Source organism: Semicossyphus pulcher, unplaced genomic scaffold, assembly GCF_022749685.1.
Source record: "Semicossyphus pulcher isolate SPU_LCO1_2020_fin unplaced genomic scaffold, fSemPul1.0.p SCAF_22, whole genome shotgun sequence".
Classification (NCBI taxonomy): Eukaryota; Metazoa; Chordata; class Actinopteri; order Labriformes; family Labridae; genus Semicossyphus; species Semicossyphus pulcher.
Window position 1 is genome coordinate 1,167,207 of NW_027211696.1, and position 288,358 is coordinate 1,455,564.

Sequence of the window (288,358 nt, forward strand, 5' to 3'; positions counted from 1 at the left end):
ATATCAAGAACTGGGATGTATACTGTAAATAACTGCGAAACTCGGCCATTCGGTGAGTAAACTGTTCCCTCTTAGTGCCATCAAAATATTTGTAAACATAAACAACTTGATGAGTCTCTTTCCTACAGCAGACATTCCAGCAGCAGAACCTTGGGAACCGGAGCTTTCCAAAAATACTTTTCTTTTGGTCCCCTGGTGAGATTGAGACATTTATAGAGGAAATTCAGCTTCTTCCACTATCTTACTACTGCTTCTTTACTTAGAGCAACTAAGTGATACAATGAGAACACGCATGTTGGAGAAATGCCTTACAATATGGAAAGTAAGTGAAAAGAAGTGATCACATTTGTTATAGCAGCCAGAGCTGGGGAGGCAGAACTTCAAGCGCAAGGTTGTCCATTCACATCACCTAGCCTGAGGATAGTAATTGAATAATTAAAATGCATCTATTTTTTTTCCACTGACTTCTCCGTCTTCACTGAATCTGTGCGTGAGAGAGGAAGTTTCCGCTGTGATTATGCAGGGAAAATGTTGTACTCTGTACCGACCACCGCTGCTCATTCTGGAACATTGTTCTGCTGCTCGTCAGTGGTGGAAGGTTACAAAGTACATTTACTCAGGTACTGTACTTAAAAGCACACAGGCTGTGCAATGTGTTACGCCGCTGATCAGCTGTTTGATAATTTTTTTGAAAGAGGATTATGCAAAATCACCACCAAAGAGCATCACTGTACCGACCATCAGGAAAGATTAATAAATAACTCTGCAAAAGTAATTCCTCTGTGTACCCTGGTTCATAAAAGTTTGCTCTATCTCCATCGTGAAAGCATTTTTGATCATTTCCATCATTTTGTATTTTCTTTTAATAGCTGTCTCTTCTATAAATTACATACAGTGCGCTGCATGTGCGCTGCAGGGCTTAATATATTTAATAAAAGATTAAAAGGTATAGAGCAGTGGTTCTCAATTGATCTAGCCTCAGGACCCACTACCACCTCCTTAATGGCCAATCACAACCCAAATGTTTTAACCAGTCAGTTTTATTTCATTAAAACCTGGGCAGTTTGGAACTGAGATGGAACGAAACATCACAGTATGTCAACATCACAACGCAGCAGTATAATAGTTAGCCAAAATGACAAGCAGGCGGTAAGAAGAACATATTCCCTCTACAATTCATTCAATAAGCAGCCTTTTTTTGACAGAAATAAACTGAATAAGTGCAACATGATTGCAACTACTGTAGGGCTTCGAGGTTGAAATGTAACTGTAGCTGAGATTACCTAATCAGTGGATGGAGTGTGAAGAAACTACACTACTACTGCACGCACCATGTATATAGAGTACACTTAAACTGATGTTTTTGTACAGCCGTCCAAAGCTTTGCTTCGGTGTTGGTGCTCTAGTTGGCTGTGCTGACTGTCAACTACTGAACATAGCGCACTCACTATTGATTCATACCTCATACGACCCCAATCTCAAAATAATTTACAGCATTGTGAAAAAGCACTAACTGGGGCTGTTTTGTACATATTGTAAATTTTTCTTTGATACCTACAGTATGTTTTTCTCTTGATATTACTTTTACTTCAGTAAATGAAAATTCAAATAGACCTGTGCTGAAGTAATTCTATATGAAAAGAAAAAAAACCTTTTGGATTGGGTCTATATTCTCTACTCTGACCTGATCTGTCTGTCCTCACATACTTTCAAAAGTCTGCCTCAGATAGATTTTTTAAATTACACGTTAGGTGTATTGGAAGTCTTGTTTTTTCTTCTCTGACAACATCCTTCTTCACATTCATATAGTTCAGTCACAGTTCTTATAGTGCCTTAAAACAAACCACAGAACTGATCTATACATCCTCGATCTTGAGTTTTAAGCAAATAGACGGATGCCCTCAGCCATCAGAAGTCAAATGCCTTGCTCATGGTTAACCTGGCAGTTATTTATAAGTTTACTCCTCCTTCTTGTCTCCTTCCAGTTCCCATTAAAAAAAAAAGATATGAATCTATATTTTTCAGCTCTCTGGTCAAAAGCCTGATGGTCTTCCTCTAGGCTACCACTGCACCCGTTTAGATCCAGTACAGCACTAAATTAGTCCCAAATTTATACACCACACAATCTAACCAAATCAGCTCTATTGTTAATTATAACTTGCGCTGACTGCACATGTCTTGATTTTACAGTAATTAAATTTTTTCTGGACAGTTTGGTTAATGTGACTGAAGGCCACAGACGAGAGATGAGGGGAGGAGTGAGAGAGCTGTGCTGAAACAGTAGAGGGGGAGTGAGCGCAGAGTTTAATGTAGCGTGCGCCCTAAATCTAGATCACTGAACACACCAGTGTTTCTTCAGTAAATTCTTGTTGCAGAGATGGGCACCCTGGCTTCACTTTATCTCGTCTGTCCCAGTTTTGGCAGAAGTGTATTTACAGTGCTTATGTTATAACTAGCCGGGTCACAGAGGTGGGACTGTCGATTTAGACCTTCCTTTGAGACAAGAAATATTATGCAATAAGGAAGAGCAACAGCTGAATTAAGAAGAGGAAGAAAAGGATGGAAACAGACTGAGAATAGACCTTAAACCATAGAGCGAGAAGCCAGAGAGTGTGTGATTTGTTTTGTGGCTTGATTTGGTAGCTCAAGAACATTTATTTGATTATAATACAAACATCTATAAACTGGCACTGCATATGTATACAGAATCTGCAGGCACATGAATTAAGGTGTTGAAAATGTTCTGTTTTCTGTAGTCCGAGTGGTAGTTTGCACTAGTGTTTTTTGCAGGTCCTGGTTATGTGCAGGATAACAGTCTAAGCGGACATCGAAAGAGGCAGAACACATCGGCTGTAGTGCGTCTCAAGCTATGAGTGTAAACAGAGCCAAAAGGAAGTCTTTAACAGATTTAATTTATCTCTTAATAACCGCTGATAAGAGATTTTTTTTACATTTATTTTTGGAGAAACAGGCTGCAAATTCAGAAAAAAATGAAAATTCATGAACACACAGAGATATCCCAAAATCACTGTAATGACAGAAATAAGCTGCAAAGGGGAGCCAAGAGAAGAACAGGCCTGAATTCACCTTTGGTCTCCACCGAATACGTTTCACCTGAAATCCATTTGGGTCAAGCACTGGATATGAAGCTTTCTTTTGTTGCATTTGTATTCTCGGTTTGTGTTTTTGACATTATGTATTTGCAGCGCGTTTGATGCATTTGTTACACCTTTTTCCGTCCTAAAGGAGATTAATTTATTGCAGAGTATTTGCAGACATCAAGAAGATGGAAAAAATTGCAGGACAGTCAGGCTGCAGACCTGCACTCTCGGTCGGTTCCGTTGCAGCCTCCACTGTCAGGCCACCTCCACTGTCCGGAAATGAACACAAGAAATTACAAAATAAAATCGGGCAGATGCTTCTAGTTTAACGGGCGAGAAATGCACGCAATAAATTACAAAATAAAACTGTGTAGATACAAACGGTTTTAGCGTTTCAGTCATTTATATATTTCATTGTTGTATTATTACGCTGACTAACAGTAGCCATCTTGTTTACACTAGCTTTTGACGTATTCTGTAGAAACGGGAGAGAATGATATACATTTATACAAAAAATAAAGCTTGTTTAGTCCGCAGTTGGAGCTTATGGCAGTCTTCTCTTTCTGAAAAAAACCCCACACTTCTCATTCAGAATTCCCCATTGAAAAATAATATAGTAGGAAATGTACAAAATGCCATATTTATTTTATAATGCATTTTCTTTCACATAAAATTGTAATATACATACAACTTAGACAGGCTTGGATGATGCTCTCCATGAGACAATCCTGACAATAGCCACAACTTGTCATGAGTTTCTAGTTTAGTTCCGGTTTTCTTGTATTTTGGTGTTCAGTTATTATTTATGTTTAACCATGTCACTTTGTCTCACTGTCATGAGTTCTCATGTTTAATTTTGTATTTAATATATTGTGTTCTTGTCTTGATTTAGTCTTGTTTAGTTATGTAATTCATTTGTGTTTTCTTGTCTAGAGATTTTCTGCATGAGTTCTACTATCACAGTCCTGAGTTTGGTTTTTAGTGTTTCCTGTTTTATTTTGTAGTTCTTTCCCTATGTATGTTTTGTCTTGTTTTACTTCCTGCCTTTGTGTGTTTTCCCGCCTGTTGGATTATGTGCCCTGCCTCACCTCCTAAATTTATTTAGTCTTTGTGCTCCCCTGTCTCGTGGCTAGTTCGTTGTGATCCATCGTACGTGAGTCTATGTCGTCCATCCTGTGTCGTCCTTCTCTGGAGTTTTGTCTATGTCCATGATGGATATTCTTCGTGCTTCCCCTAACCCCTCATGTCTCTTGGATTACCTGTTCCTGGTTTTGTAAGTTTTTTGCTCCGCCTTTTTGATTTTCCTTTTTGTCTTTTGTTGGAGTTAGATTTTGTTTTTGCATTTTTTGCCTTCTGTTTATTAAACCTATTTATCTAAGTCTGCATCTGGGTCCTCACCTTTTTGTTTAACTCAAAACCCTGACACAACTAGGACAAATTTTGCTTATTGCACAGAATAAATACATAACATGAAATCAACCTTGCTGTTTACCAAACTTTGAAAAACTGCCATACTGTACTGCAGACATCTTGCACCCTTCTTCACGCTTGATGAAAGAGGCGTGCTGCAGGCAGTGCGCAAGCACACTTGCGGCGAGTTAATGCCGTAGCATTACGTCAAGCTTTTTAAGGCACTCATCGAGCATTTGGCAGAATTAAAGCATTGTTTGCCGAAAAAATTGGCAGAAAAATGACACATCTGCCGATGATACTATTGAAAATGTCAAAGCCAAAATCCAGGACAAAGAGGGTATCTCTGATCAGCAGAGGTTGATCTTCGCTGGAAAGCAGCTCGAGGATGGACGTACGCTGTCTGACTATAACACCATAATCTGCAGATACCGATAATGTGCTGATAATATCGTGCATATTACTATATGACATAGAAAGTGTTATTTGCTGTATAGTACCATAGTTTAGCTTATACTATAATCATAGTTGTTATGTTTGGTTCCTATTTATTCTCAGTATTTTTGGGTCATATTTGTCTTAGTTTACAACCAGCAGGCAGCAATGTTGTTTAAAAAAAAAAAAAGTCCCATTAACACATTGGCAGTGGTGCTTTTGTTTGTTGTGGAGCCAGCATCTAGTGGCTATTGGAGGAACTACATTTAAAGGCTCCTCCAGGTTAGTTTTTAACAATTAAAGTCTCACTGTCTTGTCAATATATTTTAATAACAAGTAATTATGAAACCAGCCTCTAAAATGACTAGGCTACCACAATATTGCTTTCTTGGTATGAGCCGTTTTATAATGTCACTGTACATGTTTTGTGACTAAATCCTTTATCTAAAGTCAAGATTTGGGGTTCAAAAAAAGCCTTAGAGTGCAATAAGTTCTTGGTACTTCTTATAATTGTATCATTGGAGCTGCTGTGTGTACCTCTTTATAATGTCGAGTAAACATTTATCTATTTATTTAGACATTTAGTGCTGCATAATTATCTAATTGAGATAAATTAAGATGGGAAACATGATGAAAAGCCTTTTATCAAATACAATAATTTCTAATGTGAATACATGAGTACAGAATCTCTGAAGTTCTTCTGTTAAAAAACATTACAAGTAGTCTATAAATCTTCTCTCATATCAAAATCAAGTACCACAGCAGCCACAACAAACCATTTACCCAGTCTAAGATGTGAACATGTGCAGCTCCATGAAAATTAAGCTGAACTAAAGACACCCCGCTGTAGTCTCTTTGAGGTAAGAAAAAAGACGTGGTCCTATGGGTCCTGGGGGTCCATAGGGCATGCTCGCTGGGAATATGCGGGCTAGACAGCCTCCTTGCTTGTAACACAAGGTCCCTACATAGAATTAAGTACGCTCCAGTGGACCCGAGTACGCGTCTTGTCCCCGCCCCCCGACAAGGCACAGCATCCATCCTCATGCGCTCGCACGCTGCGTGATCCTCATCACAAACCGAGCTGTGCTGAGCCGATGGAGTAGTAGTACGAGTAGTAGTGGGAGTGCTCACGGGTTCTTTTCGCCCCTTTCTCCTCCTTTTTTCTTTAATGGATTCGAATTTTGTCTGGAATATTGCTTCATCCCATCGCGGTAAGTGTGTGTGATGTCTGCAGATGCTGTGTGTGGGGGAGAAGTGCGAAGAAACGGGACTGTGCAGCTATTGTCTGTTGCTGAGGCAAGTTCGGACCTTAATCAAGTCAAAACACGGGAGTCTGATTCGATTAAACAAATTAGAGCTCGTAGGGGAGACGGCTTTGTAAATGTAACAGATTCCGCCGCCGATTCTGGGACAAAATAGTAAGAAATTGTGTTTTAATGATTGAAAAGAATCGGTATTTAGACGGACACCTGTCTCTATCAGCAACAGTGACCGCCCTCAAGCGCTAATTTACGCTCCTACAAATACCAGTTTTGCAGAAATGTGCGCTCCAGTGCCGGGCATCCTACATTTAGAACGTACACGAAAATCTGTGCAGAATGTGTTGCCTCTGTTACCGAGCAAATGTGTCTCCAGTCCAGCAGGAACATTTTGGCCCATCTCCCCGCCCCCCAACATTAGAGGGTGGATATCCCTCCTCAACAAGCCCCCTAGACATGCGCGGCGCAGTAATGCCTTTCTGATCACTGAGAGACTGAAATCTCATGCTTATTAAGATGCCTTGATGAGCGGTTTAGTGTAACCTTGACATTAATTCATTGCAGCATGTTTCTCATCTCATCTCATTCTCTCCTTTCATCTTATTGAGTACTGTGAATGTGCAGCACTGGCCTCAGCCTGAATTAGAGAACTAGAAATAGAAATACAGTAGAGCAACCTCATCTTCTTTTTGTGCATTGAAAGAAAATGTCAAACCAATAAGAGTCATCTGTTATGTGTAAGGGCTTCTTTTTTACTAATTTGTTTTGGTCCTCTATAACCTCATCATACAGCTGCTTTTTTTTAAACACATAAGGTCCAAATGCATGCAGGCTTCAAGGCTGTTACCAACAATACAATTAAAACAATCAGGGGAGAATTTACAGTTGAGAAGCAATGCAGATGAGCTAAATTGCTCAGCAGACCGGTTACCGAATGATCTGGACCCTCATTGTAGAAAAAGTCAATGTTGCCATATACTGTAGGCTATATTGCTCTAAAAAGTCTTGCTTATTTATAATTGGCTTCTCTTTAATGAGGATATTGTGTTTCCTGTCTGCTTACACTAACATTATTGCCTTTACTGCTTTTGATTTTGAACTGGTCTTTGTGTTCTTTGGCTGGGTACTGAAAATAAGATATCATCAACCACCCAGAGAGGAACATATTTCAACCAGCTATTTGTTGCTGGAACCTGTGAGTTTGTACTGTGTGTGTTTATATCTGACAGAGGTATTCATACTGGTCTCTGTAGTGTATAGCAGACATGGTATTATTCAGCAGACAGATGGCAGGTGGCTGGGCATCAGGTGAGACTTTCCCTGGCTGTCAGCAGGGCCTGCTGAATGTGAGATAGCTGTTGGCATACACCCACCATACATAACAGCACAAGTCTGCATTTATGCATTTGTGTGTGTGTGTGTGTGTGTGTGTGTTAGATTTGAGGATGCATGCAGCTGGCACACAACTGTTCTCTTGGTCAAATGAATGCATGCAGGAATGCCTGTGTGAAGGTTCCATTCTATACTACTTATACAGAAGCCTTGTTTTGCTAAATGACGTGTGTGCGCCCTTCCTTGCAATGTTATGTCACTCTTGACCAATCGCATAACAAAACCGACTGAGGTCATAATGACATCACCATGCCTGGCAATGACATACTGGTCTGATGTTCACCTGTGACATCAGCAGCAGCAAAAGTGCTTATTTAACCGTCTTTGATTGTAATTGTTGTCATTTTTCATTGCAGTTGTGATGAATATCAAATTTTCATCTGATGTAAATCCTTATCATTTTGACGCCTGATCTTAATTTAGTCCTTGCATAATAAACCATTTAATTATTACTAGATTGACTTTAACAATGACTAAATAAACGTGTAATTTATTATTGTTCTATTTTCAGCTTAAACATTGGATCGTAAAATTGTGGTAGATTTTGGTCTTCTGCTCTCACCACCACTGCTTCATTTTAATGTAGTTTTTGTTTTCAACACTAACTGTTTGCAATCTTTGTGTCTGTCCTCGATGTGGTTTATGCGCTTCCACATTTATCCCTGCAAGGTCAGCTTTAATAGGATAAAGCTGCACTTGGTGAGATTTTATGGCATAACTATGCCTGTTTTATCACTCTACTCTCCAGCTGAAGGACTACGTGAGGGTTGCCTGCAACGGAGTAGAGCATCCCGTGAGATTTGTTGCAATGGAATTCAGCTGTAGTGTATGATTACCTCTTCACATCGCAAGTGATAAATCAAAACATACAAGTGAAATGTCACATGTGTCTTAAGCAGAAGGAAGTGAGTGCTCTTGAAAACCAGATACAAACGTGTCAAATTTATTCTAATGAAAAAAAACTGTTATTTTGTTGCTGCCTTATTGAGCCACAGATACACAAAGCTGCTACAGTGCACTCAAGAGGTGGGAAATATATCAGTGACAAGGTGCTGTTCTAATAATTAAAGAAGATACCAGCCTTGTGTTGTTGAAGGAACACCAGACGGACGTATAGTGGTGAGGCTGCAGGAATGACTGACCTCTGAACTCTCGCCTGATATCCATCCCTCTCCTCCTCACACCAGAGATTTGCTATTGATCATGTGCACACACATACATACATATTTAGACTGCCACACACACACACACACACACACACACACACACACACACACACACACACCCTTTCTATTATCCAATGTTAGCAGGTATTTGATTACCACTAGATGTGGGGGTGGTGTTATTGGTTCAGTGGGGGTGTCCTGATTGGGCAATAGATCTGTCACTATGATGTCTCTGGAGGAATGATTAGCCCTAAGGTGAGATAGGCTGCAGCCTGCTTCTGGAGGTTGAGTGACCCACCCTTTATCTATTAGAAGGCAGACACGTGCGGGTGATATGATGCCAGTAAGGACCGGGAAGAATGGGAACTCTGGCTGCTCTTACATTAATATATTTGCTTTGCCAGAAGCCAAAACATAGAGTAGCTTTTAATGTGGCTAAACTTCTATATTTACAAGGCTGCTTGAGTAATATGAGGGAAAAGTGATAGGTTGTTGGCTGAGATACAGAAAAATATGCAATGTAGCTTGTAGCTTGCCAGAATGCAACGCAAGCTTCTCAGCCCAGACTCATGTATATAATTAGTCAGAATGTGTGTTAATGGAGATTTACTAGAAACTGCAGCCAAATATCCCCGCTGGCTGACAGCCTGGTAACTGATCAGTTAGGTTATAGGTTAGTTATATACATGCACACTAAAAAACAGATCAGGGCTTTCATATGAAAATGTAAACAACTCCATCACTGTAGTTTGTGGAGTTTAGAATATCGATTTGTTAATAGTTCATCATTAGCTGAACACTTAGTGTTCAGACGGGTTACATTTTAATGTTTGTTTGAATAGAATAGTTGGATGGCATAGATGGAGTAGTTGTTTCCCTCTCTCACAGCATGAACTGCAACAACTTGAATCTAAATCAATTTTGATTGATGAAACCACTGCAACAGACAAACTGAGACAGAAGTAATTTCCTTTATCTCACCGTCTCTTCAAACAGAATTTGAAACTAAGTTTAGAGGTGGCACAATTTCATAAATATGTTTTGTTCAGCCCCCTAAAAGCCCACTATACAAATCCAGACTTATCTCATATTTTGTCTGTCCAATCTCTACACCTTTGTTTTTCAGCTGCATCAGGGAACACGGGGCATTTCAGGAGCACAATCTTGGCCGGCTGTAAACTTAACAAAGCAGTTCCCTTCAGTGTTCATAATTCGCAAGGTTCAGTTCTGCTCTTTGGAGATGCTGCTCTTTATTGGTCATGCTGAAGTAGGGGAGAAAATCCCAGTCAGCATAAACTACATCCTCAATGTCGTCATCATCAATGGCATCAATATCATTAAGGTCAGAGGTGTTCATAGAGAGCTGGGTCTTTAGCTTTTTCTTAAAGGTGGAAAGGGACTCTGTGGACCGAATGGAGTTTGGTAACTCATCCCACCACCTGCGTACCATATAGTAGAAGAGTCCAGTTAGTGACTTAGGACCCTGTTGTGATGGGAGTACGAGGCCCCTTCCATTGGCAGAGCGTAGTGGGCGGAGGGAGTGTAGACCTGGATGAGGGCGTTCAGGTAGGCAGGAGTTATTTTTGTTGCTGTATGTAAGCAAGCAACAGGGTTTTGAATTTGATGCATGCAACCGGGTGACAGTGGAGGGATATGAGCAGTGGCCGTTTTGGGTTGATTGAAGACCAGTCGTGCTGCTGCGTTCTGGATCATCTGCAGAGGTTTGAATGTGCATGCAGGAAGGTAACACCCACGGCAATGTTTCCCACACATAAAGGCCACTCAAGTAATTTTAGAGACTAATTTTCTCATGTTTCTTGTTTTATCTGTCATAGATCTTCTATCCAATATTTAATAATTGCAGAAAATCCTCCCCGCATGTTGTGCCTCTGCTGTCTGTCATGTGCAGCGTCAGACGAGAAACACACACATACAGAGAGAGAGGACTTCTTGTATGTCCGTGTTTAGTATAGACCTTCTTATGCCACTATTATAAAAGCTTTGAAGTGCAGCCGTGTAGTGAACATCTTTAATGACGAGCCTCCTTCACGTGCAGCTCAACATTAGATTAAAACATCTAATAGCTAAAATAAGTCATTAGCTTAAAAGTCTAGTTAAAATTGATGTTGATCTACCTTCGAACACTAAGTTGAATGTACAGCTATCAGCAATTCTTGACTAGTCTAATAAACATTTGAAATTCATGTTGTCGGATTATTTAGGATTAGGTGTGGCGCAGGTGCAGCAATTTTGCCTATAATTTATTTCAAGTACAAAATTAAACAAAAGATTACACGTAGTGAGTCAAGAGGAAATGAAACACGGTCAAGGAAAATAAGTTCCTGGCAAATTCTGAGGCCAGTCAGAATCTGACTTTTTAATCACATACACAACACAGTTGGTAGCTTGTTAGCTAGAACAGCTAATGTTTGTACATTTGATACATTGTTTTTTTTGGCTAATAAACACAGACTACACAAATGCTCAAGCAGTCAAATTTGTACGGACCTCAACTGTTTTGATTTCAATTGTGATTTAACCTAGGGCTGGGCAATATGACAATATCTATCGTTAAAACAATATGAAAATGTCAATCGTATTGTTTTTCTATAATGTCTCTACCATGATGTCACAAAACCAGCAGCTAAACTGTTTTACGGCAATTTTTATGTCATTTTGACAATGCTTTATGTTCTAATCCTTGCACGACTCAGGCTCAGCCCAAGTGAAAACGGAAACTCTGAACTTTTTATTTGTAAAGTCACACAGGATTCAAAAAATAGGCTTTACCATGTGGTTATTTCATATAGACTAATTATTTGTTAATTTACCAGAAAACATGATATATCGTGATATACATATCCAGCCCGAGTCACTGCAGGTCACTTAAAATGCTGTGATTGGCCCAGATTTTCAGCATCTCAAAGGGCAGACCACAACCCAAAAGAAAAAAACAATCAATAATTATTTTCATCTTTTAGGTTCATCACTTTGTTGGCCTAGTTTTTGATCAAAACAGGAACAACGGTCATAGTCAATATCAGAGCTTTATGTTTGTCTTTTGGTGATGATTCAGTGGCTTGTCAAAGTAACAATCACAAACTTTTTCATTTAAATAAAATGTATTTTAAGTCACTATCGCCGAATGAGGTAACACAATGGTGACTGAGCCTATGGCCCACTGATGAAAGCCTTTGCATTTGCAGTATATCGTATTTTTATGGATTGGGTGTCTGTGTTGACATTCGTGGAAAACAAGCGGCGCCCAGTCAGTCACAGGTTTTCCATCACCCAGCAGTGGTTGGTCTGCCAGACAGTGTAGGCGGAGCTAAGCGGCTGCACCTCCGGTTTCTGTAAGCATTGTGAGGAAATGGTAATCAATCAATCAAATTTCAATCAAATTTTATTTGTGTAGCGCCAAATCATAACCAGGGTTATCTCTAAAGAGAGGCCCAACATGAATCCACCATGAGTAGCACTTAGCAATTCGGCACATTGGCAAGGAAAAACTTCCTTTTAACAGGCAGAAACCTCGAGCAGAACCAGACTCATGTTGAACAGCCATCTGCCTCGACTGGATGGGCCGAAAATGGAATATAAGGAGATGCAGGATAGAGACAGGCAAAGAGAGCAACAACAACATATGTTCTTGTTACCACAACAACATATGTCCTTGTTACATGAACAACAACAGACACATACTTATGGTTACAATGCCAATAATAGTGATAGACTAGGGTGAAGATTGGCTAAATAAATAAATAAATAAATAAATTAGCGAGAGAAGCAGAGTAATGATAAAGGCTGAGGTAATCGTAATTGTAACAGTTGAAGTCAACAGGTCTACTATTAGCATTAGCAGCAACAATAATGATACTATGGGGAAGGCTGATGTTAGTAGTTGTTGCAGTCGAGCAGGTCCACAGCAGCAGGTGGTCTGCAGCAACGATCCTCAGGAACCTTCAAGACAAGGGAGCACAAGAACTCCCGGGAAGATATGTGGTTAGTAATGTTAATGGGACCAGAAGATACAGAGTTAATGAGCTGCATTAATATGACAGAGAGAGAGAGAGAGTCAGAGAGAGAGGAAGAGAGAGAGAGAGAGAGAGAGAGAGAGAGAGAAAGTCAGAGAGTCAGAGAGAGAGAGAGAGAGAAGCTTGGTGTGTCAGATCCCCCCGGCAGTCTAAACCTATTGCAGCATAACTATGGGCTAGTCCAAGCCTGAGCCAGCCCTAACTATAAGCTTTATCAAAGAGGAAAGTTTTAAGTCTACTCTTAAAAGAAGAGAGGGTGTCTGCCTCCCGGACCTTGACTGGTAGATTGTTCCAGAGGAGGGGGGCCTGGTAATTGAAGGCTCTACCTCCAACACTACTCTTAGAGACTTTAGGTACCACAAGCAGGCCTGCATCCTGGGAGCGCAATGTTCTAGAGGGGTAATATGGCACTATGAGCTCTTTAAGATATGATGGTGCCTGACCATTAAGAGCTTTGTAAGTAAGAAGAAGGATTTTAAATTCTATTCTAGATTTTACAGGAAGCCAGTGCAGAGAGGCTAATACAGGAGAGATGTGATCTCTCTTCCTAGTTCTTGTCAGCACACGTGCTGCAGCATTTTGTACCAGCTGCAGAGTTTTTAGTGACTTATTAGGGCAGCCTGATAGTAACAAGTTACAATAATCCAACCTGGAAGTAACGAATGCATGGACTAGTTTTTCTGCATCGTTTTGAGACAAGATGTGTCTGATTTTTGCTATGTTGCGAAGATGAAAGAAGGCTGTCCTTGATATTTGTTTTATGTGGGAGATGAAGGACATATCCTGATCAAATAGAACTCCCAGATTCCTAACAGTAGTGCTGGATGCCAGGCTGATGCCATCTAGGGCAGCTATATCATTAGAGAAAGAGTCTCTAAGGTGTTTTGGGCCGAGCACAATAACTTCAGTTTTGTCTGAATTAAGTAGCAGAAAGTTTCTAGTCATCCAGATCTTTATGTCCTTAAGGCATGCTTCTAGTTTAGATAGCTGATTGGTTTCGTCTGGCTTCATAGATAAGTATAATTGAGTATAATCTGCATAACAATGAAAATTAATGGAGTGTTTCCTCATGATATTACCCAGAGGAAGCATATATAAGGTAAAAAGAATCGGTCCGAGCACAGAACCTTGTGGAACTCCATGGCTAACTTTGGTTTGCATAGAGGACACATCATGAACATTAACAAACTGAGATCGATCTGATAGATAAGATTTAAACCAACTTAGTGCAGATCCTGTAATGCCAATTAAATGTTCTAATCTCTGTAACAGGATGTGATGGTCTATCGTGTCGAAAGCGGCACTAAGATCTAACAGGACGAGTACAGAGAGAAGTCCTCTGTCTGAAGCAGTAAGTAGATCATTTGAAACTCGCACAAGGGCTGTCTCAGTGCTATGGTGGACTCTAAATCCTGACTGAAAGTCCTCAAATAAACTGTTGTTATGAAGAATGTCACATAATTGATTAGCGACTGCTTTCTCAAGGATCTTTGAGATAAAAGGAAGGTTAGATATAGGTCTATAGTTAGCTAAGGTGCCTGAATCTAGGGTAGGCTTTTTAAGAAGTGGCTTAATTACAGCTAGTTTAAAAGACTGGGGTACATAGCCCGTCGATAAAGACATATTGATCATATCTAGTAAAGAAGTGCTAATTGAGGGAAAGACTTCCTTAAGCAGCTTGGTTGGAATCGGGTCTAAAAGACAGGTTGATGGTTTAGACGAAGATATCAGAGAATTTAGCTCAGGAAGGTCAATTGGAGAAAAACAGTCAAGGTAAACATCAGGTTTTTGAGCAGTTTCCAAAGATACATCTGCACCAGTTAACGGCTGGAGGTTACAAATTTTGTCTCTTATCTTTAGGATTTTTTCATTAAAGAAGCTCATGAAATCATCACTGCTGAGGCCTATAGGAATACTTGGCTCAGTGGAGCTGTGACTCTCTGTCAGCCTGGCTACAGTGCTGAAAAGGTACCTGGGATTGTTTTTATGTTCTTCTATGAGGGAGGAGTAGTAGACACCTCATGCCGAGCATGCCGTAGGGCCTTCCTGTATTTATTAAGACTATTTTGCCAGAATAAACGAGACTCTTCTGTTTTGGCGGATCGCCACATTCTTTCAAATTTACGCGACATTTGCTTCAAGTTACGAGTTTCTGAGTCATGCCATGGAGCTAGCCTCTGTCGTTTAATAATCTTCTTTTTTAAGGGGGCAATTGAGTCTAGAGTACTTCTCAGCAAACCTGCAGTACTATCAACAAACTGATCAAGCTGAGAGGGACTAACATTAGCATAAGAGCTTTCTGCAGTAAACAGATGTGGTAAAGAATTAAATGCAGCTGGAATTGTTTCCTTAAATTTAGCTACAGTCCTATCAGACAAACATCTTGTGAGTACATTTTTGTTAACTGGAGAGTAGTCGGTTAATAGGACATCGAATGTTACTAAATAGTGATCTGATAAAAGAGGATTTTGTGGGAAGACAATTAAGTTTTCGGTTTCAAGGCCATAAGCTAGAACAAGGTCGAGGGTGTGGTTAAAGCGGTGAGTAGGCTGGTTTACATTTTGAGTGAAACCAATAGAGTCCAAAAGGGACATAAATGCCATGCTAAGACTATCATTATCAACATCTACATGAATATTGAAGTCCCCTACAATAATTATTTTATCTGAACTCAGGACTAAATCTGATAAAAACTCTGAGAATTCAGTTAGAAAATCAGAGTATGCGCCAGGAGGGCGGTATACTATCACAAATAAAACAGGCTGTAAAGTTTTCCAAGCTGGGTGTGAAAAACTCAGAACAAGGCTTTCAAAAGAGCTGAAACTAAGTTTTGGTCTAGGGTTGATTAGAAGACTAGAACTGAAAATAGCCACTCCACCACCTCGACCAGTGTCTCGAGGAGTATGAGTATTAAGATGACTGGGAGGAGTGGATTCATTTAAGCTGACATATTCTTCCTGACACAGCCAAGTCTCAGTTAAAGAGAGTAAATCAATATGATAATCTGATATCAGATCGTTCACTAATAGAGCTTTAGATGACAGGGATCTGATATTTAACAGACCACATTTAATTCTCATATTTTTTGGCATAACTTTGGTTGTTGTTTTAATTTTTATTAAATTTTTTTGATTTACTCCTTTTTTATTTGAGTTTGAATTAACTGTAATAAAAGGCCTGGGTTGGGGGGCAGACACAGTCTCTATAACATTAACATTGTGGCTGGGAAACTGCTCACAGGGAAGCTCAGAGGAGTGTGTAGGACTACAGCTCTGCCTCCTGGTCTCAACTCTGGTTTGTCAGGTTTTACGACTAACAAACTTAGCCATATTACGAGACAAAAGAGCTGCACCATCCAAAGTGGGATGAATGCCGTCTCTTCCGATAAGACCAGGCTTTCCCCAGAATGTCTGCCAGTTATCTATGAAGCCCACATCGTTTGCTGGGCACCACCTCGACAGCCAGTGGTTGAATGATGACATGCGGCTATACATGTCATCACTCGTCAGATTGGGCAGGGGTCCAGAGAAAACTACGGAGTCCGACATTGTCTTTGCAAATGCACACACCGACTCAACATTAATTTTAGTGACTTCCGATTGACGTAACCGGGAGTCATTAACGCCGACATGAATTACAATCTTATCAAATTTACGATTATCCTTTGTCAGCAGTTTTAAATTTGACTCGATGTCGCCCGCTCTGGCCCCAGGAATACATTTCACCATGGCCGCTGGCTTCGCTAACTTCACGTTTCTGACTATGGAGCTGCCAATAACCAGAGTTGGTTTCTCAGCGGGTGTGTCGCTGAGTGGGGAAAACTTGTTCGAAACGTGAAGTGGTTGGTGGTGAACCGTGTGCTTCGTCTTGTGGCTATGCTTCCCTCTGAGAGTAACCCAGCCACTGCATCCAGGCTGCTCGGGAGTTGCCGGGGGAGAAGCTACGCTAGGTCGGCCCGCACCGGCTACTGGCCCTGGGGGCTTGCTGCTGATTACAGCAGCTAGCGATGCTTGGTTTTCCAAGGTGCGGAGCCGTGTCTCTAATTCCGTGATCCTCGCCTCCATAGCTCCAAAAATACTACATTTCATACAAGTACCCTTATCCGTAAAGGAGGTCGAGGTAGAGCTAAACATCTGACACACCGAACAGGGCAGATCAGGAGAGCAGGAGGGAGAAGGAGAAGACATTTCAATTGATTAAGCTAGCTGCTAAGCTAACGGCTAAGCGAGTATAAAGTTAAGGGTTTAGCAGATATGACGCTAATGCAACAACGAGAGTGCTTGATGAAAACTAGTGTCTTTTTAAGTACACAGCAGCTGAATAACCACAGTGATGATAATTACAGCAGATTAATCGATTTAGCTCGAGCTCTAGCAGCAGCTACAAACAGCACAGAACAACACAGTAGCAGCGAGAAAACAGGAAATGACGCAATGACGCAATACGCTCACCTGACGCAATACGCTCACGCACTCTGTGTAACAGATACAGTCTCCTTTGATGTATCTCTACTATGGCTGAACAAACAAGGAAAAGATCGATGACTACAGATACAACTTCAAAAATAAGTGAAAATCCAAAGAAAAAGAAACAAATTTGATGCTCAGATGAAGGCAAACAGTCTAAAACTGAAAGCGAGGAAAATCAAGAGTTAGAACCATGACAAAGAGAGCCAGCTGTATACGTCTGATTAAATTGGGAAGAGTGCTCTTGCGACTAATGATTATCACCAGTGGGAGGCACTCAAGAGCCCTAAAATTGAAATCTTCGAGATTGTATCTTTAAGTTGTGTGCAGTAATTTTGCAGGGGTCTTTGTGTCTTCAAGATGTACAAAGTCACATGAGCAGGTTAAGTTAAAAAATACAAGAATCATCACCATAGTCGCACAGTTTTACCATTGTACCTACAATGGTTGCAGTCAGCTGATAATCTTTGTCTTTTCTTTTCCTTACACAGCACATAACAAAAACTACAAAGAGCCCCTATAAAACACAATTGAATCTACTTCTGGATTAAATGATTGCATGGACGAGGGATATCTGCACTGGCACGATACTGCAGGAATATTGAGAAATCTCTGAAGGGAACGACTTCTTTATCTCCAGCTGCATCAAGAGGATGGTTTTGTGATGCTTCTGATGGCTGAAAAATAGCTGAACACTGAGAGATCAAGGGCTTGTTTGATCTTAATATAGACTGAAATCTGGAGATGTTACAAGGCTGCATGAGAAAAACTTGCACAGCAGCATTCAACACACGGAATGAAAACACACACACACACACACACACATACAGAAGCCTTGGAGCACTTGTGTAAACCCATTTTCCCAACTTAAAAAATTTACATTCATACATATGCAAATGTACCTGAAGCAATTGCAGTTATTTTCCATTGGCAGTTGTTTGGATGCAAAGGAGCTGGATTAATTCACAGCATGAGCTTAACCCAAACTGTTGTTTTAAATATGAATATATGTTCATTTAATTTAGAAGAAATACAATATTAGGAAATCCTATTTAGCCTAAAGCACTGGTTTAAACAATCAAAAAAAGGTCAATAAAAGTAGATTGCATTGCAAAGTTGGCACAAACCTTTAGGTGTTACAGCACTGCAATAAAGTATGTGATTATTAGGTACATCACTATGATATTTATTTTTTTTGTATAGTTGAGAAAAGAGCATGCAGATATGACATATAGGCGAAACTGATCAGGCTGTGCCGATTAGCTTAAATGAGCTTAAGAGACATAAACCACTTCAGTATTTGGAAAAAAAAGACATGAGGGTGAAACTCAGGCCAGAAGCTGAGGCAAACGCTTGATATGTGGAAATGGAGAATTTAGTTTGAAAACTTTCTGACACTGTACGTGTGAGCGTGTTGCTGCTAACAAACTTAATAGAGTGTCCTCAGCTGTTCTCTGCTCCTCTCTGCTTGTCTGGTTTCTTCTTCCCACACACCTTAAAATCTCTCTCTGGGGGATTTTTTGTTCTTAGTTTGAGAAGTTTTGATCCTTTCCTAAAAGGATACTCCTGATCTTCTTTTACTCTCAACTTTGTTCTGTTTCCCATCTTATCTAACATGTCTCTGTGTTTGACATTTATATGTCCTCTACTGTATATCATCGCCAGGCGTTTGTCAGAATGACAAAAATGATTCCCATAACAGTAGCATTTGTGTAAGTAAGGTATTGTGTATCAGAGCCACTACAAAGGCAACAAAACTTGAATTTGTGGTTTGGCCTACATTAGATACAAATCTTCATGGTGGTTTTCTTCGTTTTCATTATTATGTAAAGAAACAACTACTCCACATAATCAAAGACACATGATGTTTCCATCTTGTATCTTTTCTTTCAAAACAAGGGGCTCTGAGAGCTTTAAAAAAAAACCTAATTTTGCATTGCACTCCTATAACAGTTTCCTGATTGGAAGTTTTGAAAAAAATTAACTCAATCACTGCAGCACCAAAGATTGTCTATTTCTATTTCACATATGGTGTGTGTGATAGATGGAGGTGCCAAGAACTGAGACTGCCTGTATGAAGGGAAATCATTTCTACAAACTCTGCATATAACTCCTGCAGAGAATGACAGCAGCATATCTCAGAAGAGGTAGAGAAAGTTCCCCTTTCCCGAATGAATGCCCTTTTACAAAATGATTTGCATATCACTTCATCTCTTTTCCTCCTCTGTTTGTCTTTCTCGTGTCTTTTCTGTCTCTTTCGGTTTCTCACTCTTCTGTTCATTTCGCTCAATCCGCTGTGAGTCACTGTCTTGTCTTATGTTTTTCTCTGAGGGAAGATACGAGAGGAAAGATATGGCCATGTGTATGCATGTGCATGATAGAGGAACGTCATCACAGCCTTACAATGATTATGACCCATCTGTCCAGAAGTTATCATTAGACACCTTCACATTAAACAAGCAAATATACTTAATGCACATCGACAGAAAAGTTTTTTGTCAACAAAAGCTTTGTGAGAAAATCCATTATCATTGTTTTCTACCGCCTACATAAATAATACATTGATTCCCCATGAATAACTGCAAGAAAACCACAAGGGAAGCATTAAAAGTGACTATTTATAGCAATAAAGATGCTTGGTTGGCAACAGTGGTAGCCATGGGACAGCTCTGTGTTTGTGAGAGAGTGTGTGAGCCCTGCTCTACTGTGCAGTCAGCAGATAAGCACTCTGAAATGAGATGTATACGTTGTTGGCAATGAACTTTTTCCCTGGTTATGATTTCAGGAACATGTCCTATGGTTAACATAGTTTATGGTCGCTCAGGGTTGTATAATATATGTGAAAAATTACCATTTGGTGACAGCAGGAAGATTCTCAGCCTCCAAACACTGTTGATTTTTCTGAAGTCAAATAAAAGGCACAAACACAGAGTGAAGTGCTGAGATGGCACATTTCCCAGCAAAACATGCGCCTTTGTTTTCATGAAAATAAGAACAACCTTAAAATAGCCTCATTTATTGTGCTGAAACTGTGCATGAAACTTCCATAAAAACAAGTCATCAGTCTATGTAAAGCAGTATGTTGTTCTATACATACCGTGGAAGCATATTGAAACAGGTGTGCAAGGCCCAGTCAAAGTGAGTGAGGTCTAAAGTTGTTGCCGTATTTTTTCAGTTCTTAATGTGTAAACACATCAGATGAAACAGTGAATGTTAAAATAATAGTTTGACATTTGGGAACACATTCTTATTCATTTTTTGTTAAGATTAAGATCAGAAGATTAACATTTCTCTTATGTCATATTGTCAAATATTAGGCTTCAGCCAGCAGCAGGTAAGATTAGTGTAGCATGGAGAGGGGAAACGGTGAGAGACAAGCTTAAATCAGGGATTTGTTTGCTCATTCAATGAATGAACTGATAAAAAATGGATTGTTTCAGCTTGAGTTGTTCTGATATTGATACCAGAATGGGAAAAGTCTTGTATACTTCTTCAAATGTGGTATTGGGTTTCGGAAAGTAGGCTATGCAAGTCAACACACCTATCCAATATCACTATTTATTAGTACGCTAAAAAGTCAACATGTTTCTTCTTCTCCAAAACAGTAGCATCAATAATATATGCCATGGCTGCCAGTAGCAAATACTGTTTCAGAGGGGCAAAGAAGAAGAGCACACTGCTAGCTAAGAGGGAAACTTGAGTCAGGGCTAGCAAAGTGTTAGCAATAAATGTATTCTCATCATACATTTTTAAGTCTAGGTCATTAAAAAGAGTAAAAACACAACACAAAGTAAAAGGGTTTCTCAGATGCTCTTTTGCAGATATACGACTTCAGGAGGGGCTGTTAGCCGAGCTGCTTTAACGTAAGCTTAGCTTGGTTCAAGGTGCTCAGCTTGTTTTTAGTTCTTTCAGTGTACTGAGCCAGGCCAACAATGACAGCAATCATTTCCCATCCTTACTGGGTTATTAATATAGTCCTTCAGCTTTTAAAGGTCCCATGTTATGCAAAATTCACTTTGGAATGGTTTTCTAACAATAATATGCGCCCCCTGCCTGTCTACAAACCCCCCCGAAATGAGAAAAGTCTATCCTCTCCCTCTCTTGCTTGCTCCACTTTACAGAAAATGTGTGCTGAAACAGCCCGATTGCAGCTTTTCCCTACATGACATCATTAAGGGCAATAACACCTCCTCCAGATTGGTGACCCCGCCCCAGATAAATGTTTGGTCCGCCCCCTGAAACTTCCTTGCGGGTGCTATTTTTTTCCGCTCGCAAACGCTGCTCCGGTAAAATAAACATGGCAAAGGTACGGGCAAAGCACGGCAGTTGCTCTGTTGTTGGCTGCACAAACAGCACAGGAGTCTATTTTTACCTCCTCCTTCTGAGGTTATGTTGCTTTACTGTATGGGCCTAACGAGCGTGATAGCCTGTTGAATGTGGTTTTGGCATAGCAGCTAAAGTAAGTATAGTTTCCTTATACTACGCTAAAACCCGTTACCACTCTACAGCCCGCCGGCGGGCCGTCATCGTGATTACTACATTTGCCCTGCAGCTACGATGATAACTTTATGTTGCCACTCGTGTCACTTAATTGGAAAGCTACGATCAAGCTCAAGATTCGATTGATATTCACCATTAAAAGATCCAATCACCACAGCAGCAACAGAACATAAACAAACATTTACAAAATTGATGTAACTCACCGATGAAGGCTCACTGATGCATATTATTTTCATAAATTCCCTCCTGGTACATTGCCAAAGGTCCAAAAGCATTATTCCAACAATAAGTACGCCGTTCGTCGTTACTAATCGGCCATCAGAAATGCTGCATTTCCCTGTGTATTTACTGTAATAACTTCATATTCCCTTTGAATTGCCGCTCCGTTCCAGTATCAAAGTTGGAGGAGAGCTTCTTAGCCGAGGTCTCATTTGAACCAATAGGAGCTTCCATTACTGATTCTCAGCCTACAATAGCCAACCAGAGTCGGTGTTGAAGGAAGGTGTCTGTCCCTCTTTGACTGAAGGCAGAGCTGGCCAATAGCAACCAAATTAGCGCATGGTACCGGAGCGCAAGCAACAGACCTCTTTCTCTCTCTTACAGTGAGAATAAGCCTGTTATACTGTGCGTAGTTAATGTAGATTCATGATGTTCTAGTTTTACAACTTCACCTCATTTTCGTTCAAAGGAGTTTCACACAGAACACAGAATCTCACAGCACTGCACCCATTTTACTTGCACCTGGCACTAATGATTTCTTCTTCTTTTGTTATTTAATGGCGGTTAGCAAACAGCTTTCAGATGTGCTACAATCACTGTCTGGCGGTTGTACTGAATTACAACCAGGCACCGGTCAAAACAATAGAACAAATATATATTCTTAGGTGAGACAAAAGGTGTGTCTATAGTATAGTATGACAATAGTATTTGAGGGGTGTGCTCGTTATAGGCCAATACTTAGGTGTAGTATCGGGAACAAAATAAATGATATTGAAACTTCTGTAGTTTAACTCTCTAGACCCCATAGCACCCGTTCTATATTTCACTATCGCACCCAAGAGCACCCATCATTTTAAAGTTTTTTAGTGTATCACAAACGGAAAATAAACCATTGCATTGTAGATACTTTAAGTTGTCACTGATTAGCTGGAACCGGAAATACACGTCGTTATGTTGTCATCAGAGTTGTAGTCTTTGGCTTCAGATCTAAAAATGGCTCCACTGCCTAATCGTCCTCGTGTTTACAATCTTATGGAAGCCATAAGATTGTGTTACGGGGCGGCTGTGGCTTAGTGGAAGAGTCGGTCGTCTTTCATTCGGAAGGTCGGAGGTTCGATCCCCAGCTCCCTCAGGCTACATGTCGAAGTGTCCTTGGGCAAGACACTGAACCCCAAATTGCTCCCGGTGGCATAGCCAACGGGTATGAATGTGATATCTGTTGGGCACTTTACGTAGCAGCCTCTGCCATCAGTGTGTGAATGGGTGAATGTGATATGTAGTGTAAAAGCAGCTTTGAGTGGTCGCAAAGACTAGAAAAGCGCTATATAAGTACAGTCCATTTACCATTTACATCCTGAACCACCGTGCACAATGGAAAGCGCCCAAGATGTGAGTTCTTTTTTGCTCAAAATCACGTAATCACCGTCACTAAACAGCGAGATCTACCTGGCTTTCCTTGCTGGAGACAATGCTGTTTTCCTATTTGCAGTGCTCCCATCGGTCGGGAGGACTGACCGGGCCGCAGCGACTTTTCCTCATATGTAAATTCGGTGATCTTTTTCTCATACAAGTTGCAAAAGACTACCCATTACTGTTGTCTGCTCTTGTAACATTGCTGTGTGGGTTGAAGTGTGGGACGTTTTCTCTTCTTCTCTTCGCTTTTCTCTGTTTTGTTGTCAGACTCAGCATACAGAGAGAAATGTTGATATTCGTTATAAAATGACCTGAAGTTACTTTCTCTTATTTTAGGTAGACTGAGATCCATTTCTCTTTGAATGTTTTCATTGTTTGGCATTGTTACGGTGGGGTTACAAGAGAGTGCAAGTTTTTAGTAATAATGCCTGTTTTTTAAAATCGTTCCCGGTCTAAAAAGCTATACACGCCAGATATTTGGTATCAAATTAAAAAAGAAGTTGAGTTTCTTAAAATGGAAACGGAAATGGATTAAGCAGGAACATGCTCATTTAAATGAGAGTTCTCAGGGAACTGCAGCAACATTGTAGAATTCTATTGGGGTCCAGAGTTCACATTTGCCTTTTGGTTTGCTTTAAAATCTCTTTGTACTGAAGTAGCAATTGCAGCTCTGCAGCATTTGTAAGAGTTCCATAACCGAGGCTCCTCATTTCAAGTAGGCAGAAAGGGCGCAATGCCTCAACACCAAAATGATGGCGGTAATAATGGAAAGTAACATTCAATTTTTCCATGCTCAGCATTTCACTCCCACCTCTATGACTGACTCTGTCACTGTGACAGTGAAGTCACATTTAGACAGTCAGGCAGAACAGCTCAGCTGGGGAATAGGCGACGGTCAATCAGATGATATTTCTGGGCTTGATATTTCATCGTTCCCTCTTGCCGTTCGTGATAGGAAAGTCCGTCTAGACAAAGTCATCACAGGCCGGCTGAGTGGACGGGGGATACTGATGAATTCTGACAAGGCCTGTAGGCTCCTTGTTTGATGAGATTGCCTGTGGTAAGACGATCAGATCACCTTTTATCTGACTATAATTAACTGGCTCTTGGAATTAGAAGAAAAATACTCCTGTGTGATGATCTTTGGAACGTCTTTTGAAACTTTGACATCCCGAGGCTGGAGAAATAGACAAATAACATTAAGACTTCAGTGTGACTAGGTTCAATTGTTGAGTGCTGTGACTCCTCACAGCTGTGAGGCGCTTTGAAGGGAGAAATAAATGAATGTAGTGTAAACTCTTTGACATTTGAGTGTTGCCCCCTTAAATTTTCTGATTTGAGTCATCTGTCACAGAGCCCGCAGTCAACTCATCAAGCACACAGTCCAGCTGTCAAATTGCCAGTATTTATTTTTTTAGGTCTATTCCCTCTGCAGCATTGCCCAAAGAACAGGACATAATAAAGGCTTAGACTGCAGTCTTTCTTAAAAATAGACCACATGTCTCAAAAGATTAAAGTCTCTTTTTAAGTGTCAAACACATAATACCTGCCAATCATTTAAAGCATAATAGAGTTCTTGTGCTTTCCAGGCAGCCACTAATCATGTTAATACAAACTCAAATACAACTTGAGATGTCATAAAAATGTAAAAAGACACTTATTAAGACACAGTATGTTTTCAGTTATGTTTACATCACCGACTTTAACTTTAAGGTTTGTTTGGTTGGTCTATTAAAGACATCTTTTATCGCCTTCTTTCTGGTCCTTTGTGTTTACTCCCACAAATCTAAAAAGCTGTGTTATCATGATGTTACACTCTATTGACTGACAGGTAATTAATTCATTGGACAGTATTGTGAGTCATGCTCTGCTCCATGGACATGCCTTATCAAACTTAGTTTGCTGTGTTTTTTTTGCACCACAAATGAATTGAACCAGACTGAGATCAGAAACAGATCAAGACCCACCTTCTAAGTTGTTTGCTTCAGTTGTTTTGTCTGTGCAAGAGTTGAATTAACAGCTTTCACTCATAGACTGTATAAATAATGGATGTAGTCTCAGTGACATCACCCATTGGTTTCTGAAGAAGCATTTTGAAGCCCGAATTGCAGCGGTGCTGGCAGTCGCCGTATTGGAAATGCCAGAGCTGGCTAATCCAGAGGCAGAAAAAGAGGCGGATCGCGACCGAGCTGAAGCCTATGGCTGAGGACTATGGGCCACATGAATCAGTCAGCTACGGCTATGAAGCTAGGCTATATGCTCCTCAGCGTGGTTATTAGCCTTAGACCTTAGCCTTGTATAAATAATGAATGAGCTTAACTTTGTGTTTCCCAGTGGAGATTCTGTTTGTGATGGTAACTGACTGCAGGTGTTTATTTATCAGAGTAAAGAAGTTGCGGACTCGCTGCTCGCTCGTCCGGTGAGAGAGCAGCAAATCAACACGTAACGGAAAACTCTAAATAACCGATCTTCTCATCACTACGGTCCGCTTTAATCTCTCCGGGGGAAAGCAGACTCGCATTTACTGGCCGACGATTAAATAAATGTTAAATAAACACTGAACAGGCTAACAAGCCAGCTAAAGCGAGCACAGTATACCTGTGCTAAATATATATTTAAATACATTAATACTCCCATTTAACTCACCGAAAAGCTGGAGCACAGACTTTTTGCACGGCCAGAAAGTTCCATAAATCCCACAGAGAGACAGATTATTTGTCCAAACTTTGAATGAAAAAATCCCCAAAAGGCTCAGACAACACAAACAGGCGAAGTTAAATGGTAAATGGACTGCACTTGTGTAGTGCTTTTCTAGTCTTTGCGACCACTCAAAGCTGATTTTACATTACATATCACATTCACCCATTCACACACTGATGGCAGAGGCTGCTACGTAAAGTGCCCAACTGTCAATCAGATATCACATTCATGCCCGTTGGCTATGCCACCGGGAGCAATTTGGGGTTCAGTGTCTTGCCCAAGGACACTTCGACATGTAGCCCTGGGGAGCTGGGGATCGAGCCTCCGACCTTCCGATTGAAGGACGACCGACTCTACCACTGAGCCACAGCCGCCCCTGTTAAGTTCAGTGACTGTGTGTCTGTGTTGCCGTCGAGCAGACAGCCAGCAGGATCCACCTGTCAATCAAGTGAGCCAGCCCCTATGATTTAAGGCTTAATATAATTATAACGAGTGTGTTACCCCCCGTACCATCATCTTGAAGAATAAGATTAGCTATATATAACAAAATGGCATTTTCCCACCTGCTGTTATGTTATTTCTTGTTTTCTGGAGCCTCAAGTGGCCATTTGAGGAACTGCAGTATTTTGCACTTCCGAATTGGCTTCATTTAACACCGGAGGTTGCCGCTTGCTTTCACTCCAATCTAAAAAAAACTGAACCAAAATTGTACCAGTCTTACTGTTTGAATCATTGGGTGTCATATTACCCTCAAGATATGCATTTAATAAGCACCAATAATAATCTTTTCTGTAGCTTTCATCTGTTGCTCATTGTAAAGAGAACAATGCTGTAGATTATGGAAATACTCAAACAAACACAATTTTCCACTAAGATAAAAACCACTACATCAACTGTTTCCATTTGACTGGCTCGATACAATCATGGTTCAGTGGTGCAAGCTGCAAAAATAATGAATAATTTAATTCTGTCGGTGTTTGTAGAGAAGATATTTATAAATGGCACATATCTCAGAGTATCAGAAGTGTAACAGTGTAAATGTGATTAGTGTGGTCATTTAATTTTGGGGGCTTTTTACCACATTACAAGCACGACTACTCAATTTCCTCTCTGTGGTTGATGCTTCCCCACCTAACCGCTCTAATCTGAAAAGTCACTGAGTCACTTGAGGCCGATTACACTGTTAATGTGCACTGAGACGGATCGTGTGGATGTCTAGCAGTCATGTTTTTTACATGGTTTTACTGAAAGCAATTCAATTTACATGGCATGTGAGATTTTTCAGGTTGTTGCCTGCACTTCTGTTTTAATTAAGTGGGAGACCATCCATCAACTGGAAAACCTTAGTTTAACTTTACCTGATAGCTATCCACCCCGCTTAAGTGGCCTTGAATAGGAGAGTGAGTCCCTACCAGCTCTTTAGTGGACATCAATTTGACTTTGGCACTGATCTTTCCACAAAAGGAAGGAAAGATGTATTACATGTTCTGTTGCTGGTAGTAAGTAAGTGTTATTTCTTCATCTCAATAAAGGTCAAGTCAAAGTGGTGCAACAGATCATGGTTGATCCGTGATCCGTACAGATCACTCTCCGCGGTTCAGCACACAAGTAAGCCGCGGGCTGATGCAAAGTTTAACATTATGATGTAAAACACAGTTTTACTGACGCTAAATCCAAGTGTTGCATTTAAAGGAGACAAGACAGAGTGTTGTGTTTCACTTGATATACTGCAATTTTTAGAAAAAATTTGAAATTATACCAGATAAATGCAGTGTTTTTTTATGTACATATAAACAATGAACAACCACACTGTTTATTATATGCAAATTTTAAGTATATTTTCTAAAAAAAACTAAATAAACCACTCCTCCTATTTTTACCAAACTTGGTTCAGTGACTCCCTCATGAAAAAATAGAGAGCGTTCAGGTGCAAAGACATGTTTCTTAAAATCAATACAAATATACTTGTTGGCTACATTACTTTTAGAATATACCATCTACCATTTCTAACGGTGTTTTAATGTATGTTTAATCAGCGTGACCAGCCCGTGTCGTTTGCGCTGCAGGTGTAGCTGCTAAAAGTAAACACTTGTCACGTCCGCTCCGTTATTGGTGTGTTTATGTGGCCACAGCGTTAACCAGCACCGGAACAAAGTGCCACTGGTTTTACCACCGGAGAACATGCAGTTGTGATGGCACGAGCGCCAGGCACATGTTTAAAGGTAGGTGAAACTGCGGTACAGCATTGAGAACTTAAACTATTTATGTACTCCTCTATTCAGGTACAAACACAAATGTGATGATGTTTTTGTTTTTATTCAGTAACAGCTTATTTTTGGTAAAACAGTAACTAACAGATTACTTGAAATGCAAAAGTAACGTGACGTTACTCGTTACAACAAAAAGGTAATCTGAGTATTTTAAGGGATTACTTTGTAACATGTTATCCCAACACTGTCCGTGACTAATACACTATAGTGCCATCGTCTAGGTAAAATACCCTAACTACAAAATAAATAAATAAGTAAATACCTCCCTCTGCATTTTATACTGGTATCTTGGTCGCACTGGTATATAGGATGCAGCCCGCTTTTTACATGAAAAAATAAGTATTAAAAGTGTGTCTGATACACCAAATTTTATTTAAAAAAATCATGAATTCATTAATCGCAATTAATAGACTTATCCTCTTTCTAGGTGGTTATTTCTTACTTCCACATTTTAATTGTACTCTCTTATTAAGTTTTAATTCACAAACTACTTTAATCTGATCACTTTGCTTTGCTTCAGTCCCCCCAACACACCTGCACCTCTCTGCACAGCTGCTGGCCTCGCCCCTCTCTTTCCGTCTGTCTCTCTGTCTGCTGTGTTGACTGTCTTCATCAGCAGTCTATTTAATTAAGTTACAAAAGTTAAATATTTTCTCTCGCAATTCAGTTCTCACAGCACGTGAGCCGCGTGTGCGCGAGGGACGTTATTAATGACATAATGATCAAAACGATCGATCGTTACCAAATGACATCTGCACCTTTTATAAGCTTTATGAACAGCGACAACATGCAATCAATGCATTTACAATAGGGACATCCAGAGATACACAATAGGATTGTTTACACTGGGTAACAGAACTTCATTTGACTTTGTGTGGACAGAGAGCATCCGATCCTCTTTTGCCGTTAGAACACTGTGTGAGGAGTAAACTGGTCCCGCTGTTGTTTATGTGGATGCCACAACTTCACGTGTGAAGTCCTGTGACTCCTGTCACTGTTTCAGTGCTCTTCTTCATCTAGGAGAGCGGGCGAATGACCGTTCATTTGGAGCAGAAATCTCTGCAGAGGAGTTTAATTGCAACTTCAGGACACGTTATAGAAATCTGAAGCAGAATGCGTATGTAGAAAAGCAAAATGTATGGAGCTGAACCACTGTCAGACTCTTCCACTATTGGATTTTTTAACATTTTCTTGTACCACAAAAACTCCACACAAAACCAATTAGGTTGTGAACTGCTATCTAGTGCCATGTAGGTTATAGTAACAAATGCAACATGTGACCCGAAATATGATAACTGATTTTTAACTGATGTCTAAGCCAGTGTTCAGGGAGAAATCTCTGTGTAATCTAAAAATAAATAAAAACAAAAAACATAAATTTTTTGGAATATTCCACTGCTGCTTTTCTCTTTAACTTGGCTCCGCCACAAACCTCCTCTTCTCCACACTCCTCTCGCTCTTTTCATTATTTAGAACTACACAGCAGGAAGAGAGAGAGAGCTCTAATCAGAAGCAACATTACTTTTTAATGAGGAATTAAGTACCATTACAACCCCATAGCACATTTATAAGCATTGAATATCAGCAGGGGGTCATAGCGTTGTTAAGTTATACCAATAAATCATAAATTACTACAGCAGATACTGGATGTCAGGCTGTCCAGAACCACTTCTAAAACCCACAAAATCGAGACCCACTGAAAATACAAAATGCGTCGGGCTCTCACCATCAGACCTCAGAAATTGAAGACAATCATATGATTGAGTGACAAACATTTGTGCCTCCATCCAGGAACAGCAAATACCACAGCAGTTTCATTTTTTGTCATCTCATCCTCTCTACGTATTACTCTTTGATTGCATGTCTCTCTAATGAGCTTACTCTTCTCTGTGGGGAAATTGCACGTCAGTTTGTGACAATTAGAAGCCATGATGAAATGCAGTAAAACAGAATGACAGGAGCAGAACGGAAGCAGTTTTAGAACTGCTGCTGTGTTTGTGTGAATCTCTTTGTGTGTGTTTGTGTGTGAGGGAGTTAAGTTCTATCAGTGGCTGCAGCCTCTGCTAGTTGATTAAGTCAAGAGTAGTTAAAGTTTTCAGTCTGTGATGTTTGATTCTGAATGAAGTATGGTCTCGTGTTAATACATTATATATACTTGTACAAAAGATATAATGTCTTGAGGGCAGATGTAGGCTTTAACCATCACAGAGAATTATAGTATGTTACAAAATAAAAGATGAGGAGCAGAGCAACTATCAACATCAGAATAAAGCTGATTGAACGCAGTGTATACAGCTATTCTATACCTGAAGTATGTGGTGTTACAGACCTTGATAGATACATCTGTAAATTAAATTTAGTAGAGGTTACCTCTACATCAAAGAACTTGACACAAGCCGGCATCTTCCCAGAACGGTCCCCTTTCCACCCGATCCCTTCTCTTTGCCTTGCAGGTTGTAACCAGATGAGCCCCAGAGCTGCTCTTTGAGGTGTATCCAGTCAAACTACAGGAAGCAGTGCAAGTGGTCAATAAATTGATTTGTTGAATGACAGAAATTCGATCACTAACGTTTTGGAACAATATGCCTTTTTATCACGCTACAATTGCAAACATCCTGTGGTGTAACTTATAAAATTTGGATATTGTTTTTTTTGCAATTTTTGGACTTGTCAAAAATATCACTTTGGCCTGTGGGATTTTTTGCTGGACAATTGTGTGATATATTGTAGACAAAACAATCATATAAAAGAATAAACAATCTATTAGATAATGATGGTGATTGTTAGTTGCAGTCCTGACAGGAACGCCTGCAGGCACCAGTACAAAGCCTGGCTGTGGCAGCTAGTGAGAAGCCTCCAGACCACCTCGGCTTGGAGGTTTTGTGGGCACAACTGACTGGAACGAAACTCAAGGTTAGACCAGGGACACAACAGAGAGATTAAATCTTCTAGCAGCTCTGGGAGCTCTTGTGATCCCCAAGAGGGAATTTGCAAAGGAGAAAGGTCAATTGAGTTTTACTGCTTCTCCTTTTATGCCAGTGGGACCAAGAATAAGCAGCTCAAATGTGGATGAATGGATGGCTGGCAGGGGTAGGGATGCTTTTCAAAGTCAGCTTCCAAAATGTTGTGATCTTGATGAATAATATGCTTTGATCATCATTCTTCTGCAAAAAAGATGAGAAATAGCCTCACGATACCAGGATTTTAAACTTTGATTTGATACAAGTACAAAAATAATGTTTTAATCTTTTAATCTACTTCACATTTAAATAAACAAAGCAACGCTTTTAATTCCAGTCTGTGCTGCATTCCGGCTCATATACAAATTTTGCATCAAACTAAGACCTAACTGGGTTCTTATCCTTAATTTGGTGCATCTTCTAGAGGCAAAATGCAATGCAAACTACGTTGGTATTGTCAGTCTGTCATTGGGAGTTGGGTGGATAGGGTGTTGCGCAGCAATGTCACTGGACAAGGATGGGGAGTAGCGATGTTATTCCTCTTGGCCTTCATACATGCTTTGTGTTGTTTTTTCGGTTGGTTCAACAAGTTTGTTGTGTGGCTATGTGGTGCAGACACAGATTTCATGCACTCTTTGTATATTGTTTTTTCTTGATTAACATCACTTGCCCTAAATCCGAAATACCTCCAACAACAAAAGATGTGACAGATAAGTATATAAGATTGGAAATGAAAAACAACAAATAGGCATTCACGAGGACAGATACATATTCTCTTCCCATTTAAACAGCTGCTGTAACTGCGACAATCACAGACACATTCGGCTGAAAGTCGCCAGTTACTCGTCACTCGTTGAACCAAAACACTGGTCTGGTTACTCTTCCACTCTAAACTTTCGCTGCAAGGCGCTTTTCTAGTCTTCCAACTGCTCAAAGCACTTTTACACGACATGTCACTTTCACCCAATCTTCAATCAGATCTATGCCCATTCATTGTGCCCGAGCAATTTGGGGTTCAGTGTCTTGCCCAAGGACACTGTGATATGTGAGTAGCAGTCAAGGATTGAACCCCCGACCTTTTGGATTTTTTCAAAATCCAAAAGCCATTGTTTCTTAGTATTTATTAGGCATGCATGATTATGTGTCGTGTTCATATTGTAATTCAATAATGATATGAATTGCTCAATTTAAACTTAACAAACACGTAAATATAAGCTCTAACTTATCCTGTCTTTCTGCTGTTCAGCACGTTTTAATTGTTCCTTGTTTTGTGACACCTCATGTCTCCCTGTCACAAATAGTGGTGCTCTTCTTTTTTACCACCACTAGGTCTTTGTCACACATACAGTGTATTACCTGATCTCTTGACCAATTACTGTAGCTGACGACTCTATGGTGTAAATACATGGCCCATGTATCCAGAGCTCCGTCTGATGGGTCTAATCTTTGCAAAAAGAGTGTTGATGCTGAGTGTAAACGGATGGAAGGAAATACAATTTTTATGTTTATTGTATTTGAAGCAGTCTTTAGCACATGTTCATATCGTGATTAATTGTGCTAATTCCTTCGGTGTCATGACATTTCATTAGAAAAACCCCTTGGAGCTATAGCTGATCAATCAATCGACATCAAGAGTGCTTCTCATCAATACTCTATTATACCGACTGCAACTAATACCATATTCAGTGTTAGTGTTGGGTAGAAAAAGCATCAATGCACTTTTGTCATATTCAGGTAATGAATGCTAACACTTCATGTTTTCATCTTTTCAGAGTGAGCTGCTGTGAATCCTCAGAGGAGAAGTCTCCTGAAAGGAGACAAGATGGCGTCCAACAACACCCTGCGCAGCTACTCCATCATCCCATGTTTCATCTTTGTAGAGGTAAGAGGCAGTGTGTGCATACAAGAGTGTGAGTGATTATCTGCACTGCTGTACGACATGTCAATTTTATGTAAATGTGAATTAATTTAACCCTTATTTAGAAAATGTACATGATGAGTGTGTGTGCGTGTGTGTGTGTGTGTGTATGTATGTATGTGTTAAGGCGACAATTTAGCCATTAGCACATGACCTCTTCTAGTCATGTATACAGTTAACCAGAGCGTGAAGTTTTGGAATGAGTGGAAAGCTCTGTGTGTGTGTGTGTGTGTGTTAGAACTCCTCCATATTTAATTACCATGTCAGCTGAAAGTCCTTAATCAGAGAGATGTCTCAGGACGCCGTGCATTCCTCTCTCCTCTCGCTCTTCTCTTTCACACTCTCACACACACTTCTGAGGATACATCCTGCATAACAGTCTCTTTTATCTCACGCCTTCTTCTTCCCTGACCTTTTTTGTCATATTATCTGACAACCTTCCATCATAATGCTCTTTCATACCATAAATGAATATATCACTCCGATGTGTTTCTGAGCAAGTCCTCTTAGATAAGTGAAATGTTACCATTTTGTTTTATCATGTACTCTTTGATTGAAGATGTTCCACCTTGCTGCTTTTTGAATTTGGGATGTTGTAAATTTGTTTGCTTCAGTACTTCTAATGTAACCGCCGGTTATTGATTTGTTGGATATTAATTACATAAATTTGTCTTGTTGATCAAAGAGAGAAGGCAAAAATGAGCCTCCGGTTGAGAGATAATTTCTGTTCCAATTTTACGCACAAAACTCTGTTTGTCATGGAGACTTCACAGTTTAACTTTGCCCTTGGGCGTTGCATCCCCCTCATCACGTCTGCTGTAACAGGCTGTGGAGCTTGTTTTACTGTCAGTTTACTGTCAGATATGAGCTATTCTCAGGATATCCAAGAGCGATTTACTCTCCTGTATACCAACTTGAGTCAGGAATGGTAATAGGAATGCGCTTCAATACTAGTCCATGTTGCACAGTAGATTCTTATTTGTGTTTGTCAGAATAAGTCAGATATATATGCTATGCTATGAAATGCCATAAAAGAAATCCCATAAGTGACAATTAAAATCTCACTTTTACTCCCTTGCATCTTTTATTAAAATAAAAAAGACTTTGGATACAGACACATATCAAGCATCCTCCTCTAAAATGTTGTTTTGAATTGTGACACATGATTAATCATCACAAAGTCCTTTAGCTTCAGTATAAAGTCCTTCTGTTGGACAGCCTGTCAGCTCTGTACAGCAATTTGCTCATTTACGGCTTTCAAGTGTCTTGGCTGGAACGCAGCACGACACGCTCAGTTGGACATTGCTAATCACAGCTGCGCAATTTGTTTAATTAGGATGTGTAACTAGAGGGGGGTTAATAGGTAACTAATTATTATGTTGGTGACAACATCCCAGATCCACATGTTGCTGGGAAACTCTTTATTTAGGATGTTTATACAACCAGATAAGATATATTTGCCACTTTTTCTGAAAAAAAAAAACAAGCTGTCAGGATTATTTGTGGTTGATTTGAAATATTAACAAAATCGTCCAAAGAGCTGAAATGTCAGCTTTCAATTTCCAAACCATTTTTTAACAAATCAGATTTTAATCATCTGATATATATTTATGTTACTCCAGACTTCCTGTAGGATACGACATTACCACCTTTAATATATTCTGACCAGTTTGAAGACGTCACTGTTGTCATAGCAACATTCACATCTCCTAAGTTCTTCATTGAGGTAGCAGAATGGAACAAATTAGCAAGCAGCTGTTATTGGATATTGATGGATATCCATCAGTGTCTCGCTGTCTGATGATCTCATTTTGTTTGAGATGAGAAAATTAAAATCATTATAAATCCCAGTAAATGGCCCATAATGGTAATGGTTATGTTCACATCAGTTAGTATCGCAGCAGAAGATGAAGAAAAGGGAAATGTTGATGGGTAGTTTATTGTAAGATTTTTTATTGATGCGATTATAAAATGTCTCTCTCATGAGAAAACATTTGGCGTACAGTTTTACACCCTTGCTTTTCCATTAATGTTCAGTTGAAATCTGTCGTTAAAGGGACATGCCACTGATTTTTCACATCATGTTCAATAGACCAATATCTGAGAATGTTGTTTAATAACCTGATTAATGTCCTCAGGGTTATCTCACCTTGGACTTGCAGACAAGGGATGGGCATTTCAAGCAAAAATACTATTCGATATTTAAACTAGGGTGAACTATGGAAGCCACGGTGGGGAAATTTTCCCACTGGTTAATAAACGTGTGACACCACCGGTGTTACCAATTACAACGGATATAAAAAAAAGTCATTGATGATGCTCAATACCTGTAGAGCGCTTGCTGTGATCTTCCCTTTATATTTGAACAAAACAAATGTGTTCATTATTACTTTTCAAAGAAAAACACAACAACAATAAAACAGTGCAATATTAAACATTTAAATAGACGAGAACTTTTATGAACAAAACAAACAAGATTGATGACGGCTTGGCGGCGGCGCATGGCGCGCATACCCTTGCTGTAATATAAAAAACACAAATAAACTAGATCTATAAGGTTTTCAATAATATAGGCCTACATAGTAAAAAAAAATTGGCAAACACTCTGGAACAAATAAATAATGGGAAACTAATTCAAATAGGAACCATATAAAAAGCAAAAAAAAAAAGCCTAAACCAAAAAAAAAGCAAAAACAAAAAGGGGTTTACTATGTTCCCTGCATGCTGAACAACCTCTCTGATGCGCAGCTTGTTGCACAAACACGAAGGTATTATTTTGGCTATTATTTTGGCTACCTTTGCCAGCAAGGGAAGCCTGGTTTGTTTCTCCTTCCACCAGTCAAGATGATTAGACTTAGACTTAGACTTAGACTCAACTTTATTGATCCCTTTGGGATGACTCCCTCTGGGAAATTCAGTCTCCAGCAGCTTATACAGTACAATACAATAGGAAAGAATCAGCACACAGAGGGTAAAAAAAATAAAGATCAAAATATATATATCTATCGATATATATATATATATATATATATATATAAAAAAAGTACAAAATTAGATAACATAACAACATAACAAGATTGTCCTCCGCGTTCCGAGTTGCACAGTCCTGGGTGAAAATAAACACCCAATTTTACCAACCTTAATTAAAAAAAAATGCCAGGGTGTAGTGTGTACAATTATAGCCTAAATAGTCATAGCTTAATCGAAGTGGAAAGGCACCAAACCCTCATTTCCTTCTAATTTGTCTTATTAACATTTGTTTTGTCTCCACATTGTTAACTAATAATAAACTTACTGCCACCAGCGAATGCTCTTGGAGGCCAAGATCGACCTGGGCTCCCATCTTCTTCTCCAGCTGTGAGAAAACATCCCATTTATTGTGCGACAGGCCAGTGCAGCTGCCAGGGCATGAACTGTTCGTGCTTTCTCTGTCTTGTCCATGGTGTTGGTCACAGCGAGTTTCAGGTTATTTCCAAAGCAGCTTAACCAGGGCCAGCCCAAGATACGAACAGCCGCTTTAATGTTGCTCCCACTGTCGGCTTTACTGCCTTCTAAATCCCATTCTTGCAGAGCCTCCTGCAAGGCATCTGCCAAGTTAGTGGCAGTGTGGTCCTGCAGTAAAAAGCTGGTTTGCAGGCATTTTGATACCATGGTCCATTCGGTGTCTATGAAATGAAAAGGGAGTGACGTGTATGGTGTCATGTTTGTGCTGGACCACATGTCTGTTGTTGGGGCAACAGACATGCTCGACTCAGTCTGCTCGACTCAGGAGATGGCCTGTTGCAGCTCACTTTGGACAGAAGTAGGCAGACGGGACGGCTGTTTGACTGCCGGTCGAGTATAGTTAGGAGGTCTCTGAAAGATTTCTTTTCAACGGTGTTGAGACACTATTTCTTTTCAAATGTTTTTGGTCACCGCATCATTGAATGTGTTCCACCTAACACTGTTTTGTGCATCATGCAAACACACTGCTAATCGATGGCTGTGTGTCTTGCCGCCTCTCCGGTCGAGTCTTCGCTGCGGGGCCCATTTTGGCAGCCTCGCTCTTATGGTGCACCTGAAGGTGTTGCCCCCAGATGCTGCCACCTTTATCAGGCACAGTTTACAGATAGCCTCGTATATGTTCTCTGGTTCCCTATTGGTGTTGGGTTTAATCCCAAATATTGCTGAATAGGTGCTTTTGCCTTTCACTTCGTCTTCACCGTTTTGTCGTCAGTCAACTCTCCTTATATAATTTCATCATGTCACAAGTGACCTCACTCTGACATCTGACACCTGCTGTTACTCTCTATGCTGCGAATCTGTGCTGCGATGGAGTGGATACTGTGGTTTCTAATTGTAGCAAGAATATACACTATAGTATTTAAAAATTCAGTTTTTTTAATTTGATGAACATGGGAGGTGCACTGATACATGAAAATTATATCAATGGGTTTTATTTCTGCACGCCCCAAAAAGGCAAAATGACGGTGAAGAAGAATAAGCTGAGAATAGCTAAGAATAAGCTGTTTCAGTGTCTGTAGCTTTAAATGATAATGAGCTGTGCCTTGTCCACGCCCCGTTCACGCCCCTCTCTGGAAGAGGTTGTGGCTTGCGCTCCGGCACCATGCGCTAATTCGGTTGCTATTGGCCGGCTCTGCCTTCAGTCAAAGAGGGACAGGCACCTTCCTTCAACACAGACTCTGGTTGGATATTGTAGGCTGAGAATCAGAAATTGAAGCTCCTATTGGTTCAAATGAGACCTCTATAGAAAGCTAAGAAGCTCGCCTCCACTTTGATACCGAAACGGAGCGGCAATTCAAAGGGAATATGAACTTATTACAGAAAATACACAGGGAAATGCAGCATTTCTGACGGCCGATTAGTAACGACGAACGGCGTACTTATTGTTGGAATAATGCTTTTGGACTAAATACTTTACTGGATTATATCATCTGGAATCTGGAATTTATGAAAATAATATGCATCAGTGGAATACAGTGAGCCTTCATCAGTGAGTTACGTCAATTTTGTAAATGTTTGTTTATGTTCTCTTGCCGTTGATTGCACCCGCTGTGGTGATTGTCACAGTCTGCTCCACTCTGCCAGTCTGCCACACCTCCTCATCAGACCAACTCCCTACACCTGTCTCTGCTCCACTCTACCTGTCAGCCACGCCTCCTCATCAGGCCAACTCTCCACACCTGTGAGAGCCCTGGCTGCATTTAAGCCTGCTCCTGTCTCTGCTTCAGTGCCAGATTGTTCTTGTATTATGCCTGACTTTCCAGCGTTTTTCCCCGGACTGATCACCTGTTGCCGACCTCGTCTGTCCCCGACCTGCCTGCCTCGTCTCTGCCCTGGATATTACCTCAGCCTTCTGTCTTCGACCACGAGTTTCGCCTATTCCCTCCTGGTTACACACCTACTCGGCTCTGTGGCTACACAGCTCACCACTGGACCTGTCTGCCAGCTAGGTAATCCACCTGTTGTTGGCTTTGCCTTCAGTCAGCGACACCAGGCTCCCTCCTTCTCAGATCTCGCAGAAGATCACTGTGAGCCAAGACTTTTCACCCTGCCATTGTATAAACTGTTAAAGACTGCAGTGAATAATAAAGGTCATTACCGACTGATATCCCGTCTGCCTGTGCTGCTTTTGGGTCCTCACCATACCCGTTACAGTACAATCTGGCCAGACATGGACCCAGCACACACGGCGATGGATCGCCTGGAGAAGGTAGAGGCGATGCTCCAGCACCACGAGGCACTGCTACTTTCTAACTCTGCAGATGTTCGACTGGCGGTGGCTAAGCAGGAGCAGGCGTTTACCTCGCTAGCCTCGCAGGTCCAACAGCTCGCTGCAGCTTTTGCCCAAGCTCACCCTCTGCCCCCGGAACCCGTCCAGCCTCCACCAGCCCCGGCTGCCTCCGCCTCTACCTCTGCCTTCGCTTCGGAGCCTCGTGTGGGGGTTCCTGAACGCTACGCCGGGGACGCGGAGGGTTGCCGCCCGTTCCTCACGAACTGTTCGATCCTGTTCGCTCTCCAGCCCCATACCTTCGCTTCGGAGGACGCCAGGGTGGCGTTCACTGTGAATCATCTGACGGGGCGCGCTCGGCTGTGGGGAACAGCCGAGTGGGAGCGTCGCACTCCAGCCTGCTCCTCTTTTCAAGCCTTCGCTGCTGAGCTTCGTAAAGTGTTTGGAGAAGCTTCCCGAGGGCCGGACGCATCTGGAGGGCTTCTTGGTCTGAACCAAGGGTCGCATTCAGTGGCCGATTACTCCATCAACTTCCGCACCCAGGCTAGCTCCAGTGAGTGGAACCAGGCTGCCCAGTGCGACGCATTCCTGATGGGGCTCGCTGACTACATCAAGGATGAACTAATATCGTATGATCTTCCCACCACTCTCGACGGCATCATCGAGCTGGCTTCCCGCATCGATCGTCGCATTCAAGCGAGACGGCGGGAGAAACATCAGGGGCTAGCGGGACGACGCCAGCCCGCCCCGCCACCAGCGGCTTCCGGGGTATCGATGCTTTCTGGCAGCCGGTCTTCAGGGGAGCCTGAACCCATGCAGGTTGGCCGGGCCAGTTTAACTCCTGAAGAGAGGAAAAGACGCCGCGAGGGGAACCTCTGCCTGTATTGTGGCCAAGCGGGACACTTTATTTCCGGGTGTCCGCTAAAAGGACGGACTCACCAGGAAGGAAGGAGTTCCTGGTGAGTCATACGTCTAGCTCCTCCTCCAGCACACGATCCCTGTGCCAGGTCCGCCTGCTGCTGCCTGAGGGATCCCAGACCCTCGCCACCCTCATTGACTCTGGCTCTGATGCCAACATTATGGATTTTAATCTAGCTCAGCAGCTGGGTGTCGGTCAGATTCCCCTGCCAGCTCCAGTCTCCACCAACGCTCTGGATGGTCGACTTCTGGGAACTGTGACCCACCTGACAGCACCCATACGGATGTTAATTTCCGGGAACCACCATGAAACACTCCAGTTTCACATCCTGCACTCTCCTCGTCATCCTCTCCTCCTGGGGTTCCCATGGCTCCGACGTCACAATCCGCACCTGGATTGGACCACAGGGGCGATCCTGGGGTGGAGTTCATCTTGTCACCAGGTCTGCCTCAAGCAAGCCGCCGCACCACAACCTTCTGCCGGGACCAGTTCTTCGACCGATGTGCTGGGGGTCCCGGCTGAGTATCTGGACTTCAGGGAGGTCTTCAGTAAGGCCAAGGCAACCTCCCTTCCCCCACATCGGCCCTACGACTGCGCCATCAACCTCCAGCCCGGTGCCACGCCGCCCAGAGGACGCCTGTATTCCCTGTCCGTTCCTGAGAGGGGGGCGATGGAGACATATATCAGCGACGGTCTAGCGGCGGGCATCATCCGCCCCTCCTCGTCTCCGGCTGGAGCCGGTTTCTTTTTCGTGGAGAAAAAAGACAAAACACTCCGCCCCTGCATTGACTATCGTGGATTAAATGACATTACCATCAAGAACCGGTACCCCCTGCCCCTCATCTCCTCGGCTTTCGAGCTCCTGGAGGGCGCCACCATCTTCACCAAGCTTGACCTGCGCAATGCCTATCACCTGGTCCGGATCCGTGAGGGGGACGAGTGGAAGACGGCGTTCAATACCCCCACCGGTCACTACGAGTACCTGGTGATGCCCTTCGGCCTCACCAACGCTCCTGCTGTCTTCCAGGCCCTGGTTAATGACGTGCTCAGGGACATGCTCAACAGGTTCGTCTTCGTTTACCTCGATGATATCCTGATCTTCTCCCGCTCCAGAGAGGAACATGTTCATCACGTCCAGAAAGTCCTCCAACGCCTCCTGGAAAACTCCCTTTTCGTCAAGGCCGAAAAGTGTGAGTTTCACGCCTCGTCTGTCTCCTTCCTGGGGTACATCGTAGGGAGAGGGACCGTGGAGATGGACTCAGCCAAGGTTTCTGCCGTCACCACTTGGCCCGCCCCTGATTCCCGCAAGCAGCTTCAACGTTTCCTGGGCTTCGCCAACTTCTACCGGAGGTTCATCAGGGGCTACAGTTCGGTGGCGGCCCCCCTCACAGCTCTCACATCCTCCAAGGTGCCCTTTCTCTGGTCCAGGGCCGCTAATGACTCTTTTCAGGCCCTGAAGACACGATTCACCTCGGCCCCCATCCTCCAAATGCCGGACCCTGAACGGCAATTCGTGGTCGAGGTGGACGCCTCCGACTTAGGAGTGGGGGCCGTCTTGTCCCAGAGAGCGGCCGCCGACCAGAAGTTGCACCCCTGCGCCTTCTATTCCCGACGTTTGACCCCGGCAGAGAGGAATTATGACATTGGGAACCGAGAGCTCCTCGCCGTCAAGTTGGCATTAGAAGAGTGGCGACACTGGCTCGAGGGGACTAAACTGCCGTTTCTGGTATGGACGGACCATAAAAACCTCGAGTACCTCCAGTCCGCTAAGAGACTGAACTCCCGCCAGGCCCGATGGGCACTCTTCCTGACCCGGTTCAACTTTTCCCTCTCCTATCGACCGGGGTCCCGCAACGTCAAGCCCGACGCCCTGTCCCGTCAGTTCTTGGAAAGGGAGGGGGACAGGGCCGACCCGGACACTATCCTGCCTTCTTCCCGTCTGGTCGCTACACTCACCTGGGAGATCGAGGAGAAAGTCAGGGCCGCCGCCCAAGACCAGCCCGGACCCAGCGCTTGCCCCCCCAACCGCCTGTTCGTTCCGCCTGATCTCCGGTCCGAGGTTCTACTATGGGCCCACAGCACTCAACTTACCTGTCACCCAGGGATTCAACGGACAAAGGACTTTGTGCAGCGCCGGTTCTGGTGGACGTCACTGGATGAGGACATTCGGGGGTTCGTCAATGCCTGTCCCACCTGCAACCAGCACAAGCCGACTCACCATGCCCCCGCCGGTCTTCTGCATCCTCTGCCTGTGCCTCATCGTCCCTGGTCGCACATTTCCTTGGACTTCGTCACCGGTCTACCACCATCCAGCGGCAACTCTACTATCCTGACGGTGGTAGACCGGTTCAGTAAGATGGCCCATTTTGTGCCCCTGCCCAAACTTCCATCTGCCAAAGAGACGGCCAAGCTACTCCTCCTCCACGTCGTCCGTCTCCACGGCATCCCAGTAGACGTGGTCTCTGATCGGGGCCCCCAGTTCGCCTCAGTATTCTGGAGGGAGTTCTGCTCGCTTCTGGGAGCCACCGTCAGCCTGTCCTCGGGGTACCACCCCCAGTCCAACGGCCAGACCGAACGCAAAAATCAGGAAATGGAAACGGCACTACGCTGTATGACGTCTCAACACCCTACTTCCTGGTCCGAACAACTTCTTTGGGTAGAATATGCCCACAACACCTTGACCAGCTCCGCCACAGGTCTCTCCCCCTTTGAGTGTACCTATGGGTTCCAGCCTCCGCTCTTTCCAGCACTCGAAAGAGAAGCATCCTGCCCCTCTGTCCAGTACTTCATCCGCCGTTGTCACAGGACGTGGACCCGAGCCAGGGCGGCTCTGCTCCGGGCCGCTGGCCGCTACACTGCGGCCTCCAATCGCCACCGCTCCAAGGCCCCGGACTACCAACCGGGTCAGAAGGTTTGGCTCTCCACCCGTGATCTCCCCCTCCGAGTGGAATCCAAGAAACTGGCTCCTCGGTTCATCGGCCCGTTCGAGATCCAGGAGATCATCAACCCGGTGGCGGTGAGACTCAAGCTCCCCAGATCCATGCGGGTTCATCCCACATTTCATGTCTCCAAGGTTAAACCGGTCCGAGAGAGCGCTCTGGTCCCTGCCGCGCCACCTCCACCGCCTCCTCGCCTCATCGATGGAGGTCCCTCCTACACTGTCCGTCGCCTCCTGCAGTCTCGCCGGCGTGGGAGGGGATTCCAGTACCTGGTGGACTGGGAGGGTTACGGCCCTGAAGAGAGGTCCTGGGTCCCTGGGAGGGACATTCTGGACCACACCCTCATCAGGGACTTCCATCGGCGCAACCTCAACCAGACGTCCAGAACCAGGCCACCTCCCAGACCACATCCTCCGTCGGAGTCCCCGAACGACAGCGACGACGCCGAGGACAGAGAGGGTTTCCCCTACTCTGAGGAGGACGACACTCTCCCCGGGACCATGGAAGTGGAGATGGACGCCGGACTCTCAGACGAGTATTAGCCCTCCTCCAGGCCCCCCGCCTCCCACCCGGCTTGGTCCATTCTTCTTGGGACGTCAAGAGCCGTCCCTTGAGGGGGGGGTTCTGTCACAGTCTGCTCCACTCTGCCAGTCTGCCACACCTCCTCATCAGACCAACTCCCTACACCTGTCTCTGCTCCACTCTACCTGTCAGCCACGCCTCCTCATCAGGCCAACTCTCCACACCTGTGAGAGCCCTGGCTGCATTTAAGCCTGCTCCTGTCTCTGCTTCAGTGCCAGATTGTTCTTGTATTATGCCTGACTTTCCAGCGTTTTTCCCCGGACTGATCACCTGTTGCCGACCTCGTCTGTCCCCGACCTGCCTGCCTCGTCTCTGCCCTGGATATTACCTCAGCCTTCTGTCTTCGACCACGAGTTTCGCCTATTCCCTCCTGGTTACACACCTACTCGGCTCTGTGGCTACACAGCTCACCACTGGACCTGTCTGCCAGCTAGGTAATCCACCTGTTGTTGGCTTTGCCTTCAGTCAGCGACACCAGGCTCCCTCCTTCTCAGATCTCGCAGAAGATCACTGTGAGCCAAGACTTTTCACCCTGCCATTGTATAAACTGTTAAAGACTGCAGTGAATAATAAAGGTCATTACCGACTGATATCCCGTCTGCCTGTGCTGCTTTTGGGTCCTCACCATACCCGTTACAGTGATTGGATCTTTTAATGGTTAATATCAATCGAATCTTGAGCTTGATCGTAGCTTTCCAACAAAGTGACACATGAGTGGCAACATAAAGTTATCATCGTAGCTGTAGGGCAAATGTTTTAGTAATTGCGATGACCCGTTAGAGTGGTAACGGGTTTTAACGTAGTATAAGGAAACTATGTTACCAACAGTAACTTACGTTAGCTGCTATGCTAAAACCACATTCAACAGGCTATCACGCTCGGTAGGCCTATATAGTAAAGCAACATAACCTCAGACGAAGGAGGTAAAAATAGACTCCTGTGCTCGTTTGTGCAGCCAACAACAGAGCAACTGCCGTGCTTTGCCCGTACCTTCGCCATGTTTATTTTACCTGAGCAGCCTTTGCGAGCGGAAAAAAATAGCGCCCGTGAGGAAGTTTCAGGGGGCAGACCAAACATTTATCTGGGGTGGGGTCACCAACCTGGAGGAGCTGTTATTGCCCTTAATGACGTCATGTAGGGAAAAGCTGCAATCGGGCTGTTTCAGCACACATTTTCTGCAAAGTGGAGCAAGCAAGAGAGGAGAGGATAGACTTTTCTCATTTCAGGGTTTTTTTTAGACATGCTGGGGGCGCATATTATTGTTAGAAAACCATTCCAAAGTGCATTTTGCATAATATGGGACCATTAATATAGTTGGCTATGCCACCGGGAGCAATTTGGGGTTCAGTGTCTTGCCCAAGGACACTTCGACATGTAGCCTGAGGGAGCTGGGGACCGAACTTCAATTTTCCAATTGAAAGACGACTGACTCTACCACTGGGCCAAAGCCGCCACTTTACAATACAATAGCTTCAGTTCAGCTTTCAAGGCCTCTATTTTGGACATTCTCACTGCAACATGCTGCTATTTTTCCACCTGAGACAGCAATCAACTAATCTCTGTGTGTTTGCTGCTTACAGTTGTCCTCTGCATATTTGTGTCATTTTGCTGATGTTTTTTTGTCTCGCCTGTTTGTCATACTGCTTGTGTATGCTTCGCTTTGTCTTGTTGTATTGCCTCTCACTATTTGCCTGCTAGCTACCTGCCCAATGCTTGTGTGCTAGACTGCATGCCATGTATGTACTGCATGTTGTAAATGTTTTGATGTGTGCTGCTGCCCTTCTAACTTTTGATATTTCCTTTTTAACCCCTATCACTATTTCCTTGAGGCTTTGCCTTTTGCTAGCCTGCTATTATTAATAAGAATTTGTTCTTAATGGTTAAATAAAGGTTAAATAAAAAATAAGAATAAAATTCAGTTACTTATACAACAAGCAGCCATAAAATTATGACCACTGATGGGTAAAGTGAATATGATAATAATAATAATTATAATGCTGTCCACCACCGAAAGCGCCTACAACGGGCACGTGAGCATCAGAACTGGACCACAGAGCAGTATAAATAGGTGGCCTGGTCTGATGAATCGTTTTCTTTTGTTGCCTCTTTCAGCAGGATAATGTGCCCTGCCACACTGTAAAAATGGTTCAGGAATGGTTTGAGGAACACGACAAGTTCAAGGTGTTGACTTGGCCTCCAAAGTCCCCAGATCTTAATCCAATCGAGCGTCTGTGGGATTTACTGGACAAACAAGTCCGATCCATGGAGGCCCCACTTACAGGACTTAAAGGATCTGCTGCTAATGTTTTGGTGCCAGATAACTCAGCATACCTTCAGAGGTCGAGTGGAGTCCATGTTTTGGTGGCAAATAGGGGGACATATACAGTATCAGGCAGGTGGTCATCATGTTACGGCTGATTCTTAAATGCTATGACAGCATTGTAACTCAGAACTTCACACAAACACTCATCAGTTGACTGTAGGTTTTCAATAGGTTAAATTGTATTGTTATATGTATCAAGTCCAAACTTTACATTCTCCTATTATCTCCCCAAAGAAGTATCACACACCATGTACATTATCTCCATGTTGCAGCAGAACACAGACACTGTAAAAGCCCATTGAGTAGTAAGCTGTCTTTAATTTTCATTTCCCAGTTTTCAGTTAGTCCCTGTCTTCTTCACAGGCAGCTCTCAAAGGCATCCTATCCATTTCCCTGTTTCCCTTTTCTCCCACTCTTTGATGTCTCTGTCCCATCCATACAGCCTCATTTCTCTCGCCCCTCCTTTCTCCGCTGAGCTCCTTCCTCCTTCAGTCTCTCCCCTCATCTCTTCCCATTTCTCACTGTGTCACAGGAGATCTCCCCTCACCTTCTTTATCCACCTTAGTATCTCTCCATCTCATTGCCCCTCAATCTTTCCCTCCTTCTTTTTTGGTTCTCTTTTCTCTTACTCACCTCGCCTGTCACGAAAAGAGCAAGGCAGAGGAACAGTATGATCACATGACCGAAGCAAAGTATCCTGATTGGAGCAGCTTGGTCGTGTATTTCAGTGCCTGAGGGAGTGTGACAGGGAGGATGTTTATTTAAGGTGATTTGTTTATGTAGTCATGGAACTTGTTGCTTTTCTCTCATCCGTTATAAACATCAGGATGATCTTTTTTTGTGCTGTTTTCTGTCACTGTGGGAGCGACTGTGAAAAGGAAAGGGACTATGAGATGGGAATAAAAATAAGAGTAGGAAGAAAGACTTATAGTGTAAACAGGAAGATGGGACACAGGGGAGGAAGGAAAAAGATGAGGTGGGAGAAAGAAGAAAGAAGAATAAGGTGGAGGAAGTGAAAGGTTGCAAAAACCAGGAATTAATTAAAAGCAGGTAAGCAGTGAAGTCTGAGGAGAGAACTGATACATCCTGTACCTCCCCTCAGATGACATTATGTAATGCACAGAGCCTGAGGCTTTCATTAATATAACTATGACCACTCATACTTTTCAGATTTCATACACGATAATTTAAACCAGGCTGTGTTAAATAAGCTAATTTTTAAAAAGCACCTGCACCATGCTCTCTTGGTTGACTTCTGTTTGCATACATTCCCACTGTAAACCTTAGAGACCGTTTTTTTTAAATTATCTTATTCAATCTACCAGTGTGGTGTAATGATGTTCTTGGCTGTCATCATTTCAAAAACAAAAAACCCATCCCCACGGAGACGGGTCCTTTTGGATGCTCTGTGTCTCTGTGGGCTGCGCTGACGCAATATGACTTCAATTTGGGGGTTTCTGAAATGGGGCTTTTATCTGGGGAATCGCATGTGAAATGTAGTTTTGGAACACACAGCCTAATTAAACCTGATTCAGACAGGAAACATGCCTGCAATCTGTGATGGCTGCGCAATACCTGTTGGAGATATTGACTGAAAGCTGAGGAGAGGACAGGTACAGAGGCATTTAAGGATTAATCTGTCAATCCCATACTTAAGAAAGAACGTGTATTTTTTTCGTGCCCGACCCACAGGATTTTATTAAAACATGATTTGTGACCACCTTTAACCTTTTTATCACTGGAAAACTGGTATCAATACGTGTGTCCCAAAGGGGGCTTCATAAAACTGTACACAGCTTTCTGCCTGAATAATGTAAGAATAGAATTAGGACCGCTTTTAAACTGTAGAACTCCTGTAAAACAACCATTTTAGAGTAAGGGTCAGATTTACTGCAAATGTGATTACATTTGTTACACCATTCAGCATGTGTTGATATCAGATTTACCAAGGCAGAAGATCAGCTTATACTACAGTACAATGTTTAGGACTAGTGATATTATTGATTCAAGAGGAGACAGGTGACCTTTAGCAAAATAAAAACATAGAGTAAGACACAAAATACACAAACCACCTTAAGCAGTGCTGACAGATAGAAAGAGTGAGACAGAAGGGATGAAGGTAAAGATAGTGTTGATATTGCTGATGTCTCTTCAGAATACTAAGGTAAATGCAGTTGTAGATCTTTTAACAACTCTGGCTATTTTCATGCAATGCAAAAATTGGATGTCACTATAATTTCTATAGAATAGAAGTAAAGTCTTTTTTTCCCGACCACTATTGCCCTTGTGACCTGTAAAAATGTAATTGTATGCATTGTTTATACTTGTTTTCAGAGCCTGGGATTTTTCCCTAGAAAAACAGGCACTTGGAAATGTATCACCTTAAAACATTTTGATGAACATAATTGTAATAGACTTGTGTGACATGCCTCTTCATATTTTTTGTTATCCTTCCTTAAATTTGTAAAAGTTGAAAGATACACCTTGCAAACCCAAGGAATTACACCCAAACTTGAGCCTGGTGCGTCAGCTTGATATAAACACTGCATGAGGGGCAGAATGCACCCATCTGTACAAAAAAAAAAAAGCACAAAAGACCCCACAGATTTGGATGACAACTTTTGAAACCCCCATTGGCAAAGAATGCAGTACAATACTTTAAGGAGCCTGGATCAGAAGGTGAACCTTCCTTGTTACACAGTAGCTTGGTTAAGCTACTCAATACATTTAAAACATATATGTGGTTTATAATTTCTTTTAGGTAAAGATTATGAATGACAAAATGTCTTGCTTTGGGGCTCATACTCACATTCAAACAGCTGCATATCCATCATTATATTCAAGCTTTTTGTATACATGTTGCTGTCAGCTGTGTCACCTACAGACGAGTTTGACAACAGAAGTCTAATATTAAGGTCTAAATCTGGGCAAGCCAGGCTTATGCCCATATCTTTCAGTCTTTTTTTACAGGTTACTAACACAACATGACAGTGAAATGAAAATCTGGGACTTGGTGTTGGCTTATATAACGTTTTTCTGGTTGTTTTCATGGTGTGAGGGAGGAGATGTGTTTTGAGACTGACAGTAAAAAGACTTTGGAGTGAAGGGGCAAAAAAAGCAGAGATTAGGAGGGTTCAGGAAGGGGACTGATGGGTAAAAATGTAATTAGGTGTGGATTTTTCTAATGATGAAACTGACTGTTGTTTCCAGTCCTACACAAAGTAATACTGTATATCATAGCCCCTTGAAAAGCAAATCCCGTGTTCAGTTACTTAAACTATACAATTAAACCTATAAATTATTATTATAATTATTATTATTATTATTGAGTTTAAGTTGGACTATAGTTTCCTTTGATAAACACAGCCATTAGGTGAAAGGCAAATACAAAACAGTTTTAGTCATCAGCCTGACGCAGTAATGTATGTTAATGTAAGTAAAAAAAATTTATGATTTGCTTGCTAATGTTAGCTAGAGGCATAATCTGTGTTTACAGATTCTAGATAAAAATGTAGAGTCTGTAGGCAGGGGCGTGCATTTTTGGTACGGGAAGTGCTCTAGTTTCCGTTTGTAGTACGCTTGTAGTCGTAGTAGTATTGACCAATCAGGTATCAGCTGGCTGCGGCATATGCAGGAAAAACAGTCTTTGTGGAGAGCAAAAGCAGGCGGAACATAATGCGCCGCAATGACATGGGACTCCCATCATGGTCATCTGACAGTGACTTACCTTCTAATTAATCTCTATACTTCAAAAATTCAACTTGAGACAAATTCGCCTGACGCTGTGTCACAAAAGCTGTTCAGCGTTTCGATTTCCCTAATTCCTCGAATGTGTCAGAAATGATCAATCTGACCTCCGTTCAACAAACAAGCAAGTTGTTTTCTTCTTGAGGACAGACCTGACAAAGTTTCATTTTAACTTTTTACTAATCTGCCTCATGATGTTGAAATTTTGTCAAATGTCAAGAAGATTCTTTTTCGTGTTCATATTGCAGTAGTTAGCCATAATGAAGCCTCTGTGTAACTTCCTATTTGCAGTGAAACTGAGACTCACCACAAACGGCAGTGAAAGGGCGCTTCTCTGGGGGATTTAATGCACCAAGACATGATGCTGTTTATTTTGCTGACATACCTGAAGGGGCCAAATTTGCTTCACATTTGATCTGAACACATGGTCGCTTATCAAGTTAACTAACTGGACTGTAAACAATGCAATGCATGGAAAAGGAAGTCTTGGCTGGAAGTCCTTATCGCTAACCACTGGTTACATGCCCGACAGGTTCATCGTTGTCCCCAGAGGCCATGTTGTCGTCAGACTTAGCCGATGGGTTCCAAGATTGATGATTTGCTAGCTAATGTTAGCTACAGGTCTTACCAGACCAGCTAGTCTAGTAGAAGCAAGCACTTTTTTTTGTTTTTGACTTTACTTATTTTAAATGTTACATTGTCTCAATTCAAACCTGCATTGTTCAGTATTTATGGCAACTTTTGGGCAGTGCAACAAGCTGAGAACCCAACAGACCACCTACAAGGTTGACTGTACCATTAAAACATAGTTAAGATAACATTCTTTAATGTCCTCTGTCGGTAGAATGGTATTGTAGTCTAGACTCCATCTTGCAGTTCCAAAAAAAAGTTTTTGTGTTAAAGTTTACATATACACAAAAACAGACAGACAATAGGGCTGTATTGTACAACCCTTCTGTCCAACATCCTACCAGTGTTGGCAAACATTTTTAACAGTTAGCCTGCACATAAGGACACATTGGCTTTTAAATATAGTTTTTCTGTTAATCTTGAGAATGTAGGTCTGAAATGTACAACAAATAGTTACTGTTCACTCTCCTTTTAGCTTTGGATTTGTCTACACCAGGGTTTTTCAAAGTATGGCACAGTGAGCCTCCCCTGAAAGAACATAAAAGCAGATGCCCCCCACCCCCAACCTCAACCTCAAATTTTTTGATCATTACTCCACCAAGGACAATTCATTATCTAAACTGAAAACAAACTCAAAAACAACTAAAATCATACAGTAACTGGGAATCTACACCGACACTGTAACCTCAGAGGAACGTTCGCGACATGTAAGCGTCACGGCAGCATCTATTTTGCGACTGCAGCAAAGATGAGTCTCAAAGTTAGCCGATGGTAGTTGCGATTTCTGGCCATAGGGTGGCAGTGATGCCAAAAAGTGTGCAGTCTGCGGGAAACTGTAGAAGAAGACAACTTTGTAAAAGACTTATAGACCTATTTCTTATGTAGGATGTAGAAGTCAAATGAGAATAGGATTGGTTGACCCAGCTGTTGAGGGAATGTACATATTCATTGCTCTTTTAAATTAGTCTTGCCTGCTCATTGAGCTGATCAATAACGTCAACAGGAAACTGAAATCGAAGTTGGCCAAAATGAAGAGATCACATCCTTTAACATGGATCCCTTGGCTGTGGGCATGTATTTGCATAGCATTAAATGGCTTTCTACGATTCACTGACGCGCAGCAGCGGGGAAAAACAGACTTGATGCAAACAGAACGGAGCAGCAGAAAATGACTTGCGTATTGCCGCCTCCCGCGCAGCATAAGCGGCTGCTGGAGATTGCAGCATTGATTAACATTGGAGCGATTCGGTCGCGGCACACATGTCAAAAATCCGCTTCAAACACATTACCTGTGTAGATTCCCCGTCAGTCTCCATAGACTGCCTGGTCTCAATATGAGACCGGAGTTAGCAGGGTCTCACACTGTCATTCTGCTCGCTCCATTATCAGTCTCTCTCTTTCACTCTCTCCCTCTCAGAAATATCCACCTCTTTAGCTGCTAAATGCTACACTATGCTCACTAGCTTGTTTGGTAGCATGCAGTGGGTCATCAGAGCTTTTTTTTTTTTTTTTACTGAAAACAGCTTTGTGTTGAGTGACCTTTCTAACAACAGGCAGTCATTTGAACAGTTAGAAGGCTGCACCAAAATGCCCAGCCAGGGTCCTCTGTAAAAGAAGAGAATTGTGCCCTCCAAGGAAGAAGGATAATGGTGTGCTGCAGTAACTTTGTATTACCATTTTACGACAGCCAGTCTCCTCAGTCTGGCCTTCACACAGCTAATGCAGCATGACACAAGCTAGGGAGTGAATATAATGGAGCCACAAGTTATGCTTTACTGCGAAAGGGACACTTGTGCTGGTGTAGAACTGTCACACAAAGCCAGCTCATGAAAGAAGTCACAGAAATGGCTTCTAGCCTCCAGAAATTCACTGCACTGCTATTTTTTTATCTTCAGTGGTGTTGTTGGCACACCTCAAGATCTTTATTAAAAGGTAAGCACAGGGCACATTTAGAGGCAAGCAAGGTTTTTCCAAAGAGTTGGGGTCAGACGAGAGGAGAGAAGATCAGGCTGAACAGGCTGAAATTGCTTGTGGCCTGTTTTGGTAATTTGCCCCAGCCTGGTAACTCTCAACATGTCTAATAGCTCACTTGATGTTTAGAGCTTTCTGTGATTTATAGTGTGATGAAGCTAAAGGTGGTTTGGTGAGTGATAGAGGAAATATGAACTCCATAGAGATCTAAGAGAAAATGTGGTTGTGATGAACAAGGGAATAAAGTGTTTGAAGACATATTGATCTCCTAAACCAGCTCAATGATTTGGAGCAACACCTTTAAATTTTGCAGAACCCAGGCTGTAACACAAATTAGGGTTGTAGGTACTGAGCTTAAGGAGTTTTTTGTAATTCAAATGCAAATAAGGAAAAGGTTAAAGTAAATGAATTTACACTTTTAATGAACTTCACAAGGTGAACTTTGGTGTCCCCCTTCTCATTAATCTGCCCTTTCAGGCATTTTCTTGTAAATCTGACATCCAAAGGTATTACATGGTATTTCTACAAGCGAAGGAATTTACATATTTTCAGATTAGACATTCGCATAGTGTTTCAGCAGATTACCCTGCTGGAACTTGTTTGTAGAACAGCATGAAATCATAATATTATCCCATATCTACCTGTCTTTTGACAAACTATTTCAAGAAAAAAAGAGCAAAAGGTGTTTGTCTTTTTTTGACAATTTGAAACCGAGTATGTTATTTCTACTTTTATGATTGACCTCATATTGCTGTTTCCTTTTAGTTCTAAGTAAAACCATGACATGGAAAGGTATGGCATGCAGCCAAGTATCAGTGTATGGTTCCTTGTGATCTTGTTTTCCTAGCAGGCCTCCTTTTGTAATGAGGAGATAAAGCAAAAAAAATGTTGCTAACTAGCATAGTGTTATTCAAAAAGTTGGCATAGAAACCGAGCACACGCCACACACACAAACACACAGACACACACACCTGTACATCTCCACATGGCCATCTGTTACTGGACTGGATCTGCCAACATTTCTCTCCCGTCCTCTGTAAACACAGTTGCTTTCTTGCCTTCTCTGTCTGAACCCCACCGGCCATATTGTCCAGTCTGTTTCATGAACTCTTCATATTGTGGATATATAAATTTTGTATTAAACAGCAGTAGTTATGGTCAACTCATCTGATGGGGTAGGGTTTTGTTTATGAGATTCAGTTAAACAGCTTTGGTAATGTTTACTTCTATTGTAGTGTCTGACTGAGAGAAAGCCATGAGCCACAGCTCTTTACTGTGTGCTGCTGTTGAATTTATGTATTTGGAATAGTAAACAGAGTGATCGCATGCAGCTATTGGTTGCAGTAACATGGTAAACTGCCTGTAGCCCTGGTCCGTTCTTAAAAACAGTCGGACAGGGAGCTTGTGAAGTGTCAACCTAGTTAGTATTCAGCAAGCTCATTAGCACGGTATTTGATGCTAATGCTAACATGAAGCTTTTCATTACTGACACTTTGTCCTCCACTCAGAATGAGTCAATATTTGCTTCTGTGCTGCACTGAAATGATTATGAATGTCAGTGATTTGTTGCACTGGTTGAATCAGCCTTAAAGTTGTTCTCCCTTTATTTCTTTTTATGCAAAATCATCACTTGTCATTGTAGGTAGAATTTAGTAAGTAAAAGCACACAACTCAGAGTTTAATTACTACTGGGATTAAAAAAGATAAACATTTCTGGGTATCCAAAGATAAAAACAACATATTAGCTGGGGAATAATCCATTTCCATCCAAAATTTCATTATGGGATCCAGAATTTGAGTAATTGTACCTTGCCTGCCTGGATTGTACTTCACCATTTTGTAAACTCATAGTTGTAAATTGGTTTGTTGATTTGATTTGCAAGCTGGAGTTTTTGTATCACAACCGATATGTGAATGTGTAAGTAAAGCTAAGTAATGTTTTATTTATTTTTCATTAGTGACATCCGGCCTAATGCCCATTTGTGCTGTTTGTAATGCTTTGTTGGTTGTCAGATAAGAGCAACGAAATAGTAGTACTTTCTATAGATCTTTACATCAAGCTTGACTGTCGGTGCATGCAGTGTTTTCACAAACACAGTCATTACCACTGTTGTAGTTGACTGAATGTTTAATAATTAACATGGTCCATGTCTATATTGCAGAAAATACTTCATTTTTGGATTATATACAACACAACCTGAGAATTGTGTTATTCTCTCGGAGCAATACTACTCCTTCTGCAGTAGCATAATGACACCTGGTGGTGGAGAGAAGTATTACAAATGGCTTGCATGTTTCAAGAATCAGGAACCGTTCATAATACCACTTAAACTTTTATACAACGTTTAGAAAGATTTGGCAGTTTGTCATCTTCAGCAACCAATATCAAGGGATAACCAGACACGCATGCTTGTAACCTATTCATCTATTTATAATAATCTGATGCTTTATTACTGGGAGATCAATTAAGAATTTTATATTTGTGTGATTTCTTCTTTTCTCCTACAGGGACACATTTTTTACATTTATTTCACTGTGACAACAGGGAGCTGATTAGCTGTTAATCTACTACTTTAATGTAATATTCATGTGAGTAATATTAACATTTATCAGCAGTGCTTTTGCATGACTAAGATATCCTATTCCTTCCAGCTCCGATGACGTTCTAGGGTTTTTCTTCCAGCTGGCAGGCTTTTTAGAATCTCGTCATTTTCCTTTAATTTAAAAACCCAAGCATAGTGCCAGCTACACCGGCAGTATTGGCACATTAGTGGCTGAATTACACAAATGCAGATTAATTTTTAGAAACCACATAAAAAGCCTTCCTTTGCCGTGTCTTACATTTCCTATTTCAGTGTTGGTTCCTTATCAGTGACTCAGGATACACCGTATATATATATATAAATATATATATAAAAAAAACAAAATCGCCTGCAGCTGATTCTGGATAGAGAGCGAAAGGAGGCCAGAGACAAAAGACGATGTTAGAGGGATAAAAGGATGAGGGGGTGAGGGAGGAGAGGAGGTGGTAAGTGATGGTGGTGGTGGGGTGCTTGTACATGACGAGTGAGCATGAGAAAGAGGAAGAGACAGAGAGAGAGAGGGAAAGAAGGTTTTACAGGATTTATACGGTTGTTTTGTATTAAAACCTGGTACACACGTCACCGCTGAGATAGGACTGGAGTGATGTTCAGGGAACAGCCAAGGAACAAGTCGCTCAAATACATCGACTTTTTACCACTGAAAACTCAGCCTCGGAGGATGCTATCAGTACACTGGATATACAACTAACAAGTCCTTCTTTTCCTCTTCTTCTTCACCTCTTTTTCAACTTTTTCTACTCTTTTGCTCTTTCTCGCACCATTATGTTTTTCTTCCAGCTCGTCATCATGTCCGGCACGGTGTTGTTGGCCTACTACATGGAGTGCACAGACCTGTTCAGCGTCCATGTTCAAGGTTTCTTCTGTAACGACGCCGAGCTGATGAAGCCGTATCCCGGCACGGAGGAGTCCAGCTTCATCCCACCTCTCATCCTCTACTGCGTGGTGGCTGCTGCTCCTACTGCTATAGTAAGTAAAAAACTTCTAGACTTCTAAAGATATTCTGCCACCCGTTTGAGTGCACACAACAATAATCAGATGTGGTGTGAATTTGTGTACTCAGGATTCTGGCTTTTCTTTGAAATAACAAATCAGTTGTTTACTGCTTACTATTTCCCCCTGTTTTTATTTAACAAGAGCCACTAAAAATGTCACAAAAATGAAACAAAAATGTAATCTATCTTTGTCTATGCCTACCTTTGTGATATATAAATCATTTATTCATACATCATTTTTAGTTTTACAAGTTAAATTTCAAAAGTAGGCCACCTATGCAGAATATATATTTAGCCATGTATCTTATCTCTCTGTAAGTGACTGTAGTTATTGGCAAATTTCAATTTCTTTGCCTAAATATGAGATGGGATAAAATGTCATAGCAAACTGTCTGACCTGAGGTAATTTCACGGGACGGTTTAAACTTTTGGTACAGATTTCATAGACTGGACTTTCGGCACTCTTTTGCATTTTATACAGTTTTTCACTACAATACACTAAGCTGTGAATGCGTCAGTGAAGTGTAAAGTCATGCTGTAGGAGCACTGCATGTGGGCTGAATATGATGAACAAAGATTTGAGTGGAATGTGTGATTTCTTAAGCAGCATTTCCATGGAGATTCTCTGTCAGGCCATAAAAGGGAAGTGAATTCCCTGATGTGTGTCGTTTCACCATCAATGCATAATTATTTCAGTACTGCTGAGGGACATCCTTAAAAATGTGAAACCTTTTGAGCAAGTAAAGTTGCCTTTGACTCAGCTGTTGTTAAACACAAACTATAAGTGAAGGAAATACGACAAAATACATTATAGACGAATCTGGATCAATTTGTGTGTTCAGGCGTCCAGTGTAGCCGCCATTATTGCGGTGGCCACTCAGTGACCACTGCTGCCTGCTGACAGTGACAGCAGCATAGATAGTAAAGATGTAAGACAGCTGCCTCCAGTTACTGATGAAGGTACTTTAATCAGGCCATCTTAACATTTTTCAGATTTGACATGTAAGACATTTGTTACAACAACATCAAGAGATGTGTATAACATTATTCTACTAACCAGTTATCAACTAACAGCTGCATGTAATCATCACAGACTAGTTGCATTGGCATAAGTTTTTATAGACAGTCATCAAGCACATATTTTCTATGTTGGTCTTGTCTGTGAAGATCACATGCAGCTCTTGATTATCAGGCTAGCGAGTAGAGGAACGTTAGATGTAAGGGTGATGTACAGTGAGCAGGTTGTTATGGCGGAGGAACCCTTCAGGGTTACATTGTTACAATTTCATTTAGCAGATGCTTTTCTCCTCCTTTTCACCTCCTGAGACCTGAGCTTTTGTTTGGTATGTATTTGTAATTTCTCCTACCTTTTGTGGATTAAGAGGACCTAATAAGTACAAAACCTAAAAATTGTCTTTGTGTTACATTAAAAAAGTACCAAGTCCTCATGCGAGTACCTTGTGTGTAACGGTGTTGTAGCTTGTTGCTATTGATAAAATTAGTCAAATTTGTCTGCCATATCATGCTACAACTGTTAATACGCATTAAATAAACAAGTTTCAATCATAAAATCTGAAGAGGTTTTGTACCTGGTTCAGTTTTCTGTAGAGACCGAATGTATTTTATACCCATCTCCAAGCTGCTGTTTATTTAAAAAATTTTGGAGAAAGTTGTTCATGCTCAGTTAAAATCGTTTCTAGATGAGCATGATGTCCTGGAGGTCTTTCAATCTGGCTTTAAAACTCTGCATAGCACCGATTCAGCTCTATTAAGAGTTTTTAATGACATCCTTCAGGCTAATGACTCTGGTGACCACGTAATCCTTGGTCTGTTGGACCTAACTGCAGCTTTTGACACTGTGGACCACAACACCTTAGTGGCTCAGTTACACCACCTAGTGGGTATTCGTGGTACTGCTCTAGAGTGGTTAAAATTTTATCTGGCTGACAGGAGCATGAGTGTAAGCCTGGGAAATTTGGAGTCCAGCACTGCTCCACTGTTGTATGAGGTTCTACAGGGGTCCATTTTAGGGCCCCTGCTTTTCTCTTTGTATTTACTGCCTCTGGGATCCATCCTGAGAAAGCATGGCATCTCTTTTCATTGTTATGCGGACGACAGTCTGATATATGTGCCGCTGAAAAAGAAAAATGCTTTCTCCCTCACACGACTTTTATCATGTCTTGAAGACATCAAATCCTGGATGGCCTTGAACTTTTTAAATTTGAACGAGGAAAAAACAGAAGTGATAGTGTGAACCCCCGCCCGTTGACTTGGGCCCTTTGGCAGGCTATGTGAAGCCAACAGTCACTAACTTGGGCTTTAAGATGGACAGTGATTTTAAATTGGATCGGCAAATTAGTGCTGTAGTGAAGTCCAGCTTTTTTCTGATTAGGCAGCTGGCAAAGGTGAAGCCTTTCCTTGCATAAAAGCACTTTGAGACAGTGATCCACGCTTTTATAACATCTCGGCTGGATTACTGCAATGCACTTTATTTTGGAGTCAGCCAATCCTCCCTCGCACGTCTCCAGCTGGTGCGAAATGCAGCCGCTCGCCTGCTAACTAGAGCACGTAAGAGGGAGCACATAACTCCCATCCTGGCCTCCCTCCACTGGCTGCCTGTGCACTTGAGAGTCCATTTTAAGATTCTTCTATTTGTTTTTAAGTCTTTAAATGGTCTCGCCCCACCTTACCTCTCTGAGCTCCTCCAGCCCTACACTCCTGCTAGGTCAGCTGACCTGCTGCTCCTGGAGGTACCGAGGTCAAAACGGAAGCTCAGAGGGGACAGAGCTTTTTCTGTTGCTGCTCCTAAATTATGGAATGAGCTACCGTTGCACATCAGACAAGCCTCCTCACTGTCCATTTTTAAAACTCGTCTTAAAACCCTTTTTTACTCCTTGGCTTTCAACCCCGCATGAGACTCTGCTCTTGTTTTATCGTTTTATTGTTTTTGTTTTATTTATTGTTTTATTGTTTTTGATTGTTTTAAAAACAATGAAACAACTATTTTAGTGTTTATTCTTGTTTTATTTTATTTTATTTGTTCTATTGCTTTTAATTGTTTTATTTTGTCTATTTGTGTACAGCACTTTGTTTTCAGCTGTGGTTTTTTTTAAAGTGCTATTTAAATAAAGTTGAGTTGAGTTGAGTTGAGTAGCACATTTTGGTCGGGATCACGGCCATCTTGATTGTACACCGATCAGTGTAATTTGCTTTTGTGACAGGGTCACAGGGTGGTGGACAAAGTGTCCATGATGAGACCAACGTGTCTAAGTTTAGCAGTATTAGATATTATGGTGCTGTGAAGCCAAAATGTAATGTCCCCGTATGAGGACGCAGGGTCTCAAGTTAAAGGTGGAAAGGGACTCTGTGGACCGAGTGGAGTTTGGTAATGCGTTCCACCACTGGGGCCTACAGAGGAGAAGAGTCTAGCTAGCGACTTAGGACCCTGTTGTGATGGGAGCAAGAGGTGCCTTTCATTGGTGGAGCGTAGTGGGTGGGAGGGAGTGTAGACCTGGATGAGGGAGTTCAGTTAGGCAGGATTTTTGTTGCAGTTTTGTAAGTGAGTAACAGGGTTTTGAATTTGATGCGTGCAGCAACTGAGAGCCAGTGAAGGGATATGGACAGTGGAGTGACGTGTGTATTTGTGGGCTGATTGAAGACCCGCTGCTGCATTCTGGATCATCTGCAGAGGTTTGAATGTGTATGCAGGGAGGCCTGCCAGTAGGGAGTTGCAGTAGTCACTGCGTGATATTGCGAGAGCCTGCACCAGCAGTTGTGTTGCATACTCTGAAAGGTAGGGTCTGATCTTCCTGATGTTGTACAGGGCAAATTGACATGAGTGACAGGAGGTTCTGGGCAGACTTAATGGGTAGGAGTTCAGTTGGTCCAAGCTGGATATTGATCTGCGGTTGCATATAGGACTGGCTGGGATGACAGGAGCTCAGTCTTGGATAGGTTGAGCTGACATTCTTTAATCCATTTAGAGATATCAGCAAGGCATGACGAGATCCGAGTCAAGACTGCAGTGTCATCTGGTGGGAATGACAGGGAGAGCAGGGTATCATCCGCATAGCAATGGTATGAGAAACCATGGGAGCGAATGATTGCACCAAGTGAGGTGGTATTGAAAAGAGAAGGGGACCGAGCACTGACCCTTGAGGCACCCCTGTGGATAAGATGTGGGGTTGGGACACTTCTCCATTCCAAGATACTCTAATAGATCTCCCTGAGAGGTAAGACATGAACTAAGGAAAAAGCTCAGAGAGAGTCGACTGGAGAATTTGGTGGTTCACTGTGTCAAAGGCAGCTTTCACCAGACACAGTGACAATGTTACTGACAGTAGTGCAGTTTCAGGAGCGTGGCCCTGCTTAAAGCCAAGCGGATTTGGGTCCAACAGATTGTTCTTGGATAGGAAGTCAGAGACTTGATTAAACATTGTGCGCTAAAGTATTTTTGACAGCATGGGTAGAAGTGAAACTGATCTGTAGCTTTCAACCTGGTTTGGGTTGAGGGTGGGTTTTTTGGGCAGTAGGGTGACCTGAGCTTGCTTGAATGCAGTGGGGAACACACCCGTTGATAAGGAAGAGTTGATAATGTGCGTGACTGCAGGGTTAAGTGTAGGGGAAATGGTCTGTAGGAGATTTGATGGGTCCAGCGGAGTGGTAGTGGGCCGAGAGCAAAAACATGGACTTCATCCTCGGTCAGAGGGGAGAATGAGGGTGAGTGAGACAAGATCCTAAAGGGGTCCTGCTCACCCTGTCAGGATTCCATTCAGCAAAAACAACCTGCTCAGTGTACATTATCCCGCTTATTACATGGCTTTTTACATACAAAATCAATTATTTGACACAGTTTATTGATTGGGAAATTATTTTATTAATTTAAGAATGATTATATTTCCATTATCCGTTTAAATATAGTCTGTTACACTCACAGTAACTTTAGAAGCTTCTAAAAATGAGCTAACCAAGCTAATATTACTCACATTTAGTGGAAACACTGATGGTGAAGACACAGTGAACCAGACTGCAGGAAGCCTGACTGAGGTTTTCTGTCTCGTCACTGTCTGTCTGTTTACCATCTTTATCCTATACTATATCCCATACTGTGTTACGTTTAATGGGTACTTCATGTGCCGTCTTCAGTTTTATAGATCTCTCTGTCGAGCCTTTATTTTTAACCATTATGGCTTTCTCTCCACTGTTTCTCTTTTCCTTTTTTCCCAATGTAAACAAGCCGATGTCAAATTTACCGGACTTCTTTCTGCGAAGTGATATGATTACAGTTAGTCCTCCGGATTATGTGATTAGAACTGCATCCCTAGCAACGGTAAATTAACTGTAACTATAGCGCTTTTCTAGTCTTTTTGATCACTCAAAGCTGCTTCTACACTTAATGTCACTTTCACCCACTCACACACACATTCATACACGGATGTGTGGGGGCTACCTAAAGTGCCCAACTGTCAGTCAGTTATCACATTCATACCCAAGTACACTTCAACATGTAGACTGAGGGAGCTGGGGATTGAACCTCCGACCTTCCGATTGAAAGACTAACGACTCTATCACTGAGCCACAGCCACGATCTGTTCTTCATAACAACGGTCTATTATCGAGAAATAACAGACCTCGGAGTGCCATAATTAACCAATCTGAATCAAATATTTAACACAGCGGTGTAATAAAACCAGGTAATTTCATTTATTGTTTGGGGATACACAACAAAATAGCATCTAACTGTCACTCAGACCCCAAAATTACTGTAATAATAATAGATTGATAATGATATTTAAATTACTCGTTTCTTAGGAAAGCTTGCATTCAAATGCACGGATGTTGTAGGGAGACGCCACTGCCACCGACTTGTCAACTTTCAGTTCTTCCCCAGATTCATGTATACCCCAACCAGACAATGTATTTACTAAATACGATTGATTTTAGAGTCTGCAGATGGAGGAATACCTTCTATTAAGATGCAATGTAGGAAGGAAATGAAGGAGGTAGTCACGCTGGGCAAAATTTAGTGTATGAGAAAGTATTAAACCTTCATCCCTTCAACCTTCAGTCCTCATCAATATTATACACGGAAAACAATGTCCTCTAGTCCCCACCATGAACGGTAATGCATCGTTTCCAAAATATTGTATTTTCTTTCATTTGTTGTCTCTTTTACAACCAATGACCCCAACAGCTGATCCGATACCTTGTGCTGCATGCGTAAATATACAGGGCCGTTGTGCACAGTAGGACAAAGTGCCGAGGGAAAGGACAGTCTGACGTCAATGTGAAGTGGTGACAAAAAACTAAAATACAGTGTACACTTAAACTGAAATGCTTGTTTATATGTAGGACTCTTTTAAGTGAGCAAGTGCCTGGTACTCCTGACCCTGCGGTGCTTCGTTTAGCTTTCATATAGGAACTCCAGCCAGCTTCTCCCAACAGGGGCCTTGCTGACTGTGATCTACTGTACGTAGTACACTTACTATTGATAAAGACCTCATACAACCCCACTTCAAACAAACCTAACTATCCCTTTAAGCCTGTGTTTCCTGCTTGACATTTCATAATATCTTTTGTGTAAAGATTTCTATTACAAATCATTTTCTGAACACTCTATGACCAAAGAAGATCAGACTTTTAGATTAATATGGGACAAGAGCTACCCATCCATATTTGATGTAAATGGTAAATGGTAAATGGACTGTACTTAGGTAATGGTAAATGGACTGCACTTAGCGGTTTTCTAGTCTTTGCGACCACTCAAAGCTGCTTTTACACTACATGTTACATTCACCCATTCACACACAGAGGCTGCTACATACATGCCCAACTGTCAATCAGTCATCACATTCATACCAATTTGAAGTTCAGTGTCTTGCCCAAGGACACTTCGACATGTAGCCTGAGGGAGCTGGGGATCGAACCTCCGGCCTTCCGATTGAAAGATGACCGACTCTACCACTGAGCTACAGATGTCAAGTTTTTACACTGGTGTAGCAAGATACTGCCACTAGGTGTCAGCTTCCCCCCATGCTGGTTTAAAACCCAGCTAAGAGGACCAGTCCCCATATGTCTCTGGGCCACTGACATTATTAAACCCATGTCAGATATTTTATGAACACCTTCTAAAGAGTGTTTGCATGTGTGTAATTAATGTTAGTATTTATTATGTCACATTTCAAGTGGACCACATGTAAATGAAAAATGGAGTGAATTCCAGAAACAGCCTGGGTCATTTTTTAGCAGCTGATATTTCATTGTCACACACAGGCCTCATTTTGTTTTATCATGTTTTCATCATGCAGTGCATATATGTTACACACTGCAGTTGTGCATCACATCAGTGTTGGTTATAAAGGATGATTTTTAAACAACAATTCCACATCAGCTTTAGCTTTGACTTGAATGAACACCATCTGAGCAGTAAGGTGTTAAAAGAGAATATGGTAATAAGATAGTTAATAAATACTGTATTGTAAAGCTTAGAAACATTGTTACCATTAAACAAAATTATTAGATTGCACCGTGTTTGTTTTCATTATCATCAGTATATGTTATTGTTTTTATTCAATTCAATCAGTCCAAACAAGAATATATATCTCACAATTACTGTACCTTTTCTGGGCATTAATATAATAATATCTAAATGTGTGCTGTATGTAAACTTCCTGTGTATGTAGGAGAAATTTTCTTGTTAATGCATACATATTCATTATCGACTACACAACTACACAAGTGTCTCAATATCTTAATATCATTAGGATTTTTAGAGTTTAAAACTCAGTTTGCATGCTGGTACCACAAGTCATATTCTATTGCTTAACAACCAAATCCAACATTTAGTCAAGTTAAGTCAGCTTTAATTTCAATCCCAGATTTCACACTAAGTGAGGTCGAAACTCTATAAACTGAGTGCTATAGAAAGGCTTTTAGCAGTGACAGAATGTGTCCAATTTTACTTCCTTGGTTCTTTTTCAAACAGACATCTTTGTTTTCTCTTACAATTTCAAGAGGCACTTAATCAGGGATGTGATCGTAAAAGACGTCTGCTTCCTGGACACACGCCACCCATTTATTTGTAATGAGATATTGCTCTTCTGCTGCCTCTTTGTGTCTCTCCTTTTTGTGTTTATTATCTGGGACGTTCTGTTCTTTCCTTTCAGGCTCTAAACATTGAGTGCGGTAATTGGCATGTTAGGCGTCGGTTAAATTTAAATATTTTCACTTTTATTTCACAAATTTAAAGGGTTCTGTAGTTTGCATTTCCCTTTCTGTCGCTCATTTTGGGCAGATGCATCAGCAGGACACAGTGTTAATCACCTAATAAAATCTGTTAATACTTTAAACCCCACTTGTCCCTGATCTCACATCCTGCCTCAAAGAGGGCTGTGTCAGCTGTTTACAGTTTGGTTCAGCAATGCTGGTCATTTCCTTTATTTCCATCTCTTTCCTCTCTCTTATTGGCCAAAACGCAGCCTTTGTTTTTGACACCCTCTCTACCCATCTGTATGCTATTCCAAACTTTATAATTGTGCCCTTTGAGAGTGCTGTGTCAGTGCTTAAGTCTTGACACTGTATAATGCTCCTTCTCAACATGCATCATAAACCAGAGAAGCGGCCAATAAGAATTAATGATGACATAGCTGGTTTGTCGGCCAATTAGCAGAGAGGCAGTAATTTATGCAGAATGTTCCACATGGCTGGACCAATGGGAGGCTGTGGAGGTTAGAAGGGTCGTATTCAAGCAACGGTCTGTAAACTTGTTCTGCAATAGACAGGCATGAGAACATAAATCCTTTAACCTCAGAGCCAAGACAATAAAGTGAGTTGCAGTAGGTGTCAAGTGTGGATCCAGCAGAAACTGTATTAGTGGTAACCACCATGACTGACAGTAGAAGTTCCCGAAGATAAACTTCCTCTCAAGGCGTGGAGACATTGTCAGAGAAGGCCTGTTTTAAAGTAAATGGTAAAACTCCAATGCATTTGTTCTATACCAATTAAGGTCCTTGATGGCTTAATCCACTTCCTTTTATGTGCGTCTGGGTAGCGATACTAAAAATGATCGGCTCATTAGGAAAACATTAAAGGGTCATTAATTGATTTATTTTTTCCACTTTGGGACAGCATAACAAGCTCCAGACATAACAGCTTTACATATTATTCAATCAGAGTGCTGTGTCGGGCCTTCCAATGAGGGTAATTCCAATATTTAGCATCATATTTTCAGCTGCCTTTTAGTCTTCAACGGCTCCTGAGGGAGATAACTGCCTCTTTAGCTGTTAAATGCTCCACTATATTCACCAGATAGTCGTTTACTTTGTCAGTTACTTGTTTGGTTCTGTGTGGGAAGGGAAGGATGGGTCTATCAGAGCTTCTTAGATGAAACATTGGCCTGAGGAGACCTGTGAGAGTTAACAAACAGGGTTCTTGGTCAAAACAATGACATGCTAAATAGCAATGAAAGATGCTAAATAGCTAGATAGAGCAGACAGTGACTGCAGAATAGGGTGAGAATTCTCTGTGGGTTTGTCAGTGCCAGTGACACCTTTTACATACTAATTTGATTGACTACTAAAATTATAATGATTAGTCCAGCTCAATGACTGTATATATAGATGGACGACGCGTCTCCCTCTGCTCTCATTGTATGGAACTGATGCCAAAATAGCCTGTGATAGGTGCTGCCATCTTGCGATGGTGATGTCATATGGAGCCAGAGTCTGCGCAGTAGAGATCGGAGGGTGACGCCACCATAGCCACTTCCGCTAACGAAAACATACACTTAACTTACTGAAAAAAACAGCAAGGATCCCGCACGCCTGCGTCTTTAACAGCAGAACAGCTTCTTTGTGTTGGTCTGAAGCAGACACTCACAGATATGGGAACTTCAATGACTGTTGTGATTGTTTTAGTTACGTCTCCTCTCGCCGTTTGTCCTCTACTCTACTAATCCAGAACAGATCGGCTGCAGGAGCCGTATTTGTCAACAGAGCTGTCAATCATGGTTTTGACAGCATCAAATAGCTAATTAAAAATAAACTTGTCAGAAAAATTAAGACTTGGACATAAATCAGCATGATAAGAACCAACTATAACAACAGAAAGGATGTTTGAGAAAAATTCATTTGGTGTGTATTTTGATTTTATAGTTTGAATCAGAGGGGACATGGAGAATGTGGGCTTTATGACCCATACTGCAGCCAGTCAGCAGGGGTCACTCGAAATGTTTTGGCTTCACTTTTAGAGCTTTCATGTTGTCCATCTTTTTATACAGACTATGGTCCATCAAGAAGAGTTTCATTTTAGTCTTTGGCTCTATAGCCATTAAATGGACTGGACTTATATAGCTTTGCGACCACTCAAAGCTGCTTTTACACTACATATCACATTCACTAATTCACACACACATTCATACACTGATGGCAGAGGCTGTTACGTAAAGTGCCCAACTGTCAATCAGTTATCACATTCATACTGGCTATGGCTGACTATGCCACCGGGAGCAATTTGGGGTTCAGTGTCTTGCCCAAGGACACTTCGACATGTAGCCTGAGGGAGCTGGGGATCGGACCTCCGACCTTCCGATTGAAAGACGACCGACTCTACCACTGAGCCACAGCCGCCCCCATTATGCTAAAGGTTGATGGTTGTAACGTTATCGTATTTAGCTTCAGAGGTTGTGTCTGGTTTTGGTTTTTATCATTCTAAGCTGAATATCTTTGGACTGTTGTTTGGTCAAAGGAAGGAAATGGGATGATGTCACCTCTCTGAAAACTCATTTGTTACCATTTATTGACATTTGATAATTAAATAGTTATTTAAAAAAATAGGCAGAGAAAGAACAGAGAGGCTGGAAAGGAGTAAAAGATATTTTTACCAGAGGGCATTTTTTATTGTTTTGGTCCTGTTTTAGCCATTTGAATTATATATTAAATTTCAAAAAAAAATTACACTCAGCTTGACCTATGATGGATAGTTTGTGTAAAAAGATTTGAGTAGTTCTTGCCTGTTCCTGCCTCAGCCAGCATGCCTGATTATTTTCTGATCAAAAATCTGTCTGTGTGTTGGTCAGTATGATGGAACAAACTGGACTGTGAATCTTTTTTCTATGAAGGACATTTGTCTAAGCTATGAAGAATTGTGAACAGGGTGATACACATGCAAAAACGGTACTCCTTAAAGCTGTAGGAAGTTACTGTCTTTTATTTTAATGTCCCAGGTACAGTAATTTATAGACCTTCAAGGGTACTACTCAAGGGTCCCATAAATCTGTTACACTGGTGGATAGGTCAGAGTTATTAAGACTGTAGATGAACAAGATGTCTGTTCTATTCATTTTTTCCAACCAAATTACTGCTAGGAATGTGGCGCCCTGTGAAAGACTTACATGTCCTATTTGTGTCTGTTGTTCAATCTTTGCATTTCCTGCTCAGACACCAGTGTCAAATGAATGCCAATTCTAACATGATATATTTGGAGAAAGATGTTTTCATTCAGTTCAGTTTTCATGACATTTGTAGAAAGGAGGTTGGGTGTTACACGAGCTGAAATAAGATGATCAGTCAGTGTAAGCTAACCTTTTCAGAGCTGAGGCAGACTCTAGTGAGACAAATACCTCAAGGCAATTACTAGCTGCTTGAAAATGTTAAAGTCATCATTTAGGAGAAGTATCTAGCAATGACTCACTGATTAGCACCGTTTCACCGAACTGAAAGGATTTTGATAAGGTTATTTTGAAAGATTGTAAATAGCTGACACTCATTGGAGGTAAAAGTACAACTGAGCTCCGGTCTTTACAAAACTGACACATATTTCTGACCTACATTTCAGATGTACCATATCAAAGATCTGTTTAGGCCCATGAATAATTTTGTGTACATTTAGATGAAAAACTTTTCCTTAAACATCCCCAGGTTAAGTCAGCCACTATGCTGACAGTGACTCCTGTCTTTTGGCTACTTCAAAATGCATTTTGATTTGTCACAACTACATGACACAAGTTGCCTTGCATTTTAGCTATAGTCTCTTTGAAGATAAAGGCCTTTTCTTGTTGTGTTGCCTTTGAAGACAGATGTTTCTAGGTCATTATGCATCAGAAGATGGATTTTTCTGTCATTATACATTTGATGATTCTTTCATTTGGTATTTACATGCTTTATGTCACCCATCATCCAGTGGGAAAAGTGTTTGAAAATATTAATTCAGTCTCCTTTTTGCTGAAGACAGGGCTGAATCCAGTGCCCAGCTTTAAAACATGCATACCCGTTTCATGTGACTGCTGTCAGTCCTTCTTTGTTCTTTGTTCTTTTTGAGTTTCAAAAATCACATGAGTTGTTTTTGCTGCTCGAAGCCTCAAAGAGAGAAATAGATTAAAGTTGCATTCACAAGAAAATGTTTATGATAAAAAGGCACTCATGATGGATGGAGTAACACACAGGAAGTTTGTTACCGGTCCTTGGGCTCCAAACAAACTCTTTTATGAAAACACACACATATCAAAGGCCCAAACCACACGTGTACGCACACATGCACTCGCAGTCTACACACTTTTACACTCACAAACACTCACATATTTTTTTGCAGCCTTCATCACCCAAGGCAGACAGCAATGAGATTCATTTTGTGTCTCCAGCAGCAGTTTTTCCATTAGACCTGATGTAATGTCCACAATATAATAGACCTGAAGAAAGGCTGCATTAGGAGACAGTGGCTTATGAACACGGGCTAGACAGGGGCAAACATTTTCCTCTGCCCTCTAAAGCCATGCTGACAAACTTCATTTATTTGTACTTGTCTTGCTGTTTCTGTTTGTATTTTCAACTCTGACTCTTTCTGTATCTGTTCCTGTCTCTGCTTCACTCTCTGACATATTCTCTGTAGATTTTCATCGGAGAGGTGTCCATGTATGTGATGAAATCAACGAGGGAAGCTCTCCTGGCCCAAGAGAAGACGATTGTGACGGGAGACTGTTGTTACCTCAACCCACTTATCCGCCGCATCGTACGATTTATAGGTGAGAAAGTTTTCATACCTAATTGTGAAAACTGCTCTAAACTCTAACATATTGCTTGTACTAGGGAGCAGCTGACATGTCGGAACACAAATAAGCACTGACCATTCGGGGTGACAAGTAAGTAAATAACTTGGTAAACAGTTTAAAATGGGATTCTGGTCTCAACATTTTGTTCAACAACATATTAAGTAAAACCAGACGTGAAACTCTCAAGTCGTTAATAAATCAGCATCTTATAGGCACTAAAGAGACAGTTACAAGATTTTTGTGATCAGAACACGAGATCGAGATGTGCATCTTGGATCCTCTAACCTCTTCATGTTTCTCAGGTGCATCCTTTCAGTGCAGCTGCACACGTCTTAAAGACCAACAATAGGATTGTTTTGCTGATTTCGATCATTTAATTTGGTTCAGTACAAAGATACAAACTCACTCACTGTGTAGTTTATTTTGTTTCTTGTAGTGATCACATTATTCAAGTGCATATCAGTGTGTGCTTCAATAATCTTTCATAATGCAGTGACATTAGGCTTGCTGCTTTTGACTGTGTTTAGTTCAGTCTTGGATTCTCTGGATATGCATCTTCTGCTCTTCTATTTACTACTGAACAGTAGTACTGTTTAGAACTCGACAAAGCATGCATCTGCACTACGGGGATTGTTTTTGTTGCTTTCACAGTCGTTCAGTGCCTTTTAAGCAGAAAGCAGCATGCTCTATATAATGTCTAAGCTGACAGTTGAATGTGGGTGCTGTTAGTCACCTGTGAGGGGAGCTCCAATGCAAAAAAACACAAATTCAAACAGAAGCCTTAATTATTCAGAGCTTGTTGATTTAGTGTCATGTGAAAATTACTGTCCAAGCACTAATGTATCATACAAAGGGCAAAGGAGGGTGGCTCTCGAACTGTTGGCTCCCTCACCTGTAAATAACATGATAAATGGCAGGATCAGCTATTTCTTTCTGTTGTTTCAGAGACGGGCCGATGCACAGAGATGGACGGAACGAGAGATTTAGAAAATTAGGTTAACAAGGCTGACCGAGCTCAGTCAGCAGCAGCTTCTTGTACCCAAACATGTCATTCTGAGGTTATCCACAATTACTTCAAGTTTTTTATATCAACAGATTTTAATCCTCCGTGCAAAACATGATGCATCAATAGATGCCAGTAGCACACACCTGATGTTCCAGGTGAACACACGAAATAGTGAAGTTTTGTTTCATGGAGCAATCATTGTTTATTGTTGTTGGTTTACACTTTCAAATGTGTGACTTAGCTGAATCTGGTTTTGTCATGCAACACATATCGTATCAACGTGGCTGAGTCCTGATTGGCTGTCGACGCCATCTGCTTTGATTTAAACTTCTATTTTGGTGAGGTAGCTAAGGTAAACTAGCTCAGTGAGGCGTTTCAGTTTAAATACAGCAAACCCCCTGACTGAATGGATTTCAGTAATTCTTCAGTGACGGGAGCCAATTGGGATCAAGTCCAGCTGTGATGCCTTTGCTGCAGCTTCTCTAAAACTGCATTATCCACTGAAACAAATCTTAATCAAACATGTTGGATCCTATATAGGCTTATATAACATAGTTTCTTTCTAACAATAGGGCTGTTTACACCACATTAAGGTTTATAACCTCAAAAACCTTCTTACACTTTGCTGAAATGGTATACGAGACATAAATTCCAACCTTTGAATTTACATTTTTACAGTCACTTTTCCGTAAAGCTTAAGTAGAGCTGGGCAAACTGACAGACTCTTTGCTATCCGTTCCAGTACAGGAGGTCGTCTGTTGGACCTTCCTGGCATAATCAGAGCCGCATTGTTCTTTTTTAAATAATACCTCTTCAACTAATAAAACACTCATCAGAAATTCATTAGGCAATTCATATGATTTATATTACAGTCTGCTCCCAAAAAGTCTCAAATTTGTAGGATCATTGAGCCTTTTCCTGCTCTCTTGCTCTCTCTCAACTCCTCTTTTCACCCTAATTCCCCCTCTCTGTTTCCCCTCAATGCCCTTCACACAATCGTGTCCCTGTACCCCTCACACGCACTCGAACCCTCCCACACCCCCGGCCTCTGCAGCCCCCCCCTGGATGGGAATACAAAGCAGAGTAATTTCATGGCTAAGCAGGCCAGATAATCAGCAGTCATATTTCACAGCAAAAAGAATGCAGACGCAGACGCTGGTCAGGGTTGGTGGGCTGAAAGTGTCAGTGCAATCATTCATATTAAAAGCATTTTTTAAGTGTGTTTATATTAAGCCTGCCTGTTGTCCACTGTTCTTTCCCTCCTTATAAAATCATTTGATTTAAATCGAGCTGTTTTCTTTCCTCAATGCTAATGGACACAGATACAGGAAACAGACAAATCACAAATAAAAACCCTTTTCTACTATTATTTTGTGATGAAGGGGTTAAATGATCGAACACATGCAAGTGCATCTGTAATATAAATTGAGACATTACATCAGTATTTAATGGTTAGTGTTTGATCAGTTAAGAAGTTCCTGCAACAGCATGGAATACTTTTGTTCTACAGCGGGTAGTCACAGTCTAATCTAACCCTGATATAAGGTGATTGCAACACGTTGTTTATGTGTTCATTTGTCTTTTCTGTAAGTGTGTTATTGGGTGCTATGAGTTCTTATTGTGCATCTGTTTATCTGTGTGCCCCAGGTGTCTTTGCATTTGGTCTGTTTGCCACGGACATCTTCGTGAACGCGGGCCAGGTGGTAACAGGAGGTCTCTCGCCCTACTTCCTGTCTGTCTGCAAGCCGAACTACACTGGCACCGAGTGTCGTTTTAATCACCAGTTCATTGTCAACGGCAACATCTGCACGGGGCCCTCTCTTGTCGTGGAGAATGCTCGGCGATCCTTCCCGTCAAAGGACGCTTCGCTGAGTGTTTATTCTGCTGTTTACCTGACGGTGAGAGGAATGTACATGAGCACAAGACACAAGACAACATAATAAAGTTTAATGGGGGCATTTCAACTCTTTAAAGACTTAAAAATATATTGAATACTTTCTAAACTTTCTTGTATTTTTCTCTGAAACATAAAAAGTTCATGTTAAAGTATACACCTCATCAGAGGGACTCAGTTTAAGCATTGGTGTGTTGTGCTTAAAGTTTTATGTCTGAGGACTTTTGTTAGGGTCAAAATGTTGTACCTTCCCTTTCCATCATGTGTTAAAGTGAAAATAGCATGTGTGAAGTAACGTTAAAGTATAATGGTCACACATGAGTCATTAGGTTTAGGTGAGAGACTTTGACTGTTTTGACTGCTGAACTAAAAGAGAGAGAATATATGAAGACTAAAGAAAATCACAATGATTTCAGTCTAATTCCTGAGTTGTCTAGCCTAACTCTAGGTATGTGTATGATTGGGAAATATAGTAATCACCTGTCTATCTCAGGGCTGACACATAGAGACAGACAACCTTTCATGCACATATTCAAACCTACAGGCAATGTAGAGTCAGAATTTTCTTATATTTAAGTTAAAGTTATAATCACAAAGATTTCAGTTTTGTTCTGGCGATAAACGGTAATTGTGGGAACACACAGATATCCAGACAGTGTGGCATGTGTGACGTCCAACTCTTGATTTTCCTTGCTGAAGGTCGCTTTCCTTTATCTGAGAGTCGAATTTGTTTCTTTTTCTTTGGATTTTCACTTATTTTTGCAGTTGTATCTGTATTCATCAATCTTTTCTTGGTTTGTTAATTAATAATCAATGTACTCATGACACTAGAGTTACACACTTGGGACTGAATTAAATTAATTAACATCTCTGTAATAAATATGTCTTTATGCAACAGAAAACGCTTTAAATGAGAGAGTATTTGTTGTTAAAAAAAAAAAAAAAAGTGCTAGACAGCACGTCTGGTTCAGTGACTGGCAAGGAGAGACATATTTTTTGAAAGCATGTCAAGTAATGTTTGATACAATCATAAATGCGGGTTCCGGATTTTTTAGAAATTGGTTGGACGAACATGTGAAGAATGGCTTTTTGATGGCTGCTTGAAGAGCTTCTGTATAATATCAGAGTGACAGAGGAGCTCAGCTGCCAGAGAGTGAAAAGAGAGTAAAGATGTATAGATTTTATCTGCAGGAGCGAGAGGAGTACAAGGACAGGCTGTTGATGAGAACATTATTTGATACATACTTTCTCTCAGTTGGCATTGGAGGAGATAAAAGATGAACAAGTGACAACATATGTTGGAAGACTGAGTATTTGTTTTTAAATCCAGACAGTCCTCTCACAGCTTTCACTCATAGTACGAGGTTCACTTATTAGTTTGTTCTTTTATTCTTTTATCTCTGTCAAAAACTCCTTTTGTTGAAATGTATTTCACTTGTGTGATGTAAGCGTCTGACATCTTTCCTTAACAGTTTTGGTATCCAAAATTGTACAATATTTAACTCCTTTTCAGTGGGAACACATCCTGTGTCTCTGCATGATGTTGCTTCTGTTCAGGGCTATAGTTAAACCTTTGACACATAATATTTATCATGGTTTTGGTGTGATCTAATCTGCCCTCTTCTCCTTTCCAGATGTACATCACCAGCACCATCAAGACCAAGTCCAGCCGCCTGGCCAAGCCTGTGCTCTGTCTTGGCACGCTCTGCACGGCCTTCCTCACAGGCCTCAACCGAGTGTCAGAGTACCGAAACCACTGCTCAGACGTAGTGGCCGGGTTTATACTGGGATCAGCCATTGCTCTGTTTCTGGTGAGAATGATTGAAGACTTAAAAGTTGGAGTGGAGTACGGATTAGAGGAGAAGAGAAAAAGAGATCATTATTCTAGGTTGGATTCCGGGCATGACTTATTTTCGATTTATAATAATAACTTACAGCTTCATTTTGGCACCGACCCAAACCAGTAATTAAATGATTAATTTAGACTGCAGACCATACCAAAGCCTGTAACATGGTTTCAATGGCAGTCTTAATGCAAATTGATGTCCTATATTCTAATGCACAGCATATCTGTTGACTCCAATAATTGTTGTCTTTTCAGGTCCATGTAGTGTATGGAAAACATTCATGTTAGTTTACTCACTTTACTCATGTGTAATGAGTTCTTTAACATTAATGTGGTGTAAAAAGACTAGTTCATGAGGAGGTGATGCAGGGAAGTGAAACAGGAAGAAGCATGTATTACACTTAGCTTGAAGGAGGTTCACAGATGGGTGAGTTAGATCGAGGGGAAAAGGGAAGGATGCACTGGTTGATCAGAGGGACAAGGAGAACAGTATAAAGTAGAGAAAATACTGAGGTGGCACCTGGATTTCCACTGACTCTGTCTCTTTTAAGAGCTCATTGAGGAAGGGCAGTGAAAGGCTGAGGGACCAAAAGTGAGTCCTGCGGAGGAGGGAGGATTCTTGTTATCTTAAGGAGTCTTGTTAGGTGTCTTACCAAAGCAAATGTCCTAACAAGATACACATTGTGCAGACAGGACGTCCTGCAGTCTTTAATTTAATTCAATATTAATCTAATATAACAAGCCTCCTTTTCTGTCAGTCTGGCTTTGACTGAAAACTGAAATGGCTTTCAACATCAGATTTTGTGTGTGTGTTTAAGGCAGGATGATAATTACAGTAGGTGGTGGTGGTGGGGGGGGGTGGGGGGGGGGGTTGAAGGGAAAAGCCCATTGAATAGAAAGGTAGTTGAGGAGATACCTCACAAATCATTCGGGAAGCAGTTACCTGTCTCAGAGGCATCATTACATGAAATAGCCTCTGGGCCCTGAGCGTCAAAGCAGGAAGGGGTGAAAAATAAATGAGAGAGAGGAGGAGACATGGAGGGACGACTGTAGGAAGAAGGTTTCAGGGTTTGTTGATTGGCTGCTGGTGGCTGACTTTGGTAGCTTTTTATGTTAACAAAAGAGGACGGGTCCAGATACTGTGCGGTGAGCATTACATGGGCACACTATGCAATTATAGAATTTTATATAGTGCAAAGTGTAAGTGTAGATGGTTACAGAGTTTCCTGAGTGAGAAGTTGCAATCATACCTGCCTTTGTCTTTACCATTGCATTATGGACTTGGGTGGAAGTTCGAAGGATGTTGGGTGCAGTTTTATCTACATGAAGAAGATTGTCCTTGAACATGAGGGACAGTCACAGCACCCTGCTCTTTAATGCAGGATATAAGCTTTCAGTGATTGACCTATAAAAATTGACATACAATGAGTCAGTGATCTCCAGGGAAGGATGAACACAAGAAAGTCAATCATCACCTCAGCATCTTTGAACCTGCTCATTTCCACCTTATTATCAGCAAAGCATGAGCTGAGGACAACTGCACATCTGTCTAATGGTCCTGATGAAGCTCATCAAGGTCTTGTCATCTGCAAACTGAGGCAATTTGATGGACTGCTATCATGAGAGAAATTAATTGGTACAAAGAGAGTAGAAAGCAAGTATAGCTCAAATCCCTGTGCTATCAATGCTCACAGAGAGATGATCTGTACGGGCTCATCAAACAGGAACTGCCTTAGAAGAGGTTTGTCCTCTGCCAGCAGACTGAGGGATCAGTGTTAAGCACTTGGTCGAGAAGCTGCAGGATGATGTTCAAGAGACAGACGTGTCCACTTGATCCAAGACAAAATAGAGGCACATGCTGACCGTCTAGCAAGTCTTATTGAAGCAAAGTGCCTTGAAATAAAATGGCTTTTAATTTAAACCTCTAATTCAAGGCTTTCAACATTTGTAGAATTGCTGCACAAAAGAAATGTCTGACTCACAGTACAAGAGCTCAAATTCTGTCCACTTTTAATGCAGCTGTGAAAACATAATAAACATTGAGTTCAATCTGGACCTGATTTTATTTTCATTTTACTAAATTGTATCCTACAGCAAAATAATATACAACTTTTTTTTGAAAGTTGAAATTGAAAGGAATTTTTTAGCATTTCCATGGCAACAATCCTAATTCACTTTGCTCACCTGAGACAATAGAAGGCAACTTGGTCGAGTTGTTTTAGCATGGAACACAAGAGAGCTTTCTTTCATTGTCTTTAGGGATATGCTTCAGTCTAGTGAAATAAGGAAGCTGAAACCATACTGAGTTTGAAAAAAGCAGAAGGGTGTAGCTTTAGAGATTGTTCGGAAAGGTTTCATGCAAGGGTAGATGAAAAGAGTCGTGTGAAAACATACAGATAGGACTGTCACTGTGAAGTAGAGCTTAAGACATGCACTTTGAACATTTTGACTTGCCCATAACTTAACTTAACAAACCAAAAGTTTAGAATAGAAGAATATGTTTTTGTGAATCCATAGTGCATCAGTCTTGTCCATAGACACTGGCCAAGCAGCTGTAATTCATTCATTTGCTTGGTCTGGGAGCATTCGAGAAGCGCTGCCCATGAACTGCCACAAACAAGGAAACCTTGAGAATTCTCCAGCAGTGAATCGCCCTGCTTCATTTTCTCCTTTGCTACTGCCTCAGGGCATGGTTGGCCTGGGGGCGAGATTCTCCCCCGGGCTGCCTTCTTTGATTAACTAGTCCATGGAAGAGTACAGAAATGGGGCAACCTTGGTGGTGTCTCTACTGTGAAAAGAACCTGACAGATGGACCAAAAAGTGAATTCTTAAGTTAAATTAATTTACAAGATTTTAACTGAAATATAAATGAAGAATCAAGGCCTTAGTTCACAGTGCCTGCTGGGCCTTGTGCCACAAAGACGAACACCCCGGAGTGTCTCCTTTTATTGCATTAAATGATTGCTGCATTTTGTAGACTCACAGTGTTTGATTGAGCCTTTACACCCATATAAACTTTATATTACAGCGATAACTGTTCTGGAGCAAATATATGGCTACATCTCTCCAAAAAACTCATGGGTGCCCTTAATTCCCTCTAGCTGGAACCTAATATCTCAGTGACAGTAGGGTTGGCAAGTACTCTGGTTTAAAAAGAAATCTCATTTTAATGTAGACAGTGGTAACATTCTTCTAACAATGGAATGATGCTCATGCTACATTGAATAGTATCTGTAGGTAACTATTAAATAACTCTACTTTGTCTTATGACAGGAAGTTAAAATCAATCTTGAGAGTCTGGATACATAGACACCATGTGTTATCTTCGGTTATCTCTTAACTTTGGAACCAGTGTCATCTTTAAATCAAAGTTTTAATTCCCCTTATTCTTAAGTTTAAAATACAAAACCTGCAAAAACAACTCAAACCGCTTTACACTACATGTTATATTCACCAATTCACACGTGCATAAACATTTTTATGCAAGGTGTCTACTCCCCAGGAGCTAACACATTCAGGCACATTTTGAAGTTCAGTATCTTCTCTCAAGGGCATTTGAAATGCAGACTGGAGAAGCCAGGGATCAAACAGCAGACTGTTTGCTTTTACTCCTGAGCCACAAGTTCTATAGCAAATGTTAGCATCCTACGCAAATGTTAGCATCCTAGGTAAATGTTAGCATCCTGAGCAAATGTTAGCATCCTAAGCGAATGTTAGCATCCTAGGTAAATGTTAGCATCCTGAGCAAATGTTAGCATCCTAAGCAAATGTTAGCATCCTAGGTAAATGTTAGCATCCTAGGTAAATGTTAGCATCCTAAGCAAATGTTAGCATCCTAAGTAAATGTTAGCATCCTAAGCAAATTTTAGCATCATAAGCAAATGTTAGCATCCTAGGTAAATGTTAGCATCCTAAGCAAATGTTAGCATCCTAAAAAAGTCAAAGTTATCAAGGAACAAGGGAAACGAAATACTTTAATTAGTATGATAGAATTGACATTGTTAGTGTAATGTAAAACCACACAAAGCTGCTAGCATGGCAGTAGCCTCAGTATCCTTTAAGATGATTTGTCAAATGAAAGAAGTGTTTTGGCTAAGGTCAGATGAAAAAAAAGGTTATGGATTCACCAACTTTAATGTAATGTGTAAAACTAATGCATTAAAAAGTTTCGAATATATTAGTTATGTAACTTGGCCTGATTGCAATCACAACCTCATGCGACACCTGAAACTTTCCTTCCCATCCTGATGAACCCCAATGTTTTTAGTTTTACGTCAGCATGTGTTGTTTTCAACTTGTCTCAGTATTAACGTTTTACTCTCTTCATACTTTACAGGGTATATGTGTTGTGAACAACTTCAAAGGCGTCCATAGTACAGCAGTTAAGCAGAAAACTGAAGACTATCGTGGTCTGCCTCTGATGACTTTTCCCCGTGTAGAGAGCCCTCTTGAGACACTCAGCGCACAGGTACATAAAAACACTTAACCTGGCATCCCAAAAACTTAATCTCTATGATGCACATTATCTTCCTCCATTAATTGTCAGAGCTCCCTCAAGACTGTGAGCTTAAAATCACCCCCCCTTTAGATACTCTGACTTCAGTCCATCGTAATTTGATTTGTCCTGTAATTTGCTGTTACTGTTGTTCAAATAGTAGGTTCCTATGTTGCTGGCATTCCCATAGTGAAAGGATCCAACGTTAATCAAGTAAAGACGGCTTTTAAGTTTAAGTCATCATGTTTTCTTTCTTTCTTTCTTGCTGTCTTTCTTGCTATCTTTTTCTGTCTGCCTTTCTGTCCTTAACACAAAGCAATGACACATGTTGAGAAGAATATACAGGCATTTTGCACTACACCCCCCCCCCAAACACACAGAAAAGCACACAGAACCTCACACAGAGCACCCCTGATACTGTCTGACAATTATTGCTTCTACCTTTTAATTCCCACTCCCTGTCACTCTCATGTTTCCTTTCATTTTTATTTTCTGTCTTACCTCTCTCAATTCTTATACTACTTTCTCCTTCCCTCCTCTCACATAAATTTTTCAGAACCACTCGGCATCGATGACGGAGGTCACATGACTAAGGGGGCAGCACCGGGTCACGTTTGCGTCTCCACAGCACTTCCAGACACAATGACAAGGACGCATGCCACGTGGCTCCGAATGCTTAACAAAAAACACTCCTGATATATCTGTTTAATTCACCTGGGGGACAAAATACACCATGTTTCAGGTGGTTCTCATTTAGTTGGGCTATGCTCAATTCAACCTGCCAAGGCACACAGATTGCATCAGTGGCAAAATATCCCAAGGCAAACTTAAGCACATATTGTTTTTCCAGATATTTTGAACCATTTGGAGCATGAGGCATTTTTTTCCCTCCAAGGTGTGCTGTTTGTAGTTAGAGGAAGGTGTTTTGTACATTTTGTATGAGCGAGTGCTGTAGCCTATCCTGATGGTGTTAAACCTGCACACTTCCAGTCAGCTGACTTACTCTGTTCTCCATCACATTCTGTAAGGTGATTTGCCTCGTCGATCACCACATCATTCCCCCTCAGTCTGAAAAATCTCCTATTGAAAAAAATATTGATGTTGTTGTTCTGTGATGTTTGTCATTTGTACAGAAAAAAGACAAAATCCTTCTTTTTATTATCTCTCTGTACATTAATTGACCATGTCAGGTCATATTTTGTAAAGATTTTTGTCAATCTGTAAGACTATTATGATCCATTTGGACCTGTTTGCCTGCTGTAAACCTGGATATGTTTTGGTATCAGTTTAGGTGTTTTGCGGAACGACCCCTCTCCCTTTTGGAGGAAGTGACACGGAAGAGTCAGTGACATCCTCCGAGTTAGAAAATGGGGTTTGGCACTTACAGTGCCCTGTTATCAGCCACAATGAAAATAAAATATGACTGGTTGAAATTGTCAATATGAGTGCGTATCCCCCAATTTCCTGATTCACAGTGATGTTAATAGGATTTTTTCTACAGAGTGCTCTGGGGCTAGCCTGTGCCAGATATCCCTTGAAGATATTACTGGTATGTTTTTTTGGTATGGCTTTACTGTTGAATTTAAACTGCAATTCCAACGGAAAAAATCATCATCAAATCTTACAACATACATGGGAAAAAGAAAAGATACAGAAATGTTCTTGAAGTGGAACTGACTGACTTACTTCAGGCCAGGCTAGCCCTTTTAATGGAATGCAGGCTATGACTCCTGCTTCACTATTCCTCTTTGAGGCACCTCTCCCCCTCCCCGACCCACCAGTGGATTGTGATGCAATGTTGTGATTCCATTTCCCATTGGAAGATACGCCCAGCATGACAAGAGAAGTCAAGATGTTTTATAGGTATTCATGATTTGAATTATACTCATTATCATTGTGATTATAAATGTCTTTTACTTTAGAAACAAAAAAGGCATTTCATTTGAAATGCTTCATATATTTTTTCTTGGTTTGTTCACAAATTAAATTGTCAGTAGCAACGTTGTGTTGTCTTGTGTTGTTTTCATTATCAGATGTCGGATGTTAAAATTCAAGTGATAATCACTGAAGAAAAAGTGTGGCCAGAGACAGAGAGGGCAGTAGAGACATAGACACATTACCCTTATTTAAAACTAAAGAACAAAGAACTGATGCAGAAGCAGAACCCCATTATGTAGTTCAGTCTATGTGAATACCTTGCTGGAAGGAGAGAGAAGCTTGGGAGGCTCAACTCAGCAATTTAATATAAGACTGGATGCCTCTCATATAGTGTATCAAAAATGTGACATTTTAACAAACATACAGCCCCCCAGAAACTCAATATGAATGTGACTGTATTCTTGTCTCATGAGTGTCACATCCTGAGAGGCAGGCATTTGCTCCTCACATCACACCCCTAGCCAACCACACGTGCTAACCAGACAAGTGATGAGAATGAGTATAGATGTGCTAAACCCTGGCTCTTATTTCGTTTTTCTGTTGATTCATCCTGTTACCACCGCAGCACCTTCAGTGATGTTTATGTCACCGCTAAGCAAAGCATACACACACACAGACACAAAGAGAGCTGATGGCTCAGCCAGTGCACTTGCTCTTTTGCTCTGTCAGGTATTCATTTCAGCTGTGACAGGCTGCGCTTACCCTGCAGACACACTGGCTAAATAGATAGGGGCTGTTTGTGTGTGTTTGGCAGTATTTGACCATGCCATGTGTTTGTAAAATGTCATCCTTGGCTGTTCTGAGTACGCCTCCCTGTCTAAAGTGCTGCTCCCTAGCTGTATAAGTAAAGAAAAAGGCACAAACTAAATATTGTTTCAATATTTACTGCAGAGCTCCGAGTTGGTTGGATACATACACAGCTGCGAGGTGTTTTTAAACCATAATGAAATCTATTTAGATCAGGGGAAATGAGTAACTGCAGGTGAATGTCAATTGCCAACTTGAAAAAAAATATTGCAGCACATAAAACCTCAGCTCACAGTTTGATTGGTGTGCCCTGGAAGTCACCCATTGATCTGTGCCTTTCATTGGCTCATCTTTGTCTCTCTTACAAAGCTGGAAACCATGAAAGAAAATACATTAAATCCTTGAAAAAATTGTATGTCTTTGAAATCATAAACCCCTTTTCTTGATTTTAGTCAGCTGTCAATAACATGTATTTACTGTTAAATGATATTAAGTTTCTAAGAATAAAGAGTCCCTTTATAACCCACAATTTCAAGGTTATGGAGGCATAATTATAAAATAATGAACCGATGTTCAACTATGCTCAAGGCTGAAATACTCTGTCCTACATTCTGCTTTCTAATTTGTACTGGAAATTGTGTATAAACTTGTACGGTTGTCAGAACATATTATTGAGAATGAAGAAAAAACGGTTCAATTAAATGAAGTGCAAAGAAGAGAGGTACGTTTTAATAACAGAACACATTCAAACGCAAACAGAAAAGATGCAAGAAAACAGGTCTCATCACAGAGGGACTGTTTCAGTGTGGTTGTGAATGATCATCATATTCGGAGAGGGTGTCAGGGTTCAACTAGTCTGTGTCTATGTTAACAACACGCTTTTACCAAAAACTGAACAGTAGTCATGTGTTTTTTGTGTCACGAGATTACAAGAGCACCAGTGTGATCTCAAGAAGGTGGGTAAAAAGATACTGTTTTGGGTCCCTGACTGACAAAGCTGAAAACTCTTTATTTCCACTTAATGTATAAATTCTTGAGTTTACAATCCCCAAACCATTATGAATTATGAATTATGAATTATGAATTAAGAAGAAACACTTGTAAAGACCATAAGTTGAACTCTGACAAATGAAATGATGACATGTAGGTGCAGCTTTCTTGTAGATACTAGAAGTGCATCTGTGAAGTGAAGGACGATATAGAGTTATCGGTAAAATAAGATTTTGTATTGTCCTATAACCCACCACAAATTTGCAACCAGATGTTCTAGATTAATATAAACGTGTCTTGATGACGTTTCATGTCTTTTTTTGTTCTGTATTGATATCAAGTTTCCCATCAACCACCAAAAGGCTCACAAGAATAAAAAGCCAAATAGTGTCATTGTTAGAGGTCAGGAACAAAAGGTCATCAGCGGTAACTGACCAATGACCAATCTCTTTTCTCCTTATAAAGGTACAAGGTATCTGTAAGACATAAGGACATAAAGACCTAACTGGCTGGGTTCAACTTCAGGTCACTTACACTATCAATGAGTCCCAACAGAAGACTCATTAAGCTTAAACACCAAAGAGTCCTCACATCCATGATCAAGCTTATCACAATGGCAAGCAAACCTGTACCATTGAAGAGAAAAGGGTTAGAGAGAAGAAATGACAGGAAAAAAGAGGAAGAAGTAGAGAGAAGTAGGAATGGAGGTAAAAGGCAAAAATGAAGGGATCAGAAAGAGGTGGAAAGAAGGTGAAGAAAATGGAGGTAGGGAAGTTGAGAAGAAGAAGATTTGCACAGCTCTTCAGTGACAGCAACAAAGAACAATCTTGATCTGAGTTCCTTGTTCACCTTTGTCCAATGCCTTGGGTCCAAGCAAATTCCACATTCCAGAAGTGAGGAAATATTCTACTGAAATTACAGAGCAGGAACTGATCCCTGGAGAACATTTCAGTCCAGCTTTCAGGGAACCTCCTCAGCCAGCTTCAAGGTACCAACTCGGAAACTCAGGCAAGGACCCTTTTCTGAACCCACAGCAGGTTTTGGAAACAATTTCCATGTCTAACCAGGTTTCTCTGGGCAGAACAAATGGGGGCATTTCAGAACTCTGGGAGTGTGTTTGTGTGTTGGTTAGTCTGCTGGTGGGACTGGGTATACTGAGGAAACTGGTTAGACTGGTGCACGGTGGACTGACTTGTTGCAGTCTGGTTTGCTTGCTGGTTTTCTGATTGGTATTGTTCTAGCTCTCTCTTCCGTCTCATGGCTGATTGCAGTTGCTGCTTGATAACAAGGATTTGCCCTTCCAATTCTGACAGCTCCTGGACCAGTGGGTTCCGGCCCAAACCCAGACCAGGTCCGCAGTCACCCACACCCAGACCCCGACACTGTCCCGATGTTACACCCTGCCCAGAGCCCCCCTGTGTTGGCCCCAGTCCTTGGCCCAACGCTCGCCCAATCAGGTCGGAACGACCATTAGAGTTGGTGACTAAGGGCAGGTGTTTCTCCAAAAGGGGAAGAGAATGGGGATGTGGCAGGGGAGATGGGGGTGGTGGAGGTGGAAGATCCTGGGAGGTCTGATGTTCCAGGTCATTCTGCATCTCTTGTGGAAGGACCCTACGCCTATTGCAGTTGGAGGACTCTGCAGGATTCCAAGATGCTGACTGGTTGTTTCCCTCATTGCACCTAGAGATAGAAGTTAGATAGAGAAATTTAAGGTGGAAATTCTGTTTTCTTTCTTAAAATACCAATGTGAGTGATTATGGATGATCGGACTGCATCCAAACGGGCTAAACTCTTTGTCAAAGCAGTCACTGAGCCAATTCTGCGTCTGTCTTACCGACTAGTTTTTATCTTTCTGACTATTGTACAGATGAACAGATGGTGTTAACTGTGCTTCTACTCAAAAACAGTGTAAGTCTATGCATGTTGTAAGGCAAACTTCAGTTTAAGGAGAACCAGACCTTGAACAAGAGTAAGTAAAGACAATTTTCCCAACACTGTTGTATGGGAGAGTTCCAGACATTATTGTTAGGAGGCTCACGTCAAGGGTCTTGAAGGAATACAGCAACCAGTGTGAATGTTTGCCAAGGAATATTACAAGAAGAACAAGTGTTCTCCCTGGATGTCCCATTAAATGAAAAATGCCCTTTTCATGTTTATACCTGAGTGTATTGTTCTGCTGCTACTGTGTAATATATTGTATTTTGTGTTCATTTTTTAGCTGCACTAGAGGCTTGGCTGTTGGGATGTCAGTGTGTTGGTCGGTCTGTAAGGCCAAGACATGCATTTTTGAACAACCCTGTTTCGAATGGATAGTCATCAACACTGATTGCATTACTTTTCAACCACATAAGGTGTATTTTAGTTTTGGTTTTCAGAAACATATATATAAAAATTTAGGATTGGCATGTCATTTGGTACACCTTTTTGCATTCTCCCCATGATGAATTGTGATAATGGTAAATGGTAAATGGACTGTACTAGTTTTTCTAGTCTTTGTGACCACTCAAAGCTGCTTTTACACTACATATCACATTCACTCATTCACACATACATTCATACACTGATGGCAGAGCCTGCTACGTGCTAATTAGCAAATTGTAAACATGAAAATATGTTCACAATCAGGCTATAAGCTTCTAGCCTCTTTTAAAATAGAACCCATGCTTTTCAAACATTAGATCATTTGATTGTGTTGGCCTCCATAATGACAGTTAGCAGTGGATCTTTATTTAATGCAATCTTAATCATTTATTAATCTGCGGGTAGTAGATCTGGAAGTTATTTTAGTTATTTTTTCTAAAATGGTTTTACTAAATGGTTTTACCTTTCATTGTCTAACTGTCTGGCCTTCGCTGCCCTTATGGTCACATTACCAAACTACAGAATATTGTTCGCAGTTTTCTGTTATCTTTTACATGCTGGATTCAGTCTGCAAAATTAACTCTTCTGGCCATTTCAGTTGACATGGCTGGGGACCCTGAAGAACAGGATTTCTAGGCTCAACCTTTGCCTGAATTGCAAACTCACAAAAATGGAATGGAAAAATGGCAGAAGATGTTTGGAAACAAAGATACATGTTACAGTGTTTTGGCTGACTGGGATTTTTTATTTATTTATTTGAGAGGTAATATACAGCCAAAGGAGGGCTGCACGGTGGTGCAGTGGTCTAGCACAGCTAGAAGGTCACTGGTTCAAACCCCGGTTTGGGCAAAGTGGGCCTTTCTGTGCGGAGTTTGCATGTTGTCCTTGTGCATGTGTGGGTTCCCTCCGTGGTCTCCGGCTTCCTTCCACAGTCCAAAGACGTGCTTGTAAGGTTAATTGGTGACTCTAAATTGCCCATAGGTGTGGGTGTGAGTGCGAAAGGTTGTCTGTCTCTGTGGGTCAGCCCTGTGATTGACTGGCGACCAGTCCAGTGTGTACCCCGCCCTTCCCCCAATGACAGCTGGGATAGGCTCCAGCCCCCCACGACCCTGAACATGATAAGCGGTCTAGATAATGGATGGATACAGCCAAAGGAATGCAGTGGAACACTACAGCTGCTCCTGTCATGCATCCAGATTACTCTCATCATCAAAAGTGATCAGACATCAATGCAAAACATGGCAAAAGCTCCCTTTAACAATGTCATAATCATGCCTTTGTTGAAATATAATCCATGTAGGTACTTTAATTGAGTTTTTCACTGAATACTTGAAGGCATTGAAGACAAAAAAAAAGAAGACTTGACTGCCAAGGCTCACTTGGAGATTCAAATTCATGTCCAATTAATTTCCCCTGGCACCAGCACTGATCCACCAACCTCTCCTGTCCAACCTGGAGGTCTACCTTCATCTTTAAGCTAATGAGCTCTAGGAGCTGTTATGTGGGTTGGAGATGTGAGTGTGTCAGTTAGACAAAGCATCACTGATGTCATGTTCTATCTAGGCTTAAACATATATCACTTGACAAATCCTTTCTCTTCATGCTGCTCCAGGGATTGATGTGGGAACTGTCTGATATTTTTTTACTTACTTAGTGCCTAATTATGTTACGTGTAGCGTGGAAGAACCACACATCACAAAAGAAAAATGTAATCTCCAAGCTATTTCACTGGAGCTTTGAAGATCCAGCAAGTCAAATTGGGGATCAATTGTAAGAGATATTGGCAAAAATGGAAAATCATGTTCATAAGTATTTTTTAAGAGTGTATAATTTCCTGCAAAAATATATTTGTAAAGGGTTTGTGCAGTTCAAAGTTGTAACCTCATCTGCGCATATGAAGTGTGATTTCTTGTTTCAGAAATAAAGGCTTAAAGTTTAAATGTGTCTTTTGTGTTGACCAAATTATTAAGATGTTTCCAGTTCAAAGTGCTTGACTGACAAGGTCATAGTAATACAGGACAAGGGTACACTAAAACAACTTTTATAATATAAATGTATGTCAAAATAAAAAGTCTTAATTTAAAGCCTGCAAGACGAAGTAGGATTTCACTTTACGTTTAAAAGATCTCAACACTCTCAGCTGCCCTTGGATCAGTAGACAGACTCTACAAGCTGAACACCTGCAACATCAAGTCACCTTGTTCATTTGCCCAAAGCTTCTCCATTTTTTTGACAAAGAGCCAGCATATGAAGAAAGCAGAAAGAAAGTGGAATCTTCAATACATGATAGGAAACTACACAAGTTTCGTGTCATCCTGGGTTAAGAGAAAATACCAGAGGATGTCCCTGCTTTAATGCTGCACCAAATATGGAAATGTTTTGCTGGGATCACGACTATTTCCTGTCCAGATAGTTGATTCTGAATTTCTTATATTTGGGTTAACACATATTGAATTTGTTTCAGTCTACTGCTTTATTAAAATAACACGATGAAGTGTTTTGGTGAGGCAGTGCTGTTAGGGCAACAGCTTGAGAAAATATTTAAACACAAAGAAAGTTGAAATCATTTAAATGAATGGTTGAGTGGTAAAAAGATTTGCATTAGAGTTTAATCTTAGTGTTGAAGTAAAACATAAAAACAAGTGTTTTTATTAAACTTGTAGCATAATATTAAGCTTGTGATATTATTCTGTGCTCCCAATAACTGAAATAAGAAAGCAATTCAGCACCAATACTGTTTTCCTTCCCAACTTGAATGTCTCTGGCAGTCATTTAAAGGATAGCTGCGGCTTGAGACGTAGAAAAATTGGTTTCCTCTCTCAAACGGAAACTTTTTACTTTTTGGACCAGATCTGCAAAGTGAAAAATAACCAAGATTTCATTACAGGCGTATAGAGAAGACATTCCAATCATATGACCTGAAGCCAAACTGAAGAACTCCCTGAACCAAAGGTGTTTTACCAGTGATAAAAGAAATGACAGGAAGACTTTAATGAGATACTCCTGACATCAAAAGAGACCTTAAGCTGAAGGATGAGACGTCAGAATGTAAGAACATAAAAGAATTCCATCTTAAATTGATACATGCACCTTTTTAACAAGAGGGCACCTGTGCCTACATCACAGCTGCAATGAAAGAGAGAATATTTGCAGTCTGGTTAACATTATCATATCTGCTCAGCCTTGAGACTGAAGATAATCACTCCAATTGCAGCATCTTTACAGACAAAACATATTACTGTGGTAGACGGCACAGATGTTCTCTAAGTGATGCTATATGACAGCAGCCAGATGATCTCTGACTGTCCGCTGGTAGGTGTTACCATGTCTAGACTGCAAACAATTGCTGGCAGAGATTTAGTGCTATTAGTGAATGTGGAAACATCAGGCTCTAAATCACTTGCTACGACTCACCTTTACAGGACTAAAACACCTTATTCCTTTACTGCTTTACCATCCAGTAGCCTCTGATTTAACCTGCAATAAGGAGTTTCTTACTGGTCATGGTATATGGTATATAGAGTTATTCTTTACGGCTCTAACCAGGTCAAAGGACACTTTTTTAAATAATTGTGTACTTGTTGTATTCTGGGGTAATGGTTGATACTGGTACAGGTACAGCTAAGTGAAAAAGAAAGAATTGATGGAAAAACACAAAAATGGTCCTAGAGGGAGCAAAACACAATCAGCCTCGGTCAGTTATTCAACAAATGGATGAATCAGAGTTTCTAAGATTCAAAACAGATCTTGAAAGGCCCTATAGTTCTAAGACAGGTACATAATATATCTTTTTATTCCTGAAATACATTGGGAGACATGGTTTTGTATAGTCCATGAAGGAGCATACCTGAGCAATGGACATTGTTTCTTGGAGGCTAAACTCGGTGTATGAGCGATATCTCATCTCTCCTCTTTATGCTTCCTACAAACAGCTGTGTTTAAAAAAAGAAAAATAGGATAAGAATAAGTTGCACCTCGTTGTCTTCATTCTGGGGAAACACTGCTGCTAAGATCAAACCTAAATAAAAGTTCCTTGTAGTTACTTTAATACCCCTAGCATTCAGCGCAATTCGTTTGAATTGGCATGCAATGCATCATGGGCTGGGAAGGATGCACCTGATGGATCCTTCGCGCCCAGGGAAAAGGAGGGCGCATTTGTTGGTCGCATCTGAAGGAGCCTTCGAAATTGGGACAGCCTTTGACGCAGCCGCTGTGACTCAACTGGCCTTCAGATACTGGCTTTTAAGGCTGCAGCCCCTGGATTGGGACACAGCTATTGTGTATTGCAAGCAGCTGATTTGCTGCTCAAAGCATGCTGGGATACCTAGCTACCTACCTGACAGCTTTTGTCCGTCATTATGTCATAAACATCTATTGTAAGAAAACGGTGATATTCTGTTCAGTAAAACAACCTTGTGAGGAGAAGTTTGGACTGAAAGGACTCCTAAATTCACACCAACAAGCGACCAACGAGGCTGAGCGGATGCGAGTTTAGGCAGAGAATCCCACAAGAAACACTGATCTCAAGGTCAGAAAGGGAACCATGCACCATGCAGTGTTGGGAAGTGTGATGTTGTGCATGCTGACTTATAAATGTGTTTTTTCCAATGTCAGGATGTCTTTCACAACATCATCATTTTCCTAAATGACGATTTTTATAATTTTTTTAATCAGTCACTCCAAACAAAAGTATCTGTGCTGTGTGTGGAGAAGTATACCTGAAGGAGCCGTGTATACTACATATAAATGTTAAACCTGTGAAGCTCATTATTCTCTGACTCGTTTACATTCTGTATACGAAGACCTCTGGAGCCTAGCTATGTACACTACAACAAGTCAGCCTGTGTTTTCTTCACAATTTACACAGAAATAATTTAGTTTTGCAGCTGCTCAAGGGAAATGACCTCTGCTACTTTTCTTCTTAGAGGCCACATCCCTCCTCCCCACGTCAGTTACTGTTGTCTGATTCCTCCACATCATTTCCAGAGATATCTGGTCCACTGCTTCCTGTTTACAGGGTCACCAGATTCCCCCAGTTAAGATATGTTCTACTCCTCATTTACATTTTCATAAATATTGATTTTATTCTTATGCAGTGGTTTTACAAATGTCCTTGCAACCTACTGTAGTAGTTAGTCACAAGTATGAAATACAGAATCCAAGGCTATTACTATTTCCAACTTCCTATAATCACAGATACTTTCTGTCACCAGCTCACTCGTTTACCTTTAAAAAGAGGACAGCTCATGTTTACCTTCCGCAGTCATTTGCGACATCCGTGGAATTGAATTAAAATGGAATATTTCACCACCGACCACTATTTCCCACCCCATCTGTCAGTACAGATGTTGTTATCAGCAGTCACCACAAGACATACGCACAGCTTGTACCACAGTGAACAGGGAGGTTGTCCTCAACAAGCAGGACACAGGTGCACCTGAAAGACATGCATGCAGCTGAAGTGTCCTTGAGCAAGATATTGAATCCCTACCAACTCTGCAGCAGGTTGAAAACCTCATGAACTAAAAACATTGCACCAAAATTGGTGTTCTTGTATTACAAAGTAGCTGCTATCTTTTTTTGATTACACTGCCGTCAAATTGTTTTGATAGTGTGCCATGAAAGAAATACACAGCAGACCTTCAACAGGAAAGCAAAATACCTGCTCAATTATTTGGCCACAGCAGAGTTGCTCTGGTTGCCAGAAAATGCAATTCTTGTTGGAAAATAAGCCCGTGAAAGTGAGGAATCAAAAACAAAACACAAGCTGTTTCCTTAACAGCAAAGACATTACCTTCTTTACTGTATAATTGATCATACATTCATGAAATAAAGCTTGAATGGTTTTAAAGAAATAGACCCAATTAAAAAGATTCTGAAAAGTAAAAAACATCCATCCATTATCTATACTGCTTAACTTGTTCAGGGTCGCTAGGGTGCCAGCTGTCATTGGGCGAGTGACGGGGTACATCCTGGACTGATCAACTGTCATGTCACACATGACAACTGACAACCATTCACGATCACATTCACACCTACGGGCAGTTTTAGAGTCACCTGTTAACCTAAGTAACGAGCATGTCTTTGGAGAAAGCCAGAGTACCCAGAGAGAAACCACACATCCAAACTCCACACAGAAAGGCGCCTACGGCCAAACCGTGATTCAGACCAGGATTCTAGCTGTGAGACAGGGAGCGCTAACCACTGCACCACAGTGCACTTAAAAAAACATGAAACAGCAAAATGGCTTTTGAAATTGAAGGGGAATTTAATCTTAATGCTTACCTTAATAAGTTGTGACTGACTTCAGTAGTCATTAGTGAGCATAAGAAGTGGTAGCAATGGTCCGACCATATATAATTTTTTAATTGAGAAGAATATAGCATCTGAAGTTTAGCTGATATAACGAGATATAATAAGAATCAGCAGTGCGCTTATGATGATTAAAGTCTTTTTCCGAGCTACATGACCTTAACACTGTGTTTGATACTAAATCACAGGATCTTAATTGGACATTGGAGAGTGTTTAAGGGTATTATACACCGCTCGTGATTCTCTCTGATAGACGCTTTTCTGATGCCTTTCAGCAGCAACCTTATTAGCACATTCAGGATGGACCCATAATCTACTTCATTAGCTGAGCAGGAGTTTTAAGCCAATTAAAATTTTACCCATATGCTCCATTTGGTGTGGTACTGCCTTCTTATTTGAACACAGGTTTATATGACGCACTGTGGTGGTATAACAGATACTTATACTTAGAACATTCATGTGTGAATATCATACATGGAAAAAGGAAGATCATCCTATATTAGTGCAGTGCTTCTAAAACAGACATTTCTGACACACAAAGCTTCTGCAGGACGCTGACAATATGACAGTAATAATTTCTGACTCTTAGACAGCGTGTAGGCACAGTGCAGAAGAGCCTGATTGAATGAGCGTAATTATGCAGGAGTAGGTAATCTATCCTCATTACCAGAGGCATCCCTCACATGGCCTCGGCTCCATAATTATTACGTGTATTTAATCCCCACTTTGAGAGCTCCACCTGAGTGTCCCCTCAGCGTGTGGTGCTTAGTGGGGAATAGAAATAGAGTACAGCTGAAAATTTCAAACGGAGACAGATAATTTGCTCAGCAAAAGCTTGTGAGTTGTTTTGATCTCCCCTTAGAATCCTTTAAAAAGAGTAATAATATTTCCACTTTGCTAACCCTACATCAGATATGCTTATCTCAAACTCCAATGTGACATTAAACATTGCAGAGTGAGCAATGACCACTGGGTATATAAGGGGCTACACAAGGACACACACTGGAGTGGTGTCAAAATGACAGAGAGGGTTTATGTAAGTAATCTGGAAGACGCAACATTTGAAAAGACACTGAAACTGACCAAAAGGCGGCTTTCATGATTCACTAAATCTTCCTCTCACCCACTGAGCAAAACAATGCCCTGTGACGTCAGCATGAGATTATTTCCTCAATTTCCCTTACTTATAATTAGCTTCCAACAGACTGACCACGCTATTTAGTTTCTGATTAAAAATAGCTTCATAAACTGCCACTCGAATTTTAATTGATGTCATTTATTCACAGCCTGATAGTTCTACCAGTGGCTTCTAAAATTTTACAATTAGCTTCGTGCTGGAAATCCGTCTGACCTTTTTTTGGAAGGGCTCTCATGTGATGTGTCAGTGATATGTTTCATTAATACCTCTAAATTCAGCATGCCATTTCTCTTACATCTGATTTATTTGATTTGTTTGTGTTCTTTTTGTAATAGTTACATGACGGTATTTCAAGATTCTAAGTGGTGGAAATATTAATTGCATTTGGAGGGTGGTGCAGTGCTTTGATACCACTCTGTGAGGAGTATTTAAGTCAATGGCAAGCCCATTTCTGATGTGACCTTGTGTGACAAGAGTTTTAATGAGCCTAAATCCCAAGTCAAAACCAAATGCACTAAATGTGTCATAAATAATGAAAACACAACTGGTCTCATTTTGTATTCAGCTCAATCATTTACAAATGGGATTTTTCGCTTATCACATTCTTGATAAAACATTATATTAAGTATGAATATATTACAGTGATGTACTGGATTTAATCGATGGAACCAAAAACCCTAACATCCATACCTCTTCTCTGGCTTGGTAACAGTTGGAAGTTTGTCATCATTGAAGACAGAGTTGAGGGCTCGGTGTAATCTCTGGAAAACAAGCAACTAGTTAGCTGTCACATGCTTTACAGTTTATATTTTGTCAGCTTCCATATGATTTGTCACTGTCAAAATGCATATGTCCTGCATTGTAAGTACAATTTGCTGCAAATACTTGTGACTTTTTTAAAGATTGTAATGTGATTCTGGTGAATGAATATGTCACATACTCACGATTGAAGAGTTGCTCCACTGTGTTGTACATGTGTGCATTTGTGTGCATTGTTCATACCTGGCTAGTGTGCAGCCAGTATTTGAAGCGTGGCTCCTTGACCCTTGGGATCACCAGCTTGTACACAATGTGTTCTGCTATTGTGGTCAGTAGAGATAAGGCCACGCCCACACAGAGCATGACAAACAGACCGGAGAAATGCTTTATTCCCATCTGCAGTGTCTGGAGAGACAGAGTGAGGAATGGAAAGAAGAAAGAAGAGGATGCAGAGAATAAGAGATGAGGTATATCTTTGCCTCTAACAGAGGACAGGAAGTACAACTGTAAAAGTCTGTCAGGCTGTGCTGCATGGTTGTAAAACAATAACAGAACAAGGCAACTTAAACATATATGTTTAATTATTTATCATACCCTTCATATGGAAAAGCCCATGTGTACATAATGCAAGTACCATTATGCATAGTATTGAGTAATATACATTTCTTTTTTTGCAAATGGTACAGTAGTTTAAGCTCTTTGTATTCTCTAATTCTTAATGTAATTGTCATAAAGATATTTTGTTTCTTTTCTTATGTTATGTTGCTATTTACACTCTACTATCTGAGTTGTATAAGTATATTGTACTAGAAATGTAGTTAAAAACAGAACTAATGCTGCTTATGTGTGGGCATCCTTATCTTATTCACGCAGATGTTGTTTTTTAGTTGCAGGCTTGGCAGTTCCTTTTGGATGTTGTATACAAATTTGTTTCTCCAGCTTACACTTTAATGATAACTCTATAACTCCAATGTTATTTATTTTTATTTTATTTTCTCCCATTATTACCTTATAAAGACAGCATTTACAAGATATCTATCACAGCAAGTTTGGGCAACCTCAGGAGTCATCTGCTCAAAATGTCATTAACAACAGCTTGCATACACAGAACTACTTACAATGCAATGTAACATTGTTTTTGTTCTGCCCATAACTTGACTTTATAACAACACTGTCCCTACCACTGCAAGTCATGACAGCCTAATCCAAAAGTGAGAATGAGGAGAATAATTCTCAGGTTTGCTTTCACTAAATGAAGTAAATGACACTATGAAAGAAAGATATCAGCCCCCAACCGGAATAATTACCAGGATTACAAAATCACTAAAAAATAAACTGCAATACCTGTGAAGCAATGCCTTTTGTATCCTTTCACAGAGGAATTTAAAACTTTTTCAGAAAATGAATATCAATTCAAGAGTAGGAGTTTGAAAGTGTAAGATCCACCATTGTGTCTCTCTTTTCCTAATTGAGCATCTGTTACAGTTATCGCAGATGTACACTGGCATATGAATCTTTTTACTGCTGAGTGTGAATACAGCAGCAGCTGCAATGATTGCATTATAAAGTCATGTTGGGAGAAAAAAAATACATGATGGATTAAATTCCTCATTGCAGTATTTTGACTTGGCGAGCTGGCTATAATGACATTTTGGAGAGCGGGAGCTAGTTTTTGCATCTTACTGCTGGGGAGGACATTTTGTTGGAATTAATTTGGATAGAAACAGATAAAACATACAGTGGTTATTATCCTTTAACAGTAAGACAAGCTTAGTGAGGATACATGACGTTAATCTAATCTAATACTTAGCCCCAGTGCATATGAAGCTGTGTAAGTTTTTGTAAATCCAGCTACTCCAACATTCCTCACAGTTATGAGCTGTCCTTGGATCAGCACATTTGAGGACATATTCAAGCCAATTTTGGCAATGCACACACTTCCTTATATAGACCCTACAGAACTATAATTTTTCTTATAGTGATCTTATAGTTCACAACTCCACTTCTATGTTTTATACCTTCTTTGCTCATTACGCTTACCTTCTAATTGCATACATTTTCAGCAGAAATCTATAAGTAACTTCAATAAAGCACATAATCCTCATCACTTTGATCCCAATGTATTCCTTGGTAATGTTGAGTTTGGCCCACTTAATGTTAGGTAATTGAATAATATGTCATTTATTGGTATTGATTTTATTACTTCAAATGGGATCAGCTTCTTTGGGGTGACAGAGAGCTGGCTAAACGCCAGAGAGTTTGGCTGCCTCGTTGAAGGCAATCCATCAGATTTTCTTCTTTTCAGAATCCAGGGCGTGCTGCCGGTGCAGCAGTCATTCATCGGAATAAAAGATTACTAAAAAATGCTGAGCAGCACTGAACTGAGCCAGCATAGTCAGAAATGCATATTGCTTATATCACATGAATTTCCTGATGATGTTGTGCCTTGTTCATTTTGGCAGCACGCTTTAATTGTGCCAAAACATAATACTTTTGTTAGAATATCTGAGTGATGATGAAACTGTGTAAGCAACTGAGAAACGTGTTTAAACATCACAACAACACAACAAGTGTTCACATGATCAACATAATGTGATTTCGGCTTTACACCTGACTGATGGGGTTGTATGTTCAATCAAGAGACGCAGAGATAAAGCTAAATAGTGGTCAAGCAGCTTTTACTGCTGCACCGTAGGCAGGTGGAGGCATGATACTGCAGAATGAAATGTACCTGGAGCAATTTCAATGTCTGCAACTGTAGATATCATCTGTTACAAATCTAGCTGTAACACAGTGAGAAAACTTCAGTTACACTGAATCTGTTGCACTGCAATGTACAGCTTCTGCTACTCAAACGGGACCAACAAGGTGGTTAGTTACATTTACTGTATGTATAGGAAATTTAAGCAAAGCTGTCATATAAATGTGCACCAGTAGAGACATCATAATGAGGAGGCAGCAGAAGTTATGCTCCTTTGAAAAGAGAAAGGTCACATAGTAGCTAAGTAAAATAAATAATATAAAAGGAAAGTATAAATATAGGAAGAAGATGGGTAGAGGAGGGGCATTTTGGAAGTGAGTTTTTAATTCATGCCTGATAACAGGGAGTGTGCAGTCCGCACTGAGCTAGGAGCCACTTTTGGGGATTCCAGAGTCACAGCTGGGTGGAGAGACAGACAGGCTGCTAAGAGAGCTAAGTGCCTGGTAATAGCAGCACAGAATGGACAACAGGACCTGGACTGTTTAAGACGGAAGTCATGATGACAAAGCTTGGGTAGTAGCTGGAAGGTCAGGGGCCGGGGTCTGAATAAGTAAGGAGCAACTACTGTACATGGAGGCAGAGCAGGATAGGTATTCTGAGAGAATTGGCTGAAAACTGGTTAAACAAGTAGGAGAGTCCTATGTTAGGATGCTTTTGAAGGGCTTAATTAGGTGATAGTAAAGCTACAACTATACAGTGATGTGGATCTTTATATCAAAAAAAGCAGTTTAATGATGCAGACTGTTCCTTTAAAGTGGCATGATATGTAAACTTTGTACTGCAGTACTTGAATTGAAATAATCATTATGTCTTGGCTCTTGGGGGCTGTGAAAAAAGATCTAAAGTTGTTGTGGCAGATGTCTACAGTTGCATATTTACACTTCCTGCAAAGGCTGAGCAACGTTAGAATTCATTTAGAATTGTGTTTATGTCCATAAAACAAATACGTCCAGTCATCACTCTCACCTTGTTCTCCACTTAGTCCTTGGGGAAATGTCTGCCTTTTAAGCTGCTAAGTGTTTCACAATGTTCAACAGGAAGTAACTAACTGTCTGCTGCTTTTTTTGCTTTAAAACAGCTGCCTGTCGGGCTGGAGAAGTGGATGAAAGCAGTGAGATGAAACTAAACAGAAAGGTTGTGGGCTGGAAAAACCAAAACAATGAGACACTTAAACTTCTTGTAAAGCTGAGAGTTTGGTTGATTTTTTTCCTGCAGGTTTATAATGAGCAACACTTTTCATGTTACTAATAGTAACTTATACTTTAGTTAATATAAAACATACTGGGTTGTGCAGCTTCTGTTTTGTCTATGATGTGCTTGCAGGAAGAAACTGAGATCATCCCTCTTTATTTGTGCTTTATACAAAGCTGGCAATAGAAACAAACAGTGTGTCAAAGTCAACATCTATTTTAATTTTGTCATACAAAACAATAACAGTGTACTGCTGTTGAGTGTAACAGGTGGCCCTGCTCTTACCTCAGTGACAGCGAAGCTGCGCTTCCCGCAGGGCACAACCTTGTACCATTTGTCATGCAGCATGTCCATGAAGCCATCTGACTTGTACTGACTAACAAGCTCTGAGAAGTTGGAGGTGAGTGGGGAGTTCTGAGGGAGGCCAATCCCATAACCTGCCAGTGGAAATAGACAGAATCATTATTCCTCTGTCACAACAGCAAAATCAATTTCATCTCACCTCCATGGACTGCCATTATATTCAATCATTGGTTTACAGGGGTGCACAAGAAAGAGAAAAATATCAGCAGGAAAAGAGCAGTCCTGATTATTTTGTCAAGTGCTTACAGGAAAGCGCTACTGTTACTCTAAAACAAAGCAGTTTCTTGACATTGCAAGTAAATCTCAGAGTTTCTTATCATGCCAGGGAAATGTGACATTTTCAGCAACAGCCAATTACAAAAGTACCGTGCCTTGGTAGGAAGTATACTGACTGATTTGTATCCTGAAGGCTTAAGTGTGCATTAAGTAATTAACAACAACACTGGAATCTGAGACTATGGTGGCCTGTAATGGACGCAACCACCATGGGGATGTTTTCACAGTGGGAGGAAGAAGCTTGCTAAAAGGATGAGAGATTAACAGACAATAGAGGATCTAAAACTGTTGAAAGCCAGAAGATTAACTACTGTTATTGTTAAATTTAAGATTGTCCTATAATGCAAATGGTCAGTTATATAGTCTTACAGAGAGGCTTCTTATATCTACTGACAATTATTGCCAAAACACATCTGTGAATACTGTTGTGATACCAGAGGTCTGATTACTAGTTTTTCCAGTACTGTGTAATAATGACTAATTTGATGTAAAATATTCTATTTCTGGTCTTCATTGAGCCTAAGGAGACAGCAGCATACTGGGAGAACTTCCTTTGCATATTCTTAATCAATCTCTTATCACTCACCTACAGCTGGTGTATCAAGTAACCAGGATTCGCTCACAATTCGGTGAAGCAGCTTTCTCCTATTTTGTGCCCTGGTCATGAAATAACCCTCAGAACACACTACAGATTAATGATTTTGTCTGCCTGAGAGAGTTCAAAGCTTTGAAATAAAACTGTGTAACTAAGAGTGCAATCGCTATTCCTAAACTGAATTTATATCATGTATCTGTTCTCCTTGTCTGCTCTTTATGTGCTCCATCTGTTATTATTTAATCGTTCTTTTTAGTTGTGTTTTGCTATTTTTAATGTCGTGTGTCCTTTTTTGGCATGCTCTATTTTATAATTACTGTAACTTTGTGATGGTGTGATATCTTGGCACTGTCCTCCATAAAAATGATATTTTAATCTCTAGGGGCACTTCCTGGTTCAATACAGGTTAAATGTAAAATTGTTATGTTACCTTCTATAGCAAAGGGTTTTCCAACTGTTAGGGTTTTACAGTCTGCATCTATGGAGACTTCATAGTCCAGTAGAGCTTTGTCCATGATGAATGCATCCAGTTTCTGAGGGTCAGCCCTGTAAACACAGAAAGTAGATAAACTGGAACTGCACTGGAAGTGCAGCAGTAGCAAAAAGAAGTGACACTTATTTAACTGCAAAGTGTTTCTCCACACATAGAAACTGTAGGGATTTTCAGATTCTCTTGTGCTTCAGCTGAAAGCTCAGCTTTAATACTTGCCAAACTATATAGCTGTCAGTAACACAACATGTTGTATTTCATAAACATTTCAGTGCTCACAATTTTTGAGGCGCTACTTTGGATGACAAATAAAGTAGAATCAAGTCAATCACTGCCTCTTTCCACAAAATACATAATCACAGTCAAAAATATGGCAATTCAGACAATGTGTGTGATGGTAAGTCAATTATGCTGGAGCAGAGTGTTGATATGAAATGTGCCTCAAATGGCCTTCTGATGGATGAACAGAGAAACAGATTGATGGACTGGAACTCGTCCATACTCACTCCCACATCTGAATTGTGCTGACAAATATAAACATAGCACTAACACAACAAAAATCTCTCATTGGCTGGGAACCAGCCCCAGAAACCAGCATTTTAAAGCAACCCTTTGAATTCCACATTAAAAATGTACCTATAACACCTACTGAGACATAAAATAAATGAACCTTACATGGTCACCTCACTCCCAGGTCTGCTACTCTGTAACTTTATTTTCTCAGTTTTTGTCCTCATGTCACACCTCTGACCTTACAGAGTGACTGGAAGAATAGGATACGTATGTGTTTAGTCAGACTTTAAGGGTAAAGTTTAATTGATAGAAACACCACCCCCTTCTCTTTCTTAACCCTTAGACGCATAAGTGGGGTCAAAAATGACCCCATGGGTTGTTATTCTTCAAAATCTTTGAAATTAAAAGTTTTTATATTTTCATATTCCAGGTATTCCCCATAAAACATGTTTGTGACATGAGGCCATTTGCCTTTTTTTTTTTTTTATCATTAATTTTAAGAAATTGCAGTTTTTGTATCACTACCCCACTTTTCCATAAGCGGGGTCAACAATGACCCCAAGCATTTCCTATGGAATCTCCTAGGAACCTTTGATTCTTATCAACTCTGACTGTCAGTATACATTTACTGTCCCACTTACACATCTGATGTCAGCAGTCTCACCACCCAGGAGGTCATTTTTACACAGCAACATACATGTAAATATTATCTTCATTTATGAACTTATTTTCCACATCCATGACTTTTCTGTGATAGAGTATAACATTATCACGCTAGTGTTAGCTAACTACAAAGTAGGCACTAGTTGGCTAACTACAAAGTAATGTTAGTACTTTAATGTTAGCTAGTTTAGTAAGGTAGCTAACATTACTGCACACTAGTGTTAGTGAACACTAGTGTTAACTAACTACAAAGTAGGCACTAGTTAGCTAACTACAAAGTAATGTCAGTACTTTAATTTTAGCTAGTTTAGTAAGGTAGCTAACATTACTGCATTTGTTCTGTGAGACTCTTACTATATTTATAACTTCCTTGTAATAAAAGCTAACTGTTAGGTAGCCTATTATACGATTATTGATTATTCAATGGTGTGTGTGTGTGTGTGTGTGTGTGTGTGTGTGCAAAGCTACCAATTGCGGTTGGAAATGCAGTACCCCTGTGTGCAATGGTCACAGCCAGAAGCAAGTAGTTTGTGACAGCTGCACACAGTGAGAAGAGAGAAGATGTTTGTGTGTGTACATATGGATGGACAGTGATATGGTCCCCGGACCCACTGAATGTTCTCGGTTCGTCCTCCATAGTCAAACAGACAGACGGACACACAAACAATGGATTTTGACTTTTTTTTTTATACCTGATTGATTGATTGTTTTGTGAGAAAATGTGAATAAAAAGTGATAAATCAACATCTTTTGTTAACCAAAATATAATCAAAATCATCATCTTTAACCAAAATTAAAGACATTTCTTAAGTTTATTGCAAAAACGCATTGATTCTAATTGGGGTCATTTTTGACCCCACTCATGGAAGAGTGTAGGTATTGGTAGGTCATGCATCAAGGGTTAAGGCATGAAATACCAACACTTTGTCACGGCCTTCAGCTTCTGATACAGACAGTACCCTTCAGCTTCTACATGAGTCAAGCAGGCTGTTAGGTTTCTCTTCTGCAAAATTACACATAGAGAAACAATTGTTCATGACGTATCAAAAAGTATGTCACTTGGGGTGGTGGTTGGGAACAAACAACACAGGACCTTCGCCCAGGAGACTAGGGTCTCAATCCCGTGTGAAAGTCACCTTATTGTTTGAACTTATCTTAGTTTTTGTCCCTAAACTAACCATGCAGGAAAAAAACGGACATTGTACCGTGTGTGTGTGTGACAAGCAATAGACACTGTCTTGGGTGGCTGAATAAGACACAAAGGGGTGTTAGAAACACTTGCTGTGGTTGGTATGTTTTGTGTTTCACATTCGAAACAAGCAAGGTCCAATAATTGACAGAGAACCAAATCACACACATGCTGTCGACATACTTAACACATCAATAAGAGGTATAGAAACTGGGAGTGAATACAATTACTAAAGGAGAAAGAGCAAGTAAGATTGAATTGTTTTGCTTTGTGCTTGTAGGTAATTTATAGAGCTTTTCAGGGGCAGTTTACCGCAATCACTGAAAATGGACAAAAAAAAACTTCTCTCAACCTATTGCCTGGTCTGAACCAGGTCCTTCTTGCCCATGGTTTTCCAATACTGTTCTAGTCACCTGCTAGTAAAATTACTGCCTATCTGCCAGTTTCTGCCAATTTACCCGCATTTCTCACTCCAAGTCTCTTATACAGAGGTGAGATATTAAGTCACAACGCTCTCAGCAAGGTTTTAACAAATCAACTCGGAATGTCTTTACTGACAGCTGAAGCTTACCTGAATACAAATTCTCCAAAAGCCCTTTTTTTTTTTAAAGATAGTCTCTGAATTTTTCACTTGTTATCAAGGACAGTGTTTGAAACCCACCACTATCCTCTGAGCACAACCTGGCTGTTCATTATTACAGGTTAAATCAGACTGCAGTTTATGTCTTCTGGCCACCATTGATGTTATGTATTTTAGAAACCGGATCACTACCATGACACCCACCAATTCCCCTTCCAATATGATTAAAGCACAAGGCCTCTCTTCTGCATCATCTTCCTGCAGTTATCCTTGTAAAAGTAGATGAATCACGTATTGCCATCTCAAAGGCACAAATAGAAAAAGGCCATGTTAATACAAGGCAATTTGAGACACTGTGACGCACACATGATGAATGACATGTTAGAACTGCTCTTGAATAATCTCTGCTCTGTGTAGTGTGAGACTTTACTATATACTATATAAAAGCACTATTTCCAATAACTCTGCTAATGCTTTAATAAGAAAGACAAAATAGTTTTAAACTAGTTTTTGTTCTTAAATTTTCTTCAAATTGCTTTAGTGAAAAAACAGCATTGATGACAACACAATGCAATGGGTGCACTGCATTCATAGGCAGGGGAAGGAACCAAGGCAGTAAAGGCCTACCTTCAAGGTTTCTGTAGATTTTTCAAAAGCAATGGTGATGTAGCAGTAAGGGTTCATGGAGTTTTGTGTCCGTCATAATAATACATTTTTTATCATGATCCAAAATATACAAAGCCAAATCTGAAGTAAAGGTTATCTTAACAATTCCAAGTCAGTTTTGTCGAGACAAATTCATAAATGTTGAGTTTAATCTCCTCAAGGGGCCACGACTGTCAATGCAGTTTACAATAGATGGGATTTACTACCCTGGAGATTAAAGTGTCTAGTACACACATACTATGTGATTATGTAACTGATAACTCGTGCCTGTTCCCTCAGGGAGTAAACCCTCAGCAAAGTTGCAATGCAGCACAGTTGTATGCTGTCATGTTCACCAGTTGTAATTTTCTATAATGACATTATTCTTGAACCCTCTAATCAGCATTTAACAAGCTCAGTGAAAAGAAAAAAATCATGTTTCATCAATTCAGATTGTGTTCTTCCCAGCCTAGGCCTGCATTCCAGCTGCCTTTTCTCACTATATTCTGCTTTGCTCCACGGGGATGCCAGTTGAATGTTGAAGCAGCTTAGGATGACAGCAATGGCAGGGTAAGGAGGAGGGTGAGATGTGAATGCAAACACGCAGGCTGGTGCTGGAGAATGACAGCATTTTTTTTCTTCAAATTTTGTGTGTCCTTGGACACGCAACTCCTACTCCTGCTTTTTTTGAAAACAAGATGATGCAGTATCCCTTTTTCCACACAATTTAGGGAGTGATGACAGCAACAGATAACATGTTGGATAGTTACTTAATATAAGAGGACAGATGAAAGTGGTAACAGGCTCAGTGTTGACAACTATGAACACTTATAGGTGTATACCAGAATGTATATGTGTTCATACTACTATACGCAGTATACACAGTACAGTATAACATTGCCTTACTTGAGATTATGTATGCCATCTGGTGTTGCAGGGACATTGTATCTTCTCATGTACTCATGCATCTCAGGGAAACTCTTCTTGACGTAGTCCTCTGCACTGCTTTCTCTCACTGTGGCAAATCGGAATCCCTGAGAGGGATGGTGCAACTGCAGGAAAGAAGAAATGAACCCAGTTGTCACCTTTAGAAAGCTTTCAAAATGCATTAATATTGATTAATATTGATTTTTCATTTTCATCCATTTTTATTCATTTCTTCATAGGGCTTTTCTTCATTCTCAGATGCAGGGAAGCTCTTGTGAAATTTTATAATGATTTATTACTCTTTTCTTTTCTGGAACAGACTTCCCACATCCCAAAACCCGCATTTGATTTAGTGAGTTGGTGAGTTGACAAAAAGCATTAATTACCTCAGCCCAATTGCTCTTGCAAAAGTGGTTTCATTAAAGAATATATTTGCTGACTTGAAGTTTAAAAGACGACCTAAACTTCGACTCTGCAGTTGAATCAAGTGCACATCAAGGACATTTTTAAATAGAAACTCCACAACAGCCTGTTAAGCATCATGGACTTTCAGTTAACATTGTTAATTTTAGATATTTAACACTTTTTTCAATGAATAGAAGAATTTTAATGACAAAAATTTGATTATTCTCTGAGATTTGCAAAGGTTGGATCAACCTCATTACACCGCACATGCCTTTGATTGCCATGTATTCTGTTAGCAGTGCATGATCAGATCGCATTCAGACTTAGTAAGAAGTAAATACACGTGGGGTGTTCAGCATTCCCTATTTATCAGCCTGCTGTATGAAAAATACCTAGATGGCTATACGCTCTCATGGCTGTGTCTCTGACAAGGTATGAGCCATGGACACATAATGTAAAGAAGCTCTAAAAAGCAACACTGGGCACTTAATTTAAAGAATTTGTTTTTTATCAGACAAAATAGGTTAAAGAATAAGTGGGAAACTTAGTGTTTGAGAGGAGTCAAGCATTAAGGCTGTATAGTGTGAAGTTCTGACAGCAGCAGGGCAATTTTAAGTTGTAGTTTCCAGTGGTGGGTAGAGTAACCAAAACCGGTACTCAAGTAAAAGCACTGTTACTTTATAATTATATTAACTCAAGTAGGAGTAAAAGTAGCTATAGAAATAACTACTTGAGTAAGAAATCACGCAAAAAACCTACTCAAGTAGTGAGTAACTTCATTAGATGTAATTTATTACAACAATGTATTGTAACACAAGAAAAGACAATGTGCAAATTTAGAAATCAAATCATATTCCAATTAAATTAAATTCTCTGTTCCTAAATCTTACCATGCATTTTCCAAACTATTCTGTCAGTAACTGTCTACCCTTCACAATATTCAATAAACCTTTTTTTAACACCGCATGATATGACTGTTGTTTTTCGTCATTTGGTAGGCCGTCATTTGACCCAGGTAGTTTGGTGTGACATACTTGTCATTAGACGGACATATATAGCCTACTAAAATGTTTCTTTGCAAACCTCTGTGAAGTAAACTCGCGAGCTGTCCGCAGCAGCAGAGACGTCGCAGGCATCTGCTAAAGGATTAGACAGTGATGTCACCATCATACGGAAGTGCCGCTGTTCGTTGTCATTAACTGATCCAGTTATACTTTGGACTGGCAGGTTCTTAATTTCCAACCCTGGTGTCAATAAAAGTAGCGAGACGTGTGTAGCCCAATGTAATGGAATAGAAGTACATATTTTTTTCGCACAAATTCACTCGAGTAAGAGTAAAAAATATTTTACAAAACAAGTACTAGAAGTACATTTTTTGGAAAAAAGTACGTGTTACTACCCACCACTGGTAGTTTCCTGCTAAATACAATAAAGCAAAGTGGCTCCTTTAAAAAGAAAACCCCCAGTATTTTTCAAATTTTTTGTGTTGTAACTTTGAGTTTGACTTTATTCTTGTGTCCTTATTTTTTCTGTTACCTTCAATGGCTGAAATACTTTAACATCTAATTGACAAAATATCACCTGATAAGTGAAAGGAAGTCCAACATCCCAACAACTTCCTACCAGTATGAAAAGCACAGCTGAAATCAAGAAAAACTTCTCCTCTTTCGAATAAGTAAAATCTTTTTTGACTTGTGTAAAAAAAAATAAAAAATGAAATAAAGTGAAAAGTGATGAATGATGGCTTTATTAATTAAAAGATTGAATAAGAAATGTTTTCACGCCTTTAAACACTATTGGCAGTTACCAAGTTTGTCTTTCGTACCTTTGGGTCATGTATCCCTGACAGTTGTTCATAGGTCTTCTCCCCGACCATGACAGCAGCGAGATTAGCAGTGTAGGTGGACAGACAGAACAGACAAAAGATGGCCCAGAGGTTCATCAGCAGGCGGCCTGTCCAGCACTTCGGGGGCTTGATGGCCACAGTTCTCCCAAACAGTATAGCGTAGCACACGTTGAGTGCTGATGAGAAAGAAAACACCCGGTCGCGGTTGCGTCCACGTGGCGTCATACCAAACGGGCTGTGCCACTCGTACAAGGTGAGGAAAACGGCTGTGACATGGAGGGAGACAAAGATGCCGAGCCACATGGACCAGTGGAGAGGCCACATGAAGGCACCGATGGGGGCAGCTGTGTCCCGAGTCCGAACCTGGGCAGAAACAGGATTGGAGAACATGGAACAAGAAATTTGTGTCAGATTTGTTGTTGTCAGTGTGGTATCCTTGTTGCTTATAGGTCCTAACTTCCTGAGGTTAGAAAAGAAAAAACAGGAGTAGAGGGGTTCTTAAAATATTTAGATTTCTTATACAGCATTATCTTTGTTGTTGTTTTTTTTGGATAAGGTGTTTTCCTTCATTTTCAATTCAGTCAATAATAAGATATCCTGTATATTTCAGCGAGTAACTGAAACAGGATCAGGAGCTGCATAAAAAGCCACAGAGGCAAGATGGTATAGAATAAATAATGAAAACTCTTCCCACAGATAAGCCACAAATCCACCAGCCGAGCATTATTTGGACAAAAATCAGTTTTATGATCCAACATTGTACTGTTAGCAAAAGCCGATCTACTGTTGAATGTGCTGTTTGTGACATTATGTCGGCGAGAGAGAGATGCTTAGACTGAAATGGGATTTAAAAAGAGGGGGAAAAAACTGTGCATAACACAGAATACCTTCTTCTAGTGGCACGATCAGAGAAAGGCCCATCGGCCAAGAGACTAGATACAGTAATTGTAGTAATTGGGTCACCTCAAATTCTGTACATTCAACAGTCCAGTCTCATATGTGGAACTGAATTACAAACCAATAAGGTGGGGCTTAGAATAATAAAAGCCAGCTATATTGATACTGACCACCAGCATACCAAGGAGAGAGTTGAGGTTAGGTCAGTGACAGAGAGCAGAAAAAGAGGGATATGAAGTGAGATATATATAACAAGTGGAAAACCCTGTCCAAAAATAAGTGCAAGAAAGAGAAAGTGCAGTACTGACCAGAATTCCAAGGCTGGTGGAGAAGAAGGGTGAGGTGAAATCAATGACTTGGCTTCTGGCTGAGTTAATACTAAAAGATGTCACAGCCAGGTGGGCAGCACCACTGAGCAGATCGCCCACCAATCCAGTCCAGCGACCATTCTTGAACCCCCCATACTTCCCATCGCCTACAATGTAAAGGTCAAAGGTGAAACCCATGTCTTCTGCCAGCTTCTCCAGCAGGTCAATGCAGTATCCATAACAACACTTTTTGTGGTTTGTTGGAACAGTTACGTTGGGTCCTGCAAGGTTCTGGAAAAGTCTTTCCAAAACTGAGGATTCATTGGTGAGAGGGTCGAGGCACAACTGGCCCGCGGGACACAAGCCATCCCCATCCACCTCACGGGTAAATACAAACGGGTGCTCCACCAGTGTCACCACCCGCATGTGCAGCCGCGTGGATCGACGCCAGTCACCTCCGCCCCCAGAACCCTGATGGCTTGGCCAGGCCCCCTGGTCCATTAGAACATTCCCCCTTCGCCAGCGTCCCAGGCGGGTCCAGGTTGGCTGGCCAAGGGGGTCCAGCTGGAGGGACCAGATGTAGTGATGCAACTCTGAGATGACATTCTGGCTGTTACTGTCTCTGGATATGAGGCCACTCTGGCCCTCAAATGATGTGTTGGACAGAAATCTGAGGAAAGTGAGGGGAAAGAATTGACAGCAGAAAAGAGGGAGATGGGGGAAGGAGGATGAAAGGGAAGATGACAGGAGAAGTGTTAGAAGAGGAGAGATCATTTTCAGTCCTCAGGTTTTATTTCACCATTTTCCACTATTTTCTATGAAAAGAATGTCAGTTGATTACTGTAAAGAAAAATGCATACTGATCCTCAAAAAACACATTTTGATCTATATAAGATGGATAATACATCAGAGGTACCCTGCACCAGTATATTTGTAGCAAAACAAAAAATCCAGTTGAGATGATAATGACGCATTATATCAGACTTTTGGCACTTGAGCTAACGTTGCCATCAAACCATAAATGCCACGAGATGCCTTCATTTAGGAACTATAAATTTCCCATGACCGTTTGACTGTTCATGTTCTGATATTGGAAACATCTTTGTTTCAGATTTTTGTTTCATTGTAATCTGCTTAGATTTGTAATGTGGTCAAGACTCCTGAACAAGCAAGTGGAACTTAAAGAAAAAACTACATTAGGTAACATTCATGGTCATGGTAAAAAGCAGAATTCATGGTTAAAGATACTGAAAAATTGTAAGCAGCATTCAAAACAAATGTTTTTTAAATTAAACTTGTCAAGGACACATGCTTTCTTGACTGAAACAGAATCAGGACCAAAACGACAAACGACCAACGCTGCAGTTTCAATAACAACTTAAAACCTGTACAAGGGACATGATGGCTAATTTCACAGAATAGTTGACAGAACCAGCAACTTGATAAACCTCCTACCATACTTCAGTTTTAATCTTTTTAATTCTTTTTTAATAAAAATGTAAAATTATACAGCTATTATACAACCTAAAACTGATTGGTCAATGAAATAATTAATTAAACAGTCTGTTCTTTTTGTATAGCAGGGAGCTTTATGAATAACTGATCATGGCCAGGGACATAGTTCTGATCAGATGGGAGTACTATATAAATCATATCTATCTGCAGAGAGAACTAGGGTACATAAACTTAAACCCATTTACTGTGGCAATAAAATAAAATAAAAAGAGATTAAAAAGGCAGTGCTGCAAAACAAGAGAGAAAAACACAAACTGACTCACAAATGTGAAGAAGACACATGAAATAAATACTGAATAGAAAACGATACAGGCATTGGCAGTGTTTAAAGTCTGGTTAATGGATCAAAAAATTTCATCAGACAGTTGCAAGGCAAAACAACCTCAATCAGATATGAGGTCAATCAGTCAGTCCTGTTAAACCGGTCTCTCTTCACCATCAGTGGGAATGTTGAGTTTAATGTACATTTTTACAGCTATGTAGGCACATTTTAAGAGGTGGTTATGGTTATGGTTTCTACGGACTCAGTCCTAATCCCAGATTTTATTTTTTTTATTTGTTAAAGTAATAATGTCAAAGATTTTCATTTAAATAAATGTCTATAAAGTCACTATCTATCGCCGAATGAGGTAACACAATGGTGATTGAGCCTTTGGCCCACTGATGAAAGCCTTTGCATTTGCAGTATCTAGTATTATAAGGACTGGGGGACGTATTTTCCATCAGCCAGCAGTGGTCAGTCTGCCAGAGAGGGTAGGTAAGCGGCTGCTTTCCGGTCTCTGCAAGTGTTAATTGCGAGTAAACAGTAGTCTACTATGGCTGAACAAACAAAGAAAAGATCGTTGACTATAGATACAACTTCAAAAATAAGTGAAAATACAAAGAAAAAGATTTGATGCTCAGATGAAGGCAAACAGTCTAAAAAGGAAAGCGAACGTCAGCCAAGAAAGTTACAGCCGTTACAAAGGGAGTCGAAGATGTCTGGTTATCTGGGTCGTACGCACCCGCAATTGCTTTTTAGCGGTATAAGGTGCCGCCAATAACAACGAATTGAGAACTTTGAGATTAGTACTTTAAGCTGAAGGTATAAAGTCATTTTCCAAATAAAAAAAATCATTTTTCAATTTGGTGGCAAATTAATGATTTATTTAGTAAGTAGCTGTAAGCATCTTCGTGTCAGGGTCCTGCACAACCCTGTCGATTTATTCTCAATAATTACCAGTTCGCTGTACATTATCGCTTCCTTGTATTTAATTCAATGATAAAGTTGATGTTGATTAAGTTGATATTAGAAAGTTAACTGTTGTTCTCTGCCAGCAAGAAAACCATCTTTTCACTGTAGGATTTCTGTTGCTCTGATATCAAGCTTAAATGTGGGATTATAATTTACACTTGGTTAGCTTATTAAAAAAAATCCCTATTTAATGGTGTAACATTAGCAACAGAGAGGTGTATTATCTCAGTGGCCTTAGAGGCTGACAAGAGTTGTTTTTGTGTGTATTTCTATGTGTGTGTGCGTGTGTGTGTGTGTGTGTGTTTGTGTGTGACAGGATAAGGCAGGCCACGGTCCAGTGATCACGCCATCTCTCTCACTGAGCCATGCTACTGGCTGTCTGAGAGTGTCAGATACCAGAGCAGATGCACAAACTCACAACCACACAGAGAAAAACGCACACACTTGTCCACTGGAATGGATATGTTTGGACAGAAGAAAGAATGCAGGCATCCATTCTGCGCAATGAGGCTCAAACGCACCTCTGCCATGGGCCTCGAGGAGGTAATGATGTAAATGATGTGACCTTTTCCGAAAACATCTCCTTCCTGTCACCTTGCTCACCAGAAAATTCTTCTTTCCAGCACCTTGTCTACTTTCCTACATCTTTAACAGGTGTTAAGTCAACCTGACAGCTCAACTAGTCCGTCTGAAGGTCAGTGTCTTCACTGTAGCTTGTAAATGTTCAGCTACATGGGGCTTGTGTCTTTATCTTCATTGCACACTAAGGAAGTGAAATGCTCTTGAACATTCTTGACAGAGCAGCGGGTGTTAAAAGTGAAATGTAAAATTTTAGTAAAAGGTCATTTTTTATAATAGTTAGTAGTTTGTATTTAGTGAAGACATTGATAACATTTGAATGTGTTTTGGAATTTGAAGTCACAGACAGCACCACAATACAAGGCGAGGTACATCAGCAGAGTGGTGGATGAGTAGAGCTGAGTTTTTCAGGGTTTTAACCAGCAAGTGTAAAGTTGCTTCTTACAAAGTCACTCACACACTGCTCTATCCCACTGGAACAACAAACATGACATGCTACAACAAACATGAATATAAGCTAAACAGACAAGTGTGTTGTAGCGTGCGTATGGATTTCTCCCATGTAACTTGTTGAAAGAGATTTGATGGACCATTTTTTGGCGCGCATAAACAGAGAGCAAGGAAATACAAAAAAGACTGGTGGGACTACAATGACTGCAGAGCAGAAAATTACTGCCACTTGACTCATATAAACAGAACTCATTACAACTGGGCTTGATCCTTATTGGTTCCACTCATTAATGAACTATTGAATTTTCTAATCGGACCAATAAACAGTGGTTCAACTGACATAGCCATAGGAGATCTATTGTTGTGATGACTTTGGATGTTTGTGAATCCAGGTCGTACATCCAGGCCCTGCTTTACCTCAACGGACTGAAAAAAATGGTATTAGAAATATGGGTGTAATTTCTCTATATAATACATTATACATTGACATAAATAGGTACTTAAAGTATGTATGACTTTGAAGGAAATACTGTACTTATTACTACACATTTTAATCTTAAAGTTTGTAGTTATTGATGAATTAAGATATTTCATAAAAGACCTACTATGAGCTTATTATATATGATGCTTTGATATAGATTAAATTGTCAGAAGACACTATATAAATTTGAATGGAATTATTGATGATAAACAAGTATACAATGTCTAATGTGCAAGCATTCCTTAAGGACATAAAAATGTGGATTACCTGCAGCCTTCTCGGATACTAAACTCAGAAAAACTCAGGAGTCGTCGTGATCGGTCCCAAACACCTATGAGGTAAGTTATCTAATGATATAACTGCCCTAGATGGCATCATCCTGGCACCCAGCACCTCCATAAGGAATCTGGGGGTTTTTCTTTAATCGGGATGTGTCTTTTAACTCCCACATAAAACACATTTCAAGGATTGGCTTTTTTTCGCTTATGTAACATTGCAAAAATCAGGCACATGTCACAAAAAGATGGAGAAAAACTAGTCCACACATTAGTCTTGTAAAACAGAATAGTTCTGTTCATTAAAACAATGAGTATCAATGAAGAATCAAAAGATGGTTGAAAGAAATTTGAACAGGAAAAAAAATGTTTGTACAACAAACTGATATAAGTAAGGACAGGAACTTTCCTGCATTGTATCCACTGGTCTTTTCTAGATCACAGACTGTCAAGTGAGAACTTGACTCCCTCTACTGCATAACCTACCCACACTTTAACCAAAAACTACTTTTTATTCAATGATACATGATCATTTGCACTCCATGAAATGGGAAACTGATGGCAACTGAAGCAGTGAAGTCTTGATGGCATTTAAAGCTCAATAATGACATTTCGGTGAATCGCATCTATTACGCAACAGCGCTTACTCAATGTTATGTCCTCCATGTTCATTTCTTATGAATGACCCAAAAAACTTGTTGCATAATGTAGGGTATAACCACAAAGTTGTGTTCACTGTCACATCACTGGCCATAACAGAAATTGAATTGAGCTCAACGAAAAGTGCTGGTAGTGCATTTACAGTTTTGTATCTTATTACTTAATAATATTAATTAAAAAAAGGTTTTCCAGTATGTATCAAGGCATCTTGCTCTTAACACTAAATGATGCAGAAATAGGCTAATGCTATTTCCTTTTTATCAGTAAAAAAGAGTTCAAACAGAAAGTCTATCACTTACATTGGTTCAGGGAATGCGACCCTCAAGGGGGGCATTTATTATAAAGCATTTATATCTTTATAGCTCAGCTGGCCGGCACATCAGGGTATTTTTTTTGGCTTTGGTGGAGATGCATCACTATAAAATAATTTTTTATCAAGAAAGGTTATCTCTGGGGAAAAAAAGAATAAGATAGGCTGCAGAAATGTGTCCTTATCTGTAAATTCACCTGCTACCTCCTGTAGTTTATCTGTATCTGCATCTGCAGGTGTTATTTACAGTATTCCCTCGATAATGTCTTTCTCAATTTGTTTTCCTCTCTGTCTTTCTGTCCCCCCTGCTTTGTTATCACATCTTTGCCACATACCCGGTAACTCTCCTCCCTCTGCCTTTTAGCTTGGAGGGTATCACTCCGTCCGTCCTGAGAGGCTTCTCCTCACCCCCTCCCTGAGCACCTCCCCCACGGACTTAGTCAACCTGTACAATAACACACTTTCCTCCTTCCTCGATCAGCTTGCCCGCCTCAAAACCAGAACTGTCTCCTTCACCCACACTGCTCCCTGGTACACCCCTGAACTCTGTCTAATGAAATCCCGGAAACGTCAACTCGTGTGACTTTCCAAGAAAACCGGACTCACACTACACATCCTGGCGTACAAAGATTACATTCAACAATACAAGGACCCCCTCAACACTGCACGCTATGTTTACTCTGGCCTCATCCACTCGGTTCTGCTAACCCCAAGGTTCTTTTCTCAAATATCAACAAACTGTTAATATGAACAATCCTTCTCACTCCTTCACAGCCGATAAATGTAAATCATTCCTACCATTTTATCAAACAAAAAGCTTCAGATCCCATCACAGCACGGAAACTGCCCTTATCAAAGTCACCAGTGACCTCCTCCTCTCCCCTGACGCTCACCCCCTCAATATCCTCATCCTACTCGACCTCAGTGCTGCCTTTGAAACCATCAATCATTCCATTCTCTTCACCTGCCTAGAGTCATCCCTCAGCATCACTGGCATCACCCTCTCCTGGTTAAAATCTTACCTCTCCAACTGCCACCAGTTTACCAGTATCAATAATTCAAATTCAAACACAGCCCCACTCTCTCAGAAGGTCCCCCAAGGTTCGGTGCTTGGCCCCCTCCTCTTCATCCTCTACATGCTTCCCCTTGGTCACATCATCCGCCTGCACGGCCTCCATTTCCACTGTTATGCCAACGACACCCAGCTCTACATCTCCACCAAATCCATCAGTGCTGACACTCATTCCACCATCAGAAACTGCCTCACACATAAAAAACTGGATGCATGCAAACTTCCTCAACTAAACAGCAAGAAATCTGAAATCCTCATTATGGGCCCCAAATCACTCATCAAATCCGGCCCCGACTTCTCCCTCTGCATTGATGGCTTCACTGATCCTGCTTCCACACACGGTCGTAACCTTGGTGTCATCTTTGATCAATGTCTCTCATTTGAACGTCACGTCAACCACATCACAAAAAACGACTTTCTCCATCTCAAAAACATTGCCTGTCTTCGCCCCTCCCTCTCGTTCTCAGCAGCTGAAACGCTCGTCCACGCACTCATCACCTCACGACTGGACTACAGCAACAGTGTCTTCTCACCCACTCTTGCACCGGAGATCATATCACGCCAGTCCTTCAGAACCTCCACTGGCTCCCCATTCAACAATCCATTCAAAATCCTTCTCATCACCTACAAGGCCCTCCACAACCTAACCCACTCCTACCTCACTGACCTCCTTCACCAACACACTCCCACCTGTAACCTCAGATCTGCCGACGGCAACCTGCTCACCCATCTTACCCGATCCAAGCAGCCGACCTGGGGGGATGGAGCTTTCTCTATTGCCGCCCCCTCCCTCTGAAACTCTCTCCCCCCATCACCTCAGAAACACTCCCTCACTCCACTCTTTCAAAACTGGACTCAAAACCCATCTATTCAAATCTGCTTTTAATCTGTGACCCCTCATTATCTTATTGTTGTAACTGTTTTGCTTTTATATAAATACATTTATTTGTATTTTCTGCACCTTGATAGTTTTATACTGTTTATTGCCTTTACTGTCCTTGCTATTTGTTTTAACATGTAAAGTGTCTTTGAGTACTTTTTAAAGCACTATATAAATAAAATGTATTATTATTATTATTATTATTAATAATTATTATTATTGTTGTTTATTATTTTGGAACTGCATACAAGTGTGTTCTTTACCCTTTTAACAGAAGCAGCACAGTTATATCCGACCCACATCACTTATATGCAAGTGTAAGTCCTTTCCAATAATTAATTTAAATGGGCAAGATTTTGATCGCAATCTTAACCAACATAAATCATCATCATGTAAAAATGTTTAAAATAAATTACCACTCTCACTCTATATGGGGTGCATTCACATATGTCCCATCTTTGTTTCTTGAGATACTTGTGGAAATGTTTTGCATTGGCAGCATATTAAAAATAACAACAATGTATATAAGGAATAAACAGAACTATGTTCTTGCTTGTTCAAGTAGGTAGAATTTTCCAATACAATAATTATAATTTTGACTTACAAGTTCTAACTATGCTGTTTTCTTTTTCACGTCTTACATGTCTTACATCAATTCGTGAGTAAACTGACTTTTACCTGGAACATGAAGTATTAGCCTCAGTTTTTCCACAGGACATTTTATTATTGAGTGCGTTTTAAATCTTTATCATTCCAACGTATGAAACATTCCATAGAGGGACTAATAACCAGGCGATAAACTACTGTAAAAACAAACAAACAAACAAACAAACATTATAGCTAAGTTTGAACTAATTTAATCTCAAAACAACAACATGTATTGATGTCATCTGGTAAAAATGAATGTTTTAGGAAAGATGTTCGTTAGCATATTGTAAAAAAAAAAGTGATTAGTTAGTTAGTTTGTGATACATTAAGTTACAACCCATGGCAACCATGAACTCAACAACAAATATGGCTTGAAATAGTAAAGAATGCATATGTAATATAAAAGTTAATAGGTCATATTAATCCTCCAAAAAACAGATTCCTGCCATCTGAAAAGGATTCTTTCATTTACACAGATGGCAGAGGCTGCTACGTAAAGTGCCCAAGTGTCAATCAGTCATGACATTCATACATGGCTATACCACTGGGAGCAATTCGGGGTTTAGTGTATTGCCCAAGGACACTTTGACTTGTAGACTGAGGGAGCTGGGGATCGAACCACCAACCTTCCAATTGAAAGACGACCGACCACTGAGCCACAGCCGCACCAAGTGTGCTGCTTATCAAGATAGTTCTGGTTGCTAGAGGGAAATTATATCTTTTTGCGTTAATCCTCTGGTGTGTATGAATATCTATGTAAGAGCCCTGATTTCTATTCCTTTTGAAAAACATCTTTGGTATTTCTGATTTAAAAGTGAGGTGTTTCTTGGTAAATTAGTTTTGTGCAATTATTTTTCAAGAAGACAGAGCTAAGAGTCTTAGCACATATGAGGACACAGAGTTCTAGTAAGTGTAATATTTTCCTTTCCGGCTATTTCCAAAAGATTATGCTAAGTGGTGTGCCAAGAAGCAATATTGTTTTTGCCTTTTTTGTAATAAATAGTTCTGCCAGACAGCTTTAGGCTTCTCTCTCTCTACGTTTGCACCAAACTTGATAAGGAGGGAGGAGAGAAAATAAAATAACGTAAATCAAATCAATAATGATAGTACAAAGAAACTTTACAAAGATTAAGATTTAAAACTTCTCATTTCAAAAGTGATCTTATATTAATCTAAATTACAATAATGAAATATTAATTTATTAAAAAACAAGAAGAAATACACTTCCTTTAAAGAGACAATAGAAAAAAAAAAAAAAAAGGTTCCTGTAGATGGTACTAACATTGTGTGATATTGAGGTTATTTTTGTATTTCCAGGTTTAGAAGTCTTCTTGGCACATCTATAAGAAGTGTACCAGAGCTGGCTGGTTGAAGTGCTGATAGGTTGCCTTAGATGCAGACGTGCAGATAAGGGGAAGTGGCAGCCTCGTAGGGGAAATAAGTGCTCTGTGTCTTGACCCTAAAATGCTGGATTGTTGAGCTGGTGGCGTGTAGTGTCAGCTGTTTCCGCTTAACAGTGTGTGTGTTTGTCTGATTCGTTTGAGTTGTCATTTACTGTTATGGCACTTGATGATGTTAGTTTTACAGATTTGGGTCCAGAAGTCGGCAGTGGTACTAATGGATAGGTCTTGTTCAATGTGGAGACGGGGAGGGATATTGAAATGTCTGAGCTGCTGAGAAATATGTAAATTCTTGATAGGATTTTTCTTAAGAGCTGAAATATTTAACAATTTCTCTATTGGGGTTGGATGAGTTGGACTGCTAGGGTTTTATTTAGTATTGGGTGGTAGATTTAATAAGCATGTACTCAAGAAAATGATTAGTCCCAATGCTTAATTTCCGGATTAGCAAAATGAACAAAGTGAGTATTTGAATGACACTGTGGAGGTTTGTAATTTCTTCATCTTTCAAAGTGAGTGGTTTTTTTTAATTGATAGTGACGTCTGGGCTGCTGCAAACTGTGATCAGAGGTCTGATCAGTGTGTTTCTTTAGATTGATTAAAGAGTTATAACCAGGGAAGTGGCACTGAAAAGAAGGATCATGGAGAATGAAAAGCTTAATTTCAGAAGGATTGACATTTCCATTTTCACTATTTGAAAGAAAAATAGGTATTTTAGTCCAACAATCATCATCGTCTCATATTGATTTGAAAAATGGTATGAGATTTCAATTGAACAACTCTGACAGCTTGGTGGATAATGCCTGATATTTAATATTAACTGTGGGGAGGTGATAGGGTGATGCCAGGGCAGCCATATCATTTCTATCCTCTATGGTAACATAGAGGATTTTGTCCAATCTACTGAGCAGCTGCAGAGTTCTGTGAGGGATTTTAGAAACATTAAAAAAAATCTTGGATTGATGGATGAGGGTACTTACGGAGAAGTAACACATCATTTGTGAAATGAACCCCATTAGTAGAGATGGTGGCCATTGGTGAGGTGTAGAGTGCCCTTACCCATAATAAATGACTCTCTGAACCTGAATTTTTGTCAAGTGATGTAAAGAGTTTGCAATTAACCCTGTCAAATGCTTATTCCACATCAAGTGATAGAATAATTGCAGGATTTTTGATGATTAGGAAGCTTTATTCATTTCAATAGTTTGCAATTCTTCCGCCTTAGATAAAACCTGTCTGATCAGATGTATACAAGTTGGGCTGATTCTTTTAATTGTGGATGCTAGGCCTCACTTTTTATGTCTATATTGATCAGAGACAGTGGTTGGTAATTTGCTGGATGAGTGGGAATCTTTGAAGGGTTTCAAAAATAGGGTTATCAATGCTGTATTCATTTTTTGTGTTATGTTGGAGGTGGTAGTTCCTAAATACATCTTTCAGGTTCTTAGAGTGGAGAGGAGTCCCTGCTGAGTCTGAATAACTGTAATGGTTGCTTTTTCATAATTTTGCTTCATTAAATCTGCCAAGAATGAACTTGATTTGTTATATATAATTTATATTAAATTGATCCTTTTAAAATCAACGCCAGACAAAGCAAGATGATTATGACAGTAATTACATTACATAATTTGCTATGCAGAATAGCCAGCGGCAACTGATTAACACCATTTGAAATACATCTGATTTCTCAAAATTAAATGAAAATCTTTCTACATGATGAGAATTTTGTTCCATGTTTCATTTATACAATATCTTACATTATTTATGTCACTATATTTAGTCCTTAAATACTCCAAAATTGAAAAAGGAAACTGATGCAGGGACTAATTAAATTTCCCTCAGGGGTAAGAATAAGCATATTCCCTTTAGGGCTCTCCTTAATTAGAAATAGGGAGAATCCAACTTCCGTGCACTCAGACAACTTATACACACCAACCAAACATCACAGCTCAACTACCTAATTAGTTCTCCCTAAATTAAAGCCCTTTTAGTTGCGAGTTCTGCACCTGCTTGTATAGCTTACATATATACATGTCACAATTATAAAATGACCAAACATTTTATTTAAGTTCAGAATTCATTCACCTTAAAATTATAGATGGACTTAAAGCCACACCTGTCATCTAATCAATACTATACAGCACGAAGCAACAGTCTGGCGTTTTTGAAGACAAAAAAATGAAAACAGTAAATACTGGTGAAATAAAACGTTGCGCTGAGCTCTGTCATACTGTTGTTCAGAGGGAATTTGATGTTTTACTGCTAATTTATGATACATATTTTACTCTGAACATCTGTAGTACGAGCGACACAACAGAACTAACCTACTATGTGTTAAAAAGGTTGATCCATATGCTTTTCTTTGTGATAAGGTTTGATATGAATGAGGAGGTTTTCAGTTAACAGTATGATCTGGTGCATCTTGAAAACATTTATAACCTTAAACTGACTTCAGTAACCCCCTCCTCTATGACATGTTCAGCATTCCTGTGGCCCCTGCTTTCTAATTTTAACTAAAAGCCTGCTAAAAATCATCAGGGTAAATAGTTGGCTAAATTTCATTTAATTCATTCAATTTCATTTCTACACATGGTTGTGCAGTTGTGGTGTCTATTCTGTTGTACACATTAGTAAACCATTGATGGATAACCTTTTTTTTAATGAATAATGTTGAATGTGTGACATTCATATAGAGTAAAGTAAAACCTTTCGAGCAGTTGGTAATTTTCTTATTTTTCTCAGTCTGCCACAAACATCTGTCCCAAACTCTGGCTGGTGCAGCACCTGGTTGGTATAGTTTCAGCAATGCCTCTGCTGAAATGATTTCCTTATATACTACAGTTGTTGGCTGACAAACACCTCCATATTTCATTTCCTATGTCATCTTGTGAGTGGTTGATTGCCTGGTCAGTGAAGTCCATAATTATTGCACAATAAATTCTCTCATGGGTTTCAATGTCAAGCTTGAGAAATGTTACAGCCTCTCTCATGCTAATCTGTCACATGTTTTCTAGCTTCATCCATTTAAGTCCATCCACCAAACACTTGACCCCACAGCTCTAACACAGATGCAGAGTCACCTGACTCTGGCATGCAACACAAATGTCTTAAATGAAAAAGATAGTGAGTTTGATCCTTGAAAAGCTGGATTTGAACAGTGTAGATCAAGGATTCTCAAACTCAGCTGAGCTGAGCTAGTCAAATGCAACCTGTGACTATAAGCCATATAAAGACATCAGGGATCAGTAGCTGCAAAAACTTGGTCGTGGTCCCACAAGCTTTTATCTATCTATCCAAAATTAATTTTTTTTACAGCATTACATGCTTCTTACAGAAACTAAGACCAAGACCACAGTATATGATTTCAGTCTTTCACATCTGTAAAAGTCTAATAATAATGAGAGACTGCTTTTATTTAATTATCCAGAAGATGTTTTGAAAGCGTTTCAATGTTTGATCACTACTTAAGGAACACTTAACAATGAACTAAAGCAAAATTATAATCATCTGTGTTTGAGACACATTAATTGTGTGCAGGATGCATTACTGAAAAAGTCACTTGATGGCTGACAGGTTGGTGGATTGAAGACTAATCGCTTTGTCAAATGATAGTTTGTGTGATTTTCTTTGTTGCAGCACTACTGCGCCACTGTGGCAATTTGCTGCTATCAAATGGAGATTTTGAAGTCAATGTAGCTCATTATAACTCACCCCAGTTTTGCACAGTACCTGATACTTTTCTCAACCTGTCCACTTATAAAGAGCTAGCTCACCAGAACACGTCTGTGGGGCAGGACATAAACTGTACTGAACGAAGAGAGGTTGACATCTTTTATTTGTCAGCTCCTGCCTCTATTTTCACAGAACCAACACAAACCAACAAATGACTGTCTTTATGTACTTTTTGTCCGAATAAAAGCACATATCTGTTAAAAACAGAACATGTATGTTATTCCAAAATTTTAAAATACAATAATATTGGCCTGCTGGTAGTTATAACCTCCTAAAATGTTACTTTTTCACAATTCCATCCACCACATATGCATCCCCAGTTCCCCAGCTGAACTCAGACTTAATAAAAAAAGCATTATTAAAGAATAATATCAAACTTTAATGTATCTAAGCACTTCTCCTGGGTCTAAATGTCCAACAGCCCTGAAGCAAAATCATACAAAATTGCCTCCTAAATATATACACTCTGGCTTATAGCAACTTTCATGTGCAAATATTAGCTTCTTCCTCTGCAGAACTTGAGCATGGTCAACTTCAACCTTTCGCCACACCTTCAACTCTTTGATATTTCTCCCACTGCCTCCGGCCATCCACAGCCCTTTTGCCCTCAGCCAATTCGTGGAATAACGTGATCTAATAACGTGTCTAATTGTTTAGTATGTTGGCGATAGCTTGAGGACAAATGTGTGTTTATGTTTAGCAAAAACAATAAATAATGTAGAAAAAGCCATGGCATCTTTTGTGACACAAAAGACACACAGGAGGGCTACAGAGTCGTTGTTTGCCAGCACATGAAGAAGTATCTTCAAGGCAAAATAAGACAGCAAAAATACTTGTTTTTAGCTTCTTGGTAAGCACAAGGAACACTTCAAAAAAGCTTTAAAGCTTCAAGGGTCCTTGCACATTCATACGCTTCCGCTTTGAAAATCCACAAGAAGCCACAGGAGAACAGGGATACAAGTGAATCATTGTATCAGACTACTCAGCCTCCACAATCAGATTAAAGATAATTTGAAAAAGAAAAGGAAAAGGAAACCAATACAAATTTTCAGACTGCATACAAAGATACATTTCGCACCATGCAATACAAAAGTTAATGGTAATAGATGAATATCATGGCCCAGATCCAATTTGTCGCCAATCTTTGTAAACTAAAGAGACAAACAGAAATTGGAAAAAGAACAATAAGTCAACATCTATTAATCCCTGTAGCATGAAGGCATTTCCACAGCTTTACAAAGAATTATTGGGAAACAGCCTTTCTTGATCTTTGCACAATACATGCAAACATCCTTTCATTTTCCATAGCATGCACAGCTGGTTGTAGAATACCATATATTGTTGTCTTATACCTATTGATTTCCTGCTCCAGGTATCTGGCTTTTTCAGATCCCAGGAGTGTTACAGCTTGGATTAGTCCTAGTATACAACATGGGGAAATAAACCTCTTGGGGTAAATCCCCCCTGGCTTTCCAGGTACAGCAGCAGGGCTCTTATAAACCTGGCAGAGTTCCTGTGTCACATGCTTCTTGTTCTATTATATTTAAAACACTGACAGACAAATCAGCACTTTAAAAGCAGCTCAAAATGAACCAAAAATTGTAAACACAATCAGGTCCCTCCAAGGATCCCATGTTCAAATAATTGTCTTTCTCGGACGATCTTTCTGCTGATTCGGGTGTTTTGAGGAGGATCTCAGTGGGAAAGGTCAAACTCATATTGTAATGCAGCAGTGTGTAATCACACACTCTTCATTGCTCATATCTCAGCAAAATAGAGCGGCTGGGCTATAGATTATGGGGCTGCTGCTAAATACAGTTCATCCCTTGTTATTTTCTATCTTGCTGCACTTATTGAGTGTGCTTGAATATGGTGCATGCTTGTACATGTGCGAATCTGTGCTGATTTGAATGAAAGTGTGTTTCCGTGGTGAAATCCAGACTGACATTGCAACTGGTCAACATCTGCACGAAGTTAGAGACGTACATTCACCTTGAAGGAAACTATTTTAGAGGAGATGAAATAGAAACAGGAGGCAGACTGATGTGTAAACAGCACTGGAGGGAGAGGGTGGGGCGCACCATGAGGGCTGTTGGGAGGAGATGAAACAGCTTTAATTCCCAAATTATTACAGTGGAATTTGAGCCTTAAAATGACTCTACAGGTGTTTAAGTAGACAGCTAGATATAGAGTTCTCCTCAGCTATCAAGTCTTCAGAGCATATTCCAGCTTTATAGCCAGCATCGTTCCTGTTATGCTTTACTCTAACTGCTCTTAACAGCGTTGTTTTTTAATGCAAAACCAGCAGTTTTAATGCAAAAAGCTCTAAAATCCAAGCCAACAAAAACGGCAGCTTAAGTTCAGCACTTTGCTAACAGGCTCGGCATACCATGTCTGCTGCACCTACGTGGCCAAAAATTATTTTACACTTATTACACTTATTGCAGGTGTAAATTATCAATATATTTTTTAACCTTTTGCATATCAATAGAAACTAAGGAAGACAACAAATCACCTCTTTTGAAGTTGTTAAAATAACAGAGTATTTATATAAAAAAACTCTTTTTGGTCTTAAGCCTGTCTCAGAGGAATTTATCCTTTATCCTATAGTTTGTGTTGTTTTGTTCGGCCTTTACATATGTGAATGAAAAGTTTAGATGATTTTACGTAACCTATACATCTTTATCTGCTGCACCATGGACGCCAGCGAAAGTGAGGGACTCTCATGAGCTTAAATGAAAAAGTGTATATTAATTAGGTCAGTTTGAGTTTGTTTTATTGCTGCGCATGAAAACTTTACAGCTGTGTGACAGCCGCGGGATCCGATTAGGCTCAATATAACTCAGTGTAGCTGGTAATGATGGGTGAAAAAATGCCTTGATTGGTCAATCTTTGAGATCAGAGTGGGACATCCCGAGTAGAAATTTAAAGATGCCTGACACACTGGAAAAACAAAAACGAAACAGCATGTTTAACAGAATCATTAGCTGTGATCTAAAGTACTTGTCATTTGCGAAATGTGTTTGTGTTGTTAACAGGCATAGCTGGTATGCCATTTAACAAAAAGACTCTTCAAAAGATGAGGAAATATCAACATCATCATCATAATCATAGCAAAATCATCAATCATTTATTTGATGAGAAAATGAGGAAGAAATTATAACTTCAGTATCCAAATGATTCCCTACCGTGCCAAGTATTCCCCCGAGCTGCCATTGCTCTGTTGTACATCCATACAGTTAGTTGTTCCAGGTATGAGTGCCAGGGCAGGATTCTCCTGGGCTGCACTGCCCACCGCCCGTGCAACCAGTTCTACCGCATCGTGGACGTAGTGATCCAGAGATGGTGACCCCATGACCCCGTGTGCCAGTAGCCCAAGAGGCAACCCCTCTGTTCTCAGCTCGGCAACATTCTGGCTGTCTCCCAACACCCAGTGAAACTCTGGGAGCATCATCCGAGTGGCCAGCGTCCACAGACGGCGCACTTCACGAATTTCACACCCAAATGTTACCACTCCCACTGTGGATGATGGCTCTCTCAGGGCCTCCAGCTGTCGCATAAGAGCCTGCTGTTGGTCTGATTTGGATGAGGAAGTGGCAGAAGTGGAAGATGAGGCAGCAGGGGAGAAATAAGGTAAGGAAGACAAAGGTGAAGATGCCTCCTGTCCTGTTGCGACACCTGAAGCCACTCCTGAGTGTGATAATGAAGATGAAGACGGAGGCGAGGGGGAGGTGGTAGTTGTCAGATTGACAAGTGCGCCCAGGTGGAAGCGGGTGTTGTTCTTGATGAGGAGGAGAAAGTCACTTATGTTCCATTCCTGACAGAGAAGAACACTGATGTCCCACCAGCCATTCATCATCAGCAGGGAATAAAGGAGACGGGATGGTGGGGCCTCCACGGTCTGCATCGCCATTTGGAAATGCAGTCGATTCTGTGAGAAGATTGTAGACAGGAAACAGGTGTAATGTGAGATGAATTGACAAGCAGTTGTGAGAGGTTTACACAAAGGAAGAGAAATAGGTTATAAGGATGAAAGTGGAAGACAGAAACAGAGGAAGCGGGGCGATTTTGCAAAGGGGAGGTAAAAGGTGCATTTAAGGAGAGAATAAGTAAGAAGGTGAAGATTTGATAGATGACGGAACAAAATGGATGGGAAGAGGTATGAGAGAAGAGCAGAGGGAATGGGATTGGAGGGATGGGAAAGAGATGGGGGACGGTTAAGCAAATAAAACAGGAGGAAATAGAGGGAATAAAAATGTAAGGGTGACAGGAGTGATAAACAAGTAGTGATGGGAGGACAAAGGGTTGGTGAGGGTCAATTGTATTTCACAGAGAGCAGAGAGGACAAAAACATCAGAGGGTGGTATTTGGATTAAAGGGTAGGTTGTAAGAAAGTGAAGAGGGAAAAATTAGATGGATAAAGGTTAGAAAGAAGAGCAAAGAAGGACAAGGGGAACACAGCAGAGGAGGAGGTTAGGGGCAAGGAGGAGGGTATGGGATTAATGGGACAGAATAGGAAAATGAAGGAACAGGAAGGAGAAGCAGATGTAGCAGAGCGGAGTGGAGAAGAAAAAGAATGACAAAGAGGTTATAAATCCAACAGTACAATTACTTTCTATCTTAGAATTCAATTTGTTCCCTGAGAAGAAACACAGTCTGCTAGATATAATGGATTTTAGCCTCTGCTTACTTGCCCCCATGAATATCATTATTTACATCATAACAAATAGACTACATGTACTTTTATTTATACTCTCTTTGTATCTTTCTGAACATCCACTGGGCTTCATTTCAAAGGGCTTTTTTGCAAAGTGTCCTTGGTCAAGTCCATGTAATTTATTTCACACTTCTGATATGAAATTCATAAAATCATCACTTGATTGATGAGGTCTAGACAGATCAATGGGCAGAGCACGGTAATGGTGTGTGATTTCCACCTGGACTTGGAATGATAAAAAAGTGTGGTCCTCATAGTGCTGTAAGATGCAGAAATGAAAACCATCCACTCAAGTAAGAAACCAAAGTGAGAAGCTTAATTATGCTCCAAAAATGCATTAGCCATATATACAGATATAATACAGATAGTTTCTCAATTATATTTTGGTTTGATCATAAAAAAAATTGGAATTTCATAAACATCGAAACTTCACTTTAGTTTAATTGCAGTATTTCCGGCAGTGGTGTTTTAATTTTTAAATTGGCCCATACCCAGGTGGGGATTTCTAATTTTCTAACAAGGAGATTGCCCCTTGGAAGCACCTAAGTCATAAAGGGTTTTCCATAAGAAATGTAAACAAAGATAATCCATTAAATCATTCATTTATTCATTAAGCACTTATGTCTCTTATGGAAAAGGCAATGCTTGTAGTTGACTTTTTATTTATCAAACTTCAGTTGATGGCATCTATGTTTTCCAATATTATGATGATGTCCACTCCTAATGTGTTTGGCCATCAAATATTTTTGCTCTTGTTTGTCAAACATTGAAGGTGTTTCTACACTCTCTCCGAGGCAGGAGCAACCTCTCAGCTGAACACATATAATTACAGAGCATATGGAGACGAGACAGATACAGGCATGTGTTGCTATCACCATGCTGGCATGGTTTTGAAGCGGAGGCTGGTGTAAAATGTATACACATAGCACGATTCAAGCAACCACTTCTTCCAAAGATGTTCAGGCAAGATGAGAGAGACCCAGACTATCTGGACCACTGATACTGATGCAGCCATCATTTGTTCAGGAGTAGCAAATCAGTTCTGCTATTAGGCAGAAACTTCCTGGCGGATTTGCTAGCCAGACAGGCTACATCTGCTGATGTTCTAAGTTATATTTGGAGCACATTATTTGTAAGATGTTCAATGCCTGACAGACATAATATCTATCTCATCTGTACTAGCTTCATAGCCGCCATCACGTCATGGCCCAGACGGCAGTAGGATGACAACAACCACATCAACACTTCAATTGCTATCCAGTGATGAGTGCCAACCCCCACAAGTAGCTTACGTGATGTAATAAAGAGCTCAGTGACAGTCTACAGGTAGGCAGTCGGCAGAAAACACATTCACTAACAACTTCAGGTGAGTCTTCCCCTTGCCACTGTGACATTCCTTCCACCAAAACCAGAGGGTCCCTTCCACAGTTCCAGTGCAGTGGAACAGTCACAGCTTGATCACCAAGAGGACAGGGATTACTATCCATCTGTTGCTGTCAACCATCAGCCTGCTGACATTTACCGCCCCCCTCATTGAGCTACTTTTAGTCAGCCTGATGGCAGGCATGGTTTCTAACTGATTACACCTCTTGTCCTAATTACAGGCTTTATCTGCTTAATGACAAATACCTGCCCAGGTATGGTACTGTTTATGGTAAACCTGTTAACAGTTACGCCCCCCATCGTGGGTCAGGCAAAACATCAAGCATTATTCCTGGCCAGACAATGCCTACTGTGGCCTTATATCAGCCTACACCCACGTGATGAGAGATACCAACTTCAGTATGGGGCTACCTATTGCTCCCTATATGTTGCTTCCAACTATGGGCATGAGGGCTGGGATTACCCTCTGCACAGTGAGGCTTATTGTCACTATGATGAAAGTCACAGTCTGCTGCTTCACCACAATGATAATCACTATTGACAAGATGGCAGACTTCACCAGTTGGGAGGCCAGGGCTAGACAGAGTTACAGTGCAGTATGGCATCTATAAGTTGTCACATGACCCAAAGAGCCAACTTCCAGATATTTGTAAAACCCCTATTCCAACACTGTTTAACTGAGATGAGCCAATATTGCAGCAACTCTGATAAAGAGAAGCAAACTCCATGAAAGACTTATTGGGTAAAAAGTCTCAGTGGACCACTTCTATTACTCACTACTAGTGAGCAGACAGATAGTCAGATAAATCTACTACTGTATCTGCCAGGGAGGCAAAAGGTGAGAAGCCAAAATTCTGTCCTCCACGAACCACATTCATGGTTTATCCTGCACCAAATGGAATGCCACAATGGCAAAGACTGGACTGTATTCAATTGCTTTTCAAAGTCAAGGGCCTAAATTTGAATGACCCACTCCTTCCTGAGCCCACACTGAGCACTCCTAATAGAGTAGACTTGTTGGGGGATCTTCTTCAATTCAGGGAATATCAAATGGTCAGCAGTGATACAAAAGGGATGCTCCACCAGTTCCATCTGCTGGACTGTAAACATGCAGTCCATGTTGTGCTAATTTTGATTTCCAAGCTCATGTCCAGCAGCACATAGATCCAGATGCCTGTCCGTCGATAGAAGGCAGTTTCTATGTCGACAACCATTCAGAGAGACAAGTTAAATATTTGGTAAAATGACTGCAATCCCTCCTCAATAAGGAAATAGGTGGATTTGAAGTGCGGAGATGGGCTAGCGACGTGGAGGCAGCTGAGCCCCAAGCGCATACTCTTGGACTCATATGGCAGTGCAATTCAAAAACTCTGCCTTACAAGCACCATCACAGTCAAAGTCTAAAGCCTATGCGCATCATTGATATCTCTTTATGCAGAATGACCCTCATGGGTTCATAACCCAATGCACTACAAAAGGCAAAGTCACCATTCAATATCTCTTGGATGAGAAAACAGAATGGATGATCTCCACCCACCAGAAGACTTGCTCCAGCCCTAGCATTGTGGGAAGGTGAACTTGCATAATCAGTGACGCTCACATCACTGATTATGCAAGTTCACCTTCCTATGCTGCAGATGTTATTCCGACCATAGGACTATAGCAAATGTTGTCCAAGCATTCATGTGTTCTGTGACGTTGCTGAATGTGCATATTGGTGCATGTTGTCCCTGCACACTTAAGAGGACTAAGGACAAGTCCTCATGGCCGTGATTGATGCAAGATCAAGAGTCACACCTAAGATTTGACTCTCAATACCCAGGCTAGAACTACAGTGTGCTTAACTACTTTAGTCAGAATCTACCAGTATAAGGTTTTTGTGGGAACCAGAGTCTCAGAAATACAGGAGCTATTTGACATGGCAGCATTGCCCTACATAGGCTTAGTGACCAAGCCCACTGAAGATATCACAAGTGGGATAGGTCGCTGAAGAGAATTGCTGGGGTCAACAGCTTTATCACTGATAGGAGAAAACCTTTCAAGGTCTTGTTGGATCAAGGAACCAGCTTTAAAGGAGGCAGTTGGCAACTGCATGAAGCGTTTGATGCCATGGAACTTGCCCTTTATCACCAGCTGGCAGCAGAACAGATTTTTTTCAATCCACCCAATGCTCCTAACTTTGGTGGGTCATGGGAAAGAGAAGTGCAATCTGCATCTTTTTTTATTCCACAATCTTGCCTAAGCCTCAAAATACATTTTACTGCTGCACACCTATAGATCCAGCATATATTTTTTAACAAAGGATATCTTTTGGTAGTTTTGCCATCAACCACCTTCAGAAGACTACTTGTTAAAGCAACATTATGTAAAACAGCCTCAAAATCAATCTGATTATACAATAACTTGCAGTTGGTCATTGTACACTACCAGTCTAACCCAGTTATAATGTATTATTATCTACTATATTAACCTTGAAACACATGTCGTTCTTGACCTACTAAATAACAAATTATTCATCATTAATTATTAGATCATTTCTGATTCCTCACTTCTTCCCAACCAATTTAGTAACCAATTTTATTTTCATGTATAATATTTTGAAACGTTGCCCAACTGGTAGATGATCTCTTTACACGGCTCTGCGCCAGATCCACAGCTAATGAATTACATTTTCTGTGATATTTTTTTCCAAAAACAATGACTTCCACTACTTCCATTGGTCATTTGAATATGCAAAACCGTTGAGTACATTACACGCCTTATTATTTTTGGTTACAGTAACTGTTATCTTCATGTAAGGTTGCAAGCAAGGATGAATTTCAGATATCTAATTGGTTCATTCACAGATAACATCAACCATGCAGACAAATGATAAGCAAATACTAAAACTGAAGTACGATTATGTTAAGTTGTTCAGTGGCTGACTCTCAAACATCAGTTTTATAACACAACTGTTACCTAACACTACTATTAATACCGTATATTTAGATTTTATCCATAAATAAAATATGAATGTGTTATGAACAGTTCATCTAATAGTCACAAACCCACAGAGAATTCAATGCTCCCATCAGCTTCAGTAATGGATCCAGCAGGCAATGATAAAGACTGATAAACCCACTTCAAAATTTAAGAGCAAGGTAATTCCTGAAGAAGTTTATTAAGAGGAATATTGGACATTTGTCAAGTAGCCAGAATCCCACCAAAATGACCAAAGGAAATACAATGTTTAAGCAAGTTTAAATATATTAAAATATTTATTTACATAGAAGTTACATGATGGCAACTGTGACCAGCAACCAATCCCAAATAAATCCAGAAATGCCAGATCTGCTTTAGTGTGCTTTGGCATACTGAAGCCAGTGCATCATACAATCCATTCAAGCATTAGTCATGTACTTTCTTGCCTGCGCTCACATACACAAACTCAGAACCATACACACTTATAAGCCCCTTAGCAGCCCTGTTTAATTTTCTTTACAATTTCTACACACGCTTTGCACTAAAAGTCCATTAGATTAATCTATTGGTTAATTTTATTTATCCAATTAATCAGGTTGCCCAATTGGCATACATTAAAGAAAATCATTATTCATCCATTGTATAAACACAATTATTCCTTTAACAAAAACTCCAACAAAAGCACTACTACTTGTTTTTATTTCAGATTAAGAAGTCCTGTGTCAGGGAAAGAAATGGTAATGCACTCCACTGGGCATCAGACCCTCACCTCCTCTCATCCCCAAGGAGGATTGGCGGATTTATTCTCAGCTGCAGCATTTGTGCACTGTGATCACCATAAATCTGTAACCCTGTCTTTGTTTCTTATGTAAATAACCAGGAAATATAATTGGAAATGTGGCATAGGCTATACTCTCTTACAGAAATACAGAGGTCTGCTGCTTTGGATGCACTGAAAATCCCAGCTCTGTTGTCACTAATCTCTTTTATCACTTCTTCACTTTTTATGTAAAGAAACTTGCAATCTTTGCATTCTTATAAAAATGCATGAACAGGCAGAATCTCTAGTCATTGGTCTAATTAAAATAAACTAGTGATGATTTCCCCAGGATTAGATGATTGAATGTTTGGAAAGTCTGAAAAAATGATTAAATTGAATATTTCATTTGTTTACAGCCCCTGGAATCATTTACATAGAATGGTTGATTGTGCAGAAAAAAACCAGCATCTTGCAAATGATGCAAAATTGTAGGGGGTCCTGGGGGATCTCAACATTGTTCCTTTTCCAGCAAAAAAAAAAAACTACAGCCCCAACCTCTAAAACCCACATACCTACAGCTCTTGGCCTTTCATCCCACTGACCTCCTTCTGTCACTGCCCGCTTGATTTATGAAGGAACATAATCACACTAACTTCCCCAATAGTAAGTCCTATCTTTCGTCTGTATCCCTGGATGTATGCTGAGGATATTCACCAATTACTCCAATATCCTTATCAGCATTATCTACAAATTAATTAACCAGCATATTATCGGAAGAAAATTATAGGCTTACTATGTTTATCTGTGTAGACAAGTGTGTCATTATCTTTTCAGTGCAAAAGTCAGTGTAAACTATTAATTGACATAATCAATTTATGAAAATAAATTACTTGTGTCAGTTTACAATAAAATACCATTCCTAGATAGCTTGAGAAGTTCATTTATCTGGTACAGGTGGATATTAGAAGCATTTAATAGCTAACACATACACCCCAAAACACAGACGTGGAAAAAAAATCATGGGGGTTAATCTTAAAGCTCCTGTGAGTAGTTTTTAGATGGTTATACTGATTCCTCTATATGACCTACAAATGCAAAAGAGACAACATTAATTATTTATATATACTTGTAATTCTTAATGCCTGTTACAGCTGCCATAGAGTCTGTGTCAGACAAGGCGATGAACAGCAAGCGGCGAGTGATACGTTTGACGGTTAAAAGAAAGCAGGAGGAGATATTTCTTCCGAAAACACAATACAGGACAAGATCAACAAAGAGATAACACATACTGCTTTGTCCACAGGGATTACAGAGATCAACACAAAATAATTCCTCACAGTAACTTTACTGGTGCAGGTCAAATAAAGGTACCAATGACTCATACACAGTCTGTTGTATGATTAGTTGCTAAGATTTAACATGTATTTTGGATCATTTTCATTCGTGCTGCTGTTTTATGGACCCATCCAGACTTTTTTATGGTATCAGTAATTTTGAGCTCGAAAATAATAGGGCACATTGTGGTAGTTGACACTGACAAATTCTGCTTAGTGGTCTGCATGATGACCTAATTGTGGGATGTGTTCGTTACTGTGAGGAAATTGCACTTTGATGACTCATATCTGAAGAATAAGTGGGGTCTTTCTGTCCAACAAAATCCAGCAAAACACCACCATAGAAAATGGTGTAAAATGTAATCAACAACTGGCTGATACTCTGCAGAAGCTGAACATAAGCATGATATGATAAACATGATCAAATATATATTAAAAGATCTTTCTACATCAGCTTGGATTTTACAGCTGTATCTAATCAAAGAGGTCTCAGTGTTTAATTTACATAACCCTTCCACATATAGGTCTGTTCATACAGCTTTCAACTTAATGGGAATATCTGCAACACATTTTAATGCTAAAAGCATACATTTGTACATAATTGGATTAAGTAGCAATAGCTATTTGAATACACGCTCAGTAAAAATGCTCAGTGAAAACATCTCAGTGAAACATCTCAGTGAAAATGCTGTATCGAAATTTCTCACCAGATCTAGCGTTGTGGGCCAGCATGGGATAGATTTCCATTTTAAAACTAGGTCCTCTGATCAGGGACAACCGGCCTTTCCAAGGGGGGTTTCCTCTCCCAGGGTTGTCACAGTTTATAGTCTTTAATATGCTAAATTCTCAGCTCCAAAGCCCTTCTGCCTCGAATTTCAACCCACCTGGTCCATTTACTCTGGGGTCAATTTATCCTTTGGTCCATAAGCTCTATTATGTAATGCCACCGCATTTTTAATAACACTTACTTAACAAAGTATTGGCATATTTTATAAATAAAGGTCAGTGCTGATTTATTAACTCGAAACTTTAACTTTGTTTTACCTTACATCTAAACTTTAAGAGGATGAAACAAAGACAAAGGTCAAAAATTAATAATAATGAAAGGCTCTGAAGACATTCATAAAGTTTGAAAAATCTGTTTCAGAGAAATTGCTGCCAGCTTTCTGTTAGGATGTGTTGGCAAAACTAGTTTGAGTCAGAGGGGAGTTAAGCTGTTTTCTCAAAGTCACACATGAGAACTGCACAATTTGTTTGTATGTCTGTCTTTTTCCTCGTCATATTTTTCTGCATGATCATCCTTTCATCTATCAATCAATGTTCATCTGTTAGATTGTCTACTTTTACACCTGTTAGAGCAACAGTTTGAGCTTTAAACACCTGCTTACTCTCTTTACAGCAAAATGCTTCCTTGTTCACAGAGCAGGAAATTAGATATTACCTTGGACACACACACACACACACACACATACACACTACTAACCACTACTCAGTGGGTGGCAAGAGTCCCAGAGCCCTTCAGTCTAACTAATGATTCGGATGTGTGTGTCTCCGTTGTGCGTGTTGAAAAAAACCAAAACAGTGATGGTCTTTGCCCCCAGGACGGCTGTGTATGGAAAGTTAAAATCACACACACACTGCAAGTCGCTACTCATTGATATGCTGTAACTGCACTGTTAGTGCCGCCTAATTAAAGAGGTTTACAGTGTATAGCTACTGTAAATCATTTCGTGTATGTCACTTGTGAGAGAGATTTTTACCTGTACACATGAGTTAATACACTCTCTCTCTCTCTCTCTCTCTAAATCAATCAATCACATTTTATTTGTATAGCGCCAAATCATAACCAAAGTTATCTCCAGCACACAAAAAGACCAGGTCTAGACCGCACTCTTTATGTTATTTAGAGAGACCCAACATGATCCATCTAATCCACCATTAGTAGCACTTAGCAACATTCGGCAACTCTCTCTCTCTCTCACCCACACATACGTAACACTCACAAATACTCTCAGCGGGTGTCTTAGCCAGAGAATGGGTATTGATGGACCATGCCAGTGATTAATTTAGTGTTTACAGTTTTCACTTGTTTTCTTCTTTTCTCATTCCAGCTGCAAACTTTACTGACAATCTTCAGTTGGTGTATTTGTCACAAAAGCAGCTTTTAATCTCTAAGCTGATTGACTAAGCATACGTCAGGTCTTCTGCCAGACGTTAAGGTTGATTTTCATCAGACATGAAGGCAGTTTTTCCCTAACTAAAACCAAGTACAGTATATGCACTTTTCTAATCTTGACTATGGATCCATAAGGGATCAGTTAATGTTGTATCAGTTTGGAACACCTATTTGGGTCTGGAAAGCACTGAGAACATTTTCTATTGTTGCACATGTGGCTCTTGCTACCTAAAAAACACCTCATATCCCAGAGTTCCACAGCATCTCACCAAACGATTATAAAGATTGAGGCTAAATGTTTAAGATGGAATGTTGTCAATCAAACACTAAAGGTCATTATGAAGTTAATTTAATGTATTTACTAGTAGAGCAAGAACTACAGCCTAGTAATGCAGAGAACAGGTGAGAAGGACCAATTCTTCAAGTTTTTTTCTGAATGGTTGACTCCTTAGGAGTTATTCAGTCTATATTTACCCCTGGAATAGGCAAAATGATAAAACTGATATGCAATTGCCCCCTGCTTATGATTGGCTGTGCATAAATGGGATTTACATTTACACATATAATAGTAGGCCAAAATTTAGACAAATCAAAACAGAAAATACAAAAACAACTTGGGTTTAGCTTAGACAGCAACAATTGTCTGTGTGTGTGTGTGTGTGTGTGTGTAACTCAGTTTTTCCACATCGTAAGTTGTCAAATTGACTCAGTTATAGTATCTTAATGACTTTTACTACACTACACTATACTGTTGTTCTGTCTTGTCTAATGGTGCTTCAAGTCTTTATGTATACACATTGGGATGCTGAATACAAACAAAGCATGTGTTAATGCTCGTGTACCTTGGGCCATATACTGGGTTCACATAATACTAAATCAAAACTGCACTTATAATGTTGTCTAAAAATAAGTATATATATATATATATATATATATATATATAGTAATATATAAGAATAATGCACTGTTCAGCATGCTGTAGATTTCAGCACCATGGACAGAGCCTTTCTCCAATTTCCCAATTTGATGTTTTTTGTGAACAGAACAAAAATACAATGAACGTCCTGTCCTACATCTGGAGGAATGCCTACAATACAGAAGAGAATGACCAACAACTAAGGAGTTTCTCCAGCGTCTGTCTAATGTGAGCACCCCTGGCACTTTGTGAATTAGACCTTATGAATCCACATTAACTCATTTTAATTTCGTCCAAAAACTGAGATCATGTAGGTTGTTGGACTCACGACGTGCACGAATAAGGTAACGCTGTTTTTCTCTATTCAACATCTGGTATACCTAGACAGACACGCTCCACTGCAGCTGCATGGCTAAGTGCAGTAATCAACAGTTAACAGCAGTTGAGATGCAATTGAGGAATGACGTTTTTTTCTTTCTTTTACCTCACTGTGGCGCGTAAACTCCCTTTGCACAACGCTGACGACTGGAACCTGAAGCGCGAGCGAGACGAACTCCAACTTAACCAACTCGTCCCGGTTACGTGGAAAGGCGATCATGGCGGAAACCCCCTGCACGACCACGGTGTGACACACGCTCTCCACGAAGGAGAGGGGGTCCTCGTCCTCGGGGCTGCCCGCAGAGGAGGAGGAGAACGCGGGCAGCTCGCCGAGTCCGGAGCCAACTGCCATGACAAGCTCCAGGGACAAATTGTATGGCAACAATCCGGCCCGATTTAGTGCCTCGACTGCGAGCAGGACCGAGTCTCGAGGTGCGAACACGCGGTTCTCCCTTGAGGTATTCTCCTCCCGCTGCCGTGCTTGGTTTCTACTTCTGCTGGCTCCCCGCTGGCTATTAACGGCGCCTCTAGTCCTGAGGCTTCCATATCCAGGCGCACTGGCACTTGTTTTAACCTGCTTTTCCAACTCCACCCGGAGCTCTCCACTCCCTATCGAACCACGATCTTTATCCCAATCCTCAGAACCACTTCCAGCGGTCGTGGAGAGCAAGCGGGGCTGCACATGCAGAGCCCCGACCCGAACCGTGTGGCCGATCCGTTTCAACACCTGGCACGGCTGCGGGTGCGAGTGAGCGCACGGCAGGAGAAAGATGAGAGCGCACAACAATAAACATACTAGTGGCGAGACCCAGCTGCCAGCTCGAGCCGCCGCGCCATTCATCGTTATCATCACCACCGTCTTCACCATCCGTGCTCCACAGCTGCACCGGATGCCCCGTCCAACCACAGAACGGCCGAACACCGGGGCCGCCCCGTTGGTCCCCCTCCTTGCCCCCTGCGTGTGGCCCTGACGGTGTGCCACTCAGACCGGCTCCAGCTCCAGTCCCAGCTCCAGCTCCAGCTCGCGGGAAAGTTGTGCGTTCCTCCACGGACACGGACAACAGGCTGCTTAGGCGCGAGATTGGGCACGAGCCGCGCACAAGCAAAAAATTACCCTCAAAAGTGCTGTTTTTCATTTCAAAAGATTTTCATCGTTCAAGCCTCCTGTTTGCTAAATAGATATTGGAATCATACATAAAAAAATCCACACATTCCAGTGGCAGAAAAAAATTAAGACGAGCGTCCAGGCAAGCAAACAAGAGGGAATGTCGGGGGGAAAAGGGTTAATGCGCATCAAACATATTCCAAAACAGGGAAATCCAGCACTGGAAACATCTGATGGCTTCGAAGGAAAATTATCCCATTATCATCCAGAGCGCAGGAGCCAAGACAACATCACTGCGTCCCGGTATATGAGATGAGAAAAAAAACAAACCATTTTTTCCCCCTTGTTAAACAACCCGTTTAGAACCTTTCCAAAGCGCGCGCTGCTTGGCTAGAGTCAACACATGTAAAGACACTTGTACCGGCGAGACCTCCAGCACCACAGTGCGGTCTTCTGCGCACGTTCCAAAGAGATTTAACCCTGTCCTTACTTTATCCCCCACCCCATCCCCTTCAGCAGTGTCAGGGGGAAAGGTTAGAAATGAACATGTTGCATAATGCAAACTCTACACAGATACAGCCAAATAGATAGATAGATAGATAGATAGATAGATAGATAGATTTTACTGTTACTGTATAACATCAAAACTCATAACCCCTGAATGCCTGGTAAAACTTGACATTACTTGAACCAAGAACACATAACCCATCCATCAATGGAGCAACTCAGCAGAAAAAAAACAGAACGTGCACTTTTGCCCCCTATATGTTTCAGATCGCATTCAGATCAATGGTCATTTTTTAACTTGCAGTGGTTGTTGCATAACTGTGCAAGATTTCCTTGATGGAATTATGTTTGCATAAAACACCTCAAAGCCTGTTAGTGTAATACAATCCAACACAGCACCCGGCCTAGAAAACTAAAGAGATAAATCAACACTTCCGTTAGAGTATCCGACACAAAAATAAAAATATAAAACAGTTCCATGTTGCTTTATTGCAGCAAGGACGTGGACTTACTGGTTTAAAAGTGTATAGAGCATAATAAAAGGCTTGCAATGCTAGTGTGTAGCTTATAACATGGTTTGATGTAGGCATGTGCAGTGATAAAAGGGTCAGACTCAATGTTTTAAACATGCTTTTTGATTATGTTACAGCATAAAGTGTCTGACTGCAAAACTATGTGTTTAAAAGCCCTTCATTGTGCAACACTTTGATTTGCTGTTATGAGGAAGGATTTGTGAGATTTTATTGAAGATGTGGCCTGTGGCATGTGTGTGTATGTGTGTGTGGGCTCAGCTAATGTAGACGAAGAACCAGACAGCCACCTGCTCTTAATGAGATTGTTTTATTTAATCATATCTAAGGACACTCGATTAGATCGTTAACGGCTGCTGAAAGAAGGGAATGTTTAACTGATGGGCCTCATGTTGCTCTGGTAACCCATAGGCCAGAGGTCACTATTGACCCAATCAGCAGCCTCAGTTTAAATAGCGACCTAGATTAATGATTGGTTAATTGTCTGATCTAGATTAATGATTGGCTAATGGTCTGTCTTGAAATGAGAGGCTCGCCTACCAGGATATTGGTAGATCAATGACCCTGATCGATCAGATACGGCATGACCTCAAAGGAACATGGACAGAGAGGAAAAGAGAGAGAGGGAGGGAGAAGAGAGGTTTTGACAGGAGGGGGATGAGGGGGAGGAAGTGTTGGTGACCGGAGGGGACTGTGGGGGGAGGCTGAGAGAGAAGCAGAGGTGATGGAGAGGTAAGAGAAGCATGGGGGCTTAAGATGGGAATGGAAGGATTGAAGGGAGGAGAGAAGAAGGACAGTGATAAAAGGAGAGAGAGGAAGAGCAGGTGTGGATGTAAAGGGAAGAGGGGTAGAGAAATTAATGCTTTAAGGACAGGAGAGCAAATAGGTAGATGAGGACAGAACGTGTGAATAAGAGACGATACTAGAGCTGCTTCAGCTGCAGCCTCTTTAAAAGATCGAGAGTATTACAAATACAAGAGAAAGATATTTTATTGGAGAAGATGAAACAAAAAAAAGAGAAAATTGCATTGAGCCTAAGATTCAAGGTGAGATTTAAGAGTCGATCTTTGAAAGAGCCATCATAGTTGTTGTTGCACCGAAAAAGCAATTCTAGTTTTTTGCTATTAAATTTTGCAGTGTGCAGAGGAATGGGATATCAGGCAGCCATGTGCTGCATGGGGCTTTCAAAAAGGCTTCACAGTGAGAGTGCTCTAATTCCAACTCCTGATAAAACGAGTTTAATAATACAAATGTTGAAGATTACCTCTGCCATAGGAATTGAGCTTAGTTGAGAAAGTTCACACTTTTAAAATTATTGTCACCATCATATTCTAGCTATTTCCCCATCGGCCTCTCAGAAGAAATTCATAATTTTGAAGGACTGTATGAAAATGTATGAGCGGAATCGGGGAGGGGAGAGTAATTTTTGTTTTACTGAACGAAGGGATGCTTGATTTTTTTGATGTCTTATTATGTGATAATAAGACAAGGAAAACTTGAAGTTATAGTCTTGAAGATCTCAGTTTTGTTCTCTTTGGCAGAACCTATGGCTATAAACGGTAATTGCAGGAGCACACTTGCCAGATATCCATTCAGTGTTGCATGTGTGACGTCCACCATTGGCTCCGGTTGTAACTCTTGATTTTCCTCGCTGACGGCTGCTTTCTCTTTTACGCCGGGAACACACCGGTCGACAAGCGCCTCTGCTCCTCAGCTGTTTTGGAGCTGTTTTTTCATCATGCTCTCTCTCTCTTGCTCTCGCTCTCTGTTTGCGTGTGTGTTTTGACACGCCGCCCCCACCCCCTATAGCCAGCCCACTTTGTGTCTCTCTCTTTCGTGTGTGCGTGTGTTTGTGCGTGCGTGTATCTTCATCTCTCTCGCGCTCTGTTTAGATACTGACAAGTATATAAAAGCACACAAATATAATAATAATAATAATAATAATAATAATATGTTTTATTTTGAAAATTGTTTTAATTTTGAAAATTGACCGGATACTCTCGTTGTTTCATGTGTCACTTCCTGCCAGGATTGACGCGATTGCTCGCACAAAAAAATAGACCAGACGCCGAAATGATCGCTGCAGGGCTGGAGCCGGCTGTTGAGGTGCGCACCGCAGCGCGTCTGGTGTGAACGACACAATCGGTTAACATGGGCGCCGAAAGGAAACGGGCTCTGCTTCGCGGCTATTCGTGGCGCTTCCGTGTCCGGTGTGTTCCCGGCATTAGACTGTTTGCCTTCATCTGAGTGGATTTTCACTTATTTTTTAAGTTGTATCTGTAGACATTAAACATTTCTTTGTTTGTTCAGCCATAGTAGATTACTGTTTCCTGGCAACACTTAAAGAGACCGTAACAGCAGCCGCTTAACTCCACCTATCCTCTCTGGCAGAACAACCACTGCTTGGAAAACGCATCACTAAGGCCGGGAACACACCGGATGCCGAAGCGCTGCGAAGCGTCGCGCAACGAAAATCACGCGCGAGCCGGAGCACTTCCGTTCACACCAGACGCGCATTTCTCCGCGCCGGTCGACAAGCGCCTGTTCCTCAGCTGTCGTTTACTCACATTTGGAGCTGTTTTTTAATCATGCTCTCTCTCTCTTGCTCTCTCTCTCTCTGTTTGCGTGTGTGTTTTGACACCCCGCCCGCACCCCCCATAGCCAGTCCACTTTGTGTCTCTCTCTTTCTTGTGTGTGTGTGTGTGTGTGTGTGTGTGTGTGTGTGCCTGTGTCTGTGTCTATGTCCATGTGTGTGTGTGTGTGTGTGTGTGTGTATCTTCATCTCTCTCGCGCTCTGTTTAGATACTGACAAATATATAAAAGCACACAAATATAACATCGCATTTGTCAATCGCAGTGTTTTATTTTGAAAATTGTTTTAATTTTGAAAATTGACTGGATTCTCTCGTTGTTTCATGTGTGACTTCCTGCCAGGATTGACGCGATCGCTCGCGGCTCGCGCAAAAAATAGACCAGAAGCCGAAACGATCGCTGCAGGATGCGAGCCGGCCGCGGAGGTGCGCGCCGCGGCGCATCTGGTGTGAACGACACAATCGGTTAACATGGGCGCCGAAAGGAAACGGGCTCCGCTCCGCGGCTTTTCGCGGCGCTTTGGCGTCCGGTGTGTTCCCGGCGTAACTGGGCGCTACTTGTGATTTTTTTCTGCGAAAGTCACACCGGACAGCCAGTCCGTAATTCTGCAAGTGCAAAGGCTTTCATCAGTGGGCCATACGCTCAATCACCATTATGTTGCCTCATTCAGCAATAGATAGTGCTAGAACAGACATTTATGTAATTGAAAATCTTCGAGATTATTACTTTAATTCATGTTTACATTTATTTGAGCCCTCCCTTTATACATTTAAAGATGGAAATTTATACATTTGATATAAGATTGGGCTGCACGGTGGTGCAGTGGTTAGCGCTGTTGCCTCACAGCTAGAAGGTCACTGTTGGACAAAGTGGGCCTTTCTGTGTGGAGTGTGAATGTTCTCCCTGTCCATATGTGGGTTCTTTCTGGGGTCTACGGCTTTCTCCCACATTCCAAAGACATGCTCATTAGGTTCAGTGTGTGACTCTAAATTGCCTATAGGTGTGGGTGTGAGTGCAAAAGTTTGTTTGTCTCTATGTGTCAACCCTGTGATTGACTGGCGATCAGTCCAGGGTGTACCCCGCCTTTTGCCCAATGACAGCTGGGATAGGCTCCAGCCCCCCGCGACCCTGAACAGGAAAAGCAGTATAGATAATGGATGGATGGATGGATAGATGATACATGATTGATTGACACACTGATAAATATAGCTGCTGTGTGCACTGCTCATAAGGTGCATATATGCAACAGTTCGGTGTATCAGCCTCTACTTGTAAACTCTGTTATTGTATATGTCAGTAAGTGAGAGGTACCTTATGCAAAGAATGCCTTTTTTCTTTTCCTTTTTTTTCCAATAGCCAGCAATAGATGTTGAGTGTTTTGGTAGATTTTTTTCTTTTTTTTGACTAATTTAATGCTATTTTTTTTAAAGCTCCCGTTAGGAACTTTCAGTTTGTCAATGTTTAATTGGTGTTTTACAATAAAAAGCCAGCAGTTTCAGGCATTAAAAATAACTATATAGAAATAATCAATCATGTCGCTGATGGTCTGGTTTGCTTTTGTAGGTTATATAGAGTCATCAGAATTAATTTCTGTTAATGTCAGAATTAATGTCTTATAACCAGCGAAAAACTCCTCTTTAAGCTTTAAGTAAAGTTAATGAAAACTTACCAAAACGAAACCTGACAAATGTTTCCCCCGCACAGCCTTTGTATTTATTGCTGTCTTGCTTTCCATTGGTGTTTGCTCTGTAGGACAAACTTTGATTTCTTTATCTAACTTTCTGTTTGCCTCTCAGTTTGTCTGTCTGCCGTCTTCCTGTCTTCCTGCTTGCAGGCTCATCTGATTTCTCATGCTTGTCTTCCTGCCTGGCTGGAACACCTATAGGTCAGCCCTCTCTTTTGTCCCTGTCTAAATATCCGTCTGACCCCTTGTCTGGTTGTATAACCATCCATGTCCCCCTGTGTCTGCATTGGTTGTCTGATTTGCTGATCATTTCCTTCACCTGTCTGCTTCCGTGCTGATCTGCTCACCTTTCTGTCCTCTTCCTCTGTCAGCATCATTGCATAACTGTCTGCTAGTGTGTCGCTCTGCCTCCCCGCCTGGCTGCCTGTCTCTCAGCTAGTCTGCTTGCAGTATAGTAACCCTGCAGAGTCAGTGACCCTTATACCCATCAACCAAATTCTAACATGGTTCAATTCCCACTTCAGCAGCAGGGATTATGAGCAGATGAAACCTGAAGGCACAAAAAATATATTTTTTCAAGGTTAGAGCCCTTAAAACGCACTTTATCACATAGATCCAAATGAACCAAGTGTAGAGATGACTCTGAAACACAAATCAAGTGATAAACATGATGCTGAATTCTGTGAATATAGAGCTTAAAAAACACAACCATCTGAAGAGTGGAAGACAGTAAAGAAGACAGTTATTTAGATGTTTTATACATTTATACACAATGTCATACAACATTATATCATATAATGATAATCCTTGTTTTTGACCAGGTAGTTATACGAGGATATCTTTAAAAGTTTGCATGAATGCGGTACAATAAGGACGGAAGTAAAAATTAATCGTGTGAGTATTCTGATGTGTTGGACAACTTTGGCATAAATGAACAATTATCTTCTCTTCTAGTCAGACCGAACAAAAACCATTTGTTACATTTTTGTCTTCATGGAAGCCTTGATACACTCAAACCAGCTAAGCAAACTTGGATTTTAATTATTTAATCCCCTCAGCAGTCTGCTGTCACAGCTTCCAGCTGCTGCCTTTACTTTTAAAATATCTTTTTGTTTCCTAATTGTTTTCATCTCATACCTCTATTGTTTAGAGACATAGCAATATACATTTTTCTTCCAGAATGTATTTATATAAATGTTGAAATACATCGTATACACAAACACACATACTTTATTTGCTGCTCTCTTCCTTTGTTAGTCTCAAACAAAATGGTTTAGCAAAGCAGGGCAGGTGTTGTTAGGAAGAAAAACACACAGATTTCTGTTGTTTGTCAAAAAATCCATAATTAGGCATGCAGTGAGTTATGAAGTTTACCCAGTATGAATAAAAGCTGTGTATAGAAATAAGCAATTTCAAGATTTTGGGTTTCACCCCATCACTCACAAACAACATTCCCTGAAAAGAGAGAAAAGAAAACAGAATGAAGAGAAGAGTCTGATTTGTTCGCAATCAATCACCCCACCACGGTGTGACTTTAAATTTTACAACACTGCTCTGCCAAGGTCAAGCGGTCAAGCCAAAAAAACAAGAAATAAAGTGGTTTCCAGTTGCTCATCCATATGCAAATTACTGCAACTCACACTTAGTATTAAAACAGCAGCAGTTTCATTTAAGTAATTTTCATTCACCAGAGCTCAAACTGTTGCAGATCAGTTAAAAAAATCATGCAACATATAAGAATATACAGAGTGAAGTACTCCTTCTGCAGCATGTTATGCATACTATGATAATTGTGTAGGGGAATATAGAATATGGTTAATATATTTACATAATCTCAGCTATGCTTCTGTATTGAAACAACACTATAACACTAATGTTCATTCATTCTTTGAAAATTGGAAGTTGTTAAAAACACCTTAGAGACTCTTTCTCTAATGATATAGCTGCCCTAGATGGCATCAGCCTGGCATCCAGCACTACTGTTAGGAATCTGGGAGTTCTATTTGATCAGGATATGTCCTTCATCTCCCACATAAAACAAATATCAAGGACAGCCTTCTTTCATCTTCGCAACATAGCAAAAATCAGACACATCTTGTCTCAAAACGATGCAGAAAAACTAGTCCATGCATTCGTTACTTCCAGGTTGGATTATTGTAACTCGTTACTATCAGGCTGCCCTAATAAGTCACTAAAAACTCTGCAGCTGGTACAAAATGCTGCAGCACGTGTGCTGACAAGAACTAGGAAGAGAGATCACATCTCTCCTGTATTAGCCTCTCTGCACTGGCTTCCTGTAAAATCTAGAATAGAATTTAAAATCCTTCTTCTTACTTACAAAGCTCTTAATGGTCAGGCACCATCATATCTTAAAGAGCTCATAGTGCCATATTACCCCTCTAGAACATTGCGCTCCCAGGATGCAGGCCTGCTTGTGGTACCTAAAGTCTCTAAGAGTAGTGTTGGAGGTAGAGCCTTCAATTACCAGGCCCCCCTCCTCTGGAACAATCTACCAGTCAAGGTCCGGGAGGCAGACACCCTCTCTTCTTTTAAGAGTAGACTTAAAACTTTCCTCTTTGATAAAGCTTATAGTTAGGGCTGGCTCAGGCTTGGACTAGCCCATAGTTATGCTGCTATAGGTTTAGACTGCCGGGGGGATCTGACACACCAAGCTTCTCTCTCTCTCTCTCTCTCTCTCTCTGACTCTCTGACTCTCTCTCTCTCTCTCTCTCTCTCTCTCTTCCTCTCTCTCTGACTCTCTGTCTCTCTCTATCTCTATCTGTCATATTAATGCAGCTCATTAACTCTGTATTTTCTGGTCCCATTAACATTACTAACCACATATCTTCCCGGGAGTTCTTGTGCTCCCTTGTCTTGAAGGTTCCTGAGGATCGTTGCTGCAGACCACCTGCTGCTGTGGACCTGCTCGACTGCAACACCTACTAACATCAGCCTTCCCCATAGTATCATTATTGTTGCTGCTAATGCTAATAGTAGACCTGTTGACTTCAACTGTTACAATTACGATTACCTCAGCCTTTATCATTACTCTGCTTCTCTCGCTAATTTATTTATTTATTTATTTATTTAGCCAATCTTCACCCTAGTCTACCACTATTATTGGCATTGTAACCATAAGTATGTGTCTGTTGTTGTTCATGTAACAAGGACATATGTTGTTGTGGTAACAAGAACATATGTTGTTGTTGCTCTCTTTGCCTGTCTCTATCCTGCATCTCCTTCTATCCCATTTTCGGCCCATCCAGTCGAGGCAGATGGCTGTTCAACATGAGTCTGGTTCTGCTCGAGGTTTCTGCCTGTTAAAAGGAAGTTTTTCCTTGCCGAATTGCTAAGTGCTACTCATGGTGGATTCATGTTGGGCCTCTCTTTAAATAACTTAACAAAGAGTCGGTCTAGACCTGCTCTTTCTGTAAAGTGTCTCGAGATAACCCTGGTTATGATTTGGCGCTATACAAATAAAATTTGATTGATTTGATTGATTAATTGTCTAGTCAAGGTGATTATTTTTCAATGTAGCATTTGTGATTTTTAGTGGAAGTGAAAGATCAGGCACAGGATAACACATAAAGACTTTTACGTGAAATTGCAAGTCTGGGATTCAGTTTTATCAATAAAATTTAGACTGAGTGATCTTTGTTTCCTGTGAGAAAAAAATAAATGGAACATCAGATTTCACAAAATTCAGGGAACGAGCAGGAAAATGAATGCAGCAAAATGTTAATTATCAGCTGTTTTCTTATCAGAATTTAACTGCAACAGTCCTTCACTCCAAAGGCCCTTTTTTTATCTGACAGACGGGCAGTCTCTATCAATCCCTTTTTGGGCCATTGCTGCAGATTACAAAACCCAGATTCGGCAAAAGAGAACAATACCCTTGTTTTCAGATGGCCACCCAAAGGACAGCATGGTGCCACACAGACCAGGAGTTGGGGAGGGACGAGTCTCCTTGTGTTATGTCCTCTGCCTGATCTTGTTTTGTCCTCTCTGCTGCGTCCCTCCACCTCATTGTCTTCACTGTTTTTCATTTAGTCAAAGAAGCAGAGACAAACAAATAACAAGTGACAAATTCTACAGCCATTATTGGACACCGAACACTGCATCATGGCAGCTTTTTTTAGTCAGTGTAGTGCAATACGAGCAATGGCACCTGAGCTCTGATTCCTGAAATGAGAGACCACTGATCTATGATAAGATTATTAATATCATACTCAAGTGATAAAAAACAGTAAGCAGATATGAGTTTTCAAAGACATTAGTATCACTTCTCAGCAGGCAGAAGTTTGAGGGGAGTTAAAAGACTGCAGGAGCTGGTTTAAAGCTCTTTGATTTGACTGCTGCAGAGGCAAAGTCGTAGATTTAGGCAAGACAGAAATGAATCATTTCTTCACATTCATTTACACTGCAAGGTTTGAGACCTTGAGTGGAGTCAGAGATTGTCTGTGAGAGTAGAATGAGGTTCGGGCAGGGCAATTGTGCTGCGACCCATTTCTTGCCCTTGCCGTCTTCTATGCCCTTTCAGATTCCACTGCACCTGAGACACAAACTTTGCTTGGAGGGAGCTGCTGAGCCCTCCCCCTCTTCCTTCATGAGGAATGTCCTCGAAAGCACTTCAGCAGCTATTATGAGGAGGAGCACATCCAAGGGCGTTTCTCAGTTCCTTTTCATAATTTTATGTACAACTTTATGCATTCACTTTTTTGCAGTCCAACAGGAGCTCAATCAACCAATCAAATTTGAAGTTGAAAGTTAAGAGGATTGAGTGTCGGCTTTGTGAGTATTGTTACCCTTACTTTACTAACTTTACATGACTCTGTGGATAAACATCAGTCTGAACTACATCACCTTTCATAAAGCAAAGATAGTGAGGTACTGTATTTTAACATTTAGCTGAATATCATTGAATTACAATTGTATGCAACTAATGTGTGATAGCAGCACACTGTCACTGGGAGTATTTGTTACCAATGCAGGAAGTAGTTTTATACCATTTTCATATTAGGAGTTAGACAATTTATCGATGGTTATTTTGAATTTGGGTTTGTTGAGTTTAAATCTCCAAACATGTATTTTACAAATGCAAAGTACTTGAATAAATGTAAAATTTTGAACTGTCTATCACCAGTGGTAGTTTCTATTCAGCTCCTTTGCTTTTAGGAGCCTTTTTAAGAGCAAGTGGTAATCTTGAAGAGCTCAGTTTTGTTCTCTTTGGCGGCACCTATGGTGGAGTGGAACGGGGAGGGGAGAGTAATTTTTGTTTTACTGAACGAAGGGTAGCTTGATTTTTTTGATGTCTTATTTTTTCCTTGAAGTTATAGTCTTGAAGATCTCAGTTTTGTTCTCTTTGGCAGAACCTATGGCTATAAACGGAATTGCAGGAGCACACTTGCCAGATATCCAGACAGTGTTGCATGAGTGACGTCCTCAGTTGGCTCCGGTTGTTACTCTTGATTTTCCCAGCTGACGGTCGCTTTCCTTTTTAGACTGTTTGCCTTCATCTGAGCGTCAAATTAGTTTCTCTGGATTTTCACTTATTATTGAAGTTCTATCTGTAGTCATTGATCTTTTCTTTGTTTGTTCAGCCATAGTGATTACTAAACACTTGCAGAGACCGAAAAAGCAGCCGCTCGGGTCCGCCTAACCTCTCTGGCAGACCAACCACTGCTGGATGATGGAAAACGTGTCACTAACTGGGCGCTGCTTGTGATTTTCTCCACGATAGTTGCCTCAGACACCCAGTCCGGAATATTGCAAATGCAAAGGCTTTCATCAGTGGGCCACAGGCTCAATCACCATTGTGTTACCTCATTCTGCGATGGATAGTGACTTAACAGACATTTATTTTAAATGAAAATCTCTTTGTGTTAGGACCATCATTATCTGTTTATGGTTGTCTATTTAACTTTTTCATGGCATCAATGTCCCCACTTCACTGCGCACATCCAAAAGACGGGAGAAGACTATTTGTATAGCTGCAACAGTTGGCTGCTCCATTGTTAGAGAGTGTTTTGTGTCCTGGTGTCCTGAAGCCGTGGTTAATCTGCCATTTCAACCATTTTGAATCTTTTGTAATGGATTCGACTAAAGCATTGAAAATCTGCAGTCTCATCCTACATGCCAGGCTGTGATCCATACTGTGTTAGGTAATTGCTTCTGCAAACATCAGCAATACATAATCAATACCTCTCACTCATCTCAATGAGATGCTTATTACAGCGGCTCATGTGCGTTTTCATTTATCCAGCAGATGACACCGGCAGAGACAAGAGAATGCTAATATTGACACAGACCAGAAGCCATCATCCTGGTGATGCTAATCTCATGCTGACGTTACAAAAAGGCCAAAGCTCTTCATATCAATAGAATGCTAATGTCGACACAAACTCGTATAAGACTCTGGCAACCAAAATGGTGATATACTTTAATGCTATTGGCTGTGAAAATATTTGGGCCTTGCCTGTCGGAGAAATAGTCTGACGTCAGCTAATCTTTGCACAAGGTTTCATAAAGAATATGAATTTTATACAGCACCTCCAAAACAAAGGTAACAAAGTGCTTTGACAGACAAATCAAAGACTGGATACTCAGAAGGCAAATATTGCAGAAGAAAACCGAAAATATGTCAAACTTGACAACATGAATTATAAAAAATACAAATAAGAACAAAAAAAGCAATACTAGTCATTAAATAGAAAACACACACAAAGTCAAATCTATAAACATGGGTTGTAAGTTTTGAACAACTGTGAGAGTTAAATCCTCTGGCAGGTTCTCCCAAAGCTGAGGGGCCCTAATGGCAAAAGGTTGTTCACCTGCGGGTTTAAACCTCAACTTTAGAACTGCCAAAAGGGCCCCATATGAGGACCTCAGGCTGCTGGCTAGCTCAATGGGGTCAACATTAAACTACAGCAAGGGATCAGACCCAGACACACTTTGAAAGTTATCAGAAAAATCTTAAAATTCAAAGTTGAACAGGGGGACAATGGAAAGAAGCCAGCATTGAGGTATTGTGATGTCTTTTGTTAAAACCAGTAGGAAGCCTGGCTGCTGCATTCTGAACGAGTTGGAGGCGAGAAAATGGCTCTTTAACGATGACAAAGAGACGACAGTCAGTTGTCATGTCTGGAGAAGATAAGTGGCTGGATGACTTTTCCCAGGTCAGAGTGTGAGAGTATTGAGCGTATCAAAGGCATTCACTGTTATGAAGGTTGTATAACAAGGAAACCATTAAAATCAGAAAGCTTGAAAGTGAACTTGCCAAAAAAGAAAAAAAATCTCAGACACCACTGAACCCTTGATCTCACTGTATTCATTAATTAACATTGCGGTAGACTGTCACCTGGTGAAGAAGTGTATATATCAACTGAAGACAGAAAGACAACTTCATCGAGGTGAGGTAAGAATCTCTACATTCCCTCACTGGTTTTGCTCTGCAGGAAAACTGCCAAGTTGGAAGAATTCATGCACTTGAATTTTAATAATTTGGCCTGAATGAGATGTCGAAATGGGAACAAGTTTTGTAGCAATAGGAGGGCTAAAAAGCATATATATGTGAGTTATTTTGCAAAGTACGTGCATGGGGAGGGGGATGATGATGGGGCGTATCAGCCATACTGAACCCCAGGTGATGCCTGGTGAAGATGATGGATTGCTTGTCATGACAGACGGTTGTACTGGAGAGAATGGGGGTGAGCCGGCTCTGTGCAAAGCTTGAAATGCCCAAAAATGCTGTAAAAGTCATGGACATGTTTTGATTATGGTTAATTTTCTTCAATACATGTTTTTTATGGCTGATTTGAATCTGTACTTATTCTATGTGGTTCTCTTCTTGGTGACTTTATGTTTCATTAATCAAATGTGCTCTGCAAAAAGGATTTATATTTATATTGATGGGTTAATTGCTGTTTTAATAATTCCTCTGGTATCCTTTTATTATATTTTTTACCACAAGAAAATCATATTTGCTATGAGAAAGTAAAGGTTGATGCAAAACTGTGAATGCTGATGGTGTTTTGGACATTATGGCTGTGCACATGTGCACAGGGCTGGATCATGGCCTGAAGATATACAGGGATCAATCCCCACGCAAGACAGGAGATTCTGTGTTTTAGGAGTACAGAAGATGGGTACACCTTAGTATCTGATTAAGATTTACCTCGAACACTTGGGTTTTTGATTGGTAAAGTTCTCACATATTTAATTAATCATAAACTGTGTATTTTCTCTTTAATTGTAACCCATGAGTCACTTTAGGTGAGACCCACCGACTTTAAATTATACATTTGTTTGTGTATATATATATATATATATATATATATACATACATATATATATATATATATATATATATATATATATATATATATGTATTTACACAATTAAATGATCTATAAACAGTAGCTAAGATAAGATTTTGTTCAGCAGGTCTATCTCGGGCAAAATATCTAATCTGGATTGCTTCTCAGAAACCGAGAGAGGGCAAGCTCAATTATGGTAGTCGTAGCTTGCCTTGGCACATCTGGTAGCTGGCACAACCTGCCAGGGGAACTGCCAGGAGCTACCACCACCTGCCACGACCTACCCGAGCTGTAGTGGCAGTTTTGGTGGCTGCCAGGACCTGCCAGGGGAACTGCCAGTAGCTACCACCACCTGCCACTGCCTGCCACAGCCTTTAGGTGGCTACCGGGACCTGCCAGGGGAACTGCCGGTTGCTACCGCGACCCGCCACTACCTGCCGTGGCATTTATTGCCACTACAGCTATTGGATGTGCCACGGCAAGCTACTGCTACCATAATTGAGCTTGCCCTTACTGCAGAAACCATTTCTAAATCACATCACATTTTTCCTAGTTCCTGTGTTTTCCCACTGTTCTGTTAAATTGTCTACTTTTGAGAAAGGGACTGATTTGACAGATGTTATAGCATATGTGTCTAAGTTATTGGCACTTACATGTGCTCTATCATCAGCATCAGCGTGTGCATGTGCCGTGTGTGTGCAAGAGAGCATTTTCTACTTCTGCATCAGCACACAATACCTTACTATTTTAATGGGAGGGTGTTTATCCAGACAGATTGTCATTGACAATAAGCACTATCCCATCAGCTAAAACCAACACAGCTGTCTGAGATTATGGAGGCATACCCAGAAATATTTAATTGATGGGTAAACTCAGACTAAGTAAAACCACATTGCTTTGCTTGGAGATTTATATAAATGCTTGAGACATAAAGTGTGCAATACAAGGGATAAATGAGTCTTTTGGCGTAGAAACTGCATTAGTGCAATATGAAAAATCTGGTCCCATTAGAGACTAAAACAGAACAACAAAAACAAAGCATATGTTGGGATCTGTGCAGCAAAACAATCTTAACCATTTCTCCATCACATGCTTTTTTGCAACACAAAACATAATATAATAAATAAATTACAAATAATAATAATAATAAATAATAACAGGAAAGCAACTGCCCCCCTCTTTTGTTGGAGAGAGGCAAAGTCAACTTTTTACCCACATGTATTTTTCTTTACATCGTAATTTTCTATTTTAATTTTGTGTGGTAAACCACAGCGAGCACAGAATTACTCACACACAAACAACTTTACAGACAGATGCATGTTATTAGACAAATTCCCTAATCAATAGATTTGACTGGTTAGAGCTTTATGATATCTCACTCCAACTGTGTTATTGTGTTTGCTCAGCCATCTGAGTCTCCCGAAATAACGATTCCAAGCTTGAAACAGAAAATAAATAAATTTACTTTGTCCCATAGAGGTGCTCTGGAAACAGCCAAACTAAGAGGTAAACAACAGGAGGGAGCTTTTGGACGATAAGCTGCATGTAAGCTGTGAAAGCTGTCTAGGAGGCAACTAAATTACCTATTCTAATGAGGCAAAAATGAGTGTAGCATGCCACATGAACATGATGTAAGACAAACATCATAAATATACATCATAAAGATGTGTTTTCAGGTATTTAAATTTTGTCTACTCTCCAATATACTGTGGATACTGCAGGAAAAAAAGGTTGACTTTAAAAGGTTTGGGTAGCAGTAACATGATGACTAATAATATTAGGGAGAATTAATTGCATATTTTTTGGATGACATTTGTCCTATTATTATGCTTTTGATTAAAGTGACAAAATTCAAAATACACTAAAACCTTTCAGCTCATGTTCAGGCTCATTTTAACTAGGACATGTGGGTTTGGGCTGATGCTGGAGTACATACAGCAGGAGCATCCATGACAAAGTCTCTGCAAAATAAAACCATTTCACGAGGGATAGATGCTGAATTAATGTTCTCTGGAAGCCTGGGTGGAAAAAACTCAATCAAAATCAAGAGCTGCACCACTTAAATGTGCACAAGTCTGTTCAACATGAGAGGTAAGACAAGTGACATTTACAGATGAGTGAGCTGCTCAAGTGTCAGTCAGCAGGTGAGAGAGAGAGGGGTGCTTTGCATAAACTCTTTATTCCACTTTAATATGCACTTAAGTAAATGAAGTTTGAAAATACCACACAGAAGGTGGCAATCTACTGAGCATTGAAAGCACTGTCAGTTGAGTCATCCATCACTGTCATCTCAGGAACTGCTCTGACAAAACAGGTTGCAGAGTTTGTTTACAATAGTGGCTGAATACACACTGAATTCAGGGAGGAAACACTTTATTCTACTTACCGTCTTTCTAGGCCAAAGGAAACTGCTGTCCGCAATATTTTTATAGACGTTTGAGTGTCGAACATCCGCCTCCTTGAGAGAACCGAAACAACCAATTTCACAGCACTTCTTCACCAAGTCCATGTGTGCCTACTGTTATTGTTTGTCCTCCAGGTTCGATTTTCCGATAACATAGCTCCTGCGTGGTCATTTTCACCACGTGACTCAAATCTCAGAGCAGAACATTGAATTGTCCTACAATGTCCTAAAGAATTTTTAAGCAAATCTCTGCATAATTTAAAAAAACAAAAACAAAACATGAGAAACGATCAAATGTACACTGTGAGGGACTAGCTTAAGTCTAAATTGATTTTCACACTGCACTGTCCGCAAGATTTTATACTTTGGTTGGTAAAGTCTCTGGTATAGTAAGAAATGTTGGCAACAAACCAAACTACTCGAGGCAATATATAGTCAACATAATACAATATGAAGTCAACATCACCAGCAAATGTTTCAGACATTATTCTGATAATGAGTGCTTTTCATGGCAAAGCTTATACCAAATGAAATCCTTCGGGGCGTTGTAAATGTCAAAAAGTAAGTTGGAATAAACGACATTCATTCTACAGCATGGTGAAACACTCCTATTCCTGTTTGGAAAGTCTTTCTCAATGAGTGCAAGAAGGGTCATTTGGTGTCAATAAAGCCACGAGAGGACAGTGTGGTCTCACAGAAATACATGACAACACCATCTTAAGCATGCATTAGGTGTTTATGGCACATGATATGTTAAAATTACATGTCAGCTCCAGGGAAACAATGCCAGCGGAAAGTGAATGAGGATCCTTTTCCTTGGTGTACAGACAGCAATAAAGTCTGCTCTGGGGAGTGGTCTGCGGCCAACGATGGGTCACAATAACAAGAACTTCACTCTGGAGTTTGAGTCCTGTGTGAGATCAAAAGTCACCATTTACTCATTTACTGTTTGTCTCATGTAATAAAGTAACGTACATTATGAAACTAACTTCACTGACTTAATACCTATTTAACCCCTTTTTTCTAAACCCAAACAAATTGCGACCATTTCACAAATGAAATCACATTTTAGAGAGGCTTTCCTCTTCTCCCAAGGGCATTGCATTAGCACTTTTATCATCATGTTAACACACAATTTTATCACATTATATGTCATCACCATGTATTGTGGATTTTGGATCTCATTGTAGTTGTACTTTATCATACAATAATCCCAATATCTTGATCTGACTAGAAATAAAGTTATTTGGAACAGTCAGTGAGCAGAATACTGGATCATGTTGCGAAGACATTCTGCTCCTTGAGTCAAGGAGAGTTTATAGGGGAATCTGCTAATTACTGAAGTGGAAGCTTGAATCTAGTCCGACACACACACACACACACACACACACACACACACACACACACACACACACACACACGCACAAAAGCTTTTGTTTAGACTTTAAATTGCACTTCAAGAGTTTCAGACAGAAGGTCATGGAGATAAATTCCACAACCTCTCTGTTCTCAAAGCTGCTTCTGAACAATTTCTTCAGGTTGTAAAGAAAAATACATAGTCAAGCCACAATGTGATAAGCCTGCTTATCACACAGGTTGTCATGGCGACACCTGACCTCTATTTCTCTTTAGCTTGAGACTCTCTTTCTTCACCTGATGGATGACAGATGGACATTTTCAAACACATTTCTCTACTGTTCTTTTGGTTTTCAGTGTACAGATAAAAGGAGGAAGAAGGAGACAGCAGGGACATTAACTTCCATTTATGGATGGAGCACAGTGTTTGAATATCTGTCCTTTTACCATAGCTGCAAGTGATGTATGAGAGAAGTACTGACCAGGGCCAAGCCATTCACACATTTAAAACAAACAAATTTCACAGGATTCCTAAACTGTCAGTCCATCATAAAAAGGGAAAAGCCTTGTGTTTATCATGATTGATGAAGCCTTGTACGCACTCAATGCATCCTTCCAGCCATTCAAGCCCACCCCAGGTGCAAAAGGCACCCAAAGTGCATGTGGTGAGTCATAAAACACTGGGCAAAGTGCACTTGGCTGAAATCTGAGCCCACATCTAGTTGTCTTGTGTTGTTTTGAGGTCCAAGTACAAAATGCACAAATAATATCACACTTCTAAGAAATTAGAGAGTTCAGCCTTGTTTTGACTACTACACTAAAAGAGATGCAATGTATATTAGTTGTTTGGCATGCACTACACATTATATTGGGGAGACAGGTTACAGTCTCCCAAGGAGACTCAACAAACATCAATGCAACATGAGAATGTGCTGACAAGAAACTGATTTATCATCCACGAGGAGACAAGCAATCTCCCATAGACCCCCGAGCCAGTTGAACTGAACCACAGTGGATTTTTCTTCAATAACCTCTCCTTCACCTAACTCGAAGTCTACAGGTGAAGAGAGGCAGACACTTTACAAATGGCATTAAGTGTCCACAGGACATAGAAAAGCAGACAAGTGGCACTTGAGCTGCATAATGTTACACTATTATATTGATGAATTGCACTGAATGTTCCCAGTTATGCAAATAGGTAATGAATTAATTAGAAAGAAAAAAACTTTTATGCCAAGATATCCTCACACTGTCTGAATCTTAAAACAATTAGCAACTACAATAGTTTCAACAAATTGTTTTCCCTTAATTAACATTTCAAGTTTTCTAACTAAGTGCTCCAGAAACTAATCAGGTCACCAACTGGGGAGCCTGTGGTGTCAGTAATTAGTGCTTACATTGTTCTTTAGGTGCTGTGTTGAATATTCAATTCTTTATTGAAGTTAACAGTCAGTGAATCGACTAAGCTAGGCTAGAACTAGAGGTAGTTGCTTCTTGGCAGATGTGTTTGCCATACATGTGCATATGCTAATGCATCTGTACTGCTGAGTAGATTATACATGCAGCTTCCTTACATCTCTGGCAAGAGGGTTTTGCTGAAAATAGTCAAACACAATCCCAGTAAGCAGGTCAGAGTGTGCAATGTTCACTGAACAAAACCTTCAGTATCGGTCTGTCTCTCTCTGAAATCTGCTAAATAATCCAATAATATTTTGGACTTTCTTATTTCCAAGAGGCGCTGGAGTCAGCATTTAGTTCATTTCTAAAACTTTTCTCTATTTTCTGTTTTGTCGAGGCAGGGGATTACTGGCTCTGCAGGGGGGCCCCTCGCCGAGGTATTACACTACAAGCTGGCCTGAAATGATCTGCTACTCTCTTACTGCTATGTTTTTGAATCCCTGTTCCCTATTTCTATATGTCACTCTGGCTGTCTGTCTCTACACATCTGTGAAATTTATGCTGCCATTTCTCTTTTCTACCCATTACTATCTTCTACTGTATACCCTGCCCTCATCATAAATCTCTCGCCTTCATCCTCACATCATTTACACCTCCCTCTTTCACTCTGCTCATCTCCTCTGATTTGGTGAGTTTCTGGCCATTTGTCATCCATTGATAGATCCATCATTCTATACATACATACATACATACATATATACATACATCAATACATAGATACATACATACATACATACAGACAGACAGACAGACAGATAGACATACATACATACATACATACACACATACATACACACAGACAGACATACTTTACGTACTCTAAATACATACAGACATACATACATACATACATACAAACAAACATACATATCCATCCATCCATCCATCCATCCATACATACATACAGACAGATAGACATACATACATACATACATACATATATACATACATACATACATACACACAGACAGACTTTACGTACTCTACCTACATACAAACATACATACATACATACATTCTTACATACCTACCTACCTACCTACACACAGACAGATATGGAATAAAAGGAGGGAGGGTTATTTTCTGTCTCCACTCTGTCACTCTTTGAATGCCCCACTGAGTCTATTTCAGAAATAGAATCATCACAAACTTACAGGGACTTAATAAGGCAGCAATTAACCACCAGCCATTGTTGTGTGTGTGTGTGTGTGTGTATGAGTATGTGTATGTGTGTGAAAGCTGATTTAGATTGTACTTTTTTGTGTCCATGTTTGCATTTGTAGCTTTCAAATAAGTGTTTCTCTGCAGAGTGTCTCGTGTGCATTGTGACAGTGAGTGTATTTGGGAATGTGTGTGTACGCAGCATCCTAGTGATGGACCTCATCCATCATTTCAACAGTTTAAATCATGAGGACACTTTGGCAGCATACTCAATTACAGATTTCAGATCTTGTTATTTCTTTAATATGATATGTGTTCATTTTAAAGAATGACCAAATCATCTGAGAAGTAATTGCAATTTGTTATAAATATTGCAAATTTTATTTGTATTTGCCGAGTGTGCTTAAGCGAAATACAAACATTTTTGTAGTTACAAATATACTAATAAATAAAAATCATTGATAAATGTCCATCTTAGCAGATACATATTTGCATATTAAATGTAGAATTTAAGATACCAAATTTTACTTCCAGAAAACCTAAATATTGGTTCTAGTTAAGCTGCTGCATAAGAAGAGTCATAATTTAAGGAATCAATTCTTCAATAGGTGGATCTGTGTCAATGGGCTGTGTCCGATCTGTACCTAGGCTGAGGTTAATCCATTGTCTTTAAGAGATTTCCTCCGGCCTTTACCCGACACTGCCCACCTCTCTGACTCACAGTAGAATTATGCCATACTGTGAGTACATACACAGTAACATTCAGAATATATTTGCATGAACACTATTTCTTCCTCTACTGTATATTTCTCTGTTCCCTCTGATTTCTCCCAGTCACACTCCCTCTTCTACTCATTTGCTTTGAAAGCCTGTTGATCCAAAACATAAAAGACAACCCCAGAGAGCTCAGGCAGTCATGAAATAAATTTTGATAAGCTCCTAGCTCTGTTTCACTCCGTAGAACTGTATTCTGCTCTCAGTTCTCTGCTAAATGAACCTCAGAGGGTCCTTGATGTGGCATCAAGTGGTTTTCAGATTTCTAAATTCACTAGCCTTGAAATTAGTCAGCCTATCAACACTCCTTGTTTGCAACAAGTTGTCACTTGGTTCCTCTTTGTGAATCTGCTTCCTGAGCAATGGCATATTATAATTATATTTATTGTTAGATTATTCAAGTACCAATTTCTATATGTATTACCATCATTTAACTATTCTATGTTCATCCAGGTTATAATTTACCCCTTTAAGGCAAACAGATGTAAATCTAGACAAGTGTATCAATTATTTGATTAAAATTTGTCCAAAAAGCGATGTGATGCTGCTGTGACCAGCGAGGCATTCTCTCACTTCCCATTAATGATTTGTTAAGTAAGCGGTCAATACAGAGATTCACAGATGTTGCATTGGTTCGTCAGGACTGTGGCTCTATTAGTCTATTCTTAAGCACCTGATGACCAGGGAAATACAGGATATGATTTTTTCCCTATCCTGTAGGGGTGTAAAGATTCACTGATACAAATTGGTAACAGATTGTATCATTAAAGAAGCGACTACATTGGTATGCAGAGCTCTGGGTCGAACCAGTCGATGGCCCAACTCTAAACTTATGCACTTTAACTGCACACTGTGCTTAGCATCTCCTATCTTGTGAGGATGCTTGCAAGGAGAAAACAGCAATATATACTGTATATATACTGTACATCTCATTTTCTAGTTTATATTGGTCAAATTTGTACCATTAGAGAATCTAAGTTTTCGAGGCTATTTTTCCCCATTCCTTAAATCAAAAAAATACCTTATCTGGTCTATAATGAAATATATCTGCTTAATGGTGAGCAGAGCCCTCTTTTGGATTCAAAATCTACGATGGAAAATGAATGTCTAAAACACATGTGAAGAACTACATGAAATTGCATCATATCCTATTGCATTCACCAATATAAAGTGCACTGAATTGTTCTAAATCAAAATGTATCGTCCATGTAATGTAGCCCTCATATCTTGATGCTTATCTGATCGTCTTAAAGGGAGAGTTGCACACCCCTTCTATCCCATTTTTCTGGGCTTTTCCCAGTTTTCCTTCCCTTCCAAATATAGTATTCCCTTGTTCTAAATACGAAATCTCATTCTCAGATTCCCCTTCTCTCTCTGCTACAGGGATAAACATATCAGAGTAACATTTTTTTGAGAGACGATGCTGGTGAAACTCCTGGTGAAGGCTTTAATACAGACTGTTCGCACACACAAGTTCATTAGAGAGGTTTTAGATCTCAACCAGTGCTTTTGACTGAGAGTCACAAAGCAAAAGAAGACAAATATGAGAGAAAACGTACACAACAGACAAGAAAAAAAAGTCTCAGATGATGAACAAGGACAGAAAGGTGAATTATCTCATTGTGTTTAAATTTCTTACACACAATGATAGAGGTAAACAAAGAGAGACAGAGCACTGAAGCTCTTCTGCTTCTCCTCATCTGTGTGTGTCCTGCCAGCAGGCCTTGGCGGTGGCCTCTCATTCAATGCAAATGGGGTTTCCTCAGTGCTGCCTGTTGCTGTACTGCTACATTATATTTGCTGAGGCTGGGGCGCCCTGATAACACTCCACTTGTCCCCTGCTCACTTGTTCTTTTTCTTTTCTTTCAATGATACATGTGCTGCTCTGTCAGTTCTTATTGTTCTTTTACTTGTTTTTCATCTGTCTAGAATACATTTCTATGTTTCTGTGTCAAAGTCTTTCATATCCTTACCACTCTTCTGCTGCTATCATAGGAATGTTTTCTCAAAGCATAGCAGGTTCATGCTGTTTATTCCTGGATTCTTTTTGTCTCTTTAAGTCCCTTTTCACCATTATTGGTCCGGAAATAGTTAAACCCTTAGTATTGGTAGTTAGTCACTGATCTCTGAACTACAGCCTATCACTGTAAAATAGTCAGTGTTAACTAAGTTTGAGAGTTTTTGCAACCTTCACGTTAAAAGCCCAAATTCATTTACAATCTCACAATTTTTTAATATAAAATAATAAGTTAACTTATGATATTGATGCCATTGATGATGACGACGTTGAGGATGTGGTTTATGTTGATTAGGTGATGATGATGATGAACTATATTGACCTTGTTGATGTTGCTGATGATGATCATTAAAAAAAACGCCCTGTGCACTGCCTGTCGGCACCCGTGTCCGATCACACTTGAAGCTGTTTGTTGCCACTTCGTTCCCTCCTGTCTTGATCCCTGCTAGTGTTGTATTAACTCTCAGATGTACATCGCTTTGGACAAAAGCGTCTGCTAAATTAAATTGTAACATTGTGATACTGTAAGTTATAATGTACGTAAGCCCTTAGCGGACATGCATTCATACATTTTATTTGCACCATTTCCCCGTGATAACGAGTTATATCTGGTCATTTTTTTGAGATCTCGACTTAACAGCTAAGGGCTTCTGTAATAATGCACTGTAGTATTTTAAAAACACACATGGACATGTATTTTAACATGCACATGTTAAATTTGTTTAATCATTTTATGGGTTGTTTTTAACATTTGTTAAACATTGGAAAGAGGATTTTTCAGGATCATTAACTACAGATACAACAGAAAATCCAACATGTGGACTTTTAATATCTAACAGAAATAATCATTACAGTTGTTTTTGCTTACATTAGTCATGTTTCTATGTTTCTATTAGTTATTGGCATTGCTACAAAAAGTCTATTGTGGTGATTTTAGTGGCTGTGTGTACATCTCCTTACTGCCTATATCTTTCTAAAAAATATAACAAAGACTTTTGTTTTGCTTTGGTGCTATATACAATATTAAAATTGGGCAATTGATTGAGAATTCTTTTCCACGTTTTTTAATGGGGAGAAATCTGTCTGAATTAGTAAGTCTAAAAGCATACCTTGCTGGAGGGTAATGACCAGGGCAAATGTCCCTGTACTATTGATCAAACCACACAGCATTAAACACTTAGCCTTTTTAGGAAGGACACACACGCGCACACACACACACACACGGACACACAGCTCTCCTTGCGTTAAAACTGTCCTTCATCTATATTTTAGTGTCTGTCCCCCTAACAGAATAAACTGATGCTGAGTTGGTAAGGGAGTTGTCTATGCTGAAAGAAGAGTTAGAGACACGGGGACAGATGAGGAGGCATCTTTGTTTCTTGGGCCCAAAAAGTTTCCACAAAACCTCCTAATATTTTCATGAAGCTCTCTTAAAGATTGCTGCGAGGTAAAGGTTGTTTCAGGGTCAGAATACCAGGAGTGGGTTTGAAGGATGAGGTTTAAAGGCTCCATGAAGATTTGTGAGTGTTAGCGGGGTTACAAGTATTTGCTTATTAAGCTGTATTATCCATAAGAAGAGGCATTTTACATTTGATCCTAAGATATTTTGCTTTACAAAACACTCTCAATATATAACAAATCTCCATGAAGTTTATGGTTCATCATGGCTTTCGTGACATAGTAAATTTGAGCAGAAGTACAAATCACTAAAAAGAAAGCATTTCACCAACAATTGTGTGTAAGAAATGTTCATCAAGTCAAAGACTGGAGTTCAATAAGAACTGTCAAATGCTGAGCGAATAGCAATAACAAGCGATGCCTAGACGTCTTGTGCAACCAATTTATATGTGACAATCACAGCGAATTTATGAAAATGGATGTCTTGAAATGTTATTTTTATTATATTTTTGTTGTCATTGTTATTATTATAACACAACATTGCTCTTCTGTCTGAGCAGGCACACAGAGCTCTGTCCAGTTTTTCTTCCATCTCATTTTCTATGTAAGAAATTTAGTAAGTATTCATAAGAATCTACTATTTTGAGTTTTAGGGGCTAATGTTCCACATTCCATAAAGTTCATAAACACTTAGGATTCTGTGCTCTATAATGAAATATATCGGTGAGGTTAGCAGAGAATCTCTGTTGAATAATTGTAATTTAATTAATAATGCGAAATGAATATTTAAAGAAAATGTGCCAAGCTAATGTTCATTTAGCAAATTATATAGCTGTGATATAAATGGTCAAATCAATAGACCAATAAAAAAATAAACTAAAATAAAGTACTGCAAACTGAGCACAGGAGAAATGTTATAAGTTAACTATTGTAAGTTGTACAGAATTACAACCAGCTGTATGAAACTACATTTTCACAATCAAACCTGCATCCTATTCAACAATGTCTATAACCTTTGACTGTGTCCCAGAATGAGGCAACATTGCTTTTGTGCCAAAACAAAGTAACTGAGGCCCACTCAAGGGCACATATGGAATACACCAGTTTCTCAAAGTTCTTAAATAAGTTGTCTGTGTGGCAAAGAAACGCTCTATTCATGCATTTTTACTCTGAACAGCAGCCAGCTGCACAACAACAAAGGAAAAAGGAAATCATGGCCCTTTAAAAAAGACTCTCAAACCAAGGTTTTTATAAGATGTATCTATTGAAAATACATTTATTTTAGCTTTTGTCAGTAATTGTTGTTTGTTGTGTTTGTGTTGGTACCTTGCCAGAGCAAACGGTGTCTCTTCCTTCAATGACACTTCAAAGAGACAGAAGAACACACAATCAATCAATACCAGAGATGAATGTGTCATAAACAAGCAATAGACAATATGGAATTGGATGAGATATTATTTGAATACAACAATGTGTATGTCAAATACTACTATAATAGTAAGTCTGTTAATAACTTAATCAACTTAAGTCATAAGAATTTGGGCAGAAACTAACCAAGAAGTAAAAAGGAACACACGTATGGTAGCCTGTGGCACCAGGCCATCCTGCCAAAAGCTCTAAAACAACAGTAAAGCCAATGAAGCAATATGAAGCTTGTTTCAATTATCAATTATTTTCTAGTAACAGTATCAACACATTAGCAGGCTTTGTTTAACATGAACTAAAACCACTTCCACATAGTTTCTTTATCTCTTGCGTGTCTAAGACACCTTGTCCATTTTCAGAATGTCTGAGCCTTTCCATACACAGCAGCACTCATATCAGCAAGTAAAAGCAACATGCAAATAAGACTCAATTGTAATACAAGGGTACTTACTGGAGTGCTCTGCTTATCAACTTTATGCAAAATTTGAATGATGCATAGACATTGAATGTAATTTCACAGTCTAAAACAGTGTTAGGAATGGTTAGGGGAATCACCCTGCAGTTAGTGGCTCCATGCTGCTGCTACAGCTTTGAGCTCTTTGTTTGGATTTGTAATGCCACCATGAAACCTGAGGGAAGAAATTGTGTATATTAGATAAACAAAAACAATTTCATGTGAAAACATATCTCTATTCACGCTACAGCTGTAGAGACATTTTTTATATTCCACGTTTATATTAATTAGATTTCCTTTTGCTGGGAATGGCTTGTCATATAAAGTTTGTCAAAACAACCCATCTGCTTCACTAAAGGTGCATTTGAAAAACTTTTCTAAGATTAGAGTTTCCAAGTGTTGATGGGAATCCTCTGAAATATTTGAGCTATGGAGTTGGCTCTGGACTTGGCCTGGAGCATATTTTAAACCTGGCAGGATAAGCTGCGAGGTCCCTCTCTCTGATACTGACAGTAATTGATATTCACCCTGTGCCTGTCTCGATGCCAGGACAGTGTGTAGTCGGAATGACCTTTATGAAATGGTTTTCTTGTAATAATGACATCTTTTTTTCACAATTATAAGATAATTTCCTGATAATTTGGCATGAATGAGGTTGAGATAATTACAAACTGTTATTCCATCAACTCCATGTCGCCCAACTCCGAAATGTTTTTTTGGGTCCTATAAAGATTATAAGTGCCAAAAGGGAGTGCCCTACTTCAATGAGAATAATGCAGATCTCAGGCACATGGTGACATAATTTCCAGAGACGTTATTTGCTATCATCTAAATAGAAAGTCTTTATGCTGACAGCTCCCAGTTTCAATTTAATATATGTGTTAAATCCCCATGTAGCTATGTCCAAGTAGGCCTTTTGCCAGTTTACACATCTGTGGCTGCTCATGGTGGATTCATGTTGGGTCTCTCTCTAAATAATAGAACAATGAGTACGGTCTAGACCTGCTCTTTTTGTAGTGTCTTGAGATAGCTTTGGTTATGATTTGGCTCTATACAAATAAAATGTGATTGATTAAATTTGATCGATTTAAGAGGAACCACACACTAAATGATTATTATTTCATTTATTTATTTATTTTAGTTTTAGTCACGCGTATATATTCCATATTCTGTAAATGCATTTAAATGCACATAGAAACACTCTTAAATGGGAAGAGTTGTGCTTCTCTGGAAGGTAACAGCTTCCTGGATTCTCTGAAACTGAGTGCCCAACAGTAGCTGAACATGGCCCACTGAGCCATAGTTCATACGTTCGTGTGCTGCTATTAAATTGAGGCTGTTTCACAACCAGTGAAAACCTCACAGTAGGTTTAACAATGACACACAACAGTGGGTATTCCTTGTATTTTGCATACCAATCCTAAAACTTAATGTGAAGTAGCCACCACTAAAGTTCCCTAAAAGCCAGGAAGGGATGACGGTTGAAGAGCGTTTGTGTCATAGGAGAATGTCTTTTTATAAAAAATAATCAGTCAACAAACTAAGAGCTTTTTTATTTGCAGTGCTTTGTGTGCAGTGATAACTCAAGGATGGAGATTGTAAAGTAGTACACAGCATCTTTATATAAAGATGCAGCTGAGAATATACTGCAGTAATATTGAAAAATGGATTTCCATGAGGCCTGAAATTTGGGGGTTATGGATCATGGTTGAATGCATATACAGTATCACTATCAAGAAAATCTACATTTTAAACAGATTAAAGTCACTTCTTTTGCACTTCTTGCTGCTCTTTTATTGCACTGAGTTAAGACTTGATTTGCTACGGTCTTTGGGAACGACTTTGGGTTTGTATAAGGCAGCTATAACTTGGTTTCTATCGAGCACTGTGCTTTTGTTGGGTAGTGTCAGGTAGTTTGCTGTAGCTCTTCAAGTTGATGATTCATTTTATTTGGGCATCCATAAACTGCAGTAAAACTGTCCATGAAAAGAGGCCATAAAAAAAGTGACAGCACTTCAACAGAGCAATAAGTAGATAAAAGAAGAGGTGGAGAGATGCATGGGGGGAGAACAGAGGAGGGATGGATATAGGGAGTGGCACTTAGGAAAGATACCATCTGATTCCTCTTCTGATGAGGAGGAGGGCCAGAAAGATGGAATGATAAAAGAGGAGACATGAAGAGATGAAATGCAGATAAGCAGACAATGGAAGGATCAAAGAAAGAGGTTGAAAGGAAAAGGGAGGGTGACTCATGCCATGTTGGATGGGATGGATAAAATCAACTTGAATGTTTGTTTAGCAAATACTTTCATAATGTGTAAGGCTTTCTTCCTGTCAAACTAAACTACATGAAAAAGAAAATGAAATAAGTGAACCGTTTGTCCAAAATTTGTAAATAAAATCACAGTCTATAAATCATTTAGTTCATGTGGTGCCAGTCAAGTAGCTTCAAGCTAGATCTGTGTTGTGTGAACATGATAGCTATTTTTTTCCTCTTGCTTTACCTAAATAAAGTGTAATGACAATGAAAACAATTAAAAAACAGTCTCACAATAACTCTTGTCTCATGTTGTAGTTATGTGCTTTAACAGGCATATAATAATTACTCCATACATAGTACTCATTCCATCTGTTTCCAGTCGCATTGTTTTTCTAAATATTCAGATTATTGTTTAAATGTTTGTTCTTGTGTGGTTTTAAATGTGCGTTGATGACACATATTATAATTTGTGCACATTTCATGTAATTCAATCAGATATGTGTGATCATATGTGCTATTTGTCGATATTTTGATTGATGGAGGGCACATCGTTTCTCTTTAAAGGATAGTTCAGATTTTTTGAAGTTGGGTTTTATGAGGTACTTATCAATAGTATGTGCACTAAGGACAGTAGATGCATGGCAACAACAAAGTGCTGTTCATGGATATTGTTTCCCTACGCATGCTGTGAAGTGTATTATGCCGTATGTCAGTAAACTTTGTATGTAGAGAGCAAAAGAGATTGACCCTTTGGACGTAATGCAATCCCAGATCCCATACACTATCTATCATCTGACCATGAATTTGTTTTTTATTACCCTCATTACATGGATATGTGCATATGCAGATAACAATCCAGCTGTTGATGCCGTCTATTAACTTTATTCTTGTGTCTAAAGTTACTAGTTGGACTATAAACAATGACCAGGCGAGAGAAAACATTAGTGTTGGCCTTGATATCCCTTATCCCTGGATATCCTAGTTATCTGAACATCAGCTGGCTACACTGGAAGACAGGAAATATCAGCCACTGCCTGATGTAGAGTCATCGTCAGACAATAGCAGACGGGTTCTGTGGTTGAGAAGAAGCTGATATTTTCATTCTCAGAATAGTAAGACAGAAACTTAAGTGATATAAAATATATGAAGCAAGAAGCTGTAAGCTTGAAAAACTACATTCCTCCTGTTGCAACAAAGGAAGCTTAATGTTCCACAAACAATCAGGATCCATTTTTACAGTCGGTGATTAAACAGAAGTTCACCTTCTCCATTTCATTGAGGCAAAGTTGCACCTGGTGAAATTTCTGCTCCATGGGCAGCTCCCTCACTGTCAAGTGGGTGACTGAATGTCAACCATATAAATGAAATACATTGCATCAGGCTGTTGAAAGGGAAATGGAAGAATTGCCACTGTCCCTGCCCACCAAGCCAGCCATCTGTTCGGAATGCTTCCTTTTGGCACAGTGTGCCAGCATATTAAAATGGAGACAAATTTTTTTTCACCCAGGAGGTGTTAACCTGTTAATAGCCAACCTGCTCCTGTAAAGCCCCCCAATGCCCTACTGTGACTCTGATATAAAAATAACTGTTTGCCTCCCTAACAGGGATTTATTGAAAATGTACCATTACTTTACCCGTATCTACAGACTTGTAAAGCTTTCTGTGCGATTTTTACACCCCACTCTAATCTAGGACCTTGCACACTGTACAAGTTCTTACAGATAAAATCTTTACTCAAACCAGTTACTTGGTTGCATCTTATTCTTTCAAGTTATTTAAACTAGTCCATAATCCTGCAAAATGATCTGCACTTTAACCACTACAGCATTGCAATATGCCCAATGCTTGACTGAACTGTAAATAAACCTTAGCTACCTTTGATGCACCTACACCTTTTCACCATAACTGTACCTGTACTTGTTGTTCCTGTGCCATTTGTCAGTATGCAGTGTGCAATAATGCCTGAAAAGTAAATGCCTGCTTCGCAGTGAAAATACTGTATCAAAGTCATGGTGATTCATTACTTTAAAGGACAATACAAGTAGATTTGATCTGGATCATAATACACTATCAACAGCTACTTTCAAAGTATTTGATGTGTTGATGGGATGACTAAATCATATATAAGGAGGGACCTCGGAGCAGATCTTTGAGTAGAAAGAAACTATGTGAGGTAGTTTGGGCAGCCGAATAGGATGCCTCCTGGGCAACTCACCTGGCAGGTAAAACTATGAGGAGAGCCCAGGGAGGACCCAGAACTCCCTGGGCTCCCTGAATGAATGGATGGATGGATGATGTGTTGATGAACAGGACACCAGAGCAGATCATAGTAAATGCTTGGGATACATCAGATGTGTGTGCCACAAGTTTTCAAGAAGCACCACAAACAGCTCTTAACTAAAAATATGTGCATAGTCTTCATTTGCCAGAAAAGCTGGCCATTACAGAGCTGCAGAGTGTTCATATAATTCTTTTTTTGTTCACTTTAAAATAAGTATGTTTTGGCCTGGTATTTAATATGTGAAATAGAAAACCTTCTTTTGTATGTAGTTTGTTACGGTTGTTCTAGTATTTGTAATGATTTTAAACAGCTTGAACAGCACTGCATATTCAAATTGCGTTGGTGCTTTATTAACAACACATGAATTTTATAAGTTGCATGTATTTAATAAAAAGAAATTAACTTACATGTCACTGCCATATTGAATGCATCCTCAGTTATAACTTTTTTACCAAATGCCAAAAATGTGTGACAAAAGATAAAGGTGAGGCTATTGTTGAGCTGATTATCTCTCAGCGTATGTCAAGTCTCTCTGAATGTCCCCTGGGAAACAGGTAATGCACAGTAAAGAAACGAGTTCAGACAGAGTTCATGCTTTGGGAAATTGTCTGAAGTAATGTAAGTTATCATTTATAAGTTTACCCAAAAGAAGCCAAACCATCTGCTCCTTCTGTGCTGTCAGACTCATAGTTACATTGACCCTCATACTCACAGTAGCAATGAGACAGGGACCCTTGTATCCTCACTACCCTGCACAACATAGATTACAGGTTTCCACATGTTGATTGTTATTTGAGTATCTAACCTTGTGAGCAAGCTATTAACCCATGTGTCAAAAAAGCTTTATCTACATAAATTCCAGACAGCAGTTGAATGCCAGCAGGATAAAATGCTCTCCAGGAACAATAACGGCGACTGTAATAGATAAAAGGTGCACAATAAAATCAGATGCCAGACTACATTAAAAGTTGATTCTCAAAACCAGTGTCATCAGTGCCATTTTGTTGCCAGTAACATGCGGCTTTATATTGTTCGAGTGCACACCAGCCCATCATCACTGATGCTGCCTCAATTGAGGGAAATATGGATATTCCACAATTTTACAAGTCAGACCACATCCTCCTGTGACACTTCTTAGTTGTCAAATATACTCTGAGCTGAGCTGATGCGAATAGAAAAATCAAACGTGTTCAATATTCTCAGTCATACTTCTTCTTCTCAGTAAGTGTTAGCGACATTGGACTGTTGTTAATATGGTAATGCAAGTCTATCAATTCAGTCTGCATCTGCAACTGCAGACAAAACAGCTGAAAGGTCAAGAAATTGTTGTCTTGTATGCCTGTCTGTTGTCTGTGGTCCCACATACTTATAGTTACAAGTACCTCTGAGATAACAGGCTATACATATTGCTCTGTCGATTTAAAAGAAAATATATAATGAGAAAAACAGTGATTACTCCCTGCACTTGGAGGCATGAGCATCCAAAAATTAAAGCCATCAAAATACATTTTCAGACAGAGGCCTTTTTAAGAACAATGTTTATAACAATAGGCTTTGACAGTGACATTGAGCCACAATAACAGGACCCTGAATTCAGAGCAGCTACAGAAAATGGAATACAGCCATCACTTGTTTTTCTAAATGTTTTTTCCTGCTGTGATAAGTGACAACGAAGAGTAATATCTTCTGTGAAAAAGGCCCCTTATGACCCTTGTGCCCCTGTCATATCAATCTGTCTTTACCTCCACAAATTAATTTCCATGGCTTTACAGTTTATCATTATCTTTTCCTATGTTGTCCAATATTCTGCTTCAATCAATTCATCCAGCCAAGAAATGACCCTGAGCTGTGCAGCCATTTTGGCATAGTGGCCACAGAAGAAATGCTGGTCAGAAACATGAACTGGGAGGAATACATTTATTACAAAAGAAACAATGGTGTGGCCAGAAAGCTTGCAGTTAGGCACGCACTGGATAAATGTTATTTTACTGTATCTGCACATGCACTGCTTTTCCCCTTTGAGTTTCTGTGTGAGTGACAAGCAGAGACTTGTTTTGCGAACTCCCCGATGTATGCTCATGATGCGCCCTTTAAATAGCAGAGACAAACTTTAGACTTTGGACCAGGTTTTTGTTGGTTTATGGCGCAGTCGCTTTCTGCGTGACCATGAGGTAACTGTCAGAAATTTACTGCTCACTATTAAGTAAGTGGCATGTGTTAATTATTTAGGGAATAGTAAATGAGTGAACAAGGGAGTTTTTATTTGTTTCATATCACCGTTATTTTGACAAGTAATCTTAATGCAACACAGTGTCTCACTCTCAAGAGAGACCGGGTCAAGCAAATGATTTTAAATTTTAAATAAATTTGAAGATAAAATCTGTACTGTGTCCACGACAATGAACTGTCTAACAAGACACTGTTTCATGTGAGAGTTTCAGTCTAAATGTCTTTTCATGCGTAATGTGGAGTGTCTGGCATATAAAAGTATGCCTCGTTTTGTGGGTCTCTGCGAACGCCTAAGTGCAATGATAACCTCATATTCTCTCTACCCAAACAGATCCTAATCCTGCGAGACTTGCCACTCCCCATTTCCTTCCTCTGTCTTTCACCATCTTATTGCTGCCACAGTCCTTCCCCTCTCTTCCTCCCCCTGCCATCATTTTCCCATCAGGACTGTCCACCAAGAAATGGCAATTACAACTCTGTTGGCTCTCTGACTCCACATGGGCCTTCGCCTGCTTATTTCTGTCCTGCATCTGTCTCTCTGTCTTTCTGTGTTTGTTGACTTCCTGCGTCTGCATGTTTCTGTATAGCTGTCTAGCTGTCTACATCTCTCTCTCTTCCTTTTCCTTACTCAGCAGTTCAGCACCCATGGGTGTCTCTTTCTTGCTCTTTACTTTACCTTGTGTCGCTTTTTTTTTTTTTTTTTCTTGTTTACAACTTTCTCCAGCTGCTGCAGACTTTCCCTACTGAGTCCATTCACACAAAACAGAGCTGTTTTAATTTTCATCACACTGAAACTGAAAATACACAACACCGTGCTGAGCTCTGTCTTCTGTTTCAATTTCTTTTTCTATTTTTTCATCATAATCATTCCTTGTCCTACAAATTCTTTGAGGAGCACTGAGGGCTTTTCATTAAGTAACGGAGATAAATTATATCAGCCCTGGAAGCACAGAGCAGTTACAGTGCTGGCTTTATGATGTGAAAACAGCTCTATTTCTGCTCTTTAGCGCTATGGGAGGTTATGCAGGGACAGCCCATAGATCTAAGAATGTGTCAACGCTATCAAAGTGTGCGTGTAATTGTGTAGGTGTGTGTGTGTGTGTGTGTGTGTGTATATGCACTGGGGAGAAGGGCGAAGTTAGTTGGCAAGACTGTGTTCAGTGTCAGCTTTTATTGGAAATCACGTAGTGTGGAGAAAGCACTGCTTTTAGTAGCTCTTATTAATTGTGGATATAAAACACTATCTTGAGCGGCTGCTGTGTAGTCACTTGATACACTGTAATATGGCTGTAAAAAAAATACAGCTGCAGTGCGAGAGAGAGCGTGTTTATGACTTGCATGTGTATTTAATGATTGAGACCGTACAAACTGTTGCCATGTCTATTTGAATTAAATAAAAATAAAAAATCCTAGCTTTTTCTTACTGACAAACCATTCCAGACAGTAAAGTAGTAAAACATTTATCAGATTGAGCATGGTAAAGGATGAGAGATAACGTTTTACTTCACTTAAAAGTTGCATAGACAAGAGTATTACAAGATCAATACGATATCTGATAAATTACATTCACTAAATAATAATAGTGAGTGAATAACTGTGAATGATCCAACAGCATCAACCTGTTGGTGAAATACAATCAGACACAGGCACCATCAATACCTATTATTTCAGGATCAGGGCCCAGTCAGACCAGCATTTTAAAAAGCTAAATGTTAGAGTTATTTAAAGTCTAGTCTCTGATTAGTAGATTTACAGAGCACAAAATATAACCACGTGCAGCTTCCACATGAAGGCCAACGTTGGTGAACTTTGACATCCATCTCTTTACTAGAGTACCAAGTATTTGTAAAAAGCTATTATTCTGCAACTCAATATTTTTATTCCTTTTTAACAATCGCTGCCAAATCAGGAAGTCATGTTCCTTTGATGTATTTGAGGGGGATAGAGTGCATGGAGGTTGGGAACAGATGATGGCCGTGGAACAGGTCTGACTTTCATGCTGTTTCATTGGTTTCAGCTTCTGTCACGTCCCTTCAATGAAAGGTTTTATTAACACTCTCACCATCTTTCCTCTACCTTAACAATGCACGATAGTCTGGGATTTTCCTGAATTTCCCAGAAACAATGTTCCCTGTCGGTTGACCAAAAGCAAAAGGAAATTCAGAACTTTGAGGCGATGGAGAACCAGCAGAAAAAACCCAGCAAGGCATCATATTTTCTGTACTACACCTTCCAAATTTGTGTGCATGTAAATCAGCTGGAGTAAAAATTGCTGCACAGAAGGGACATGATTTGCAGTCAGCTTTGTAAAATATGACTCTTAAACTTGGGCGAGGGGACTGCAACCATTCTAACCCCTAAGAGGTGAGAACAGACCCTTTAAAAACATAAGGGCCCCATTTCAAATCAATGCCCATCTCTGTATGAGTTCAAGAGACAATCATTTGAAACATACACCGTTAAATGTGGTAAAGAGGAGGTAACACAAGTAATACAATTTACAATGTTACTTATGAGCAACAAAAACAATCCCACACACTCACTTATTTTTGCATATACACTGTTTAGTTTCCTCCATTAAATTTAATTTTGTTCCCTTGTAATTTTTATACCACTTACATTTAACTGTCAGTCATAGGAGCCGGTTATTATGCAGCTGCCACTAGACTCCATTGGAATAAATGCACCCTGATGCTGCATATTCACAATAACACCCAATTGCTCATTTCTACACTATTCTGTAAATTCAATAATGCATTAAACCTGTTAATTACCATTGAAATCAATACAAACAACAGCAAATAGCATGTGTTTCCTCTCAGTTAAAATGACCAATAAATTAGGTCCTCATATCTCTAAGCTATTGCACCTCAAAGGCAAGAAGACAGGCAATCATTGAAGTAAATTCTTATGAGTGTGCAGTGTTCAAGCCTTAACATATCCTAACATTAGCATGCTTTTTAATCTGCATCAAAACCGAATGAGAGGAGATCAAATGTTACATGAGATTACATCAGTGACAGACAGCAAATGTGTGGATGAAAGTATTAAATCAGCAGAGAGAGTTGGAGTGAGAATCATGTGCTGAGGAAATACAGAACATGGAAGCACTTGTACAGTAAGGGGTGTATAGATTAAAAAGTATATGCATGTGAATAGGTCTTTGAATAAATATTACATCCTGCATGTGTGTGTGTGTGTGTGTGTGTGTGTGTGTGTGTGTGTTTGTGTATGTGTGTGTGTGTGTGTGTGTGTGTGTGTGCTCGTTTTCCAGCATGTGTCAAAGTGCCTGTTTATGTTCAAGGGTGGTAGACTGTTGGGGACAGGGAGCCAGAGGGACATGAGGAAGCCGTTTGATGTCATCACCATGTGTCCTTTCTAGTTACCCTTGGCTCTAATCTATGGTGAGCTGCTGTCTGAGTCCCTCATTAGTTACTGGTAACTCTCTTTAGTGTAATGTCAAGCTCCGGAGGCAAGGTTGACTCGTGGACTGAATATCACTGTCAACAGACTTGTGGTGAAGATAAATTATCACGATTATTACCATTACATGAGAAAGAACATGATTAGTGGAAATGTGGATTTCTCTTGTGTGTGTGATCTAGGAGTTCATCCAAGTCTCAGAAATACGGTCTGTGCCTTGTTGCACACTGAATATTTCTCAGATTATTTTCCTCATTTTTTACAGCAGTGCAAAAATTAAATTGGAATGTGTACGCCACCGCAATATTCTTCAGCAGCATCAAAACTACTAAACAAATATAATAGATGACTCTCTTCGAAACCTTTTTGTTTTTAGAGAGGTAAAAGGGTTTTTTTTCTGTTTTTTTTTTTATAAAGTACGGCATTCTAATTGAATGGTTGAGGCCCAACAAACTGAGATTACTGACCTTACATCTTATGAGGTCATAACCTTCTCCTATATGCCTGTGTTTCTGTGTACTAGAGGGCTGTGTAATCAAGCTCAAGTCAAGTGGGATTTGACCCCTCAACCTACCAGATGCAAGCTCTTCCATCAACAGAATGGAGGTGCAAACTGAGGTCACCCTTTCACAATGTACACACGTGCACCCTGGTGTTTACAGGAAAACACAGAGGCATAGACAGGTAGAAATGAAAATGCTTGTGTTGTGAAATGTTTTCAATTTCCTGCATGTTTATTAGCTATATTTATTCACATACTTAACTTCTGTTTGTTTTAGAGAACCTGTAATATAAAATGGATCTTATTCAGCTTTGGTGTGCCCCAATACACATCTTTTTTCATTGCAGTGGAGATCAAGTGCTATGACCTTGCAGCAAAAGGGTAATTTTGCTGCAAGCAGATTTCTTTCTGCTCTTGTGGCTTTCAGTGGTGTTGCCTGTGCCAGAAAATGTGAGTAGTATACCAAAAAGGGTTGTCAATAAATAATACAATTTGTTATCTTAGAGCAAGTGTGACTGGGCTCAATTCAGACCCACTTTACTCCAAAAGGCCTGCACCCTGAGCTATTAGTTTTTTACGGAAGATAGACGACATGACAGCTCCCTAAAAGTGAAGCCAAACAATAAAACTATAAACTATAAAATCAAAATACACAGCAAATACATTTTTCTCAAATATGGTTTCTGTCAGGCACGTGCACAGATAGGACCCAAGGGGGGCTTGAGCCCCTGCCCATGTGCCCCCAGAGTTGAAAAGTGCCCTTAATTTACAAAAAAAAGTATGAATATAAGATATAAGTAATAATATATTTGTTTTATTCTATCAAATACAAAGACGGAAATTAGTAGTAGTAGAAAGTAGAAATGAAAAATATGCCTTATTAATTTAGGATGTACTCACTAGCCATTGAGCTAGTCTAATGTTCATTAAAGCGTTTTCTCCGTCATGCAGGGCAACTTACAAATATGCAATGAATTTCTGAAGCAGGTAGTTAAATTTTGCATGGTTTTGATAGTTTTAGTCACCCCCTCTCTTTATAGCCAGTTTTTTTTTAAACGTGATGTTTAAAAGTGTATTATTGTTTGTGATGTCTGTGTGAATTTCTGTTGTAGACAGGGTTAGTCTGTAGAGCATGAACCATGCCACATTTAGGAAGTGTACAAACTGGACAGGGATGATCTGTTTGAATGCCAATACACTGCATCCTTCCTAGTTGTCTTTCTCAAAGAAACCACTGATCTTATGACATTGAAGTCTAAAGAACTGAACACTGACTGGTGACCATTCATGAAAACATGTCAAATTTGTAGTTTCTTAGTAAAATAATGTGGTTCAGTAGAATATAAACAGTTCCCATGTTATAAATGTAATGTGTGATTATGGATGGCGGCGGTGTGACAACATCAGGGAGGGCATTAGTGCATGTTGGAGGGGTAAGTGCCCTTTTTTTTGCTTGAGCCCCTGCCCCCAAAAATGTCTGTGCACAGCCCTGGTTTCTGTTATACTGTAGTTAGTTATTATAATGTTGATTTATGTACAAGTGTTAATTTTTCTGACAAGCTAATTTTAATTTGTTATTTGATGCTGTCCAAAGGATGATTGACAGCTCTGTTGACAAATACGGCTCCTGCAGCTGATCTGTTCCCGAGTAGCAGAGCAGAGGAGGATCGGCAAGAGGAAATGTATCTAAAACAATCACTACAGTCATTGAAGTTTCCATAACTGAACGTCTGCGTCAGACCAACACAAAGAAGCTGTTCTGCTGTTAAATATGCCGACATGCGGGATCATTGCTGTTTTTTTCAGTAAGTTAAGTCTGTGTTTTGGTTAGCGGAAGTGGCTATGGTGACTCTACCCGCCGATCTCTACTGCGCAACTCTGGCTCCAAATGACATCATCATTGCAAGATGGCAGCACCTATTACAGGGGCTATTTTGGCATCAATTTCATACAATGGGAGCAGATGGAGACGCGTCGTCCATCTAGTCATTGGTTTTTTAGTAATTGGTAAAAAAAATATTGACGTTTTTAAGCATGTATGTTATGGTTGCTTTTGTCACTTTAAAATCAGAGCAGTGAGTAGATGTTTACTTCCACTTGAAATAACAAACTTTCACATAATGTTACATTTATTAGGCTTCAAGCAAACAAATATTATTATTATTATAATCGGCTGTAAATATTATGTTTGTTTACATAAAAACTCCACAGGGTACCAATAATTTGCTTTATGCAACTGGCACCCTCATAGGGGAATCTGTGCCGGCCTCTCCTCTACATTACAAATCTGTCGGTCCAGCAAGGTGTGCTCTGCATTTAAAAGGGATGAAAGTATAAGTTGATCTGATTGGCCCTGATTGATGCCAGCTGCTATCACACGCACTGATAATTTAATCCTCCTAATCCGACCACTTTCACAACAGTGCTGCAGGTGCTCTGGTCATGGAAATCTGTTGGTCACACACACGGGGGCTGGTACCACCTCCTGCACTTTGAGTGATAAAAACAGGGGCTGAGTTCAGACTCTGAATATGGGTAAGTCATACAAGGGGAAAGGACTGAAGCACAGCCACACCACATGGGCATAGTGACATGGCATTTAGAAAGCAAAAAATAAATAAAATAAAAATTCACATCAGGTCAAGGTTACACCAGTTCAGAAGTTAATTAGGGACGATATGCTTAGTCCTCAGATAGCACTCTTATAGCCTTATGTCCTCATTAATACCCTGTACCCTGACTGTTAATTCAGCCCCCCCAAAAAATACAAACATACAAAACAGTAGCACTATATACTGTATGACAGAAAATAAGGAAAAGCATAAAAGGTCCCCTATAAAACCCGTGAGCAGTAGTAGAGTTTTCGCTGTCCTGTGGCAATGCAGTAGAGGACGAAAGTGCACTGGCCGGGGTCCCGCTGTTAAAAATCCCCCAGCCAACAGACAGTATTAAAGTCCATGTCAAAGTTGGATATGAGCTTCTGAGAACATGGGGCTATATACAATTACAAGCTGTAGAAAAGTCAATAAAAAACAATCTGGCATGGTTCTTGGTTCGACCCTGATTCTCTCTCCACTATCTTTAAGACCAAGCTTTAGGGGAGTCACTTTGGTATCATTCAGTCCTACTGAAGAAGCCCAGAGTCCACACAAAGATGTCAGTGACAAAGAGATCTGTGTCTGAAAGGTCTAATTATCAGATACCTTTAGGAAGTCCAACTTACACACTTTACAATCACGATAATCTAATCTCTCTTAAATAAAAACAGGCTGTTTGCAAATATGCATTTGTATTACTGTCTTCATGCTCAAGATCACATCTCTGTATCTACTTCAACAACAAAAGTCATACCTTCAATAGGAAAAAATAAGTAGTTAACCTATTGTGAAATTGTATATTTAGATAGGCATGTTGAAAAGTGTTGTTTAGCAGGGATGGTATTGGATAAAATAGGCGACTGGAAGATGAGAGAGAGGGTGAGGGCATCATCTTACCTTTGGAAATTTCTTGTGAAAATCCAGTAGAAAAGGACAGAAGAGCAAGGACAGTGGAATGCAGAAGGAAAAAGAAAGCAGAAGGGAGGAGGGGAAGAAAAAGTGAGACTGACAGGGAGAAGAAGATTGGTTAGATAATTGTGAGGGAAGTGCATGAGAAACAATATGGAAATTTAGTCTGTGAAATGTTTTATGCATTCTACATTGATGAAAATATTAAGTATGCATCCAGTGGTCCATACATGAGGTTAAACTTCAATGTTATTGACTTCAAGCTTTGTAATGTAGAACACTTGTTCACGCCCCTAAAAGCAGATGTACAGTTTCTCTTACAACATTATCACAAACCGACACAATTCCAGCCCTGGTTGAACACATCCTCAGTATAATCAGCAGTGACACGTAGGGACATAAGGTGTCTACTTGAACAGGAACATTTTGCTCTCACCATCCATTCTTGTTCCTGTCACTGCAATTACAATATAGACCATTTTCCACCACTCTGATATAGTAGTTGGCAGTTGTCTGAAAAGAGAGGTGTAGTACATGTAGATTAGAAATTAGTGTTCAAAGGGTGACACAGCACTTCCAAAGATCCAAATAAAAGAGGATTCAGCTCAAACGAAGAACTCCCTCTTGATAAAAATTAAGCCGAAGCTCTAAACTTTAAATGTGCTGTAGCAGAGAGTCTTAATAACGTCAGAACTTATGTACCTACCTGTGGTCCTAATAGAAACACACACATGGCATTTTGTACTGCAAGTCCCGTGACGATTGTTTCACACATGAAAACTTGCACATGGCCTTTGGAGACCCATTTTTCAGTTCTATAACAACTAATTAAGGATGAAACGATAAAACAACATGGTTTGTAAAACATGCATGCCTGCGGAGGTGCATGCTGATCTCAGCACTGCTCACTTTTAGCGAACAGATGGAGTTTTAAAAATGTAAGAAGCCACTGGAGACCCCTCCCGTCTATAAATTATAAACAGTCTTTATTTCCCAGCAGCACCGGGTCACTATTGTAAAATGCATTGACATAAGAGAGCATTGTCACTGTTTTAATTCCCGCTATTAAAAGTAATGTGATTATAAGTTACATCATTATTTGAAAAAGAGATCTTTAAAGTGCAATGTTGTGTTTTTTAAACAATAATATATAACATTTACTGCATAAAAATATATTTTAAAAAAAAAAACGCTAAAATAATTACATAATATGTATGCGTCAAGGAAGTTGTGCAATATTTAAAAAAAAAAATTATATAATTGATGCTTCTGATTTAGTTTTTTTTTGTGTGATAATAGAAATAATTGTGGTTCAGCAAAAATGAGAGTTGGCCAAAAATAAAAATACAAAAAGTCATAAATAGTCATAAAAAAAGAGAGAGTTGTCTTGCTTTAACCAGTTGCAAGTCAAAATCAGAAATTGAACCATGTCAGGTTTAGAGATTTATACAACAACCTACTCAGCATGATGACTATGATGATTCCAGATGGTTGCTTGTGCAGTTTTTTTTAAGAGCTGTGCTGCACAGCTCTGCCCTGACCTCCATGACTTTACATTGGTTGAGATGCCTTAATGTGATCTAATGATATAGTCTGAGAAATATCTAAATTAAATAGTAAAACAAATGGAAGTGAGTTAGTATATTTAAAGATAGAATCATTACAAATGTTCAGTGTGTCCTTGCCCTGACTCTTTCCTTTGCCTGCTCCCCTTAGTCTCGCTGTGTTCCTCCTAATTAAACTCCTCGAACCAGGGAGACCTACAATATTTCACTAACATTTACACCCACTCTCTTTTCCTCTCTTCCTCTCACACTCACACACACACTCTCAAATACACAGAGTCAGTGGAGGAGTCAGTGGAGCATGGAGACGAGGTCTATTCTGACTGTGGTCAAATGAGTCACCTGGGAATCAGACAACATCAATCCTGCTGTCAATACCGGACAGCTGAGCAATTTATCCTGCCCACCCGCAGGGGGAGTGTGTCAGTGTGCCAGTGCATCTGCGTGCATGTGCACAGTGTGTGTAAAGGAGAGTGTGTATTTATTGCGTTACGGGTGGTGGTCTAAGTCTTTAAAGTGACTTAGCGAAAACATTATTTATGATAAGAAACTGCTGAATATTTATTTTTCTGTCTTTCTCTAATTCCTTTATTTCAAGTGTTTAAGATAGTTCACATTTGTAATCCCCCGCCCCCACCCCCATTGATTTCGATCTAAAATAGCCTCTGACTATAAAAAAGCAGTTTGCAATGACTTAAAGGAGGTCAGTCAGTTTGTTTGCTTCTGAACCAGAAACAGAAAAAACGAGCTACTGCATTTGTGTGTGTGTACCCTTGACAAATGTGAAGCTCCAGTAGATATAGAGAAGATTTGGGTGTTTGGGTGTGTGTGCGTATGTGTATGTATGTGTGTGTGACCTTGAGTTTAAAACTCTAGGGTACAGTATATGCAGGTCATTCCCCTTGTGTGTTTGTGCGTGTGCAGAGGGTGCTTTTGCATTCTCTGTGTGTTCCCTCACCATTTCTGCAACGCCTGAAGGCATCATTGAACAGAGATTTTAGCACTAGAATGCATCATCACCCTATTATCAACCTACCGCAGATTTTACAGACACACAGAAACGGGGATAAGAGTTATAGATGATGCTCCTGCTTTATGGATCTCTCTTTTTCTCATTCGCTCTTTCTATTTCTCAGTCTCAGAGGCAGCCCTCAGCTATGGGTGATGCCCCTGGTCATGTTCTTCTCTGTCTGACTCAAGTTTTTACTCTTATTTTTCAGACAGACAGGTCATCCTGCAGGCCACTCTCCCGTCTTCCGACATGTCCCAGTCTCTTTTCTCTCTGCCATCATCATCTCCATTTCATGCCCCTCTTCTCCCTCCCATGCTCTTTACTCCCTATTGTCCTTCACTCTGGTCTTTTTGCCATCTGTGACTAATCCGCTCTGATGACATTGGTGCTCTGTTTATTTGTGTGTGAGTGTGTGTTGTTAACTTTAATACTTGTACTTGCTTGTTTTGGGCTTGTGAGATGGAACCAGGAGTTAAATCCTTGTTGTGTGTAATGAATGGTAACAAATTAACTCATAATTTCCGGCACTTTGTGAGGGAATCTGTTTTCAATTTTTGAATTAGCCGGTGGGACAGCATCCTTGGACATTGAACGAACTGTTTCTGCAGGAAAATTATGACTAACAGGTCTTTTCCTGTTCAAGTCGCTTGGTCAAACTGGATCAATGAGTGGGCAGCGTACAATCTTCTTGGCTCTAAACACATCACTGGCAACTTACAACATTTCTATGGACTGAAATATATCCACCAATTTTTTTTATTTTTTTATTTTTTTCTGATCACTTTCAAATATTGCTGACTCCTTTACTCCTTCAGCCTTTTTAACCGTTTGTAGTATTGCAATTCAAACATTTCTCTTTGTTTACCTCCTCCCTCTGACATTTAAATCAGTGTAACAACATGCTATTTCAGGCTTTTACGTGAAGAGGGTTGTCATCTAAAATAAAAGCACACCAATACATCCACTCAGTGCAGGCTTATATGTCATCCAAATGTGACTGACCAATTGATTTAATAAGTTTACATCACTGCTTTTTCAGATTGATGAATTAACTTTACACGTTGAATTCAAAGCTTAAAGTGCATAAGAGCTTTTTTCAAAGCAGTTTAGTGTTAAATTACCACTGAAGAAACACCAGAAAGCACACAGTGTATACATTGAATCTATAAAATTTAAAATTACAGTATAATGTCACTGGTCAAAAGGATTCCGAGCGGCTGTCTTAATCATTGTCCTTAACGCCCCCATGCCACTATACTTAAGCCCTGTGTGTTCACTGTGAGTAATGTGCTGCTTGACACTAGAATGGATGGCAAAAGTGTGCAATGTCAATAGTGGGTGCTGGCCGAGAAGTGTTTTTTCATTGCTAGCTGTCATAACAGAAGTGTCTGGTCATGCATCTCTCTGACTCAATGCAGCATATCACTCAGCACTGTAAACACATGCACTTGAGGACACACACAGACACACACACACACACTATGAGGCTCCAACTTCACCGAGCAAGTAAATGCACGCAGCATTCTTCAATAAGCGAATGCATTATGTTCAGTAACACTCATCACGTCGTAAAGTATGTGTTGCAGTGAATACCGAGCAGTCAGGCAGACACAGAGGGGATCTTATGTTAGCAGACAAAAAGCCCAGAGAGAGGGAGACTGATAAAGGACAACAAAGCAACAATTAGAGAAAAAAGGAAGGCACACGGAAGTGTGGACAGCAAATTTTTTATTAAGAAAGACAGATGGAATGGCAGTCACATTAAGATGCAGATGGAAGGACCAAGTGAGGTGTAATAGTTGCCAGAGTAGAATAAATGCATTGTGGCACTGTCATCCCAGCCAGTCTGTTTAAAAAGAAACTTCGATCCAACTTCTCCTTTTAGAGCCTTTCTATGCCCTCCACACCATCTGACACCTCCTCTGCCCTCCTTTCACCCTGTCCCAACCGTCCTTTTTCTCTCACATGTCAGCTTGCCAGCAGCTGTTCCCCCTTGTTGGATACTACAACATCCTCCAAGTGCAAAAGTGTAAAGGCGTGCACAGCAAACACACACAAACACACACATATCTGCAGCTGAATAGAAACATTGTCTGTTGTCAACCACCTCCCAGATGTTTGTGTAACACACAGATGGTTGAGCAAAATTGCCAAAATGTGTGTGTTGTCTATGTATTGTGCTTTTATGTCAGTTTCAGGTAAAGTGCGTGTATATGTGCCTAAATATGGACTTACTTGTGTGCATGCACTGTATTTATTTTTTACCAAAACCATCTGTGTGTACGCATGCATTTTATAGCCGTAATAAAGTTTAGAGTTTTATTGATTTGGACTGAGTCCTGACTCACAGCTATCAGCTCCATCTCCACGCCGACCCGTATCGACTGGATTAATTCCAATGGACAATAAAACTTAAACTGTTCCACTGATCACCACTCCAAGACTCTAAACTGATTGTTCGGCACTATTAGTATGGAGGAGGAGGGGGAGGGAGAGGAGGATGAATAGTGGGATGGTCGGGCAGAAGAGAGGACAGGGAAGCAGTGGGAAGACGCTAATAATAGTGGACGAATCAAATTTAAACAGAGACCGAATTGGAACACTGAGGTGTCATGAAAGGATGGAAGGATGACATCAAGGTGCAAAAGGAAACTAATACTATAAGCTGGTCGTTTGCAATGATTACTGCTCCCAGAGGTTTAAGCTAATTATCCTTCTCTGTTTCTGTGTGAAGTGTGCATATGTGAGTGGCAGAAGAGTGATGAAGGGAGGGCATTAAAGGAGGAGATGAAAGTAAGGAAGGAAGGGCACTGTGATACCAAATGTAACAGCCCTATCCCAGCTGCATAACAGTTTAAACCAAAGGCCTCCTGTGAAAACCGAAAAGATGAATGAATAATAAGTGGAAAGAGAATGAGAAGCAGGTGTAAGGGAAAGGAGGATTCCAATAGATATACGAGAATATCTAACCAGAGATTTGGAATGGGGGAGGATGGGATGCTAAGGACATTGAAATGGGCAGCGATTAAACATTAAACATCCTCACACCATCAGCTGAAACTGTAAACTGACTGTTAATGCGAGGAAAGACGGAAAGTAGGTGAAAGGGGACGAAGAATAGCAAAGAGGAAGGTTGAAATAAGGTTATAAATGCTGATAAAAGTTTAAATGGATGTATTCCTGTAGCAGCAAGCAGAGCAGAGCAGAGAAAGAGAGATAGGAGAATATATGTAATAATTTGGGTAGTAATTCCACAAAATTATGCAGTGCCAATTTATTCAGTCCAATATTAACACTGAACTACTTAAATAAGTCCCTCAATTTTTGAGCTCTTGATTTTCATAAACCGACATCCTGAGCAAACATTAATAAATGTGATGAGGGTGATTTATTGGGGTCAATATGATCAGTGCTTACCTGTACTTTTTTCTGTGTCCGTAGAACAATGAAGGGTTGCTAAAATCTCTTTATCACCTGCCATTACTTGCCAGATGGGATCTGTGGCCTCCAGGTGCCTGGTTTATTTTGTCGACTTTCAGCACACTGCATGCACACCTGTCATGGATGGAGTCAAATTGATCAATGGAGTAATTTTTGTTTCTTCTTCTTTGTCTGCTCTGGCCATGAGAGCTCTTTTTAAAACAATGGGCCTTATGTGTCATACACCCTCAGTCCCGAACAGAACATTGGTTTATGGGTCATTTTGCAAAATCCCAGATTTGTTCAGCAATTTTTTTGTTTTTCATTCAGTGCCATCGTATTTATTATTCAATTTAGGCTACTAAAATTAATTGTCATTGTTATGGGAAAAACACAGTGAAGGATAAAAGCCTTTGACAGGAAATCAGTTGATGGAAAGGTGGATGCTTCACATACATAATCAGTATTTGAATCCCTTACTTTTAACACCAACATACAACCCTGACTTACACACTTCATTTGGACTGGTTGTTGGCATGCCATGATCCAGAATCATAGACTGTATAAATAATGGAAGTAGCCACTGTGACATCAGCCATTGGTTTCTCAACTGCATGAATAAGGCTGAAATATGGAGGCCGCTATTTTGGTTTTATGGAACCAAGTGACCGTATTTGGATGAGAGGGTGGTGCTGGAGAGGAGCAATGGGTTGGCAAACGCCAAGTTATCAAAGCTGTCTGTGCCACAGTCTGTGTCCACTATGAGCTAGTTTAACTTCTTGTTTTTCTGACAGTGACTTACTGCAGTTGTTTATTTATCAGACTGTAGAAGTAGCAGACTCGCCGTTCGCTTGCCCGGTGAGATAAACAACACATAGTGGCAAACGTAAAATAACCTTTTCATCACTATGGTCTGCCGTAATCTCTCCGTGGAAATGCCAACAATCCTGACTTCTATGCACTGGCTGATAAATAAATAAATGCCTGATAAACACTGAATAGGCTAACAAGCCGTATGGTGAGCACAGTATACCTGCTACTTATTGCAAAAAGATATCAATACAATACCCCCCCCCAAAAAGTTATGTTCAACAGTAAGGTAAGCCATTTATAACATAACCATAACCGTAAAAATGTTTTTTTCTGCTGTAAAAATGTCCTCAAGTCGACACACTTTTTTAACGGAGGTTGCCGCTTGTGCAGAACCTGATAATCAAATAGCTCAGTGACAGAAGGATTGGTTTCAGTGAAAGGCATAGAAGGAGGTTGCTTTACATTGACTTGTCTTTTTTTAAAGCTTCATGGTTTTTTATTAGTTTTTCTACATTGAACCTGCAAAACAGATTTTTGGCCACTTGGAGGCAAATTTTTAACATAACATCATCACCTTTAAGGTGATATGCCAATATATTTTTGGAATATATCAAGCTCTTTAGATGTTGATGCTACAATATGTACAGTTTGTCTGGGCAGTTTTTGTACTTCAATGTAGGTCAGTCGATTACACTGATCCTGACTGAAATATCCCTAATATACAATATAACCCTATGACTGGATTGCCATGAAATTGTGCTCAGATATTTATGGGAACAAGAAAACGAATCAAAATGATTTTTGCTCGAGCATCACACTGAGGTTCAAGTTAGCGATCTAGAGCAAAATATCTCAACAACTGTTGGATTATTTGTCATCACATTTCATGCAAATGCTTATATGCTCTGCAGAATGAGTTGTAATTACATCTTGGATCCACTGACTCCTATTAGGTCATAAGTTTAATTTGTCCAATACCTTAGTGAGACCAAATATATGTAAAACTAATGAATGTACGTGTGCTGAGCTCTAAATGGCAAATGCTAAAATGCCAAAAGTGCAAACTAAGATGCTTAGCTTGGTAACCATACAACCTGCAGAACATCAGTTTTATATATTAGCATGCTGATGTGAACATTTGGTCAAAGCACCAAACTACACAAAGTGAACAAATCATTTGGACCACATCTTTTCTGCCAGAAGAAAACAAACCAATTAGCTGAAAGTTGCTATAAAACAGTTTAGAGCTAAGCTACAGGGTAATAATTCTCTGTCATGGGGCACTGGTATAGCTCGGCTGTTAAATGTGTGTCCCATGTACAGAGGCTCAGTCCACGGGCCCGGGTTTGACTCCCACCCTCGGCGGTGTGTCGTCCCACTCTCTTCTTTTATGGGGCGGCTGTGGCTCTGTGGTAGAATCGGTTGTCTCTCAATCGGAAGGTTGGGGATTTGATCCCTGATCTCTTAATAAAGGTAAAAAAGGCCAAAAAATACATACATTTAAAAAAAAAAAATTCTCTGTCACAACCAGCAACTATTCTAATTATCACTTGACATACAAATTGTATTAAATCATGACAATCACCCAAACGTTAATTGTATTGGCATTATACTTTAGAGATGTGTTTTAAAGTAGACTAAATTGTCTTTTCAGAATAGCCTTCTTTGGCATACTGCAATACATTTTTCAGTAGATCTGTTACTGCATCTGAGTTAACCATATGCCAGTATAAATCCATGCAGTTTGGTTTTCAGTGCATTTTGCATACAACATCCTCTGACCAGCAAACTAACAATGCAGAGATTGGATGTGAATCAAAACAATGACAAAAAACAAGAAAGTGGGTTTTAGGTTTTTTATTATGTTTATTGTCATGATAAAAACAGAAGAAGAGGAGAATACAAACTATGAGATAAAGAAAGAATCAACAAGGGAAAACAGTCAACATGACAAACTGAGGCACACCTGGGAGGGAACCTAGGAGGGAGGAGAAAATGTAAAAGGCCTCCCTCATCTTCTCATGGGTGTGACGTGATTGTTGCTGGCAGAGGAAATATATTATGATCGAGAAGCAGGGAATATGGTAAAAAAAGGGAAAAAAAGTGAGAAGATAGTAGCAAGAGATGGATAAAATAAAGATGTACAATGAACATTTTAAAAAGCCTTAGGAGGGAGGGAGGTAAAGAGGGGTGGAGAGGCAATGATGAGACTGACAAAAACAAGGAAGGATGGCAGCATGTGAGGTTAAAATAATACATTTGAAAAAGTTTGACTTGCTGGGTCAGAAGGCTAAATAGTTCCCTGCTCTATTGCCTCACAACAGGCAGAAGGAATGAAAAGGGGAATATGGGATGACAAAACTGTAACAGATTTTGAATTAGGGAGAGAGAAGGACATTTAAGTCCAGCTTCTCAAATGTGGAAGCTTTGTGCTTTTCTCAGTTTTAGGGGTGTAATTTATGATTTGTAGGGTACACTGGTTTTGGGCAAATGTTTCAGTACAGCAGGAAAAACAAAACTACATAAAAAAAATGGTTGTAAAAAAATTACATGAAAAAGAATTAAAACATCTGTCATTAATAATTTGACATAATTCTTGCTTTAACAGTTAAGCCACTCCATTCAAGGCATTTGGCTGATATGAAACAAATAAATATCAGTGATGCACCAGTACTAACAATATAAACATCTAAAAGGAAGGCACAGTACACCTGGTGAAATTCAAACGTAAATGCTTATTGTGATGGGGCTCAAGACATTTGACTAAATGCCTTAATTCTATATTCTCTATGGACGAATATCAGAACAAAAAAAGCAATACAATTAGTATTTGCTTTGGCATAATCTGAATATGCAGTGACAAGCTACCTTATATGGGAAGAAGAACGTGTTTGACTTTGTCTCTGTTTCAGAATTGTTAAACCCCTACATTTTATCAGTCAAGAACTTTAATTTGCAGACTTTTGGTCACACACTTTGGACTCTGGGAAAGTGCATTTTTGACATTATTGAGACTGAACAATAAATACATTAATTTATAATGTGATCAAGGGATAAATCATTGCAAATAGTCATTATTTGCAATCCTATAGAATCCCCCCTAAGATGCAGGGTGTGCAATGATGTGTATCTTTTCTGGCAAAGATGTAGACTAATGAAAGGAAGGAACTAAGAAATAAGACAACACAACTAATGAACAGAAAGGGATGGAAGGGAAGATACTCAGAGGCAGAGAAAGGGGTGTGACTGAGGTCTGGGGTCCGTTTCACAAAGAAGGTTCAACAAACTCTGAGTCTAACCCTGAACTCTGAGTCGATCTACTCTGAGATAGGAAACTCTGAGTTTTCGGTTCCAGAACAGCTGATCAGAGTTAGTTCAATCAACTCTGAGTAGGTTCACCCGGAGTTAAGTGCGTGCTCGCTGACTGTAAAAAGTCAGCATTAATGGAGCCCCGACACCACGATTCACCATGGCAACGGTACACAAAAAGAGGTCCTCCTATGTCACACCAGTGGAGCTTGAAATCCTCATGCGGACGTTCAGCGAATACGAGCATGTTTTTAGAAAAATAAAGTAACACGGCTGCAGCTGCAAAAGAGAGAGAAGCGGCGTTGGAAGAAACTGCTGCTCGAGTGAATGCGCAAGTTTAAACTGGTCTATTTATTTAATACTTGATCACGACCGGAAGCTAAAATTTTTTATTAATTTAGGAGCAATGCAGCGGGAGAAAAAAACATACATGGAAGCACTTCAATCATATTTTAAATATTAAACTAATTAAATATCATTCAGTGGCTGTTTTAATGTGCATTAGCTTTATCCCTAACATGATGCTGACTTCACATACATTATAATTTATGTTGATTAAACTGAATGTGTTAGTTTAAATAAATAAAAAAATTCCAATAACTTAAGGTGTCTTATTTGAGTGCTCTCGGCAGTGGTGGTGGAAAATCTAAAAATGATGACTTTGACACAGATTTGTCTTTTGATTTTTTTTATCATAATTATAAAAGACTTTTGCAATGCGGTCAGAGCAGCACAGAGACGCAACGTTTCTTCTTTTAATTCGGTAACCGCTTAAACACACGCGTGAGACGGGCTGAATGAATGAGGAAGTCGAATTGATAGAATATAAGAGAATATAAAACCGAATCGGTTTTATATTCTAGAGGGAGGAGACAGAGCGAAACTCTGAGTTTCCTGAAGAAAACCTGCTCGCGACCAGGTTAGGTTCATAGAGTCTGTTACTACGGTAACTGACCGAGAGCTTAAATTACCTCCCTTTGTGAAACGGAAAACTCAGAGTTTCCCTCATTTCAGGGTTAACAGACTCAGAGTTTTCAATAAACCTGCTTTGTGAAACGGACCCCTGGAGCGTAAAAAGGAAATTAGAATGTGAAGTTTTACAGGCTACCGGGCTCGGCCTGGTGGGATTTACTTGACCCCTTCATGAATAATAGACTTTTATTGGGATTGCTCATAAAACTTATTTGCAGAAATACATTTATGAAGTGAGGAGATGATACTCACAAAACTGCTCGAGCTTGGCATTCTCATTTATGTGCATATGCATGTGCCGCGGTGTCTGCATGTGCACAAATGCATTATTATTATTCTGTGTCCTTGGTTGTGTATGATACTGTCTAATCTAACGTTCACCAGGTCATTTAATCTACTATTATATATAGTATAGTACGGGATAGTATAGTATAGTACAACTGTGTTCAATTCAAGTGATCCTACATCTCAATCTTTCACAGGGGAGATGTGTAATGTAATCTCATTCTGATGCTCAACTACCTCCATGTAGAAACTGGAATGGTCAATGGAATCATGGGAAAGTGTGCAGGCATGCAACTCATGTTTCATGTGTTCACATGTTTGATTCTGTTCACATTGTGCATTGCTTTTTTTCTGCTTATTCATCCTTTTTTTCCTGTTTTATTTTGGTGATTATGTTTATGTCTCAGTTCAGGTAGACAGACAGCCTTCACCCTGAGGACACAGTGTTCGCCAAAGGTGAAAAGAATATTGAGGGCAATTCTGACACTGAAACAAAAGGAACAAAAGAGTCTTACATCCTTTGCAGAATGACTACCAAGCTAATGAATCTCTCTGGGTAGACACAGAACAATAGCTTGGTTTGTTCTTATCATTTTCTTTGTCCTCTTGTTATATCTATTGGGGTTATTTGTTGTATTATTTTTTTTCAATCCTGCCAGCAAGCCAAATTGCTCTCATGTGACAATAAACTTGTACTAAATGCCTTTGAGAAATTGTTACTATCTCCGAGTGGCCTCAGTGTTGATTTTCAGAATCCACAAAGTATTGTGAATAATTTCAGTGTTGTATTCATGCAATAAGGATGGCTATTATTCTATTTAAAAAAAACAGAATTATTTAAGTGGAATTGATTTCATTTAGCAAAGCGGATTGCAAAAACAAAATTCCCATGCTAAGGAATTTTTAAAGTGGTTTTATGGAAGTGGGTAGACACACAGATGATTTTGAAGTCTGTTATGGTCTCAAACGTTTTGCCCCTGCTCAAAGCAGTAATGAATATTAGGCCCTAAAGGCTTTGGGAGACACCGTAAACATCAGAGTTGAAACATGTGTCGTATAAACTGCTCCTGAGTGGATGCCAGACATAATTTTCAGTTATGGCCTTTAGAGTATAAATACAGGTCTCTAAATATGAGATAGATGACACAAATTACATTAAGAGGGCACAGTTTGGGGTATAGCGACAATGTTAATAAAGCTGTGTGAGATATCAAACATGCTGTTTGTTTAAGTAATGATAATGAAGGACGTACAATAGCGAAACGTTCATATCCTGGTGCTTTGAAGTGGAAATGTACGTCGCTAATATTTCACCACCCCATGCCTGTCACAGTCAAGTCATAACAGAAGTGTAACCATGCGTATGTGTGTGTGTGTGTGTGTGTGTGTGTGTGTGTGTGTGTGTGTGTGTGTGTGTGTGTGTGTATTTATGACTAGAGCAGATTTGGAGAGCAAGTCACATCTGACCTTTTGTCATCTCTGTGTGAATGAACTTGAATTTGTGTAATGAAGCTAAAGGGTGATCTTGTGCGTGTGTTTGGGACAATGGGCATTACTAGAGGGTGGTTATCATTAAGATTAACATCACATCAACTGTGCAGTCATACAAGAGGCCTGCTGTGGCTGATAGATTCCAGTAAAAGCCATGACTGGCCTCTAATCACAAATTGGCAACAAGACTACAATCATAGTGTCCAATTTAATACAAATCTGGACCAGTGTCACTCAAAGGTCATATGTACATAATAAACTAGTGTGCAAAATGTGATTTGGTGGCTGTAAAATATGAACATTATATTATCCAATAATGTAAAATAAGATAAATAATTGAAGATAAGCATGCATATCACTTGAGTGTGTGGCTTAAACCAAAGCTTGGTTATTCTATTTTGTTTTTCTAGCTTTAACATTTAAGTGAGTCATTAGAACAGTCTTATTTACAATGTTGGTCTGGAAATTGACAAAGGGGGCATGAATTGTAAAGTACAATTCATATCAGTCAGACCTGACCCTCCTCTATCTTGCCTTAATGTATATGGTTCAACATGACAGGTGCCTAATAATCAGAGGGTTCCCCCTTTCTAGTCTATAACATTTACATAACTAATTTAAAACAGCAAATGTGTTTTGAGGGAACTGCAGTATAAACCTGAAATGTAGCACTGAAATACTAACAAGGGAAAAGTGAATTACGTAAAAATAATTGGTTATTTAACAGATGATTTGATCATTAAGTCTTGTCAGAGAGACTCTATAGGGAGGCTGAAACTGATGAAATGATGAATACACTGAACCTCATGAAGCACAAAGACTGGTTGGTGACGGGAGGTGGAGGGCAGCGCATGACAGCAGCATGAATGTACTGGAGGCAGTGAAAGAATCATAGCCTAACAATTAGAGTTTTGCTGTTCTATGGGAACAGTTGATATCTCAGTTGACCGCTGCAGACAATGACACAAGCAAGAAATTAGTTGTATGTGTCTTAGAGACGGGAATGCTGAATGTATTAGAGTAAACTACAGGCCTAAAATATACAGATACAGATACAGACTCTGCAACACTCAGGAAAGCACATGCTAACTTTCTATATGTATCATTTTGATACTGTGGCAAGTTCATTATTATAGTTAAATGGGAAATTGTGTCTTGATAACAGTGCTGTAAAGACAAAATGCACTTGGTTCATGAATGAAAACATCACCTTTGTTGAACATAAAACTGTATATTATAAAAGGCACAATAAAGAAAACATGTCTTTAACTTATGAGAAGTGATGACACAATATCTGTATTACTGTTCAAACTGTTTCCTGTTGGTCTCCCTGATCAGGCTGATTCTGTAATGACCCTTTGGGACTGATGTTTGGTACTTGCTTATTTTTCAGTCTGGGGAATATTGAATTTTCCAACTGAGTTGAGATTATACACATTTCATTGGAATTATATCAGGATCTGGATGTGTACTTTGGTCTGTAGAAAGCAAACAAACGAATCTCACAAAACAGACAGTGAATGATGGATTGGAATTGATCTTTGGAAATTGAAATACAAACAATTCATGATATAATTTTATAATCCATTTTAGGGTTCACTGTAACTCAATTAATCTACCTCTAAGAGATGTTTTACCCAAGATAAGAAAACGTACAAAAAGTGTCCTGAGAAGTCAAATATGTGGTTTTCTCCACAATTATTTCTCATTTTTCAAGGTGCAGACAAAGCATGTGCCAGAACTAGAGCTGCTGGCATCCAACAATATTGGCAGAGCTCGAGCGCGAAAAAGTAAATTAATGAGAATGATAAAGAAAGCAAAACTGGACTAGCCTTAATGTCCTGCTGACTGCAGAAGAAGCCATAACATTAAAAAAGTCTCCATAAAATGCATCTAAGGTAATTTTGAAGTTTACCTTTTTATTGGTAATAAATTAATAATGGCTAAAATGTTAAATCAAAATCTTTCAACAGGACCAGAACACCAGGAGTTTTTTGTTTGAATAATAAATTATCCACAAAAATACATATAAGGAATAGTTGATTATGTTATGATTTTAAAGAATATCTTGCATTCCAGTATTGTTTGTATACCACTCAAATGTGATGGTTTGCCCTGTTTTCAGCATTCACATGTATTGAGCAGCATGTGGGCGTCTGAAAAACACAACAGCTGAACAAATACTTGTGTAACTTGATGAAAGATGTCATTGTCTATTCATGGAATAATTCCTAGGTGGATTTGTTTATTTCATTTTTGTTTTGTGAAAGAACCTATCCAGCAACACGACAAGCATTGAGTTTACTGTGAAAAACTTTTTTTTTTTTTATTACACTGTTGGGTTTCATAACTAGCCTGTGTTGGAGGATTACTGTGAGACACACAGACAAGACAGTTCTTGAATGGGCTGATACAGTTGGGGAAACTTGTACCCAGGATTTTGCTCATCATTCTCTGATACAATTCATGTTTGTAGTTACATAAACAGACTGGTACACAGAGCTGCTCTTGAGGCAGGGATGCTGGAATTATCTGATTGGGTAAGTTAAACATCAGAAAAACAAAGCCAAGTGAAAAAAGCTTTTTTTTTTTACTACTTTGATCATCCAAATAAAATCTAATGCTAGACAGAAAATTATTCCTCTAAAATACCAAAATGTCACCACCTACTCTTTTTTCCCCAGCTGTCTAATCCTTTTGACTTTAAACAAGCCTGCTGAGATTCAGTGACCCAGTAATACAACTTTGCTGCATCAAAGGTCGCTGGTATGTCTGTAAGTGGAAATTGCTAACATGCTGTTACACAAATTCCAAGAAGAATGTTGTATGGGGAAAAAAATGGGAGATGTGTATGAAATGTTAATATTTTGCCATAACATTGCAGGGATTGTTGTAACTCTCACATGTTAACAGATTTTAAGACAAAAATATCTGCAAAACAGGCCAGGCTACATCCGTTTTGTTGGTAGTTGTGGTGCTACACTGCATTTTAAAAACCTTTGAAACAAAACAAATTGTGCAATGCTAAGAAATGTCACCAGCTGCTTCAGATTACTTGCTTGCCTGGGGAGTATCATCTTTTCATTTATGGTTTAAACTCCATGTGCCTGCTGCTGTAAACAGCAAACAGAGGCAGCAGAGCAGCAGAGCAGGACAGTCATCACTGCGTGTCTGTCTGTCAGTGTTTGTGCCTCTGTGAGATTATGTAAGGAGGAGATTATATAAGTCAGGAAATTCACATTAACACCTGACCTGTTGTGGTAAATCCTGCTGGTGTAGCAGGTAAGACAGGCTGAGAGAGAGCCGGAGTCTTTACAGGAAAAACTGATTCGAGAAGAAAGAAGCTGATCGCAAAAAGAAGACAAGCAGAGACAACAAAAAGAGTTGGAGAGACAAAAGGAGGAAAGTAGCAATGCTGAATTCAGAGGGACTGGTCACACCATGAAAAATAGGAATGTTTTCTCTTTGGGTTTTTCCAAATCTGAAACATGTGCTAATCCAACACTTACTTATTACAGCATTTTGTGACTGACTTTTAAAAAGCAAAACAGTTTTCCCAATTCAGTTCCTGTCAAAGTTGTTATTGTCTCTGTCTTCCAACAAGTATTATCACTTATTTTGTCTTTCGATGTTGTATTTTATTTCTTCTGCAGTGTGTAGTGCTCACTGTACTGGGGGATGGATTGGCAGTTATAAGCAGTACATAAGCAAGAAAATAAATACTACTGGTAACTTTAACAACTGAGATAATATGACTAGTATATGTGACTGTAGCGTCTCACTGGTAAGCTCTATCTCGTAATATATAGATGCTGCACACAGTAAATATAAAATGTAAAGTTCAACCACATAGGTTAGTCACACAAGCATCAGTGAAAAATATGCATTCAACATGATTGTAGAACAACAAAAATATCAGCAAAAAAAGTTTGGACTTGAAATGCTGAAGACACAGATTGATGATAACTCCTCCATCTCTGTGTAAAGCAGAACTGCACCTGTGGTGGGCATTAAAGCCCTAGTTTATATTGATAGCTAAAAATATTCCACAGTCCATACCAAGGCAGAAATCCTGCTTCGCATGACAGACCATTAGTAGATTGTTACAGTTTTATTTTCTCCAAAATATAGCCATGCCAAACATTGTGCATTGAACAGCCATCGTTACGACTTTTGGGGCAGGCTGTTTTAGATAAGTCTCTTGCAGCAATTTGCAGAGCATCCTCTCGGTTCATCATCATGGCCTGTAGTGTGTCCGTGTGAGAGGATGTACGAGTGTGCTCTCATGTTAAGCCTGAGGGGCAGCAGACAGAATGACAGAAAAGAAGATAAGCTGCAGTGACCTCCCTTCATCTCTGCCTGTTTAACCTTGCCGTCTGACCCATGGGACTCGTGCTTGCTATGCCGTGCACTCTTCAGTGACTGTGATAACAAATTTAAGCTGTAGACGCTGCAGGTTGAACGAAGACTTACAAATGTGTGTGCTGTGTGGTGACAGATGTGATGTTTTCTCATCAGTAATCACATTGAAAGTAGTGATTTTGAATATTTGGTTTGGCTTTGCTGCTTGTGTTGCTCCCCTGTTTATAAAAAACAATGTCCTGCATATGAAAATCTGTTCAGTCTGTACTGATCTCTATCTTATCATGCATGCATCAGATCCTGTTTTTTTGTGTGATACTAATCAGACAAAGGTCTGTTAACTTGCAAGTTTACAATTTAAAATTACATTTAATACTGGTTTTGAAAAAGAAAGTATTAAACGCTGCATATGTTTATGTGTGCAGTGTACTTACCATTTTCAGTATGAAAATACAAAACAGGAACTTGAGGCATTACCACCGAAACACCTCATCTAATTTAATCACATTTTTCATAATCCTGGAATTTTGGTATGTTGGCTAACCAAATAGATCTATACAGGTTAACAACTCAAATGAATTATATTTAGGGACACATTTTAATTTAGTAAAAAACAAGACTAGGTCAAAACCTAGTATGTGGCTGACCGCATCAGGCCAATGTGCGCTTTTGTAGGCAATGTGTTACAAGGACTGTCCTTGTGAGGCCAATGGCAAACGTGTTTGAAAGCCGGTGCGCAATGTGGACGTAGGTGAGGACAGCGGAGGAGCAGCCCCGCCTACTCCCCGAACAAACCAGAGCCGTATAGACAGAGAGTCGCATCAGTGGAGGCCCAATATGCGCCATGATCTGCCATTGCGTCATTCAATCAGTCAGTCAGTCAGTCAGTCAGTCACATACAGACCGATGTGTAGGGCTGACCCAGCCCAAAAAAAAAAATTACAAACAAATTGAAATGATTGGAGATTAATGTTTTAATAGTATCCTATTATCTGGCATTACTCATAATATATACAGTATATTAAATTAATTTTAAGTAAAAAATAATTTGAGTATAGTGCTTGAACTGTTAAGTTTGAGAGAGATGGGATTGTAAAGCTGTATATTACCACTACCACTCTTCTATCACTACAGTTGCAGTATCAGGTGGGATGCTTCGGCTCCTTTATGCCAACATGCCAGCCAATCTTCTTTTCACCCACTCTGCAAAAACCCTATCGTCAGTGCCTTGAGGAGGAAGCAGAGAGAGTAAGTTTCGTGAAATGCCAGAAGCAACATTTTTTGAAAACTGTGGGAGTTTCTTTCTAAATGCCACAGTGCAGAATGTGGACTCAGGTCCATCTTGCTGTGTCCTCTTACCCTTCCCAAATTTCCATTTCTTGTCTCCTGCCAATTTCCACAACGTCACTCACAATATTGTAGTACATCATTTAGTTAAACTTCATGTACTGTTGCTTGTGTGGAATTTTAAACAATATCACTTGGTCTCCAGTTGTGGAAAAAATGTGACGGAAAAATACGCAAATCCTGATCACACACTCTGTGTCTCACACTTATTGGTGGATAAAGACAGTTCATGTGACTGATATGTCAGCATTGCTCAGAGATTCAGATACATATTGAAGCAGCTTTGATGCTCTGCACGTGTGTGTCCACACCCAATGGACCACCAGCTGTCTTGTTAAAGGAAAGAATTGAAACTTTAACTGAAGCCCCCTACTGAGTTTCCGTCCACCTATTTTTCTTAACTGCATCCCATGCCGAGCGCTACTTTGTGCTATCTCTCTGCGTGTGGGTGTGTGTGTGTGCGTGTGTGTTCACAGAGCTCAGTTTTTTCTTGTCAGATATTATACTCTTTCAAAAAACTTTCATTGAGCTAGGTGTGTATTTATTGTGATATTTCCATGTTTGTTGTATTTGCTTTTCCTTTTCTCTCTCTCACTCTCTCTTTCTGTGTGTGTGTATGTGTTCTAATTGACCATCAAACAGTGTGGCAGAGAGAGGCAGCATGCTCGTCAAGCAAAGGCAAGATACGACACATCAGACACATGGGGCTCGCAGCAGGAGAAAAGTAATGGAGTTCAGTGCCCTGCACAAACGCACACACACGCACACACGCACACACACATAGAGAGAGAATGAGGAAGAGGATTAAATTTGGACAGAATCAGCAGGTGGTGAGCTCCGTGAACTAGCTCTATTTTTTTTATTTAATACTGATAATATTATATAAATACAGTTAATAAATATAAGAGCTGTTAGTTTATTAGCCTTATGTGACTCACTTTTACTGTTCTTCAATCATAAAGATAGCGAATTTCCTTACATATACACCTACTTTTCAGAAAACAAAGAGTATGGTGTAGACCTGCTCTTTTCGTAAAGTGGCTTGAGATAACTTTGGTTATGATGTGGCGCTATATAAATATGTGTGTATAATTAACAATAAACCATGATCTTTTTCTCTGTCAAATATTTTTGACAGAATTTCGCTATTTAAATGTCATTTTATATGTGTCCATATGTGTGTTATTTCATATACTTTTAATGTGAAGTATATAACATGAGATAGAATTGACATTAAGCTTTTCACAAACCACAAATCTCTCTCTCAAATAAACAGTTTTAGTATACTGTATTTAAAATAGCATTAAATTAAACCTTAACCAGTTGGAAAACTGCTTAAGACACTCGTTTTCACTTAAAGAGCCAGATTGATGCTCGTACTTAATCTGTGATAGAGACTTGTTCAATATGAGAACCACTTCATGCTCAATCTCTTTAATTCATCATGCAAGCCTTAAATATGAGAAATGACCCAGTCAAATTTAAAATTTTCACACATACAGCCACGTTTAAAAGACTAGTCTTATTAAAACTACATGATGGCAATTTTCTTTATTTACATAATCCACGAAGGAATCCAGTGCATGTATGAGTCATCACTTTCAATATAAATAATCAACGTCTCACCCACATTCTCATGCATAGTACACCATTGGCGATGAATCATATATCTTTTTGTATGTACTCATATTTATATCACTTACCTCAAGCAGTGAGGAGTTGTCCAAAATTCTATGTCTGCTATATTTATACAGCAATTTGGCTTTACTGATAAGGCCTAACAAAATAAGAATCACCAAAGATGTATACACAAGACGCAGTACGAGAACTTGTTTGCGTATGTGACTATGCATGCATTTAAGTTCCCTACACTTAATCTCCTCTCTGCCACTTCAGCAGGCACTGTAAGTTGTACACTTGGCTTCGATTTAATCATACATTTCATTAAATGGTTGACTTGGTATTAAAACCCTGAATTGTGTTATTTTAAAGCATACTTAATCACTCTTATGTATAGTTTTATACGTTCTTGTTTAGCTGAGCAGGCAATGATTAACATCATCTCAAGTCACTGCCAATATTTGTGTGATAATGTTGAGTGTATGCATCCACATAGATATACTTTCAGGTTAACTTGGGGATTCATTCAGCAAGGTTCGAGCAATTTTAAAATCTTAATTCTACATTTTTGTTCACACAATATGAATGCATACAAATGTCTCATAAGTGCATTACATTAGAACTTCAAATCCCACTTAAGAAGAACCTTTGTGGTATTACTAAGAACTGAAATAGTATGCACTTACAAAATGTGTCTTTTGTGGCGTCTGTGTGTGTCTCAGGTTTTGTCATTTCAGCAAACTGAATTTAAAGTAAGGTGTATAAACACACCTTATAAATCTATCATTCTTTCTCTACCTGCCTCTGCTGTCAACTCATAAACAACAGTCGTAACAGCAGACCCCAGGTAAATATAGGACACACAGAGAGAGTACGACTTACACACAACACACAATACTGCACACCTAATATGCATAACAAAAAATACTTGTCTTACCTGGCAGGAGGTTTCTGGGATTCTTTATCACAAGGAAAGGAAGACTTCAAGTAAAAACGTTTTCCCATAGTTTCCAATTTTTTTTCTTTTTTACTAACAGAATGGCTCTTTAGATGAATAGTGATCATTTGGTCAGCAAAGATAATATAGTTTTACAGCAAATTTTGATGCAGCGGCCAGCAATCCCTTCAAACTTTGCTATATGCTTTTTTTTAATCTACTATTAGATCACTTTTATGCTATTTGGACATTCTTTCCATTTAGCGCTAATTAGCAAATATAAGTGTAACCGGATATAGAATTTGTATGTTTATTTATTTTATTCCAAAAAAGGAAAGTAGATGACTTGGTTATGCATGCTAAGCATACTGGGGATAACCCCAATGTGACTTGAAGGAGGTGTTTTAAGGAGTCATGTACCAGAAGTGAACCACTCTTGGTAGTGTCTTGAGTTTCCAGGACAGACCCCTTTGATTTTGGATTCACTGGCAAGCCAACTGTGAACATGATAACCTCCTCATCCCAAGAAGTTGGACTGAAAGGTCAAGCCATTCCTTCATTCTCATCACTTGAGAAGAAAAGTGTGGCAGGACTTTTAATGCCACACATACTGCTTGACTTATTTTCAAAAGCTAAGAGCACTTTGGAACTGAAACTAACTTGGCACTACCCTGTCGTACTTAAGCTGGCTGAACCCACTACAATAAAACAATAAATGAATGAATGAAAGGACCAAGGAAATCCTTAACTCTGGGCTCTCTTCAGATTCATACCTGCTACACATTAGCCTGTTAGCATTGTCATTGAAAGCATGTTTGCATTTTGTGGCCTTAACAGCGTAAAAAAACAGAAGATGGAGTTTCTTCCTCTTCTGAGTAATGCAGCTGTATGATCATCATTATGCAGTTCCTCTATGACAGTGAGTAATGTTTATTTTTGTAACGTATCGAGTGGAGAAATGTACACAAAACCTATATGTCTGCAACTTTTAAAACTGTACATCAGGGCAATGGAATATATTGTTAAAACTGCAAATTGAAGTAGACGAGAAAAGGCTATAATTAACGATGACTTTGGAATTACTGAGAGGCTCTGTTTCCTGCGGAAAATTATTAACGTATCACTCAAAAAGAACACAATTGTTGGGTTTCATGGCTACAAGAGCTGGTAGGTGGAGCACAGGAGTCACTTTAATTAGGGTGTTTCTATTTGTGTTTAACCCCTAACACACCTTTAAACATTTACACTACTGGTAGCATTTTAACCCAATGTGCTTGTTTTTATACATTTAAAATACAGGTTACTTTTATTCAGATTCTTGCTCCAATGTAATTTTAGCATCAAGCAGGCACAGTGACAACCAATGATGATTCAGATATTGAACAATGTGTTACCTCACGTCTTATCACTCAATTGGGAATCAGTCTGATTTACCCTCTCACCAAGATAATGTCCCATTTTACATCAATCCTCACTTGCTCCATACCCATCTTTCCATTCTCGTCATTTTGATTGAGTCGATCAATATCAGGAAGAGGGGTTGCACAACAAAACGTTGCATTATTCAACCTCACTCGCTCACCATAAATGTAACATAGATCACTTGTGTTTCTTTGAGTACTCACAGAGAAAGAGCTAATCTTTGCTAATATGATGGAAACAGACCATGCACATTGACATATAGTCCGGGAAACCCATGTGGACGACAACAAAAGTAAAGTCATTAGCAGATTGGGACCCTGCAAGCTCATCAAATGTGTTTTTGGCATGTCAGCAACAGGTATATATATTCTATCAAGGCTATTGGCTGCTGGATTTTATGTGTAACTGGCTACACATAATTAACAAGGCTTCTGGGGTGATTGACATGATTATCCCATATAGTCTCCTGGGAATTTGACGTCTATTACTTACCATGTCCTGATATTTAGGGCTGGCTTTAATAGCCTATGATTGGTTGAGTGTCGTTACTGAGGCTGATATTTTACTATTGGCTCAAATAGTAGTTTGTGGACATGCCTGAAATGTGAAAAACACAGCGCAACAGTCATTGCTATTTTCCACTGGACGTAGTTGTCATTTTCACGCCCGGCACCCACGTTGTGTAAATAGCAAGTCATCTTGCGCCGATGTTAGTGCCCATGGGCGTGTTGGTCTGAAAATGATATGAGGCACGTTGCTTATCTTGAGGATGCAGAAAGCAACTGCGCAATAAACCAAAAACCTGATCTAAAGTCTAAAGTCTGAACTGGCGCAGTCTGTCTCTGTCCCATTTAATGGGTGCACTATGGGCACACATCGGCAAGTTCACAACACAAGTCTCAGCTTGTCACTTACACAGGGACACACAGCAGGGATCTTACTCATATAAGGGAAAAGCAATGTGTTTGAAGATACAGTGAAATAATGTTTATGGACCCGAGGCCTGTGAGATGGCAACCTTTATTTTCCCTTGTCTCCTTAAATACTGCTTTCGGTTTGTTACAGATCAAGTGAAAAGTGCCGGAAGGGGTGGACTATCTCACTGTTGCCTCCACACACACCTGCTTCACCTCAGGGAGATTCCTGCTCGAGCCACGCACGGGCCATAAACTGCCAAGACACCAAGCTCTCCATCGCTCCGTCACTCATTCTGAAGTGCACTCTCTTTAATACAGAGTTGTCCAGTGTCCATTACGCACGCACTGCAGAATACAGCCATGAGATCCAGCAGGAAAAATAAGTGAATAAACATTTAAAGCCTACCTTTCTTTGATGGTAAGCACGCAGAACTTTAATAAACATAAGATCCTGTCTGATCCTGACGGCTAATTAATGAAGATACGTTGCTGTGCCTCGTGCGTAAATGTGCACAGCATCTATCTTCATTGTGCACCTTGTAACTAGCAAAAGTTGGTCGGACATGCCCTAAATCACTTAGTACCATGCGCTTTAGACTGTGCGCCTTCCGTCATGTAAATAGGGCCCTTTGTGTAGATTTGTCTGGGACCAGAATCGAGAAAGCCAAGCTCCCTGGCCACTTAAAGGATGACGGGTGATGGCTTGGTCAGGCATGACACTGTTGACACTTGGAATGTGTGGGCCGTGTGGAGGTATTCACCCTCTCTTCTCCATTCCCTCGTTTTTCAGGAGTATTTTTTTCGAGTGGTGAAGTATCTGACCCGAGGTGAAAATGCTTACATGGAGGATTCTGGAAGGTCCTGTGTAAGAGAATTAAAAGAACACCATATACTCTATATGTATATAGCAACCCCCAGTTTGAGAGTCTGTCCTGATATGGTAAAGAAGAAGAAACATGAACACACCCCAATCATATATAAGTGCATATAGAAATGTGCTTCGGGGAGACACTATTTGGCCGAGGTGATCTCCCAGGTATTCGTGAAGCCTGACTGATGCTGATACAAACAAGTCGCTTTCATCAAGAAATTAATTGGCTTCACGAACAGGATCCAGATGTAGGCTTCTCTTGTTGCTGACGGCCTGGACGCACCTACTTCTACAATATATAAACCGGTTAGGTGAGTATTTTCTCACTTATATTGGGGCGTTGGTTCTATGAGGCTGTTGGGTTTTAGCTGCTTAGATGCACTGTAAAAAGAATCATTTGGTGCGGACATGCTGTGATGCGCTGATGTTTTAAGTCATATTCCGTCTAAATTGGGGTTCATTGCATGTGTCAAGATTAAGTGTAGAATAGCAGAACTAGTAACAGTAAGTGAGCTAAATAACCATGCAAGATTAATGAAGCCAGGGCCCACATCTTCTTAACGGTAAGACATGTGTAAATTCAACATTGAGTGAAAGTTGGCTTTCAGAGATAGTCGAATTTGTGTAGGAAAAACAGGGAAAGAATTGCCCTGGGTTAAGATAACAGAAAAAGAGAAGATAAAGAGATAAAATAAAGAGAAGATAAGGAAAAAAGAGAAGATAAAGGCCTAAAAAAGTTGAGAAAAGAGAAAAAAGGAAAGGCTGAGCGGGCCTAGCGTGCAGTGAGTACGCATTGTGAAGTAATGTGTTAAATGACATCTTGTTTTTTGAAGTTTTGGCCAAAGTGAAGAATTTTGATGAAGATAGAGGAAATTTGTGAATGAGTCGACTATAGCGCTGTTGATGTCCTTGGAGGATAGTTTGAGGGTTTTTTGTTTGCAGGCTGTCTTGAGTCTATGTATGTGTGTGTGTTCCACAGTGTTTTCAGTCTGTGTGGGTGTGTGCTGCCTATGTGTGTGTGTGAGCTGTGGAATGTCTTTGTTTAAACTGGGAGAAGAAGGCTGTGTAATGTATTTGCTTATGTGCAATTGATAAATAGAATAGACTCCTTATCAAGTAGTCATATATGAATTATGATTGGTCAAAAGAGATTTAGTAACTAATAAGGAGAGACATATTTGCCTCTTCAGTGATAAAAAATCTATGAGCCTATCAGAAGATGTTTTATAAATTTGATAATATATGAGCCTAATAGAGGACATTTATACATCTGATAAAATATATGAGCCTTTTCTGAGTCTAAGGAGGAGTGGAGAGACCAGCGAGGACATGTTGTTTACACAAGCATGTGTAAAAACTTAAGACTGCCTGTGTGTGTGTGTGTTGTAGCGTTATTCGGTCAATTAATTATTTAATAATTAGTCGTAGAATGCCTGCACTCTATTTTGACTATTGGACGTTAAAGTTTAACTTTAATTAAAATAGTTAACCTGTTGTAGTCATTTATCGGGGCACCACCCTATTTTGATAGAACAGGGAAAACTTATAGTTAGTTTCATAATTAATCTCATAATCTGAGCTACAGTCTAGAATTGAGTTTTCTTATTCGCGGTGTACTCTAATCCCTAATACCCTTAATACTACCACATCAACTCCGACATACAGTAAGGCAAAGTTAGACCTACTCTGATGGAGGTGAGAGTCAATCGTGCTGTAGGTGAGGTGTGTGGAGGCCGTCGGAGCTTCAGGTGCCCTGGGCTTTAACCCAAGTAACATCCCTCGGAGCGGCACCGCACGGCAGGTTCAGTCCCTCTAGATGACGATATGCGGGTCACTTGAAGTTTACTTGGATCAATGTCTACTCGTGAGGTCTTCAACGCTGCAAGGCGCATGCAGGCTCTGGCGCTGTGGCGCTCGTCAGCTACCAGGTCGAAGAGAATGCAGGAACGCGAAGGGTTAAAAGAGAGAAAAGGGGTAAGAGCGTAAGAGAGGGCAAGAGAGAGATCTTGAGGTGTCGTCTCTTATTTAAAGGGTCTCTTCTCCTGAGGGCAGTGTCCAAGCAAAACGGCGCAAAGTTAACCACTCCTTTGTCCAAAACTTTCTTTTCAAATAAACTTTTTCTTTCTAAACTTAAAGTAGTTAATCTCATCTATATAACCCCCCCCCCATATTTGATACCTCTGGACTCTCAGCTGCGTGTAGACTCCAAACATCGCTGGGTTATGATACACAGAATGAGATTAAATAAACAGTTCATGAAAGTAATAGTTAATTAAACAATAAACATATCATAACATTTATATGTGAATGTATATGACCAGGTCAGGCCTGGATCAGGGCCATCCTGATGCCATGCTACAGTGTGTATGTGTGTGATTGCATTTTTAAGAGAATTTGTCTGTTCAAAGAGTACAGAGTCTTATTCAAAATGAAGGAGAAGATAGGTTTAGCTGCTAGAGGATAAACTTTGTATTTTGCCTGTTGATTAAGAGGACACTGCGTGGGCTTTGGTGTGCGTTCTTTGTCCCTGACTCTGTGCTTTAATATGCTGGGTTGATTTGACTCTTAGGGAAGTCTGGGCCGGATGTTCACCCTCAAGACCATACCAAAATTTGAGAGGCGGAGCAAGGGGTGATGTGCCATTTTGAGCACCACTAAGTTTGTTCTTCCTGATACGGAGAGTGTGAGCTCCCCCTCCCTCCTCTCGTTGAGAGATAGAGAGAAGGAGAAAGAGGAATAAGATTTAAGGTGTTATTAGAATTGAAAACAGACTAAAATATATGCTTTTTTTATTCATAAATTGACAATCCTTTGTATAATAAGTATGATAGATTTAGAAGACATGCAACTGGAAAGTAAGGAATTTGGTTTTGAGAAGAGTAATATGATAGGTATGATAAATTTGTGCCTGTTAGTAGTTGCTGAATGTGTGGAGAAAGTTGCTGACGTGAGGAAAATCAAGCTCAAGGTGAGGAAGACAAGCTGAATGTGTGGAAGAGAAGCTGATGGTGAGGAAGAGAGAAGAAGAGACGGACAGAACTTGGCATTCTGCAGTTGTTTGAAAGTGAGGGACAGAAATTGATAAAAGCTGCAAAAGATAGGAGGGAAAGGAATGCAAGAGAAATAGGAAAATTGTAAAGGAAACAGAAAAGCAGTTACAGGTGCAGACAGAATGGGCAAGGTTCTGTTGGTCACCCATGAGGTGGACTTGGAAGATAAAATCATCAGCATCATCCCATGCGTGAATTGGTTATGGATTTTGTTGACAATATAAAACCAGTTGGAGGCAATAGATATATGCTAGTTGTAGTGGACAGATTTTCGTGATGGCCAGAGGCATGTCCAACCAGGCGGATGCTCAGTCTGTCGCCAAGTTTTTGTGTCGTGAGGTTATAAGCAGATGGGGATACCCAGATCGTATATCCTCAGATAATGGAAAAGAGTTTATGGATAAAACAGTAAAATTGCAAAAATTGGGAATTAAACAGCGACTAGGAGCCGTTTACCATCCGCAAAGCCAAGGTGTTTGGGAAAAAATGAATGGTGTGTTGAAAAACTGCATTGTTAAAATCTGTCAACACACAGGCCTAAATTGGGTAGAGGCCCTTCCGTTAGCATTAATGGTATGCCGTTCGAGTGAGCTCCATGATTTGCGCATGACACCCCATGAGATGGCTACGGGCAGACGGATGCCAACACCTTGTTTGCGCACAAGTGGAAAAGGACAGAGTCTGGCTATTTTGGAAGACGAAATGCAAGTGTACGTTAGATATATGGCTGCTATTCATAAAAGAATATCCAGGTATGTTTCTGACGGGCAAAAACAAGAGGAGGTGCAAGAAAGGCTCGATGAGCAAAAGAGGAACACAGTGCAACCGGGAGACAAGGTTTTCGTGAAGGTATTTAGAAGGAAGTGGTTTAACGAACGTTGCTAGGGACCCTTTGAAGTGGTTCGTAGTACTGGAACTGCGGTCCAGGTTAAGGGGTCTCTGATGTGGTATCACTTAACACATTGTGTTTAAGCGCCAAGGGAAGAGGCGCCACGCTCACAGAGCCAAGAAGTTGAAGGTTCAAGAGAGCCAAAGGAAACTGCAGAAGAAGCAGAGATACATGAGGACCCCCGAGGTCCAGGCTCAGAAGGAGGGATTGAAGATGGTGCGGAAAATCATGATGATTTTGAGCATAGTCCAGTCACAGGCCCAGTCGGACCAAGGAGTCCAAGACCAGTTCGAAAAAGGGTCAGACCAAAACGTTACGAGAACTAGGGTTGAGGTGACTTTGGGAAAGTCAGTTCAGCTCCCATGTCAGTGTACAGAAGAAAACAGTAGAGAAGGAAAATTTCGAGTTCAGTGGGAAGATAGCCAAGGCAGGATCAGTGATTTATAAGGAACGTCACCACTAGGAAAATATGTGCTGATCAATGATAAAAGGAGGGTGAAGGTTGTAGGAGACTGTAGCCTTTATCTACACAGGTTCCAGTTGGAAGACCAAGGTGACTATAAGTGTTCTTATAATGATCCAAAGTTTCAGAGTGAGAAAGAGCATAGTGTGCAGTCAGAGTCAGCCTACAGAACCAACATTGTGACTTTAGTAGCAATAAATGAAAGTAAGATCGTAGAGTCCTAAGGTGTTGAAGAAACAGAAATCCACTTCGTCAATTCTGAAGAATACTAAGGTTACATTACATCACATTTAACTACAGCTGCGTCGTGATTGTTCACTTATCTTACATAATGTTACATGGGAAGATCAATGGGAATATACATGCACTTATTTTGATCCAGAGTTTGAATTTATACCATATCGCAGTTATTGGATACAAGGATATAAAACTCATGAGATGATGCTTGTGGTAGAAAACTCGGTTCCTACACAGGTATCTACTGTTGTTAAAGGGGTTTGAGAGGAGTCTGTTATAAAAATCACTCCAAGGGTGAATATTGAACAGAAGATATTCACTCATGTGACTTCAGGAACAACCAGTAGTGTTAATATATCATCTCCGGCTATTAACCTAGCTACAACTTTGGTAGGGATAAATGTTACAACAATGATGATGACAACTTCTACAAATACAACAACGACAACTGTTATGACATCTATGACATCAAAAGGATTGGTAAATGTAAACCAGACGATAGAGCTGAAGGATAGTTTTAATAATATCAGTAAGAAATCTGAAATTCAAATGTCGATGGCTAAAAAGAATGATACAGATTCATCTGCGACATTCCAGAGGACTAGGCTGGACGTGGACAATGACTCTGTCGACTTAGACTGGGAACCAGAAGACAAGACTGAACAAATTCATGCGCTACAGAAGCGAGAAACTAAGTGGAAAGCTTTTGGGTTTAACTCCTCAACGGTGCAAATTGCAGATCCATGGGCGAGTAGGAATTTGTGGTTTCAACAGTTAACTCAATCTGTAAGATTAGCTAGTAACATGAATTGTCCTTGTGTGGTGAGAGTTCCAACTCTGGGCACATGGTCTTCAATTTTAGAGACAGTACTGGAACCATTGGCTTCTAATTGCCAAAATTATTACTTCTTTGGATGGCTGCGTCAGTGCATCTATATAGACCTTGAGGTAATTGCACCTGAATGAGGGAATTGCCATATGCAAATTTACTTGATCAACATGAAAATGCTATAACAGCAGTTCCTGAGCCTATGGAAGGGTCACCTGGGAAAGGCGCAACCTGTTTTTGTTCAAATGATACCCATGGCGGGGTTGGTATGTTTATGGGAATACACGATGCAATTTGTTAGGAGTAGACGAAAAGTTGATGAGGAGACGTATACAGTGACCATTCACACACCAGATCGTCACCAGAGTAAAACTTTAAGTGTAAAGCATCAGGCTTTGCCAGGTAATGTGACTATAGGAAATGTTCAAGGATATTTGGTGGGTCTGCGATAATAAGGCATACATATTTCTGCCTTATGTGTGGACCGGATGTTGTTACATGGCAAAGTTGAAACTTCCCTATGATGTTCTTGTTGTCCAGAAGGCACAGGGAACTGACGAGGTTCAATCTAATGAGATTTCTGGGAGTAGGAGGAAAAGAGACATGGCACAGTTTCATGATTTGGAGTCAAACCATTGGAGGATAAGTTTGGGAGAGAAATGGCTGATCATATTGATAATATTACCTACACCCTACAGGGTTTTGCAAATGAGACTATAAGAGGTTTTGAATATTTGTCAAATACACAGAAGAGTCACAGATTGAAGTTGTTGAAACATGACATGGCTCTTAATTATATTTTGGCCAAACAAGGTGGCCTATGTGTAACTTTAAACCTGACTGGAGATGCCTGTTACACTTTGATTCCTGATAGCTCTGACAACATAACTAGCGTCATAGATGCGTTACGCCTCATTAGGGATGCATTTGGCCCATCGGAAGGAGCTGGATGGTCTGCTCTTGGTTGCAAGACAAATTAGGACCAACGGGAGCTGTATTGGTTCAGATCATGGTGGCAGTAATTATAACACTGTGTGTGATGTTCTGTTTTTGTATGCTGATGTTGACTTTTGCAAAGGCTATGATACTGAGATGGGTTGGTGTTGTGATGCCTGGTGATAACGTCCAGGAGGAGGAGGAGGAGCCACAGTCTGATATGCTAACATGTTTTTTTTCAACACATTTTTACAGTATTGGATGTTTTTGTATTATATTGTAATATGTGATATTGATGGATACTTTGTACTTTTTATTATACACTAGTGCATGCGAAATACAAATCGGACATTTATGCTAGTGACAATCCTAGTAATATAAAATGTTTGGGTTTAGTTTTTGAGTTTGCTATAACTTCATGAGTAACATTTAAGGGTTTATAACAGGGGCATATGAGGAGTGAAAAGTATGGGGTTTCTTAATTTTGATTGCTTTGAGAATGATGTTTTCCATTATGAAGCAAATACACTGGGATCTCAGGTGTTGTCTTTTTTTCCTCGAGTGTTAAGGGATAGAGGTGTTAGGTAGGGAAAGGTCCACAGGAAGGTGCGATGGGTCGACCAGCCTCACTTTGGACATTTTCTGATTTTTATTTCTGAGGTTCTTACATGCATTTGCATACAATTTGTTAATATACAAAGTTTTTAGTACTTTCAGACTTGGAAAAGTGGATAAGGTGAACTAAGGTAAGGTGAAGTCTTTTAGCCAATTGAGTGTCAGCAGTTTAAGGTTCTGTGTGACTACACTCAGGATTGTGGCAGGTGTGGGAAGTGTCAAAAAGTAAGTCTATACCTGATGGACACCATAAGCGAAGTCATTTAGGGGAAAGCGAACATGGCTATCTGAATGGCTTTTTAGATCTGTGGCAAGGGCCTTTAACTTAATGGGTGATACAAGGCGCTTCGATAGTTAATATGCCAGCGTGGTTGTGTGGGCAGGTGCTCCTAAAAAAAGCAACTCTGCAGAAGGAGCAGACATGCAGGAGGTGGCAGTTGGAAGAAGTGCAGCCAAGGTGGCTGAAGTTATTGCAAATCATCCTGCCTGCTTGATAGACATTAACGTTGACTTAAGGATGTGCTGTATGTCTACAAACCTGGGGATGATGGGAAGTAGGGGTACTTCATTTATAAACGATTTAAGACTGAGATGCAGGATGAAAAAGAGGGATGTGAATGAGGTGGAGGAGCGCTCACTGTGTATGCTGTGTGGGGTTGGAATGGGTCTCAGTATCACTCAGGAGACACAGGAGAGGCTGCAAAGATGCAGAAGTTGCGTTTGGAGGCGAAATGAAGGAGGAGGTTGAGGATAGCCAACTTGATTATTCTTTGGTTCTTCTGACGTTGGGCTCAGTTTGTGGACGATGAGTGGGCTGAGGTGAAGCCACGCTTGGCTGGGGTCTAAGTGTTGTTCCATGGTTGGAGACTAACCAGTTTGTCAAGTTGCCATGATGACCATTTTTTAATGATGTCACTTTGGTCTGTAAAATATTGTCATTAAATAATGAAACCATGTTGAAGTATGAAATTGAAGCCTATGGCGTCATAACCGATATTTTATCTGACAACCAAAATTAACAGAGCAGTTTCTAGTTTCACAGGGGTTAAAGTTTTCACTGTAAGTCCTGATGACACAACAGTTATTTATTCTCCTGTTTGTTAATAAGTCTACAATTGTTATTCTGTTTGAAGAGTTATTGATCCATCTATCCATCCATCATCTTCCGCTCTTCCGGGGCTGGGTCGTGGTGGCAGCAGGCTAAGCAAGGTGACCCAGGTGTCCCATCCCCAGCAACGTTTTCCAGTTCCTCGGACGTAGCCTGAAAACCTCCAAAGGGAGGCGCCCAGGAAACATCCTAATCAGATTCTAATCAGCCCGAAACCACCTCAACTGGCTCCTTCCGATGCAAAGGAGTAGCAGCTCTACTCCAAGCTTCCTTCAGAGGAAACTCTTTTCGGCTGCTTGTATCCACGATCTCATCACTAACCAAAGCTCATGACCATAGGTGAGGGTTCGAACGTAGATCGACTGGTAAATCAAAAGCTTTGCCTTCAGGCTCAGCTCCCTCTTCACCACAACAGTCTGGTACAATGCCCACATTACTGCTGATGCTGCATCGATCCATTTAACCCTCACTCGTGAACAAGACCCCGAGATACTTAAACTCCTTTGCTTGAGGCAGAGAGGCACCCTTTTCCGGCAGAGAACCATGGACTCAGATTTGGAGGTGCTGACTCTCATCCCGACCGCTTCACACTTCAGACCACCCAAATGCCTGCTGAAGGTCCCCGTTTGATGAAGCCAACAGGACAACATCATCTGCATTGAGATCCTGTCCATTAAAATCATAAACAGAATGGGACACCCCAGGGTAAGAGTTACTGAGAAGAGAAAAACTTTCTGGTTTCCTGGTCATATGAAACTTTTTATAACCCATTAAGAACTACATTTGAAAAATACTTTTTTTAATCAGTATAACTTAAACATATGTTGTTCTTTATTTCTTGAAATATTTCCTCTCTTTGTATGAAATATAAGATTAAATATTCAGATATTTTTCCTGTATTTGGGCGCTGTTTTGTAAAAAAAAAATAATACACAGCATTTTGGACCTGGGTCATTTCAATTGATGGCCCATTTCAAGATATGAATGACAGAATGAAATTTAAAAAATGTGATCATTCTATTCTATTACATGTTTTATATAAGTTTCATTAACCTCATTTACTGTCTAAACTATCCACGTTTTCTTATGCAGCATTTGACAGGTTAAATCTCTATAATTCAGGTCATTACATTGTTTTCTGTCCCTGCTGGGATGTTCTAGTGTTAAGTTGCTCACAAGTGTAGGGCGCTTTTGATGGAACTGTGCCTTTAGATGTGTTGACATTGTGTGACAGAGGTAGGGAAGAACACAAGGTGCTTTTCTTCCTGCTGTGTTTACACTCTCATTATACCTGTGTGGAATACCTTTCGAAAGGTAAGAGGAAGGTTAAAAGGGGGGAGAGACACAGGGAAGAAAGAGAATATAAATGGGAGGGTATGAGATTGAGCCACAGGAGGAAGAGAGAGGTTTACTGGAGGGGAATGAGAGAGAGAAAGGGGCAGAGAGGAAGAAGTGCTAACTGAGGGAGAGTGCAGGTTGTTGGCTGAGCTCCAATGAGCTCATTGAAGAAGACCCTGCTGTCAACTTGTATCAATGTGACAGACAGCAGACCTGCTACTTGGGGGCCTGCTGAGACATAAACACACATGCAGAAACAGAGACACACATGCATACACAAAAATACCTACAAACAAATATAGACATGTGTGAACCACACACACATTTTGTTTTAATCTCATTTAATTTTAAATTTGTAAAAATAAGTATATGTTTAGAGCGCTTGCAGTAACAGGACTTTATTAATATCATAGCTGGTGCAAGCTGGAATTATGGCAAGATTGACATAACAAACAGCAGCAAGATTCCGCTGCTTCATTAATTTTCCTGTTTTATAGATAGAAGAGTTGTGTAAAAACACACAAAAGGTATAAAAAGGCAAAGTTAACTACTTTACTGTGTGTAGTATGCAATGTGCAGTTTGGTATATTCATATTAGCTACTCTCGCTCAGCAATATCAAAATATGGGTACTGAAAACCAGGCCTATTTTCTGTTCTTATGCAGTATATTTAAGGCCTGTTACACATGGAGATAAAGGGTCCTAATAAACAATCTATGGCAAATGGTATTAAGAGCATAGCTAAGTAAATTTAGGGTGTGTCCAACCTCTTCTTGCGATTTAAACTGCGCACCATCTGGGCACAAAGTAATGCACATGGCGCTTAAGGTCGTTTCAAATCTCTTGATTGTTCATTGGAGTGTTTTGGGTGTAACATGAATCAAACCAATCCAAATCTCAACTCCCATACCCTTTACAAACCTAGGGGCACTGTTGTGTGTACAGAAGAACACAGTCTCCACACATGTACAGTATTACTATAATGGATTATGCATGTTTTAAGGTTTAAACTTGAAGATATACAGAACTGTGCAAAAGTTTTAAGCAGGTGTTCAAAAATGCTGTAAACTAAGAATGCTTTAAAAAATGGAAGTGTTAATAGTTTATTTTCATCAATTAACAAAATTCAGTGAATGAACAGAAGAGAAATCTAAATCAAATCAATATTAGGTGTGACCACCCTTTGCCTTCAAAACAGCATCAATTATTCTAGGTACACTTGCACACAGTTTTTGAAGGAACCCGGCCGGTAGGTTGTTCCAAACATCTTGGAGAACTAACCCCAGATCTTCTATGGATGTAGGCTTCCTCAAATCCTTCTGTCTCTTCATGTAATCCCAGACAGACTTGATGATGTTGAGATCAGGGCTGTGGGGGCCATACCATCACTTCCAGGACTTCTTGTTCTTCTTTACACTGAAGATAGTTGTTAATGACCTGGGCTGTATGTTTGGGGTCGTTGTCCTGCTGCAGAATACATTTGGGGCCAATCATACGCATTCTTGATGACATTGCATGATGGGTAAGTATCTGCCTGTATTTCTCAGCATTGAGGACACTATTAATCCTGACCAAATCTCCAACTCCATTTGCAGAAATGCAGCCCCAAACTTTCAAGGAGCCTCCACCATGCTTCACTGTTGCGTGCAGACACTCATTATTGTACTGCTCTCCAGCCTTTGGGCAAACAAACTGCCTTCTGCTACAGCCAAATATTTCTAATTTTGACTCGTCAGTCTAGAGCACCTGCTGCCATTTTTCTGCACCACAGTTCCTATGTTTTCGTGCATAGTTGAGTCGCTTGGCCTTGTTTCCATGTCAGAGGTATGGCTTTTTGGCTGCAACTCTTCCATGAAGACCACTTCTGGCCAGACTTCTCCGGACAGTAGATGGGTGTACCTGGCTCACACTGGTTTCTGCCAGTTCTGACCTGATGGCACTGCTGGACATCTTCCGATTTCGAATGGAAATAAGCTTGATGTGATTTTCATCTGCTGCACTAAGTTTCCTTGGCCGACCACTGCGTCTACGATCCTCAACGTTGCCCATTTCTTTGTACTTCTTCAAAAGAGCTTGAACAGCACATCTTGAAACCCCAGTCTGCTTTGAAATCTTTGTCTGGGAGGGACCTTGCTGATGCAGTATAACAACCTTGTGTCTTGTTGCTGTGCTCAGTCTTGCCATGGTGTATGACCTGTGACATGTTGTCTTCCACAACCTCACCTTGGTAGAGTTTGGCTGTTCCTCACCCAGTTTTAAGCCTCCTACACAGCTGTTTCTGTTTCAGTTAATGACTGTTTCAACCTACATGTGAAATTGATGATCATTAGCACCTGTTTGGTATAACTGGTTGATCATAAACCTGACTATAATCCTACAAAATCCCTGACTATGTGCAAGTGTACCTATACGAATTGATGCTGGTTTGAAAGCAAAGGATAGTAACAGCAAATATTGATTTGATTTAAAATTTTTCTTTTGTTCGCTCACTTATCTTTTTGTAAATAGATAAAAAATAAATAATTATTTATACTTTTGAAAGCATTCTTAGTTTACAGCATTTTTTCACACCTGCCTAAAACTTTGAACTCTTAATCTTACCTTAACCAAAAAGTCAAAAAAGAAATGAAAAAATGAGAGAGATTAATCCCTACTTATGTAAAGAGACACTAAAGGAAAAAAATAAGTATATATATAAATATAATTTGACAGATCATTCTGGGATGTCTTCCTGCAGCTTAAAAACACACTGCTCCTGCACACCCCTCTGTGTAACCCCCGCCATATGAGCAATATGTCCCTGGGACTGTGTGTGAGTGAACATTTCTTGCTCTCTACCTTCCAACATTGTTTCCGATAATGATGACACCTCTGACCTCCCACATTCCAGTGTGCCCCCTCGGGACCCTAACCAATCAAAGCTAGAGCTCTACTGTGAGGGAAATCCTGTTAAAACCCTTATCAAGTGATTAGAAAGCCCGGGAACCCGGGTGGAGTAAGATGGGATCCTGATCACTTCTTCAGAACGTTCGAGACAGAAATAATTAGTTTCTGTCTGTGACCATGTGTGTTTGAGAGGCAGAAGGTCTCTGTGTGCCCTTTGTTTGTATGTGTTTCAGTCTATCACAAGATTGGTAGGTTAAATAGATACAGGAAGGCTATTACCGTACAGCCTCAAGGTTCTATATCCAGTTCAACTATCAAACGGTTCAATAACAGAACATCTGCCGTGCTAAACTAGTTATCTGTCATCCACCTATGTCACTAATCAGACTCTCAAGCACATACAAACTTATAGATTTAATAGATTTCCTGAGCATGTAGACAGATTTTGGAATATTGACTTCAGGTATAAGTATACAAAAATTTTTATCTGCTGTCATATCTAATTTATTACTTTAAAAGGTGCACTGAAAAACTATATGAATTTATAAATGTGCAGAGCAAAACCTTTTATTATGTTTCAGTTATTGTTTGATTTATTTTTCATGATGTTGCTCCAACAGTAATCCTTTTTGTCTACTTATACAAAGCTAGCTTAGTTTAAAGACCACTGAGCTGTGCCCCACAACCTTTCCAGCAATTCAGTTAATTCAGAAATGTGAGATGAGATTAATGCAATTGTACAGGTTGTATTTTGAATGACAGAAAAAAAGAAACATGCCTTTAATAAAACAAATATACGATAAAAACATTTGATGTAATTATCATATGTCAAATAAATGCATTGAAAATACAATAATCAGTCCATCATTGTTTTGTTTCATTCTATTAATTGGGAAGACTTTCTGCTTTGTCTTACCTTGCGTGATTGACTGAACATCCTTTTTAGTAAATTTACTGTTGGTCAGACAAAACAAGTTACTGGTAGAGATCACATTTGGCTTAAGAAAACTGTAAGAAGAAAAAAAAGCTGAATTGTGCAACTTTTTTTTTTTTTTACAAACAATTCTAAAAACTAGCACTTGCCACATTTAGAAAGAAAATCAAGAAGAAATAAACTTTCACAACAAATTAATGTTTGAGAGATTATGTTACAATTATGTCATTCTAATTAATTCCATGAATGTTTCAATATTGCAGAGGTGGACAACTTGCAAAATGTAACAGTGGTGATGAGTCATCTTGTTTTGTTCTACATAGACAGCAACAATAACAGAAGAGAGAAAAGTGAGACACAGAGACAGGCAGTTGTAAAATGTAGATAGTGAGTGGGCAGGGATTTGGAGACATTCACTTTAACCACATTCTGTTGTTGCTCCAGAGGCCACATCGCTAATGACTAACCAGTCTCCGGCTGTGTATTGTTCTCTAGAAGGAACATCTGCTCCAAACAATAATTGGGCTGTTTTTACCAATAGTTGCATTCCCTGGTGTCTAATTGGAATTTCAGCCTGTCAGAAAAATCAACTTTGGTAGACCGAACATAAACAGGTGCATGTGTCCTTAGAAAAATCTCTCACGCGCCTTCTCTGATATTTTTTTCTTTGTTGTTGTGTTGTCTCTTTCTTATTTATCAGAGCATTCACACATGCACACATGCAGGGAGAACATCTTCATCCTTTGGACACTGCTGGATAGTGATTACCACAATAGTAGATTTTTTTTAATAGGGTTAGCTGTCAGGCAAAGAGGAGATGACATTTTACAGTGTGTGTTACAATGCTGAGCTCCACTAAGCTGTTCTGTGGTCCATCTACAAAACAAACTTATTGTAAGTGTAGGATTCACCCCTGTTAGTGTGATTTTTTTGTTTATTTAGCTGATTCGGTAATGTGGACATGCTCTGCTTATATCGGGTTGTGATAGTATCCGAAAATACCATCACAAGAAGCAATATTCTCAGGTTATAGGTGAGCAGGCCGAACCATCTTTGTTTTGTAATATCATTCAGGTTCCTTTAAGCAAAACTTTACATGACCAAAGACCCCTGTGACACACAGAATATATAGTAACTTAGTTTGAGCCCATGTGGAAAATGTATACAGTATTGCTTTTTGAGATTAGTAATACTAAGACTGTGTGTTCTCTTTTCTCCATTTATTTTTTTTAATGCCAAAGTCGGCAAGTTCCTTGAGGTGAATTGTTGGTTCTCTGTAAATAATATTGTCAAGAGTCAGTCTAGACTGACTAGAATTGGTGCTCTATAAATACATTGACCAGACTATAATGACAGCCTGTACAAAGCATCCAGCTCATGCCCGACTAAATTTGTTTGTGTTTCACATTTTACCCTCATAATACGCAGGACTGGATTTGCATTCAAAACAAAAACGCATTATAGGTTATTGTGCAGCACTGTTATATTTGACATAAATTATCTGCGATACAAAGACACATAGCTCAATACCATAAAATGTGTTAAATCTCAAATGTTAACTGTGCAAACTAATAAATTAATCTAAAAAAAACAACTGCCTAAATTGAGCTGTGGGTCATGAAATCTACATTGCATCACTGTTATGATGGGACATTAGGGAATTTGAGTGCCTCTGAGTATTAATTAGATGCTGCTTAGTGTAGAACTGACATGATTAATGGAAAAGCAGGTGCTGTGCACCATGAAGAGCAGTGGACCTTACTGACTGATCATACATACAGATAATAACAGATACTGATAAACAGATAAACATGTTTATTTTTCCCTCTGAAATGTAGCTTTTTTAATTTTTTTCCACTCAAGTTCAGCATGTTAAATAAAAATGGCATAAGTAACATAACTTCATGCAAATAAGAAATAAGCATCCGGTAACCTCTGAGTCATGCAGGGCATGTCCGTCTCCAATATTCATTGCGTCTCTCTGTAGGCTTTCAAGTTGATATAAGCTAAAAGCCTAAATCACCTCAAAAGCCCAAAAGCTTTTGACTGATGAGTCTCTTCACTCTTCTCTTCTCATCTGCAAAGTAATGCACCAGTTCTTGTTTTGCAAGCTTTTGCTCCACAATCTCCTCCTCCATGTTAGCCCACAGGGTTAAACTTGTGATTTTTTTTTTTTTTGCACACAGCACGTCAACTCTACTTCACACTTAACATCTGCACAGTGCAGTTCCCCCAACCCCCTCCTCATGTCCCATCCCTTTCTCCAGCTCAGCTGGCATCAAAGCCTGAGCAAGAGAAGGAGAGAGAGAGCGCACTGCCCTAAGTGCCAAGGCAGTTGGATAGTGATGAGTGATATAAGATGTGTGCAGCATACTAAATACTAAAACAGGGAATTTTAATTCTACATCTGGCCCCTGTTCAGAAGCCATGATTCTTTCTTTTCAATGTCTTAAGTCTACCTCTTTTTACCCTACTTGCCACTCTTTCCTTTTATATTGTTCTTTTTTTCTTCCTTCCTTTGTCTGTCTCTACAGTGTTTAATTCCTGCTGTTTTCTCCTTCAGATGCATATTTTAAAGGTTCCTCGTTTCATTGAAGGTTCCTCGGCACTTTAAATGTTCCTCATCCATTTTAAGGGATCCTCGTCTCTTTAAAGGTTCCTGATCCCTATAAAGGTTCCTCGTTCCCTAAAACGTTCCTCATCACTTTAAACGTTCCTTGTTCCTTTGAAGGTTCTGAAGGTTCCTCGTCCATTTAAAGGTTCCTGATTCCTTTAAAGCTTCCTCATCCCTTTAAAGGTTAATTTTCCTTTGAGGGTTCCTCGTTTCTTTAAAGGTTCCTGATCAATTCCAAGGTTCCTTTTTCCTGTTAAGGTTCCTGATCCCTTTAAAGGCTGCTCATCCCTTTACAGTTGTCTCTTTAAGGGTTCCTCGTTCCTCTAAGTGTTCCTCATCTCTTTAAAAGGTCCTGATCCATTTAAAGGTTTCTCGTTCCTTTTAAGGTTCCTCATGTATTTAAAAATTCCTTATCCCTTTAAAGGTTTCTCAATCCTTTAAAACGTTCCTCACAATGACTATATATAGATGGACAACGCGTCTCCATCTGCTCCCATTGTACAAAATTGATGCCAAAATAGCCCCTGTGATAGGCACTACCATCTTGCGATGGTGACGTCATATGGAGCCAGACTCTGAGCAGTAGAGATCGGCGAGTGAAGCGGCCGTAGCCACTTCTGCTAACCCAAACACACACTTAAATTACCGAAAAAACAGCAAGGATCCCGCACACCGGCATGTTTAACAGCATAATAGCTTCTCTGTGTTGGTCTGAGGTTAACGTTCACAGGTAAGGAAACTTCAATGACTATAGTGATTGTTAGGTTACGTTTCTACTCGCAGATCGTCCTCCGCTCTGCTCACCCAGAACTGATTGGCTGCAGGAGCCAAATTTGTCAACAGAGCTTCAGAGTCATCATTTTGACAGCATCAAATAACAAATTAAAAATAACTTAAATAAAAATAAACTTGTCAGAAAAATGAACACTTGGACGTGAATCACCATGATAATAACTGGCTATAATGACAGAAACCATGTTTGAGAAAAATGTATCGGGCGTGTATTTTGATTTTATAGTTTGACCCATGTCCCACCTGTTAACATGGAGGAGGCGGGCTTTATGACCTATACTGCAGCCAGTCAGCAGGGGGCGCTCAAAATGTTTTGGCTTCACTTTTGGGGAGCTGTCAGGTCATCCATCTTTTTGTACAGTCTACGGTTCCTCATCTAACTCTGGCATCTTTGCGTCTGTAATTTGTATCTGTATTTGTTTACCTTTATTTTAATTGTATTATTTATTTACTTCTCCATTTTATTTCCTATTTTATTTATTCATTTTTAAATTTCTGTATTTATTTCTGTATTGTTTTCCCTTTGCATTTCCCTCTCTATTTATTTCCCCAAAGTATTTATTTCCGTGTATCCTTTTTACACTTCTTTATGAGGGGGCGACCTTTCAAAGTGCATCATGGGCCAACCCACCTTGGTTGATCGAGATCAGAGTATATAGATCGACTTTTCAACCTTGCTCCCACATCGGGTGGCCAGGCAAGGAAGGAGAATATGGAGTTATTTCCATATCTTTATTCAAGAGCCACACAGTAGCCAAATAGCACACCAGACTCTCATCGGTGTGTCAGAAGAGAAAACAAGCTACTGCCGTAAAACCCCAAAGAAGAAAAAACACAAATGCACATGCACAGGCAATGAGACTGCAGAGCTTTGACGATGAGGGTTAAACTCATAAACTTGCTGCCAGACTATTTCCACCCCACCTGTGTGTGTAATGTTTTGACATGGTAGTGGCTGTAGCTTATAAATTTTAATTTTTAGACAGTTTCACTTACACTGTTACATTGTTTATTATTGAAATTGTTGTCTAATAAATGTGAGTTAATGTACACTGAGTCCCATTGTTTTCTTTGTCCTTTAAGTAGAAACTGTAAGTGTAAGAATTTAACTTCAAATGTACTGGTGTTTTGCTAGTCATCTTTGATTACTACATTTTTTTAAAGTTCTATTGAGTATTACGATGTTTAAGAATGACTAGTCACCGTTGAAAGGACGTCTACAAAGAGTTTTCACCGACTATTTGAAGACAATCAAACGTTTAAAGGGTCTATATGTAACTTTCAAAAAATCCTCATTCCTAGTGACACAGTTGGCCATTGAGGGAACTGCAGTCAACCTTCTTGTACGTGCTCGCACGGACACTCGCACGCATGAACGAGCATCCGGGGTTTTTGCCGAAGACACACGAAACTGAGCATGCTCAATCTCGGAACTCACCGGCTCTGTTCACTTTTCACTGACGAGACGTGTTCATTGACCAGCATCATGTTGTCCAAAATCAACACTGTCATAATACCTAAGTTAGTATCATAATAGCTTGCAAAGTTTTTTGTCAAGCTAGACAACTGACATACACACTTAGATAGTATTTTGGTAGTTATAACGTTAGCGTGCATGCTAAGGTTAGCCAACTAGCTCTAACATAACTACACTGCATGGATCTGGCATTGTGCTTCGTAACTAAAGCCTGACCGATACTGGATTTTTTGGGCCGATGCCGTTTCTGATATTAGAGAGTAATTGTTAATTGATTAAACTATTAACCGATGTTATCCACTCAACGGTATTTTGCTACATTGCCTAACTGGCAAATCGTCTGCGATAGCAAACAATCTAACGTTTGCTTGTTTGCTAACGGTAGCTTGTTACCAGCTTACAGCTAGCTGGCTAACCTTAGCCTAGGCAGATAATGCAATGATATTGGCTAATAGAAAACAATCGGTAGTTATACACATTTGCTTTGTTCTGCAATTTACTGTTTGCCAGTGTAGCGGATGATCCGATGACGAAGAATTAAAATCATTAACTCTTTAACAAAAACGGAATCTTTTTCTTCCTGTTCACATGACCTCTGGGTCAATAACGACAAGTTAAGCCAGCTAATTTATGGCTCTTGTAGGAGGACGACTTTCCTTGATTTCTGACTAACATCAAATCTGTAAATCTCCAAAAACTGTATGAAAATAAAGAACTTTATGATTAAAATTTACATTTACTAATATGTTATGTGTAATAACCAACTGAAGTTACTGGACTGATGCTTAATGTTGATTGTTGATTCTAAATGTACAGAGAGGATGAGTGTTATCTGCCCACTCTCCCTCTCATCCCCCCCTTTGCCTACAGATACTACAGTTCTGTGACTCTCTGAATTTCAGCTGTTCAAGAAACAGACAATTCCTAAACCTATAGGCCGAAACCTTAATTAATACGTATTCTATTACCTCAGTTATTTTAGACTATATTTCTGTAACATGTTTCCTAAAGTTTCTGATAGGAATGCATGTGCACATTAGTGCATAAACCTAAGGAGGATGTTTGAGCAGACATCCTGACACCTCCTCATGGGCTTTGCACTCAAAGTCATAAAGATGACAAAAGTGATGCTTCCCAGTGATATCCCAGGTCCCCAGACACCTCAGGAAATGACCTTTCAGAAGATAAAGGGGTTAAACAGCAACAACCCTTATACCTCTCTAATGGGCCATGGACCCCCTAACAAGGGATTAACAAATAAACACTTTATTATGGACTGAACTGGTTGATAAGGACACTAATTGACAATGGTTGCCTTTCCTGTGTTTTGTATATTGTGTGAATTTATCTGCCTGCAAGATCTCTCTGAGCACCTCTGCACGCCACAGGACACAGACACCTTCCTGTGGTAGAGGGAGCATTGATAAGACTATTAAAGTTATTTCACTCACTTGGTGTACAAAAGGGTATACAGATGCATATATATAAAATGTATGTGTACAGGTATGCATATTTGTCTTAACAACTAAGGTCGTCATCTATGTGGTTGTTGAAATCTTTTAATACTTTTATTTCAATTGATGAAGTTTTATTCGGTGAGTGATATTAAGTATTTGGTCTTATTTCAAAGGAGAGAGAGCAAAACTTTCAAATATGGTAGAATTAAAAAGGTGAAGCGAATTAGTATTAAGTTTTTTAAAGAAGTTTAACTGAAAGAATCAACAGATGGTTTATGATGGGGAGTGGTCAGCAGCTCCCGCCAATGCAAAACACCCCTATCACAAAGGATAATACCCAAGGAGAAGTGATAAGACTGGTCTTCTGCTGTGGACATCCAACCAACCGGTGAAGGAAACTTCTGATTTCGGAAACAATTAGAACTTTGAGTCCTGCCAGCCAGGATCCCTTATTGCTGCTTGTGCTCTTCGCCTCTGGTTTTCAATCAGTTGATAAACCTCCAAATATACGGTCACTGATTTGACTTGACTTAATGTCAATCCTATTTAGAGATTGTTCATTGTGCAACCTATTCATTGTGCTCACTCTTTTATTCCTCATTCATTCATGTATTTTCTATTTAGTAGTTTAATCATGTAGTCAGTAGTTTAATAAATATCTCATTTATAAAGACCTTGATTCTGTGATTTGTGTGTGTATGAAATGTTAAAGTCACTGTACACCATGGCCAAGAACCTCGTAGCAACCCTGAGATCAAAAGCCTAAATTAATGAATGACTAATTATAAGTTTTCCCTGTTTTGTCAAAATTGGGTGGCGTCCAACATTGAATTTAAGGTAAACCTAAATTCTGTTATTTAGTAATGAACTAATCGTTTCTAGGAGCCGAAGATGAGTGCCCTCACTCTCCTTCAGCTTTTACACCAATGTCTGTAATAATGATGCAAAACCTTGAGTTATGGATTATTGTTACATAATTTGATATTAATTAGTTATTAATTATAAGTCCTTTGAGCCGCTACACCAGCATGACATGACAAACGGTGTGGATTTTGGCCAAGTTATTTGTCAAGCTAGATAACTGACATACACACTCAGATAGTATTACCAGCAAATCTTTTTATTCTTGCGTTCACTTTGTGTTGGTGTTGTTGTGGGTGCCGGTTTTTGTTGGCATTATCCGTCTACATTTCACAGCTTGCGTTGTCCCGTGTTGCTCACTGTTGACTGTAGGGGCGGAGAATGAGCTCTAGGGAGAGGTACTCGCAAGCGCGCATACACGTCACATCGTCTTACATATAGCCCCTTTAAATGTTTGGATCATATTTCACCTGGATTTGCAGTACTGGCGTTTAAGTGAGAAAATGAGATGATTAAGCTTCAATGTAACTTACAGCATTTATGTACGCACTGTAGAGGATCAAAAATGTAAAATTTCATATCCCGATAAAATATGGACTAAAGATAGGTGTTTAATAGGTCTCCAAATAGTCTGTGAAAAAACGCGTGCTGGTTATGAAACATTAAATGATCATGAATTTCGTCACTCTTTCAACCCTAAAATTAACAAATAACAAAAATAATAAAACGTGTTTCCTGACACATTGATGTTGTAACCGCATTTGAGCCGCTTTCAAAATGGTCAAATGAGCTCCTAAACAGACGGACTTGATTTCACCCTGTTTACAACCAAACATAAACAATGGTATCCCAGTTGGTGCTCACTGGGAAGTTGTTTTCTCCTCCAACACACCGATGAGAGTCCTGTGTGCTATATAGCTACAGTGTGGCTATTTAACAAAAAAATTTACCAAACTGGTGTATAAACAGTTATACATTTATAATAAGGCCATTGTGGGCAGGAGTGGATAAACACGGTTTATGAGTAACCGCCCATATGGGACGCTCTAAAAAGTAAAGCTGAAGCAGTGACAACAGGTTAGAGATAACGTTATTGGTCGACCCTGTACCTGGTGCAAACATACATTGTGAGCAGAAGAAGAGCAAATCGGAGCACAAACGGGCTATTTGAGTGCAAAAGCAGGTCTTTGAGGGAAAGTATTACAAAACGCAAAATCAGTAAGTCATGCTCTCAAAATGAAACATCACGTTCTTGAATAAAGGTATAGGGAAATAACTCCATATTCCCCTTCCTTGCCTGGCCACCCAGTGTGGGAGTAAGGCTGAAAAGTCTATCTATGCACTCCGATGTCGATCAACCAATAGGCGAAGGGTTGACCCCATGATGCACTTTGAAAGGCTGCCTCAGTGTTGCAGCTAGGATTTTTTTCAGCAGTGGGGGGTGGGATTAAAAAAATTATCTAATTAATTACAGGCTTTGTTTATTAATTAATAATATATCGATGAATGCTGTGAGAAGCACTTCACTTACTCAGTCTGAATTATCCTCTTTCTAGATGGTTATTTCTTACTTCCACACTTTAATTGTACTCTCTTCTTCACGTTTTAAGTTTTAATTCAAAATCTACTTTAATCTGATCACTTTGCTTTGCTTCAGTCCCCCCAACACACCTGCAACCCTGCTCTCTGCACAGCTGCTTGCCGATGTCGGACCCTTTTTTTCCATTAGAACACTGTGTGAGGATTAAACTGGTCCCGCTGTTGTTTATTTGGTTGCCACAACTTCACGTGTGATTGATGTCCTGTGACTCCTGTCACTGTTTCAGTGCTGTTCCTCAATGAGGAGAGCAGGCGAGCAACCATTCATTTGAAGCTGACATCTCCATGGAGCCGTTTAATTGCAACTTCAGGACACGTTATAGAAATCTGACGCAGCGGCTGCAATCATTTTGCGGTGGTGGGCTACTGCGGCAAAATGTATGTACCTGAAACACTGCGCCCCCCTCATTTGCATAATGAAGTAGAAATGCATAAAGAAATGTAAAAAGGAAACACAGAAATAAATCATTTGGGGAAATAAATAGGGAGGAAATGCAAAGGGAAAACAATACAGAAAGAAATACATAATACAGAAATAAATACAGAAATATAAAAATGTATAAAATGGGAAAGTAAATAAATTATACAATTAACATAAAGGTAAATAAATACAGAAGCAAATTAAAAAAGAAATATTACGACACATCATAAATAAACAATTTAATTAGAAACAGATAAAGAATGAAACGTACAATGCTAATCCACTCGGGGATACCTGTTAGGTGAGTGAAGCCGTGGCGTGTAGCAGTGCTGTCGTTTTTTACACATGTTCCTGCACACAGCTTTAAACCCGGAAATGAATGACTCATAACAAAATAACCGGCTCTGGTGGCCACTTACAGCTACAATTGGTAATGTTGAGTCCATTGCTGATGTCAAGCTCAGATATTCTTTTGTTAGTTAATTAATAAAAAGCCAAACTCTTTATTTCCTTTAAAATAATTTAGTGTTGTCATCAATACATTTGCTGAGGTGTTTAATGGTAAATGGTAAATGGACTGTACTTATATAGCACTTTTCTAGTCTTTGCGACCACTCAAAGCTGCTTTTACACTACATATCACATTCACCCATTCACACACATTCATACACTGATTGCAGGGTCTGTAACTGTCAATCTGAGTGCCCAACTGAATGTTATCACATTCGCCGGGGGCAATTTGGGGTTCAGTGTCTTACCCAAGGACACTTTGACAGGTAGACTGCGGGAGCTGGGGATCGAACCTCCGACCTTCCGATTGAAAGTCGACCGACTCTACCACTGAGCCAACAAATTAAAACTACCTTTACCTACATTAAATCTACCTTTAGAAACATTTGATGTAGATTATGACCTTCAAGTGTAGCATTAGTAGCTTATATATTTTGACAAGACATTCATTGGCTTGTACAGAGGAAAAAGACTTACCACATAATGGAACCACCTTTACAAATTGAAATCAGTCTAAAGATGACCCTGAATTTTCGGATGATTGGGCAAAAGTTTCTTTGTGAGATTTATAAAATAAGAATGAGATAATTGAGGGGGGGGAATCCAAATGTCTGCATTTTAGAGCAAAAGAAACATGAAGGTGACTCAAGATGTTATTTTTGAGGTTCAAATTTCCTACTTTATCACCAAAACATTGGAGATTGTCTTCAAACATTTTGGTAGCGTCTTTTAATTGCTGAGTAGGAGGGGGTAAATTAATGATTTGATTTTCTGGACAGGACCTTGGAAGTGAGAGAATGGCTCGTAATAAGATTAGAGACACATGACCTCCTACCATTGTTTACTGTTCCTGGTAGGTTTTCATCAAGATTTTTAGATTGTCAAAAGAGACTCTAGGAAGCTTTTCTCACCCCTTTTACACATGAACTCTTGACACTTTCTAGACAGTTTCAGGACATTCAGGGATATTTTCAGGAATTGCTTTTCACACATGTACCTCACAGCAGGAGAATGTCTGTGTCAGACGCGCTCTCACTAGTTGAAATACTTCCTACTTCCTTTGGTTTATGTTTAGGGGGGGGGGGGGGGGGGTAGAATGTGCAGCAGGAGGAGGAGTCTTTTTTAATGGTGACTATTTCTGACTATTTCTGGTTAATGTCACCACAACATGTCGAAGCACGTTTCCGCAATAATAATGCAACAGTACAAAACATGACACTGGGACACTTGCAACTGAGACAAGCAGTAAAATGTATAAGGCAGTAAAAACTCACAACGCAAAAAACCTTCTGAGTGTCTTACCCCAATATAAATGTGTTCTTTAAACACTCAGAAGAACAAGGCCAGTTAGCTGTGTGAGTTAAATCTTGTTACAGATTGGCCCCAGATATTAGAGACAAAGATATCATGGCTTTGAACTCACCAAATCAGATAAATAAACCGATGAATATCAATATATGACCAAAAGCAATATGGCCCTACCAGGCATGGTGTAAACAAGGCCATTAGACATTTCAGTGAGATGTTTCATACCTACAAAGCTGACCTAATAACACAATAAGCTTAAATTTTTTTAGGAAAAATTTTGAGAAATAGTTCAGGTAAAGTATGAAAACCAAACCACTCGGCATTATGGATAAAAAGACGAGGTAGAAAGACAACCAAAAACATTTATATATATACATCAATGCGTGATTGCTACCAACTGTTGAAATTTAAAATGTAATTTGGTGCATTATAGTGTCTGGCGGGTTGGCATATGGTCAGACCACCTGACTGGAGCTTTCATTTTGTGTTTACTGTTTACTGTTCTGTATGCCCTGTACGTGTCATATGAGCAAGCATTTAAGTTTTGTGAATGTAGCCTACCCTGGTCTGTTTGGTCCGGATGTTATTGTTTGTGTGTTTTTGTATGTGAGCTTTTTGCTGATTGCAGTGGTGATGCATGTGAGCAGCAGAGCATGGCTCGTGTCGACTCGAAGAAACACCAGATTTATGGTGTGGTAATTTACTACTGCAGTCCTAGTACAAACAGCTGTTCTACTTGTGTGTTTGTGTAATAATGTGTAAGAGAGAGAGAGAGAAGGCAAGAGTGGTGAGGGTATTTACAGTAAAATCAAATTCAGCTTATTTTTGCAACTCTCACATGATTCTGCATGACTGCACAAAGCAGCTTATAAACAAGGGTTGACAGATGTTGCTTTTTCCCAAAGAACAAATATAACAATATACTTAATTTAAACTTAACTTACTTACTTAACTTTTTTTCTTTCAAACATGCAGTTAAAATAAAGCTTTCGGGTTGATAACAGCTTGTCCATTATCTCCAAACTAAAAAAGCAGCAAGAACTGCAATGAGTTCTTTACAGTGGACTAATAGCTTTATCAAGACATCTCCTCATGAATTTAAAAACAACAAACTGTGTATATTGTGGAGGTAGAAATAAGCGTTGGAAAAACATATTTTAGATTTAAACACATGTGATTGATTTGCAGTGTAGATTGCTGCTTGGAGACAAGCCAAATGACCTCAGCATTGGCCCTAAAGAGTGCAGTGAGTTAAGCTGGTTTTTTTTCTAACATATAACCGAATGCCTGCCGCAAAATCCCCCCAAAAAGAGAAGGTATTTTCCTTACTTTAATTTGACTACTACTTTGGGTTTAGGATGATTATGATCCATCTAGGGTCTTGACTGTAGTTCTGAATGTAGCTGTGAATCACGTAGAAGTGTTCCAGAAGCATTCCTGGTGAGTTGTTGAGGTAAAAAGAGGCCTGAGAGACGGGGTTAGAAGGAATATATAATATATATTAGTGAAGCTGGAACAAAAGGATAAATTGGTCATGTGTGACACATGCATATTAAATAGCATGTGTTTTATGCTGTAGGATATAAAAATTATATAAATAATAGATTGAACATTCATTTAATGCATTATTCATGCCTTCCACTGTATATGATGTTATGTACAGATGGTTCTGTGACCCGTGATGTTTTTATTTAACTACATGAATGTGCTCCACCAAATCTTATTGCATCGACTTCTACAGGAAGACACCCCAGACTGCACCAGTGAACATCCATGGATTGGACATCAAGAGGGTGGAGACCTACAAATACCTGGGTGTTCACCTCAATCACAAAGTGTACTGGTCACACAACACAGAAGGGCCGAAGTTGTCTATTATTATAGTATAATATCATACTTTGGTACAAATACTTCTGCATTTGTATTACCTAATCCATACCATGCAATTATGTCTGTGCAATTACTTCTCATGTGCAATTGTTATTTATTCTGTCACTTACTTATCCTCAACAATCGAGGATCAATAAAGTGTATCTTATATTATCTTATCTTATCTTATCTTATCTTATCTCTATCTATCTATCACCACAGACTGATAAAACATCTGCAGCATGAAGATCTGAGCCTCCTTAAGAAAAAGAGGCGGCTCTGTCCCTTTTTTTGTAGACTGCGTCTGTGTTAAGGGACCAGTCCAACTTGTAATGCGGATGTACACCTAGATATTTTTAGGTTGTCACCACCTCTATGTCCACCCCACAAGTGTGCACTGGCTGAAGAGGGGGCTTGGACCTGCTGAAATCTATTAGCATCTCCTTTGTCTTTGAGGTGTTCAGTAGGAGGCAGGTTTTGTGACTCCAGTCACTGAAGGCTTTCATCAGATCCCTATATTCTGATTCCTGTCCATTCCTGATACATGCCACAATAGCAGTGTCATCCGAGTATTTCTGATGTGGCAGGACTCAGAGTTGTATTTGAAGTCCGCTGTATACAATGTGAACAGGAATGGAGCCAGGACAGTCCCCTGTGGAGCCCCCGTGCTGCTCATTAATGTCTCCGAAATACAGTTCCCCGACCTGACAAACTGTGGCCTTTCTGTCAGGTAATCTGTGATCCAAAAAACAAAGGAAGGATCCACACCCATCTCTATGAGCTTGTCTTTGAGTATGAGGGGTTGGATTGTGTTGAATGCACTCGAAAAATCAAAGAACATGATTCTCACATAAACGCCAGATTCCTCCAGATGAGATAGGGCCCGGTGAAGCATTTAGAGGACAGCATCACTTACTCTAATGTGTTCTTTGTATGCAAACTGCAGGGAATCGAGTTTGTCTTTGACCTCAAGCCTCAGTAGGCGTAGAATCATCCGCTCTAGGGTCTTCATGATGTGCGAAGTAAGGGCGACCGGTCAGTAATCATTTAGTTCAGCCAGACATTTTATTTTTGGTACCGGTACAATACAGGATGTTTTCCACAGAGCCAGCACCTGCCCCTGCTGTAGACTCAGGTTGAAGATCCTGTGGAGAGATTAACACAGTTGGGCAACACAGTCTTTCAGCATCCTTGTACACACACCATCTGGGCCAGCTGCTTTCCCAGAGCCAAGTCTCGAGAGCTCCAACCTCACACCTGTCTCTGTGACAGACAAGGGTGGAGGCACAGGTGTGAGAAGGGGAGTAGCTGCAGCAGTGGAGATGTACACATGTGTAGGAGAAGGAGGAGGGGAAGGAGGAGGAGCTGTGATGGAGAAAAACACTTGCAGAGGAGAAGAAGGAGCTGCGGTGGAGATATCCACATGTTGAGGAGAAGGAGGAGTAGCAGTGGAAGTGGGTGTAGCCGCAGTGTCAAACCCGTTGAAGAACTGGTTTAGTTCATCGGCTCTTTCCACATCACCCACTGTTGGGACCGGACTATGCCTCCAAGTCAGACTCCATAAGTAAAGGGAGGTAGTTAAAATGGCTATTAAAAGAAATGAACAATTATTAAAAATAATGAATTATATAAATGATATGATTTAATCTACATTAAATCACCTCTGTATGGGGCACCACTTAACGAAGTTAAGAAAATAACCATCTAATTACCTCAGTCTCATAAAGTATACTACAATACCAATATGGACTCTGATTAATAATTAACTTAATAACTATAACCCAATTATTGATAGCTAGTAGGTTGAAGGATTTGGAGTTCAAACGCAGAAGAGGTTGGCAGTATTCATTCTTGTGCAACATTAAATAGACAGCATTTTATTCCACACAATGATTTATTTAAAAAGACAATAAAAGTAGAAGTAAAACACGAAACATGTAATCTAACTAATGCTAATATTTACATGTGTAAGTGTCTGTCTGTGTGTGTGTGTGTGTGTGAGAGAGAGAGAGAGAGAGAAAAAAGGGTGTGTCTGTCTCAGGCCAGGCAGAGACCGAAATGGAGGTTGCTTCAGTGGCAAATAGGGGAGACAAAGAACTCATAAAATGGCCGATTCAAAGATGGCCACTGAATGCTGTCCTTTGTCTCAACCAACTTGCACTGAGCACATGGGACGGGTCAAGACCCAGAAAAAGAACCGGGAGGTTTAATTCCTGGCTGTTTAGTCTGGTCAAAAGGTCAGTCCAAAATATTGTATGTGTGTAAGTCTTAAGAGTTAGAAAAGAGCAAGGTTAATTTAACATGCAGACTATGTCTTTGTGTAAGCATAAGTAACCTCAACTACAATCAATACCTGGCTAAATCGACATTACAACAATACAACTCGGTAACAAATCAAATGAATAACATTACAATGGTATTACAAACAGTAAACATTCCTGCTTAGCCGGTTACCAGACCGTGGACGGAAAGGTGTTGCTGTGCTGTGTTGCCGCTTGTTAGGCCGACGATCCTGTTGCTCAGCCGGGCTGGGGGAGCAGTGGTTCTGGTGAAGAAAGTTGCAGTCGTTGTGTTGGTGTCCAGTTGGAGGGAAACTGGTCCTTCGTTGCTCCGTTGTCCTTATTTGAAAAGCGGGCAGACTCTTTCAGCTGCTGCTAAACTATGGTTACTAGTTTGTGCTGAGTAAACCGGTAATCTCTCATCGCTGCTGAGGCCTTGCTCGGTTAGCAAGCCATGAGAGCTGTTGAATTGGAGGGAACTGCAGCAGCAGCTCCAACCTTCTTGGAGGGCAGTGGAGAGCTTCAGAGCTTCAGAACAAAAAGAACCCAAAAACAATGGTGGTTTTCCGGTTTTACAGACCTGGCCAGGGGGAGGGGTTTTCACGTGAAGGTGTGAAAACCTAGAGGCTGCTGGGAGTTTGAGTGTGGAGATGGAGTGAATCCCAACACCACTGTTGGCTGTCTTTTCTTTTTGTTGTAGCCAGAGATGGTATCGATTCCTCTCCACACCTCATGGATGTTGCTGTGTTGTAAATTCCTCTACATTTTCTTTTTGTATTCCACCTTTGCCATCTTCAGTCTCCTCTTCAACTCATGTTGCACTTGTTTCAGCCGTTCTTTGTCACCGTCTCTAAAAGCTTCCTTTTTCTGGTAGAGGATTGCCTTTATGTCACTTGTGATCCATGGTTTGTTATTGGGGAAACAGCGTACAGTCTTTGTAGGTATGACTGTGTCTCTACAGAAGTTGAGGTACTCAGTAAAACAATCAACCTGTCCGTCAATGTCTATACTGTTCTCATCTGTTCCTAGCAGCACATTCCAATCAGTGCATTCAAAGCAGCTGTGCCAATCAAGATTGCAAATAGAGAATGTTATAGGACACTTTAATCAGTTTTCTGTTTGTTTGATAGCAAATGTAAGCTATTTATTGCCCTTTTGCAATGTTATCTTTCATACAGTTACATTCATTCAAGTAAGCCACATCAAATCTGTAAGAAAATGAATTCCTTCCTCCTTTTTAGTAAAACATTAAAACCCCTCAGTGGAACTGGTGTTGACCTAAAGAGCGTTCAGAACCATGAGAGACTGACTACCCTTGTATATTTACCACCACAGAAAGAGAATCAATCACAAACTGGAGCTTCTTTTTAAATAAAATCACTCACTAACTGTTATTTACAAGAAAGTAAGACAGCACTTTGAATAGTAAGTTAGACAATTTAGGATAATGTCAACACCCCAAGTGGGATTAACTGTTTCAGAACCATACTCCACTCCAGTGCTTGAGTTTACATTTTCAGCACCACGGACAGAGACGTGATAAAGTTGTTTTCATTTTCTGTTATTTTCTGTTTCATGACTTTGTCTTATATGACTACAAGCAGTCAGCAAAGTTTCCCTTATACGCTTTCTGTAAGGTTGTTGTCCCCTTCACTCAACACTTACAGCAGCAGGTACCACATCTGAACTCTCCTTTCACCCCTCATTTTGAGCTCCAAATGGCTTTCCCCCTATCCTTTCCTTCCCTTGCTCCCAAGAGAACCTTCTTATCAGGATGCTGGCCCATGAGTCCCTCAATAAGATGTCTTTGTCATTCTCCCCTTTGACCTTCTTGACTTTTGTACTCTCCTTCTGTCTCTTCAGGAATCCAATCCCAGAGGTAATTTGCCTTTCTTCCCCTCCTCTTGCTCTAATTTCTTGCTTTCCTTTGTGTTATCTGTAAAACCCTCAGCCATCAAGACACATTAGACACCAGCAAATACAAGAACCCATACAGCTATGCTTAAAAACATACAGATATACAACAAAACACACACACAAAGTGAAAGAGCGAGTGAGAGAAGAGAGAGAAAGTACAACGCAACAAGAACACATGTACCTATGTCATTATCTGTGGAATTCAGCAAAACTAATGAAAATGGATTATACAAAATAAAATATTTTCTGACTGATAAAAGGTTCTCTAGTATTGAGTGCTTTTTCTGGGAGAGAGTCCTCAGATTCTGCAAACTTTAAACCCTGCCTAGTCATCAAACTGACATCTCACTCGGTTCAGAAGAGCTGAGCAATGCTCAAGGGGGGATCAAAAAGTCATTTTTGCCATTTCAAATTTTAGCATTTTTGTTGATGGAGCACACAGTGCAGCATCAGCTGAGCTACCCGTGTTCCCAAAGCTCTTCCCGTCTGACACAGTCATTTGTAGAGCTTTTGGTTCTACTGCATCATGACAAGGTTTGAACAAGGTATGTTTAAACAACTTTGCATAATAGCATTCTAGCAATCTAGCTGCCCTCAATCACACAGACAAACAGATCAATCACAGACAGACAAATAGACAGACAGATAGATAGATAGATAGATAGACATTAACGTGTAAATGGCTTAGCTTCTGTATGTGCATCAGCTTCTCACGGGGCACGAGGAATCACAGCAGTAAAAGAAACTGATTCTCTTAGATTAAACATGTCCACAAAACAAAAAAGAAATGAATACCGAACAGCCCAGGGCTGTTTTCAACCAGTTTTTTGCATAAACCCATGTGTAAGCGTAGCAATTCACAAAATTCACAGTGCACACATAAATTGGGCCATGACTGAATGAGAACAGATCAACCATGCATATCACTTTCTTCATAAGAGCGACATAATGCATCACAAATCAAGCGCTAAGTGATTATGCTGTTTGAACTAAAGCTTTACGAAAGCCTTTATTTCCTCTGTTATAAAACAGATATGCCTTTGCAGATGTCAGTCAAGGCTTCAGATAATTCACTAAAAATCTGCTACCTGACTCATACACCCTGTGTTTACATGTCTGTGAAGGTTCTCAGTCATCCCAGTCATGGTAATTACCTGTGTTTACAGTACCATCCCTTATGTTTTTTTGATTCATTTAAAAACCGCTTGTCTAAAATTGTTATGACACTTATTCTTGTTTATCAGTGTGTACAGCAGGGTGTGATGGCCCATCTGACAGGCACCCTGTGTTGCCATGCTCTTTTTTTCTCTTGCAGGAGCCGAGGTGGGTTGTCAGAGCAACACCTGATAGGTGAGAGTTGCAAAAAAATCAAAGTCTGCTCTCCCAGGCCAATTTCTTTTTTTCTGGGAAGCCTTACCATCTCGTCATGACTCCCACAACTCTGTATTTACCCATAGTACCCAACAGTCTCACACACATACTTTCATTCATCCACAGAAACCTCCTCCTCTTCATCCAAAAGTGCATTGGAGGAGGAGCTGTGCCAGATGTCCTGTTGATCCACCGTGGCCAGAACTATCTCAGAAACATCAACGGTGTGAAGTATGTCACAGAGATCAAGAAGGACCTGCAGGTCATGAGACGCAGATTTCTCTAATGCAAATGAAGTTCTCTGCCATCACCCAGGGGTGTGTGTTAGGGTCATCCCAAAGTAAAGCCTTCTTTCTATTTTATACTTCATATATTTTTTTGTCTGTTTTACTGTTGCATTACACACTATACGAAGAACACACAGAATATGGTAAAGAATTCCAGAGTAAAGATTTGAGCTCCAGACCTTTAGCCTACAATACAATAGAGGTCATCTAATATTGTCAAAGAATACATACATTACAAGGACAAACATACACATCTTTTCATCTTATTCTCAAACACCAAACTGAGAGACAGTTTTAGATAGCAAAGGATACTTGATACTTAAAGTGCTAATCCTGAAGGTCATTCTCTTTGGCGGCACTTGTGGCAATAAATTGTAATTGCAGGAGCACACTTCCCAGACATCCAAACATTGTGTGTATGTGTGAAATCCACAGTTGGCTTCGGCTGTAACTGTATCTGTAGTCGTCGATTTCTTCTTCTTTTCTTTGTTTGTTCAGTCATAGTAGATTACTATTTACTCGGAACACTTGCAGAGACTGGAAAAACAGCCGCTTTACATTGCATAAGCTCCGCCTACACTCTCTGCCAGACCAACCACTGCTGGAAAACGTGTCACTAACTGCGTGTGCGCTGCTTGTGATTTTTTCCACAAAAGTCACCACAGACACCCAGTGTGTAATACTGCAAATGAGAAGGCCTTCATCAGTGGGCCATAGGCTCAATCACCATTGTGTTACCTCATTCAGAGATAGACAGTGACTTAACAGAATTAAAATCTTCGAGATTATCACTTTAACAGTGATCATTAAGCGTAGAGAATGATGTTTAGAAACAAAAGAGAAACCAGCAGCAAAAGGTGAGAAAGAGGCTCCAATCAAACCGAAGCAAGCGAGTCCAAGCCCTTCCTCTTAAAAGCCCTATAATGTAATGTACCTTGGATTGATTTTGAAAGAAGGTCAGCGGTCACTGGTTAAGCACTAGGGAGCAATGAAGAAGAAAACCTCCCACTTAACCAATTCCCCAGTGTAGGGATGAAGGTCTGGAACATGTAATATTCTGAGTTGCAAAGACACTAGTGCTGGAGCTGGGGGCATTGTGAGCTGGGAATTGCTGAGACTGGCCGGTTGAGTTTGGATGATAAAAGAGGAACTTGATTTGCATTTGTGTGGTTTGGTTTAACATATCACTGTCAAAGAGACTTGGATGGATCTGTTTATGGTGTCCAAGAAGTAGCTTTGTGCATGTAGCTGATTCCGGGTCAGATTCTGCTGAGTCCGTGCTGGACAGGTCATCCTGTTAGGCAGGGTTACTCAGACTTGTGTTTATTACGTATGCCGATCAGATGGAGGATGAAGAGCAGAGTCTGTGTTTGTTGGAGCAGAACAGGCAGAAGGAACAGAGCTGGCGGCAGGAGGACAGACAGGGCGCTCGGAGAGTCAGCTAGGCAGAGATCAAAGCCAGACAGTAGACCTGAAGCACAGGTAAACACACAGGAATATAGAAATACACAAGGGTTAGTCTTGAACTAAAAATATTTTGGCCTTTACATTCTTTAGGAATGTATTTAATTAACAGTAGTAACTTAAATAAGCAAATTAATATATATAAATAAGTATACCAATACAAATGTATTAGTCTATATTTTAGCTCTAGGGGCCCTATTTAGACGGCGGAAGGCGCACAGTCTAAAGCACATGGCCCCAAGTGATTTAGGGCATGTCCCTTGCTATAACACGATGGATTTTAGTCATACTTCTTATGATAAACTGGACCCCGACTGGCATATTTTACTTATTTCTTTCCACGGTGTCCTTGAACGTGCAGGATTAAACACAGGTTTCTGTTGGATAAGTTGAATCGTGGATTGATGTTAAAGCCACTGAAGCGATCCCACTGCCCAACAGAAACGAAAATGGAAAGAGCACACTTCATATCAAAACCAGCATGTCCACTGGCGCTGTTGGTGGCCCAAGATAACTTGCTATTTACACAATGTGGGGGCTGGGTGTAAAAATGACGACTGCGCCAGGTGGAAGATAGCAATGACACTGGCGCTGCATGCTTTGTCGCTTTGCGCTGGGTGGACGATAGGGCCATAGATGTTAGTTAATGGATTCAGAATTTTAATTTAGAGTTACTTCCTATATATCTGGAGACAAACGTGAATAAAAACACTGCTTTCCTCCTGATATTCAAAATGCATTTAGACCTGCAGTAGCTGATAAAAGGTCAAGGCTTTTTCTTTGTTTTACAGTGTTACATTAATGCACAGCAATCAGTCTACAGTATTAACGTCACTGAATGGGCAAGTTTGATAACTTTGACACAATAGTTTCAATATTTGACCTCACATCTTAATTGCTGCACGTCTTATAATCCCTCTGGCCAGTTAAAGTTGGAGGTCAAAAACTAATGGCTGCAATGACAGCTTACTGTGCTGTCTTTTAATGAAAGTCATGCACAGTGATGTTGAGCAATTTTTTAGATGGAGTAAGTTATTTCAAACTATTATAAAGTTTTTTAAATAATTATTTAAAAATTATTTTAGTTATTAAAAGTTATTACTCACCATTTTTTTTCAAATGTTAAGCCCCCTAACTGTGACCAGTAAATGCACTGCACATTAATGCAAGCCAACATGCATGTATGCTTATGCATGCACCACAACCCTAACTTTTCATCAGGAATGTGGACAATTATTTTTAGTGCTAAGCACACCTATAAGACGCCATGTATGCAGTGTTTTTGCTGATTATTGTCTTAGCTAGCAAGTGAGATATTAAGATTAACTCTCTGATTAGCTTACAAAACACAATTTTGACGACACGTTTGTAGTGATCAGCAGTAGCGAGTGTACGGTCCGCTGTTCATATGATGTTCACAAAAAAATGAATGGTCCAGCAAACTGTCAGTCACACAATGTCTCAAAAGACACCGATTAATTAATGAGATAAAGCAGCAAAGTAGAATCGAGTCGTTTATGTCCTCGTTTGTGTCCAACTGACTCATAAACCACGCCCACGCACATCTGGGACCATCACCAGTTAATTCAACACCAGTCAAACTGTGACACAGGAAGTAGTAGGCTTCATGTTGTCCATCATTATATACATGGGTGGCACATTTACAGACAAGCTGCTGATCATTATCTGTTTTGGTAGACTCTTGTAATACTTTGTCCACAACCAGGCCCTTGCAATCAGACATTAAGACTCCAAATGACAGCAGTTTGCATATCTAGCCAAGCCCATCATATTTGGGCTTCATGAGGTGTCCAGAGAGGAAAAATACTTGGCCAAATCGCTGAGGAAAGAGATTCCTAACAGGATCAAAACTGGTTTTTTTTATGCTTCTTAGTGTTTCATATAATACTGCCAAGTTCAATAAAATTCAAGCACATCTTGCACAACATGGATAAATGCTTACTATCAACCAATTCATTTGTACCTTTTTCCCCACTTTGGAATAGATAATGCCCTGTGCACTGTATTTCTGGCCACTGCTAAATGGCAGAGTCTTTCCTGAAGGGTCCTGGCAGCTACCTATCCCCTCTGATAAACACAGAGCCACTTCTTTTTACCTGACACATAAGGCCCTGACACCCTCTCCTGCCTGTTCCTATCCCTGTCCCCACAGGCACTGTGCACAAGCAGTTCAGTGTTTGCAGTGACAAGAACATGATCCCTCACCAGTTTCCCAGCCATCAACACTGCCACTTGCATTTAATTAGATACCAACCTGATGTACCCAGGCATTTCCTCCTAAAAAGTTTAATACTTATATAATAATATATAAACGGTAATTGCGGGAGCACAGTCCCCAGATATCCAGACAGTGTTACATGTGTGATGTCAACGACTGGCTCCAGTTCACAGTTGACAGTCAACAGTTGTCACTCTTGAATTTCCTGAATGATGGTCGCTTTCCTTTTTAGACTGTTTGCCTTCATGTGAGTGTCAAATTTGTTTCTTTTTCTTTGGATTTTCACTTATTTTTGAAGTTGTATCTGTAGTCATTGATCTGTTCTTTGTTTGTTCAGCCATAGTAGATTACTCTTTTCTCGCAACACTTGCAGAGACCAGAACAACAGCCGCTTTACACACAACTGTGTTGTTGCGTTAGCTCCACCTACCCTCTCTGGCAGACCAACCACTGCTGGGTGATGGAAAACATGTCACTAACTGGGCACCGCTTTTGATATTTCTGCGAAAGTCACCACCAACAGCCAGTTCATAATGTTGCAAATGCAAAGGCTTTCATCAGTGGGCCATAGGCTCAATCACCATTGTGTAACCTCATTCAGCAATAGATAGTGACTTAACAGAGATTTATTTACATGCAAAACTTTGAGATTATCACTTTAAGTTGGGGGATTTAAAAAACATAGGTTCTAAAAGATGTTCAAAAACAAACAAATATCTGATATCCTGACTTTAAATCCCTAATAAGACTTCTATTAACTAGAACAAGCTCCAAATCACTAGGAACACCAAATTGATCAAGCTAACAAGCTGCATGTTGATTGCAGACAACGATACCTGCTAATTTCATACAGAAGCTCTGAAAATATTTATTACAGCTGTTAGGCATTTTAACATAGTGCTCAATGGGGATTAACTTGCTTTCAGAGCCAGACACAAGTGGCCATTTGAAGAACTGCGTTTTTTGGACATTCCACATTTTGAGCCCAGGAGGATGCCTTACTTATTTCACAGCAGCCCTTTGTAACATAGACTGATCAAATCAAGCATTTGTAAGTACACATAAAGGGAACCCGAGGCTGCAACAAATGTGGATTGACAGAGCAATAAACTGTAGAAACCAAGTAATGTGCATGGTTGGAACAAAGAAGAGCAGATGATACTGAAGGGGCAGGGATCAAGCTCGGTACAGTGCATGCTGAGGCACTGAGATAGACATGAACTTATAGTGGAAGAAAAGTAGAAGAAACAGGTTCCTGAGCTCACTTCCAAATAATAGAAAAAGCAAATAGAAACAAAATACTCCAGTCTTTGTTTTAATTTTATTTTAACACTGTAACGGCTTATTAAAGGCACAGCAGCTTTCAGACAGCCAATGCTCACACTGGTTGTTTTTGGCTTTTGGTCATATTCCCAGGGGATCAAATGACAACTACCCCCTGCCTCCCTCCAAACCATTTCATGGCAGTGGATTAAAGAAGGAGAAAAACAAGTCTGAACTGTAGACAGTCCCACAACTGCTTCAAACATGGCAAATATGTTATGTCTTGTCCCCTGACTCCTGCTTTTAATTCAGCTTTTCTCTGCTTCTCTCTGAGATTTAAACCCGTGAAACAGCAGGTGACACCACAGCACAGCGGGACTTTTCACTTTTAATATTGCGTCTTTAGAAATTAATAATTCTGTGGAAAGTTCAGCCCTGGTGCATCCAAGACTTTCCTGAAAACTTGAATGTATCAGTCTGCTGTAAGGCACAAGCGGGATAAATATCTGCATCATGTCAGTGTCAGCATGGAGCCCAGTGAGCGAGTGAAATATGTTCTGTCGTCAACGATATTTTAGTTTATCAATCAATCAATCAATCAATCATTTATGTCCCATTTCATTCAGAAACGTAGACTGAGACAGCTGATGTGTTATTCTATTTTTTTCCATTAACTAATATTCATCTGCCAAGCAATGCTGTCAACAATTTAATTCCATTCATCACTAAACAGAAAAATTTAATTCATCATATTTGGAATTAACTTATACCTTAAAGAAGATCCTGACCCTAACCCAGACCCTTGTATAATTTAAACTGAAATATGATAAATGGAAAATATTATAGAGCTAATGTGGTGCCTCAATTCAGCTCAAGAGATAACCATGGCCAGCATGCAAACACAAATGCTTAGGAAATTGGCCAATATGCTAAGAGTAAATATTTTAAAATCCAAATGTCTTTAGAAAAAATTATTCTAATAGCACTCAGACAAAAAAGACATTTTCAATCCCTTTAATTTCCTACTACTCCAAGTTGAGAAATGTATTCATCATTAAGAATGGAATAGCTGAACGTCAGCAGCTCATCATTAATGTCTGGCTGTTTGATAGGAAGAAGTCTTTTTTTCAAGTGAATGACTCACACACATGCTGTAATGAGTGACGTTTAGGGTGGAATGTAAAATGGCCTTGATCAAATTAAATATAGAATCAGAGCCAGCTATAGAGAGAGATGCAGGACCTGCACTGATGACAATGGAGCCTAATACAGTTAGTTAGAAGAACAAGTGACCAGCATCATTATAAGACTTACAAAGCAATGTATTCCATATGTGATTGAACTTTTGATCTTTCTTTAGCTATAGGATCAGCTGACTATTTAAAGCCCATCTTCCTGCCTTTATGCCTGCCTGCCAACCTGTCTCATCCGGTAGCTGCTCATCTCTTTTCAGGTGCTTAAGCTGAATGATTTCCCATGTATGGCGAGGTTTAAGCTAAGCGCAAGACGAAGCTGATATAGGAGGATCAGTAACCGCTGCTCTCTGCCTTCTGGGGCTGTTAATCAAAAATACTGACCTTTTTCTTGTCCTCACTTAACACAGTGGAAATCTTTCGTACTCACACTGTTATGATAAATGCATCCTGTCATCATTATTGTCTGAGTAAGTAAGCAAGAGAAGTTTGTACTGGATTTTTTTCTTTCGTCAAAGTAATATTCAACAAGAAAATACATCAGTGTAGCCTACATATGACTTTGGCATGTTCTTTTTTAAATGGTTTGTAGGCTGATTTATGGAAGAGGTCAGGAGGGAATAAATGTAGATAGTTATATCATTCAAATAAACTGCTGTTTATTAATATTGCATTTGATTGTTGAAAAAAAAACTAAAAGCAGAGACTTAACCTCAATGTGTTCTTTCTCTATATTCTGCCACTATTCTCTTTTTAAACTATTATTTGCAGTTGCTGTATATAGTGTAGCATTATATGAATTGTAATGACTCATTAATCCATGTGATTGACTCAGAAACTGGGATTTTCTGATTCCATAACAATAACAGAAATGAGTATGAGGTTGTTAGAGGGAGACAGACCTAGAGAGAGAATAGCGGAGAAAGAGGGAGAACAGTGTGTGTGTGTATTTGTGCATCGGTGCAGGTGTGTGTCCCTGACAAGTAAGCATAAATCTGGGTAATATAACTGTGCTGACACAACACTACAGCTCCTGCCCACACACAAGCATACTATAAAACACACACACGCGTGCACACATGTGACACCCCCCCCACCAATACACACTCAAGCACTCATACAGTACTACAGCAATCCATCCCATACAGTCAGTCCACCATTGGACCCCTTTTAAGCTAATTGGTTCTACAGCAGTGATGCAGGCAAAGCTCATTACGGGGCGTCTGACACAGTCACTTCTGCAAACATGCATCTCCGCTCCTCAGGTATGGGACAAAATCTAGACTTATTTTTCTTAATTAATTGTATTAAAACAAATCTGAATAACCACATTTTAAAAAATCTTCTTTCTTATGGCTCCTCTAATCTTTTGTGCTCCACATATTCTAACTACAGCAAATAATATGCGTGTTTTATATGAAGTGTTGCCCCAGTGGAAAAAGCAATAAATTAAAAGTTTTACAATGTCCTTAAATTTCTTCTTACCGTATAATGTCCATGCATTAAATGCATTGGGTGTGGTTGAACTGCACATGCAGTAAACTGTGTTTGACCTGCTTTTACTATCAGTCAATCAATAATTATCCTGATGCTGCTGACCCAGAATGATTGCCGTCATTCCTCAGCATTTATATGTTTACAGGATGCTTAAATAGTTTCTCAGGCTCTCGTTGCTGTCTGATATGTGCAGTAATAGTACAAAGAATTAATTCTGAGTAGTTACTAAGTAGCAATTGTGATAGTAATAATAGAGTATATCTTTAAATAGCCAGAGCTCCCCTTCATAGATAACACAAAATGTAAGAGTCAGTAAACAATCTAATTTAATGTCTATAACACTGTCAAAATAAAAATGTTAAGCAGGTGACTGATACAGAAGCAGACAGCTTTAGCAACCCTGAATCTGGCAAAACAATATTTTAATAAAAGTAGTCAGTGTCGTGAAAAAGTGTATTTTACTAATTCACTTAAAACAAGCAGAGGCATTCAGTGATGATTGTGTGATGATTCTAGTTTTCTTTCTTAGGACAGAAGGTTTGCCTGAAAGCTCCCTGTCTGCAACTGCTCTATAGGACGGGCATCAAGACGTTCTCTGCAATTGATTTTCATTGATTTTCTGATCATTGCCTCCATTACTTCATGCTTTGTAGGGGACTGAAGAATCATTGGTCAGGTCCTTTTACTATAAATTGCACTGATATTTCAAGTGTGACAATGGAGCTATATCAGCACTCTTTCTTTAAGATACTTTAATGTCTCCTCCTTTTTCCTCATCTTTTCCCCTCCATTTCATTTCAACTAACCTTATCTCTGGTGTCTTCTATCATATATGTTCATTTTCTCTTCACCATTTTTCTTTTTTCCTCTGTTCTCTCCTATTTTTATGTGTTTTTTCCCCTTCAGCTCTCACCTCTTGCGATGCATTAGCTCTTCATCGTATAAGGCAGGCATTGTTTCTTCTTTGTCAGCAACCTCTGCTGCTACTTCAGACTCTTGTTGACATCTTAATTTAACATTATAGAGGCATGTTATTTAATGACACTTAAATGTCAATGATGTACAAACAAACAATTATGTCATTTAAAATAATTTTCCTCAAATTGAAAAGAAGTGGAATTTCTGAAAATGACCAGCAGAGATGTGATACATTTAACGTCCTAGTTGCTCTGTTGGATAATGTTCAAGGTAGAATGAAAAACCTTCTCTTTCTCCTCTGCTGTCTGTCCTCACATTTCATGTTTCACTTGCCCGTCTTGTTTGAGCCTCCACTTCTCCACTAGTGTCAGTATTCCCCCTAACTTCCCTCCTCCTTTCGCACCTCTCCCAGCATCCATTCCTATTTTTTCCATGTGCCGCCTCCTTTTCTCTCCTACTTGCTTTGTTGTGACTACCTTCATGACAAAATAAGTTGCCACTGTACACCTGTCCACATCATCTTCTTCCTTCACTCCTTGTATTTTAATTGACTCATATGTTTAGAGGCTCACAGCTGATATCCTTGTCAAGATTAGGTCTTTCGAACCATTACTCTGACTGTCCATACCATAAGAGAATGCTAGGGAAATCTGACATTGCATGTATATGTGTGCCTACAGTGCCACTTAAAAAGTGTCTTCTCGCAGACTTTGACTCAAAATGAATAACTTTTTGAATAACGTTTTTTTAGTGTTGAAGACATGGTGTGTTTTTTAGACATTTTAGAGGCATTGCTTCAGGTAAGGCAATGTTGGTAGGTTGCTTGAATTAATTGACATCAGATGTTTTACAGACTTTCATGGTCATCAACATTCATGATCCCTTCTGAAACTTTTTAAACCCCTGACTGAAACCTTAACCCTCCATCAGGTCTTTTTTATTATTTACAAACATAAGTGAAATAGAACATTTCTCCAAAGACATTCCCATCATCCTTAGCTGCACAATAGTTTATGTAGTGATTGGAAAACGGGAGCATGCCATTTATATGATTTAACAGAAATGTAATGAATATTGTGACATATTGTCAAACTATACAACCAATAAACAATCATCTTGATCATGTAAACACTTACATACACCAAACAGTTTACAGGGATAAGAATTTGGACACTGCATTTATGGTGTGAGAGAACACACACTTAGGAAATCTTCTCTAAGAATGAATTGTGGCCTCTGATGGCTCCATAAACTGCGCAACATTTGCACCCGCTATCTGCTCCGTCTCAAGGTTCGATTCACAAAGCTAATTGCACTAATGATATTCAAGCACAAACATGCCCATAAAGTTTCACAATCCATGCAGTTTGCTCTTGTTTTGTGTCTGATTGTGAAGTGGATGTGTCTGCACCTCCTCTCCGCTGCGCCGTGCTGCTCTCTCAGGCATAAGTTGAGCGCACATGGATGGATCTCAACTCTATGCACAGAGTTGATGAGCAGGGAGAGGAGAGGGCCGCTCTTTTAACAGTTTATTGTAAAGTCCAGACTTGACAGGTGTTTACTAGTTTAACTTTTGAAAATTTTTAATAAAAATCCCAGCCATGTGTAATGGCTCCAGACCTCCTCCACACATGTGCAGAGTATGCCCTTGTGGGGCGGGTTGAACCTCAGATGGCCCCGGACTGATCTTAAAATAATAATGACAGAATATTATTAATAGAATAGAGAATAGATGTTTTTACAGACATATACATTTTTTGATCACACAAAAGGTGGAATTGATGCCATGATCACTGGAAGCTCAGAGCGTGACAGCCCTTTTAATGGGTGTGCCTCAGTTACCATCAACTCTCTGCAGACGGTAATATTTTCCCTCTGTCTGCGCTGTGCTGTTTACATTGGTGTTTGTGAATTAGGTGCTTTTTGCCACAAGGCTCATTTGCATAGAAAGGGATCATTCGCCATGAATGGCTACATAATGACTCATTTAAATACTAAGAATGAGTCTTTTTGTGTCATTTACACAGGTTTAGCGGGTGCAAAAGCCGCGCAGTCCTTTAGTGAATTCTCCTTCTCCGGGGCGGCTGTGGCTCAGTGGTAGTGGTATGAATGTGAGTGTGAATGTGATATGTAGTATAAAAGCAGCTTTGAGTGGTCTCAAAGACTAGAAAAGTGCTATATAAGTACAGTCCATTTACCATTTACCATTCCTTAGTATGCATTATGTTAAGTACATAAGAGTGAAGCTGAATACCCAAACATCATTTAAACTGTAATCATCTTCAAGAGAGTTGCAAAGCACAGATCATAATGCAAAGCTGTTGTTGTTTTTTTGTGGTAGTATTAGGACTCATTGTTAAATGGTATAAATGCATTTTATAAAGTAAATGGTAAAGGTAAAGAAAACAGATAAAGAAACAGAAAGATTTTTTATTTGATTTGAAAGTTTAATTTGGGAAAATTATATATAGTACTAAGAGAATGCATAGTGACTCTGCAGCATCTTATGTTAATACCCATTCACTCAAATGAGTGTTAGGTGTTAGGTCCTTTGTTCAAATAACTTTTATCTGTTCAATACTTAAAGTACATGGACAGGCTAATATTGTCATAGCCTTTGTATCTAATTAGCATAGCTTTGGCTGGGAAATGCTTGTATTGACAAACAGCTAAGAAAACCAAATGAGGGGATTGTCATTTCACTGTGACTGTATGTGTGTGCTTGTACTGGCTGGTATTATAATTGAGAGCATGTGGGTATTTCCTTGCAGTCTTGTGTGTCTGAATGTGGCTATGTGGGCTGTTGGAAGGGTAATTAGATACTACAGTATTTCTATCTGTCAGACAGTCGTCAGCAAGATCCAAGACTATTCACATAATGGCTTAAAATTCTGGCAGACAGAGAGGGAGAGAGAGGACAAGAGAGCTGGATGCTCAATGTGGAATCACTGCCCCATCTGGATCACTCACTAAATATTTAAGCAGCCTCTCCAGAAAATTGTTAATTTGTGATCACACTTATTTAAAGTGAGAGAATACAGTTTTTATAGATAATCATTTTAGCTATCATCTCTCATCTAGCATGCTTAGATATTGCATGCTTAGATATTGCATGTCTTGATGTTTTGTTGAACTCGTGCTGTAGTATAAGCAGCATAAAAGTGTTAGGTTGGCAGTTCTTGGGATGATGGATAGATAGGTCAACCAAACAAGGGACCTTCAACCAGGAGACCAGGGTTTGATTCCTGCGTGAAATCCAAGTGGCAACATTTAGGCCCAACAAATGTAGCCCATACAAATGAACCAAAAAGTGGCAGCTTGAAGCTGGCTCCAAGCGTTACAAATATACAAATATCGCTATGCATGACAGCTGTACCGGGGGCGAAATACTATATGACTTACCCATTTAAATTATATAAAGGCTTAAAGTTTATGCATAATTAGTGGAGGTGGTTGCTTTGAGTGACAGGGGGACACCAGTAGTCATCTGCTAGGTGTCACCTCAGCTAATTTAGTCACTGAACTGAGCGTCTCAGCTGTGTTTCGGGCGATTTACTCATGCAATTTAATGGACAAATAACATGGCCTGCTGTGCGATTTATTGGACCGACGAATCATTAAATAAGGCCGTGCTCCAGACCGTGATACTTTCTTAAACCTCACCAAGCAGTGTAAGTTCCTAAACTAATCAAATTGTGAAAATTCACAATGTTAAAGGAGAAATTCTCTAAAAAAACTTTGGGTCGGCAGTCTACATTTCAAACCCGCCTATTTTGAACAAGAAATTACTCATTTATAAATTTGGAATGTCTGAGCGGGAAAACAATAGAGCAGGCAACGTTTCAAGGCCCCTCACAGAACAAATGATAACATTTTATGGTATGTGGTTTTTTCAACTAAACACTGCAGACATCATAGGCAGCCATCCTAGATTGAGGAAGTGTAGTTTAGATGACATGTTTACATAGTCTGGTGGAGGTTTTCCATGGCCCATTGGAGAGGCAGATATAGCGTCCTCCAAAGGTACAGAGCAAAATTGCATTTGTTTTCTACCATAGGTTGAAAAATCGGCCAATTGGCCCTTTAACCAAACCTGTGCAAACCTGATAAAATGTGAAATGTTTCTCAACAAGCTTTCTTGTGAAAATCTAACAAGAATGATTTTATTCATACTTCCTAACTTACCTGCTTCATTTTAAAAATGTTACTTTATTGTTTTTGATTACTACTCACCTGACAGAGTCTGGAGCCATGCACATTCAGAGGCAACACAAGAGGGATACCCTAATCATCACGTTAACAAAAAAAGTTGTGTTGGAAAACATCTCTTATCTTTAACACTTAAGTTAATTTGGAAGCAACGGTATAAAACTAATCATACTATGTGTTTCTTGATTAACTTTTATTTTCATTATAGTGTAGTGATGGTTTACTGGAGAAAAAATAATTAAAGGAGAGTGCAATTTTAAAACATGGGTATTACTTCTTAGAACACCTCTTAAAAAGCTCCTCTCTGTGCTGTTTTGTAATTGCCCTTAATTAACCCCGACAACAAGAAGACAATAGAGATAGCAATGAATGAGTTATCATTAATTAATAAAGCCTTGGGAGGTTGGATTTGTTTAGGTGTAGAAGAGAAAACATATCAGTAGACCCTCTGAATTATGGAGTTCATAAAGCTGCTGCCAAGACAGTAAACATGTTATGATTAAAAATGTTTAACAGTAGGGAACTTATTATACTTATAGGGAACTTGAAAAGTTTTGAATAGGTTATTTTAAGATTTTGCAATCAATATGGCTGATGTTCTGTTTTGTTTAATGTAGTGCCTTCATTGTATCACTGCGCAGTGTATTATCTCTAGGGTTAACGTTTGCCTTGATAAGCACATGCAACCGTGATGCGCTGTTGGCAGTTAAGGCTCCTTCCAGTCTCAATATGTTGCTTAGATATAGATTTTTCTGTCCTCTGACAACTGGAGATTACCAATAAACACAAATTAAGCCTTCCAAACGTCTCCTTAGATACCTGTTGGTCCCATTACATGTCAATATTTCAATGGGGTCTGTAGTTGCTCACAGCCATGCTAATACGTACATGGTTTGGCTATGCGTCACTGATTTGCCAACTCACATGCAGCAATTTGATTGATCTCCTGTCCAATCTTAAGACTTTTACTCCAGGAAAAGTTTCATTTACCCTAAAGCTAAGTGTTAATGAAGACATACCTGCTCATTTAAGTGATTATCTCTCCCTTAATAGAACTTTTTTTTAAATCTAATCTTTCAAGGAAAAAATTTGATAATTCCCTGAATGTATTCGACTGTATCTGGCAGGACAAAATGCAGGAGTGAGGAAGCTGACATCAATAGGAAGTTACTTCAGCATCTTTAGTTCTAAAATAAACACACACAAAAAATATGCATGTATTGTTTTACATACTTTATTACATAAACCAAATCCCGTATCAGCACTCTAACCTCTATCCAACCTCTGGCACAATGGAGTAGTTGCATTAACCCTAAAATGTCACTTTTTCATCAGCCTAGAGCAATGCCATTTTGAAGCTGTTTTAACGTACACTTGCACCATAAGCACAGTTAGCTCTGTGTAGAATAATGCAGATTAAAGAGACCTAATGGGGACATGCTGAATGTTTAAAAATAATCCTGATGCTTAAAGGGGTAAATTGGTATCTAGTGACAACTTGAGGGCAAAGCTTTGTTAGACGTTGTTTAAACAGAACAAAAACAAAGCTTTGATTTCTTAACTCTTCAACACTTAGTTGGTTTGCTGAGAAAAATCTTGTAAAATCATGTCAAGTTTTGGGATCAAAAATGGGTCACAAAAAAGTAAAAATGAGCAACCTTGTGGTTTATGTGAAGGCTAGTGATATAGGACTTTGGAGAATTGAGGATGTAGACTGTAGGCTTGGGCAGATAGTGCATGTTATATTATTTACATGTGCTAATGTGTTTTTTTACATCTCAGGAGGACTGAACTGGCATTTAACTGTCTCTGAGTTGCTCTGTGGCGCTGAGGTGAATGCCACATACTGAAAACTTTGTTATGTCTGTCTAAAATCTCTGGCAGTCTCAGTCAGTCGAGCGCCGACCAATAAAGCAGAAATTATATAAAAGCAAGTTTTCTTTTCAAAGAAGTTCAGGGACACCAAAGTCGATCTAATCTGATGCCAGCTTCATGCCATCTGTGATAACAGTGTTGTCATGCTGACAGTGCACATTTCATGTATCATAAGCATGTCTGTATTCAGGCACTGAGCTCTGCTGTCAGGCTGTGAAGGTAAATATTTTTTGCATGTAAACCCAGATGTCTTCATTTGATCAGCTATTTTTCTTTGGTATTCAGTCCATTGGATTTTAACACACATTTGAGCTTTGCAGACAGATGTTACTTACTGCAATTAAACATAAACATTGTGGGCAGTTTGACAGGCTTATTCCAGTATGTGTGAACAATGTAAACTTACATTTGGTTAAAAAATAAATAAGTATCTGTGTATGCGTACCAACAGATAAATGTGTGTGACTGGCTGACAGATGATGCAGATACCTCCCACACAGCCTGTCTTGTCCAAGGACAGCCTATTCTCACTGAATCGATGTTTTCAATCTGGTCATTACTATTTCTCCATCAATAGCAATAAAATCAATAGTTCTGCTCTCTGCTGTAAGGTCTTTTCACGTGCACCCACAAACAGGTTGCCCACACACTCTCACACACAAACACACACACACACACACACTGTTTACTCACTCTTATTGAATCCTGCCTTTTTCTTGGCCTTCCATGTGACCCTGTCTATTCTCTAATCCTTATAGTTTATTCTGTGTGCTTAATGGGATTATCGTATTTCCAGTGACTGAAGCAGACATTTATCTTTTTCCTGTTTGAATTTCCTATACCAATTAGCTTATTAAGGTTGATTATAAATAATTATTATTCAATAATGGCTCTGATTCCATTAGAGTGTTAACCTTGGACACCATGAAGTAAATGGTAAATGGACTGTACTTATATAGCGCTTTTCTAGTCTTTGCGACCACTCAAAGCTGCTTTTACACTACATATCACATTCACCCATTCACACACAAATTCACACACTGATGGCAGAGGCTGCTACGTAAAGTGCCCAACTGTCAATCAGATATCACATTCATACCCGTTGGCTATGCCACTAGGAGCAATTTGGGGTTCAGTGTCTTGCCCAAGGACACTTCGACATGTAGCCTGAGGGAGCTGTGGATCGAACCTCCGACCTTCCGATTGAAAGACGACCGACTCTACCACTGAGCCACAGCGTAGTAGTAGTCACTTGACAAATATATTCAGCTATTAGCATGGGATGGTCTACCATCAGTATCCTTGGCATACACCGAGGGGCCCTTCTGACCAGTAGACCAGTACCTTGTACTTAAAAAGAAAAAAAAGTTTTAAAATAATTATAATAATTTACACTTTTTTAACAACACACATACTTACACTGTTTTTGCTGGTGTAGAAAACAGGATTGTTTATACAAGGATCAAGGGTCAGTATTTTTGACTCTCTGAAAGTGCTTTAAAAGGTTGGATGGAGGTATGGGATTTTTTCAACTTTCTATCAGTTGCAATGTAGGAGTAAAAGCTTTTGGAGATGTTAAAAGGAAGAAGCCCCTGCCCTCAGTTAGGGGGTCAGCCAGCTGAATAGTTATCTTCCTATGGATCTCTCAGCTGATGTTGTCAGAAACCCTGAGCAAAGCCAGTCCACAGCAGGCATCTGGGGCATCACGTAGCTACCAGCATGATGGGACTCTTTTTCTTTCTACAAATAAGTTCCCATAGCGTGTGTTAAGATGTGGCTTAGAAACTCCCTCAAGGTGTACTGCCAACTATGGACTTTTTTTGTCACTTTAGAGAGGTCACATATTTCAGCTCCAACTAAAAGGTATCATTGCTGCACAAAGCCAGATTAAGAAAAAATACGATACACATATATAATGCATTACACAGCTAATCAAATATCTGGGCATGACCCAAAATAACTAATACTGAAGAGCGACTGGTCATATACTGGTTCTCTCTCAGCATTTATTTTCTGATAGCTTAATTATACCACAAAAACATCAAACTTCTCTCGACTTCCATCATCACAGGGGACCCAGAAGGCAAAGCTGAGGCATGTCCGACAAAGAAGGATTTGTTAGCAAGGTAACGTCATGGTAAGCCCTTGGTTTTGGACTATGAAGAAGGATTCACTTCCTACAGGGGGAAAATATCAGTCCGTTTTACACATAGCTCCCAGCTGAAAGAATAAGTCAAAACGCCGAGCCATAAGCCAAAAATATACAACCGAGTGACACATTAAATTCAATGGCATACTACTCCACTGGTGCCCTCCTGATGCACAGTGATATTTAAGGACTTCATTTAAAAACTTTGTACAGCTGGTGATTTACTTTCAGCTATCCTTCCTTCATTTCACTACAAGCAACTGTATTGCTTATAGCCTGGATTATCTGTTAAACGCCCTTATTTCAAGGCTGTGTTGAATTTTCGATTCTAATTGCAATCCTATTTGGGTCCTGCATCACCCAGTCGTAGTTCAAATCTGCTGTAACAACCCGCACACTGTACCTTATCCTTTCTTTGTATTTGTCTAACATTAACGCCACTCTGCTGCTAGTAGCCTTGTCCATGATTGTGATTGGTCATATGCTGCAAACATCATCCCTTTTCCATTTTTGTAGTTAGGTTCCAGTGTCATGCCTCTAATATATTCTTTCTACTATAGGTCAAAACATGATTTGTTAGGTTTGTACAGCCAGCAAAGGCAAACAAAGGCATGCAGAATGAGTCTAATGTGCAGAAAGTAATTGCAGTTTGTGCGCAGCTGGGTGAGGAAGGTGATGCACCTGGTCCTGAAGGCTGGACTGAATCTGTGGCTGTTCCACAAATGAGGCACCCCATTGCTTAACTGCAGAACCCCCAGCTCAATGGTGCAATAGTAATGTCTGTCTATCTAAATATATTTATATATATATAAATAGTATTTATATGACAATGGCTATTTGAATGAAAACACCCCTCAGTGGCCAAAAATAAAGCATTGTCTACAAACACAACTTGGAAAGATCCGGCCCTTGAATTGGGACAGAGAAAGAGATTAATTAGATGACCTAGAGGCAGAGGAGATGGATCACCTGTCGCCATGACACATTGTTTTCCTTCCATTGTTTACACGAGTTACCTCATTCTGGAGTGAAGCTCTACGCCTGCAGTTTTAAGGTCAGTCATTAACAAATATAATGAATAATTTTCATTGTCGTTCTTTTTTTCTGAGCTATATATTTATGACAGTATTTTGGATAAAGTACAACCTTATCTTGCAGGGAATTCAAAAGATCATGATTGGTCATTACCTAGCTTAGTCGTTATTATTCAGTCTGAACCTGAAGTAAATTGAAAGCTAATCTTGCAGAGGTGCAGTGCGCTGTTACTGTGTGAGTAAAGGTTGATCTGTTGGGATGTGTTGGCAAGTTATTTTGTGCAGGGCAGTGCAGTCTACTTATATATGCTATCTATGTGTGAGTGTGTGTGCATCTGTTTGCATGTAGGCATATTGGTATGCTGCTTTCCAGTCTGCAGCAACTGCTTAAAATGATTGACAAATGACAAATCATTGACAATCCTGAGACAAGAAGAGAGTGAGAGACAGTGTTGAAAGGTGCAGTGAAGACTGAAGTGTGGTGAGCAATAAAAACAACATGGAAGGAATATATATGCGGTCGTAGAGGGTAAAAATAGCTAAGGAAATGTAACCTATTACAGAATCTATTGAGGAATTAGAGCGTAATTTGGCAAGTGTACAGGAACAAGCAGATGTCCATGTTCTACCAGAGAGTTTCAGGTCTGAATTCTCATCTGTCTGCTGCTATGAAACCTGGATTCCTTCTGGCCAACTGGTGTTCATATCACACTACAGGCAGAGATGAGGAGATTGAGGAAGATGGATGGAAAGGTGAAGGGAGGGACGGATGAAAAGGGCAGATTCAGAAAGGAGGTGGAAGTAAAACAGGGAGTGGATGTGGGAATATGAGGAATGTGTGAGGGGAGACAAGAAAGAAAGAGGGGGAAAGCAGAGGGAAAAGACAGCGGAAAGGAAGATTGGAGAAAAGGAGGCCGACAGATTGGAAGAAGGGTGGAGGAGAGTACAAGAAGAAAGAATGGTTTGGGCAAAAGGGGGAGACAGATGTCAGGAGAAAGGAAGAAGTGGGGGACCAATCCCAAAGGAAATAAAAGCTAGGAGAAAATCCCCATCTCCCTTTAACTACTGATGCCATTTTCTCCCTATGTCCTTCTCCCTCTGTCTCTCTCTCTCTCTCTCTCTCTCTCTCTCTCTCTCACACAGACACATACACACACACACACAATAATACATAATAAACATATGAACCAGACTGTAGATAATTGCCTCATGGGAGAAAGAGAGCCTCGGCGCTGGATTGACAGTTGGACGGGTGTGCAGAGCAGCAGAAGGAGGAACAAGCACACAAACACATTTACACTGCCACAAACACACACATCACAAGTCCATGATTTACTGTATATCCAAACTCACACAGTAACACAAACTCCTGATGCATGTACTGTTTGCTGCATGAAATTGCATAAAAACAAACACTTGAAGCATAGTGGACATAATTGTCCCTTATGGGAGATAGATAGCTAGAGTTGATGGGTTGTTGTGCAGCCTGAGACAGAAAGTTAAAATGATTAGCCACTCACACACACACACACAGCTAAATGAATGTTGACAGGAAATTGAGCAACCTTTTATGTCAGCATGAATAGATGTAAACACTTGGCCATGCAAGCTCAAATACACACATGCACAGAAATGCACATACAAACACACACTGGTGTTTAGTCATTTGATTCTCTGTATTGACAATCAGTGTGTCAGTGTGCAGACACACAGCTCATCAAAGACTCATTTAAAAGGTTCTGTGAGTGTGAGTCCCATGCCGCGGTAAATACTCTGGTCAGACTGGCCAATTATGAATTCACCAGGGATTGTAAATAAAAGTCACAGACTCACTGGTAACTGATGAGCAGTTAGCATACCTTATTAAGGATTTTAGCCCCCAAAGTTTTAATATATTGAAATTTTTTCAAAATTTCTGTGTTGGGAGGTAATTATGTGCAGTTGGACCAGAATCTTTCTAAATCCTGAGAAACCAGCCTGAAGTTGTGTAGGTCACTTTAACATCTGTAAATCATTTCCTCTGTGGTCTAGCAGACAGCGCACAAATAAATAATTGATTAAAAGCATCATTAATGAAGACTGCGACAAGACCTCTTATGTCATAAATGAGGACAGGCAGGTGGAACAGGACAAAAAAGGTGTCTCTTGTACTATTATGGTATGTTTCACTTTTTAACTGCAAACAATAATACAGAGTAGGACACAAGAACAGCACACCTTTGTTTGAACTCTTCACTTTCTGATTAATCAGGAAAAGTCCCCACATTTGGGTGGTGACCAATGACTGTATATATAGATGGACAACGCGTCTCCATATGCTCCCATATGAAAGTGATGCCAAAATAGCCCCTGTGATAGGCCCTGCCATCTTGCAATGGTGTAGTCACTTGGAGCCATAGTCTGTGCAGTAGAGATCGACAGCGGCGCCACCGTAGCCACTTTCGCTAACCAAAACACACACTTAACTTACTGAAAAAACAGCAAGGATCTCGCACGCCGGCGTGTTAAACAGTAGAACAGCTTCTTTGTGTTGGTCTGAGGTTAGTGTTCACAAGTATTGAAACTTCAATGACTGTAGTGATTGTTTTTGTTACGTTTCCTCTCGCCGTTCGTCCTCCACTCTGCTAATCCGGAACTGATTGGCCCAGAGCTGTCAATCATCATTTTGACAGCATCAAATAACTAGTTAAAAATAAACTTGTCAGAAAAAACACTTAAGTCAGCATGATAATGACTAAGTATAATGACAGAAGCCATGTTTGCGAAAAATGTATTTGACATTTATTTTGATTTTATAGTTTGACCCATGTCCCATCTGTTAACATGGCAGAGGCGGGCTTTATGACCTGTACTGCAGCCAGTCAGCAGGGGGCACTCAAAATGTTTTGGCTTCACTATTAGGAAGCTGCCATGTCATCCATCTATATATACAGTCTTTGGTGGTGACAGGCAAATGTATTACAATGATACATTTATATGAGGGGTGGCAGGTGGTTATTTTTTGCGACAGCTAGGTCCGTATTTTTAAAGCTCCTATGGGGAGTCTTTCTCTGGTTATAAAACAGACTGAAATTAACTTTGATATCTCTATATGACCTGCAAAAGCAAACCCGACCATCAGCGACAAGATCGATTATTTCTATATAGTTATCTTTAATGACTGAAGCTGCTGGCGGGGGGGGGTAGGTGCCAGACGAAGCGATTAACTGCACGCTGCCTTTGTTTACATTTTCCAGGGCAAAAAATGAAAGTGAGTGATACATATGACTGTTATAGAAAGCAGGATGATTTGTTGTTAAAAACCACCACTTAAGCGTGCACAGGACAAAATCTTCCAAGATATAAGCGGTACGACTTTGTCCACAGGGGGGGCCAAAATCAACACAAACCCAAAGTTCCTCACAAGAGCTTTCAGGAACAATCATTTTAGCCTTAGACAGCCTTATTGCCGTATTAAATAAATATTGTAAATCAGAGTGACTGCATGCCAAATTTTTTGCATGGAAGAATGGTGCTTATTGAATTTCTTTATTGACTTCATCTGTAGACCCCGATCTGCACGGCTAATGCAAAATACCTCATTACAAACATTCAACACTATGTTAGCCCTGTTATAAAAACTCCATAAGGCTTGAGTTTTAATGTACTTTCCTATAGCTTGTTCACATTATGTTCTCACTTCTAACAAAGCACTTGGATGTTGTTTTATATTTCTCTCTGTCTTTTGGTCCCACAGCAGTTCATATCGTATTATTCTCAGTAAGTCAAACAAACTGATCAAAATGAGGAAACTGCAAAGAGTTTGCAAATTGTTCTCTGTCAATGTGAACACATCTTAAGGGTCATCAGGGAGATTTATTGTGACAGCTCATCAGACTGAAACTGACATTATGTAATAAAAATAAATAGATAATCTGAGAGATAATGGTGGGGGTAGGGAATGGATGAAACGCCTTCATCATAAACAACTTTACAAAGTCACTGATACACCGAGACAGTCACAAAGAATGCAAGGACAAAAAATCATCAGAGACAGAATGAAGCAGACAGATGCAAACAGAAACATGAAAAGAGAGAAAAACAACAGCAAAGAGATGCAGAAGAACTGTGAGACAAACATTTGGAAAAAGTGGGAGTGAGTGAAATTAAGATAGACAGATGTGTTAAGTAGTGTAGTTGAAAGGTTGTGTGGTATAGCTTACTTTCTAACAGGTGTATCCAAATTGTATTTGCCTACAAAGAATATCATGGGATTAAAAACCATAAAAAGCTCATGACAGATGATTTTAGTGATATTGGTCATTGCACTGAAAAATGGCACATTTTGTCTTTCCTACATGAGGAAATCTTAAAAAGCTCACCTCACCTTTTTTTCGTCTAAGTTGGACTGTGTTTCTTTGGCCTTCTGTGATGTTTATGTAATATGTCTAACTGTAATTAAAATGCCAGATGCTCAATCTCTGCAGCAAGGCCCATTTCAACATTCTGAGAAAGGACTGCAGATGAAAATGGCTGACTAGAGCATATTTACATTTTTATTCATTTTGAATAATTTGCACTGTTCTTGATAAATAAATGAATACAAATAAGCATTATATGAAAATAAAATGACTTCATTTGGTAATAGCTAAAGTATAAATGTACAGGTAAACAAACAAAGAGAAAGAAATCTACAAAAAGGTTGATGTAAGACAAGCAAAGAAATGTTGTCAGAATCCTCACAGTAAAAGCTGACATGAAACCTAAACATTTCTCCAGTCCCTTTGTCCTGAACACACACATATTTTCTACACTTCCACTCTTGCATGCACTGCGCTGCCTGCCACATAATAGGAGAAGTGCAGCTGTCACATCCAACTATGATCCAACAGCCTGAAGACAGATAGGAACACACCTGAGCCCCTGCATGCTGCTGCTAGTACACGCACACTGACAAGCATGTCTGTCCTATGACTTCATATAGTCTTATTTGTGTTTTTTCATTACTTAAGTGGTTGTTTTTAATACTTTTATTTCTATCAGCGTGAGGAAGTGTAATAACTTCTTCTTATCGCTGTTGGTAAAGTTGACGTAGGCCTCTTCCTAAGGTTTGCTTTGCCTCAAAAATTCTGATTAAGATCAAATGAAAACATTTGCTGTAGTGATTTAGCTTATATGTAGCCTAATACATGCTTATTTTTCATTTTCAATTTTATTCTTTTCCTGCTTTTTTAAATTGAAATAGATCTATCCTCGAAAAAAATGGTTGAAGTGTCACAGTAATGTCGATCATCCGGTTATTTGGCACTCTGCCAACTGGGTCTGTTCCATTTTGGGTAAACAGGGTTGAGCACAAGCCAAGGGGTATACTGTAAGAGAGACAAAAACATGCGGAAAAAACAGAAATGAAAAGAGAGAGGATTTGAATTTAAATCATCTCATTTCCTTGTGCATAACTTTATCAACTGATGAAGACAGTAAAGTAAAAAAAGCTCCTGAAAAAGGTGCTTCTTGAGTGATGATGTTTGGATTTATCAAACATATCTTCAGCATAAGAATACATAAATCCAGATACTAAGACACGCAACAGTTAGCTCACCATTTGTCAATGATCAGAAAACAAAGAATTAACCAGGAGCAAAGAGGCAATGTAATAATGATGCAGGATAAATAGAAATAAACAGAGAGAAGAGGTTGGCTCAAGAAAGGAGAGTTGTCTCAGAGAACAGGCAGATCACAATAAAGAAGAATCACAACGCCAGCAAAAATAAACTACCGGCAAGCAGCCAACAGAAGAGAAAAAAAATGGAGATGACGTCTGCCTGTTCAATCTTTACAACCCTACAGCACATACTACACACAAAGATCCATAATGCTCCCATGATGATCAGAACCTACACACATGAAGTCATAATAAAGCTTACAACATAAAAATGCACACACACACACACACACACACACACACACACGTACATCATAAATACTCATAAACCAAGGCAGAGCTACAAAATACACACATACAAATACACACTAGGGCTTGAACTCATAAACCAGTATAAACAGTTAACTTGGCAGAATACTTGAATAGGTGTGTGCACACACACACACACACACACACACACACACACACACACACACACACACAAACACACACAGTCATGCAGTGACAGTATCTGTCTCATATTCCTCTGTGGTGGAGTTAATCCTGACCACAGGAGGTGTCATCCCCTCAGTGAGACACTTGTGCTGTGTTTTCAATGTTCTGAAATGTGAAATATTGAAAATGTTAACTCAGCTGACATTTTTTTCATGTTGCGATGCTCAGTAAGTGTTGAGACAGGGGCAGAGCACTCTTTAAATATTAATCTGTCAACAGAAATATGATAAGAAGTCACAAAAAATTGCATTCCAGTGCGTGTGTCTGTGTGGACAGGAAGCATGGGCTTTTTCAGCGCTTTCTGCACCGCTTTCCTTCTGTTACTCTCTGTAAATATTCATTGCAGTTTTTTTGAAACACTTAGTTCAGCTCTCCTTCCCTTGCTGCGCCGCCTGAACACTGCCACATGTCTGGTACATGCTGATGAAGTCAACGTTCTTTCAGGAAAGCTTTGATTTGCAGTTTGGGGTTCAGTTGAAATATTTCTTAAATCCACAGAGTTTAACAATAAAAGTGGAAGTCAAGCTTGGTTATACAGTAATCTGTCTTTCCCTCCTCTCTGTGTTCCTTTGAGTGCGAGTCGTTTGAACACATGCTGTCCCTTGGTGTGGTGTTCCGAAAGTTCTTCTGAGTCACTGATCAAACTGAGACTCAGCGTATTTACTTCAGGGTTTCTCAGCTGTCACGGGTATAATATGTCTGTCTCTGTTACCCTCTGTGAGCCTGGCCTATTGATTTGTCTTCTTCACTTGTTCGAGAGAAGTTGAACTTATATGATGTGATTGATTGACATATGCTTGTGTTTTCTGGTGAAGACGTGATTTTGTTAGTGAAAACAAACTTGGTAACTTTTGTGGCTTTTTTTCCCCCCAAAAAATGCACAAATGTATCTATACTTTAGGATACAAAAGAAAACAAATGCAATTAAAAAAAAAAAATCAATTTTCAAAAATTGTACAGGGTACTTTTTAAAGCTGCTGTGAGGAGTTTTTATCTGGTTATAAAACAGATTGAAATTAATTCTGATGTCTCTATATGGGGTAGGTGTCAGACAAAGCGATTAACAGCACGCTGCCTTTGTTTACATTTTCCAGGGCAAACATTTGAAGTGAAAGATACATATGACTGTTAAAGAAGGATGAGATTTGTTGTTAAAATCCACCATACAGTTTTTTCAATTGTTGAAAACAGGGCTCCTTTTTTTAAAACATTCACACAATTATCCAAACACCACACTTAATTTGCAAAACTCCTAGATTGTTTGCAAAATGACACACTTCAGTCAAAATATACACTTCAGTCAAAACATATACACATATTTTAAAAACATACACATAATTATAAAAAATACTGTTTTGTTTTCATCTCACTAACACAGTCTTCAAATGATCAGACACTATTGCAGTCAGTTACACACTACTGTGATCAATACAAAACACATTTGTAAAAACCCCTATTTTAGGAAATAGCATGTGTTAGACTTTATCGCCAGACATTTTTATGTAAGGGATAATTTAGATGACAAAAAGATATTGACAGACCCACAACATTCTTCATGATTACTTTGAGATATACAGAGAAAGTACACAAATACTATAAACTTACCAAGCACTGCACAACACTGATGCTGCAGACTGAAAATATTTATTTCTTACCATACTCAGTTATAGTAACATATCAATCAACAATGAAAATCAGAACAAAATAGTAGTTTTTCTTACTACTGTAAAGTGTAGACAAATAAAAATCTGTAGACAAATAAAAATTAGTGCATGAAGTACATACACTTACAGCAACTCTGAAGAAAAACTAAAGCAACAACCTGAGTGCTGTATTTTCAATTAAGCACATGTGTGCTTCCACACCTGGTGGATGTGATTATCCAATTCGTTCATTAGTGTAGTCATTAGCAAGCCGGGGCTTTGTAATGAGAAGGAAGTAACCTCACAATCCTTATCTGTGTCTAAGGTGTGAAAATGCGTGTAGAGTTTTGCAAATCACTGTGTGTAATGTTTTGCAAAAAGTGTGAAGCTGAGTCTGTGCTTATTGTTGGGCAACTCTGGACAGGTGTTTTGCTTCTTGAGTGTAAAGATCTGTTAATTGTGTGAAAATGTTCATTTTAGTGTGTAAACAACTGTAAAAAACTATAAACATGTACAGGACAAAATCAGCAGAGAGCTACCAGGTACTGCTTTGTCCACAGGGGGCGCTAAAATCAACACAAAGTGAAAGTTTCTCACAGTAGCTTTAATATAGAGTTACAAAACAGAAACAACATTCTCTCAAAATTCTCAGAAATTCTCAAAAATTACATTACAGTTAGTGTTTAAATAAAACAAATTTAAAAAGTTATAATCTAAAAGGAGTTTGACTGACAGTTGACATTCATTTTATGTCTTTGCAAACAGAGTTGACAGGACCAGTTAGAGCTTGGCTGATGATGTGTGAACAAGATTAGCCTCTATTATAAGAGAAGACATGCGTATCAAGACATGTTCTTTCAGGTAACTTTGTTCTCCTAACCTAAACACGAGTTTATTCTTAGCTTGCTAGCCACTGTGAAAACTACATTCAGGAATCTCCTGGGTGAAATTTGGTTCAGAGATCAATCAATCAATCAATCAAATTTTATTAGTAGTGCCAAATCACATCGGTTCTCTCAAGACACTTTATTAAAAGAGCAGGTCTAGATCGTACTTTTTGTTATGTTATTTAGAGAGACCCAACATGAATCACCATGAGCCACACTTAGCAAAATTTGGCACAGAGGCATAGAAAAACTTTTAACAGGCAGAAACCTGGAGCAGAACCAGACTCGTGTTGAACAGCCATCTACCTCGACTAGATGGGCCGAAAAGTGGGAAAGAGGGAGATGCAGGACAGAGACAGGCAGACAGAGCAACAACAACAACATACTGTATGTTCTTGTTACATCAACAACAACAAAAACAAAAACAGATAATACATCCTTATAGTTACAAAGCCAATAAAAATGGTACAAAGGCGATCCCCAGGAATCTACAAGACAAGGGAGCTCAGGAACTCCCGGGAAGATGGGGGGCGCAGGGCCATGGGTCTCTTAGTATTTACACACACAACACACCTTTGTGTTGCAAAAAAGCTGAGCAGAGAGTGCCATTAAACTTGCTGATTGGTGCAGGTTTGATTGATTTCATACAGCAAATAGCTTGAGAGAAATTGGTTCCTTTGATAAAATGATTAATGTCATCAAGTTTCTGTGTCACAGGACATATTGTCTCCTTGACCTGTAATACCTTAGATTTACAGAAAATGAGAGAGGCAGCAAAAAAAGAGCAAGACAGCATGAGATTAAAGAGAAAACCAATTTCCGTTCCTAAATGAGGTATCTACATTTTACAGAAAGTGATAACCTCTCAAACACTATAATAGATTATGCCCATTAAACCAAACGAGAGAGTTGGAACAAATGATTAATTTACCACTACAGATGAATATGTCTTTTTAAAATGTCAATATTAAAACTGACACAAGCCATTGTGGAGAGGAATAATTGTAAAAAAATAAAAAATAATACAAATAAAAAATCATATGGGCTCACTACCATCTGTGTAAACAGTTGATACAGTTATTTAGCAGTAAGCAGTTTGGCTTCTGCAGCTATTGCCAGCTGGTGACTGATGGACCTAGCATGGTGGTTAATGAGAATTGACGTCTCATTGAAGAAATCGTTGCTCTGAGGTAGCTGTATGTCTATGTTGTTGAGCTTGTAGCTGAGGCTCTCATAAATCTGTTTCATTGCATCTTCCAGTTGGACCAATGGGTCTGTCAGGAAGGGCAGCACCCATGGAGAAGATAGCGATTAGCATCTTCAAATCGTTTAACTGTTTTGGTGAATTTATCACATTTTGGATATACATTCTTTATTTTACAGCAAATGCATTTAAATTCTGGTCCAAATACAGATACTTCCAAAATGCTGAGACCTATTATTTAAGTCATGCTGACTTATAGAAAGATGCATACAAATATGATGCACAGGATTTAGAATTTTCTATTATGTTTAGCAGAGCACCAAAGAAAAAAAAGACTTATCACACCAATTTTGTGGGACCTTTAAGTTTTGCTGCCAAATGAACTACAGCATTTGTTCCTTACAGTATCAAGTAGACCAAATGTAAAAGTCACATTTAAGCTGAGTAATTAAAGCAGAGCTCACACAGGAACGTCCAGTGATGGGGTGGAAATTCACATCAGACCCTTTGTGTTCAGTTCAGGTCAAAATGAGCCGTTTTAAAGTTTGCTAAAAGGAAAATGGTTGATTCAGCTTGCATGCTGACATTTTATAATGTGAACCCCGTGTCACATTATAAAATGTCTGCTGACACAGACTGAAATAATTTTCAAAATGAACATTATGGCAATCATAAAAACACAATTTTCATAAGTAGTAAAATAGCTACAATTTGTTTGGACTGGTTTGGACCAGACAAACATGTTTGGTGACAGAGATGAAAAACATCACTACACCTATGACTATTTCTCCTTCTTGTTTGAAATGAATTCTAACAGCATTATTGAATTCTTATCAATTAATGTGAGAACTACAATAATTAAGGATCTAAAGGATATTTTCAGGACAGAAAGGTTGGCTAATCCTTTATCGTCATTCCTTTCTTTGTTTGTTTTTCTCTCTTTTGCCTCCTCTATTCAAATCCCTGCCTTTTAATTCATTTCGTCAGCTCACCTTGCTTTCCTTCTTTATCCTTCCATTCCTTCCTCCTTGATGCACCTCAGACCTCAGCTTTCACAATTTCCCCAGGTCCACTCATGCTATAGTGTATGACTGACCAACATAATCCCTTTAAAGGTAAAACCCTTTAGATTAAATCCCACTAGAGCTCCATTCTTTAGTGTATGCAAATACTCAATTTGCCTTTGCACATGTTTTGTAATCAAAACCAAATTGTGTGTTTTGTGCCAAGCAAGCAAAGTTGCCCTGGGAAATTAACATAAATACATTCCAAATAGGATGGAATCAGTGAATTGATTTCTTGAGGGGAAGCGGGTGTCATGAATAATGACTTAGCCTGTGCTGGTCCTTGAAGTCCCTGACAGAAACCAGGCCAATGTTTGGTCTGCCCTGCATGCTGAATAGTTGGGCTGCTTCTGACATCTAGTGGTGAATTTTGCAGTTGCATTGAGGTATCTGATTAGTCTAAAGGGGGCTTGATAATAGACAGAGAAATAAGTTGAATTGATCACAATAGATATATAAATAAATTCATTGTTGTATGTTTGATTGGTTGATGTGTCATCGTAGAAAAAGAGAGGTCGGAAATAACACCCTCATGATTCTGAGGACAGCATGGTTGAAGACTCAGAAACAGACTGGGTTTATATATTCATTTTGTCCTAAGAAAACCTCAGAAACCCCAGGAGGAGCTGGAGAATGTGATTATGGAGAAGGACACATGGATTTACCTCAGTAAGCAGGAAGAAAACTAATGTATTGCACTTTGAACTCAAAGTACATCATTACATTCAAAAAAAGTTCAGCAAAGAAACTTAAACCTAAAATTTGAAATAAACCTTTGAATGCTTGAATCACAGGATTCGACCCATTATTCTTTTTGTAGGTTTATTCAACATTCATATGGAGCTCTGTCAATACCATATATATATTTTGTTGAGAAAGAAATAGGAGGGATTCTTTTGAGCTAACGTCTGATGCTGTAAATGCAGGAGCAGCTAAGAAGCAATTTTTCTCATCAAATTTTTGGGGGACTTAATTTTCTCCTCTTCTTATTAGTTAGATACTGTATATGAATAGAAGCCTCCTTATCAGTTCAAAAAAAGTTACCTGGGCTCGTGATATCAAACAGATACCATAATATTGTCAGGCCAAAGCAGAGAAGAAGAAGAGTATCATCAACTACGGAACATTGTTTATGTTGTTGTTCTGGTGTAGAAAAGCATGAATCGCGTGATCCCATGCCCATACAATGGAGCCAACCTTCAGGCTCTGCCTACTATTATTCATATTTTGAAGAAAATCTCAAGAACAGCCCTCTCACCTAGATTCCTATGGTATCAGCCATGGCCATGCATTTCAGAGGATGACATTGGTGATGCTGCCTGCATACGTGGATTTTGGAGGGGACATTATAAAAAGCAGTCCTCTTCCATGGTTTGGTATGGTTAGCTTTCACATCTGATGCTTACCGTACCCGAGCACACATGAACCTTACTCGAGACCACCTTTTCAAGTGGACTCGGGTACAGATCAACGAACCGTGCCCGAGTACGGTACACAGTGTTCACACTATTCAAATGAACCGGACTTTTGGGTCAAGTGTACTCGGATCCGGGCCCGGGTCCCTAATGTGGAAGCTCCCTTAGTGTCAAGTCCCAAATTCCTTAAGCCTATTATTTTTAGCTTAGCAGCAGGGTCACTGATATTTTAACTAAAAAAAATTAGGAAAGGCACAAAGATATTTTGTTATATGTCCATTTAACAGTTTAGTTAAAGCTTTGTATCACAGTATCTCATGTATTGTACCTCTACTTCCTATTAGCTTTGATACATGTTGATGAAGTTAAAGCTTGGCTTTTCATATATTGTGTCAAGTAAGGTTAACATGTAAATGTTTTGTGACGATGGAAATAGGTTTCAGCGTACATACATAGATACAGTAAATATAACTTACAAGTGAAGATGTAAGATGTCCTAGCCAGGCTGATATTTACATGATACAATATCGCCTTAACATCCTCTTGCTCTAGAAAATACATGTTCAGACCAATGACTGTATATATAGATGGACAACGCGTCTCCATCTGCTCCCATTGTACGAAATTGATGCCAAAATAGCCCCTGTGATAGGCGCTGCCAAACCATGTTTGAGAAAAATTTAATGTTTTGGCTTCACTTTTAGGGAGCTGTCATGTCGTCCATCGTTTTATACAGTCTATGGTTCAGACTGGGACAAACCACAAAAGATTTGCTGCACTGTATAATAGATAATAGATAGAGAATCTACAATATCCTTTCTCACTTTTCCCTGACCAAAGAGATCAGAGCTAGATAATTTCCAATGTCAAATATTTTCACATGAATGTGTCCCTGTAACAGTGAGCAGTGTATACCAACACAAGTAACTCAGGTTGCAATTTTACAACTTATTTTTATTTAATAGCAACTGAAAACATGGTTTCTTACCAGAAGGGGGAGCTAGTTGCATTTGCTTTCAAGACATACTGTTCGTAGCTCCCTCAGGCACCTCAGTCTGCTAATTCAGGCAGAGGCCCAATAATAGTATGATGAAAAGATTATGAAAATAAATCACACTCTTTATAAACTAAGCTACATTTGGTAACAAAGGTTTTACAAGTTAAGGAGACAAGATTTCCAAATACTGTGCTGGTCTCCTTCTCTTCCAAACCCAACTAATGTCTTGCTGTCGTATTGTTCAGTATAATGGACTTCTTTTCTTAGAAATGACAACAATAGCAGTATTGCATGTTGTCTTTTGTCAAGTGACTATCTTGTTTAGTGACTACCCCGAATGTGTCCAGTGAATGATATGTTTGTTTGTTTTTTTTGAAAAGTGGTCAAAGGAGCATTAGTTTATGGGGATGACAAAAGGTTTGGAATACAGTTTGGTGTAACCATTCCCAATGCCAACAGTAACCACCGTCCTTGGCCATATTAGCTCCAATCATACATAGACAGTCATCCAGTTAAAAGGGAAATGTGTTGCAGCATCTTGTTTTTCATTATAAAGCTAGAATTAATTGTGTTATACTCCAGATTAATATTATCATTCTGCCTTATTGTAATTTGCCTTTGATATAAGAGAATAACCCAACTGTAATGTACACTGGCCTAAAATGGGTCCATGGTGGAAGACATATAAATCCTGCACTAGATGTACCATTTCATAGCCATGAATCTCACTGGACTGGGTTAATTAATGGATCTAATTAGTATTTTATGGTTAAAAGCAGGTCACTGGCTGATCTTCTGAACAACTGGCATGGACACTGATCATTACTGTATTAAGGTTCCCAAGAGACCTGTTCTTTTGTTATATTAAATTTTATGGTGCTTATAAATGATTTCATTATATTCAAGTCTCATATGGACCTTCTATTATTAAAACATATGATACAATCCAAAGCTAAACTCATGTATTTTCTTGAAATTATGAATCTTGAAAGGTAAATTTGAGGGGAAATTGATCTGTTTGACAATTTTACAACCAGCTACAGAAATTTAGCTGGCTTCACTGCATCTTTAAAAACAATAGACAAGAAGCTAATTGGGAGTATCTATGTTCCCAAGGTACTTAGCCAAAGCTGCAAACACCTCTGGGGGCATGCGGCACTATCAAAAATGGCCCTATGGTATCAACAAGTCAGTGTTCTGGTTTTGCAAGACTACCCAAATGTTGACCACCCAAACACTGTGGATACACTTCCATTTCTATGTGTTTTCTACAAACGTGTTATAACCCAATGACTCTTCAGTGCGGTTTAAAACACATTATGGTTTGATGTCGGCGTAGCTTTGACATCAATATACAGGCCTGTGTACTGACTGTTGTCTCAAGATGGTTGTACACATTTTTATTGCTAGTTTAAGCTACCATCAGTTTTACAGCCACTTTTACAGCTGGCCGGATGATAATCAAAGTATGGAATTACTAATTATGCAACACTTATAAAAAAAACTCCTGTGTACTCCCAAGACACTTCAAGGGAAAATGACGTGTGCGTCGTCTGAGCGTGTGTGAGTGTGCCCATGTGTTTTATGGTTTCAATTTACAGTTAAAAGGGCCAGTGAGGAGCTCCATCTGGTTGAATAACATATGAGCCAGTGTTTCCATCTCTTTTTCTGTGAGTAGATGTGATTAAACAGACAAATTAGCGCTCAATTAACAAAGTGTTTTACACATATAGACCTATTGCAAACTGATAATTACAGGGAATTACATATTTAGACTTATAATACTCTCTCTTCGCTATAACATTGGCAATCTTACCATGTTAGAGAAAGAAAGAAAACAGGGCAGTCATCATGAGCCTGGAGACATGGGATATGGGACTGAGACATATGAGCTCTGGAGACTATGAAGAAAACCTGTTATAATATCCACCTATTAATATACCTTGAATATGAATTGTTCCTACCTGTTCATCTGTCCAACAATCCTGAGGGGTTAGAAGATAATTATGCCTTTACTGATGGACAATGTGATTGGAAGAGAGGTATCGTTCAGTGGTCTAGAATGGGAACAGAGGCACATAAAGAGAAATCTAGCCCTTTGGGTATCAGGACATTAATGACTACTGGGGTCACTAAGAGCTGGATACCTCTGTAATATAATATACTCTACCTGGACATGTATGCAATAATCAGACCATGGTCTTATCATCAGTTGATGAGCCTGTCAATCTGAACTCTTAATGGGGCTGACCCAGAAAGAATTCTTTGTTAAATATTAGTAATACTTGATGAACAAAGTTTTCTTTTCGGGGGTTTAAATCAGTTTAAGACTTTTTTAAGACTTGGGATCTCATTTACAAAAGAGTGCGTAGAATCCATACTACAACTGTATGTACGGAGAAAACCCGGCAATGGCGTGCGCCATCACTAATTCAGATTTATAAAACTGTGCGCATGCACACCCGTACCAATGTTCCCTTTATAAATCACAATCCACCTGGAAATGTGCACACATGAATTAGCTTCTGCCCTCTACATGCCCACATTACACTATAAAATCCATGCAAAGCACCTTGTGAAAAGAAAGGCATGTTTTAGCTGGCTAATCAAAGGAGGTTGTTTACGATGTATCATAGAAACAACCGAGAGGAAGATGAAGAAAATGAACTTCTTGACAGATCAAGGTGCTTGTGACGGTGGTGGAGTTCAGAAAGCACATTTTATTTGACTGGAAAGAAAGAAAAGGGAAAAATCTGCGTGTAACAAGTTGTTACAGCATTCACATCGTTCAACAGCAGTGCCAGTGTATCTGTCAGCAGCATTACACTCGTGTCCCCGCTGTATTTACATGTTTAGAGAAACAACAGTGATTACTTCACATTATGTCAGAATGATGGCATCAATCAGAGGTCTCCTCCTCTCTGGGATATTATTTGATAGAAGTTTGATCAGTGAAATTTATACCAGTGAGTACCAACCCGGATTTCAACCATTTTTCAACCAGCTAAATATGGTTACGACATCATCATGTCAGAAACACATTTTTGTTTTATTATTTTGGTAATGTGTTCATTTTAGCAATGAAAGGGTGACGAAAATGATGATTGTAGCGCCATTTCTCCTGTCTACACAAAGACGTGATACGACAGAAATAAGATACTTTCTGAGCTGTGTGATGTTAACAAGAAGGTTCAGAGACATCGTAAAGGAAGCAGCTCTGAACATTCTCCACAGAAGAAGAAAACTATCCATACCAGAAGACTGACCATGCCCAGGTACTTAGGCTGTGCAGCTCTGTCTATAAAGGCAGAACGACCCCTGGATGCTGACATTATTCATTATATAATATCTGACGGGAAAATGATTCATAAGAAAACTCGGTAGCCGTTAAGTGCTCAGTCTGAATGCAGCTATCATGGGATTGAATGCAGGTTAACTCATTTTGCTAGAAAAAATGTGTTGGTGACTGTGATGCACTGCTCACTTATACAATCATTTTAGCCACTATGAGACTTGAAAATTGTTGTTAATATGTGTGTGAATGTGTGATGAATCTTGTGACAGAAGCAGGTGAAGTGTGGTCTAAACATAAACGTTTAATCAACGTCCTCAAATAGAGAAAAAACGGAAAAACGGAAAAACTAACTAACTTTAGTGTAGGTAGGCTCCTAATTACATTTGTATTTTTCTCATTATGTTTTGGTGACACTAACACTATTGCTGTCTGGGTTATGTTGAAGTTTCTATGTTAAATGAAAAATTACATCCTGTTGGATTTGCATGGAGATTGTAAGGGTCAAAGTGGGTTTACAACATACAGTTAATATAAATATGACAAACAGTAAGAATTTGATCCTGCTGCTGGATAACCAATTGTCTTTAAGATTAATGGCATTAACCCACCTCCTTAATTCCAGCATTTTCCAAGGTTAACCATTGATTCAACTGAAAATAAATACATAATAGAACAAATTAACGATGCAGACTTTGAGCATAGCGGAATTCATGATTTTTGCGAAGATATATTTTGCTGATGGTAGTGATATACCTCTTTCATTTAAGTTACATGATAAAATATAGGGACTCTTGACTTCATCACTATGAAATATCCTGCTGCCATTTACTTACATTTTGTTCCTGGTGCTACCTGAAAGATATGATCCTGATCTAGGTTCAAAGGTGTGTTGATTTGTGCTAAGCCAATCATAGCCTTTGCAGATGAATAGTATGCGCTTCCCGACAAGAGCACAAAGAAACCCTCCGAATAGCAGTGACAAATCAAATAAATACTCTTTTCTGTACACAATTAAAGAAATTGAATAGGTTACATTCACTGCACTTATATAGCATCTTTCTAGTCTTCTTACCACTCACTTCACACCACATTCCTCCTTTCACTCACACATTAATACAATACTAGCTGAGGCTAAGGCCAGGTGTCATATTATTATATATTATATTATATTATATTATATCATTATAATATTATTATATTATATTGATATTTAATAATTTGTAGCTCCTTTTGCATCGTATCCCTTTAAAAAGGTTTTTCAGCCTCTAACGCCACTTAGCCGTCACACAATGTCTTGGGTTGAGTCTGTTGAACCGAGACTCTGTTTGTAGTGTATGTGTAGTGCTTGGAATAAAATTCCTCCATTTCTCTTATCAATAGCTCTTTAGCGTAGAAGTTGAAATAACATAAGCAGAATAGTGTAAATGTAATAAAACTTGTGTATATTCTTCTTTGTGCATTTGGATACTTTTTAAAAGTATTCATAAGCAGCCGACAGCCCACCACTCTATATGTTTTGTTTCTAATAAAATTGGTCAAAAAGAGGTACGGCTTTGACTTGTCACATGGATGTGTCCCAGATTGTGATGTGACAGCACCAGGCCTGTATTTTGGGTATTATGTTTATGAAAGGGCAGGGCATGTGCCTGTTACAAGGGGCGGGGCTGAAACCTGTATCACAAGATGGCCCTGATGCTGTTGTGACGGTGCAGGCTCAGAGGCTTTGTTTTTGTGACAGAGGCTTGGCCTATGTTTGGATCAAGGAGAAGGAGATGAAGGATGTGACTATTGACAGAGGTGTAGCCTAAGGATTGTGATTTATTGAAGAGGCATAGTACATTGTATCTACTTTAATGCTACAATTAATTTTCAGAACGGATGTATCGATCAGGATTAGAACCCATGTCCCCCAGTTGTTGAACTGGGAGCTTAACCACTACACTATCTGACTGCGAGAAAATGATTGTATGTGATGTGGCAAACCTATTGTTTATAATATTACTCGTCATTGACAGAGCCATGTCTAATCGACACTTTACATACACACTTTACCAGTCAGTTATTGTCAAAGTAATGGCTTGGTAATAATTCCGAATGACCAAAGTTGTGATAAGTCATGAATAGACTGGTTTTTGAGATTTTAACAAACAGTTAGTAAATGTGTTCATTGTCATGAGCCTGTAGTGACTTTCCAATGTTCCAATCAATAAACTTTAGTCACTTGCATAGGGGTGTGAAAAGGTCTTGACCATAGACTGTATAAAAAGATGGATGACATGACATTTCCTGAAAAGTGAAACCAAAACATTTCAAGCGCCCCCTGCTGACTGGCTGCAGTAAAGGTCATAAAGCCCGTCTCCTCCATGTTAACAGATGGGACATGAGTCAAACTATAAAATCAAAATACACGCCAAATAAATGTTTCTCAAACATGGTTTCTGTCATTATAGTTAGTTCTTATCATGCTGATTTACATCCGAGTGTTAATTTTATTTTATTTTTATTCGTTATTTGATGCTGTAAAAAGGATGATTGACAGCTCTGTTGAGAAATACAGCGGATGCAGCCAATCTGTTCCGGACTAGCAGAGTAGAGGAGGACCGGCGGGATGAAACGTAACTAAAACAATCACTACAGTCATTGAAGTTCCCATATTTGGGAACGTCTGCTTCAGACCAACACAAAGAAGCTGTTCTGCTGTCAAACACATCGGTGTGCGGGATCTTTGCCTGGTTACAGCACCCGCCAATCTCTACTGCGCAGACTTTGGCTCCAAATGACGTCACCATCGCAAGATGGCAGCGCCTATCACAGGGGCTATTTTGGCTTTGATTTCGTACATGAGAGCAGATGGAGACGCGTCATCCATTTATATATACGTACACTCATTGGTCTTGATGCGTATCCAATGACTAATTACATTTTTTCAATGACAAATGAAAATATATTTGGGTGATGTACCTGTTTATTGCAAGGATGAAACGTACAGAAAGTGATAACCTTTTGATGAGATGAATGATGATAAATCGAATGCTGTTGCCGCTATCTTGCGGTAAGTTCACCATTACGTTACGAGCATGCAGTTAAGTTTTTTTTTTTTGTTTACGATTACATTTACGGTAAGAACCGTTTGTTCCCTCCACCTATGCCAAACCAACTTCCTATTTCCCGTGACCTGCACCTGATCTATCATGTGACCAATCACCCCAACACAATACACACCCTAGTGGTCAAAGTAAATCTGCCTACTACCTACCAACTCCTATATATACCCTAAACTACTTACAACATAAGATAACAATGAGACACGTGCTAAAATGGTATGCATGCTATGTTCTCTTTTTTCAGATATTATTAACAACATGAAGAGACTACCTCTGCTGCAGAACACAGATCTTCTACTTCAGGAGTGAAGCAATACCACGAGGAAGAGGGCGTGGACACATGGAAGTGATGTGAAGGGAGTGTGATGTGGCCCCCTGTCACAATGCAGACAGGAACTGTTTCTAATATGACATAGCACAAACTTTTTAGAGAAAAACAGACAAAACAAGAGTAAAATGGAAGGACTGTCAAAAATGTCAATCCTTTTGGATCTGTCTGGGTGAGACGTGTTATTTTTCCCCCTTATTTCTCTGATGGCCGAGACTTGAACATGTCAAAAGCTAAAAAATCTTCCTTATTATTGTTTTCTGAGGGAGCGGCTTCAGGAGTAGACAATATAAGGAGACCGCCTTCGTTCTAAGGGGCATCTCAAACATTTTGAATGTAGCCCTGTTATGTATAATGTTAACATACTGCCAGCATGACAACTTTTCTGCCATTTCCCTCATGTCCCTCCCGCTGCTCCGCACGATTCACCGCTCGCTGACTCTCACTCGATCAACCACTAACTCACTGCGCACTGCCTGGCAGTACAGCGGGAAGAGAGCAGACTTGATGGAGGCGTTCAGGTTCCGCTCTTCTCTTTATAAGACATAGCCTACATCCCCAGATCTCATGATACAGCAACAGGGACAATGTTTGGCTTAGGGTTTTCTGGTAGCAGACACACTTGTTAATCAACCAATGCTCGAAAACATGCTTTTTGTAATGGGCAATGATTTGCACAGAAGTCCAATAAAAAACATGCCAGGCAGGCCGTTCAGCAGACGGAAAGTAATGACTTTGGTAATCCCATGATTTTTTATTTTGTCCTTCTTGGACTTTTTTGACTTGTTTTTTTTTTTGCAGAGAAATGTCTCAACAATGATTGGTTATAATGCCAAGCAATGTTGGAACTTTAAGAAATGTCAGGGGGTATCAGATAATAAGAAGTCATCCTCTGAGTACCTAACATCACCTCTGACACAATCTACCAAAATTACGTTTCTGTTACAGCAAATATCAGTTTGATTATATCAAATGAAACACGAAGCACATCATTGACTGCTTTATTTGTTTCAAGACAAATATTTACAAACACATTTGGTGCCATCCATTACGTTTGATATGTTGATCTGCATTACTCCTCAATAGAAGACTTGACTCATCATCCTGGCAACCACAGAACAGTGTAGCATCATCTGTCATCGTTATCCAAGGCTTTGCTGTTGTCTTGGAAACGCCTATTGGGTCTTCGTTGGAACGATGGCATTGTGTACAAACACAAATGGACCCATGAGGCATAAGATCAATGATGCACTCTCTTAATTTAATGCAGTAACTGTTTATATAGATGGACAACGCGTCTCCATCCGCTCCCATTGTACAAAATTGATGCCAAAATAACCCCTGTGATAGGCGCTGCCATCTTGCGATGGTGACGTCATACGGAGCCAGAGACTGCGCTGTAGAGATCAGCAAGTGAAGCGGCCGTAGCCACTTCCGCTAACCCAAACACACACTTAACTTACCGAAAAAACAGCAACGATCCCGCACGCTGGCATGTTTAACAGCAGAACAGCTTCTTGTGTTGGTCTGAGGTTAACGTTCACAGGTATGGAAACTTCAATGACTGTAGTGATTGTTTTAGTTACGTTTGCACTCGCGGATCGTCCTCCATTCTGCTCACCCGGAACTGATTGGCTGCAGGAGCCGAATTTGTCACGAAGCTGTCAATCATCATTTTGAAAGCATCAAATATCAAATTAAAAATAAACGTGTCAGAAAAATGAACACTTGGACGTAAATCAGCATAATAAGAACTAACTATAATGACAGAAACCATGTTTGAGAAAAATATATCGGGCTTGTATTTTGATTTTATAGCTTGACCCATGTCCCACCTGTTAACTCTGAGGAGGCGGGCTTTATGACCTAGACTGCAGTCAGTCAGCAGGGGGCGCCCGAAATGTTTTGGCTTCACTTTTAGGAAGCTGTCACGTCTCCATCTTTTTGTACAGTCTATGGTTTAATGTATGAAAAAGAAGTAGAAAATTCCATTGATTAGGAATACATTTGGAAATGTATTTAGAAAACATTTGTATATTTGGTGAAAATATTAAATAATAAATGTTTAAAATGGAAATATTTGAAAATAATTGGTGACTGGTTATTGACACAGCTGCAGCTCCTTATTTATGTTCAATGTTTAAATTCCTATAAAACTAAGATGTGTTTTGATGCAAAAATTCAGAGGGGGAGGGTGTGGAAAAACTTTTTCAACACCTTTTTCAACCTTTTTTTAAGATGTTCCCCAATAAAAACAGCTTATTTTCATTAGATCACAACAAAATTGACTTTTTTAAAGCAATATCCTGCTTTTCTTCAAAATGATTGTGTTAAAATAATTAAGTATTCAGTGACTTATTACAAAACAAAAATAATCAATAAATATAAAGTACTTACGTTTGAGACCTTTTGAGTTTCCATAGGTAATTTTTTTTAAAGAAGACACCAAACAGTTGCCGTGCTGTGAATGAGCATCTGCTATAGTGAATGAAGGCCAATTTAATGAAGACTGATCAGTGTCCAGAAGCAATTAACACGTTTCCAGAGAAAGACAGAGAGGAGAGCCTGACAAAGGAAAGGGAAGGGAGAGCTCATTGCCAAGCCCACAGACGGAGACAGAACTCACCTGAGACCCAGCATAACATACTGTGGAGGAAATTCACAGTTCACACTTTTCTCAGATGACAGGAAATGAGGGTTAAAAAACAGAAGAAGTTAGGGGATGAAACAAAAAGCTGAAAGTGAAGCAGGGAGAGGGAGAACACAGGGATAAAACAAAGGGGGGAGAAACGTCCCCAGATGGCGGGGCATACGGCGAGATGTGTAGTAGACAAAGCTGGCAAGCTGATGTGACTCTGAGATGAATATAGGGACAGTGTGTGTGTGTGTGTGTGTGTGTGTGTGTGTGTGTGTGTGTGTTTGTGTGTGTGTGGAGTCCTTTGATCCCTCCTCAGAGAGGCATCACTCTCCATTCCCCTCTGTACCTAAGAACACCATTAAAAAATTAAAATCATATACCAAATGCCTAATAATGGTAATTGATGCATATAAACCCTACCCCATAGTATAAAATAAATTGTTCTATTGTTTGTTTATTTTAAAGTTTTATTTTTTCCATCTGTTCATTGATTGGCCTGCAGAGGGCAATGAAACCCTACCCTCTTTGTTTAAGCTCAATGATTCTCTCACACAGGAACATACTTATTTCTAAGTTAGTATATGCCTGTTTTATTTATTTGCAGTGATCTGTGTGTCATCGATCTGATCAAGCATTTGCAATATATGCATCTATTATTGTACGGGAGATAAACAATTATCCAAGTGATAACAATTAGTTTTTTGGCAACAAGGAATAAGAATTGTCTTCCTCTGTGCATCCTGTTTCTCCTGTGTCTCTCTCCATACATCAAACTCTTTTCTTGATTTCTCTCTGGGGTATACTTACCAGCTTGGTCTTACTGCCTGCTCTACTGTAAAAACAGAACCTTTGATCGATCCAACACTGACTGAGCTGCTGACTAATTAATAATGGATCAAGTTGGCTTAACTGCTCTGTTCTTAGGTGCACTGGTTTGCCTAACTAGAAAACAGATCGTAGACATGAGCATAGAGTTCTAAAGAGACAATGCCTTCATGCTTCAGTGATTTATAGGGTCAAGTGAAAAGATTGTTAGCAAGTCCAAGAACAGATTTTAGGTATTCATGACAAATTAGTCAGGTCCATTGAATGCAAATACCACAAGTCAAGTAAATAAATAAACATCCCTGGATGTGTTGACTTTGAGGCTTATAAAAGAAAAACATTATATAAGAAAGATAAAATTGATAATGCTGCTTCTGCTGTGGTTGATGTTCAAGTTAGTGACTTATTGTACACATGCTTACATGTATTAGGCCACACATCGGTGTTGTCACAGTGCTGGTGAGTGAGTTGAAACTGTAATTAGTAATTACTTATTACACATTCTAATGAGGTTACTTAAAGGATCACCCATAAGCAAAAATATGATCAGCCAGTGTTTCTTTACTTTTGTTTCTTCCTCATCAATGGTGCCTTTAAATATCGTAAAAAGTCTCAACATTAACACGTTTTTGTCGTTTGAATTTATAATGTGTGGAAATACAATAAGAGTGGCTCACAAGCGAATGAGTGAGCTTTCATTTTTAGAGTATTTAAAGTTATAATCTGGAAGTTCTCAGTTTCGATATATGTTCGTTTTATATTTTAGATTTACTTGAGTAGGTTTACTTTTCAGATATTTTGGTTTATATTTAAGATTAATATAGTTGAGGTTATTATTTATTATTGCTGTTAGAATTCCTGGATTTATATATTCCTTTCTTTGTTAGGGTTCACTGTGTATTTATTTTCTCCTGTGCTGTATTCGCTTGGATAACCTGCTGCTGCAACGCCACAATTTCCCAGTTTGGGATCCATCCATCCATTTGGCGGCACCTTTTGGCGATAAAAGGCAATTGCAGGCGCATACGTCCCAGGTAATCAAATGTCTATGTTTGGCTCCCTTTGTTACTGCTTTAACTGTTGATTTTCTTCGCTGACGGTCGCTTTCCTTTTTAGACTGTTTGCCTTCATCTGAGCGTTGAATTTGTTTCTTTTTCTTTGGATTTTCACTTATTTTTGAAGTTGTATCTATAGTCATCCATCTTTTCTTATCTTATCTTATTTGTTCAGCGATAGTAGATTACTGTTTACTCGCTTGCAGAGACCGGAGAAACAGCCGCTTTGCACCACCTACCCTCTCTGGCAGATCAACCACTGCTGGGTGATGGAAAACGTGTCACTAACTGTTGTGACTTGTTATTTTTTCCGCAAATGTTGCCACAGACATTCTACTAATAATATTACTACTAATACTAGTACTACTAATAAAACTACTAATAATATATACTGCAAATGCAAAGGCGTTCATCAGTGGGCCATTGGCTCAATCCCCAGTGTGTTACCTCATTTGGCGATAGAAGGTGACTTAACAGACATGCATTTCAATAAAAATCTTCAAGATGATATCTTTAAGTGAAGTCAAGGCAAGTCATATCCAGTAGAAAAAAAATATTCTCTGCTATTAACCCATTCTTAATATTTGGAGCAGTTGGCAGTAATGATGAAGGGGCCAGGGACCAACTCCAGTTCTAGGCCAGTGCAAGGGCCCACAGAAGATTACAAACATGTTTTTGGTGACAAGGGAAACCAGAGCACCATGTGGAGAATTGATAACTCAATACAGGGAGGCCCTTGCTGTGAGGCATCGGCGCGACTGTCACTTAGCCCCTTTAACTGACCATCAACATCTGGGTTTATGTTAGCCTTACTAACAGAACACAGTACTCAAGCAGTCCTGTCCTCATAGAAGCTGCAGGGTTCAAACACCCTGAAACTCTGTACAGAACCAGTTTATTCCCGGATACAATTTTACAATTTCATTTAGCTTTTGTCCAAAGCGACGTACAGTACATCTGAGAGTTAATACAACACAAGCAAGGATCAAGACAGGAGGGAACAAAGTCAATAAGTGAGTACCAACAAACACCCTCAAGCGCAATCGGACACAGGTGCCGACAGACAGGTTGTAAATAATACATATATATATATATATATATATATATATATATACTTACTACCAGTCAAATGTTTGGACACGCTTTCCCATTCACTTGTGTATATATACATATATATATTTATATATATATGCTGTTTTGGGTTGATTGAAGACAGTCACGTTGCTGCATTCTGGATCATCTGCAGAGGTTTGAATGTGCATGCAGGGAGGCCTGCCAGTAGGGAGTTGCAGTAGTCAATGTGCTGTACCAGCAGTTCAGACAGGTAAGGTCTGATCTTCCTGATGATGTACAGGGCAAATCAAAATGAGTGAGCAATTAAGGCCACATGAACCTTAATGGTTAGCTGGTTGTCAATTATGACACCCGGGCAGACTTTGTGGGTATGAGTTCACTTGGTCCAAGCTAGATATTGATCTGTGGTTGCATGAATATTCAAGTTAGTCATTTTAAAAAGACAGCTAACACTGCACACACGTTTAAAACAACTTTGAAGTTACTAGAAGATTAATTACTCCTTTTTTGATAGAAGCTAACAGCCTCCAACCCACCTCTAGTTCCTGCGCCAAGCTAAAACATCCTTGAGCAGTGCCTTCACTGTACAGACACAAAACTTAGACTGAACCTCAATCCTGCTTCTAACTCCTGGGGGGTATACTACGGAGCGAGTTCAACATCCACAGGGTCTCTTTTCCTGATCTGGCTTCACTTAACCTGACAAAGGAGATAGCACTAAACTGTCATACGACGCTGGTGTTTGATAAGTCATCCCAGGGTTAAGCACGTTCACATTAAAGGGGTGTTGTTTGGAGAAAAACATCTAAACACGAGCAAGTCTGCCATCAGCTGATCGGCATGTTTTACAAACTCAGAGCAAACTGTGATTTTAGAAAGATATATATATAAGTTACACATAACCCACACTAAAATCCACTCAGATTCAGCTGCTGAATGCAGGAAGGACAAACAGCAAAAAAAACCCACACTGTGTTAATGTGCAAATATAATAATATCACTGCTCCATCATTAGAGCATGATATATTTATTATAACACTTGTGTGTTACATCAGATTAATACCTTGCACGGATGTATTTTTGTTAGTGGCAGATTTAAACCTTATTCTATCAGCCATATAAAACGTACCCATGAAGCAAATATAAAATAAATAGCCTATAAAAGCACAATTTAAAGCTGTACAAATGCTTACTTTCATACCTTATAAGTACAAAAGTACTTCAGGCTTAAGTTTTCTTCAGTTTTTTTGTCCGTCTCTGTTCTAGATGTACATCAATAAAGCACAATAAATAACTTTCATGAATATATTTTAAAAACTTCTTTGGTAAAAGTGTTGTACCGGTCTCTCTCCCTCCTCCCTCTCATGATCTGCTCACAGAGCTTCTGAATCAAGAGACCTGATTGGTCAGCAGGGTTTGTGTAGTTCTGGTTAATCACGGACATAACCTGCTCCGGAGCAGGTTAGGTGTTCAGCAAACAAGCCGGCCTCCCAAAATATTAATTTTAGAAGTAATTAAGCATTACAGGGATGAGAAAAATGTAATGTAACAACAGAACTCCTAATCACAGTTACACTGGGTACCTTAATGCCAAATTTACTTTTTTTGTAGGCTGGCTTCCTTTCTATGCCATAGTCATATTACTGTCTTTGTTCATTGTCTTTATTAATCTGAGGGAAGAACAAAGCTGAGACATGAGGTCAAGTGGTGTCAAAGTGGCCAGGAAGTGGTGCAGTTGAGTTCAATTATTGATTAGCCCAGTGTATTGATATGGATAGAGGCACCCCAGACTGTCTGAGAACCAGCTTCTTTGTCACATATATGAAAAGGGAAGACGGAACAGATGTGTTCCATTTTTTTATTCTTTTCTGTTGGTTTAATTTTGCTTTTAGCATTGTAGGTCCCTAGTTATTAGTTTTCTACCATGCAATTGTATTTATATCTTGTAAAAACGTATGTTACTTTTATTTTATTCAAATAACTTTGGATATAAAGTTTGATTTAATTTGATTTGTTATTGAACACTGTTGCCAGCAAATGTCTGTATCCTCATTGCAACTAGAGGTATTTTTATTTACTGACGCCAGTTGGAGCTTATGCAAATCAGAGTGTAAAGGTGCATCTTTGCAGTCACTGCTTGTGTTGACATATAAACACACAGCAAGACATTCCAGTCTCAGTCTAAACCAAGGTGGAAATGAGCCAAAGAGTGTGGGAAATTATCACAGAAATATTTTCAACCTCTGTCCTTTAAAGTCATTCAGCTTGGAAGTAGCATAAATGCTATTAATATTCTAAGCAGCTAGGCTTGCTAACTGATGTAAAGCTAATATATTTTGACAAACCCAGATGGTTTCACACCTGTCTCTGCAAGCATTCAAGGTTTTATCATGCAGTCTAATACATTTAATAAAAAACACATACTACTCTAATACCATTCTTAAACAAGACAAAATGCAAGATTGTAATCTGGTGAAAAGTGGCAAATTGAGATTTGATAGATAACATGCAATTCAAAATGACACATTACAACATTTTTACTACACATACAGCACTGTAATAGGCTTGTATTTCAAGATGTTTCCATAGGCAGAAAATTGAGGTGTATGATGCCAAACTTAACAGCTGTGATCATCATGCAAACCATGCAACAACATTCAGGAATCAGGAAGAAGATAACTGTGTGAACAAACATGTTGGCCAGGGGGTTCTTGGTTATGCTTGTGTGTTTTTGTTGAATTCATGAGACATCTGGCATCCCTGAACCCCCTGCCCCCTATTCCAACATAAACACATACACCCACACACACAAAGTCACACACACCCAGACCTGAATAATGAGGTGTCATGTCTCTCTCACACCCTGGGACCTCCATTCATGCCTCATCCATTCATGTCGTCTTTCAAATCCATCTCTTGTGCTGTAGCACTTCTGTGTTACACACACTTTCTCTTACTAACACACACACAAAAACACACACAGCGTCTGGATGGAGGTCAGGTCATGGTGCTGAGAGATGAAGCATCTATTGAGAAAAATTACAGTTGAGGACGGGCTGCTCCCTGCTCTCTTCAGCATAAATGTCTCTGATTGGTCAGGCAGGCTCGTGTCTGGCCTACCAGCTGCCCTGTTTGTCTCAGGTGGTAAAGACTATTATCATGATTAATGAAGATATTATTTATCATAGCAGATAATTTGACAGCAGAGCTGGCTCTAGCTGCTTTGCCACAATAGCAGCTATTGTTAAGGTTCTCATATTGTATCTCCCCTGCATCAGTCCTGCATACTGAAAATGACCAGGCACTAAGGATTAAATGTGAGTAACCACTTTTAGGAAGGCCATGGAAATACTGCGATTTGTTATTCAGTAAATAATTGTATTTATTTCTATTTTCTTTATTTGATTCTATTTTTACATGATGAATGCCAGATGATTGCGCAGCATGTAACCTCAACTGCTGCTTAATGTCCCTAAAATTGCAGATGATACAGATATAAGATAAACCACTACATTCTTGTATCTTGACTGGTCTACACAACTACACCTATATATCAATGTTTTAACATTCTTCTTTAATTTGTTTTGTTTTGTCCACTAGGGATGTCAGGTTGAGAAAACGTTCTGTCAATAAACTTGTGACTACACTGGTGTTACCGATTACACCTTACATTTAACATGAAAGGCATGTGTCAATGTTGCTGTAGAGCAGTGGTTCCCAACCTTTTTTGTCTTGTGTACCCCCTGAGCCTTTTTGTCATACCATGAGTACCCCGTCACTCATACGTGTTGATAATTCTTCAAAAGTAGAACGTAACACAACCGATTATTAAGTGAAAATCATTTTATTTTATCTCCGTAATTTGAACATTTAATTCTCAGGTATGGCATTCCCAAGTGTTTGGTGCTCTGGTGTCGCTGTAAATGGGCTGGCGCTATTGTCTTGTTGATCAACTTTATTTATTCTTGTTTAATATAGTGTAACTTGATTAAGTACTAGAGCTTGTTATAAGTTTACATACAACGGACTACAGGATCAAATGTTTGCTGGCTTTATGAAGAATTATCATGTTACAAAATTCCACATAAGCAAGCCAAACATTTAGCTTCATAGCATTAGGCTATACCATGGATGTAGTAGAACTATTAAGTTGAAATTAGTGTGGCAGTAGCATTATAGGCCAATGATATAATATAAAATAAATATTATCTTAAAACTGAGGGTTTTTCAGTGAACTTGACACTGACAAGCATAAATTGAGACACTGCTTACACCGACTGCCATGGCAAGCCTTTTGGTCACATGATTCAGTAACAATGTGGTTACATTTATACAGTATACATACAAGTATGCAGTATGGAGCTTCTGTTAAGGTTAGAAAAATAATATGGTTTGGGTTGGAATAACTAGTTATTTTATTCATAGAGCTTCATCATTCTTCTAGTAAACAGTATAGATTATGGAAAGCTTTAAAAAAAAAAACAAGACTGACTGTTGATTAGAAATAATGAGGGGTCTCCCAAATTATTGAGTAAATAGCTCTTGTTGAACTAATATGATAATATACAATTTGTGTTTACTCTTATCCACTAAAAACAGAATATGGCTCAATTTAAATCGGTATCATTTTATTTTTTTATATCTGCCAGATGTTAAAGTGTTTTGAGATAAAATTAGCTAATATTATTTCCACATTCTAACAAAGTGGGTTGTAACTGTTAGCATGTATCTATTCCCGTTGAGCTTGTGTCATCAACATCAAAGCTGCAAAACTGCTTTGAATCACCTCTAACAGACACCTTTTGTTGTTAAAATATTCAGGCTTTTCAAAATCAAAAATTCACAAAGGAGGCACAAATACAGTATTGAAACTATGTCACCACTGAGCATGAGGCCATTAGAAAGTCTAAGTGTTCTCCCGTCAAAGATTGGGAGAGCTTTTCTTCTTTCTTTTTAACATCCAAAAATTCCCCTGTTCTCTTTTAAAAGCTAGGAGTTTGTTCCATCGGCTGTTACTATGAAATTATCTTAATTCCTGTCTGTGCGTGTGTGTGTGTGTGTGTGTGTGTGTGTGTGTGTGTGTGTGCTGATCATTAGTCATCAATATTGGCTCTGTGATTAAGGTGACAAGGTCATATGTAGACACATATACACAACAACAGACACACACAAGATGCACATACACTTGGGACGCCGATTACCCTCAGGTCGTGTCTTCCTGATGACAGCTGCATTACACCACTGAGAAACACTGCGTGTGTGTGTGTGTGTGTGTGTGTATGTGTGCATTTGAGATCATTTGAGTATATAAGTGTAGTTGTGGAGAGGACAGCAAACATTGACATTTCTCATCAATTAAATTTCCCCCCTTAATTACACACAAGACTGTTGTGGTTCTAAATACTGAGGAATAGAAAAGAGTAAAAGTTGTAATACAGTAATTAAAGAAAGCGAGGTAGAATGGACAGAAGAAGTTATCAGGCACAACAAAAGGAGAATGCAAGCACAGGTGGTTTAGGAGAGAGGATTGGAGCAGGATAATAATTTATTCAGCCAGTATGTAAATAATGTGGAGTATAATGCTATTATCTCTGATTATATTAGGCAGCTATTTCAGGAGAGAATCTGCACCCAGCTGCTATCACAGATGTTAGAGGAGAGGAGAGGAGAGGAGAGGAGAGGAGAGGAGAGGAGAGGAGAGGAGATTGATGTTACTTCCTACATATGCAACGAAAGTAAATATTGAAGTCAGTTATGCGTTTATCTAAATGTGTATGGATATTAATGTTATTTATTGATTCTATGCTCATACATGACAACTGACTGCCAAGGATCTTGCATCTCTTAAAAGGAAGATGCCCTTCCCAATAAGTAGATGTTAGTACTCCTGATCATGTGTGTATATTTGTGTATGTGTAAATGTATATGCCCTTACTGTGTGCATCTTTTCATGAGAGAATCCATGTAAAATAATGCATTAGCACAGAAGCTTGCAAATCTAGCTTCTGTTAGAGAGAGAGCGTGTGTGCACCTTCGCCACTTCCTCTTAGCCCTCTCCCCCCTCTGTTCCTGTGTTGAGGTATCCTTGTTCTCTGTATTGTGATGTTTTTATCTGTGTGTGATTGCTACAGTTCCCCTCAGCCAAAACACACAGCTCTCTGAAGGCACACACAGTGCCAGCTTTAGCTGCCCTCTGAGGAGTGTACGTCAATAAAATATGAGCCACAGCATACACACAGCCTAACAAACACTCACGCTAGGCCCCACATTAACACACACACTAAGGCCTGCCTCAGCCTGTGAGTTTACACTGCTGTGAACATGAACACTAAGTGGAAGTTTGCACGCAAACATGGCGGCCACAGGAGTTACATCAGGCCAGCTGCTCTGTCATCCCCTGAATCAAGCGCACCCTTGTGTTTCCAGCCCATCATAACTGAATTAGATTTGACTGTGGGATATGTATAATTAATAAGCACCGTTTGTCCTTTTATATCTTGGCTTGATCTTTCAAGACCTTTCCGTCACTCCTACTCCCAACAACGAATGGAAAGTGGAAGACTGAGGAAGACTGACACGTGAAGGGAAAAGAAAGAGAGATTGCTTCCCACATGGGAATGTGTGCGTGTTGGGTTATTGTGGGAACTGTTGGTGCGGCAGCCTTGTTTGTTGGTGCATCGAGTGACAGCATCAAACTTAATGTGAGAGTTCTTCTGCCTGAAAGGCTTTAAGTGGGCATCTCAGTGCAGCGAAGGATCAGAGAGAGGAGAGGGCACACAGTATATGCACACACACACACACACACACACACACACACACACACACACACACACACACACACACACACAAAGCATTCACACATTTATTGCAGATACTGACTTTTAAATGATGATAATGATAATCATCATGAAATCATTTGGGCAATTTGAACCTCAAACAAAAAAAGTGATAAGCCTGAGTTTGCTACTGTATTGTGGATAACACCAGAGAGGGAAATTTATGTGATCATACAATAAAAGCTAACCCTTGGAACAAAATTGTTTTGCCAGCTTGGTTGATTAGATCACACCAACAGCTTTAAACATGGGTACAAGAAGAAACGTGAATTGAAAAGTGAGTTGAAGCTTGTATTAAGGGTAAAGCATCTTTAAGAATATTGATAATTACACTAAATAAACTTTGTTAAATGCCTTTTACTCTCAAGTTATAAAAACACTATTGTTTCTCTCCAGTCCCTTCCTTAAACATCTTCCCATCCTGTTAGCCTTCTCCCAAAAGGGGAAAGCAAAGCCAAGCACGCAAATTGCTTTTTCTGTCATGTCCAGCTTTGACTCTTCAAACCAAGTTGAGTTCCCTCCTTGGACCAATCCATGCCAGAGTTTGACAATGGACAATAATCTCCAAGCGTCCTCAGATGTTTTGCCTGGAGCTTCTTCCTGTTGTCGGGAGTGCCTCTGATGTCCTTCATACATTTCTGAGGAGCCCAGAGAGAGGTCCTAGAGGTTTCTTTGCAATATCAACTCCAAGAAGAAACCTGGGGCCACCAGGTTCACTTTCCTCTAAACTCACAAAGTGTTTCATAAGAGCACCACGTAAGGGCTTCTTAGGACCCCTGGGGATTAGTCATTGCAGGGTCAGCTCTGTATAAAGCCATTTGAGTGTGTTAGTATGACAAACGGGCAGACAAGTGTGTGTGAACCATACACACATTTCTAAACCACAGAATGCTTTGCTTAATTGAAGTTTGAAGCTCTGTGCCCTGTTACAGTTCTGTCAAACGTTACTAATTAGTATTGACAATGAGGATTGGATTTATATTAATGAGTGTGTTATCACTTTAGATCCAGACTATTGGGGTATTTCATGGTCTGGCTGAGAGGACATCAAGCGTGGATTGACGCTCACAGACCTTTTTGAGCCTGATGCTCAGACATAAATTAAGTCAGCACCATTAAGTACACAGACAGTTTTCCAAGCAGAAATTCAATTTATTTTGATATGGAACATTTATATTTCTAAAATTATTAATGGCAATTGTTTTAAGAGTTTTTGATTTATTTGGATTGGTGAAACATTTTATTTTATTTCTCTCTCTACTCTCTAAACTATTTTTTTTAACAGCGCACTATTCTTTCTGTCTTGGCTCTTCACTGTCTTTTCCTTAATACACTCTTAGAAATAAAAAGGCAAGGTAGAACAAAATAGGGTTCTTCAGCATACCACTAAAGGGAAACCCTTTATGATTAATAAGAAGAATGATAAGGAGGTATACTTTATTAATCCCTGAGGAGAAATTTAATGTTTTCACTGTGTTATTACAAACATGCTACATAAACATAGGCCCGAAATACACCCATGCACAAACAGGATTCTATGGACATGCATTAATGGAGAGATGTCAGAGTGAGGGGGCTGCACATGCGCCCCGAGGAGTTGGGGATTCGACATCCGACTCAACAGTGCCAATTCCATAATTGGTTCGTACCAGGACTTGAACCAAGTCCCTCCAGTTCCAAAGCAAAGTCCCTACAGACTGAGCTACTGTCTACCCATTACTGGTAGATCCTCTTGGGAGAGATCCCCCTGTGACAAAGTGGGTGAGACCCTTTTCCTTTCTCACCATTTGTCCCTTACGTTCATTTACATATATCACATTACTATGGACATTCATTTCTGTATTTATAATTTACCTTTGTGTAACCCTGCTACGGTTTAGAAATAGAGTATACAGGTAGTAATAGTCAACAAGGTGGATAATGACTGGACCAGTATCAGAAGGCACTAGATTTTTAAGAGCCAGTGTTTGAATATCAATGAGTCAGACAACAATGAATTGAGGTTTGTTTGACCACTTATTATGAGTCAATAACATAGGAAACACAATGACTTGTGTGCAAAATACAGTATATGAAAAATAACAAACTAAAATAATAAAGCCAGCAAAATAAAACCCCTTTATGTCCCAAAGTTAACCTTTCTTGCGTCGGGGCCCTTTTTCCTGACTGTGTCAGCGTTGAGTATGTTTTGTCCTACCACACAATCCGTGAGGGAGGAATCAAGGAACCTGTTACACCGTCAGTGTCCAGTATCCGTAGTTCCTCTCGGCTCGCCAACCAGTACACACTGGGAATCTCGGGATCTGAAGACCGTCCGAAGATCTGTAGGGTTGAAGACCTTGGAGTCTCATATGAGTCTGGGCTCCTCAGTGAAGCAGAAGGGCATAGGGTCTCCTTCTGTATCAAGCACTCCAGGAGAAGGTGGACCTCTCCCTTTCTTTTTTTAAATGGTATCACCAAAACCTGACTGCTGGATCAATGAACGCATGGCTCTTTCTGCATTTCACTCGGCTGGTCAGTGAATTGCACCGGAGTCTCTCATGCTGTTCAAGCTGATGGCAATAAATTATTCTCCGTGTATCACACAGCATCACCTGCTGCAATCGCTTTCCCCCGGGAAAAGAGTAACAATGACAGGAAACGAAACTTAAAAGTTGAACAGCTAAGGCTCATGGGATTTGGAGTTTGATCAACAGAAACTGGCTAGTTTCATTCTTACTGCTTATAGAACAATTTCTAATAGATTTTATATATCCATACAATGACTTGAACGGACATTATTTATTTCCAAGGCATTTTTAAATCAGTTTTTAATAGTTTTTACTTCTAATCAACTTGAAATTAATTATTTATTTACTTTTTAATAAAACAAATCGTTTTTAAAGATTATGGTGACTTTTAAATGAATAGTTTTAAAGGCTCAATATATTGAAGCAGCATAAATTCAAGCCTGGGCTACATTTGCTTTTGTAACTTTGCAGCACTTACTATCCCGAGTTTTTTTGTGTAAGCATTATGTTACAGGTCACATCAAAGCACTTGAGTAAGTTAAAGTAAACACACAGTCATGGGTTAATTTCTGTCAGTTTTATTAAGTTGCAGCTTTACATATTTAATTGATTGTTTCCTTGTTCATACTTACCTCTGTTTCTTTGTTCAGATCACCATGCGGTTCTGCTAGTAGAAAGGGGGCCGGCACAGCATTTCCTCGTTTTTATGGAGTAGATGATGCCACCAGTGACATCACTGGGCCGCGCCAAGAAATATGTTTTCTTTGTGTTCAATTTATGCATTTTGAGTTATGTTAAAATTCCTGATTAATTCACATTTATTGAGTAAATGAGTTGGTGTTAAATTAAGGATGAGTTTTCATTTCTAGGTTTAATTGTTTGAATTAAGAGGACCCCATACTGTGTTGGTACTGGCTGAGGACAGGTAGGGTCTCAATTATGCTCCCTATAAAGGGAGTCAAGTTTTCCCCGAGGGGGAACAGAGGTAAAGCCGTGCAGCTGTGTACACATGCTTTTGCTTGAGTTGATTATGAGTTAATTTAAGTTTTTCTTTGCATTTGTTGTTTTGAGATTTGATGAGTTACACGTGTAATTGCCTGGCACTGTAAATAAATATGCACCTCTGGGAAACAACAAGTCTGTTGAGTTTGCCTGCCTACCACCTTCCTTGACACTTGAGCTAAACTACTTTACAAATGGTGGCAGTGGTGGCTCCAGGCCAGTAGGAGGCAGCGATGCAGAAATCGACAAAGTCAAAGAAGCCGCACCTGCTTATGGAATGTCCAAGGGAAGAGGCTCCAGAAGATTTCATTCACCAAGGTGCAGCAGGTGGACAAGATACAGATTCACAAAGCCTCACTGAACTTTCCACCTTGTTACGGGGCCTGATGCAACAGCAAATTGACAGGGAAGAAAAATGGGAGCAGGACAGGCAATGCCAGGAAGAGCGCTGGAAAAGGATGCAGCACCAGTTCGCCCAGCTCCAGCAGGAGGAGCAATTGGAACGCAGGGAGAACCAGCAGCTGATGGAAGGTGCAGCAGCTGAACCTGCAGAAATTTTTGGGTCAACTGTGGAGCAGCCTGCTCCCCAACCTGTTCGGGAAAGACTAGAGGCTTGGGAGGCTTCTGCGGCAGCACAGTCATCAAGTCTGGCAAATGCAGCCTTTTCATGAGGATGAAGATATTGAACATTACTTAACAACAATCTAACTCCTATACCAAGAAGACCCTTCACTGGCACACTTTGTTGATTGTCTAAGTATTTAATTTAATCATAATCACCAACACCAGCAATGTAATCAATATCATCATCATTATCATCATCATCATCATCAATATCATTGTCATCAACATCATCAATAGCATTTATATCATTAGGTGCTGTGGTTTTCATGAAAGAGCTGGGTCTTCAACTTTTTCTTAAAGGTGTAAAGGGACTCTGCGGACCGAATGGAGTTTGGTATCTCATTCCACCACCAGTGGTAGTTAGACTCAAGCTTGCTCAAATACAAAAAAAAGTATACTATAAAAAATACTATAAAATATAGATCACCACGATTATCTTGGGCAAGCGGTGATTGGCCGGATGGATGACCTGGTGTCTTGAGTTGTGACGATGGCAGCCTGGTTACGGATGTTAATCCTGGAGCACAGGAGAAACGGGTAAGATGCAGGCAATCACATGAGGAAGCAATGATATAAAGCACAAGGAACAAACTGGTTGGCCTTAAGTTTGTACCGCGTTGGTACTGAATGATCTGGCGATGAATAACTGAAGAGACAGGCGTTTTCCTCACCTGTTCCTCGGTGTCCTGCCATGCCTCTCTACCATGTTTTATCCTGAGTGCGTGCGTGTGTGTGGGTGGTTGTATGTGTGTGAGTTTGTATGTGCATACGTGTACATGTGTGTCTGTCTGTATCTGTGTGTGATAAAGTGTATGTGTGCCTCTGCGGGTGGGTCGGGAGGGGCAAGTTTCCAGTATTTGTATTATTGTGATATGTTTTTAATTCTAGTGATATGATTTTAATTTTTCTGTGAAGCACTTTGTGTTGCATTCTTTTTGCATGAAAAGTGCTATGTAAATAAAGTTTGATTTGATTTGATTTGATTTGATGTATACACTGTAGGCTTATGACTTGATGATTAACAGGTGAGCAGGCTGAAGCAGTCAGGATGTGGTAATGGGCAGAGCAGGTGAGGGGCACTGAGGATGGCCACGACCAGGGACAAAGAGAGAGACGACAAGAAACACAAGGGCAGGGAACACAGGAGACACACAGGGAAAAGGGGCAAAACTTATACAGTCTTTCAGGAAGAACCCATTTTGAACTCTTTGTTCCTAAGAGTGCACTCTTTTGTCTTCACATGCACTGTTTTCTTTAGGTCCCCCGTTCTTTTTTTCTTTCTCACCTCTGTGTGAATGTACAGTGGTGCTCATTAAAGCCATTCTTATCATTTAATGAAGCCATTGGATTAGAGGTGATGCACTGACCAGTCAAAGGAGAAAAGTGAGGAGAGAGCAAGGATGAGGTGAAGGAAGTTAGCTGCTGGAAGCATTAAATGAACATGTGTTAGATAATCAGAAGTCCTGTCAAAGTTGCTTTTTGTTGTTGGCTTTCGCTAAATACGATGCCAGAAGAATATCCATTTTGAATAAAAACTTTACTGACCTGTCTGTGAGACACCTGCTAACTTCATGTTTAACCCTGTTTGTGTCTCCTTCCAAAAGTCCTCAGAAAACATTAAAAAAAAGCAGAATTTCAACAAATTATGACATCTGAAGGGCTCTTAATACACCCAAGACATCTTAAATGGCACAGTGTAACAAACCTTTAGAACTAAAAAGGAACACTTCAGAAAAGATACTTGAGTTAGCTTTGTTTAAACTTGAGAACACTAATCCCTTTTTAATATTGCAGTTCATTTTCCAACACTGAAGTGCAGACAGATTTTTGCACCTGAAAGTTAAGCTTGAAAAAATTACACACATCTTTCTGTGACTTTGGTTGCCTCTAAGGAGAGGAGGTAAAGAGCTCATATCTGATCTAATATTTATATTCAGACCACATAGGAAAAAACGTTTGATATGCAGTTTGAAAAAGAGCAGGACTTAAAGCTTTGTCCTGATGTCAATCCTTGGGGGGGATAAAAACATCAATGATGTGTTGAAGCTTTTAAGTGTGGATGCAGGCTGTGCTTGTATCCTCCTGACTCTAACCAAGGAGATTGTACTGTGTGCAGCTAGCTGTGTCAATATTGAAATATCTCTGCTTTAAGAGACAAGAGAGCAGGCAGACTAATTTATCTCACTGCTACTCTCCAGTTCTCAAGCTTTTGTTGTCTTCTTCTCTCTTCCCCATCTAATCTTCCTTTCTTATTGTTTTTTCCATCTGTTTCACAGTCACTCACCCTTTTCACTCTTAAATCCTCTTTGTTTCACTTTAAACCTATCTTTTAGTTTCTGACTTGGCCGTGTATATTTCATTTAAACCTGCCCTTCTCTTTTCCTTGTGCGC

The 288,358-nt window shown here is 39.8% G+C and overlaps 2 protein-coding genes across 2 annotated transcripts; one reads left to right on the plus strand and one right to left on the minus strand.

The window, feature by feature from the left end:
• Positions 1–6,037: 6,037 nt before the first annotated feature.
• plppr1 (phospholipid phosphatase related 1) lies at positions 6,038–79,968 on the plus strand. Its single transcript, XM_069673206.1, has 8 exons — positions 6,038–6,157; positions 33,098–33,207; positions 55,466–55,654; positions 68,563–68,695; positions 71,376–71,626; positions 73,257–73,433; positions 77,805–77,936; positions 78,520–79,968. The coding sequence occupies exons 2-8, from the start codon at positions 33,148–33,150 to the stop codon at positions 78,550–78,552; spliced, it is 975 nt and encodes a 324-aa protein (XP_069529307.1). The 5' UTR covers positions 6,038–6,157; positions 33,098–33,147; the 3' UTR covers positions 78,553–79,968.
• Positions 79,969–82,515: 2,547 nt separating this feature from the next.
• grin3a (glutamate receptor, ionotropic, N-methyl-D-aspartate 3A) lies at positions 82,516–134,586 on the minus strand. The gene is made up of 10 exons (XM_069673841.1): positions 133,825–134,586; positions 122,282–123,024; positions 105,858–106,527; positions 104,632–105,015; positions 102,381–102,526; positions 97,825–97,940; positions 96,446–96,597; positions 92,452–92,613; positions 92,140–92,210; positions 82,516–83,318 (listed from the first exon to the last, which is right to left on the minus strand). Exons 1-10 carry the CDS (start codon positions 134,584–134,586, stop codon positions 82,736–82,738), a joined length of 3,789 nt encoding a protein of 1,262 aa, XP_069529942.1. The 3' UTR covers positions 82,516–82,735.
• Positions 134,587–288,358: the final 153,772 nt, after the last annotated feature.

Coding starts and splice junctions, on each gene's coding strand:
- plppr1 (XM_069673206.1), top strand. CDS start 33,148: ATGGCGTCCAACAACACCCTGCGCAGCTACTCCATCATCCCATGTTTC. Junction 68,696..71,375: donor CCGCATCGTACGATTTATAG/GTGAGAAAGTTT, acceptor TGTGTGCCCCAG/GTGTCTTTGCATTTGGTCTG. Junction 77,937..78,519: donor TTGAGACACTCAGCGCACAG/GTACATAAAAAC, acceptor TAAATTTTTCAG/AACCACTCGGCATCGATGAC.
- grin3a (XM_069673841.1), bottom strand. CDS start 134,586: ATGGTGAAGACGGTGGTGATGATAACGATGAATGGCGCGGCGGCTCGA. Junction 102,527..104,631: donor CAGGGATACATGACCCAAAG/GTACGAAAGACA, acceptor TCTTTCCTGCAG/TTGCACCATCCCTCTCAGGG. Junction 83,319..92,139: donor GTTACCAAGCCAGAGAAGAG/GTATGGATGTTA, acceptor TTCTATCTCTAG/GTGCAATGAGGGAAACAACC.